A 271,918-nucleotide genomic window follows, 5' to 3' on the forward strand; every position below is an offset into this window, starting at 1 on the left:
TGAAGAACAAATCTATTAAAACAGTTATTCACACAATAGTACAAATGAGATGGATCCAGATAATCTGAGTACTCATGGAAACGTAGGCTTTACAGCTGCCTGAACTGGACCATACACTTGCAATAATACTAAAAAAATCTGCCTCTACTGCAGGTGATTAGGAAACCATAAGCAGAGTATCAAAACCCTCAGCCTAGGTATGTTCAGCCAGAGCAGAGACCACTGGGATGAACAGTGAAACAACACACACCGCAAGGTCAAAGGTGGGACTGTTTCTTGCCATTTGTATCACTGAGGCAGCCTAGCTCCAGCCCCTTGTAAGTGCTGTCCTGGTCACCTAGACTATCCCCACCTTCTTTGTAAAGACATGCATAACATTTCAATCCAAGTAGAGGCTTTGCTGCAAGAAGTGAGAACCTTCTGGTTTCCCCTTACTGATGAGCAATAACAACTGCTTCACTTACTTCCTCCTGCCACACATTATGTGGCTGCTTACACCACCTTTCTTTAAGCCATCTCTTTTCCCCTCCACTCTACCTGGCCACCTAATAAAGGTTGCTGCATCACGCTCAAACTAAGATGACAGAAACAAAAGCGTGTTGTGGCAAAGAAGCAGCTGAGGATTAAAAAAGGCAGCCAGACATTGCAAAAATACAAATGATTCAAGGCATGACCAGGGTTTCACATACCTCTTTCTGGACTGCTGGCTTACTTAATTTTGTTGGGCAGCTCATGCAAACTGCAATTCTTGGAAAAGGTGGAAGAGAAAAAGCAAGAGCAACCTTACAGAAATCTGATTTAGTGAAGAAAATCGCACAACAGCAGAGTTCTCTCAAAAGTGGCTTATATAGCTGGAGTCAGTAGCCTCCTTCCACTACTGTGCAACATCTCAGCTTGATGCTTTCTTGCAAAGGGATAACTCAGGGCAGCCTTACCAACATGCACACAAATCCCACCTTGCCTCTGCGCGGACCACTGTTTTGCCTTGCCACAACATGCTCCACAAGAACAGGCACACGCATTAGTTTGCTTTGTGCTAAGTTTTCTAACCTCCTCTCCCAAAGGTAGCCCAATACTCGCTCTCCTTCAGAGGCGGAAGATGCTGAAAATACCTCGCTGGCTCTATGGCTGGGAAGAACCAGCACGCTGAAACAAAGCGGGTAGGGGGGGCAACCCAGGGCCTTTGTTCCACTTGGCACCAAAGCTTCATTCTTACAACAGCACATTTTCTCCTTCCCCCCAACAGCTGACAACTCATGGCAACTAAGGACAGGGCTGCTATTGTCGTTAAGCAACTACTTGTCCAATCTACGTAGGAAAAAGAAGAGCTCCAGGGATGACGACATGTTTGAAGTGCTCACAAGGGCATCCCATGGGGAGCATAAAGAGACAGAGCACTGGAGGAAAGGGTTCCTGCAGCCTGGCCGCGGAGGCAGAAGTGGCCTCACAGACACAGCTGCGGCAGAGGTCGAAGAGTCAGCCCGCCTGCCCAGGCGACGGGCTGCCGTCTGCCACAAACCGCGGCCGGCCGGCGCTTCCTGCGCAAGGCCCTGCCCTGGGGCGGGCTGGGGCAGCGCAGCCCTGCCCGCACGGCCAGCCCTTCGGCAGACACAACAGCTAAGAAAGTGCTGGGCACTGCGAGAGCTCTCAGCGCGGCCTCCTGCCAGCAGGAGAGCTTATCTTGAGCACTGGGTGACTGACATGCACTGAGGACACATACTTGCCATCTTTCACAAATCGTTTCTTTAGAAAAAACAAAGCAACAAAGCAAACAAACAATTCACCACACACCCACACAAAATGTGTTTATTATTAGAAATCATCTCTTTTTGAACAAACCATGAACCCTCCCCCATATAAAGCATTTTTGCATGCTCACCACTCCAGTCACACACTCAAGGGGAGGACAGAGGCTATACATCAGAGCATTAACATGTGGGACGTATTCCAAACAAAGCACAACACACATTCTTCCATGAACAGTCCTAATCCTCAAAGCAGCAGCATGAGTGACTGTACTCCAGTCATGGCAGTATTTGCTCAATGCTCTGAACTGCTACAGACTGGCCTTTAGAGGCTACCAAGCTCCCCCCATCCCTTGCATAAGGTCACGCAGAGGAGCTCATGCAGGCGCTGTAAGGGTCAGTGGTGGGGCACCTGTCACAGCCAGCGGCAGCTACCAATCTTGCCTCTCCTCTGCCAAGCGATCCAGCCAGACCAACGCACTGATGCAGGTGACCTTCCTGCAGCAGCTGCAGGCTTCTGAGCCCTCACAGGGTCCTCTTCCTTATGGGGCTACTTCAGGGACTTCAAGCATAAGCGACAGAGTGATGCAAACAAGACAGCTTGGGAGCTCCCAAACACGCTTGCAAAAACCCCTTGTGCATTGCCCAGCCCCACACATGTGCCTGGCAGCAGCACACAGCTCCCAGGCAGGGCTCCACCAGTGCGTGGCTCCTCAGCTCCCAACTGGTAGCTGGCTGAAGTAGCATCCTTGGAGTTGGAGATGCACAAGGCCTTCATATAACTATTTCCCTGCTACCCTCTGAAGCAGAGTCTGTACAGACTTTGAGGAAGGCTTTTGAGGGGGGTTACCTTAACTGGCAACCTCTACCGAACTAACTTGCTACCAGTCATGACCGACTGCCCAAGAAAGATGACACTCCAGCAAGCAAGGCTGCCCCAGCAGCGCTGAGATGACCCTAGGCGTCCTGTCTGCTCGATGTTAGTCTCCTCTCTGGCTGCCCTTAGTGCCCTGGTCTTGCAAAGTTTGCATGACTTCAGACATGTTTGCAACAGCCTGTTTATATTCATCGCCATGAACATCTCGGTGCTTGCCAATGTTTTGAAACTGGTGCTGGCCGGGTTGCAAGAAACCAGATGGATGCGAGATAAGAAGAATCATGGGAATTTAAATTTCACTCCAAGCCTCAAAATTCCATCATTCTGCAGTAGGCTGCCACAACGCACAGCATACAGAGTCCCGGGATCGTACAGAGCAGGGCAGAACAACGCAGCTCAGCAAGCCCGATCACAGGGCTAAGCACTTGTCTGGAAGCGCTGCAACGCTGGGCAGCTGCAGCGACACGCAGCTGCAGGACGACATAGTACTCCCTGCACAACGGTTACGGACACACAAGTCAACTCTGTAAAACTGCTGCCCAGATCATGTTACCAGCCCCATGGAACAACCCTTCAGCAAAAGCCACTTGCCGCGGATGTTCGTGCTCTGCCAGTAATGAAGCGGAGCATGCAGTGCCACACGACACAGCCACAGAAAGCTGCTATTACTGTGCTTGCCCTCAGCGATGCTTTCATAAAAGGGGAAAGAAAAGTAGCCTTTTCAGGCTGATAGACTCCTTCCCAGAACACTCTGGTTCAGTTCTCTTACCAGCTTTAAAACTACTGAAGAGCTTTGAGCTTCTCTGATTGTGAAATACCTAAGGAGCCACGGCAGACAGGCACTAAGCAAATAAACAATCTCAGCACAACAGCAGCTGCAGAAGGGCAGTAAACATGCAGTTTGGCCTTCCCCAGCTAAACACTGCAAGACAAAAACAAGAAAGCATCCATGATCAGGGCGATTTACAGCCTAAAATAAACCTCGAGATTGATGAAGAGCACGAGACTAAGAGAAACTATTCCTCACCAGTTTTGTAATCACTCTGGAACGAGAGAGAAGAAGAATTTAAGAGATTAGGGGAGAGTCATTCTTCATTCCCCATAGGTCTGATCCAGAGCTTACTGAAGTCAATGCAATGATTCCCACTGCAGCTCCAATAGATTTTTAGATCAGGCCACATGAGACCATTACTAAAGCTGTTGGGCAAGGAGAACCAAGTGTGCTGAAGGAAAAGAAATTTAATCAGCATTTTCCTTCAAGGTAATCATGGACCCCAAGAGACAGTAAAAATCCAGTGCATCCAGCCTTTGCACTAAAGTGTGAATAGCATCCATGTAAGAAAATAACACGTTCAACCTCTTTCCACCCGCTTTCTGTTAACGTACCAAGGATGACTACAGTTGGTAATAGAAAATCGTGTTCTTCCACACCTTCCTTCCATCCCGCTGACCATTTGATAACACTTTGTGCAGTCAAGCTCACTATTTCCTCTGTTTTTTTTTTTTTTTTTTTTTACAACAGAGAGGAAAAAGAATGTTAAAATACGAAAAGCTATTAGCAGATGACAAAAAGTGGAGTATCCACAAGCAGATTTGACTTAAACTACTCTTAATTCATCATTTATAGTTGTTTGGCTTGCAAGGCAATGATGACTCTCTAAGTTGGAGTTTCCTCTGAAATTCTGCCTTTACGAGAAAGTTTATTCAGGACTCTGTCCAGAAGGGGGAAATTAATGATTCTTGGAAGCACTGTTACCTTTTGGGTCACGTTTCTTTTGTTACATGAGCTTTCAGAAACAAAGGGCCAGTCGAGAATGGTATTGGTTTCTCAGTTTCAGTAAAACATTGCAAATGGCATGTTCTAAGAAAAACAAATCTGCAAAAACATAAGAAAAAGAAAATCCCCCAAAGCCAGGCCATGCAAGGTGAAGCAATGTTCAGTGATTCCATCCAGGTGATTTCAATGACTCAGTAGTTGTCTACATGTGAAGCTCCACTACAAATGTTCCTATTCATAATCTTTCCAAGTCTTTTGGTTTGATGGTTGTTTCAACAGCGGATTGAAAAATACAGATTAAAAATCTGAAGACAAAGTCAGGCAGCAGAGACCATGTTAAAAGCAGCATTGCTTAGCTCATCATGATGTAGAGCAGCAACTGAGAAATCAGAAGAATTATATCATTAAGTTTCCATGTAGACCTGTAGTGCTGCTGACACACTTCCAGGGCAGTTCCCACGTGAGAACTACACCGCAACAGAACTGTGTTAACCTAGGGATTAGGATGAAGCTGTAACCAGTACCCCAGCCTCTGCAAAAAGGGGACAAGGTGCCTGCTCCCACCTATCTGTGAGCTGCATTTGAAGGTTTTCCTCCTTGGGTCATGGATATAGTTGTGTAAGTGAAACCTACTCTGTGGCCCCTGCCACATAGATATTTTGGTAAAGAGGTCAAGAAGGCTGGCTACCCCTTCACTAAAAAGTTGGAGTCTTTGGATTCTCCTACCTTAACTCTGAGTTTACAAACTCCCCCAGCAAAGCTACTATCAATTACAATCGTCTATAGGAGCAGTTTATCAAGTCCTTGTTTCAGTAGGTTGCTATAACCCTCCAGTCAGGCTACTGGCTTTTGCCACTATATGTCTGCTATAAAAACACAATAGTGGAATAAGGATCTCTTCGTGTCTTTTCCTCTGACATTTATCTGGTTGCCCTCCATTTAATTTTCAATCTAGTGCACTTAAGCCAAGCTTTAGTCTCATTTTGTCTCTGTCACACATAACATTTCTGAGTGCATCCTCAGATGACTACAGAACTTTGCCATGTTCTTGTCAAAATGCAAAGGATATGACATCCTCAAAGAATCAGGCAGAGGCAATTTATTAATCTAGACCATTTGGACAATGTTGTTATTTTGGGGAACAAAAACTTATCTGAGTTTGGGGGCTGGAACATTCAGCATCCTTTTCCAAGTACGTGCAGCCTTACTGCAAAGGTATGTTACAACACCACTGTTGCTTTAATAAACTATGTTTGTTATGAAGAATCCAGATTATAAAGAAAAATAATCCCATTTTTCCTTGAAACATCTCTTAGAAGTAATGAAATTTACAGAAGGAAATCTTTCAATTAGGCTTGCCTCTACAAAGCATCCTTCACCAATATAAAGCTCCAGAAAAATCCGCTTATTCTCTGCAGATTCTAAAATTAGTGCTGACTCCTGCTGGTCATCTTGGAGTGACCAGGTCTTGTTCCATCTGATGTAGAAAATCTCAAAAAGATGGTTTCTTGAGGTGTTTTATGTACATACACACTCCAGTTTCAGTGTGACTAATCCTTATCCACTCTCCCCTAAGCTTTGGGTGAATACATGCTACACACTAGCTGCAGCTCTCCCAACATAATGACACCATTCAGAACTACTTTATATTGCAAAGAGGAGAAATCCTCATTAATAACTAATTGTTATTATCTAAGCTTTCCTACTCTGAGGACTCAGTTGTGGCACAAAAGCAAATACTTAGATCCCCACTGAAGAAGAGCTTACTACATCTTTATACTTCTGGGACTCCAGGAAACTCAACTTTGTGGCAGGTTCAATCTTGAATAAGGAAGGCTTTTCTGCAGGTCATGTAGACAAGATTGCTGCTTCATCTAGCAACGATGGAGTTCATAGGCTGTTTCTTCAAAGAAGATTGTTCTCTGTTTTCAAGATCCCAAAGACTCTCATGGGAAACCGTTCAGTTTGTTGCAGCTCTTTTGAGAGAGCAAGAGAAGTGGTTCTGTTTCTGAAAATGGATGCAGTTGCAGAAGGACCACATTGTCAGAACAATGATAGCTTTTTTTCTCATTGTTGTTTTACTTCTGACTCTCAGCTTCCAGATAGGACATCTGTCTGTATCCTAAAAGAAAGAGGTCCTGAACGTTTAGTAATCTTCAGCTTCAACAACATTGCAATTCAGGACCTATTCTATTTGCCCATAGTAATAGATAGTAATTTCACAGAAAGATAATACAGATTTTTGCTCCAATTCTGTGCTTTTTGCTCAGTGCTATTAACTCTGGTAATCATATTGCCAAATCAGAGGGGAGAGTTACAACGTAGCTCTGCACACTGGTCTGTGCAGTCATTTTCAATGTGGGGTGTAGACCACTAAAGAATAGGGATGAAGCAACCATTGTCCAGGAATAGCTCTTCTGAGTTTGAAGGCCCACTTCAATCCTTTCTCAGACAACATTTCTAGATGACTTTTCACCAGTCAAATGCACACTTCCGTATTTCAGGTGTCTGTCTTTTGTCAGTATATTTGCACACATTTAGTTTTGCAGGACACACTGATTCTGGAGAGGCACCAAGCACTTGAGGAGGCGGAACTGTAGTGCAAACTGACCAAGTTATTAAAGCAGTAGAAGCTGCTGCTGAGTCAAATTTCTACAGAGGGGGAGAGCTGAGAGAACCACAAAGGTGAAGACACTGAAAATGCAGTGATATAGCCTACCAGGCTTACATACTTCGCTTACAAACTTTGTCTTTTTTTCATCTCCTTAATTATTTTTGTAAAACACTTAAGTTTCTTGCATGTGGGAAGGAAGAGTGGAGAAAGAAGCACTGTGGGCTTGAAATAGGTCTATCCAAGGCTTTCTCTCTAGACATCTCTACACAACAACACACAAAGCTGCTAACCTGCCCTCTTGGGAAGATGTAGCACTTGGCAAAGCAGGTGATAATGGGCACTTTGCTATAGTCTTTTAGTATAAGTTACAACACTTCTGCCACTTTAGCTCTATTATGGGTCTTCCACTTTGTCCTGGTCTGGCCTGCTCTTATGTTTTTGATTTAGAAAGCAATTTCTAAATCAGCACTATGAAGAAAGAGATACATGCCATCAGTCTCCATGGCCTATTTGAACTTTGTACTAGTCTGAAAAACATCCACTTGCCAATCGAATTCCAAGAAAGTATGGAAGATGCTTTAAGTTTGCTTGCGAATATGCTTCTCAGCTGCTACACAGGAAACAGTCAGCTCATCCACTGAAATTAGTTTCTTGAGACCAGATCTGAAATATTTTATTAAGTCTAACATTAATTATGTGAGATGAGGAAAATATCTGGATTTCCTTGAGACCCCACAGATGGACAAATGAAGGACAAACAAAATTCATGCTGTAAAAGACAAACAAACATGCTTCCGAACACATCACAATTGTTCGCTCTGCCTTGAATTACAAAACAGCATTTTTCACATGGCTGGAGTCTTAGGTCACAACAAATATCAGTGGAGAAGAATTTGGAGAGGAGAGGATGCAATATGCTAGCAGTATGTCTGGTAGGACCTGGCTTTGCAAGTAACTTTTCTCGGAGAAATAATAAGCAAGTGTATCACATTTCTGCAAACACACTGCTAAGGTCGGCAGAGCAGCTGGCAACAAGGCGAGTTCTGTGACCTGCTTCTGAACCCTTCAAACTCATTTCCTGTCAAACATCAGACCCAGGAGGACAAGCAAAAAGCTGTTAAGCTCTTTTCTAGAAGAGTCTTAGATTAGAATTCCAGTAATGGCTCAAATTCCTTTCCAGTTGTCCTGAACTGGCCACTTCCAGCTCTGAAGATTGTTATGCCGTATGGCAGCATGGTCCTCCTCTGGGGAAGGAAGGGAGAGCGGGGGTGGAAGGGAGGAGTGAGGCCATGGAAAATACGATGCAGCTTTGCAGACAGCAAACAGGAGAGTCAGATGTGCTATTCATTTAAGTAAATTGGAGAGACTTCCGGTAGATCAAAACAGCTTGAGAGAACTACCCTTGCCAACACAGGTAAGCCCAAATGTGACAGCCTGCACAGTCTCCTGCCGGCAACGGCGCGTCCCAAGGCCGGGCAGAGCCTGCACCACCCGAAAGGGCACAGGCAGAACCCGGCACACGCAGCCACAGCAGCCACCTCTCACAGCAGGGGAAAAAAGGAAGGAAGACTCATACTGCTTATTCCAGATCCGTTAGAAAGGAGCTGCTCCTCATGCCAGCAGGTGTGGAGATGCTTACAGTGGGCAGATAAGAAGAGCTGTAAATGTTGAGAGATGGGCATTTTTCTAAAGAGAAGCACCCAACAGTTTTCATGTTTATTCATTAGTAATGAACTTGCAACTGCATAAGTTTACACAAAAAAAAAATCCAAAGATTGAGTAATGCCTCTATAGATTTTCCTCAGTTTCTACCCCAAACTGGATCTAGCAGTTCAGAACACTTAAAAATAAATAAATAAATAAAAAGTAAGGAAGAGCCTAGCAGGTAGTAGCCATCAGTTCCTTGAACATGGAGACTTCCTAGCTTTCCTGCAGCAGCTCTGCAAGAGAGTCCTGATACACAAGGAGTCACAATGAGTTAGAGGATCGGACCAAACTTTTCATCCAATTCCCCGCTTGGCTTATTTGAAAAGTTCATGCTGGATCCAGATGCTTCAGTTCTGTATGTACCTAGCTATGGAGAGTAAGGTAGAGTGCATTTTTTTTCCAAGAATAGAAGGAAAAAAAACCCAGAAGTATTTCTCAGTATACTCCTCACTCTCTCCTTTCTTTTTGTTAAAAATTCACACTCTGCCATCATCGACCTTCCTGTTAATTACATACAAAATTACCACTTTTATGGCAACAAAAATATTATTATGATGAAATTCTGATTTTATTCTTTTCAAAGCTAAGAGGCACCAAGGAACTGAAAATAAATTTAATAATCATTAATTTATTGTATCTCAGTAGCTAGTTTTCTGTTTCATCTTTGCTTCCTATTATACTGTTACAAGCAAAATGATGTATATAAATATATATAGCATACCATCTCTATTAAGATGTAAATCTAATAATAAAGAAAAATGTTAAGAAAAACAAAGAGAACTAAACTTGCAGAAAATTAATCAAAACATTTGCTTTCAACATTGAGAATAAATGTGAATAAATCATTACGGACAGATGCTTGCAATTCTGTTTTTGTTTCTCTTTCTTATTCTGCCTATTATTGCCGAGAGACTTTATTCATCTCTGGACATGAGCCAGCTTCTCATCAAAAGCACTTCTCCTACAGGTGTATAAACTGAACAAATTCTACCATCAACAAAAAGTTAATATTTGGCGGTGTTCTTGGATTTGGTTCTCTAGTCAATTCATTAATATGGAGTCTAATTGCCTTTCTTTCCCAACCCAAAAACAGCTAACAAACTTCCCTTTCCCCCCATATCATACAGTTCCTAATCACTGGTTTGTGTCTCAGAGACTTCACTGGCTGCACACAAATCACGGTGGCCACCACATGATCCTTTATGTCAGAGAAGCCTGAGAAGGCTTCAAGGGGATTAGATACATTTTCCAGATTTACTGCTTGAAATCCATGGAAATCTAGAGACAAACACACAAAGTAGTTCATCTTACTGACTCTTTGAACTGGCTGAGCAATGACTGACCTACAGCCAGCACATAAAAACACTGGGCTAAACAAAAAACAAATGAATAAGAAAAATGCCACCCCCAGAGTGAAAGGCTTGGGCTCCTGTAGACAATAACAGTGCAAACCAAAAATCAGCTCCCTCACCACGGGCACAGCCAAACTGTACTTTTTGCTCACTGCAACTTTGGCCTTTTGCTGCAGAAAAGGCTGCAAGACATGTGAGAGGGCATCTCGAATCTTAAGAAATACATGGAAAAACAGGACTGTGCTCCCCCTCATCCCCCTGCCCCCCTCAGCTTCCTTTCCTGAGAGGAAAGGGTCCCTTTCATGGATCAAGATGGCTTTATCATAGAATCATAGAATGCCTCTAGAGATCATCTAGTCCAACTCCCCTGCACACGCAGGGTCACCTAGAGCATGTGGCACAGGACTGCGTCCAAGTGGGTTTGGAAGATCTCCAGAGAAGGAGACTCCACAACCTCTCTGGGCAGTCTGTTCCAGTGCTCTGTCACCATCACTGTTAATAAATTTTTCCTTAAGCTCATGTGGAACTTTGATACTTCAGGTTCCGGCCGTTTCCTCTGGTTCTATCAGTGGCCACCAGTGAAAAGAGGCCAGCACCATCCTCCTCATTGCCTCCCTTGAGGTACTTATAGACACTGATCAGATCCCCTCTCAGCCTTCTCTTCTCCACGCTGAACAGGCCCAGCTCCCTCAGCCTCTCCTCATAGGGCAGATGTTCCAGGCCCCTGATCATCCTTGTAGCCCTGCGCTGGACTCTCTCCAGCAGCTCCACATCCCTCTTGTACTGTGGGGCCCAGACATTAATGCACCGTGGTGAACAGCTATGGTCATTAACAGTGAACTTCTGGATACATATCCCTCACCACCATATTATAGGGCTTGCGACTCATGACCAGTCTTCTAAAACACTTGGATCTGAACTTGAATGCCGTGGTTGCTTCCATTTCAAGCCCCCGATGTGTTCAGCAGGATTCCTGGTCTTTGAGAAACTTTGGATTCAATGAAGCACATGTATAACATTCATTACAATGAGTTTGAACTGAATCAGCTAAAGGCAATTACATTTCCTGTTAAAAAAAGAAAACAATTAAAACCCAAAATTTTTACCTACCAACCTGGGTTTAAACAATTGTACAGAGAAATAAGGAAAGTGGTTTATAACTAAATACTTTGAATATACAAAGCACTGTGCTCCCAAGATACTAATCATAATGCATCAAGAGGCCTAGGACTCAGAACAAAAAACAATTTTTTTTTTCACTTATGTAAATCATTTTGTAGTAACCAAATCAAAAACTGCTTTGACAGTGCCAGGTCTTATTGACCTCAGTTCAGGACAGCTTTAAATATATGTCTGGCATAATTAAGTTCAATTTGAGCTAACGAGCACACATTTGCTGCTGCTTTGAGCAAGAACATTTGCATTTTTATCTATTTTCACAAGTAAGGATCTGCAGAAAGCTACGAATTCCAAATCCATTATCAAAGTATAAATAAAACAGGAGGAACAGAAGAGCACACACGACTCTGCACTGATATGATCAAGGCATTTTATGTCTGATAACCTCTAGGATGTCATCTGAAGTTTGCTCTTGAGGAAAAATACCTCTATAAAACTGAAAATAAACTTTATTACGGCTGCATTTCAGGTTGCAGTAATGAATGTTCTTGAAAGATTACAACCTGAGCCACTCGGGAATCTTTCTGGAAGCAAATTTGTGGATGCTTAATGTATGTTCCCACCCCATAGTTAATGGGTCATTTCAAAATATATTCAAAATGTATTTATTGTGCAAGAGAGTCCAGAATTCTCTTCATGTAGGAAACAAGGCAATAGTAACTCACTGCTATACTGTCAAGACCACGATGAGTCAAGCAGGATCTTTCCCTGTTGATACTGATGGTACTTGCACAGTGCTACATCCCCTCCCATCGCCCCCTCTGCTTTTTGAAACATCTTCTGAGAAAAACATAAAATGCTATATTTTATCGTCAGGCCTAGTGTTTTTTTTTTTTTTTTCTTCCAGCAGAACCATCACTTCCTTAAGGAAACCTTTGGCCATTCAACACCCTGCCCTGCAGAGTGACTATCGTCCCTTCTTCCCGACTATGTGGAAAAACAGAGATCTTAAGAAACAAATTTTCTGCCTCAGGTCTTCTAGATGCAGTGCAGGATTCTTATCTTCCAATTCACAAAAGCACTCATGGATTTTAAAGAGCAAAGGAGTTTCCCAATTGAATATGCTAAGAAGAAACACTCAGGATAAGTAAAATTGGTACAGCATTTGCATAACGAAGAAAAAACCTCGGAGTAACCCATCATTGCGAGACTGAAAGCCTGACCCTGCTGACATGAGATTTGCTGTACAACATGAGAGACTGCAAGTGGTCCGACATCAGTGACAATCCTAACAGGAGAGGCAGTCCGGCAGGAGAGGACATTCACCCATGCTACAAAGTGCCAGGTTTTGAAGGCTCTGGGCTGAGGTCTCCCCACATGGAGGGGCCTTTTACAGGAACCCAGGCCACGCTCTGCACTCCAGGAGTCTGTTGTGCTGCATCACATTCCCTGAATCCAACATTGGGGTGCAGATGTTGTTAGTTACAGTATAAACATCCCATGTGAAAACTGGCTGCTAGGATAAAAGGTGAAGGGTACTCAACTGTCTGTGATCTGTGGCTGTGCTTCTCAGTTCAGATTTTTTCCTCTGTTCCACTGCAGAACATTGATTTCAGTTGCTAGTTCCAGATTTATTTCCTTTTTTTCCATGGGTCAAATGCACAAATACTTTACATCCAGCCCAGGGTTTTGTGATCCTGAGCAAACTCCTTATAGAAGTCTAACCTCACAGTACTTTGCCTTTTTTTTTTTTTTTTTTAAATCATGAAGCCTACTCATGATATCTTTAAATTTGTGTTTTCAGGAAAATGAAGAAAATTCCCAAACAGCTTGTTTATTTCTTCAAATTTAATAGTTGCAACTTTTCATCAATTTATCTTGTTCAAAATTTTCAGCAGCCAAGAAAGCATATGATTTTTTTCTGGGAGTAGAAGGCAAGGTGAAGAGCAGATCTCACAGATGTTAATGACAGGATGCTGGTACGTTATTGTATTGTATCTCTGAACTGTGTTGGAGAGCTCAGTACTTGAGCACAAACTATAAAACCAATTTAGATACTAACTAGTGGGGCTCATACACACTAGGAAGATCCTTTTGGCTTTATATGTCAGCAGAGGGGCATAGCTAGGAGAAAAAGACAAAGAGAAAACTCCACAAACCCTTTATATCTGGTGGTTTCCTGCTGCTGCATCCTTCACAGCAATGATGGCAGCTGACCTACTTCTGGAGAGCTTCGGGTGGTCACTGTATAAGTTTTTATAAGAATGAGCTACTTTGCACACAAAAGATGCCAAAACCTTCCCACTGAACAAAGTCTCACATCCTGCAGAAAGTCATGTTTTTAACTTCAACAAAGCCAGAGCTAAAAGGAAGAGATGTTACTGTTTCTACAGTCTAAATAATGGATGCTCAAAAGAAAAAAAATGTAAATTAAATAAATGCTTCTGGCATGCAGAAAAGCAATGCCAAAGAGAGAAGCATTTTTGTGGTGTCCCAACATAGCAATTTTATCTCTATGACATGTTGCGAGGACAGTCTAGAAGATTTTAGTGAAACTCTAGGATTGATCAATACAGATCCAAGTCTGATACAGAGCATGCAGGAAGCCAGCGATAGGAAAATCTTCAATCCAAAGGGTTTGAGATAGACAGATTGTAGCAGTGTACATCACTAGGCAGAAAATGGCAGGGAGAAAATGGCTTTCCAAAAAGAAAAAAGTCGAAGGGAGAAGACAAGTTCATATTTAGACAACAAAAAAACATGCATCCTTTTCTCCCCCCCACTTGCAAGGAAGATTAATAATTTCATGTATTAAAATAAGATTATTAATATTAAAAAGCATTTGGATTTGCAAAGCGCCTCTGGAGATTGTCTAGCCCATCACCCCTACCACTCCCAGAGCCAACTAAAGAAGGTGGCTCAGGGCTGTATCTAGTTGTGTTTTGAATACTTCCAAAGACGGGGCTCCATGAGCTCTCTCTGCAACCTGTGCCAGGGTTGACCAATCCCACAGTAAAAAGGCTTCTTCTTACACTTAAATTGAATTTCCTGTATTTTAATTTGCATCCACTGTTTTTTCACTGAATGTCACCGAGAAAAGCCTGTCTGTCTCTCTTCTTTCTCCTGACCCCATCGAGTTTTTATATGCACTGGTAAAGTCTCCCTGAGCTTTCTCTTCTCCAAGGACGCAGGATGGCAGATTGGGCCTCTATCTCACATGGCAGAGAATCTCTCTACAACTATCACTAGCCACTTCCTCCTGGTGCAGCTGCCCCAGCTCAGCCTCAGCCAGCTCAGATGCTTCGCTGGAGAGAAATCCCAGCTTCTCATCTGCCACCAGTGCAGTGAACCTGCTCTGCAGCTGCCGACCTGCAGGAAGAGCAGCATCCCATACTGGTGCCAAAAGCCAGGCAGGCTTTGCCAACCTGGGAGTCTCTATTTCCTCACCCAGTAGGCATAAACTTTGGTGGCCCCTCCTTTGCCACATCTGGGGTTTTGAAACCATATCTTCTATTTATATGATACCATGTATCTATATGACACACGGCACCAACTAATATCTATATATAAGTAAAGGTTGAAGGGTTGAGCCACACTTGGCACAATAAACATATTTTCACCTGAATAAGATCTCACTCTTTTCACCATGCACCCAAACTGTGGAACGTCTTGACATAAAAGCTTTGTGTGCATTCTATAGATAACCAGAACACACTGCACATGAAGTAAAAACTGTTTTTTCCTTCTGAAGAAGTACAAACTGGTTGTTACATTAGTGAAAAAATTATATCAAATTGGCTGACTTTGCAAGAACATAATTCCTACATAATATATTCATCTCATTTACCATTTGTAACAAACATCATCTCATCATTTATTTTATGAAATCACAAATGCCCAGAATTAAAGTAATTTATGGTGTCACTTGCAAACCCAACTGAAGCTATCCTTCACCCCATGGCCATTAACATGTACTATTTTTGTCCATTTTCCAAAACACAGCATTTTGGAAATTATGATGGTCAATCTAGAAAGGATAGAAACCTGGTTCCAAAGTACACTGCTACAAGGAAAGCAACTTTACTAACAACAGCAAGTATTGGTTTCCATGTGACCAAAGTTCAATCTCAATTTAACAGCTATGATACTCTTCACAAAGGATGGATCTCTGCTTTGCTGAACTCAGAGCAAACTTTGCCAGAGAGCTGAGTTGGCCATTATTTCCTCCCCAAAAATAGGACCTCAGGAACAAGGGTAAAAATACCAAAGAAATCACTTGTATAATAAAAATAGTCCTTTTCCTGGTCCCATAGATAACAAGAAAGCTGTTCAGCTGCATGTTTTCATGGATTTTGCTACCTATGACAGCACAGAAACAGACTTGTTAAAGAATGTGCCAAGAAAAGAGAGAACTCTGAACATTTTTTTTGTTGTCCATATTCTTCAGGAAGTTAAGTCAAACTAAGCATTTTAATATCCAAAACATGCTGTTTATATTCTTGTAATCACTGAAAAATACTTGACTTGGCTATAATATTGCCTAAGAGGAGAAGGATTGATGCCTTTCAAGAGTCAATTGCATCCAGAAGTATTTCTGCAATGCAAAAAAAGCCCCTTTTTGTTTATAGCTGGTAGACATATCTAAAGCAATTGCTACAACTATTAAAATACTTAACAGTAGCTGAGGGATCTTTAAAAAGTGGTTTCAAGATGATGTATCCATTCTAGTACATGGAGAAAGAGGGCTAAACCCAGGCTATGTCCTACTCTAAAACAGCTCTACCATTTACCTGCAAACTATATAGAATTTCTCCAACAGAATTTGTCATATACTAAATCATATTATGGTTTCTAGAATAAGCTGTCTGGATGGACCACAAATGGAAATAAACAATCAGAAAACCAACAAAACCAATCCAATCCAAAATTCTACTTCAGCTCGCATGTCATTCTAGAACTTTCTCACGAGTCACTGAAATAGGCAGTGCATCAGCTGCAGAGCATGCAAGTGTGCTACTTCCAGGGCCACATTAGACAGGAATATCTGAGCCCTTCTGAGCAGAGGAGACTCCTAGTTGTTCATAGCAGAAACAGAATTTATTTAAAAAATAAACTCTTCCAAGAAGATTGAAGAATGAAAATCTTTGACATAAAACATAAGAAACATGGAAATTGCAGGGGAGAAAAAAAACCTACTGGTGCTTTGTAAGGCACTTTAATGTAAAGCAAGTCAGGGATCTTTAGCTGCAAGGTGGAAATGATTGCATCTGTGAACAGTCAGTCTGACTTTAGTGTCTCATGCAGCAGTTACTTACACCTGCTTTTAGGGCCAATTACAACATCAAAATAGTCTCCATCACATTAATACAACACCCAAACTTCTTTAATTCTACACATTTTTCAAATCTGCATATACACTATTTTATTTTTCCATGCAAGAACTCCAATAACCTAATTAGACTCAAAGGTATTTCTGGTCCACACCAAATCCTTTGAGAACTGAGACTGAATACAGAAAAGCAGCTCTGTTGTAATGTGGGAATTAGAAGCTGAAGGCGGTTATTTTTGCTTACTTTCTCCAATTTGTATAATTTTTATTTGCTTGTTCTGAAGCACTTCTTTTCCATAGAGTCACATTCAGTACCAAAATGTGTAATAATGTAGCAAACAACAGCTGCAGGCACTTTTTGGCTTCCTTTTACTTCTATAGCATGTACTTTTTTTTTTTTTTTTTGGCTAGGACTTTGCAAAGCTCTTGTTCTCGCTTCATAGATGAGGCAAAAAGTCCACAGGCTTCTTTACCCACTTTGCTCAAACTGCACCCTAAGCATTAATTCATGCACCTGGCCTTAAATCAGCCCCCTTGAATAGTAAGTAAACTCCCTTTGTAGGGCTGAATTCACCAAACGCACTGGGCACCGTACACACCGTCTCACAGCATACACCGCTTCTTCAGAGCTCCGCAGAAAGCAAGCTAACGTGACAAACTAAACGACATATTGAAAAACAAAAGAAAAACCAAAAAACAAGGAAACCCTTCATTTCAAAGTCCACTGAAACAAAAGATATTTCAGATTATTTTCCTAATACAACTTGCAGATGGACCAGCCAGACCACAACATGCCCCCGGTGAAGCAGCACTGCATTCCCAAAATATCACACGAGAAGGCTGCCATAGACTACGCTACTTCAAGATTTTCAGGCAACAATAATTCTGCACGTTACACCACTGTATCAAAACTTTCAGTCCTGCCCTCCCGATGTCCCTCGGCTTGCCGGGGTCCCTCAGCACTCACCGTGCTGAGGGTGCCCGCCGCTCCCCAGCAAGGCCGGGCAACATGGCGGCCGTTACCCCCTTGTTCCCCCACAGAGGGAGCTCCTGCACTCTGGACTGCCGGTGACACAGAGGCTCCTGCTCGCCCGCCTGCCCGCTCAGCAGCTCCTAACATAGGCTACTCACCCTGCGCCTGTCCAGTTGCCAGGCCAAGAATGCCTGTTCCTCAAGAATCACAGGCCCCAAGCTTCCCAAATCACCGTTTGTCCTCACACGCCGTGAGGAAAGCCTCACGCCTCCCCCCGCTCCCGAAAAGGGAGCTTTCCTGGCACCTGGCATTGCCCGCCAGCCTCACCCCTTCCATGCGTGTGTGCTGAAGACTGCTCTCACCAGAGGCCATCTCCTTTCGGCCAGCGAGGCAGGGACAAAGCCCGATGCCCAGACAGGGCAGGCAGCTCCAGCGCAGCTGCTGCGTCTTCGGGCCTGTGGCCCCTAACGAGGCCCAGCTGCGCCCAGGCCCCTTCTCTGCAGAGGGGGCCCTGGGGCAAGCAGCTCTTCTCATGAGCAGCACATCCTGGGATGCGTGAGATAGGTTTCTCTTTTACTGTACTTGCTCAGTGACATAATTCCCTAAACTAGTGGCATAATTGCACAAGGTAAAGGCTTTCCCTGCCTTCCATGGAGGTTTGCAGCTGCCCCTGCCCGGCTGCCAGGCACAGCTAGCAGCCAGGGCCTGCCCTCACCCCCCGGCGCCGCTTGCAGCCGCACACGCTTTCGGGCTGCCTTGTCCCAGCTCTTCCTCACTATCGCTGTGTGCTGCATGCGGACATCCCAGGGCAACTCCTGTTGTGCACAAAGTGCCATTTCATCCACCCAGAACATTTTTCTGGCAACTGCGTTAATGATCTGATGTCCCCACAGCAATACTCTTTTTCAGAGTAACAAAATATTAATTCAAACAACACCTAGTGAATTGGTAGAATTAAAGTCAATAGCACACGTTTTTCCACCTCTGAGCATGTCCTTCACAGGAAAGAGTTGCCAGGCTCCTGCAACATAATTCAAGAAAACAAACCAATCTGAGATAAAAATATAAATTTCTGTCTATCTTTGGGCTAAGGCATTTTAGTGTAAGATCGAGCCTTCTGCTAGCTTGTGGAGAATCAAGCAATAAAGCTGTCTTTTTCTAGTTCTGTATTAAAAAAAAAAAAATCTCCCAATTCCTGCCTGGCCGCTCCCCTGCTCTTTATACAGTTAAGCAAACTCTAGATCCTCTTCTCTGTCTCCTCCTCATCGAATGCTCCTGCATGCAACAAGCCAAGGCCTACCAGAGTTTCAGGCTCTACCTCATGCTATTGGGTTGAATTTGCACATGTTGCCACTCAGACATCAGCATTTTGTACTGTAGATAGAAGTTCTGGCTAGTGCTTTTAATTAAAAATAAAATCTACTATGTCCTACATTACTATTTATCCTCTGAATCTCACAGTGAGCATTTCAGGTGTTGGCCAGTAGGGAAGGTTTGTTTCCAAAATTTGTTCACATTGTCCTCTGAAAGTACCATCAAGGACTACCGGTACCTATCTCTCTCTTCTCCCCTTCTCTCCACAGCATTTATATTGCCATTTTTTTTTCAGTGCTATATGGCTAATACTTCTCAAGTTCTCTAGTGCATTAACACCGTGCTTAAGTCTTTGAAAGGAACATCTTTGTTTAATGCAAGAAAAACTCAGGTATGTTTTGACCAGTACTAGCCCACTACCAAAATGCATTAAGTAGTTATATTACATACCAAATTCCTTCAAGAGAAATAAAGGCAAAAGTTTTAGGCAGTATTATTTTCCTCCAGTATTTATTAGCATTCAAGAGGATATTTCAGCCCACTTCTACAGGCTTACCATTTCTAGGTTTTTCTTCTTCCCTATGTACACAGAACAGGTCTCTGGGTTGAAAAACACTGCATCAGAGGAAATTTCATTTTAGGTGCATGCTGTGCACATTCAAAACAATTATTAGAAATTCATTCATTGCTATAAGAATAAACAACAATAATTATAAAATATATCAAAATATTATTGATTGCCAAATAGTAATAATAAGCCCACTAAAATTACCCAAGGGTAGAGAACTGTGTTAGCAATTTTTGTCAGCCCAGGCTCACCTGAACTTCTAAATACAATGTCTCTGACAATAAGTTACCTATAGCTAAATATGGGAACTATGCGCATTACATACTTAACTGTAATTCTTCCCATCTGCAGCACAAACTCCTGCATCCCATTCTCTTTGATCATCTGTCCAACAAAAATAAAACAGCAATAGGCTGTCTACACGTGCTGTTTCAATTTCTGCTTTACACTGCTATCAACTTGTTGCTGTGCTAGGTGCTAATTACCAGCTAGGGCTTCTTTTGCTCCTGCATCTGCATTTTGGTCTCCATAACCTTCATAATCTCTGTTCATCCTTGCTTTCTGAGAAGAAAACACATGCAAAGATTACTCTAAAAATCCTAATTTCTAATATAGAATAATTAGAGCAGTAATACAGTTATTTGTAAATTCAGTATCACTGTAAGTTTGATGTTTATGAAACTCAGACTCAGACATAGTAAAAGTTAATACAATTCAGAGCGCTGGAACTCCAAGACAAACTGAAGGATCCTTGTCTTATTTGGTGGCACATACTCTTTAGATAAAGTTGTCAAATTGACTTGTGATGACATAATCAAATAAGGAACGCTCTCCTTATCTCAAGTATTACGAATTTGATTTAAAAATAATGAGAATATGCATAACTAATCCCTTAGAAATAGTATACAATTCATTTTTTTCTGATAGAAGTGGAAAAGTTGCATAAACCCATATTTTCAGGAAATACTTAAATATCATTAAGCAATGTGCATCCGATGATCGAGAACAGAGAAATATTTTTAAGCAGATACATTTTTTATAACAGCAAATAAAATTCTATTGTAGCCCAGGCAGTTGCTAGCGTATACTTAACCTTAGGCAGTATTGATAGCAAAAACAGAAAAACTGGTCACATGACAAAAAACTGAGGGCACTATCCCTTGAATCAAAAACATTATTATAGGAAATAGCTACATGGGCTTTCTGTTCTCATGCCAAGAAAAACTTATCACATATACCAGCTATAATCAGCTCAGTAGTTACTAACAACTGAAATAATAACCAATAAAAGTGAGTTTATCTTAAAAATATTTTTTCTACAGAGATTAATGTCCCTAAAGACACTAGGGACAAAGTTTCAAAAGAATACTCTGCATGAAGAGGAGGGTAGAATGCTCAGGTGTTTTAGGGTTAAAAACAGATGTTTGACTGTTGTAGCAACAGCATGTTACTTTTTTAGGTTGTTACATGACCTTTAGCCCATCCTGACACTGTTAATGTACATAACACACAAAGTGGTCAATGACATGATTTTACATACCATAACTAACTGCTCTATTTGTTCCTGGCTCTGGTTCATTATCACTTGATGGGATATTTTCCAGGTTTTCAGGCATTGCTACATACTCATACCAGAAAAGGAGACTGACTACAAGTTGTCCTTTGAGTCAGGAGCCTGAAGTGGAAGAAGTCAAGTTAATTCTGACTTTAGTATTAACTCTTTTTGGTCAAAAAAAAAAAAAATCTAAAAATGAAGAAATCCAGTTGCTTCCAGGAAAGGAAAGCAAGCAGCAACTTCTGAATTTCATTTAAAGTCAAATTACCAAAGGGCAGATACAGCTAATTCAGGAAGCATTATGAACAAACTGCATATTTTAAATATAACCACCTTCCTTGAAAATTTAAAAAGAATACTGTAAGGAATGAGAGAGTAAAGGCGTCTCAGAGGAGCAGGTTGTCCAATCTCATCAAAATTCAATAGTTAATGGGTACCCAACTGTCTCATGTTTTTCTTCATAATTCTAATCTCAAATCATTTATTTGTATGTTAACAATGGAAAGACCTCGATGCTTTATGTAAGTAATGTAGAAGTATTTGATTTTAAAATTCAGCATAGCATTTGTTTCCGATATATTTAGTAACAATTACCTAATCACAGCAGAAATAAAACCCAAATTTTTAACTTCTGCTTCACGAGGCAGCATAAAACTAAGGCAACACACTACAGAATCTGAAACTGCAAGTATTTAAACATCAGAGTGATTTTATGTATAGTATAAACTATTACACTGAGCTTATGCATGTACTTATCCCCACATTTATGTAGTTATTTTTTTGAACTTACTGGAGGTCTTGATGTGAGCATCATTTGAACTCACTGGCATTTCTTATGATGTTGGCCCACAGCCAGTGTAAAATAGCAAAGCCCTCAGTGCTGTCAGTGGGATATTCATTTTTTGAGCTACTGGAGATTTTCTCCTTATCAGGAAAGCATTTACACCAAACATGCATTCTTTCTGGGTGCTAAAATTCAGAACAGTTTGACTTATCCATCATGAAATGGCGATATGGTACCTTAATCTGGGGCAATTATTGAAATCTTTTAACACAAATGAACAACGAAATTTTGGAGTTTGAAATACAAGAATCTTTACCAAGGTTGTCAACAGTAGAAATTTGTTACACAACAAAAATTGACAAAATACTAATATAAAATCTGGAATATTCATCCATAAATGTGTCTTTAAAATAAAGGAAGAATATCCCTCAGATATTAGGTGGCTATGAAAAAGTATCATTCAATTCCAGAAACAACTGCTACTTCCATGTCTAGACAATACTGTGTTCCTCTTATCCTAACTATTTAGCAGTAGTGCAGTGCAGCTACTCAGACAAAACAAGAATATTACAGGATGAAATGGCAAAAGGATAGTGCTTGGACAAGATCACAGCTTATTTGTATGCCTGCAATTCACAAAGTACCAGATCGCACAATATGTGTGGGACGTGATAAAAATTTTTGAACATCTGGCCCTGTGTCTGTTAGCTGTTAACGTATTATTACATAAGCAGTGACCCACACATGTGGTATGCTACATATTTTACTATTTAGTACACTAATTCTGAAATTCCATAAAAATAAGGACTTCTCCAGAAAACATGCGTATGTTAACAAGGAGAAGGTGGTTAACATGCTGGTTAACTAAAAACCATGCTCCTCAAAACTTAAACTCAGCTCACCTCATCATCTATTATGTAGGCATTGTGTCCATCATTGACTAAAGTAAGTAATCTTCTTCCCTTATGTAAGTTTCTGATAATAGTGTCTCTTTTCTACAGTGGGAATGTAGTGATACACAGGACAAGAATGATGATGTGACAAGACAGAGTCTTCACCTACTCCTGGATAGATTTATCTGGAAAATTTTCATAGAACATATAGAGGGACCCTTTGCATATAGATTTTTTCCCAAACAAATTCTCTACTCCTATTTTTCTACTGCTGCCACAAATCAAATAAGCTCATAATCTCTGCAGTTTACACTATTCTCTGTATTTTACTTAGGTCTGCAATTTGTGTATTTTCTATAGAAAAGATCAGAAAGGACAATGCAAACTCACGTGTCTTCACAACAAAAGCATATACTTACCTCTGTATATCTCTGCAGAGCATCTCTGCACATACTCTGTATATCCCTTATATAAACAACACAAATCTTGTACATCTCATTTTCGCCTTTATTTGGATATTTTTGAGTTAAGTTGCTCAAGTGCATTTTCCATCGATACAGATACTAAAAATTGAGATCAACATTTAAGGCAACATTAGCTTCCATGCCAAGCCCAATTTGCAAACCTTATCTAAGCACCACAGCAGTCAAGAATTGTCACAGGTCCCCTACCTCCATCACACATTCCCTTTCCTTTTCAACTCTGCTATCCCACACTGGTTAACAGAAACCCCGTAATTCAAGCTAGATGCACATTCTCAACTGTGACCCTGTCATTTCTTATGAACCAAATCACTTAAGCCTAAGATAATATATGTGAGAGAGATGCATTTCGGGGTGAAAGTATGTGATTGAAATGCTATCTGAAAAATCTGGGTCATTACTCAATCACAGTATTGAGCATAAGATATTTAGTCTTTTAGTAAAGACTATGCACAGACTTGTTAGAATGATAATTTTGCTTTAAATTCTGATTTCTTTTAGTTTTTAGTGCTATTATTGACAGGTGTTTGAGTTAGGAATGCTCAACTGAAACTTCTGGGTAAGAATATATGCAAGTATACAAAAGACCACACTGTTTTTATTACAGCTTCTGTTTTTAATACAGAGTAAATAATGATTTGTCTTGGGCCTGTGGCAAATGCTTCAAGACGTGGGTCTTGCTGTATACCTCTGTTCTTTTTTACAGTAAAAGGAAGGGTTTTATTTTTCCTTAAGAAGTGTATTTATTACAAGATTATTAGCATACATAAATCATACAACATACAAGAGTTAAAATGAACTAGTTACAAAATAAGAAGGGGTGTATGTATTTTTATATAACCTAAGAATGGGATCAGTATTTTACAAAGTACATATAAAAGTACTTCATATACAAAGAAAAATACACATGTGCAAACACCATTGTCACAGGTGAAAAATTCATCAGTTGAAAATTCTAAAAAAATTTTTTTTGAAATTGCAAATGTATTAAAAAGAGCTGCATTTCCTATTGTGTGTAGTGAGAAATTTATGTTCCTTTCTGACAAAATACATTAGTTAAAACAAACAAACACAGAATTTAATAACTGAAAAATTCTGTAAGTATAGTCAGTTTGGTTAGGCTGACATTAAATTACAAGAAGAATGTCTGGAAAAATGAGAAAATACTGAATCATATGTACAAACCCTCTGTAATATTAGTGTGCTATTTCACATATAAACATTTCAAAATAAAAACAAAGTTTAGTTAGTTATCCATGTCATCACTATTTAAGAATGTAAAAGTCCTATTAATTTGAGGCTATTAAAAACTGTTTCTCCAAGATACTAAGTTTAACAAGCATTTTTATCAAATGTAAAAATCTATAAACAGTCTTCTGATTTCTGTGCAAACAAGGTTTAGAAAGTATCAAATCACAACACATGAAACTCAATTATGTACATATTTATTAACTGTAAATGTTGTTAACTAGCTAGTATTGTTCTGCTATAAATAACTTACCTCTGTCCTTCAAAATGTCTGCATTTTAAAGATTTCAGTGCAAGTGCTTGCTTTATTGTTTAGTGCATTACTGTGATCGTTATTTTTTATTTTACAGTGAGCAGAACGGCACATAAATTAACACATACAACTTCCATACTTCAAAAGATTATTCCTCCACTGAATTCCTAGTTTGTTGTCTATTTCTCCTGGACAGTGCCAGCCACTTTTCGTTCATTGTCCCATAATAACAGCAAACAGAATCCAAAAGAAGAGCACTCTGATTTTTAGGTAATCACTAGAATTTGAGATTCCGTGACAACACTGCAGGAATACTCTGAAGAACACAAGGTTAGAAAACAGCCTGCACACTGAAAATACACCTTTTCTGAAAATTTCATATCAGGAGACTACACTTTTTGATCTTATAAAATGCCAACTGCCTAAACACAAGCCACCTGATAAATATGGCCATTTGGCTCAAAAAGTTTTTATATTTATTTATTTATTTAAGGAGTTATAGATATGTTCCTTCTTACTAATCACTGGTTTGGAAATCTGAACTTTCTGTTTAAAAATGTAAATGATGTGAGAATAGATTTCCTACTGCAGGAAAATTTCTAGGATTTACTTTGGATAATTTTTCTAACAGGGTAACTCTGATATGAGAAATAGAAGGTTAGGTGATAGTGCAGTACAGCAGGCATTTTATAGCTGGGAATTGTATTGAAGAAAGTGGAATTTTGGGATAAATGGATTATTCTTTTTTGAAGTCCTCCCTGCAGAAAAAAATAGAAGTTATAGTGGTTATCATTTTTAAATGGAAAAGGAACTTCAGAATATTATGAAAGCTTATGGCTGAAATGTAAGAAAGGCTGGTTGTCCATCAGTAACATCTCAAAATGGGTCTTCTTACAATAAGAGGCTCTTTAAATATGTCTTGATTATGGAATGTTATTCCTTTCTAAGCATCTGAAATGCAACTCTGGATCCTATCCATCCACTGTTGGGCACTCTGTGCATCTTGGGCACAAAAATTATACACACGTTTACTTGTCTTCAACTGTAAAGGGAAAAGAAATAAAGTGAAGATGGAAAAGTCAATATGCAAAACACAAAGAAACTAGCAATCTCTATTTTAAACTTTAATACCCAATGTACAAATTGTGTCTGAATGAACCATTTTTTAAAAAAAAATTCTGCTGTGTGTTGAGAGTGAGGGCTAGATGTTAGTTGTGTAACAGCTCTGAGTTGGCCTGACAGCTCTTTCCAGCTGTCACTTTCCAGAAGGAATTAAAGTAACATGTTAAAAAGCTTCAGATAAAGAATATGCATACTTACATCAAAAAATGCCTTTTCACTCGCATGTTTTGGGGCTCCTATTGATGGAGAGGCAGGAATCACTGTTTCCACTTCTGCAAGATCTATGTGTCCCTTGCAGCTTGTATCTTCCCTCGAGTCATAGTATCTCAGCTAGACCCACAAGAAAAAAAACAAACCCAAGTAGATTTGCAAGGAAACCCAAGAAGATTTGGTTATACCATATTTGAAAGGTTCTTTTTTCTTCTAGAAAATCAAATTCTTCTCTTGTGTATCAAGAAGACTTATTGCAATATTAGCTGACACACTAGTCTAGAAATGCTCGGTGTGTACTCTGTATTTTTTAATACATACACATATGGTCTGTAACAATGTAATACACACGTTGCTCTAGAAATAAAAATTAGTATTATCTGTAAAATCAATCTAAACAAACTCCGGAAAAAGAATACAACTAACTAGTTGCACAAAAACCCATTCTCTTTAAAAGTTTTTACCTGGTGTTTAGTCACATCCAGCACAAACCAGCGAGGTTTCCAACCTTTTAGCAAAGCTCCTCTTTTGTACAACGTACCTTCAAACGATCTGGAAGGGAGAGGAAACATGAATGGCACTTGATTCTATACTCTGAATACTAGCGATATATGGAGTCCCAAATGACTATACTGTTTAAGCACTTCTTTTACTGCAGGATAACAAATCAGTTTTAAACAACAGATTAAATGAGTTATTCGTAGTTACAGTTTCCTGACAAACACTAGCTGTTTCAGTGCTTTGGATGAGCAGAACATTCTGCCCCTACACTTTACTCATGCTTCTAAGGGGGAAGATTTAAAGGTATTATTAGGAACAGAAGGGATTGCCCCAGCAAGATAGCTAAATGTAATTAAAACTGTGGAGAAGCAGAAAAGCAGGATCAGAGTATCTTGTAAAAACAAAATTTTTGTTTTATTTTTCTTTCTAAAGCAGAACCTTGTACTATTACAATACAAGGCAAAACAGTAATGTAATGCCTAATAAAATAAGGTTCGTAAATATTCTGTGATCATTCAGTTTACCTATTTTCATCATTCTTTGACATGAAATGATTGTATAGTGTAGTTGCTCTTCTGTCTACTCCATTGGAGGGAGTTATATTCGCACTCTGTTCCTCACCCAGCCCACAGTCAGGTATTTCCAATAAAGATCTCTTTTGATAGGAATGTAGATTAGCTGACATCATCCCTGAGGAGCCAGAAGGATGTCTCCTGAGCTGGAGAAAAGATAAAAAACAAACAAGGTTAAACCAGATCTAACAAAGTTTGTAACTGAGAAATGTGATTGCCCGCTGAATGAATATATCAGAGAAAGTATTACAGGAGAATCCCAAGCCAGACAGTTCTTTCTGATGCACATAATTCACAACTCTCTTTGATAATCCATGAGGTAACTTGCACACAAGAAGTGCACAGCAAAGAACTGTAGCTAGTCTTACTTCAATTTTAGTATTATAATTTTTTTTTACCCAACTTTCTAGTCCAAATTAACAAGAACCTAGTATATGTTCACTGTGCTCATTCATATTACACTGTGCAAGAGGAATCTGAAGATAACAGAGATTGATGTACAATATTAACTGAAGTGCACTCTTCAAGGAAACATTTTATTGATTTTGGCTACATTATTTTTGCAGTTAAACTGTAGCTTAACTGCATTATTTCAGACATCAGCTTTAATACATCTGTTGGTCATGCACTTTGACAAGATGTTTTCCAATTTTAATTTTACGAGTCCTCAGAAGATAAACACTAGCACCATGGCAAGGTACTTAAATACCTGGCAAAGATTTGCAAAACTTTTAATTATAAGATTCCTAGTGAGGATGAAAGTGACCACAAAAGGTCAAAGTGAGTATGTAGATATTTTTGTAACTGGAAAAGTTTGCCCTCCTTTTAAACATTAACAGAGAGTTCTGACACCGTGAGACTGGGGTCCATGATAGAAAAAAATAAAATAGCTTTTACTGCCTCAAAAAGTAAATATTTTAGATAGCTAGAAGGGGAAAGGATCAGATTTTTACTTTGTCTTTTAACTTTTGTAGACTAGTGAAAATACATTAACAAACTGAAATTATTGAAGGGACCAGTAGCAAAACTGAGAGAATATAAGCCTTCAGTGAAATATTTGATTTGTGCACCGATATAAACACTCTCCAAATATTCTCAATGAATAGAAAGAAATAGCAAGATTTATATTCTACCATTCTACCACTGCTGGAAGGGGTCAATACTCTGTATGAGTTTGACCTATTTCTCAATAATGTATTCAGACTTAAGGATGGGACTCTGACTGGATCATACATTTAGAGATGGTGCTATCTTACATTGGTGCACTAAAAACAACTGGCTTATAACAGGATGCACTGAATACTGCCAGAAAGAGTGACATTCTGAATTCTGTTAAGCTGCTGAACAGTATATCTCCAAAACACAGGCAGTGATTTTAACAATAACTACTTGTTGAGAGAGGAGTATTCACTAGGAGGTAAAACGCTTAGCCATGTAGATCTACAATAGGTTATAATGACTTAGGTTACTTTTTATTATTTGCTAAATGTAAGTGTAGCAGTGCAGAGAATACTAAAGGACAGCTCAACTCTCTTGATTAACAGGCAAATGAGATACATACCAACATGCTCATTAAGTGTCTTAATATGTCTCTTTTGATCTTGGTGTAAATTGGTTAATATCTCTTTCATTATCAGACGGACACAAAGAGCTTTTTTACATATTTGAAGTCATATAATTGTATATTACTAAAATGCTTGCTTTGTCTGATGCTTTATCTTCTCAGAATTTAACAGAGAAATGGCATAAATATATATATATATATTTACATGCAGAAATGCTGGGCCAGTATCTTAGGTTAGAACAATATATTCAATTTTTAGAAAGCAAAGTTTTATGCCAGCAAATACGGTGATTTTGTCAGTGTCCCAGGTAGCCTTTACAGCATGAATTAGCTTACTTCAGTAGATGAGCACTTTTGCTACTTACATTGTCTTGTCTGGTATCATCCTTTAGATTCATTTTGACCCTTTCCCACAAAAGCTGCCATCTTTCTGGGCTCTGATTTAATTTATTTTCCAACCTTTCAATTTCCTGAAACAAATAAGGGTGTTCCTGAGAATAACATTTTTCACCGGTCACTTCTTGAACATACAACACTCAGCACCGATTACCATAACAGACACATGATAACAATAAGGCTAGTATATATTATATAAAAATATTTACAAAGAGCAAATTCTGTGCTGTGACATCAACATTCAGCACTGCCAATATTAACATTTATTCTGTTTTACAAAATGTGATACGAAGCTTTCATAAAAGAAGGAAATGAAACAGAAAGATTTATTCAATTTGCATGCCAAACTATAACAGCATGTTCTTGCTGTGGAGCTTGGGAATACGACCTATGTTGATAACCTCCAGTGGGGGTTATTTCCCGTTGATAAGACAATGTTGCAGACTTAAGTAAAGCTATTTCACTGGTTTATGTTTACTTGTGAACCATCTTAAATATAACCCTCTTCAATCCACTGGATTAGCCAGCATGCCTCTCTACTTTGATGTTCCGTACTCCTCGCCACTCTTCCTTTCTGTATTTTTTATTGTCAACATCTACTGTCACAAAAATCTTTTGGATTTTTTCATGGAATCATATTAAAAACATGAATTTTACAAATCCAACTAAGAATTCATGACAGAATAAAAAAAATCACCGTAAGACAGAGAACTCCAGTTCTCAAGGTAGAGACAGTAAGTCTCTAACAAGAGTTTATTTCCACTATACCAAACAATTAGCTTAGATTTTATCATATTCTCCAACTGATAGTGGTGAATGACAACTTCCTTAGGAAATCATTAATGATTGAATGTATTACAGAAATGACTGCATATTTTTAAGATAAGAAAACATTTTTGACCAGGAAATCAACAAAACCAGAAACGATGTTGCTGTAAATAAAATCTCTTTGGTTAGGTAAAATTCAGGAAGTAGTTCCTGAACTGAATTTTGAACTCTGAATTCAAAGTAGAATAGCCAGTATTAGATAGTAACATGAACAAAATACTTCTCTAAACTCTTCCTTGCTGAAAGTAAATTAGAAAATTCAAAGGTAAAGCTAAAAATAAGACATCTAGCTCAACACCAGGAATCAAAATAGAGTTTAAATTACTGAAGTTATATACATGCATTGTACACATATTCATTAAGCATATTGTGGCCTCTTTTCCTGCTAAGAAATAAATTCAGACTAGTTTTGTTTGAATTTCTTGACTTGTAGATAACAAAATCAAGGGATGGCAAATCCAGGCCAGACTCAAGGCTTCTCTTGATTGCTTGCCTCTTTCCAAGTGCCAAATGTAAAACATTTCCTGATGGGATTCACAGGACTGAATGCACTTACCACAGAGAGCTTTTGCAAAAGGCTTTCCAGATTTCTGCAAAAGGGTGCAAACTCTTTAGCCCTAAAAAAATAGTTAGGTTTTAATCTGTTCATTTTCCTTCTGACCTAGTTTTGACTTCTGAATCTTTCTTTGCAGAATCTGGAAGTAACTGAAACTTGTTACTTAGCAACTAGGTCACATTCCTTTACTTTTTGGCTCCACAATGACTAGTGCTTCCAGAACTTAAAATAAAAAACTTGCAACCATGTATAAGTTGAAAATTTAGGAATGAATTCTTCCTTAATAAACTGTGCATAGAAAACTTATGTGGTTATAAATCACTGTGATTTACTGTCACTTCTTCAGTTTTAAACTTTACTGAAAACTTTAGAGGTTTTTTTTCCTCCATGTGTGGAACGAGCTATAAATATCAGCATTTCCTTGAAAGAAAAACATCTAGGTATTTATATTTATCTTTCTAGTTCATCTCCTGTTCTCTGGACTTATGGGAGCAAGAATGAACAAGTAGAAAAATAAAGTTATGACAAACAGCAATTGCATGCACACCCATTTCCTGAAAATAATAATTACATACAATTAGTACTACTGCATCTTTCAAAAGAAATACCTATTAGATAATCTACTTTGTCATATTTGACTAATACAGACAAGAATTAATCCTGTCACTATTTGGAATAAATCTCTGGATTGAGAATTCATTTTGAATTACTCTGGATGGCTGGCACCCAGGCTGGCAGCCTAGAATTTGCCAACCTGTCTTTGATAATCATCATCTCTACTCAATGGTGATGCAACTATTTACCTGAAAAAATCTGCCACCTAGGTTCATCTTGCACAATTCCTTAAAGCTATCTTAAAAAGAATTTGAGCCACTCCAAGTGAAATTCAGGGACTTCCTCTCTTTTTAGGAACATATTAGCCTACTGCTAGGAAACACTGAAAACACTGGTCTACCCTCAAAATTTAACTTGTATTTTCACTGAAATAAAGGTTGATTTTTGCATTTAAAACAACTTTGGTCAGGCATATATCATTCAGGCAAGTAAGCTCATTCCATTTTTATGTCAAAGTGAAATATTAAGAGCTAGTCTTTTTGGAAACATGTAACTCAAAACTTTTGGACAGAAACTCCTATATTTTAGAAACTCTGTATTTTAGACGCATCAAAAGCAAGGAAGGTATTTTCTTACACAAAACAAACAAACAAACAAACTAGCAAGAAACTCGAAGTTTCAATCAAATTAGTTGTATCTGAGTTACATGACGAAATATACTCTCTTCTATTGAGAAATTTTCTTTTAAAATTATTTTTAAACCAATCTGAAAGAAAAAAAACCACACATTTCTTTCTGTTTCATAATTATCTTCCATTTCTTTACGCAACAGATGGGTTGCTATTGTCACTGCTGCTAATCTTTCGCATGTGCCTTGGTTTTGATTTCCATGATGCAGAATGGTCTTAAGAGGCAATGGCACAGTTGAAACAACTGTGTGTCCTACGGATGCTTCTGAGAATCTAGGGTTTGAGCAACCTCGCTTGCACTTGTTGGCTCTCCCTAGTGAGGCAGAAGCGAGCCGAGAAGTTTTATGGGAAAATATGTATTGTAAAATGCACTTTTACATTTGCGATCTTTAGAAGGCTTCATTTAGTGTTCAGGATTAAATGAATGAAACGAGCAGGTCAGTTAACTTCCTAAAACTCATAAACGTGTGTCTCTGTGGAGACTATACAGTCATCACATACACCTGGTTAGCAGTGGATTGTTATGTATCCAGATACTTTATAATGATTACTTCTGTAAATGTATACCATTTCTCTCTCTCTCTCTCTCAAAAAAAAAAAAGAAGTATCACATTCTACCACGGGAAATTCTGAACTAAGCCACTCTATCACTTCGCTGTTCCAGTTTTACATCTTGAAGAGTATTACCTAGTTTTCAACTGCAAAATATTTTAAGAACAAACATATTTGGGCCTATCATTATAGACTAGGGGAAAAATCAATCTTCCCTAACTGGTCCACCAGAGCTCAATATGGTCTCAGTTCAAGCATTTTTGGATACCAACACATTTATGATTAAAGAGAGGTCTTCCTCCTACATGAGCAATAACCTTAAATTAACAACTTGGTCTAGAAGGAAGTTCATTTTTTTTTTTTACACTTAGAAGAATATTTTTGTAACCCTTATACAACCTCTTCAAAGTTCCTCTCTATTGCTATCTTTTATTACTATAATCTAATTCACAGATAACATTTAAACTTTAGAAAACCTGACCCACATATCTTTGGAATATAATATTGCTAATTTCCTTCTTATATGGCATTTTTTTCACAGCTGTGGATATGGATGGCTTGACATTTACTTCAAGCAGGAATGCAGAAGAGCACTCTTGCTATATTTCCAGTGTAGTTCTGTCCTCAAGTTACCAAATATGAAATTCCATTTACTAAAGAATTCTTGATATGACCCCTACTCATAGACTGTTAGGCTCTTTCTTTGCATGTGTGAAGTTTCTTAAGCTTTGATTTTGGCTAGAGTAAAGGAGAGTTTTACAGCTGAAACCTCTCTCAATCTCTGTCTTTGGTTAAACATGAAAGAAAGGAATATACTAAAAGAGATCCCAGGAATGTTCCTAAACGAAATAATCTCTGTCAAAAGTAGGTGCATCTTCAAGGAGTCAAACCTGTTCAGATCCTTCCTGTTTTAAGATGTTGGATAACAGCACCTTTGATAACTGGAGAATTCAAGGACACACAGCATCTCCAATTTCCATGAATTGCTACAACAGGCTCCATAATCTCAGTTTTAGAAAATAGTGTCTGCATATACAGCTTTCAAATTAAAAAACTGTACATAGCGGTGTACATAGCTGAACATAGCTTGAAACAACAGCTCAAGGAAGTGAAAAATATCCTTGTCATTTTTATAGGCTATTAATTCATATGATAAACTAAACATTAACAGCCATAATTACTCATAATTAAACAACACACATTTAAGACAATATAGATGCTAAATCATTCTAAATAACTACAACCATTTTCATGTTACAAAGGACCCTTTTTCATTTGATAATGAAAGAACAAAACCTAAGGAACTTAAAATAAATACAAACAAGTAAAAGTCAATGTCCGGCATCTACTGCAGTTGCCAAAATATTCTAAGGCATTTAATAATCTGTGTTAGGCTTGTAAATGGAACCTGAAGTTTTATTTCCACATCCTATTTTGACACTTGGTAGACTCTGCAGAAAGAAAAGTCCATGAGCCAGAGTTTCTGCACCTGCTGTGATCCAAAAGGAAGGAAAGAGGCCTAGTCAATTAACCCAGTGAATTAATCAAGAGTAAGCAAAAAAAACTTTCTGGAGAAATTCAGGCCAAGAAGCCCAGGGGTATTTTTGAGTGCCTGCCTCCCTACTGAAATCAACAAGAGTTTTCTTAGTCTCTGGAAATCTGGCTCTGACATTTTATCCTAAATCTACTTTCAATTGAGTAGAACAGGGCAAGAATGCAGACCAGTGTTTGCCTGAATTAAAATACCAGTTCTTGTGACAAGACTGTGTATCTTAGAACTAAAAATCTATTATGCTAGCTACTTCATTATTTCAAAAAGACAATGGAAAAAATGCATCCACAAATGGCTCTCCAGCAATCAATGTTATTTCCAATAAATTACTAAGATCACAGTGTACTCCCAGAAAACTGTTAATTCAGAACAATGCAAGTTTTGCCAGATGTCTCACTCATTCTCAGGTTCAACATGTCTTAAAGGCACCTATACGTTTTTTATAAAATTTCTTTTTGGATCCCTATCGAGATACTTTTAAAAATGGTGTATCTGTACAGCAATAGTTTAAATAAAAAGCAAACACGAATTTCATGACCATAAAAGACCTTTATGTTTTTATTTCTGTTTGTTGGTTTTGTTTTAACATATATACTTACGTTTAAGAGACTGCTGATGGCATCGGGTTGTATTTTTTTAACATCATCGTAACAGGGCCATACTATTTTCCTTTTACTTTGAGAGAGCGAACCATCCGTTTGGTCAGCTTCCTCTAAACCACTGCCTCTTGCTGTCACCATGGTCCAGTCATATGAAGGACCTGTAGCCAAGATCTCTTCTACATAGTAATCCCACTTTTTGAGGCTGGACATACTTACATTTGGTTTCAGTGCCTATTCGAAAGAAATCTTTATTATAATGACACAAACACGGTCTTTCAGATTCAGACTTAAAAATGCAATACTTATATTTTCTAGATTATATACTAAACTTAACATTGCCTTAGGTGAATGGCACTCTCATATAATGGCACTCTCTGATAATTTCCATAGCAAGACTCCATTATAATTAGCTCAGTCAGATCAGAGATACTAGCTTTGGGAATATGTTGTTCATATTTATCCTTCTACTCAATCAGGTGCTCACAAGAACTCTAATTCAGCACATAATGTTGATGTCCTCACAGTGTAATAGTGAGGGTAGTGTTGGAACAGATGTTCCAGATTTTGGTTCTTCATAGTGAACGTGACACTTTCAAAGCTAATGGACTGAAGTTATAAGCCCGTAAGATACTACACCAGTCAATGAAGGAGGGTCAATTTTGTCCCCCAAAGTTTAATTCCGGTGAGAAAATTACAGTATTAAATGTACTCAAGGAATCATTCAAAATAATAAATAACTTTGTTTTGAATACCATACCTCTGTTTCAGTAGGGGCATAGAGGTAATTGAAGAAAACTGGGCTCCTTTTGTGCATCTTTTCAATACATTCCCAAATACAAATTCCTTTTTTGGCATGTTTATCTCCTTTATCTTCAAACAATGTCCCTAAAGCAGCATTAACAGCAGCATTAAAAAGGTTTAAGGGTTATAATAAAACATAACAAACAAAATGAAACAGAGCCAAAAGGAATTTCATAAATTAAATCTATAGTAAAATCTACAATCAAATGCTAATACTATAAGAGATCATATTTGATGAAACAACTGCTGTGTCCAGACAGCAACTACCTGTGGTAACTACCACTCTTTCTGTAAGTTAGAATATCTACTTACTATGGAAAAACTCATAAAGTTATGTTATATTTATACCCCTGTTTTGAAGTATACTGGAATACTTGGGTGTACAGATAAATGTCTCCTGTCTGCAGCTTTGCAGGTTCAGCTGACCATGATACCAAGCCCTACCAGCTGATTCTGTCCCCACTACCAGAGGCTCCCAGCTCTTCCAGTCTGGCAGACCATTTGCACCTGGATTTTTTTGCTAACTCACGACAGGTAAAACATACCATATCAGTGTAAATAAACAAGCCATAGACCTGTGCAATCTTAAATGGCTTTGGAACAACATATGGATAAGACGAAGACTTTTGGAAACAGGACCTTATACTGCATGCAATGGTACTTGAAAGGACAACTACACTACACTAAACAAGCCTAGTTTAAAACAATAAATGGAAATTGTAGAATCATATCATAATCCAGGTTAGAAGGGACAACAGGAGGTCACCTACTCCAATTGTTGCTCAAAAGCAAGGTAAATACTGTAAAACAATGTTATTTGTAGAAATAAAATGGCTACTCAAGTTCAGTCTGCTCCATGGCTACTCTAGTTTTTAAGAAAAGCATTAACAATGACCGTATGCCATGAGAAACATTCCATCAAGCAGAAATTAAGAGCATTTGTTATAAAAGTTTTGCTAAGTGAATGAGCTCCAAGAACAGCATCAAATGCTGTTGTTATGAAGTGGCTTGTCTTCCTAAGAGGGCTGCGAGGGCAGATGAGGCCTTGACTGTAAGCACTGAATCTAGGAAAGACAGATGAACGGAGTAAAAACAAAAAACAAAAGAACAGAAATACAGAAAAGAATTCAGGACAAAGGAGTGAGAGAAAATAGATGGAAATGCGTTCCTTGCTGACACCTCGTGCACTCACTGAATTATCCCCAAGATTTTTGTTTCAGTTAAAATAGGGGAAGCTAAATCAGCGAGAGGAATTAAGAAGCAATTAAAGAAGCAGTGGTATGGCACTAATTCCTTACTTCTTTTTCACTTAGTTTCATCAGTGGCATGACTCAGGAATCACTTATCAAATTCTACCCGCTCCTCCCTTACATTTTATTTTATATTCCTGAACTGGAATTTATTAGTTCACCACCACATAATTACTGAACCACGTTAAGCTTAGCAAATCTTTGAAGATTAAACATCAGTGGGGAAATATGGACAATTACAAAAGCAATGTGCAATAAACATCACACATACCATGTTCTAGTCTTTCATAGTCTGAATCCAGGAGAAATGTTTTAAATCGATTTGAAATGTAATGAAAAGCCAGAAACTTCAAGTAATACTGATTGAACTCAAATTCTGTTGGGTATTGGTTATGAATCTAAGAAAAGAAAAGAAAAAAAGGGTTTTGAGATATAATACAAATGGATATGTAAGCAACAATAATGTGAAATATAACAACAAAATAATTCTCCTGTGAAGGCTGGTAACAAATATTTCCATAATATTGCCTTCATTGTACACAACAACGCTTCTAAATTTTGTGTTAAAATATTTAAAAGCTAACTAAATTCATGGAATGCCTATGTGGCAAAGATGTGTCAGAGACAGGGTGTACTTTTCTAAGTTGTGTTTTACTCTGTATAAAATCCAGGATTTTTCAAGTAACCAAATTTAGTATAAATCCTTTACGATAATCCGTAAGACATCAGGCACCTTTAGAGGCAAAGATGCCACTCCATGATGTATCATTTCCAAAGCTGGAAATCATACTTAATGGGACGGTTTTGCAGCAGAATTCTTGCTATTGCTCATGACACAACATAGCAGATATACACAGAAGTAATACTCATAAGGGATAGCCTGTAATTCATTACTGGTACAGCTCTATTCTAAAGTATTCACTAGTCTATACATACTTCATTTTCCTTCTCAAAACATCTGCTGAAATTTTGAATTTTACCATCTTTATTTTCAGAACTAAACCAGAATTAACTGAAAATCACCATTTACAATAGTTTACTGAACAAAAATAAACCTGTTGATGGAACTCTTGAAAAAGCACTTCATGCACGTCTTGCAGTGCTTTGTCTAGCTTCCCATCAAAACTTGTAAAACATATTTAGTTTTGCAGTCCCGCTACATCTTTGCTTTCTGTATTCCTACAACTCATTTTCCAACATTTTTCTCTAATCTCTACCTATTGGTTCCTTAAGATGGAAATGTGTTTTTTTTAATACTTAAGGAAGCTAGTTTATACAACTATTTGAAGATCCTTGATGCTTAGATTTTCACATACATTGAAAAAAAAAAAACCAAAACAAACAAAAAAAAACAACTCTAAGACATCCAAAAGTCAGGCATTTAAAAGCCAGGAGGGTAGGCATTTAAAATGCTGAGATTATTTCAGTTCAACGTATTCATGCTTACTTTACCTTACTTTTCTGATATGAACGATTACATTCTTGCTTTGTATGCTTATACACCTAACAAATTAACTTTTTATGTTTCTGTTATAAAAAGAGAAAATAATTTTACTGGTAATATCACATTAAAATACAATCAGAGAACATTATTTTTGTACAATGACAATTTACTTTTGAACTGTGAATTGAAAAGCTCTGCGTGTGTGTGTATGTACATATATATACACATATAAGCAACTAAGTATACATTTTTCATTTCATACTAGGAAAAGAGTTTCCTTTAAATACCATAAAAGAGCAGACTTTCTGATAAGTTAGTGTATACTCCACTCTTTGACATGACCTTTACAGGGTCCAGATTTCTACTTGTAGGTCAATAATTATTACAGCAAATTTTAGAAGTTACAAAAATAAGTTGCTATTAAAATCTTGGCATGGATCTAGGTGTTGAGAGTAAACCCATTCCTGAGGGTTCTGGAGCTACAACTATAAGCAACTAGAAATTAAAACAATGCAATTTACCTTTTAAGTGAAAACAACTGTCTTCTAAATCACTTCCTTGATGACAGCAAAGACGAATGATGCAGTTAGTGTTAGTATATCATATGTGTTTTAATGGTTGTGGCTGGTTTCAGCACACTGGATGGAAAGGATGCTACCGCTGGGAGAAGTGACTATTGTTATTACTGATCTGATTAGCTGTTGTGTAGTCTGCAAAATTCAAGTAATGACTGAGCTATCAGGCGAAAAAGTTCTAGATAAAGTGTAACTCTAACAAATTATAGCTGTAACAGATGTCATTAAATCATTAAATCAACACAGTAGAAAATAGCTGGATTCACTTAACAATAGAAATAAACATAAAAGAGCAACTAATTACTGTGAGCAACTTAACCACAAAGGTTAGGGATAAATATAGCTGGTTCCTCTCTGTTGACCTCTTTCATTGAACTTCATTAGTTCTTTGATTCCAAAGAGAGATGTTCAAAACTTGCATATAAGTTAGAAGCAATGTTTTATAGTCTGCAATTTCAAAGTGCACCATTTCAAAAGATATGACTACAGAGTATTTTGGAAAATAAGAACTGCATTTTCTTTTAGAATGCTTCATTTTCATAACATACAAACATTTAAAAATGAGTAAACCTATAGCTGTTTCTAATAGCACGATCAGATTACAGGAATTCAGTATTTAAAAATTCTTTTCAAATGTCCCCAATTAACTTAAATTTCTCCTAAATATTTTTAGTAATCTTACACTTGTTTCAGCCTTCCTTATGTTTTTTAAAACATTTTGGTATTGTATTCCCATTATGTATCAGTATTTATTTAGCTTAAATAATAAATACACTCCAAAATGCCCTGTGATCTTAATCACTAATATGCTACTCTTGCAAACGCTGGAATAACTCAATGTATCCTCCAAAGCCATAAGTACACTCATTATCCTCTGATAGAGAGTGCCATAACAGAGCTTCTTGTTGAACTCGAAATAAGACACTTTTAGAAATCATTTAGGTTTAACTATGCTTAATGAATAAATAAATAAATAAGAGAAATAAAAAAAGCTTCCTGCAGTGACATCACTTTAATAAAACCCATCTTAGAAACCGTGAGAGTAACTGCCAGATGAAGCTATTGTGAAAGAATGATTTTGCATTAATAATTCAGCTGACACCTGGAGATACTGGCATAAACAACGACTTTTTACAAGATGATGCAGTTCTAATTTAGGAATTACTCTCAATTTGTTTTCTCTGTTATCTTTAGTTTAATCAATAATATTTAAAGCATATTGGCTCTAAGGTGACTTTCTTATTCTATTATCTTGAAACTGTAATGGTTAAAAATAATTTGAAGAGACCAAATATTTCTTTCAAGTGAATGGGCTTTTTGTCGTTAAATGCAATATACAATCATAATATATTATACTCAGGGTCAACTTCTGCTCTAGCTGGATTCCATCATGTTCTAACAAGTTGTACCCAAGCCAACGATACTGAATAGAAATGTTCACATACAAATATTTAGAAAGTAGTAAATATACTTTTCACAGTTAATTCTTAAGAAAGCTCAATCAATTTGATTTCAAAACTAATTTCCTAAGAATTTACAACAAATTAGTTAGAATTTGGGAAGGCAGTTCTCTGCCGTTCCAAGTGAGAAAATGAATCTTTCTATGTCTATTTTGGGAGAATCTATTCAGGGCTACGTTCTATACAGAATCATAGGAAAGTCAGCTTAGAGCACTTTTTCTAAGAACAAATAGATCTATATAATTTATATTACCCTGCTTACACATTAAAGCTGTGATCCCACGTCCTTCGTTAGCTGCAGATATGCTGTCAGAAAAGACTACGACTCCCAGCCAGCCCTATCTGCTCCTCATGAGAGGTTACTGCCTCCCTCAGATTGACCTGCTGAACTGCTTCGGAATCCACGCTAGTCAAAACAAGGTAGGTCAGGTTTATACAGTGGGTCTCTTCTACCAAGTGGGCAGGTTCACGCTGCTTAGTTAACTACCTAGCTAAAAGACTGGAAAGGTGGTATCTCCACCAGAGAAGTGATGAAAAGCCCCAAACAGCCTGTGAGAGACAATCTTTCACGTGACACTGCTTTGCCAGGGCACGTGGACACAGCTTGAGACAAAAAATAAAAAGTACAGATTTTTCTGTATCCGTATTTAAGGCTGAAGAAGCTGAATGAACTTTATATAGTTTCTTAAAGACAGAGGAGAGCTAGACACTTAGCAACATGCCTGCAAAGCTGATACCCAAGATTAATTACAAAGGCAACTTTCCTCTAATATTCAGGGAAAAAAAATCAAGTGAAAACAACTCTAGACGATGGAAACTTTTCTCCTACAAGTAAATCTATGAATGTTAGTTTTGGTATTTCAAGACCAGTCCTAGCGGGGTGGGGGTGGGGGGTAAAAAAAGGCACATTTAATTTTAAAGTAAACTGTAAAGCCTGAAATTGCCCCTCCACTTCCACCTCCAAATAAATGTGCTTATGTGAGATACAGAAATCCACAAATTCAAATACAGGTTAATACACTTTTTTTTTTTTTTTCAGTGAAAAAACAAGGGAAGTGGAAAAGCTACAACATGCAGGCAGCAGGAAGCATGAAAGCTTTCCAAGACATCCTTTACCTCCTCCTATCTAGTGCTCGCACACACACAGAATCTACAGAGAATTTTATTTACTGCTTTGAGATGAGAAAAACGACAGTCTTCAGAATCAACCTGGAATGTGACAGTCTACAGAATTAACCTAAAATGATCATGATATTGTTAATCTAACTTCTGCTACACCATGTACTGTTAGTGTTCATCTTCTGAATATGCACTATACAAAGAAAGAAGAACATTCCATCTGACCCACTGTTTCCCAGCTTTCTAAACATTTATGTTCCTTCTTTTTCTGTTACTATTACTGAACCTCTCAAAAAACTCTTTCAGCTATGGAAGTGGAAAATTACAGTGAAATCACTACAAGCCAAGAATATAAAGTCTGCAGATTCTTCCACTTAACGGTGGGGCAGGGAATTAGACTGGCATGACAAAAACAGAATACCAAGAAATACGAAACTTTATTTTTATTTTCTGCTACCACCTGTTTCCCCATATAATCATCTTGAATATCTGTTTAACATGCTCCTGAGAGGAGCCCCTCTGCTCATTTGAAGATCATGCCTGAAAGTAACATCCTGGCATGACTTCCTTCCCTTGAATCCAAAATGCCTCAGGAACCTCATGGCTCTGTGCTTTATCCTTCTTTCTGTGCAAGTCCTAGCTGTGCGCTGGCTATTCACTGCATATACAATCCACCAATATGTCCTTTTAATTTAAAGTCCTCTAGGCTGCCAAAAGCCAGCCTTAATATTAAAGAACTCCCATTTGAAAAGGCTGCATAAACCATCTTAAAAGATCCATAACGCCAGTAATCCCCACTACACAGTTTTGTGTGGATGGTCAGTCTTTGCTAGGCAACCATCCACTATTTTCCAACTCTTCCTTGAGGCAAAACTCATTCACTTTTCCAAAGGCTAGAGTTAAAGGTTACTACTAGTCTTCTCTCAAAGCATTATCTATAATGGAATCCATAGTTATTTTTGAATACTTCTTGTAAACTAAAATTACGTATAGTTTGACTTACTTGATGCACACAATCTAGGAACTGTAGGAAAATAGGAGCAAATCCACTACCCTGACAATTGAGAGTCAGATTACTGCGCTGACTGAACTTGTGACCAAAAGACAGCCATTCTTTTTCCACCAGCATTCGGAAGCCTTCTAGTGTCCTGTAGAAGGGATCACTGAGCAGCTGCACCAGAGATATCACCTACATCACAAAACAGATTATTTTGCATTATGTGTGATCAGCATTCAAAGTAGAATATTTTATTCAGTGAACAGAAACATTCCATAATCTGTTTATATTTCAGGGAAAGAGATGCAGTCATTTGAACAAAATTACAAATATTTTTATCAATGACAGATATTTTTATCAAAACAACGCAAGCAATATTTTATATCTAAGAGCTACAACTAAATTGGGAAAAGATAAACCTGTGGAACTGTAGATTTGGGATTTTTTGAGATTTTGATTGTTATGATGACTACCAAATTTAAATTGAATTTGAAACAAAATCACTTTCATTAATAAAACAAGGATGATGAACATTTATAAAGAAGTAAGGGTTACTGCAGCAGAGAAAGCTTTAAAGAACAGGTCTTGAGGATTACTTTAAATCTTCTGAAATATTTCTGCATTATGGAGTTTACCAGCCTGACAACATCTCAGGAGACTGTAGAAATGCAGTCCAGACCTCTCTCTGCTCCACATATTAGGTACCTTCTCTTTCCTTGTTTGACAAAGGTTCCAAGAATAACGTTAACATTTCCTTGTGATTTGTTTAGCTGGGATCAGGCTGCTGGCTGTACAAGAGGTTTTTATTTACTGAAATTATCGATATCTGTGAATATTTTCTGGATTATGAAGCAACTACATGGATGCAATGTACCCACTGCAGGAAGCATCATCATTTATCTAATTTATAGTTTGTTTCGAAAGCTGTTATAGCCATCTGTCCTTGTAGCAGGTGTCACTGGAACAAATTTAGTTTTTGCTTTGTGTGTGGTCTCCTAACTTCATTTACAATAAGTGGATGGCAAGAGAAAGAACTCTGCTCCTTTCCCTCCTGTGGATGGACACTCTTCTCAAGGCAATCTGTCACTCAATTTAAGAAGATAAAATGAGCTGTTGTTGCAACTCCCAGCTTTCATTCTAAAATACATACTCAGTACAATATTCCAGATACTAGATGAGCCTTAAAGATGTAAGCCTATTAGAACCTTTGGATCAAGTGCATTGTATAGAACATTTTTCACAGTAGTGAAAAATCAATAATAGATGCAAATTGCAAGGGAACATAAGGATTCATGCATTCTATTCTCTTCATTGCTGCCACATCACAAAGTTAATGCTTTATCAAAATTTCAGGCACTTGTCTAAAAATATTGCCTTCTATTTGTTCGCACTATTTAGTTATTTCCAGGTTTTAACAGCAGCTTACTTGTGCAGTAATATCCCAGCCATCTTCCAAACAAACCAAAACTGAAGAACCATTTTCCAGGAGCTCTGAGATGATAACACCCAACTGCATTATCCTGTGAAGCTATAAAGTATTACAAATTAGTAACATACTCAAATGTTAAGATAAATTTCTAGATCTTATCAATAAATAGAAACCTTTTATACTTAATAGTAAATGTGACTTATGAGGCTGACATACAGAACAGAGAAATTGATTGATGCAACAGATTAGAAAACTGTAATAATATAACAATCTTGGAAGGTTGTTATTCAAACTATAACAAAATCAAGCAAAAATCTGAAGATAGAAGCTGAATCTATTAAAGCTAATGTGTACTGTAATAAAATGGATGTCATAAAAAAAAGAATGGGAACAACATGGTTGAGAGATTTATTGTAGAGAAATTCCATGCTGGGCTCAACATTAAAATCTTTTCCTGTAAAATGTTAAAGATTCTTAAAGTCACTATGTACTTCCAATGGTAGAACCCATGCAAGACATTTAAAGGAAAATATTTGTAATGTTCAATCTCATGAAAGTCTGAAAGAAGAAAGCAAGCAAATAGGAAAACAAATAAATGAATGATAGTCTCATGAACATCTGAAAATAATTAATTATGTATTAAAAATCAGAAAAACACATTCCATTTCTATAATCTGTAAATAAATTGAAGTCTCTTTTCTGTCTTGGGATAGTCTGTCTGAAACATGTAGAAAAAAAGCACATAATACTTAAATTTAAAATAAGTTTTACTACAAATGCTTCAGCAAATGGGGTAGTTAATTTGTCTGCGTAGAGGTCTTGAATGAGATTAATTCTAACACAAAAAGTTATAAACAGATAAAAATGCAGTGGATTGGACAGTTTTATTTTTTCTTAATAAGAGTTCACATCATAATTACAAAAATCTTTGTCCTGTTTCTATCATTCTTGAGGTATTACGACAGGAGTCCTGGCAAACATCATAATAGACCAATATGGCACCAAATCATTTTTTTTTTTACAGTTGAATGAAACTGCTTTTTGTAGAGCACTGAATAAAACCCAACCAAGATGAGCAACAGAAAATACGAAAGAAGAAGGAAAGAAAACAAAGGAAAACAAATAAATAAAAGACAAGATGCATTAAGATCATGCAAGAAAGAAAGCATCCAGTAATCCTATAAATATTTTCCTGGAAATCATGATGCTAGACACTTAACTCCTCTGAACATTCCCACAGTCACCACTCAGAAAATAAAAGCAACTCATTTTCCAGTAAGTTTAATGAATAAAGATTGAAAATAAGTTGCCTTTAAAAACAAAACATATCATTTACATCATTTAGGCAGCAGAGTAGAATAAAGAATTTTTCTTACTGAATTTTTCTTACTTCTTAATGATGTGCAATCTGGTTATACAGATTCAATATAAATAAACGTAAATTAGTATTCACATTCAGAGAACATGACATCATCTGGATTTTCTTTGTGTAGTCACAGAAATAAAGAACTATTTAACCTATACGGCACTAAAAACCAATATCATGTAAATTCTATTATCTAGGAGAGGAAAGCCTTGAATAATAAAAACAAATTTCCAAGATGACAGATAGCAGAAAGAAGCAGAAAATGGGACAAATCAGTCATAAATTAAGTTTATCACATAAGTCACATACCACAGCATTTTAAACATGATTTACACCACAGAAATGTCTGGGTAATGAATCAGGGCTAGTGCATGACATTATGATCTAGTCCTGAGCACGGAGCAATGCACTGTTGTCCTTGCTCTTAAGTTACAACATTGAGAAAGAGCTGATGTCTGAGCTGCTACAGGGACAAGTTTACTTCCTCACAATGTAACTCAGTCCATCTGTCTAGGCTTTCTGATTTGCTCAATTATTTCATGATTAAAAATGTCAGTATGGTGGAGAAGTATTTCTTATCTCCCACCTACTTCTGCCCTTCCTGGACGAAGCAGCAGTCAGACACAGCACAGAGCACAAGTGGGGGAAGAGCTGCAAGTAGTTGCTTGCATTGCAGGACAGTCCAGGCAGGAGTATGTTTAATGATAGTTACTAGAATTACTAAGGTACTGAAAAGTATTTCCTCCTTGAGGAATCAGCGTAAGGATCTACTTTTTTTCTATGAGTAATTATATTCAAGAGAATTTATTCAACAGAGGATTCCAAACATGACATATACCTGTTCAAAAGTATTCACCATAACTCAAATGGTCAAAGATTCACAGAAGGCTGACTTTCACATATGAGCATCGAATCTTGCAAATGCTACTTTCAATCATGCCTTCACATTGCTACTCCAAATTAAAAAGAACGCAGGATACAGAAATAAAGCAGCAGATTCAGAGAGAACAGGTACTGACAGGTTGTGAGCCTCCTCTTCCCTGCCAAGGTGCCATATCCCACAGTAACCAACATAGGCTGGCCTGTTTCTTAAATACCTGTGCACATGGGAAGCCAGGCTGGCCATGCATTTCAGAAGCATAATACTGGCTTTAAAACCAGGAGGCTCAGTTATCATTCCCTACTTTTTATGATTTTTAAAACATATAATGTCAGACAAAGCAGTTGAAATCAAGACCGTAAACTGATAAAGGCAGCAAAAATCATCATTGCCACTTGGGTACTTGTTCCATGTTAGCAATAGTAAATTTTGTCATTAAAAACGTCTCCTACACCTGTAAATGTTATGATCATACTAAAATAACAGTATCTACAATAATGACAAAATTGATAGTATGCGAAATATCTAGAAAGACCACCACCGGTTCGTTAAAAGATAATAGTTCTCTGTCACAAGAGCGTCAGATTTATTTTGTGCAAGTAGTAACGCACATAGATTATTGGAAGTATCTGTCACAAAAATTACCTGTGGGAACCATTCTGACTCCCCAAGTGCCTTAAGGAATGTTGCCTCGGAATCTGTAGGAATAGTGCTGGGAACACAAGCTCTCATCAGCTTTTTAAAGCTTGTTTTTGTTTGTCGGAGATCACTGAATTCAACAGGAACAAATTCACAATTTAAAGCGAAATCAAGTTTGAAGCCCTGTGTGTGAAAGACAACGGCAGATGTAATTTAACACAAAAGCTTACCACTAAAATGTCCCATGGTTAGAGGGTTTAACTCGGTTGAACCATCTCTCTCACTTTACTCTTCCTATATTCCTTTCCATCAAATGATCTACTTTGGCAGAGCCTTGTCTGGCTTAAAATCAATCAACCAATCAATCTATCTATCTATCTTCAAAACCCGCTTGGACGCAGTCCTGTGCCACGTGCTCTAGGTGACCCTGCGTGTGCAGGGGGGTTGGACTAGATGATCTCTAAAGGTCCCAGCCAACCTTGAGCATCCTGTGATTCTATGATCTATGTATCTATCTATTGAATATATATAATCAATATATGTAATACAATTCAAAAATAAAACATTTGAAAACTCAAAACAAAAACAGTTTGCAAAGAATTTTAGTATTTTGACTAAGGAGGTTCTTCCATCTCCCCAAAAATTATAATTTCAAAATAAATTGAAAAATGGTGTTTCCACACTAGCTTTTGCAAGCTACAAACTTTATTCATTACATTATATTTTTAAATCTGCTTTTTCTCTGCATGACCACATTTAGAAAAAAAATATAAACAAGTGACTTTTTAATCTTTTAGTGTGGAGATTCAAAAATAATCTCTGAACATTTTTTGGAAAACAAAAAAAGAAAGTTAAATTATCAAGAATTATTCTACATGAACATCTGTTTCTTAAACAACCACATTTAGAATATTAAGGTCTCACTAAAAAGATGTACGAAACTGTAAACATCATGGACCTTTTCATGGCATAAAATCAAGTTGGACAGACAGACTTCTATTTTTTAATCATCTTTGTTATCCATCTCATGACTGTACCTTTAGCTATGTAGATACTTCACACTAGCACTTCATCAAGACAGAACAATCCAATTACTGAACTTCAGCTTTTATGATTTTGAGTCTACTTTTTACTTGTTTTTTAAGGCAATCTAATGTGTTTGTATTTACACTGATTTCTTGTATTACATAACCACAGTGCTTGACTTTGCCATGCTATGCATGTCTGCCTACATGGTAAGTACATCCTAGATGTCTCATGTGAGTTTACACCTTCAGGAGAGTTATCCATCTATCTTAGCTAGAATATTTCTCTTTTGTAAAAATATTAGGTTATTACACCCAAGCCAAAAAGAAAGTATTTAAGCATTAAAATAATAATTAAAAAAGCCATTACCCGTAATTGAGATTTTTCTCCAAATATGTAAAGGGCTGCTTGACGTCTCAGAAGCTGACTTTGCAAAAATGTACTATTACTGTAGGAAGTGGTGTTATCTTTCCCTGCAAGTCTTGCACCAACATCAATGAATGGAGTTTGAGCGCTGATAAATCGATTGCTGGAACGAAGACTTGCCCAGACACCTTCATGAAGATTAAAAATATTTAGAAGACTATTTTTGTGAGGCACTAGAGATCACAATTATTAAGGCATGCATTAAATTATTATTTAGAAAGTACAGTGTTCAAACATGTCATGTGATGCATGGGATACCATTAACACACAAGGGAGATTAATTGTTTCATAACAAAAACTGTCAAAATCAACCTACTATACTGTTGATAAACTAAGCTTCTAGTCAACCCTGCATATTGATTTCTACTAGACAGAAAACGGTTGCTATGAAATCAGTAATACATGATAAAGTGAATCTTAATTTGCAAGTCATTAATATCCATTTAAGTACTCGGAAATAAAATGAATGCTTATCTTTTCAGAAGTAGGGGCAAAAATTTGCTAAATTTCCTTGTCAAAGGGTTTTTTTTTTTTAAATCTAACTGTTAAAAGTATTATAATTATTATTTCTTTCAATAACAGAAACGATCATTTTAAATTCTTTGTTACTAAGAGCTCCCTTCGCCCCCATAATGTAACATCATATCCCAGATTTTATATAATCACAATGTATATAAAGATGAGCAATTAAAATATCGCATTTCAGGCTGAAGTATTCCATATTTGCTTTTTAAATACTTTCATTAAAATGGAGAATACCACAGATCTGAGTTTTTTACTGTCCATATCTAAAGGACATGTTAGAAAGTGAAATAGATTTAAGCAAGTTTTTTTTTTTAAATTCTGTTTCACGACTACAGCCTAACACGTGACTATGGTCTAGCTGTGTGAGTAGAGGAGCAGGAGATGACTGCAGTTTTACAGTTTCCTTCTGGCACTGGTATCCCCAGCACAACGGCAGCCGGGAGCAGCACAGGAATCCCAGGGCTGGCAACAGCTTGAGCTGGGACATGCGCGGGAGCGGCGCAGCACAACGTGCAGCCACAGGCTCACGCCTTCTCTGAAGGCTCCGTACCAGTCACTAAGCTCTGCCTCGCAGCAAGCTTTTTAGTTTGCATATTGTGCCTTAGTGATGCAACTATATTACTGTCATTTCCATGTCCATGGAAGATGCAGTACTGGTAAACCACATTGTCAGAATCTATCTAGAACTATCAAAATATGGATATTCTTCTGTGTTTTGGTTAGTAACTATGGTTTTGTGGAACAGTATTTTTCTCTTCAGCATCAAGGATGTGAAAGGCACTTCATTTTCACTATTTGATAATCAAATTTCTAAAAGTATACTGGTGTTCAAATGGCTGTGTGAAATTCTTTAAAACATTATGCAGTAAATCAGATTATCAGAGAACTCTTCTTGTCCATAAATCTGTGAAGCAAGGCATCTAAAATAAAGGCACCAAAATATCTACTTGTTGCAGAAATTTAGAAACCACAGTAGTAGGAAAAGAATCTTCATGAAAAAAAAAAAAAGAATAACTAGTGTTTCCTGCATACAACAAAAAAAGCTTTACATAGCAGTAAAAAACCCATTGAGATAGCTCAACCAGCAAAATATTTTTAATCTGTTTTTTCAGAAGCAGCATTGTTTTCCCATTTAAAAAAAATCTTACAAAGAAATCTGGGACAGGACTTTCTGAGAAAAGTAGCCTGCCTGCCTGTCTAGTTCCCAGGTTTAGATGGCAGCAAATAAATGGGAGTAATTGAGAACATTTTACTAAAGACTTAGAGTCAGTAACAGCTTTTAACAGTTCCAATTTCAAAGAATGCCAGTTTTATGAAATACCACACTTACTAAAGTAGTATATTTAGTATAAACTTGCGTTCCATGTCTGAATTGTTACACAACAAAATATAAAGAAATATAAAGACTTTATTAAACTAACAGAAATTACAGCAAGCATTTAAAAAGGGAAGTAAATTCTTGTTCATTTGGTATGAAGCAATGCTAGTTCCATTAAAGATGACTGCCCAAAATATCATGTACGAAAAAAATACTCCTTCTAATCAGTCACTCTTTCTAGCACTTTGCAAAAGCACACGATCACGAGAACTCGTAGGACACCAAAAGCAACAGAACCAGTTACAAGAACATGCAGATGAACATGTTTACTTCATGATGGATAATGGTATTATAAAATACAAGTATAGATCTTCTCTAATTTTGCCCTGTATCTTATTTTTTGTCAGTAGTAATTAACTTTAATTATTTGTCACGTATTTTATTATTATGAGTTTCTTATTTGGCAGAAATCAATACCTCCCTGTTCAGTAACACTACCCCTGATTTTGCAAGAAAATTTCATTGAGCAGGCAGTAGTATTCCTTATCTATTTCTTAGAAATAGAGCTCACAAAATTAATCTTTGCTGTTAAAACTTTTGTCACAGAAATTAAAAAAAAAAAAAAACCCTACATGTCACTCTGCTTTAGATCATAATCTTATTCAAGTATGCTTCAGTATTGAACACGCTGAAGTGTGTTACTAGCTAATCACTGTCCCTGCATTCACTGGCACAAAAACAAAACAAAAGAAATAAGAACAGCTCAGACCCCACAACCTAAACTACCAAATCTTGTTAATTCAGAGTTAAGGCTTTCTGACAAGTATGACTTTAGCACATATTAGAATATTGTAGCAGTTATGGAGATGGTAGAAGAGAATGTGCTTTCAGGACACAGAATACAGTACCTTGATGGACTCTTCCCTTACTTGCTGATTTGGAATTTGAATGAGTGAAACATTTATCTCTGTACCCAAGCACTGGCAGATAACAGTAAAGACAGAAGGAGGAGGAATGGAATGCACATTGCAGCGAGACACATTGCAGGAGAAAAGAAAAGGGTTACTTATTAATTTCCAAGGATCTAGTATATATTGAACTTCTTTAAAGTATATGATTTATCAGACAGCACAAATCTTAGTCATCATAAGACAAAACATCAGTCAAGTCAGAAAACCAATATAAAATGGGAAGGAAGTACCCATTTATCAAAACGGAATAACTTACTGGTCCTTGCAATAATTTCAAACATACGGCATAGCCATTATGTTTTTTCTTTCTATTATTATAATATTAAAAGGAAACTTAACAGATCATTCGTCTGGACACTTTACTGAAACTCCAGTCAAAAGTTAATTTACTTAAAAATCCCAAATCTTAGTGCAGTTTTGCAAAACTCTCTTTTCCTGAAAAATATTTTAAGTACATAATTTGATGGACCTCAAACTGAAATCAGAACATGACATGCTAGTTCTGTATACAAACATTTATAAAGCACTCTTAAAAGTATGTAATTTAGAAAAATGTCATTTTCCAGTATCAATCAATGTTTTTTCCTTGCATAAAAACACACTTTCTGTTGGAATCTTGTATGCTTATCAGAGGATGTTTCTGGCTCAAATGCAACATCTACACAACCAACCTTTTTTCAAGATAAGGTATTAATGTCTCCTGCTTTTAAAATAATTGTCTCAGAGCTGAATCTGCATTTATTCTCTATCCTTGAATTTTTCTAGCAGCAGGAAATCATGCTGAGAAAACATTTTATTCTACTAAATTACAGAACAGCGTCAGGTGAGAAGTGTTATTCTTAAGAAACAATTAAATACCACACTGTTCCTATAAAGCAATGCAAGAAGAAAAAGGTATATATTTTTAAGTGAACTTGAGTATTGTGAATGATCCAAAGTCCTTGCCAAAAATAAGACCTAAGAATGAAAATATATTATAAAACAGAAATGTTTGGCCAAATGTTAGCTCAGAATTAATTTGACTTGTTTTTAGGCAAATATTTGATCAGATGAAATAAAAATGGTACCTGACATGAACGTGAATATTCAGGATAATTGATGAATATTCAGAACAAGGATGATTTTAAAAGTGATAAATATTATTCAAGCACTGGAACGTATCTTTTAACTTCAGTTTAAAAATATGCAGTATCTGGCATACAAAAATAGAAAATGTCATTTTCAATTGGTATATCATAGCTGAACTTGGCTTTTGGCATACTTCTATGTATTACATTGAAAATAAGAAAAGGAAGAGTCATCCAGAAACAAAACCACAAAAATCCTGCTATTGTATTTTGTACAGTGTAGTACATAATCCAGTTATTAAAAAGCTCTTAAAGACTTTGGGTTGATTACTATGATAAATTAATTAGCTAACCCCGCTGCATTTACTATGGTTTTTTTTTTTTTTTTTTTTTTTTTGCTTTATTGGTCACTCTCAAAAACATGTAGGAGAGAAATCACCATTTTAGACTGCTTGCATAAAGTAAGTCTCTTCTTTTGGTTGACCAAAAAATCTGCTATGTCTATTCTTGGTCCCGCACACTGTATTTTAAAACTACTCCACTTATGTAATATAACCAATAGCGAAAAGCCTTGCAATAATAAATAAAGTGTAATCCCAGAAACCAGCAATAATTATGTCAGAAATGCTTCATCTCCAGAAAAGAAGGTCCAAACACTCAATCATGTGTTCTTCTGATTTATCTGGAGCACTTTCATTGCTCCTCACTGTTGGCCCTTTTGCTCCTGCACAAAGGGAGGGAAAGCAACAAAAATCCTGCTGTCAGCTACCCAGCATTTTCACTACTTCAGCACTAAGGCAAGCTGGCCACAAGTACTAATTTATCTAGCATTTCCAGACACTGTGTGTTAATCCCTGCTCTCTTATCTGCACAGGCATTCTACCTATGCAATTGAAACTGCCATGTTTTTTCACCTCCATGTACAATAACTAGAGCAGAACTTTTAGATATGAACTCTGCATACACCAAGATTAAAGGTGATACACAGAACTGTGTGTTCTGTGGCAATCCCCATTAACTGCCCCTCTCTTTTGCTCCATTATATTTCTCTATACAGTTCTGCATACTTTCCCTCCCTCCTTCTTTCCACACTCCCGCCCTTCTGCCTCCTTCCTTCCTTTCTCTAATCCCTTCTTTTGAATGTCTGGCCATATATCTCCTTATTTTACATAAATTACAATTATTTAGCCTGATTATTTGTAACTTTATAAATCATCAACTAATCTTCAACCAAATGCTAGGCTGATTTGTAATTGGAAATTCTGAAGTGCGCTCAATCCTAACATGTGTGAATTTCCTCATACTACTACTAAATCTCATGACCATGTATTTCATTTCAGGAACAGAAAAATAGCATGTTTAGGTCATATATTTCAGCTAATTAAAAACAGGAGAGGACTCATACAGTATTTAGAAACAGAATTCTTAATCAAGTGGTTAATTCTGCACTGATTCCCAATATGAAACATACTTTATTTTAAACATAAGTAAAAAACTTAAACAGCAGTTAGATACTTAAACAATGTTATGCACTGGGAGTAATCTGTATTTCCATTTTGCTGGTTCACACAGGAATGAATCTAAAAGCAGGATAATTATTTTTATTTCATTACCATTTTGTTCTTGTTTTTTATTTCAAGTAAAGGATAAGATTAGTCTTTGAGCTAGTCTTACTAACCTCCTCGAGCAAAGCTATTGGATAGATTTACATCCAAATGTCCTGGCACTACCTGCTTAAACACAGTGGACATTCTCGAAGCCCTCCTTTCAGTGCCTAAAGTCAGCCAAAAAAGAATAGAAGATTAAGAAACTACAATGTTACTTCAGACTAACACTTAACATAAATGATTAAGAACGCTTTTTTCATACTTAGTACAGCCAATTGCTGACAAATTTGTATTTCAGATTTGTTTTTTTTTAAAGATAGATGTATACAACTGCAACAGTATAGAGATGTTAGATAAAGCTAAGCAATCAACATATTTAACAATAAATGAAGCAAAGCATGCACACTTTGGGAATAATGTTATTTTACAAGAAAAAACACCATTGGGTTATATTGGGCCAATTTCCACCAACTGAATAAAGCAGGACAGACAGAATTTTAAGTCACATAATCCTCTTTCTAAGACATCATTACCTTTACATGAACCCTACTGGGTTTGGCCACATGATAACTGAAACAGAATATGGATTAATTTCTTCATAGTTCCACCAATTCATAACAAAAATAATGTCTTCTGAAAGAGTTCTCATTTCAAGAGAATGCATCACATATGAATATTTCTATATGCCTTCCACCACTGCTACAGTTAAATATTCTGTAAGTTCATGCAGAACCTGACCTTTCAATCTTACATTTTCTCAGTCCCTTCAGGTTGGCAATCTCTTATTCAATACACAATTTTTAATTTACCTATGGAAAAGACATTCAGCAAAATTAAGCTATGTAGAAAGTTTAACAGTAAAAAGTAACAATTCATATTGGAGAAATTCATTTAACATCAAATCAGAAAAAAAAACCTCACTTTTCAAGTTCCTCATAGGAAATCACTGCACAAAAAAATCTTACCTGGAGACAGAGCAATTGTTGGTCTAACAGTGAGAGTATTACTGCCATTCATTTTACAGTGGACGGATATCACATTCAGTAAGGCCTGCAGGTACTTCTCCTGCTCTATACTGCTCGAGGACTCTAAAGAAGCAGGAGCTAAAGATATTCACAGAAAAAGTGGAATACATTAAAATACAGAAAGAACATTTATAAATACACAAAATAGCAAATGAAAAATGTCACTATGTTAAGCAGAGCATTGAAAACTTTATGATTTGCCAATTCCTTTAATGATGATGAATTTTCAGATTGCCATCCATTGTCTGCATAGGAAACACCCAGCACATTCTCCCATGACCTACTGCAAAAGCTAAGCTTCAAAAAGATGTGAAGTACTTTGTGAACACCAGCCGAGGTATTCATAACCTGAAATCCACTTGAATGATCTGTGGGTTACTAATATGGTGTCTCCTACAGTGCCACAAAAAGTCAATAATTTAGTTCTGCCTAACTAGAAAGATAACATCTGCATCACTTCTGTTTATGAAGTTTTATATTTTGAAGAGTGGTGTGTGTATTTTAGGAAAGAGAATCAGGGTATTTGTATGAAGATCTGTTACTGAGCTGGGCAGATATCTAGGGTGAAGATTCAATATAACGCTATATATGGAAAATTTGCCCTTTATCCTTACCATCTTTCATCCCCTCACATATTGCTTATCAGCAGTATAAAGGGATGAAACATACCCATTTCCTCCAGACATTCGCAAATTCTAACTATCCAACCCATATTAGTTCATTTCTTGACATATAGTTATTAAATTGAACAAATAAGATATTACAATATTTTAATATTAATTTATATAAAAAAAACAGACTTCCAATACAATCATATAACTGATTCTCTCTACAAAACTAATTATTCCTAAAAACAATATTGATATTTAGAAAGCCCAGCAGCACCTGCTCACCTGCAGTGTGTGTGGTTTGGGATTTGAACAGGCCAACAACACCTTTTCCATGAAAACCCCCAGATCTAAGTAGGAGGGTACTGTTTTTAGTGTTTTTCCAGCAGACAACTGGCAGGCGATTGTGACGATAACAGCGAGCAACTCTCTGCAGACTGCTATCTTGCACAGACTGAGGTACTACCAAAAGCCCAGGATAGCTATATTGATAAAAGGAGAAAACAATTAAAATTACAGGCTGCGTATGTGTCATTCTTTATTTAGCAACACTCATTTCCTAGTCCAACCTCAGACAGATATGTTTATTGGTAATAGGACTGCAACTTTTTAAACATCAGGACAGAGACTATCACTTTTTAAGACTATCACTACTAGCTTTCTTCCATCTAAAATTATTTTTTATTAGGTAATATTTTTCTGCTCTGTTCTTCTAACTGTCACTGTAAAGACAAAACCAGAATTTTAAGGCATGTAAGTGATGCAGTAGCTTTGTTTTAACACTTGTATACCAAATATGAGAACTGACAGGAAAGAATGTTTACATTGTCTGAAGCATCACAAATAAAACAATAGTTTTCTGTTGTAACTGGTTTATGTCAAAATGCATTGTAATTTGTAGCCAAATCACATTGTACAGTGTATTTGAAACAGATTGTTGGCGTACTTTTTGAAACACCATAACACACTGAGCAATTAGGAACTGCACTGATAAAACATCTTTAAAAATAGAACACGCAACAAGATAGCAGTTGTGGTTTTGTAAGTGAAGGAAGGATTTAAGCAATACGAAAGATTATCTTCTATTTCCTAAAAAGAATATTCAATTGAAGTAACAACTTCATGTTCAGAAGAAACTGACAGGATGAGCTGGAAGAAGTGGCACTTACTATACAATGTTGTTCCTTTACGATACACACTACTTAAAAAATAAAAACAACAACAACAAAAAATCCATATACATACCATTTATGCTTTATCTCCTACAGTACAGTAACCAAATCAACTCCTATGACACTAGACATGTATTTATATCTGAGACTTATGATCCACTTGGATATTAATTATCTTCTCCAAAAAAGCTATAAAATATTAAAAACAGCTGTTCCTTGGGAGGGGAAGTAGAAAGACAGCATGCGATTTTATATATGCAATTTTCAAAGCATAACTAAAAATATATATATTTAATTGTCCTCCTTTGCATTGGATTCTGTGGTGACTGAACAAAAACACTGTTGTTAGTTTGTTGCTCTAGCTAAGTGAGAAAGTGGATAAGATTTAATATTTTCTTGTGTGTCCCTTTCCAAGAGGCAGCAGCAATTTCATTATCCAAAATGAAAACAATGACTAGTCAAAACTGGCTTTAGAGAATGCAGATATTCTTCTGATATGACTCATGCAGATACACTTTTGTATTAAACGGCATTTTTGTGGGTAGTGGTAGCAAATTACACCATCTTTCACAACAAAAAAGGAACTACATGTTTTTCTCAGTAACATTCGTGTGTTCATGCACAGCATGTGACTTCTGTAAAATTCTGAAGCAAGCAGTGTAAATATCTGCTCATGAATCCTATTTTAAAATATATTTTTGAAGTAAATATTTTTATATATACATATGCATATATACAATATGCATATATACATATATACATATATATACACGTATATATACATAAATATGTTTCCTATTCAGGGACAGAATATATTCTATATGCACACAGTTTACATAATTCCCAGTTCCAAAAGAGCAAGTTATAGAAACCAGCCAGATCACAATGGAGTAAGTTCTGTCACCTAACTTCATGCCTAATTCAGAAAGATGACAAATTGCCTCCTAATGTGGCCAAGACAGAGAAACTCATGGACTGGAAAGGCCGTTCAGAGCACCAATGTCTGTCTCTCTGTAAGCCCCAGGGACACTGGCTGGTTGGCCCAGGAAGGACAGCTCTCTCTAAAAGAGCTGCACGGAGCTGCAAGAGCTGCTGCTGGCTACCTTCTTCGGAGGTATTTCTCAATCAGCTGAACATCCATTCTGCAGGCAAGCGATAGAAGAGTAGAAAAGCAGTATCTTGAAGGTTGTTGAACACAATCACTTTGAAGAATATTTTTCTGAGTAAGTTGCTTAAATGACACATCAGACGGAATGCATGTTGTTACTTATGTACAGCATTACGTCATCTTTATGGTCAAATACTAGATTTAATTAGTGAACTCACCTCCTGCAAAGTGAATACATCCTGTTCAGTGCAGTTATTCGCAAGTATTCTGTTTTTGAGCGAGAAGAGTTACTACTGATGGTCCCCAGCCCCAAACGTTGATAGTCTCTGAAACAGGCTCTTTCTACTAATTGCTCCATTGTGGATTTCTCTGATGCTTTTAGCGTACCACTTGTGTGAAGCTCGCTGTCATCTGAAACTGAAGTTACAAAACATTACATGTTTGCTACCTGGGTATGGTGAGTTACAAAGGAAGGTATGGTATTTTATTCTAAGCAAAATATTAGTTTGTCTTATTGTCAGTGACGAATAAAAGGCATTAATAAACACAGACTATTTTAAAGAGATCAGAAGCAACAAAATAATATTTTAGTCAAAAAAATTAAATATATCCTGGACTTACCTATTGCACTTGTGGTCGCATGGCTGACACCCCTCTCACACTAAAATTATCCTGTACAATCATTTGACCTGAGCTTATGGCAAGGATTTTTTCTTTCAGAAACCTACTTATGAAAACTTCTTAAATTCACAACCGTCATACAAAGATGCACTCAAGACAGAATAATTACAATGTGCACATAAATTCAGTGACCACTGAATCCTGTGAATTCAGTGAATGGGTTTCTTACTTATTTTACTCTCTCTTCAAAAGATACAACAATCTTTTTAAGGCTTAATTCAAATGAAAACTGCTTCTGTGGTCAAAATGCCACAATAGATGATCTCTCGTTTTTCTAACGCTTCAGTATGAACATCGCGCAAGAGCCCTTTTCAGTAGATCAGAAAAGTCAGATGGACTTTCCAGAAAAGAAACCTTCAACCAAGAGATAAAAAACATGGCACAAGTTCGAACTACACTGAAATCCAAGTCAAGCAAGGTTTTTGGACTAAGCTTGCCACCTGCCTGTTATCGATACTTTAATTTCAACTCTTTCCAAATACATCTGATAGCAGATCTGCAGTGCACACCAGATACCTGCTTTCATTTTACCTCAAATATTAAAATATGTATTAATACACACCATGGGAAATATCTCTTTCTAAATGAGAGACTAAAGGTGTTAAAAAGTATATTAAAATTTCAGCTTAAAATAGGACTTCCAAAATTAAACTGAAAATTATATTTAAAAATCAAAATTATGATGAAAGTTTCTGCTGTTACCTAACATTCAGAATTTTCAGAACTAAGAACCTATATATATTTTTCTTTGGTGAATCTTAGCATAAAAACTAATGAAAATTATCACCTCCGTTGCACATCAAACAGCCCTGTTCTTTATTTGTCCTAAACAATAGATTCCTCTTTTCTTTCTACGTTTTCAGGTTTGTCGTGGTGAGAAAGAAATTACAAAACATTTAAGATAACGTTCACTTATAAAAAGGAACACACGCTTTTATTTGAGGCTAAACAGAAACTTCTTATTTAGTAATTTTGAACGTAAAGCAATAACTAGCATATCTCAGATCAGTGTGTATTTTTGAAATGCATTTTCTAAATTCATTTCTCTTTCATGAAAGCTGGGACATCAGTGCTGGGAATTTGCAAACCATATTGCTTTGCTTGTAAAAAGCTAGACAACACAGGAGCTCATGCCAGTGCACTTAGCCAGACACAGAAGATGGAAGATGCTTTGCTGGCTTAAGTTTTCAAAATGTCTTTGTTCATTGAATTTTGAAGAGAAGTAATCTATTTTACAGTTCCTGAGATTCTACTGCATGTAAAAGTGGGTTTTACAGTAAGTCTCAACCTTTATAGAACATCTCATTGTGACCACCTACAGCAAACATTTGGTAGGGATGAGATCAGAAACTCTCCAAAAATAAAAAGATGGGGAGGTATGGGAGGGAAAAAGAAGCCAGGTGTTCATAACCAACACTTTACAATTGAGTTACTGTGCTCTGCTTTGGAAATCACCCTGCAAGGTAAATATGGACAAATTAAGGGGATTCAGAGAAGAACAGTGAAGATGATCACAAGTTCATCATGATTAAGAAGCAAATATTGAAAAGAGCTACAATTTAAAAAAAAAAATCAATGAAGGAACAGAGACAAGAAATGTTATAACCGTCTGCACATATATTAAACTGCTATCAAAATGGAGGAAATCATCTCTTCTACATACATACAGAGACAGAATTCAAAGGGAAGAATTTAAATTGCAGAAAGTCAACGTTTAGGCCTGGACAACAGAAAACTTTTTTTTTTTTTTTTTTTTTTTTTTTTTTTAGCATTAAGGATGGTTAAAGCACTAGAATAAATTGCTTTGAATTGTGGAATCTTTATCTTGAAAGCTTCTGAGAGAAAGTTAGGTAAACAGATTTAAGTATGTTGATCCTGCCTTTGGGCAGACAGATGGAGTAGATGATCTCCTGGAGTCCCTTCCAACCCTATCTTCTTTTATAGTTCTCCAATGTTTTTTAAAAGACTATGCATCATTTGGTTCAGATGGTTCCCCAGTTGCTTCATTCTTGGTATAGCTGCAGAGTTTCCTAGACTTCAGTTGCTGAGACTTGCAAACAAACACTAATGCACAGCAGTAAACAGCAAATAGATTAAATGGTCATTAAAAGGCTAATTTCCCAAGGCTATTTGTATTCACGTGTACCAGAATTCTGCCACCAGAAGTCACTATCGCTGTCAGCAGACTACACAAGAGGTGTCAGTGCAGCAAGCTGTCAGATTTTCATCACTTTACATATTTCCAATGACAACATCTGGAAAGCAGTAGACAGGAAGTCTTACTATTTTTTTTTTTATTTTTGCTAAGTGAGAAAAAAAAGTGACTATCACTAATATTTATATAACACCTGCCTTCCTGCAAGCATACAGTTTTTTGTACACTAGCAGAGCAGACACTTTCAGGATTTGGTCATAAAGATTGATTCTGCTTGCTCTGACTGGGCGAAGAATAAAAAAAAAAACCACTCAGAATAGGCACAACCCCCAGAAGTGCTTCTGAACTGAAGATTGGTAGTTAAGGAAGAGGCTGGGAGTTCAATTGAATAATGTAACTTTTCAGTAAAGGTATTCAGTATTTCACAATCTTTTCTTTTTGCCTTTTATCCACCACATTTATCTGTAATGAAGGAAGAGAATCAGTATTTTTCCACTTTCCTGGAAAGGCCTTCTTTCATTTCAGAGAGCACTGAGGCAGTGCAGTAGCACAGTCCTGCTTCAGAGAAACTTTTATTTATCTATACGGAAGTCATCTTGCTCACCGAGCTAAAATTCAAAAAGAAAAATTTGGCTTGATATTTTGAAGAAATTATTAGTGTTTGATAAACACCTCATTATCTGAAATGCTAAATTAAAGAAAAAAAAATGGTATGACAAAACAACACCTGCTAATGTACAGGAGAATCTGGTTCCCTCTAGTGGTCTATTTTAAGTTAGCACTGGTCCAGATAAGGCTATACTGACAGAAAAAGTATTTGGAAGAAAGTCCAACTCAGCACCACCATACCAAGTACAAAAATCACTTTCTACCTTCTATCTCAAAATACGCAACTGGATACTCAAGGCTGAGCTGAAGTTTGGAAAAACAGTATTTTCAGTAACTTTTGCTTCTTCGAGAAATCATTTGTCACTTAAGACACCTGCAAAATTCTCCCAGACTGATTGTTGAAGCTCACCAAGTACTGGTTTCTTGTTACAGACTAATTGCTGATGCTGGTCTGCTTAAAGACAAGTACAAGTTACAGGGTGCTTCAATACTCTTTTGTCTACAAAATTAGGATGAAAAATGACCCCAAAAAATCCTGTGTGAATGCAGTTTGATAACTAAAATCTAACATCACCCTTTGCAGCTCAATCAAGTCAACAACCTCTTTGTCCTATAACCCTGGTCACCACAAAAGGAAACTCAAAAGTATTTGAAACCTTCTCACTCCTGTCTAGGTGGAATTTGCTATTTCTTCTGGAAGACATTACTCATCCAAAATATTGGAATGGAAACATCATAGGATAAACGTATCAATCAAAATTAAAAGTATTTTATGATTACCAGAGATATCATCATCTTCATTCCAGCCTGGACGATTCCCTCTTTCTTCCACTATTGTGCTCGTCTTCTTTTTTAATAAATATTGGCGGCCAATTGTCATCTTCCCAGCACGTTTGGCACTTTTCACAATGGTTTTTGAGAAGGTACTATAAATCCACAGCAATAAAAATATTTAGAAAAGTATGTTTAATTCTCCCTGATAGTAAATACAGATTTCTTTATGATGAACATGCTTACCCACATAAAGCATTTCATAATTTTACATCTAATATTAAGACAGAAAAATCCTAACCCCTAGAAAAATGTATTTCTATACTATTTTAAAATGGTCATTTAAAATTTTTTTTCAGACAGTACTTTGAGGTAAATTTTTGCAAACAGCACTGAATAACCACTTGTAATCTCTCTTTAGGTTTTGCTAGCATATGACAAGTCTATGAAGTTGAGAGAGGGAAGACAGGAAAGATAAAATTACTTCAAATTTTTCAGAATTCTCTGACCAGCATGTGATTCTACTTCCCCGTGTCACCAAAGGAGGGTCATGGGAAGTACCATGCTGGCAGGGTCTAATTATCCACCTGGTCTATAAAACAAACTTCAAAAGAAGACACTAAGCTGAAACTCTTTTGAGAACACTAGGACAACTGTACAGATTGTTCTACCGGTGGAACGTACTCCTACCCAAACTAAGATATTAATTTATAGCATAACACACAAGAAAGTTGTTTTGATGTTGGCATAGTTTGCATAGATGAGGATGTTATTTATATTGTAGTATGTTTTTTAGTACCTAGTGAAATACTTGCTTGAATTTTCCATGGTTTAAATTTTTCATTTTCACATAAAAAATATTTACACCATAACTGTATATATTTCACACTAACCTACCTTTCATTTGTTTAAGATGAAAAAGCTGCACAATAGTGATAACTTATTTTGACTCTCCTGAAGACTGCTTAAATGATCTACAGTTCTGCAGGATGTCAGACTGTTCAATGAATTTGACTCATAGTTAACAACATCAGTAATAAAAGAAGAAAAATGACTATACCGGAATGAAGTGTTCTTTTCTTTTTGCTTCGGTAAAATTATCTGTGGTGCTGTTTGCCCAGCTGCAAATGCAAAAGCACTGAAGATAGATTGAGGATAGCGGAACTTCATTAATTGTTTCTTAAATATTTCCACCACTTCAAGACTTACTTCTTCATCAAATGCTACCTTAATTAACTGTATATAAAAGATAACACATATTACAGTACGCAAATACTGTTATTTCTAGAATTTGAGAAATTAAAAGCTCTTAAGATACATTGATAAAAGCATCCTACTTATGCAGTACTAGGCAAACTGGAAAATAGCAATATATGAATGTGTATCCTACTGATTATAAGGTATACTTAACTCCTTAATTTTTGATTTATATTTTATATTTACTTTCTTATACTAAGTTATTTTGACTATGAAGCATCTAGAATTCTTGTAATATCAAACAAAATATTTTGGGTAAATCTAAGTACTAGTTCTGGTGCTCCTGGGGATAAGCCAAAATAAAATAAAGTAAAACAAAGAAGGTAATGTAAGGTAAGGTAAAACAAAGTAAAATGGGGAATCCATAAGGAAGCAAAGAAGAACTATCAGAATGAGGAAAAAGCAAACAAGTAAACAAACAAAAAATATCCTTGAGGTTTATTTTTGCATGCCTAGATACCTTTGAAGTCTTTCATTTGCTTCCCATAGGTAGATTTCATCACTGGTTTCTCATTCCCTGGCCTTAGTAATTACTTTACAGACAACTAGCAATTCTGTTGTTCTAGGACCTCTTTGAAAGGAGGTTTTGAATATTTGACAGTTATAGTGATACAAAGTTTTGAAGACATTATAATAGCACAGCTGTAGCCAAAACCCTTTGAAAATCATAATTAATAAACAAAGAAGGGGGCTATCTGATACAGTATTGAGCTCTAGTTGCTACAAAAGGAACAGAAAGTAAACTGTTTGCTGATTGTTTTTGTTTTTATAACCTCATATGAAACTATGCTAAACAAAAGCAGAGATGATGTCTGACCAGAATCCAGCACTAGAAAACACTGATCTGTGTCTACATTTAGCACATCATTGAAGCATGCTAGCTATTCTGGTAAAAAGATCTTTAAAAAATAAAAGCCCTCATTCATTCCTCCCAGAAGTCCAAAAGAACAACTTTCTTCAGATTGTTTTAATTAAAACAGCCAATTTGTCCTACAAACGCTATGCTTTGACTATTGAAGGATAATATGGTTAAATAACGTCTATCATGTAAAAAACTAGTAAAATACCGATGACCTATTTCATTATTAGTTTTGAAACGTTAAACATTTATTGCTCTGCATGAAAATATACTTCCTCTGATGTCGAAAAATCCAGTAAGAGATTTTAAAGGTTAAGCACCGCTGCATACTTCTAGTCTACATTATAAAATTCTTTGTATTTAGCTTTCCACTTCTTGGGCTTTGACCACAGATTAGATCCACAGAAGAAACATTTAGTGAAGAGTTCAGATTCCTACAGCTTTGAAGTCTCTTTCTGCCAATTATCCTGCAATACACGATTCTGTTGAACACGCAGAGGGGGATCGTAATGACAGCAAAATACCAGCATCTGGCCAGTAGTCAGGGCAATTTATACTGTGGCCTCCTGCTCTGTGCTCTTGGTGGCTGCCCTGTGGATTCCTCGAGGTGTAACTTCCATTTGAAACATACTATTAGGGATGATTTTCTCCCATGATTTTTCCAGAAAGTTGGTATAGTGGGAAGTGTTGACATGCAAGATTTACAGTCTTTTTATTTTGTATTCATTCTATGTAGTTGGAGGAGAGAGAATGCATGTTTCCACTGGCCTGCCTGGGCCTCTGCTTCCTCACATGGAGAGACTTTGGACCCAAAGATAGCTCTTTATTGGATCCAAAATGGAAGGGTGAGGAAAGGAGTGAAAGAAATCAAATTTGAAAATGGTACACCTTCTGTAAGCATCAACTGGGCCAAAAAGCCCAAGGGTGTCTATGATTGCATTCTCTATTGACTCTTCTAGTAGGAACCTGAACTCACAAATACCAGGACAAAGCAGTGCTCACCAGTATTTCGAACTGACTGTAGTATCACGTACATTTTACAAAACTTCTTTATACCTGAAAGGTAGCTGAAGAGATCTGCAGTCCTTCCTGCATACTCTGTTGCAGTTGGTTCTGTACAGTGATCTTCTTCTCCTTTGTAACAGATGCAATAGGAAAGCTTCGGATCACTGTCTGTTCTCCAACTAAAGGCCATAGAATTTTTTTTAAAGACACTTGTTAGATCACTGAGTCAGATCTATTTAGGTCACTTTGCACTTTGAAAATATGAAAACTTATGAATAAGAACTATAATTTCCATTATATACACAGAAACAAGTAAAAAATATGCAATTAATTAAATATTATATTAAGGAGAATACTGGCACATGAATATTTTCAATTTAACAGACTTGCAGTGGCTGAAAAAAATATTTAATGAAAAGCTAGGGAGAATAGGAGTTGCACTGCACAGAATTACTATATTTCCCGTTAGTCCTGAAGCAGTTTATTATTGCCTGCAAAGCAAAATTATTACATTAACCTTATAGATGGAACTGATGTACAGGGATATTAAATATTTTGTGCAGAACAGAAAGGTTGCAGAACAGGAAGGTTACAGAAGTGAGTGTAATACTATTCAGGAAGGTCCTTATTTTCTTCCTCCAAGTTTAAGTGGTCCATAAGAGCCCATAATACCATTTGACAGCCTACTGAACTGGTTACCCTAATAAAAGTGCATACTGAGACCAAACATTTCACGCACAAGATTTCTAATGAAAAAATAAGCTCTAGTCAAGCTAAAATATAAAATCAAAATCAATCATTGTCACATGTAATGATAAAAATGCTATATGAAGAGATTATTCTTATGTGATCAACATGAAAATCTATACTGTGAGTTATATGCACAATTGTGCATATGTTGACACTTAAGTAAATGGATAGGTTGACTTCAGAGTCCTGCATAGCTGAAGGACCACAATTACCACTGTTCAATTTTTCTTACCCAATTGATCATGAGGAGTGCCTTTAAATATTATTCTGTAGGTGGTAAGGAACAAAGCTCCTTCAGCAGGGAGGATGTGAGGACCTCCAAGCAATCCTCCTGTTGCTTCCTCTCTGCCGTCAGGATCCAGTAGCACACGGAGACCTTCGCAAACAAACTCTTCTCCAGGCAATAAAGCTGGTCGTAGAATCTTGGGCTGATGTAAATAAAGTGTAATGTAATGGAGATACCAGTGTCATACCTCGGTCCAGTTACAGTACTTGGCAAAAAAATCCTCAAAACAAAACTGTTGAGAGACTGATTCCAGAGAAGGGAGATGGAGTTTGGACTTAACTAGGAAAAATGGATCTTGAAAAACAGGGGGCATGCAATATCTTGTTTGTGTTCAGAGGTTTGGCTCTACTGGTTTCATAGGTTCATATTTCATGAGACTAAAGCCAAACAGTTTATTTATCACTGGTGGAAACTTTCTTTCAGTGTTTTGATGTTTCCTCTTAGCATGAGGGGGGAATAAAAGGATGACTAAATTGCATGATTCTAATACTTGTAAACAGCACAAACATGTTTCATAATACTTGCCTTCTGTATCGGTGGAAGCCTTCTACTCTCACGATGGACAGCTTCCAGGGTCTCTATGTGCATTGCTACAATGCCTGGAAATCAATAAAATCATAAATGATGTCTCACATAACATTTAAAGATAAAGTTGCAATATAATTACAACTCTGATGTTCTGAAATTCTTCAATTTAACTGTCAAGGGAATACTTACTTGAAATTCAATAGCAATTACAGCCTAGAAAAGAAATCTAACCTTTCAAATCCACTGAAAGTAACTGAAAATAAAAAAATGCATCTCACCAGAAAACAAGAAAAAGACTATAAATCTACATTTTTGGCACAATCCTTACCTGGTATCATGCAATGCAGACTCTTGATGTGATCCTGGGTAACTCCACTCTCTGTGCAAACCTTGTCAATAAACCGAGTGATGAACCGTACAACTGCATTTGCAACATCGTTGTTCTCAGAGTCCTCAAATCCACTTTCAGTGTCATAACTCTCAGCAACACTGCCTGCAATACTAGGGACAAAAATAAAAGAAATTTCAATTGCAAAAAATTCTGCTGGTCAAGCTGAATGATATTTGGTAACATGGTATTTGGCTAGACATGGAAAAGCTATGCCTTTTTTGCATACATAGTACCCTAATTACACTGTATTCTCACTACTGCTAACACCATCAGAACTGCACAGATGATGACACAGAACTTTTCCTCCATGAGTCGAGGGCAGATACGCTCACAAGAAACAAGTCTTATCATAACAACTTCATAGGAGGTGAGCTACATGTCTTTTTTTTTTTCATAGGGTCAAGCAGATTATTTGCAAGTTGTGATAAATATTTTGTATGGAAAAATACATTAAATTAATGTTAGAATGAAAATAGAGCATTCAAAAGCTGGAAAGACGGGAGTTGTTTCTGCGAACGGATGTAAACACAAGCAAGTCAGGATGAGATGTAATTTGAGCATCTAAAAAATGCCTCCCATATACTAATGTTCAGGGCCATATCTGTAGACTATAACATACACCCCAATCCATCCACTGAGCACTTCCTTACACCTGAGATGAGAGGTGGTTAGTCAACCGCCACAGAGAGGCAAATACTGATGCCCTATTTTTAACACGAGTGCGCTGATACCAAGTATCCTCCTATCCTATCATTTTGCCAGTTGAGCGATTTGACTGATCATACATATGACAAGGACAATAAATAAAAGGGAGAAGCTTTGCTGGGTGTCTGGATTTGCATATTAGGGAATTTATCAGCTCGATACTCCAGTGCCAAACATCCAGGTTGATGAAGTATTTTTTTTCTGGTTTTAGAAAATCTAACAGAGGCATTCTTAGACTGCTCTTTTATTTCTCATATCCTACACGTCTTGAATGATCTGTAGCATTAGATTAAAAATTCTTACTGCAGCAATAAAATTTTCATATTCACTTAAAGGGTGGTAAATTATCTGGATTGGGATGGATGGAGGAATTACCCTAGAAGCTGCCTGAAGAAAGAAGTTTAAATACTTGGCATAACCATTCTAACAAATCAAAAGAAAAATTTAGGTAAGGGTAAACCAAAAAACTTGACTTGAACTTCCTAGGATGAAGCTCCTTAGTAGTATCACACACTCTTTAGAACTGCAACTGAGCTTTTATTTATTTTATTATCAATCTACCAGAACAACTTACCACAAGCTTTCATGCATTTTTATTTTTTTTCTTTAAAAACAACATCCAAAGGACATACACATCAAAAGTTATGACTAAAATATGAAACAATGATATACAGAAACTGTAACTACTCATTTTTCTCAGCCTTTGAATCACTCTAGGGTTCTAGTCTATGATAAAGCTTGCATTTTACTAGCTAGTTATTACGTGGTACTATAAGAAAAGACTCAGAAAAGACTTCTGAAAAGTTCTATTTACCCTTCAAAAGTCGTTTTCTTGCTTGCGGCTTGCTTGCTTGTAAAGAAGTGGAGATACTGATTAGTATTTACACAATAAGCCACTAATGTAAAGTAACTGCTAACTTCCTAAATCAAAACACAATCTCCACTTCCATGAGACAATCGTTCTACACCAACACATTATGATCACAGAAAATATTAAGATGTCTTATCCTGCTCCTAATAAAGATAGTAAGAGCTTTGTTAACTGAGCACTAAGTACATCTGCTAGTCAAGAGGTCTGTGTGAAATTTCTGATTAGTAGATTATTAAAAAAAAAAAGAAATCATAAGAGTAGAAATTTGAATTAAACACACTTTAGAATATTTTCAGTATTCCTTTTCACAAATGGCCACTCTTGAGCCAAAAAGCCTACTGTTACTTAAAATCTGAATACCACAACAACTCTAATTATGCTGATAGCAAAGACAAACTTAGGGTGCTAAAGGAAACAGGTATTTTCACGGTCCTTTACTCCATTTTAAACTCTATCACATAAGAAAAATCATGTTGGAGCTTGTCTGCTTGTCACTAAACTCAAAAAGAAGATACTCACACAATCTTATATTTAAAATAGGACTTGAAAACTAAAAAAATTAAGCTAATAAAATGATCAAATCTCAAAAGCTGTCCTTTTCTCTATACTAAGTGCACCACCAACAAAATGCAAAGGCTTTTAATTCTGTTTAAGTTTTTAAATGAAAATTTTCAATAATACAGTTCGCAGTGGAAAAACAGCGGCCCATCTTAACTGATTAGCACTGACCAGCTTACGCACCTGTTTGTGACAATACTGTTGCTTCCACTCTCCCAGTCACCAGTAGCTGAGGTTCTCAACAATTTGTTCTTACTTGTATCCAGTGGTACTAGTAGATAGACCATGAGGTTGGCAAAATGAATCGCCTGACTGAACACTGTACTTTCCTCATTCTGTACGAGCTCCTGCTGAGTTTGTTTACTAAGAGTTGGCCATAAACGCAGCTGTTCAGCAGCTAGGTCCATTACTGTCTTATCCTGGTCTGGACCTATAGATGTTTTCTCCTAGAAAACATATAAAAAAATAAAAAATTATACGACAATTATAAAATTCTAATTTAAGTAAAACAGCCAGAAGTGCTGACTTTTCAATTTATTAAAAAACAAAAAGGGAATTAAAGACCGTTTAGTTGTTATAACTACCCAGCGTGATATAACTACCTAGCATTGAAAGTAGCTCAGTAAAATATGCAAGTAGCATATATGCATGTGGGTAGCTCTAGCAATAAGAAAGTTTCTTTTGAGGTATTTTTATGCTATTCTATGTATTTTTTCTTCAGAAGAGTTTATGGATTTTAATACGGCTGCTCTCCTTAGCTTACCCACTTAGTTCACATAAGGAAAAGCATAAATCAGTTTGAGAAATAACATTCAGTCAGTTACTTGAGGCAGATAATAGCTCTAAATTCCTAGAATATTCAGGTTAGGTATGCATTTATATAAACAGTTTCCAGATCAGCTGAAACATTCATGGTTTTTGCACACTGGGTTCCAATTCTAGCATTCACTTGGTGTAAAACGAAGTACTTGGCATGTAGTCAAATTATATTACATCCTGGAAAAACACAATAAAGGAATCTGACAGTTGATATTATTAATCTAACAACATATTAAGTTCAACTAATTTTCCATATAATTACTCGTGAGAAAGTTAAAAATGAACCTTCCTTGTAATTCCTACCGTTCTTTACATTTCTCCCTAAACAGTATTGAGCTGGAAAGGGCTCTACATGCACAGTCCTTTTGCCTTCCACCCTATTATGCCTGACTTGCCATTTCAGTTTTTCATTTTGATGATGTTTGCAGGAACCCCCCTCAATTTCTCTCTCTCGTCACAACGCTGTATGTTTCTGGGTAGTGTATCGCTTTTCAGTCACATAGCTGACAATGGTATTTTTATGCAAGGAGAGAGATTACAGATGGCTCTTTACTGTGTATATGTGCTTCTTCTAAAATTGTTTTAGCATGTTCTGACGCTTCCCATAATACTTTCATTTTTGAATTGGACATATACATTCCTACCACAGACACTATTTGTTAGAATCTGTCCAATTCTAACAAAGGAAATTGAATGTCAATCAACAGAAAAGCCTAGGGCTTAGTAATGACATTGGTATATGAAAAATTACTATCTCAGGAAAAAAAAGTATGTCAAAGTGTGGAAAATAATACATAAAGTGTTATAAAAAATTCCTAAGGCAAACATCACACTCTTGCAGATAAGTTTGAAGTTTTGGTATTTTAGTGTTATTTTATACTGACAAAGATCAGTAACTGAATACCAAAGCATGGTTTCTTTTTATTGTTCTGCTAAGAGTATGTGCCTAAAAAAATCTTCAACTGAATCAACTACAAATTGGCTCTTTCTGTACTTCTCGCTCCAAGCTGACTTCTTTCTCAGAAATAAATGATACAGCAATATTTCCATTTTCACTGTTTAAAAAATTCAAGCGATTTTTTTGAGGTTATTGTTATAAAGTAATTATCTGCAAATAACTGACTATCATCAGCTCTACTTTGTTAAGGCAAGTTTATGTTCTCAGTAGATTGCTCACTATAAACAGAGAAGTGATTCTAATATCATCTAATTTGGGGGCTAGCTACTTCTTGTACACTTATCTACGATCTGTATGTCAAAGACCTGATGTGGTTACATCCAATCACAAACAGCATAATCACATTAAAATAGGCCAAGATAATCAGAATAAGTGCCAGATTTTATCTGTTTAACTTAAGGAGGATTCAACACACGCATGGTTTGAAATAAAATCTCCACAAAGTAAAGTGGTGGTGGATTTGCTACCTAAACTTACTGAAACCTGAGCAAAATTACCTCAGATACTTTAAAAATGTATGTTAGAATTTTGAAAACATTGCTTTCCTGCTTGGTAAAATCTCTTTTGAATGCCAAATATTATTTCCATACTGACTAGATAAAGGATATTTTTCTTCAGGAAATGAAATACAAATTTATAAAATCGAAGTTAAGGTGATACTATAAAAATACTTTTTTTTTTTTTTTTTTTTTTTTAAAAAAGAGTATATGTACATGTATATATATATTTCTTGAATCAGGGACAAAATTCTTACTGATTGAGATTTTCAGGTATTGCGTGTTTGGCACAGTAGATCCATATTAGTCATACGTTCCTTCCTTTAACTTGGACACAATTAAGCTTTACGTAAAACTACCAACATAAATGAACAAATTTAACAGTGACTCTTTGATATGAGAAAATAAAGTGAGAAAAATGAGATAAAATATGCACAACTGAAAGGCCATGTAGCGCACTCTGACTTACGTGGGAATATGTGAGTAAAAATTATTAATCGGTTATTTAATATATTCTCTTACCTTTTGCCTCAATTGTATGGCATGGTTGTCCTCCTTGGCTGTGAGATAGAGGGAACGAACTTGATTTTGCACATCACTATAAAAGGTTGTTTCCCAAAACTGTTGATTAGTCCAGATAGGATGGTCTTGTACACAGGTGTAAGCAAACTGACTGACTCCAGGTGCTAATTTCTGAAAGCAAAAGATGGACCAAATATTCTTATTATTTCATTTCTTTTAAAGGCTATGACTTGAGTATTGAGGTGTGTATCAAACCAGTTGCACACACTAAATTAAGCAGTATATACAACATATACCATTTGTCGTACTGCAGAAAAATTATCTCCAGTACCGTGTCTGTAAAGAATTTGTCCCACAGAAGGCATGTATACAATCTAATACAGCACCTACCGTGCTGCACCACCTAAATCTTGCTCCCAAGAGATCACTAAAAGAGGTGTCTTCTTGGAAGCCACAAGGTGTGGATCCCCACACTAAGGTCTCATAGAGAATCAGAATGGTTACAGCACTATTTACCATGATCTATTTATTTAGGTGTCAAAAGTCATTCAATGACTATTTAAAATTCTTGAAAAGCACAAATAACAGGATGAAATTGATTTCAATGACCTGATTATGAAGAATGAAATTCTACATGTCTGCTTATGTTTCCTTTCGTGGTAAAACTAAAGAATAAAGTTATAAACTAAACTGTAAGGTTATTATATTTAATTTAATGACTTTCACACTCAAAATACAAAAATGTATATAAAACATATTTGAAATCTGGAAGATAATTTTTGCATTAATGGTTATGTTGTAAACCACTTTCCTTCATAACATAAATACTGCTCAAGTTAGGATTTAGAATTATATAGTCATACATGACAGCCAGTATGCATTAATACCTCCTTACCACACTCCAAGAACCTTCGCATGGAAGGCTAGAAAATAATAACTGAAAATTTGAAGGTTCTGGTTTTGCAGTTCTTTGAAAAACTGTGTTTTCTACGCTATGCTTTTCCAAGTATATCATGAACTAAAAGTTCTGACCGTGCACCATGTATTCATTCCCTATCGAAGAAAAGGTCCTTTGAAATGGTATGGTTGAGGAGATGATCTGTGATATGCTGCTAAAATTTACCAGACTGAAGCATCCTAGAGATTTTGAGATTAACTATCAAAAAGTGAGAAACATCATTTTTATTTAACCACGAAGAATTTTACCAAAGTAGCTTGGTAACCTGCTACGAAATCTGAAGGTGTGGTACATGCGAATTACAATAGACGTGCACTTGCTTACTGAAACAGAAATTAACTTGACTTGGTGGCTGTCTTCTGTAACGGTTTCCCAAGTTTCAGCTGTGATACAGTGAATGGTAGTTCACAGGAAATGATAACTGATCACTCAGTAACAGCTCCCATCCTAAATCTAGCTGCAGATCAGGACAGCTCAAACAGTCTCCTACTAATCTTTTTATTGGCATAAACATACAGAACATATCTAATTCTTGCCTATGCCTGTTAATTAGCAGGCCTCCTGCTGTACATGAAATTGAGTCTTCTTGTCAAAATCAGAAAATGTTAAAACAATAAACAGCAGTATTTTCTAAAATAGTTACCTGCATTAATTTTGTTCAAAAACATCTGTGCATACTTGATATCTTCCCCTGCTGAAATGAATTATTTTGTTCAAGCTGCAGCAATTAGCACAGGTCCCAGAGAATAAAATTGGCCCAACTCAATTTGCCTAACTCAAAATCCAGATGTGCAGAGCTTGTGTTACAGAGGCATGGGAATGTCAGGTAAACCACAGAACATAAATATGGACAACACATCTTGAAAGTCACAGTCAACAGTTACTGTTAGGCAGTACCACAACTCGGTGTTTATTTTTTCTATATATATTTTACTGTCAGTAATTCCCAGTTAAAATACAGCTGCAGAAAGGGAGTACCAAGTCAAAAAAGAAAAAGAAAAAAAGAAAAAAAAGAGGCAGAGGTCTGTTGGTGCAGTGAAGTCATGCCTACTTGTCGAATGAATGGCACACAAGGAAGTGTCATCCTGACCAGCTGCCTTTGATGCCTCAGCCCAAATCAAGTAACTGTGTTAACTAGGTTAAGAGGAGTAATTTTGGCACAAATTCAAAAGAATATTTAAACTCTCATCCTCAAGTCCATAGCAATAGTCTTTCAGAAATAAAAACGAAACGAATGATTTTCATACAGACAGAAGCATGACAGAACATTTACATGGTCTTGTTGTATTCATAATTTAAAGCCATTAACTGCCACACATAAAACGATATTTAAAAGTTGAAGATGTTTGTTCAGATATACTGACGTAATTCAGCACTAAAAGTAATTCCTAGTCAAAGTAATAATTGTTTGCTTATAAATGCATAAAAGAAAATGCATCAAGAAGCTCAAGTATCAGAAAGATTATCTTTATGACCACTGGCTTTTGCTACATGTGTTGAAACAAATGGCTAAGTCCCATAGTGACCAGAGGAAGGAATCAAAGTCAGGACTCTCAGTTCCAAAATCATCCCTGCCGATTATAACCTTGGACAAAATCACTTTGGATTCTCATTTTGCTTCAGTTAATTTGTTTGTAAAAGAGCAACACGCAATACCAGCTCCGGAAGGGCACTGCAGCTTGTAAGCAGTCAAAGCCCTGGAACCAAAACACTTGGTACCAACACAGTCATTCCAGAAAACATGCAGCATTTATATTCCCTACCCTGGGAGCACTGAGGCTAACTGAAATGGCTACTAATTTAATGTATCCAAAGAGCCCAAAGCTTACTGGAGAATCTGCACGGTATTCCTGAGATTGAAGTGAAACGAGTTCAGTATCAAGCAGTACTACATAGATAAAATGAATATTCACCTAACTGTAAACTATAGCTAAACTATACAGATAGTTAGGATACTTTCCCCTCCCTGATAATTCATTTCTGCCAGACAGGATGAATGTAGGAGGCAGCAAAAGAATTTCCTACTTATAAGGGAGGATTTAAGGGCTGACAGCTTAAAAAAGATCCAGATGAAAATCATAAAAATAGTTCTGAACTGATAAAGTCCTTTAAAAAGGACTAAAGCTGTCTTTTCTGTCTTGATCCTAACCTAAAGCTGTCTTAATGCTAACCAAAATGAGCATTGAGGTGTAAATTGTAATAATCCTCATAACACGAGTGAAATTCTGAAAACTGCATGGAGTTCTCTCAATAGACTAACGGCACTAAAAAACAAACAAACAAACAAAACAAACAAACAAAAAATTCCAACCCCCCCGCACTAAATTATGTGTGAAACAGTCATTACTCATATTAAAATAATTAAGTCATGCAAAAGTGCTGAAAATACAAGATAGATTTACAGCTTTCTACACGCGACTCTACTGAATTCAGGAATTATCTTTCCAATTTCCAGTAGTGGAATTATCCATCACACCAAACAAACTTAAAGATGAAAGCAATTTTATGATAGTTAGCAAGAAGAAAAAAAAAAGAAAAAGAAACAACGAAACAAACAAACAAACAAACAACAACAACAAAACACCACCAATGAATTTCTGCACAGAAGCTCTTGCAACACCTGTGTGTATCGCTGCACCTCATAGGCAGTCAGAGCATTTGTTCTCTAATAGCTCTCAAAGTTTACATATCCTCTAGGACACACTGATATGGGTTACCTCCCACCTTGGCGCTGTTCTAGACATTCAATCAATTCACAGTCATTTCATATCCTGAAAAGGTACCGCTTACAGTAGTAGGCAACACACTGCCCTCCTCAGAGGGATGCAACAGAGCTTCTGCACAGGAAGCAACTCTGCAGCTCGGTTCTGCACCAGATCCCTGCAGAGCTCTCACCGACACCTGGCAGGTTCAGCAACATTTCCAACAGGGTGCAACCAGACTGACCCGTGTGCAGAAGAGAGGCTTATCTGTGTATTCATGTGAACACAACGCTGCATCACAGCCTTCACGTTCTGTTATTCACCAACATCCCCAAAGCACCAACATCCCCAAAGCACACACACGTGTATATGAACATGCTTTCAAACCTGAGTGCTGCATGGATAACTTTAGTTCATTCAATAAATGGTCTTCCCATTAGTCTAAAATTATACCCACATGTATTATACACACAAATGTGAGGAAAGGTCATTAAAGAATGAGTAATAACTATAACGTCTCCACTTGGCAGTGGCAACTGCTGCCAACTACAACTGATTTTTTAGTTTACTTAATGTATTTATAGTTTTTTTTTTAGTACAAAATAATAAATGAAGCTTCTCTCACCTCAAAAAATAGCAAGAACAAAGAAAATAATTTGCAACCTCTACCAACAAAAATCTTTTAAATACTGAACTCAGAATTATTTGTATTTTTAAATGCTTCAGAATATGAGTGACAAAGTGATTCCTTACAACGCTTATCTACCATTATCTCACCATGGAAAACAAAAGGGTGGCCACTGCTTACGATCAGCACAACCAAATAACCGAGGGGTCCATGGAGCCAGCAGAGGGCAATAGAATTCTAGAATCTTGCAAAAATGGGATGTAAATCTGTCTGGAGCTCTATTATTGTATACATTTTTCTGGCAGAAGTGATTAACATCTAAGTACAAATTATCTTTACTCTTGTATTCTTAATGTATAGTTTCCTAACCATTCCTAACCACACATTGCAGAATCTCCCAGAGATACCATATAGCGGTATTAAGACAGACATATATACACATAATACAAAGGTACACAAATTATAAATAGTGCACAATAACTCACTTGTTCTATCTCAAAAAAGATTGCAAAGAGATTCGCAAAGACCTGTTATACATTAAATACATTAAGTAAACTAAAATCATCTAGAATAAAAGATGTTCAGAGCGTGCAAAAAAGGGGTAAGACATTTTCCTACCAGACCTTGACTGTTTTAAGGTTTAAATTTGAAAAAGTGATAAATATTTGGACTTCCTTCCTCTACCTACAAAACAAAAGGTTTTTTTATTTGTAAATCAGATTTTATAACACAGATTATCATGACTCTATTTAACAAAGTTTAATTCCATTAGTTAAAATTACAAATTTCACAAATCCTCAGTTTGAGCTGCTGAATCCCTTTTAAGAGTTCCTGAAATTCTGACACAGCTATTCTGAAAATATATTTAAATTTTACATTATTCCTTTGACATGAGGTGTCACTATTTACTACATCAGCAGAGAGTGTGTGACTGCACTTATTGTTAGTTTTGGGAAATCCCAAATCCTTCCGCTAAAGAGGCTTTTCTTTTTGTAAGTAGTTTTTCAGAAATAAAGATTTCTGGATAAAGGTCTTTGTTACATCATTTTGAACTGATTTAATATTTAATTATGACATCAAGAATACATTGAAATAACAAAATATTTTATGACTCTCCTACTCCCTAAAATCATTTCTGTGGAGTGGAAAGAGATGGTTTGCTTTATATGATAAACAATGTCTTATCTGACTATTAAACCTAGATTCCAAGGTGCTAATTGAAAGCTCACGTTTCAACTGCACTCACAAAACTGACATCCCAGCAACAAAGCCATTGCCCAGACCTCCATTCAGAAATATGTACACTCTGTAAAATACACATATTTGTATCTTCATTTACATGCAGATATAGGCTTTTAGAATTATTGGTTACTTGACAAGAGAACTAAAAGCCTATCTCATCTAGCATCTAAGTAGTCCTGGAAAGGGAAATAAAGTATTTCTTTTTAATTTGTGCCATCACTTCATTCTAGTGTTTAGTTATTTGTTTTCCTCCTATGGCAGCATTCTCTGTCTTCAGGGGAGAATGCTCTTGAGAGTTCTCTCAATATATAATGCTACCTTTCTGGAAAAATTATTAAGAGTCCTCTAGAACAGCAGGAACAAAATAGACAAAAACATACAGAGGTACAATACAGGGCACGTGTGGCAAAGGAATAAAAAGATAAAAAGGAATAAAATGAAGAACTGCAGATCTTATCTTCATAACACAAGTTACACACTACACCATTCAGAAGGTGAGAGAGATGGGGTAAGCAAAGAAAGGAAAGGCAAAAATCACGAAGAACACCGAAGACAAGAAAGCTCTGCTTACAGCATTCTCAGATAAGTGACTCGACACATTAAAAGAACAGAACCACTTTGAGCAAAAGGCAAAGAAAAAGATCTTGGTGGTGCTAGATGCAGATGCATTACAGAGGACGCTGCAAATCACCGCTAAAAATTGGCGTTACAATATAACACATACACAGCACGAGCAGTGCAGGTGGAAGACGACAGCTACAACTTTTCCATAACAAATCCTATCCTATTCTGATCGGCAACAACATTTTGAATCAACTAGAAAGAGGCAAAGCCATATTCAGGTGTTCAGAAAGCCCATGATGAATCAGAGGAAGCAATGAAGCAGCTCACAAGTGCTGCATTTTTAGGGACACTTCTGGAGAAATAAGGAAGCAAAAAGTGGTGAAGATGTAGGGAGGTAGATAAAAGCAAGAGTAAGAGATATGAAATTCAGCTATGGGCTTTAGGTACAGTGAGAACAGTAAAAGCAAAGGAAAAAATGTAAAGTGGGAAAAAATCTGAAATACTCAAATGTTTTGGCCATATCCAGTTTAAATTGTTGAGATATCCAGAATGGCTGCAGAAAAAAATAACATAGAAGCATGCAACATACACAAATCTATTAGTAATTTCTCTCTCAATGGATCACCCTCTGTACGCATTTGCTTCTCGAAATAAAAGATCGTTACTGAAATCACAATAATGATGCCTCAATGAAAGTGAATTTTATTTGTAGGTAGAAACTTAAATTCCATTCAAGTGGAATAAGGAGGTAGTGCTCAGGAGAGGATGCTGAACTTTCAGATCTGGAAAAAGTACGTGACAGAGCTACTACAGATTTATGCTCCTTCACTTTAAGTTCAGAAGGTTTTCCAGAGGTTTTATTTAACCACCAGAAATTCTTTTATGGTGAAAAGACTAAGTGAAGCAATATTTATATACACTATAATCCTTCCTGGAAATAACAGCAACGTAAAGAGTTGGGCTATAACTAAATTAAAACTGTTATGGTTGAACGAGAGTTTTGTATCACTGGTAGAAAAGGAGTTTAAGTGGAATCAGGAACAAAGTTACAAATTATGTAATCCAATGCTTGTGGAAATAAAGTGGAAAGCTTTCTATTTATTCTAGGAGATAGTCGATCCATTTCTGAGTTGCAGAACTAAACATTTATTGCATTATTTATCCTTGCTTCTTATTTTAATAGGTTTAGGGAGTTTTTCTGACCTTTTTTTTTTTTTTTTTTTTTCCCTCTGACCAAACACTTCCTTACCACAAACCACTAAGGCCTGCAATAGCAACTGCAAAGTACCCTGCAATGTTTCTCATGATGTTATCATTATGGGAAAGTATGATTCTGCAGCAGAATTTCTTCCAGAAAGCAAATTCATTATACTACTTCATTCCCAAAATTTCTTGTAGACCATTAAAAAAAAAAAAAAAAAAAAAACCTCACCCCCCCAAGAATTATGAGAACATTGACATTATACTTTCTTGTTTGATTGCTTCCTTTTTTTAAAGCATAAAAATAAAAGGTGAGATATATTTTACCTGCTAAACAAGGCATTACATCTATTCTACAGACAGGTATTGTATATTCATTCAAAACAGAAGTGCATTATGAAAACTATCAAAGGTTTGATATTTTGGCCACAGAATTTTGGCACCTGACTTGCAGTTGAGGCTGTAATTGACTCAGTAATGCTTAGGAGATATGGATGAATCCAGATTCTTGTTTTAACTTAAGACCTATGTTTTCTTTTACAGAAATAATTTCTCAAGCTGCAATCTTTACATGAAGGGAATTTTAAATGGATTTAATAGAAAAATATAATCTGGCAGTATCTAGAAATATTGACAAAACTTTGAGCATCACCTTTATGATCTCTTCAAAGACCTTGCTCATATTCGTGAGTCCCTGCAAAGCACCTTTATCCTGTTGTCTGTGAAAAAAAATAGGTGCACGTAGGCAGAACCATGAACAACAACGATGTGAATGAACCGCTGCAGTTTCCCTGCAGGGCCCCAAACTGCCTGACTTCACGTATTGCTTCTTGTTTTGCAGCGCAAGCTCTTGAAGAGAGGGACCATCTTTGCGTTCTTTTGTACTAAAGCACACTAGCTGTTCTGGTCCTTACGTAAGGCTCCTGCATGGTATAGTATTGCAAATAATGTGAACACACAATTTTGATTATGTGGTAAACTACTGTTAGTATCGAGTTTTTCATTGTTTTTCATAATAGAATTGTGCACATATTTAATTATCTCAACCAATGCTAAATGAAATCACTGTAAATTTTGCCTAATAAAGACATGAAAACAGAACAAACATTTTGGCCAGCAACAAAAGTTTCCATGTGAGCCTTTCATCATGCAGCTCGCTGTGACTGTGTAGCTATAGTAGCTAAAGAAGAGAGCGCATTTCAAATTATGATGTTCCTGTTACACAGTTAACCTGGAACTACATTGCTCTTGAAAAAAAGGGTTTGGAGACACTATTTGTAATATAATGAACTACTAGAACTTTCTCTAGCATTAGCTCTTCAGTCCTCACAAAGGCTTTGCCCTTCCAGCCAGAAAACCTTCGCACACCTAACAGGCTGTGGAATAAAGGGATAATTTATTCAGCCATTTGATGGTGTAAGGAGTTTCCATAGCATATGCACCCCAATCCTTTGTGCAACTCAATAGTTCACTTCACCTAGGAAAGTATACTCACAAATTCATATCATTTTAGTATTATTCTTCGCAGAACAGCATATATATTTCATGAGGGAAAATATTAACAGTTATTTATACCAGTGCCTTATCATGGAAAACCCACTACTCGGGCACTCCCCCAGTGTAATGCCTAAGATGAGCTCAATAAGTTTTTGCTACTATATTCAAAAGTTTCATACAAAGATAACAATTGCTGGTGAAGTTTTTAAAGGACTCAATAAAAGGACTCTCTCCTTATTTTATGTAATTCCATTGCCAAAAGTTATTGTCTTCTCATCAACTTCGAAAAACATACAGGCAGGCCTGCATATATAGGCAGACGGGCATATGTACATTCAATCGATGGCTGAAACGAGGGTTTTCATTGTGTCCTAATCTGCAAACTATTTCTCCAATATTGCAACGTACAGAATAAAAATAATATAAAGGTGCAACTAAAATTGTATTCAAAATTAAATACCTTACACACATAAAGAAACCATCCATCCTTCCTGTCACCTCCCCCTAGAATTATGTAATGAAGATACATAAAAATTATACAACAGTCTCCAGTGCAGCTCATTGTGTTGCCCTAAATGGCAAGTATCAATTTTAACATAATATAACCAATCTATAAGACAGTTTACTGCAATATGGCTAGTTTTGCTCAAAATAAATCATCACTGATACAAGCGCTGCAATTCAAGCCACTCAAATCATTGATTCAAAACTCTAGGTGAAACACTTCTAATTACCAAAAACACTAATTCTGGCTTCTGCAACTGAAAAACATGTTCATGTCGTTCTATAAAATATTATAGAACAACAGGTTTAAGTCCACTAAAAATTTCTACACAGAACAAACTGGTCTTTCAGCACGTGTCTTTTTATTATGTCATTTCTTTTAATCACACACAGGTGATTGGAACACTCACTTCTGAATAATACTAATTTACAAGTGGGTTAATATCTACTATGTAATGTGACAGGATTTCCTAGAAGGTTAGGGGAGCACAGATGATTATACACAGTTTAAGTATAAAATCTTCTGAAAAAATTCCCTGAAAAACAGAAAATTCTTACTGTATAATAATCTTCATATTGAGTATCTGCAGTGGTTGAGGAATGCTAGAGATGAATGTTTCATGAGTTAATAAAACTTAAACTTAATGAAAGAATATCCTTTCAGTTTGCCCTTTTCTGATGCCTGGGAAGACTACTTGTGTACAGTGCCAAGGAATATTACAGTTCTGATTTATACAACCCTAAACTCCAAAAATGACTGCATACCAAGTAAGCATGGGCCATCTGTACCAAAAAATCATGGAAAAAATACTTTTATCTTCATGTATAAATACATTTTATTTATATTGTTCCAATTTTAAACAAAATTCCAAAAGTATTACTAATGGTAAACTAAAACCTTTTCTAACTCAGAAGCAAAAGATGTGTTTGTTTTTGTGACATTAGCAGTACACACCAAGAAGCCACTGTCACTGATGAGTCACTTTTTGCTAACAGCTCATGTCCAATATTCTGAATTTTTAAAAAGCATTCTGTCTACTTTCTGTAAAAATTTCAAGTTTTTATCCAGGCCACAAATATGTAACCATTACTGACTTCCTGCCTACGGATTTTACGCTGCTGGCTATGAGCAAGAGTCCTTCTTGAAGTCACATACTGCCCTATTGAGTTTCCTGACAGACTGCTCACTAGTCTTCAATCACTGCAATTCTGAAGCCTCACTAAGTGTCTAATACCTGTTAGATATCTACTGTGGGGATTTTTTATCTTTCAATTAGATATATGTAGAAACACCCTGGATTCATCTTATACAGTGAAAAGATTAGGAAACAGAGAAGGCCTGTTAGGTCACAGAAGATCAAAAAAGCTTGATCCTTCTGATATATTTTATACTTTTTTCTCAAGTGTATTTAAAAATACCTCAAGCTAGAGCTTTGGCCACTTCCATGGAAAGATCATTCTGGAAACTAGCAAACATCAGTATTAGAAAACAAGTCTCTTTCTCCTCAGTTTGAATATTCGTTTTCCTGGCTTAATGTGCTGGACTTATCTCAAAACGTATCTTTCTCACTTGCACACCTCAAACATTTGGTGCAAAACATGTATGGCCATGTTCAGTAAAACTACTTAGGATGAAGAGATAACTATTTCATTGGTGTTTAGTTACGCTTTTTGTATTAGGTAACTAAACTGAGTGCATTCCCCAAACTTAACTTTTCATTTGCACAACACTTCCTAAACAGAGGAACTGTGATGATGTATTATAACTTTTTTTTTCCTACTTCATCTACAGCCACAGGAATGGCATTAGCAATATATCATTATAAAAAGAAATCCCACAGCAATTTTGTGTATAGCAAATACACAGGGTAAAGTACACATTCATCTGATTAACTCTACCACATTCTTACACTTATGACAGGATTTCTCACTGCTAATCTGATGTGGAAACCGCTGGCTGCAGTAATGCTGATTGCACGTGCGAAGAAAACCTGTCACTTAGGTTCATAGTTCCTATTGTCTATGCCTGGCTACCAAGAACACTCTGCAATCTCTACAAGGCCAGGTCAAATTACATTTAAAATGCTTGCCATTTAACATGATATGCTGACAAGAGAAACATCAGTAAAAACAAGTACGCATTCCCAAATACTACTAGAGGATTTTTGGAAAACACAGAAAGAAAAATCACAGTCAAGGCTAGAGTTCTGTACGTATCTCCAGAAGCAACAGTGCTGCCTACAACTGCCTGTACTTTGCCTACCAGAAACACAATGCAACTTGAAGGGGGAGCGAGACAAATCTATATTGCACATGGTAACTAAATAAAATTGACATGCAATTCAGCAGAAAAGCTTGATAATGTAAACATGCCATTTTTCTCAGAATGTATTTTAATAAAAACAGATATCTCCCTTATGACCTTGATTTGTAGTTTTCACATTCCTCTGAACTCACCCGAGAGACAGTAATATGCTGTGATAAGCAATAAACTTTCATCATTCTAGCAAGGGAAACCCAGTGCAAGAGAGATTTTAAGGAGGTGGAAAAATACCACCCATTTTTTCCTACCCTTGAGAATGATGACACAGATCACTGTTCCTATAAAGACTCAATGGCAGGTAGAACACACTGATTACCATCCAGGATAAAATTTCTAAAACCTCTAAGAAGCTGAAAAAATGTTCTAAATGTTTCACTCAAATTTTAATTAATCCCTGCGAAGCCTGTCTACTGATTTTATGTGCCGAACAACATATTAGTGGGTTTAGTAAAAATAACTAGGTTTTATACCAAAATAAATACTTGGCCAAACAATTGTATCTTATGGGACATACCAAAGGGGACCATCACTTAACCTGAGGATTAGCTCTGGGAAAAACAAAATTCTTTTTCTATTATGCATTAACAGCTGGCTTTCGCAAGTGACAGTCAGGTTACTTTGTTTTTTAAGTAAGGTCTGAAACATTAAGAATATCTTACATCAAGGGACTCTCAACTTCCTGAGTATGGGACAGGTCAGACAGGACGCAAACAGTTAAGTACGGGACTATTTTATTAGATCAAAGATGTCAGTGAACTTTCTGTGGGAGAATGTGCGAGATGTCATTACTCCTACTGAAAAAAGTACTGTTTAGAAGAAATTACTTTAAAACAGTCTATGTTCAGTCTGACTTTTTACTCTTCTTCCTTATGAAATGAAAAACTTACTCCAGCTTATTTCAACATTCAGAATACTCCATGCAAAATAAATTATCTTTTATGTACTTTTTTTAATATACATTTGATCAAACTTGATTTGGAATATTGCTTGATGCAGTAATACTAAATGCACGTAAAGGAACCAAACTGTTGCAACATCTAAAAATGCTCCTGCACCTCTCAAGATAAGAGAGCTATGTGGACCATCCTGGCCATTTTCATTGTCTTTCACTGTACCAGGTACAGTGGCAACAAATGGTACAAAAAATACGATCCTGATACTCAAGTACTCAAAAGAGAGGTGACAGAAAAAGATGCATGCAATTAGAGATGATACAGGAAGTTTATTTGTCAGTATTCAAAAATCTAATATCTGACCATGCTGGCTTATAGAAAAGAACATATATATTCTGTAAACTCTCTCTAGAAAGCAATCTTGGGATTATGGTGCCCAGTTCTAATATAAATAAACTAAAACTTTTTCAAAGTCCAAATAGGAAGTGAGAAAATCTATTGCTTTCTGCTCTATATGCTTGGGGACCAACCTTGTGGAGAGCAGCTCTGCAGAGAAAGACCTGGGTGTCATGGTGGATGATAAGTTGACCATGAGGCAGCAGTGTGCCCTCGTGGCCTAGAAGGCTAATGGAATCCTGGGCTGCATTAAGAAGAGCATCTCTAGCAGGTCGAGGGAGGTGATCCTGCCCCTCTACTCAGCCCTGGTGAGGCCGCATCTGGAGTATTGTGTCCAGTTCTGGGCTCCACAGTACAAGAGGGATGTGGAGCTGCTGGAGAGAGTCCAGCGCAGGGCTACAAGGATGATCAGGGGCCTGGAACATCTGCCCTATGAGGAGAGGCTGAGGGAGCTGGGCCTGTTCAGCCTGGAGAAGAGAAGGCTGAGAGGGGATCTAATCAGTGTATATAAATACCTCAAGGGAGGGAGTGCAGAGGACGGTCATGGTCTCTTTTCAGTGGTGGCCACTGATAGGACTAGAGGAAATGGCCAGAAACTGAAACATCAAAAATTCCATAGGAACTTAAGGAAAAATTTCTTAACAGTGAGGGTGACAGAGCACTGGAACAGGCTGCCCAGAGAGGTTGTAGAGTCTCCTTTCTCTGGAGATCTTCAAAACCCGCTTGGATGCAGTCCTGTGCCACGTGCTCTAGGTGTCCCTGCGTATGCAGGGGGGTTGGACTAGATGATCTCTAGAGGTCCCTTCCAACCCTAAGCATTCTATGATTCTATGATTCTATATATGTAGTAAATACTGTCCTACATGCGAGATTTCAAGTAACTTCCTATACATATGACTTTGTCAAAGCTGTTACTGCTGTTGAGCAATTTTTCCGTGTTACGACTAGGAATGTTTTCTTTTCTTTTTTCCTTTTCTTTTTTTTTTTTTTTTTTTTTTTAAAGTACATCACAGAATCTAGTTCTACTATAGAAAAAAAGATTTTTTTCAACTTTAGCCTTTAGTTTGATTTTAAAAGCACAGTTTAATTTTTTAGCTCACTTTTCCTGAAAAATTTTGCTCACTATATCCTTGATTTGCATTCAGTCAGAAAAGGAATCTCTGCATTTTCTTTAGGTTTACGCATAAATGCCTCATGCATTGTGTGAATGAGCAGATACATTTTTTGCAGTTGTTATGATCAATATCTAGGCTGGACTGTCACTAACTCCTATGGTGCAGTATAATACCATGACTTATCCATCAAAAGCACTTACCAACCGGTTTCTCAAACTGGGTTGTATAATGATATTGACACTAAATAAAGATTAACTGGCACCACAATTGCTAGGTTGCTGTCCCTGATTATCTACGGGGACCTGTATACCCTAAATACTGACATTAGTGCTAACCAGAACTGCTGAAACACCCACTATACCGATCCAAAGGGATATGGAAGTAACTATATCAATACTACACAAATTCTGGTCTCAAAACAGTTAATGATTCTACTTACAGGATTACCATCATTTACACTTTTATATTTTCTGTCATATTGTATTTTCACTAGACTATCAAACTCTATACAAGAGAGAAGAAAAACTACCACCACCAACAAAAAACACACAAAAAATGAAAAGAAATATTCCATTAAAACAATTTATAGCTTAATATTGCAAATCTGCAATTACACAGACCTTGAAAATGTAACAGGTACTTGCTGGTCAATGCTTAAGATGCAATATTAAACAAAAGTACTTTGATTAATGGCTTTTACACAGCAATACCAAAAATTATTCTTTTCAATTATTTCGGCTGTTAACTATAATTCAGGTAACTCTCTAACCCATCACATAAAGTCTGTGCTTAGTTCTGGGTTAATTTATCATAATCATCATCACAAAATATCCTAGACAAGTGCAGCTCTGGTGCAGAGGCCGTAAAAAAAATTAAAAGACTTCTAGTGACATAAAAAAGCTTTAGCATGAGGTTTTCTACTCATTATGCATTTCTTGTTGTTACTTTCAGCAATGCACACAAAGAGATACAAAATAGGTGTGGATTTTAATGAAGACCAAACAAAACTTACCCTATAGAAAGCAGTCATCAGGGGTAGCAATGCTGCTGCAATGCTATATTCTTCTGAAGATGAACAATCCTTAAAGAAAAACATAAAATGAAATTAAGCAAAACCATTTTCAAAATTATGCATTATATACTTTCATTTTTGTTTTAGTAAAACCCTCTGACTGTCCCTTCACATATGGCTTACCTTTCAATCATTTCATTTAACACAAAAGTAATACATATGGGCGTGTGTGTATACATACATGTTTCCTTCCTCAACGTCTGCTGCATAGATATTGCTATGATGCTTAAAGGAATTTATTAGCAGATTTTTTCATTCCTATGTGTGGAAAATTAAAAGTTCGCTGACACAGTTTACGTACGCAAAGAAAAGCATGCCTCCCTTGGGCAACAACAGAAGGTTCCTTGCTTCCACTTAGAATTGCAGCAAACTGTAATGAAAGCGATGCAACACCCTCAGAATGCATCAGAAGTTCACACGTGGAGAGAGACATTACCTAATACAAAATAATCACCTCCACAGCCTCTCCAGAAGTTTGACACGGTTAACTGCAAAAGAAGGTAAAACCCCTCTGTCTCGAATGCCTCCTTCAACAGGCAGGCGCGTCCTTCACGTCCCCCTAGCCTGGAAAGGCGCACCAAGGCAAACCCACGCCTGACTACCGCAATGAAGACACGGGCCTTATTGTGGAAGGCTTTCAAATGAAATCAGAACCAAACTGCAACTTCATACGGAAAAAACAAACTACTTGAATTTTCAAGATTGTTTTAAATATCGAACAAACGATATTCAACAACAACAAAAAAAGTGATGGCAACGTCTTGATTATTTCCCCCAGCACAGTCTCTTTCTGTGAGGGTATTTTATTTTATTTTATTTATTGGTAACTTGATCTTTTCCTCAGCTCTTTTTGTCAGCACTGAAAAACACACATACTAGTAACGCACATACTTCTTTGAGAGAAATGCACTATCACTGTGCCTCTTGGTGACGAATGGAAAACATTTCCATTTGAACTCATCATTTCTCTCTTATTTTTTTTCTTTTCATCGTTTTCTTTTTTTCTTCAACATTCACTCCTACAGTGGGCTCCCTTCAACTCAACCTCAGCTCCCAATAACTATCTCCAGTATCTGACCATGATATCTGTTCCATGTTCATCTGTGTTAGGATTCATACATTTATATTCCATCTCATCAGAGATAAAAGTCCAAGTAAACAAACTGTCAATTTTATCATGTACTAAAAAACTTATGTGCTGCCTTGAAATAAAGCAAAAAACCATATATTCTTATTTGAAATTTCTGATGTATTTTTAAAAGTAGTTTAACTACAAATTCTCTGCAACTCGGTAGGGACATTCTCTCGAGTAATAATCAAAATTACATACTTCGCTGGAATAAATGCAAAAAATGACACTAATTATATTATCTATTACAAAATACTTGAAATTAAATTCAAAAGGAAAATTGTAATCTGATTTTTCAGATAATTTTTTGGATGAGATCCTTCTTCTATTGAAATCATTAGCTTTTTTTCAGTGAAAATTAAGAGTTACATTCTTTGTAACTTGCAACATTATTTAGCATTAGAGCATATGTTGTTCTGCTCTATAACAGGACCAAAAATTCTTTTTTTCTTGTCAGTAAAAGTGAAATCCAGCTTTACTGACAGCTGCAATTTTGATAATCTAGATACATCTCTTCTGTGACTTGAGAGACATGAGAGAAAAGACTTAGCCTGAAGATCCATATAGCAGACTACCTGTGGATTTAACTACCAGTGGAACTACAAGAACACACATGAAGCATGGAATATGCTTTACGCTTCTGGCTATTCACTATTTTATAAGGTTCTCATTTTGATACAAATACATACCACCTTTTAAAATTTTAACTCACCAAATCACCTCTTCCTTCATAATGACCCTGGAAAATTTTACATTACTCATTAGCCCAAGTTTTGACCTTTTGCTTTGCTTAAACATTTTTACTGAGATACCTGCAATAAATAAAAATGAAAACGCCATTTTTTAAGTTATCTTTTCTTTCCAGTTTAAACATTGACTAGAATCATGCTGTGGGCTTTTGAAAAGCACGCCTTCAAATTGCCACCTGCATACTGGTACTGGGTGTCATCAGTAGCTCAACACAAAGTACATACTAGACAGATTTCACTTGTGCTCTGAACTACTCCAGGCTTAAGAGATTCTTCATTTTCTATGGCCATTACATTACAGTGAGTGCCAAAGGGAGCCAAAATAGAAAACAGAGGAGCTGCATGCAATCCAAAGGAATCTTCACCAATTTGTTTTAATCTTGTGGTCCTTCTGCCTGAGCAGTAGCCTCCGTAAAGATCACTTCATTACGGGGCCTATCATACGAGCAATACGACGCGAGATGCTGCTGCCTGGTGTTCCAGACATCAGGAGTTCTCGTTCTGTTTGGGAAAGATTTTACTTCATAAGGAGCTTCATATTTGGCTTTACTTGGCCCTGAATTCTCATAGAAGTATCTGTCCTTGAAACATGGCGGTGCAAGGGACAGAATTCAATTTATGTAATTTAGATGGAATTACATAAGCACATAATTTATTGATTTTTCTAAGCCTCCTTTTGCTGCTTCTCTGCAGCGTCAGAAGTTAACAACAGAACAGGCTTTTACACAAGTCCGTGGTACTTGATACTTGATTTCTGTTGATACGACAAGCCAACAGAAGCAACAACACTTTACTCAAAAAGCTGTCAAGATTTTTTTCCCCTCTCTCTCCATCAATACACACATTTCAGTCTAAGGCTGAAATTAGTCATTTCCTCCTCCTCATAACAAGTTATGCCTAAGACAACAGGAACCTGAATTTTTATATGTAGAAACTACATATCCCTCACTGTATTTCTGCAGAACCCCGAAAGAGGAAGAGTTTAACTATTTTTGTTCAAGACACTGATAAACACAAGAATGTCATCCCTTGTGCCTGAACACATCTGAGTTTCTTTAACAGAAATGCCATGCATGTTTCTGAATGCTGTCATGAGGCCCATGGCAATAAAGTTCAACATACTCAGGCTGTAATCTTCTCCCAAGGAAATGGTTGGGATGCCAAGATGCCTTTTGACTTTTATTTCACAGCAGGGCTTCATTCACAGTGACTCTGTCCAAATCTTAAACTACACCAGCTGTGATACAAGGTTCTGCACAGTAATTTGTAAAAAGTATTTGACAAACAACATTTAAATGATACTATATATTGCAAGTCATGACAAAACTGAGATCAATATCCATTAAATAGACAGATGGAAAGAGGTGATTAATTCATAACACATATGCAAACTGCAATGCCTCTCTCAACCCCTGAGATAGGCCAAGCACTGATTGCAAAACATAAATACAAGATACTTTGTAAACCACTTTACAAAAAGTCTAGTTTAACAAGGGAATGATGGAAAAATCCTTAGAATACTAGAAAAGTTACTAAAAAAAGCACCAGCATGTCATATATTCCAGTTATCTATTAGAAAATCAGTTCACATGCATTTAGCACACATTCCTATACATTCTAACATACATTTGGTACACATCAGCATCTCTTATTCTAACACAGAAGCAAGTCACAAACTTTCAAGCACTTAATATAATAAATAAAATCATAACATTCACCTTGCTCAAATAATTCATGTTTTATTATTCCTCTCTAAATTTCATAAAATTTTCTAATTTTAGATATCCATACCTGGTAAAACTACACCACATCATTTGTATCCATTCTATACCACTTCTGCAAGTTAACACAAATTAACATTTTTATTTCAAAATTTCTCTAGGTTTATAAACTAGTCAACTGAAAAATCAGTTTTTCATTTTAGAAAATCTTGTTTGCATACAAGTGGAATTTTGTAAAAGCCAACACTGAGCTCTGGCAATTGAATTACCAAAGGCTCTGGGCCTGATGGGCCACAGATAGACTAAAAAAGGCAGCGGCCGAGGAAACGTGACTGATAAGTAGGGCTCATTCAAAACTTTCTAAAAAAAAGATGTGATGGTAAAAAAAAAAAAAAAAAAAAAACCTAATTATTACTTTAAAAGTTCTGGCATTTTCTTAGGACTGTCTTAGGAAATAAAACTTAGAAAAAACAGATTTTTCCCTCTTGAGACTTATCCTCTTATAGGTACTTTGTAAACACTGACAGATTTTTCTGAGGAAACAAAAGAGGAACAAAAACCATGGCCAACACTTCAGAAAAAGCAAGGACCAGGATCTGGGGGACTACAGGCTGGACTGGTTCATCATGGTTCCTGAAAAAATTGGGAAACAAGTCCTCACAGAAGACATTTCCAGGCACAGGAAGAACAAGAATCTGACTGAGAACAGAAGTGCAGATTTACGAAGAGCCGACTGTGCCTGACCAACCTCCATGACGAACAATGAAGTCTACAGCTGAAGAGAATGCAGTGTGGGTCATTTTCCTTAACTTTTAACACAGCTTTTGACATAGACTCTTTTAGTATCATTGCAGCCAAGCTGGGGAGATACAATCTGGTGAGGGGAAAAGTGACTGTAGAAGATGATCAGAAGGCTGATAGGAACATCAAATGTAAAAGACAGTTGTCAACACATCGGTCTAGCTGGAAGCTGGTTCTTACTCAGAATTTCTGTGGTCAGTACTGTGGCAGATGTTGCTTTACACCTCTACCATCTGGAAAATAGCACATATTGAATCTTTTTCAAGCTTGTGGATGTCACCAGACTTTATAGAGTGGTTGATATGCTGCAGGGCAGGATTGTTACTAAAGGGGACCACTGGCAGCTGATAATGTAAGATCATAATATAAGCTGATAATATAAGATAAACACCAAAGCCTAAACATGGGACAGTAACTCCATGCAAATGTATAGGCTGTGAAGAAATGAACCATGTGCTGTGGTAAACCTGTGAACCCAAGACAAGGCCCCAAAATTCGGAAAAAGTTCCAAAATGAACGAACTTATTCTGTTGCTGTTTGCAAATACCAGCACACTCTGCACAGAATAGACAACTCTACAGAATAGGAAAAATAAACAACTCAGTTGCCGAATTAACTGGCACTCAACACGGCAGCAAATAGGATGTTATGAAATATAAGCTACTGTCAAAAGAAGTTAACATATTTACAGTGATATTATCCCTCTTAAAGAAACATATGAACTGAAGAGTAAATAAGCAATCGGAATGATACTGGGAGACAGGAGGGTAAGACTATCTTGTACCAGCAAAAACCGATAAAAATGTTGGTCTTGCCGTGAAGGATACTCATGGCAGGGGCGAAGAACAAAACAATTTGAGAGTTTAAGGATCTCATTCAAAAGAAGTCAAGAGTGTGTAGAACTGAAAGAAGCCCAGAAGAACTAAATTAATATGGAAAGTGAAAACACTAAGCACAACCAATGAGAAAAATTCTTGGCCACATAGCTGATGCTGATTTATTTATTTTTAATACTGAATGCAGCATTAAATAAACTTAATACAGGGTTCTGGCAGGTGCTCCTCCTGGGAATCCAAATATATGTTTGTGTGCATTTAACATTGCCTCTGGGAAGAATATTTTCCAAACTGCCAAAAGTGGAGTGGCTTTTCAAAATGTGTTCAACATCTTGTTGCCGGACAGCTTCAGCTTTTGTACGCCAACCTCCTAGCACTACGAGAAGCTCTGCTACAGTTTTGGCAGATGCACCTACTAGTCTGTGTACAGCTGCACCAAAAGACAACAAGAACGACAATGACCAGCTGCTTCTGCAAGAAGTTTTCTTGGATCAGCTTTGTTGGTGCAGCTCCATTTCTTGATTCATGAAACAAGTGTCAGCTGCTGGAAGAGGATACTTCTGGGATGACCTGCTATGGCTGCAGAATGTCAAGGATGACAAAGCACTTTTTTTTTCTGGAGGTAATGCTGAATATTGTAAGGTTGTCCATCTTCAGCAAGTCGACAAGGGCTTTTCCATGCTTTGGCACAAGCAGTGCTTTCAATCAGTTGCACTGCTGAATCTGATGGAGCCCAAATCACTTGTTGTTGACCTTGATGCCAGACCTCTCACAGTTCATAAGTAGAACAGAATGTAGTTTTCTGCTGTGTTTCAAAAAGTAGTTGCAATTTTCACTTCAATACTTCAAACTTCAATACAGATGATCCAAAAATCAGCTTTATAAAAACATCAGAATAAGCCCATTCCAGATCATGAAAAAAATCACAGTGCTAAAGCATCTGAAGTACTGATGTACCAGGTATACCACATTTTTCTGGAAAATGTGTTTCAGGCCTCACAATCCTGGCTGGTAAAGTCTTCCAAAGGATAAATGGTTAACAGAAAAAAAAAAAATTCTAGAGCAAATTCATGATGAGAGTGCAAAGTGCATTTGGAAAATTAAAGGGCCTACCCTGGGCATGGTAAAGTAGAATGTTGTGCAAGAATATCCGCCTTAATTAACACAAATACTGTATAGTGCACAAAATCTGAGCAAGCAAAGAAGAGAATCTTTGCAAAACCTAGAAAGCAGAACAGATGCAGAGATATAAGAGTATCTTGATTTAGTACAGTGCTCTTTCCAACATAAGTCATCTATGAAATATATGCATTCTAATACCAATGTTTAAACTATAAAAAATAGAAAAATGTAGTATTTTAACTTACGGTGAAGTAAGTGTACAGACTGTACTTTCCATTGCATGGGCAGCAACTTAGTTCATAAGTGCATAGGATTTTTATTTTTTATTTTTTATTTTTTATTTTTTATTTATTTTTTTTAAGTTTAATACTTTTTGTTGTTCACTAAGATAAATGTGGTAAGCGCATTATGAGATGCAGAAAGTGTGTTTCTATGAAAATTTTGGTAAAAAAAAAAAAAAAAAAGTTCCTTTAATACAGTATTCCTTTTTCTGGGGATACAAGTGAAAATAAGTGTGCAGTGTTTTTTGTAAGAAACCAGTAAAGACAATGGAAGAAGTAAAACAATTTTAAACGAGCAACTATCCCCAAAATCTTTCTGTACTCTAATCTGCAGCCACATTTTACTCTGGAATTCTCAAATCTCTAGGAAAGCTAAAGGCTACAGCATTGCGGGACAACTCCTTCATTTGGGTTACAGAACTAAAAAGTTAAGCTCCCAAACATACTGGTTTGTACATCTGCTGAAAAAATATGTGCTTGGACATTCTTGAAACAAATTCCTGTCCTCCTGTTCTCTGGAGGGCAAACAGAACTAGGAGAAGAAAGAAATTCTTGAGGTTGCAGTGCTGCACGGAAGGAGTAGAAAGGTATCAGGGAGCTTTGACAGTCCTCCTGCAAACCTGAATATCTAACAAACCTTGGTAAAACAACTTTCTTTTTACACAGACTTCCAGATCACTGCTTCTAGAAACATCTAGCTAACTAGCCAGAGAACAGGCCTTCTCTGCCAGCTTTTGGGTTGCCAGTTAATCCATTTTTCAGTTCTGACAAATCTCCTAGGCTGATTGCTTTTTCCCGGAGTTTTACTTCGAACATCTTTCTATTTGGTTCTTATTGAAACTGTTTGCGAAAAAACATGTAGTAGGGGGAGTCCTGCTTTGACAGTAAAAAGAATTGGAAAAGAGAAATTTGGAAAAATTTGGAAATTGGAAAAGAGAAAATTATAGAAGGCAGATTGAAGTAAAGTGAAATATTAATGAAGTATTAAGCTGGACCCACATCTACGCTCTTTTAAATTCCTTCCACATAATTCATTTTTGGATATTTCAGGGAAAGTAGCCCAATTGCAATAGCTGGAAGATAAGAGCAGGTAGTTAAAACAAAATGTGAGCGAAGTTTAAGCATTAGCAATAGCTTTGCCATAAAAAAAAAGAACTCCAACACTTTCAATTCTTGGAAATGCAGTAGCCAATTTTTAAGAAATTGGAACAGTATAGAATTTCAAAAATTAATAGCTGACTTCTGCACAGCAGGGCATTATGAAGTGTATATACAGAAGGAAGCACACCATGTAAGTTGTGAATGGCTAACCACCTATGATAAAGGCAAATGTAATGACCTAAAAGATAAATATTTCTGACTCTGTGAAATATGAGCAGATGCATTTCAGCGTTTCTCAGTCCTTTTATCTTATCTGTGGCACTAAATAGCAAAGATACCCCCAGGCTTTCAGGAAGACCCTCACTGTCAGAGCTGACATGAATCCCAGCATACCCATTGCCTTCTATATCAGTACACACTAATTCACTTCCACACTAGCACCATGCACTTCTATGCAGGGCCACACTTTGCCAAGCTCCTTACAATACGGACAAATAGCACATACACTGCTGAAATTTTACTGCCCTGTAGTGAGATGTAAGAGTATGGCTTTTGCTTCAGCACTCTGAGACATCCTACTGGGCGACCTCCTTAGTCACCAATTTAGTAAGTAAAGACTTCAGAAATACTTTTATTTACTTCTCAAGTACCTTGGAACTTCTCCTCTCCACTGACAGTAAAACAACAAAACAACCCAGGTTTTCTACAGGCAGTGACAGGACACACAGGTACAGTGCAATGCTTTTCAGGCACATATCACCACAAATGGGATGATGCAGCATCCAAAAAGAGTAGCCACAGACAGTCTAACCAATCCTCAAGAGCACAGAGGACATAAATATTGATAAGGCTGGAAGGACAGCAGACAGCATGGAACAGGACTTGCTGCAGGACCACTGGATCCACAAGAATGAGGGTGCATTAACTTATACAATGAGCAAACTCACTGTATTTTCAGTGAGGTGCACGGAATAAGCTAACTTGCTAGCTAAAACCCACTGAAGATTTTATTACATGATCGGAAGTCACTTCAACTCACCACAGCTGAGTTGAGGGCTAATATCATCTTCCTAAGTAGACAAAATGCTTTTTTGGCCCTATATACAAACATTATACATTGTTAAAAGGTTATGGCATCAGTGCTCCCATGCTTCAATCTGCAAATGATCTGTTGCATTTTATTTACAATAATGAAGTCATAAATGTAATTCATGAATACTTGCCTTAGCCTGACTCACCTGTAAGTCATTTTTTTCCACTTTTATTTCCTTGTATACTGCTGAAATTTAGACCAAATCACAATATTTTCATTTAACTCTATACCTGTGAAGCACTGATAGTTAAGTTACTGAACTGCTTATATAGTACTCTCCTCACACCACGGACAAAATTATAAGTATTTTATTAAATATGATAACCAAAGACCAGTTTTAATGATATCATGGAGGTGCCTTCTCATCTGATTTAGACAAAATCTATCTTGTAACTCAACCTTACCTTACAGCTCTATCTTATTTTACAATTTTAAGGATTATTCTAAAGATTATCTCACTAAAGTGAGATAAAGGAAACCTATATGTTAATACCCTTAATCATTAGAAGATCACACTACACACTTTCTGGAACACACTTTCATAAAAGTAGTAAACAAAGATTCAACTATTTTTCTAAAAATGATTAGTAAAGTTGGTTGTCTGTCATGATAAAATCTAACTGGGAGAAATCATTACCATGTGATGACAGAACAAATGCAAGAGCTTGCATGTTAGCTGCCAAAGGGCGAGTGCCAGATACAGCGAAAAGAACAGTGAAAAGCTAAAGCATGTAAATACAAAGCTGCTTGTTGTCAAACAGGAACATGAGTCTTCAATGATCAAGCCTAAGAGATTTTGGTCTCAGATACCTAACATCCATACTCAATTTTACTTTCCATTCAAAATACAGGAGAGAAAAGAACAGGAAGGGCAAAAAAAAGAACTAAGACGTTCTCTGATGCTCAAGCAAAGTGAACAGTAAAAAGAAAGCATAGGAAGTCAGTCAGTATTTTCTTTTAACAATATGTTAAGATGTTGCTAAGCACAGCGATTCTCAAAATAATGCTTTTATGCCATTCTTTTTGGGGGTGGGGGGGCGCACAAGCACTTCAGTTTTTATTCTAAAAAGATTACATATTCATTCAAAACTGAGATAAAAGAGTTTTACAATGGCACATTTTATCTTCAAGTTTTTGGTTTTTTTTTTTCCCCTCAGTAGATACTAAAGCTCATTGTCAAATATTTAAGTTAGTCATTTTAGTTGTTTTTTGAAAATTTTGTTTCTTTGGAAAGTTTTGAAAGTATTTAGATTATATTAAATACAACTGCACTGGGAATTAATTTTTTCATGATTTCTTTCTTGTTAGACTGTTGCCTGAGTAGCCAAGCACGTTTCATCATTAACATCTTCCACCGCAATTTCAGCTACTCCTAAGGATCTCTAAGGACAATCTCTTTTCACTGTGCAGAAATAATCACAAACTTTTAATTTTCAAGTACATATTTATGTTGTAAATTTTTGAACTCATATAGGAATAAATGTAGATGATTTTGCCTTTTGTTAACTGGGAAGTACGGAACAGAGGCTCTTTAGTACGAATCATTCTACTTTCCTTGTACTATTCCCTCCTTCTCTTAGTGTGCATCTTTTTTCTCTTCTTGATCCCAAAAGCATATATTATCAGTAACTGAAACTGAAATTTTACAAACTGTCATTGAAATAGTATGTCTGTTAAACATGACAGGGTTCAGACTAATTTAGGAAATAAGTTAGCCCCTCATTCATCCCCTTTATCCCTTCCTCCAAAGGAATCATGTCATTAATAGCATTTATGGAGATCACTATAGGCTGAGGGGGCAGCAGGTGACCTGAAAATTGACCTGTGGGGTTTGTGTGACAAACCTAGAAACTTTTTGCCTGCAGAAAGAGCCCTCTTTCATATGGCCTTCTGGAAAAGCATATTCAAAAAACAGCTCTTCTCCCCAGTTTTGATTACTCCCAAGTGATCTCAGATGAGCTGAATTTAAAGTAAGCAATAAAAATGATTTTTTTACATAAAAGGTAATAGGTGTTTTTAAGTTTTAAAGTTAAAATATTCAATGACAGTTGGCTTGATTGTTAAATGAATATATTCTTACGTCTGTTGTTTGCCTACTGTCTCTTCACTTTTATATTCAAAATTAGACAAGATATTCATGGAATTCAGATTTTTGTTATATGGTACTTCTATACTATCTTTCCTGTAACAGTTCTTTGTAAGGAGCATGTGTAAAATGCACGTGGCAGTCTGACTTCCCATTGTTAAAATTTAGTTGAAATATGGATATGGATAAAGCAGTTCTCATGACAACTCTCAGTTTTCTTTTCCTGATTTTCACCCCAGTTTTAGTTTTCCAGTTTTGTTTCATAAAACACTGCCGGTCCATCTGCCTACACCTAAGAGTAACTAAAGGACACCAAGTCTACAAAATCATCAGTTAAGCTCAAATTTACATTATAGAAAATGGAGCTTCACACAGTAAGCGGCCTGCACGGCTTAAGGCTAAATTGGGTGGTGGACTGCGAAGGTAGCAGCCATCTACCATAATCAAGTCAGGATCAAGGTCAATAACCTTCCTACCCACAGGATTCAGAGGCTGAGTAAAAAAAAATGTGTTAACATAAATGTACTTGTGGCCTGTGGCTTTTAAACTGAACCACATATGGTTAGAATTTCAGCTATTCCCAAATGGTAAAGGCAAGACTCCAAAACTGTCCATTAAAATAAATATTTTCCTTTCAATTCTTTTTCACAAAAGTAATTATATCTTTTAACTTCATATACAGCTAAATTCCAATGAAATCAATAATGTTTACAGTATTTACTTCAGCCTGAACACAAACAAAAGGCTGTTTCAGTCCACTGCTTTTGCCTGCCATACGCAGTTTCTCTCCTTATGAATGAAAAAAACTCACAAAAATAAATGGTTCTAATGCAAAAAGAATTATTCAGCAAAAATATTACTTGGTATAAGGGTAAACACCCCAGCCTCTGCTGTCACACAGGCAAGAATACTGGTCAAGAAAGCTGTGGGTAGCATCATACTTTGCTGTAAACCTAAGTTGTACTACTGATAATGATCCTGTGCAAGTGAAAAATCGCGAACACAGGGATATCTGACATTTATTCTGTGTGATTTACAGAAGTAAAACTTTGTGAGGTCTGAAAGCACTGAATGAGACATATGATACTAGCAATTAGATTAAAGTTTTTAAAAGTTCCATATGAAAATGAAGAATGTGTTGAGAATTAAAATCATCAATATTGTGTTGAAAGTAGGTATAACATAAAATACAACTGCCTACTACAGTAGCAGACAGAAATTATAATACAAACAAGGAAAAGGAGCTTCTGAAGAGTGCTAAGAATCATGAAATCCTCATAATCGGCATTGATTTAATCATTATTACAGCAAGAGAAGTGAGTCATTTCATTCCATACTTGGAAGGGATAGATAGTATTCTATACCATTGATATGCAACTTACTTCGATAGAACAAATGGCTATTCCAAAGTGATGCCTGTTCCATTAACTTTGAGGGTAGAGACTCTACATGGTATTATTAACAAGAGGAATTTGCAATTTCATCAAGTTGCGCTTTTTCCTCAAAAAACACGTAACAGATTAAAATCTCAGAATGTTTTTAAGTATACAAATAGAATTAATTTTTACATTGTTATACACGAAATTAAAATTTAATTCCTCCTAAGTTCTAAAGTCCAGAAGTAAACAATTTGTGTATTACTTTTTTTCTTTAATGGCATTAAAAATATGGTATTCTTTTAAGAAGAGAAAAAAACGACCTTGGTACGTAGTGCTGAATCATTACATACCAAAGGCTGCCAACCTGATAAGAGTTGCATATGCATGGCAGGGGTAAGTTGAAAAGATGAAAAGATGCCAACATAGTAATCCACTATAGATTGTTTACACCTTATTTTCCCACATACCCAAAAAGCAGTTCAGAAAAGACATAAATTTGGACTATGATAATGAACTTTTATGTCAAAGGCTGCAATATATTTTTTACAACATACATAGTACATGGAACAGTCATTTGTTTGCACTTTTATTTTCTTGTTTTTGTTCTAGAAGATCACATACTTTATGTTTACCTAGCACTAGAGGTAGGTCCATTATTTTAAAGAAACTTATTCCTTTCAAGTTTTTTCTTCCCCCCTTAAAAATCACTCTAAAATGACACATACTGTACTTCGTCATATTAATGCATTTGTGAAAGTTTTTACCAAAAATTGACAAAACCCAGTACTCAGCTGTATTTTATGGTATTTATCTTCTCATCACACTTGAATTTTTGAATGCGAACTGCCAAGATTTCAACTGTTTAAACCAAAGTTTAGACAAACATTATAGCAACCAAATAATTAAAAGACTCAACTTATTTCAATGTTCTATTTCAGAAATGACAGTACATGAAAAATAAATCTAAAAACTTATGATTTTATATCCATCACTATATCATACTACATTTTTGGCCCCTGTCAGGCAAAAGCAAAATATTTCACTCCTTATTTAATGAGTGATGTACAGGTTGGGAAACCCATAGTAAGACTGTCTCAGATTGTCAAACCCTTCCTCTTCATTTTAGTAATAATAAACTAAAACTACGCACACACACACACACACGCACGCATATAGGTGGCCACAAAAGCACTTTCCCTAATGAAGTACAGCACAGTAAACCAATACTGTATCATATTTTATTACTTACTATATACAGTAAACCTACAGAGTGCTATGTGCACGTATGAACACTGAATTGCATACACATACTGAAATGTTACATACACATATGTACAAGTTAAACTAAAATGTTTTCTACCTTTTTATTAATATGACCACCGACCGAACTAGAGGAAACGTCCAGAAACGAAACCATCAAAAAGCTCCACAGGAACTTAAGGAAAAACTTCTTGACAGTGAGGGTGACAGAGCACTGGAACAGGCTGCCCAGAGAGGTTGTGGAGTCTCCTTCTCTGGAGATCTTCCAAACCCGCTTGGATGCAGTCCTGTGCCACGTGCTCTAGGTGACCCTGCGTGTGCAGGGGGATTGGACTAGATGATCTCTAGAGGTCTCTTCCAACCTTAAGCATTCTGTGATTCTATTTCTTGTGAAACAGAAGTTACTGGTTTCACATAACTTACCCTATTAACAAAATGCCTGTCTTTTCACATCACAAGTATCTTACTTTCATCTTTCCTACCTTTCATCAGTCTGTCTCTTTCATGGACAGACTACAGAGTAACTACACAGCAGTGTAACACAATTCCTAAACCAGAGTTATTTTATTTACAACAGTGAGTAGCATACATGCATATGTCTGCTTTTCATCAAGAGGACCAAAAATATTTAGAACATAGAGTTATTAGGAATGTTTGGCAACCACCATGATAGAATTAACAGTAATGACACTTAAGAGCAGTCACAGCCTACCACGTCCATGGTCCAAGAAGCTACATGGTTTCAATAAGATACATACGTGTGAATGAACACATGTTAGCATGCTCTGCATTTACTGTAAATACTAGAGGATTGAACGAAGGCCAACGAAATAACTCTGTTAGGAATAAAGATTGTTTTTGTAAACTAATGTTTCAGAGATGTGAGACTGAGGAGTGGGATGAGTTTGTACTTGTCTCATTTTTGCTAGCATGCTATGCAGCATGTCGTGCTCATTAGGCATTCTGATGCTCTAGAGCTTAAACTTACATCCATCTCTGTTGTATTTTCTATGCTTTAAAACACCTTAAAAGATTTTCTAATATTGCTGCTGTTGAAATGTCACTTCTGAGAGCCTCTACTTCCAGGAATGCAAGTCAAATTGACTAACAAAAAGCAAGCTATTAAAAAATGGCTGAGAGCTATCACAACCTTCCAAAATAAAGGCATTTGACAACACAGTTTGCAACAAAAGTATGAGAAATGCTGGTTGATTTAACCTTTATATTGCCAAGAATTTGAATCATGAGACACACACATGGTATTACTCTCAGGAGTAATAAAATTTTTCTTGTTAGTGGACAGTGTTCTCAAAAGTCTGAATTCTGAGAACTGATTGACTGCTTTGAAACTTCATCTGGTGGCAGAATAATTACCAAAGATATTTTATAAGAAGAAATTAATTTAATATTCCTGTAAAATGCTATGTTCTTCTTATCTTGCACATGAACGTCTCTTGTTCTTTTTTTTCAAAGCACACAACGTTAGGTGCTAAAAAGAAGCCCATATCATACCAAAGTGATACAGAGAAGTTGCAAGAGATCTTCTAGAGACAAAATTAACCTTCGCTATCTACAATATACTGGATATTGTCTAATGTGTTTGAATGATAACAACTCGTCTATTAAAAAAGATAAACCTCAGCCATGCTAGTGTAGCACATGTGTAATCACACAGACATGACACCAAAGCAAGATGGGCCTAAAGCAGATTGGTAGCGGCATATCTGGTGGGATTACTACCAGCAGTTTCTTAGTATACCACTTATCATCTACCAAATAATACCCAGAATATACAGCAGCTCTGAATAAAGCATCTGACTTTCATTTTTGTGGACTGAAGTAAAACATCATCATGAATTTTATAAAAATAAAAAAATGACACTAAAGAAACAGAAAATATTTGAACAGTAAGAGAGAAATCTAATATACTTGTAAAATGCTTTTTTTTTTTTTTGAAATACGTGGCACTGTTCACAGTAAGACAAAGATTGAATAACTGCAGCCACTTATTCAAAATAACGTGAAAGAATAGTCAACATTTATCTCTTGAAAACCACGTGGTTTGCAAGCAAGTCATGTGAGCAGCAGTAGAGGCTCGGTGGCTGATAGGGGCAGCACTGGATTTCCTACATGCATGAGATGGCAAGCCAGGAGAGCTGGGGGAGGCTGGTGTTTCCAAGGGAAATCCTTCATTCTGGGCCCTGCTGCACACACAACTCAGCTCAAACCACAATGTAGAGCAGACAGCCAGTGCTAACCTTAACCTGTGTCCTGTTCCCTTGTTCAACAAGGCCAAGTGCAAAGTTCTGCACCTGGGGAGGAATAACCCCAGACACCAGTACAGGCTGGGGACCGACCTTCTGGAGAGCAGCTCTGCGGAGAAAGACCTGGGTGTCATGGTGGGTGACAAGTTGACCATGAGGCAGCAGTGTGCCCTCGTGGCCAAGAAGGCCAATGGGATCCTGGGGTGCATTAAGAAGAGCATCTCCAGCAGGTCGAGGGAGGTGATCCTGCCCCTCTACTCAGCCCTGGTGAGGCCACATCTGGAGTATTGTGCCCAGTTCTGGGCTCCACAGTACAAGAGGGATGTGGAGCTGCTGGAGAGAGTCCAGCGCAGGGCCACAAGGATGATCAGGGGCCTGGAACATCTGCCCTATGAGGAGAGGCTGAGGGAGCTGGGCCTGTTCAGCCTGGAGAAGAGAAGGCTGAGAGGGGATCTAATCAGTGTATATAAGTACCTCAAGGGAGGGAGCGAGGAGGATGGTGCTGCCTCTTTTCAGTGGTGGCCACTGAACTAGAGGAAATGGCCGGAAACTAAAGAATCAAAGTTCCACAGGAACGTAAGGAAAATTTTTTTAACAGTGAGGGTGACAGAGCACTGGAACAGGCTGCCCAGAGAGGTTGTGGAGTCTCCTTCTCTGGAGATCTTCCAAACCCACTTGGACGCAGTCCTGTGCCATGTGCTCTAGGTGACCCTGTGTGTGCAGGGGGGATGGACTAGATGACCTCTAGAGGTCCCCTTCCAACCTTAAGCATTCTATGATTCTCGGGGCCCTTCTTTCCTCTGAGCTTTTTATACTGACCGTTACGGATGCCCTAACCACCAAAACATTTAGGCTGGTGTCTTAGAAAAATGAAGAAGAACATGTAGTGAGGTTTAGAGGAAAATTTGTGACAAGACGTAAGAGAGTATGAGATGGAGCAAAGCAGTTGCTGCAATTCCAACAGTTCAGTAAGGTTTATAAGCAATATTGTAGTCTAACTCTTCTAAAAAATCCATTATAACTAATGTGGTATTTCCCTAAATCTCAAATTCACCATTGGTAAAAATCACATTTATTAAACTTGAACCTTCTGTCTTTCTAAACGAATGCTGTTTATAAGTTGTCTGATCTAGTGACTGGCAGCTAACAGAATTAATATTTCTTTAGCTAAATGCTGACTTGCTGAGCTGTTTTGCAGCAAAGGCAAACTCATTTTAAAAGTTTCTGTAGCATCAGAACTGTGGTGATATATTTCTGCTTTAACTAATACAGGGAAGCTCCAAAATGTCACAATTTGTACACTGTTCCAAACAAACTCATTGAGAAAGTGCACAGACAAATTATAAATCATGCTTTTATCTTAATAAATAATTCCATATGTCATAAAATAATTGTACTGAATTCTTTCTTGTAACTAGCTGCCCAGTGTCAGGAGTTCAGATGTTTTCATATTGGCTGAGCTTACTATTGAGAAATGGAAAATTCCACTTTACATTTTCAAATATATGAAAGAAGTATTGGGGTATGGGGAGGAGGAAAGGGTAAAAGCTGCATCTCCATACTCCACACATTTGATTCCTGTGCATGTTTGAGTTCCCTTACTCAGAAAAACTAGCAATATAACAGTCATTTCATTTTACTTCTGTATGACCTCAGATATACTCATGTACATGAACAGTAAGGGCCTCCTCAAGTCTTCAGATCACTGCCAAGAAAACACTAATGCCTCTCCAAGAGAAAAACTTGATTTTATTGCTTTATTAAAAGGCGATGTCAATATTTTTTAACTCAGCTAAGCTATTTTCTTCTGCAATCTCTTTTGTACTTAGAAATAGCAAACAAAAGGGACTCATTTCCCTCCTGTTCTCTGTAAACTTCTCTAGGTATTTTTCCACCAGTGTAGGACTAAAATTCATGGCACATCAAGATGATTCTGATTTGAAAAAGGATTTCTGTGCCCAGAATGCCTAGCAAGTGCAAAATTATATATGCCATGATTTTAGGCAGAGAAATGCAGTGTCATAGGTATCTTTAGTTCTTCTCTGAAGGTCAAAAGAGTCATCCATATATTTTACTCTCCTGAGTAACTGCTACCAGATGTTGATGTCTGCCGGCACTTTTTTAAAAATTTATCACTAGAAAAACTTGTAAGCAAACTAAACACACCTTCACAAAGCCTCTGACAAAGTAAGAATTATAAAGGCAGAAACTATGCTATTTTTTGAAATATGTTTGTAGCATATTTCAACAGGACAAGCATATTTTGTTTAATCGAGCAGTGGTAATACATATTTCAGAAGCTTTTACATGGAAATGACCTAAAAAAGTTAACCAATTCAAATAAAATAAAAAAGCAATAAAAAGCTACTAAGATAAATCATTTCAATACTTACCAAAACTAAATTCAATCTGGTTTATTTGTAATAGCACCATAGTCTTCTTTCTGTTCTCAAAGATTAGGCAGATCTGTCTAAACATACAGGATGTCCTTAATCCACTATCAGGTAGTATCTGCTAGATTACTGCAGTGCATGGTCCTACTATTCAATTATCTTACTTTCACATCACATTGATACAAATTTTTGCTTATTATAACCCAGGAGTAGAACGCCTTAAAAGATAACCAAAGAACAAAATTCTTACAGATTGTACCTGCAAAGCACAGTTCATCATTCGTACTATGTAGTCGAACTGCTGATGGTCCAGTATCGCTCGGTTCTGTTTGACATGCAGGCCTAATTCCTGGGTTAGGCACTGCCGAGCTGCCTTTCCTTTTAGGGCTCTCAGAGCAGCAGGCAGCGTCTACAGACAAGAAAATCTAACTTCATTAAAATGAAAAAGTATCAAAATACTTAATATTATCTATTCCTTATCAAGAAAATGACATTCTAAGAAAGTATATACCTGAATCGCTTATAGCCTGAGTATCAAAATTTCACATAGTGGTCCCAGCTAAACCATCATTAAGTATTAATTTTTTAAACCTTTCCCAAATACAATACAGTACTTTTCATCATGAAAACAAAGACAGGCATTGAATAGATATGAACATAAACAGATATTTGCACATGACAATACAAACTCCATCGGTATCAGGCAGGCCAGGTCTCAAGCTAGCCTACCAAAACCAGCTAGCTTGCTTTTTCACATGCAGTGAAGGACAAATGGGTTGAGCAAAGGCATGCAACTCACAGCACTGAGTCTCTGGGACTGTTATGCAGCCGATCCTAAGTTAATGTCAATAAGGTCTTTATACCAATCATACAAAGATGCAGGAGGTGCTACATCAGTGATTTTCAATTGTTCTGTTTTGGACTGTACTCAATGGGTAATGAAAGACAAGCAAGAGAAGGCAGCCTGTTTTCAAAAGACAAATTTTCTAGCGGGACAAGAAGCACTGGAAACACTGAAAATTTCTAGGCACCCCCAAGCTGAGAAATACCGTTTTACACACATAGCTTTGTAAAAGCTATGTATTTTATTAGAATTTTTCCCATATGGTCGTAGTAGACTGGTAACAGCATTTCCATAACGTTATCTTTTAAATCAAAATATGCTACTTATTTTGAATGGCACAACCTCAGACATATAGGTAATATTCATAGAATCATAGAATGCTTAGGGTTGGAAGGGACCTCTAGAGATCATCTAGTCCAACCCCCCTGCACACGCAGGATCACCTAGAGCACGTGGCACAGGACTGCGTCCAAGCGGGTTTGGAAGATCTCCAGAGAAGGAGACTCCACAACCTCTCTGGGCAGCCTGTTCCAGTGCTCTGTCACCCTCACTGTTAAGAAATTTTTCCTTAAGTTCCTATGGAATTTTTGGTGTTTCAGTTTCCGGCCATTTCCTCTAGTCCTATCAGTGGCCACCACTGAAAAGAGACCATCACCGTCCTCTGCACTCCCTCCCTTGAGGTACTTATAGACACTGATTAGATCCCCTCTCAGCCTTCTCTTCTCCAGGCTGAACAGGCCCAGCTCCCTCAGCCTCTCCTCATAGGGCAGATGTTCCAGGCCCCTGATCATCCTTAAATATTCTTCCAAGAAATCCCAGAAATTCCTTTTTTTTTTTTTTTTTTTTTTTTTGTGGTAAATTAACTTTGCGCATATTTCATTTACATTTATGGTGGATCAACAAACTAGTAGACCTTATAGCCATTTCTAGCCCAATTTTAAAATCTATTCCTAAATATTGCCTGAACAGGTTCATTCCAATAGTTTAAGTTAAGATAACCCCCTGCAGATCTATACTTTAAATGTAAGTATTTGAGGCTGCCTAGAGGCTTGGAGAGCTAGAAATAACACAGAAAGATGAGGAGATGAAAAATGAAGATTTAATCAGCCATAGATATCTTTATCAACCTATTTATAAGGTATCCATCACTTTAGACTTCCCTGTGTGTATCTAGTTGGGATGCAGTCCACTGGGTGGGAAGGAGTAGAAGGGTAAGTAAAGCTCCAGTGTAATTTTTTTGCCCACTTTTTTCTCCTTAAGTTTATTATAGCATTATTTTGTATACCAATATGCGCTACAATCAATAACTGTCAGCTCCAAAAACTACAAGCTACAAAGTCTGACAACATTTTAATGTGAAAAAGTAAAACTGCCAGAGAGTAATTCACTAGTATATTTTACTAATAATCAGCATTCCAGGTATTTACATTAATCACAATTCTATTAAATTATTGCTTTTAAGAACATTAAAGTTAATGCCAGTGAAAGCTAGTTGACAAACAGTGACTGTGACTGTCTTTTGTTCATATTGCTCATGATTAATACTGTCAACAAAATTAAACAAAAAGAGCATCAATACACTCATTTAGCATTTGCAGTCAAATACATTGACTGAATATTAGACATGGTATTGCTTTAAATAATTAGTTCTTATATTGTTTACTTCATGTAAATGACTAAAAATAATGATAAGCTTTAGAGAAGGAAGACTCGAAAACTGAATTTTTTACACAGTGGTAGTCACCATTTGCTCACTAAAAGATGTGGATGCTTTTTTGGAAAAGTTAACAGCTTATTTTATTACCTTTTCAGTCTCCAAGAATTTGTTTTCAAAAATGAATGAAATGCAGTTTCTGACAACTTCCAGCCTTTGAGCACTGTTGAAAACTGTGCTTCCTTTTTCTATTATGGAAACTAACAAAGAAAAAGAAGAATATGCATCTGTGAAACATTTTTGCAAGAGTCAGAAAAAATACCAGTCAGTTCTTCACTAAAAAAAAATTAACACATCCATCATTTTGTTAAGTGTCTTTAAGTAGGCACATAAATTCAGGAACACAGAATGCTAAGTCTTTTTATTTTCTATACTATCTGAAGATAACGATGCTCTGAATTTTTGCTAGGGCAGCTAATTCTCTCTACCACTTGTTACATTTGCCTTATACAGGCACAACTCAATTCCAATTACTAAAACAATGATTAAACATAATCATGTTAACAAAAATAATTAAATAATATAAAACATGTTTAAGTTGACACACTCACCCACCGCTTGCTCAGTGAACTATGTACCCTTATATAATTTGTATATAGCAGTAGACCACTACTATGTTCTAAGGGATTCATGTGCGCCTATGTTTGAGAAGAAAATTTCTGAAGATAAACTGGCCCCGTTAAGAATTCTACGACATGAAACAAAACTCAACAAAATGGTTCTCTAATTACTTAGATTCTAAAGATTTTCTTAAGGTGGTGTTTTGTTCTGAATTTCCAAGAATATTCAGAATGAAAGGTCTATGATCAAATAAATAATACACATGAGCAGAATTTGCGTTTTCTGTTGCACCTAAACAGCACCTAATATATAAGGATTTTGGTATAGAAGGTAAGTTGTATTTTGAAAAAATATAAAATTCTGAAATAATAAAAAACTTTTTAAAAAATAGAATTATAATACATATATTATACATACTATACATATTTTATACATAAAATAATAATTACCTAGGTATATAATATATAATTGTATTTAATCTGGAAACATTTTTAAAGAAAGCAAACAGAATTATATCTCATTTACATTTTATAGAGGTAATGCATTCAGTGTTATAGTCAACAGCAAAGGAAGGTACACAAAGTTTTTCCCTCTTATATAAACCCAAGCAGAAATGGCTTGGAAGTTGTTTCAGGAGGCCATCCTGTTCATCCTACTGTTCCCAGGCAAGATAAACAATATTTCTGTTATTCCTGATGTTTGTCTAATATATTCTCAGAGTTTGGAGAACAGAGGCTCCATGGCTTTACATGAAATGCATTCAAATGCCTGATTATCCTAATTTTACAAAGATTTTCTTGACATACAACTTGAGTCGTTCTGTGCTACAATTCCAACAATTATTTCATATTCCCTTCTGCAGAAAGGCCCACGTTACTTTTTGAGTAAATTACAGGGTCGAATTCTGTCTTGGATGACCAATATATATAATATAATTTGAGTAGCAGTGGAACCTACCGACAGGCGGGCCCGCTGGTACCACACACTTCTTATCCACCCGAGTAGCAGGAGGGGCACCCTGATTCCTAGTGAGGCCTTCCTGAATCAGCTCGTGAACCCGGCCCTCATTTATCCAGGGGAACGGAAGGATGTGGACACGCAAGTGGGAGCCCTCTGTAGGCCGTGGCACTTTCTGGAATGCTATGTGAGGGTTTGGATTCTCCTACAGTCCAAAAGCACAAACATGTTACTTCATATTACCATTTCATTCAGCAAATAGATCCTAGAACATCACAAAAATACAAACAAACAAAACAAAACAAAACAAACAAACAAAAAACAAATAAGAAAACCCAAGCAACTAACTACATTACAGGGGAATTCATTGCACTTAACACCTCATGTTATATCACAAACACCGTAAGAACCCTCCATTTTGCAGACAGAGGTTTGTTTGTCAGGCAAGAAAAGGTTCCCATTTTATTGATGCTTTGTGTGTATGTTACACCTAAAAGCCGAAGAATCAAAATATCGCGCACAGCTCACTAATACCACGTTCTAAATTCATATCATCCTTGATCCCATGTATCTCCAACCTCATTAAAGATTTTATGAAATTATTATAAAAACAGTAAATGAAAATCAAGATGCTTTTATTAACTTGATGAATATTTAGGACTTAAGTAGAAGGCTCTCCTCACCAAGTAACCATAAATATTCTCATTTTTATGGAGTTCAGAAAGTGAACACTCATTTACTAAAAAATAAAAAAATAAAAAATAAAAAGTCTATCTTCAAATGACCCCTATAAATAGCTCTGTTTGCACCAAACAAAAACAAAAACATAAAAAAGGGAACACACAGAAAGTCATTTCAGTTACTGATCCATCAGTATCAATAAAGTGAACTTTCAATTATACTATCTCAACTTTCAAGAGTAGCAGATATAAATAAACTTACATTTTTGAAGAGCTGTTCTGCAAGTTCTCTAACATGCTTTATCATTTTTGGTGGATTTCCTTCCTCAGCTTTAATTCTTTCGACTTCAAAAGCTACCAACTTGGGGGGCGGGGCGGGGGGAGAAAAAACAAAAAAAGGAAAAATATTTATAGTTCAACCAAAATAATTTATTTTCAGTTTATACTATGAAATGTCACTCTTAAAATGAAATTGAGCAAAGAGAACTGCAGAACGTAAAATCTGCTGTGTCCTCATGCCCTGGAAAATATAAAGCTCCTATAAAGCTTCCACCATATGATTAATCTCACTCTCCACCTTTCACAGTCTAGGAAGTCCTACAAACCTGTAAACTTTGTAATACCGGAAGTTACATTTCTCAGCTATACTTCATTACAGTTAATACCGAACTCTATGCATATTGTACATTCAAGTAATAACACCTCAACAAAATATGGCACAACTTTTTTGAGGAGAAACTGTTCATTTTAGTCTATATTTTTGACTATACCTGGAATATGCCTCAATTACTGCTTCAATGTAGTAAATGTAAGAATATAATTTAGTTTTTCAAAATAATTCTGTATAGTACATTTATGCCATTATGAAGGTCCAAACATGATTACAGTAATAGAATTATAATGATGTAAGCAAATGATTAAGTTTTGATAGAGGAACAGGGCAAATGATTTTATGGAAGTGAGCTAGAAATGCATGCTTGGTAGAGAATAACAATTTAAAATATTAAAATTTTATGATATAGTAAAGATCCAGAAGAACCTGATTTTGCACAGACTGAAATGCCATAGTTACATTTTAATTTACTTGGGAATAGGGTTAAGAGTTTTCACCTCATCAAAAAGATCACAGGTTCTAAAAGGAGGACCCCTCTCGGAGACAAAGCCAGCAAAAGCCATTCCATTGAGCACTTTGGTGAGGAAATCATTCTCAATTAAGCCTCGCTGGCCCAAGAAGGCTGCCTGGAGTAGACATAGAAAAGAATGCATGTATTCCATCATTACCAAAACATCAACCAACAACCTATGTACTATCAGCTAACCATTTTTCACCAGATTATAGAACACAGGCTTCTTCTAATTAAATTCCCTCTACTTTCAAGTATTCTAATTGCATCTAGGTATTTTTTTTCCCAAAAGTTCTCAATTATTCCTCAGACTTTTAATTCTTGTCATGTTAACTTTGTTTCACATTTCATCATCATCCCCTACATGCAGTCACACTAAACTGTAATGAAATACTGCTGTATCAAAATGATGTGCTTTTCACAGGCTATTAAAATTTTGTACATCAACAGTAGAAGTAAAAATCTGAGATTTAACTTAAAATCTATGTTAACGTTAAAATGTCAAGGTGCGTGCTCATGGGAACAACGGGACACAAACAAACGTAACGAAACATAAACAGCTGTTTCTCTTTTACCTTGTGGAAATGAATGACCGGTTCTGCATGAATTCTGATCAGCTGCAGACAGGAACGGTACCCTTGGAAAAGTTGTGCAAATAGCCTAAGGAAGATTGCCCGTACTTCTTTATCCTGTAGATAGTAGTTTAATATGTGGTCAAAGATTTTTCTGTTTCTAAACTTTGCTTCTCCACACTTTATATATATAAAGCTACCATATAAATGTTTACAAATTCATCAAACAAAGCAGCAACGTAGTAGATGGACATCTGTGTACATATACAAGGTTAGCTGTGTGGGGCTATGGTTTTGATGGCCTCTCTCTGCATGGCAAGGTCATATTTAGTACACATACACCCATATATTCCTATTGTACAGTCATCTCAGGGCAATGTGAGTATAACTGCTTGGGCAGACGTGATGAACCACAAAAAGAAACTGATATGAGTGAAAACTCATATTAAGTAAAGCGGAAATTAAACTTGGATTTATTCTCTGCAGTAACTCAGGTTTTCAGATAGCAGTACCAGTCCTCAAGCAGTGTCACAGTAGTGAGTTTGAGCAGTAGGGAAGAGAGCTAGCATTGCTACTGAGCGCACTGTGTGTGGAACCAGGGTCAAAACACTACAGACATCACCTTATTCTTAATAAATTACAGCAGTTAGAGCAGCTAAGGAGACTGCTGTAAGTTTGCTCAGCTACTTGTCCACGACTTCTCCAGCTCAGCTGCTCATGTTATCATTTGCCAATCAACTTCAGCCAATATAAGCCAGAGTCAGCTTTAAAAGTTTAAAATAGTAGATCTTTAAAATCCTGCTTTACTTTTACTTAAATAAGGAAGTGCTTATAAAAACATTGACTGGTTAGTGGAAATGATAGTGAACAGCTGGGGGCAGGCTTGGGGCAGTAACATCTTCCGCTGCTCCAGATACAACTAGAAAAGTCTGTGATCAAAATCCTGCATTGCTGTTTTACCTTACCTCAAGTATTCAGTCAGCTGAACTTAGCAATGCATCTATTGCTAAAGCGTGGGGTCTTAACAGTTCTTTTAAGACTTATGATATCTCAAACAATCTTTTTAAACAATCTTTAACTTGAAAATATACCAACAGCAAAGAATGTTAGACTAGCTAATCAAATTAGTAAATTAAAGTAAGTTAAAGATTGCAATCATTTTTTTAAAAAAGAAATAAACACTTACATATCCAAAATATTGTATAAAAGCTGTCCTATTTTAATACTTTGTTAGATGCCTTGTCTGATTATTCTGCTTTGGAAGACGACCAGCGTTACTTTATCATTTAGAATACTACCTTTTCATATTATTTGATACATTTTAGACTACATCTACACAACAAAAAAAGAGAGATGTGTTCTTAAACTGAATCGACTTTCAGTTTGGACTGCCAACTTAAGTTCAGTTGCTTCACTTTTGTTTCAGTTAAAATCAGCCACTTTGTCAAATTATTAAATTGTCATGGCTTCTTAACTATGCTAATCTTAACAGCCTTTATGTTTGGTTATGAAACTTTGATGAGGTTCATCAAAGGCAGATACACTGTTAGAAAAGTCTAGAATAGGAATTCCAGATATGTTCATCCATGTGATACATATACACAGATTTGTTCCTTCTCCTTACAGAAAGATATAAAAAAATCACTATTTCCCACTTAGGAGTGCAGTGATTAAAAAAGAACACTCAATACTACTGAGAGGCGACTTTTTTTTTTTTTTCTACTCACCTACCTGTTTTGTTGTGCCTTTTTTTTTTTTTTTTTAAATAGCTATTACTTCCAGAACGGCTGATATGGCTGTTTCATATATATACACATGAAAAAGGACAGATTCTAAAGTCTCAACATATTTTTTCAGGCAACAATCGTAGATTTTTTGTTTGTTTGTTTTAGAGATCTCAGTGTCCTCCAGCCCTATATAGGTTCTGGAAATTTAGAACTGCTCACATTAGAAAGCCTTATCTAGTTGTTAAGTAATCATCATATTATAACATTTTTTGGTCTAGAAGAGAACTTAGTTTTGAACATTAAAAAAAAAAAAAGACTACTATCTCTGCTTATGTAAAATACTGAAACTAAATAGTCTATGAAACAGAAAAAATAATAGATTAAACTCAGTAGATCACTTAGCAGTATTACAGGAAATAAGATGCTTGCGTATTTCTACTGATATGCTTATTAAAACTTCTAACCCATTAGAATGCTGTCAAAAAGCTGAATGCAAAGTTCTATGGCACGTCTTTACTCAATCAATAATACTGTAAAGAATATGGAAAATACTAAGTCAACATTCTTCCAAAAAAATGTTCACTTAAAACCTCAGTTTACTGCTTGAAGACAGTCAGACACAACACAAAACTCTTACCAGCATTTTTGAGTGTGATAAAGCTGTTCGTGGGGGAGGGAATGCATAATCTGCTGTTTCCAAATCTGGATGTAAAACCTAGAGAATTTTTAAAAGATTTTTTTAAATCACTATTTTGCTGAGGCAAAGACAAATTGTTTTATCTTTCTCAAATTAATATTAGCTGTATGAATATAAACATGGGATTAATTCTTCATAAATTTTCTGAGTGTAAGTTAGTTATCGGAAACTCTGCTTGCAGTCAATGAAGTTAATAGACTTGGAGATTTTACAACTGATTCATAAGAAACAGACAAACAGAGAAAAAATAGGTCTTTTTAGGAAGAGATTTACTCAAAAGCCTCCAAATTAATTTATGTCATTAATTTACGACAAAGATAACAAAATACTTTTTTTCCTTCATAGAAAAGTGATGTACTTTTGGAGGGGCTTCCCTAATTCAGCAATCTTGATTTTTTATATTGGGACACTTTACAAATAAACACTAGGACTAACTGATCATTTGTTTGCTAAGCTTCAAAGTAAATGAAGAGTTTAAATGGATTTATGAAATTGTGCATTTAACAGAAAGGAAACCAGAATTAATAGTAATAATGATATCAAACACTAAAGTTGAATTACTATTGTAACTGCATTATTAGTTAAGGCAATATCACTATCTTCCTCTTGAATAGTGATAAAACATATTTCAGTCACGAACTAAGCTGTCAATGATGCTAATTCTATCTTCAGTAATACATTTTTCTAAAATCGGTATCATCAGCATGAACCCGACTTTTAAATTGCAGATTTCCAACATGTTTGAAATCAATTTAATATCGAAATTCTTGTTTTGGTTCTGTAGAAAGAGAGTGGGAATGTAAAAATTGTTTTTTTTATCATGACATACTAGAGAAAGTGCCATTTGTGTCTGATGGAGCAATGGCTCTGGGAGCTGAGAGAGATGAATACATTCAGGAATTTTAATTGTGCCTCCATCCAGGTCTGCTATGATTACATCTAACTGTAAGAGACAAAGAAAACCATTATATGCAGAATATTCCATAAACATAGTTTAATAACCCAACGGTGTAAGTTCCATGATCTGCAGCTGAGTAAACATTAACAAATTAAAACAGTATTAATTTTAAGCTATAAAATTCTTCTGGTAAAGGCAATACTCTAAATGCATAGTAATTCACATTAATTCATATTACTGAACTTAATGTGAAAAGCAGCGTAAAATAGAGGAAGAAAAATAAAAGCTGCTTTTGAAAATTAGCTATTTCTAATATTCCGGTCAAATATTAAGTGTTTTCAAATGCATCTTCAAACTCACGAAGAAATATAAACAAATGTATGTCAAAGCTGGTAATGGATTCAGTCTTTTCTACCCTGCACTAAAAATCAACAAACCATCTCTCTCACCTGCTTTAAAGTCTCAGTATATTTGGGGAATTTACAGAATCAATGATGCTTTTGCTTTTTTTTTTCCCTCCCATTTGCCTTCTACACTAATATTTTATATGTGTATGAATTATCCAGATGAACAACTCTTGAAGCACAGAAAATATCTACAACTAAATGTCACAAATGGCATCATGTCTATGAATATTCTGATAAGCATACTTACAAGCTCATGAATGTCATTACAAAAGATGGAATGTACACCAATTATGAAAGGTGTTGGTGAGCTGAGAACTTCCAATAGCTGTGCAGGAAGAATTGGAATATAGGGATAACTGTAAAAAGAATAAATAAAATAAAGTAAAAGCATCTGCCTAACCCTTTACCTAGAATAGTTTTACTTTGCCTTCCTGTCACCTACTAAATTTACTATAAATAGTCGTATTTTAAAATGACAAGACATTAAAGTATTAATTTTCAGCTTCAATATAAAGTTCCAAGTTGTTAAAGGAACATCTCTCATGTAAAATCCAGAAATTACTATAAAGTCTAAAATTGGTTGTAAACAAGTGCATTTTTCAGATTAAAAAGACAATTAAAAGAACATTCAAACCAATTTTCTATTTATACTATAAATCACTATTATATCATCACTAGGTACTAGCCAGATTGCTACAACACAGCCTTTTGTAAAAGGAAATACTTGTTTTAATCCTATTTGTTTGAATTTAGTGGGACAACTAAACATTAAGCATAATATCCAACATACTGTAGACAGATAGTGATGATAATTTTAAAAACGTTTGCATCCAAAAAACATGAGAAACTGCATCTAAATTCAAGCAGTGCATTCGAACACAAATTGATAATTATCATTACAAATTTACTTTCATGACTATTCTTGCCTTAAGGAATCTAACACTTTCATTTTTTTTCATTCTTATTGTATAGTAAAATGAAGCCTTCCTTTTGATTTTAAACCAATAGGAATACGCTATTAAATACAAGCATCTTTTAAAATAGATGTTAGAATTACTATTCTTATGGTTAACACAACAAATAGCGTGACATTAAGTTTTCCATTTCAAAAAGTTGGATTCAGATCTGGCATTTTTGAGCATATCAGTGGGTTGCTTTAAATACATCACCTGGTGGACATTCCTCACAATTTCAAAACTGTCATACAAGCTAATGCAGACTTCATCTTAGAATCAGAGAATCCTTCAGGTCGTAGAAGACCTCAGGAACAGATCTAGTGCAACTTTCTGCTCTAAGCAGGGTCAAGGCTGAATTGAGATCTGGTTGATCCAGATTCCAAAATTTTTCTGTTCTGGTGCCTAGTTATTATCATAGGGAAAAATGTTTTCCTTATACTGAGTTAGAAACTATCCTTTTACAGCGTATGACCACAATCTCTCATTCTCCTGTCACGTACATCACTATAGAGCATAGCTCTGTATTCTTGACAACCTCTTAGTTACTGGCAGGCTTCCCAAAGCTTCCCAAAAACCTTTTGCTTTTGTGGCTTCTACCCACAGATCATCACTATGAAGTCTTGCCATCCAAATCTATGTTACGAAACCTTAACAGTTTCTATTGCATTGGAACGTATGATTATTCTCCTTCCACAGACTCCACTGCCACGATGCAATTAATTTTTTATCAATTAAGTGCAGAGAATATTATTTGTGAATCTTATCAAAACCTTTATTCACAAAAACAAATTTGGCACAGCTCCTTATTTTATGAACAGTCAAAAAAAATTCTACAATGAGTCAAGGAAGTACAAAGATTCAAAACTCAACTCACCTGTATTTGAGGGGAAACATTAAAGACTCCAGGGCCCGACAAGCATCACTGAGCCTCTGAAAACTTGCGGAGTGAAAGAGAACTTTATTTTCTGTAAGCACTGCACAGAATAAGCTGAGTACATTTTGGATTCCTTAAAAAATGAAAAAGTAAAACAAAACAAAACAACTGAACAGTTTGCCAAAACAGCTGAAATTGAAAAAGCATATGATAAATAAACAACCTTCAATTTTTTTTTCCTAGTTTTTCTTTTACTAGTGCAGCTTCTTTTCTGTTTTTGAAGTTGTCAAAATAATATTTGAATGTTTTTCTACTTTTCAAATATATTGCATTATATCTCCCTTTCAATATCACTTTCAAGAATTTCAACACAAACCTCAGCAGTTGGGATTTACTTCAAACAGTATTATATGCATCTTATGCATGTCTACAGTTTTAGTCACAGGCTTAACTTCTAAAACCTTTATATAACAACTCCATGGACAAATCATGTGCACCCTACTAACATGACGAAGACTTCCTAATAAACACATTTATACTTGAGTCACATTCCAGGAGTCACAAGGATAAAAAAAAAGGGCAGTAAGAATGGACAGGTCAGTAGAAGGGTATGCTAAAGATGAGCTGATTGACTAAACAAGTTCCACTACATTTAAGAGAAGACGCATGAATCAGGTTTTTCTTTTTTTTGAGACAATATTAATTTGCCTGTGAGACAGAGCCATGTGCTTTCAGGGAAGACCAAAAATACATTTCCTTTAAAACAAAGTCCCATCCTGAGAGAGAGACATGTTTGAGATATGCTGAAATTTATGAAATTTCCTGAAATATGCTGGAACGCATGAAATCTCCCTGAGGACATAGCCTGCATTATCAGTATGACAGCATGTAATACTTTTGCAAAGCTACTTGTTATCTTAAAACAATCTTCCCAATAAGAAGTATGATTACTGAGAGCCACTATATTTATATCATAATTAACACTTTGCTTCTCATAATAATTATTTCATGTTTTGGCAATTATTTTTCATACATTGCTGCATGAAAATCTGGAGTGAAACCTTAATCATAAAGAGGACTTGAAGAATTCTTGAGAAAAAGAATTAATTCTTAAAATGAACCAGTCAAACAATCGCTTACAGCCTCAAAGGTTATGTCTCAAGGATTCAAGGCTTTGTTCTAAGGCTGAACAAGTTACTGTTGCGAGTATTTGCTGTAGTTTCTGGTGGTGTAATTAATGCTGTGCTAGTAACAAAACAAACTCCTTGATCATAAGGATACTAGTAAAGAAAAAAAATCAAACAAATTTCCTTATTTTGGAAAAAAAAAAAGAGTATTTGAAGTAATTTTTGAATCATTCACTGATGAGTTCTATTTCTTTAATAGGTATAGGCATGTATATGTTTGAACAAGTCCACCTATCTTTCTGAATATCTCTGTAAATTGTTTTTTTAACCAAAAGTTGAACAGCCTGTTGATGTAAAACTGTCCTTATTCCTTTCATCAAAGATTTTTTCTTACTTTCTAACACAGTATTTAACGTTATTAAAACTGTATCAAGCCTTTCACCACTCTGCACAGAATTTCTTATTAAAAAAGGTTAGAAATGTTAAAATGTCATGTTAGATATTAAAACATCTAACACCTTCTATAATCAGATGCAACTACTCTTGAAAAACCTATGTATTTTCATACGGATGAGCAGTGATGGTTATAAAAAAAGTCCTCACTTGAAAAGACCCGAAGAGAAATATTTTTCCTACAAAGGGAAGTTTCCTACTGTACCATAAGATTGCAATCTAGCCTGAAAGATAATATAACATGAGATAACATAAAAATATTTTCTAGATGTTATTGACTATAAAGTTTTATATATATTTTACAAAATATAAAAACATTTTTTAGTGAAAGCATACAACTGAAATCAAGTTGGGAAAGATATCCTCATTTATTCCAGCTATATGAGGCTGGCTGTAGATTATGATTATTTATGATGATTTAAACCAATTAAATCATTGATTAAATTATTTCAGTACGCTATCAAGGTGTTGTTTCAAGTCCTAAATGTTATTTATTGAAAACAAGTACTTAAGAATAACAGCATGAATGCAGTTTCCTCATCCTATGAGACACAATGTTTGTTTGTAACCTTGAACTGTATTCTAGTCTTCAGACTCCACAGTACATCCGATGCTGATTTGTCAAGGCATAAAGAGACAACATGAAAAACAACAAACAAGTTGATTTTTACTCGTTTACGGTGTACGGGATGACATACATCCTGTTAAATATTATACATATGCTGGAAAATTTTGAATGGAGGTTTCCTGACCTTCACTGTTTTCAAGTATTTAAAGAATCTGTAATTTGTACTAAATTATCTGACATCCTACACCAACAAATGTATCATTCTGCCTGCTTCCTGTTGTTCTAGATTTTAAGTATTTAAGTGTGATTAAAAAAAACAAAAACACGAAGTGTTCTTGTCAAATCATTAACTGTATTTTACACTGCATGCAAGCAAAATATTATCACTAACTTCTACAGGCTTTTAAAGAGTTTTAAACATGAGACTTGGAAACTCCATTAGTGCAACACATTACTACACTAATGTGCCACTCTGAATTATCAAGCACAAGAAAAAGCTTAATAGACAAAATAATCCATAATTTAGCCAGGCTAATCCAGGAAATGACTCAATAATGAATGAAAAGCCTTTCTGAAAGGACACTGGAGATTGCACAGTACAAGTTCTGTGCCAGGCAGTGTCAATCTCTAAAGGTAACTGGGAAACAAAACAGAGAAAAACAAAAAACTCTTTTCGTTTTATTTTTAGATGCATCTGCATGGCATTGCTAACAAACAAATTACATGCTTAAGCAGAAAACAAAAGGCAACAACTGTATTCAACATTCATTGGTAATCTTTGCCAAATTGCATTCGGTCACCTAATGACAATCTAGCTACACACACTTATACAATCAGCTACACACACAACAAACCAATAAAACCCTTATGGTCATTGAGTTCAGGATGAGTCAATATTTAGAAAAATTCTGCAGTTCTTGTAGCGTAGTAGACTGCAGCCTCCACAACTAAAGCATAACCAAACTTGCTCACGAACGGGGAGCAACTTAGCTGTGCCAGCACCTGTTTCTGTGAGTGTTAATCTACCCAGCTTTCTGGCTGGGTAACTCAAACATTACGAATGCCCCAAGTCCCCCAAGAGATTAACTTAACTTGTTCAGCCTTTGTCAGACTACAGAGGAAGAAAAGCAGTCTCTGAAGCACAGAGCCTTCAACTTAGACAACTACAAGCAGTTAAGTATTTCCTGAACCAAGCCTCCTTACTAACTTCTAAGCATTCAGAAGGAAACAATGGATGCAAAAGGCTGCACTCAAATCAAAAAATGGTTTAGATAAACATTTTGCTTTGGGAACTGAAATGAGGGTAATTCAATATCTGAACCATAATGTTTCATGTTATTTACTAAATGCAGGGCAAAACAAAGCCCTTTCTGCAAACAAATCTACTGGGGAGCGGAGTGAGTAAGGAGGGGCGGGACAGGAGGTGCACACAGAGCAATACCGGCATGGATGCGACAGGCAGTCTGTCAACTATCATCCAACAGGATATCCACGAGACTGCAAGAGCTAAGATAACCAAAGAAGATTCAGCTAAAGGCTACATCATCCTACCACTGCTGCTCCCCCAAACTCTGAGAATATTAACTGTGTTCTGGCAACACTGATTCAAGCCACAGTTGTCATCCAAAAGCAAGTATTATACAGGCATGAGGAAATAAGGATCAAACATAGTATGTGATCTACTTCAGAATGTACATGGGATAAATGTCTTCTGCATGTTCATACCACTTTGGGGTTTCTTTTTTTTTTAATCAATTTCATTAATCTCACAGCATAACTGCTAAAAGGAGGAATAAAAGCACTGAGTTCCTCTACCTTCAAGCACAGTTCTCCAATATACTTAATGAACAGAAACGACATAAATTTTTGTTTCAGAGGCTATGGTACAGCTAAACAGAGTAATAAAATATTTAGATAGCAAGGTCTTCATCCCTGAAAGGCAAAGACAAGACCATTTCATATGCAGAAGCTATGCATACACAAGTGAGGTACACCCAAAATATGATTGCTAAGCTCAAGCCTTACATGAGCACATTGACTGAGTTTTTTGGACACCATAGAATATACAATGGAAGGCAGAACAGACAAATAATGGTTTCATATACACAGAGTATTAAAATGGCAGGGAGGCAAATGTCAAATTTACATGAATCATTTTTAATTAAACAAACATGACTTAAATTACCAACTGAAGGATTTGTAAGGATTGCATGTCTGCTTCATAGTTTGGTAAGTGCTACTAAAAATAAATATAGTTAATATATTTGACAAGTTTTTTTTTTTTTAAACACAACAAAAATAACATGCGCTATAAAAATTATTTAGTTGCCAAAACTGTTATTTTTTTCTGATAGTAAATCCAAAATGGAAAGTTAACGAGAAGAATAAATTATTTGCACCTGCTCACTTGTTTTTAAGTAAATAAAAAAGTTACCTCAATTTGCCAACTCTGCAAATGGATGCATATATAAAAATAAACTGTTTGAAAGTAAATGAGAGCTCCTTCCAGTCACCAACAATGATTTTAAACTTCTGAAAGGGCATTAAAAAATCTTCACAGACAATCCAATATGAATATAAAATTCTAGTTTATAAATCAGAAGAATGAACACAACTTTTCAAGCCAAAGATTCGAAACCAAGGCAGGAAAGCAAAGTAATGACCACAACTTTTTAGAGATTATTGGAAATTATTCTGCAATATTAGCGAATTAGCAAAGTACATTACCTAATGGGAAATTGCCATACCAAAATAAGATTACTATATTTATCCTGTCAATCTCTGTCACTGTCAATCTCACGAATTAAAAAACTTAATGGGAATATAGTCTGAACAAACTTTTACACGTTAACGACAGCCTCTCTCAGAATTAAGAAATATAAGCCAGACAGAATCAGAAATCTGGTTCAGTGTTGCCCACTGACAGATGCCAGTGTATCTATGAAGCCTGATCTTGAAACTTGCCCTATCTATCTGCACCTACTAAATCTAGTACCTTTCACTTCGAACAACACAAAAAGAATATGAAAATACCTTGAAATTATCTTGATAATGGATATATTTTTTGAGATAAGTAGTTGCATTTTCAGCAGCATATAAAAAATTCTCCAATGATTTGTATGGAACTAGAATATCAAATTCCATATGAACACTTGACTTATTATTTAAGGCTTTTAAAAGCAAGTTATTTCACTCAGAGCTAAGAACAAAGCATACAGGCAAGATATAGAAGCTAGCCTGCAGAACTATGAGTAGCTACGATATGAAAAAGAATATTGCAACATGTCGCACAGACTGACATGTATAATGAACTGTAAAATATTCTTAGTAGAAATACTGCCAAGATTAAGTGCTGATGGGGCAAACGGTTGCACGTAATTTGTTTGATTCATTTAAGGAAAGAACAAGTCATTTAACATAATAAAGCAGAAAGAAGGCAATAACATGATCCTTTGAAAGAAAAATGTCTAAGAATGAAAAGAGTATTGTCATTCTCAATCTGTACACAGGAAAAATGATCAAGGATACACAAGAAACTCCAAACATATCTGCTTCCTGACTAAGAGTTACAAAGTCCTTCCCAAGGGACATAACTATGGAGGCTCTATAAAACTGGTATCAACAAAAAGGAAAGACAGCAAGAACAGAGGTGGGTGAGTAGAAGACCCTCTTTGGACACCACTAGCTGATATTCACGAAGCATAAAAATATTGGATATTCAATTAAGAAAAAAGTAAATGAAAACTACAAGATCCCACAATTATGAAAAAAAAAAAAATTCTGTGTATTTTCCCAAAGATTATATTCAACTTCTTTGTATCATATTTGGAGATCTTGTTAAGTTCTTCTCCTTTATGAAACCCCCTGAGATTTTTCTGACCTACCGAAATCCTGGCACCCCAGCACACACTGCAACTGAATAGTTAGCTGTTCTGCAGTTAGTCTTAAGCATATCTGTGTACTATAAATTGATGCAAATATATTATAGGATTCTGACTATGGAGAGGTCCATACTGCTAAACAATTGGCAAGATTTTGAGCTCCTAACACAGTAGAGTTAAGTAACAGGGTAAGTAAGAAGCAACAAAAAGAAAAACCACGGCTGCTCACCCTACTGTGTTCACCCTCAAGGGAAATAAAGAAATTACAGGGCTTATATGCCACTAATTGTGCAAAAAATCCATTATACATCAGTGTCTTTTTTTCTTTTTTTAAAGCGTATGTCCATACCAGTGTATAAAAAAGCTTAGTTGTTGTTTCCATTTTAATCAAGCAAAACTATAGTGGATGATGAAATGTTTCTATCTTCCTGAGGGCCAGGGTAAAAAGGTTCATTACTGGCTAAACACAGCACAAAGAATTCAAAAAACAACTGTTAAACTGAAAGTTGACTACTGTCTAATCATAAAAATAGATAATATTAAAAACACATTAATATAAAGTACATTTGTGGCAATAAAAATATCCACACATACAAAAACATAACTGTTGCTACTACTATCCATTTGGAATAACTATAGACTAATGACTGTTATTGTAAACAGATAATATAATTCTGGTTTGCTTCCAATTTTCAGTTAACAGCAAGGTAGATAGAGACCAAAAAATCTAAGCTGATGGTTATGACAAATAAATGAATACGAAAATAAATAAATGATATGCAAACGAACAAATTAAAAAAGAATTATCACTGGCTGGTATTTTGTAGTATGCCAAAAGATTATTTTTAGAAGACCAACATTCTGCAAAACAGCAAACGCAGAAAAAGCTGGTCACGACCAGCTGATCTAATGGTTGTCACCAAAAGGGTGAATCTTACCCCATTTGCCCAGCCATTCCCCGATCTTGCACACCGCTGCTTTCTTTTACCTGCAGTAAAGCTCTGGGTGAACTAGTTCAGGGAAGAGCAGCAGACAGGGCTGTTCTTGTGGCAGCAGTTAGACTGCCAACCATAACCTCAGGACAGAAAACGCACACCACCTTCCCTCTTCCCACCCCTCAAAACACTTTTTGTTAATTTTGTGAGTGAACAGAATAGCTCTGCCTGGGTCAGACAAGCACCATTTCATCACAGGGGATATGGCAGAACCATGTGACTGGAGATGGAGAAACAAATGGGATCTGCAGCCTGTTAGATAAATCAGTTGACTGAGAAATGAAGCCTCAGTAACTGCTCACAAGATGTAGTTATTTTGCAGTGCAGAAGAGCTGCTGTGCAAAACTCACTATCACAATATCCCTTTATTTCCCATAGCTTCAAAAAGAATACTTTCTTTTTGTTTTGCTGTTGCAGCAGTAAGTGTCCATTAGCAGTAAATGTTGTGTCAAATCCCTTTGTGATCTATCAGTTCTTTCACAGACTACATAAATCTACTTTGAAAGCATGAATGCCAATCTCTCCTGATGGATTTTAGTGCTAATCACACCTCACTGCTCACTAGGATTTGAAAACTAAAGCATAGAGCTGCAGCATCCATTTATACAACATGTGCTGCCAGGTTCCACAGGCAGAGTGCATACAATCTATCAAGTTCAAAGACCAATTAGGAGTTTCCAAATTATTTATGTATTACTAAAACTGTCATCTGCAATTTAATTGTAGATGCTGTTAAAGTCTAGCAAAAGATACACACATTCTCTTCTCATAATATACAATATCTCATGAAAAAAAAATGGATTGGGCAAGAACTTTGGAAACAAACTGACAAGAGGGCCGAAACCACCCTGGTTCACATCACTGAAGTCTCCTGACAGACCTGAGATGTGGAAAGGGCAGCACTTAAACAGGCTGAACTTGGTGCATGTTGCAATTGCAGGTATTACTGTACTGAAAACTCTGCTCTGTACAACATTGCACAGATTAAGTATCTTACTGTTTCACTGCCCATAAATTATTTCTGAACAAAGCAAAATATAAACAATTCTCATTCTATGTTGAAAACACTGGGCTTTTCTTAGCCAACAAGCTGAAGCGAGCTAACATACTGACTGTGCAGTGACCCTTTCATAATATTTCCCAGCAACACAAAAATGCATATATATTTAATAAGGAATTCTTTTCCCATTTATACTGTAACTTAATCCAGGCTTCTGTTGTCAAAAGGTATACATGAGATGCTGAGCACCTTATCTCTCCTAAACCAGAATTAAAATAATGAAAACTATTACATTACAGAAAACATCCCTCAAAGTATCAACAAATTCACTGAAAGCAAAAATTATGGTTATTTTAATATATCTTGGATTTAGAAATATGGACATGAAAGGTTCTGTAAACAGTCAGGGAGCCTAGTCCCCTGCCATTCTGACAATCTCAATTGATCTCAATCTCAAAGGTGATCTCAAATAAATCAAGTTTCATTTTAAAGGTAGTGAGACCATTTGTCATCACTATCTGTAACAGCCCTCTTCTCCTCTTACAGTTAAGAAATAATGTGACTTCCACCCTTAGTTGATTCATGGCCATTTTACATTCATTTCTTATTCACACTGAAGATTTGTTCTTCATTCTGTAGCTTAAAAAGTTCTTAGTATGTCTTCTCATTCCCTTTCTTTTTTTCCCTCAACCAAAAATTTCAGCCTTCTCCTTACATAACCATGCAATTTAACCAAACCAGCCTCACGAATCACTTATCTTGAATAGCACTGCTAATATTGCTCTTTTTCTGTATATAAATTGGACTGCTAATTTGCACCCAAAGTTCTTTGCAACAGAGTCTGTAGAGTCTTCTTTGAGAAAGAAGAAACCCTGTTTCTCTTCCTTCTATTGTAACTGTTACATGCCTCACTCCTATACTGGCTGCAGACCTCTGTATTCCCGTACAAGTGTTAACACGTCGCATGCACCTCTCCTGAGACACCACCTTGAACTTTGCAGCTGCCTACTGGTGCTCTAGTCAAGGCTGGTGCTGACTCCAGAGTGCCTTACTGTACTCAGCTCCAAAGCAAAAATATCACAGATAATCTGCACCCCATCACTTCTCTGTATGTCAACAGTTGCTAAACTCTGGGGTGTTTATCTCTGTGATACATGAACAGTTGTGCTCCCTTAGTTCTGAACATGATTTTCGAGGTCATGCACTGGGAGCCAAGAACATATTAGAAAGGTTGTTAACAGATGCCGCCAGCTTTACTTCAGAATGCTGAAGGCCTAACTAGAGCTTCTGTTTTAAGATCAGGTAGGATCTTTTCCTCCGGTCAGTCTATACCAGGAAGGTTGAGGGTCTCGGGGTGGAGGAGTCTATTCTCTTACAGGATTTGCAAAGCCTGATTTTAAGTATCTAAGGAATCAAAACTTATTTGTGAAAAGTAGTATCAAAAAATTTCACCTTCTCCCACCTTCTGGAGGTAACATTAGAAGAAGAATCAGCTGCCAAGGACCAACAGTGGCAGACTGCTCTGTAAGCGAAGGCGAGGCGAGCGCCAAGTGCGGCGAGGAGGCAGCTGTGCCACATCAGCGCTGACCTTCAGCAGCGGCGCCTAAACCTTGCACAGGGCTGGAAGGACTGTTGTTGCACTCGGGACCCTGACATCAGCTTTCAAAGAAAATGTTTACAAGAACCAAGGACAGAGCCTGCTGAACTACCAGACTAAGCAGAGATTTCAAGTTTACAAGAGTAAAATGTATGCTATAGCTTCAAAAACAGAATCCTAATTAAAATTATGATATTTAATAAGCTTTACCTCACCAATCAAAACAGTAAAGTCAAAGTCTGTTAAATTTAAAATCCCTTTGAATGTACAAATATCTATTTCTGAAAGGAGGTGGAGCTGTTGAACAAGCAACTTCAGTATGCACTGTTACTAATTTTTAAAAATATTGGAGAAAAATTTTAAAATATGACAAGTGAAAAAATACAGCCTTTTTGTAAACTTCCTTACACTTAAATAGTATAACAAAATAATTTTTTGTTAAGAACTGACTTATCATTGTCTAACAATAATAGCTTGTTTATTCAGGTTTGTAATGGTTTGACTTGGCTTGGGGAATGTCTCTATAAAGCAGTAAAAATTACCACCTTCACAGTCCCACTACAGAAAACAAATGTTAGAAAATGATTTGTTTCATAGTCATAGTTTTGAATTTTGAAATTGAATAGCTATTCATAATTATATGTTATCAAGGCAATTAATATTGCAGTGCAGCATTTTAAACCACTTTTACTGAAGCACTTTCCTACTTATCAATTCTGCCACTTCCATGAACCCCTGCTCCACGTTCAGTGGCCCAGCTAGACATGCACTGTCTGGTTTTCATATTTTGTGCAACTACAACAAATATTTAGAAATCAACCACTTCTGACATGTGAAATTACTGATATCTAATGACACTTAAGTCTTTAAAATATATATTTTTTTAAAATAATTGTTCTAGAGGTTCCACATAACGTGTAACAGTACACGCACACCATCTAGACTCAAACAGTTTTAAGGTAAGTAAAAAGCCTGAAGGATAGTGAAGAAAAGTATGATGAAGAAATTATACCATAGGCTGGACAATGGAAGGCCAAGCCTGCCAAACCACCCGATTCAACCTTGCACTGCCCTTCATCTTCATCCTGTCCCATCTATTTAGCCTCTACATTCTACAACCTGAATTCACTTTGCCTTAAGCGTTCATTCAGAAGATTCAAAATAGTATTCACTTCCAAGTTTTGTTTTGCCACTTTAGAATTACTTTCTTTGTAACACTGAAAAGCCAGTTTGACTTCTGCTGAAAAAACCTGAGCTGGGAATGGAAGATACGACAACAAAAAGCAGCACAGGCAAATTAAATGAAACAAAGAAAATGAGTAGATAGGAAAAGGATACAGGTAAGAAACTAAACAAGAAGCAAGGGAAACTTCTGTCATTGATTAAGTGTTTAGAAAGTAGGAAGAAATACTAATTCTTAAGAAAAATATATTTTCATAGTTGCTTGATCCTCTCTTCATTACCAAGGTCGCAACACAGTTTAGCTGTGTGATTCATGCCATTACTCTTTGAAATGGAAAGTGCTGATTAAAGCAGAGCTTCTTGCTTTGCTCTATATGCTTCACATCTCTAATATAAATTCATGTTTTAGCTTCTCTGGGGAAAGCTGCCTATCAGGGAAATAGACGTATATGCCTCAGACATGCAGGACTGAAAATGTCTGTGCTGCATAACCAATGGGAGTGATTAAATGAGTTTGAGGTAGAAACAAATGGCAAAGTGAGAAAGGTAAAAAGAGAAATACAACAAAACTGTTCTTCAAGGCTGAAAATGGCTAATATGTTCTAAAGATTTTATTAATATCTGCCATTTAAATGATGGACAGAGAGAAACAGAAGAGAAATAGAAGAAATAGAATGAGAAGAGTCCTGAAGTCCTTTAGCTAGCATGGATCATCACTTATAGTAAATTTATGCTGAATGATTACTGTTTTCCCAGCTAAAGCTTGCCACTGAGATCATTTTTACATATAGTGACCCAGCTACATGTCTAGCCTCTGTCACTTTATTCCCATATATTAATTCTTTTTAAACAAAAAGAATGTGTCTATGATTTAAAATAATAAAATGCTGATGTTCCCTATTACTAAGCTTAAAACCTTTGGGAATGTTTTTCCCAATTGCTGTTTTATGCCTAACTAAAAATAAGGTTTATTTCTAGATATGTTGTGAACTTGATAATAAAGGGAGGGTCCTCCTCTGTCAGAGTGTTATCCTGCCAAGCACAAAAAGCATGATGAGGCCATTATTGCACAATATTTCTCAAAATAAGTGTTGAAATTAGTTTTGTATCTATTCATAGTAGCAAAGAGCTATTTTTAAAAAGGTGATTTATTTATTTCCCAAATATTTTTCTAACTACTCTTTGCTTTTTTCTATTATTTATTTAAATATTAACTGACATGTACCAGAAGAGAAAAAAAATGAACACACTACTTGACAAACAGACTAGTCCATATATATGTGTTCTAAACACACACATTTGATGTGATTGTCATTGTAATCCAGCTACCTACTAAATATTTAATGAGACATGAAATTTGTATTGCAGTGTGTAAGTAAAAGGCAGTTACACAATTAATTACAATATTGCTCTTACTGTAATGAGCAAGTTAGCATTTGATGACGGTTGCGTTAGATATTCTTGGGAAAATGAAAAAGAGAAAAAAGAAAACAGGAAAAAAAACAGAAATAATGGGCAGTAACAAAATAGTATGGATTCTACATACTTACCAATGTCAGTAGAAAACTACAGTAGAAACTGCAGTAGAAACTACTTTCAGTTACCCTAGTTTTATTATTACTCTCCCCGGTTTTGTTCTGAATTTGTAGAGCATCCAAGAGAGGAAAAAAATCAGAATCTTTTCACAGGACATTGCTGTAACTAAGCAGAGGCCAGGCTCACTCCTGCTCACAGTACATTTGCAGATACTAGATAAGTCTGGAGATATGTTACCACAGCAGGATGTAGAAAAAGTTTATATGAATGTTTGATTAGGAGATAAAAGCACTATTAGTCATTCTTTCATTCAAGAGAAATTAATTTTAGCATGTAATTTTCTTGGCAAATGACTTGAGCTGAATGAGAATAGAAAATACTTCATTCTTTAATTTTTTTTTTTTTTAAGGAGACCTAGACATACCCAGTTGCTGAAAGAGAAGAGCCACACTGGTGCCTGTAACAGGAAGACTATCATGTAGAGGAGTCTGTATCAGTTGTCGGTCTCCAGCCCCCAAAGAAAACAATTTCTGTAGAAAAAAAAAAATAAAATAAGTGAGTATAAATTTAATCTGTACAGAATAAAGATACTGATGTCATACAGATAAGTGATTCATCTTCCATAAGCACTTCTTTTAAATAGAAAAGATTAAAAAATGCTTAGAATTACTGATTTTTGGCTATCTGAAATTTGAGGATAATGGCAATGTCCTCTGGAATGTCTAACTTGATACAGCTTCACTGCAATTCCACTAAATTTCTTTAAAAATTACTAATTATTTATTTGTAGGCATCGAATACTGAATTTTTCATTGTTCATTAACAAACTCTTACAGAAAAAACATGGTTTAAAAATAATGAGAAAAAATATTTTGTAACTGATGTTCTTCAATGTGTGCTGTCTGCAAGTTTTTTGTTTTTTTTTTTTTTTTTTAGGAGCAAAAATCCTTTTTTTCCCCCCTCGAGACACTTGCATATTAAAAAGTATACTTCTAGTACTCCTATGTTCCTGCTTGGTATATTAAACCAGAACTACACTTTCAGTTATCTTTGTAGCACAAGAACGTACCTCCCTTGAGGGAGGCAGGAAATGGGATTGAGAGGAATGTACTTGTGTATCGCACATCCCAAAAGCTGTAACTGGAAAATAACCTTTATATCAACTTAGAATAAATCCATGTGACATTTAAGCAGCGGGTGATTTCAAACAGTTGCCTCCAAGCACTAATTTTCAAGGGGTGAGCAGTGTCTTCGAACAAATATAAAGTGTAGTACAGCAGTAGTAGAGCAGCAAAGGCCGTTGAAAGCCTGAAGGTGGCAAGCTCCCATAGCTGCATGGATCACGTCTGAATCCAAAACATGCATGCAGTATAACCAAAAGTCCCTGAGCTATGGCAGAACCTACTCAGAGCTGCACAAAATTATCTATCCCAGCAGCGCAGCAGCAGATGTGGCTGTAAGCTAAAACTATTTTCACAGTTGGGTATTGCAGCAGTAGACACATAATCAATCTGACACGCACCACAAAGACATCGAGAGATAAGTATGTGTTTCCATCCTAAGATATACAATTCAGTTTCAGCCCAGAAAGTACGAAGCTGAAGACAAAACAAAAAAAAAACAAACTTTTTTCCAGTTAAAATGGAAGTCTGACACCAACAAATTCAACATCTTTCTGAAGGAATACTTCATCTGGAAAAGAAATGGGACTAGCCAAAGACATATGCGTTTTCCTTATTCCTCTTGCAGAGGAAATGGCAACTGAGAAAAGCCATATTCACAGAGAATAAAAAAGGGGATGGAATAACAGCCAAAAGTTCAAGTGGAGGATGACCAGAACGTGTAAACTGAGGTAAAAATACCATTCGGGAAGAGCGTTTCTGACAGGGAGATATAATCTAGCTATTCTCTTCAAAAATTAAAGGCTTGGGATGCAAAAGCACAGGGGTATGTTTGCCTAGAGGGCCACTAGGTAGATCTTGACTAAGCTAAGAGAATTTCTGGTCGCTTTTAACAGTAAAGACAAATTCCAAGGCAGCCAATACTATGGGCAAAAGAGCAAGTACTTAGGGATTTTAAGAATTTTAAGAAGGTTGAAAATACATATGTGGGGTGGGAAGTATAAAATAGATTTCATTATGTACTTTTTTTTTTTTTTTAAAACAAGTTAGGACTTGGCTTTCTGCAGACTTAGTTCCCATGTATGCTACATGATAAAAACTACAGTTTATCTACAGTGTCAAGTGAAAGTCAAGCAAGTAAGACTCACCTGGCTTGTGGGTCTATAAATGCTTTCTCTAGAACCTACCTGACTTCTCATTCATAGAAAACACAGCTTAAAAAAGCATAAAAAAAGCACATCTACAGGCAAGTCTTTTTCTACTTTTGAATGTACAAGTTACCTGATCAACTCTGAGAAATGTGAAAAAATAAGAATACATCCAAGTTATTATTTCAGCATTTCTTTCTAATTTCATAAAAGCAGAAATTTAAGTTACCAAAATGATCAAAAAAACGGAATCCTGAACTATATAAAGGAAGTACAATGTCAAAGAAACTAAAATTAACACAAAAGAAAGAAAGAAAAAGGAAAAAAATCTGCAGCAAGCAGAAATATTGCTGAACATATATTATTTTTAAAAAGCAAACTTGTACAAATGGTTTGATTTGTTACTGTGTCTTGTAAAAAGCCAATTCAGTGACAAAATTAACCCTTTGACCTTATCCTGGAATGGAATTTTTGCTGTCTTTAGAAGACGGGCCACAGGGAAAGCACTCAGTCGAACTATGATCTTTTTTTCAACAAAAATATTTAAAGAATTTTTTTTTTGTTTTCTTCACAAATTAAATTAACTGGAAAAATACTCTTTTTCCATTTACCTGAGACCCTCCAGAAGCAGGGACAAGGCATGAACAGAGATTTGCAATGAGTGCCTCCAGTGACACGTTCAGGCTGTCCACATACACAGTATAAATCAGGCCAAGGCAAGCCTAAAAAGGTAGATAAAATGTGTTAAATTGCTATACAAAGAAAGCATGTATCAAATTACTTCAAGTTACCTGTATATGAGTTTTATTAATATAGTAAAGCAGATTCCCACTGAAGACATTTACTACAGAAGTAATCATTCATTTATAAAAGATCAACTTGGGTACTTACACTTCCATGTATTGTTTATTATTTCATTATAAATATATTTCAAATAAACTATTAACATTTTATTATTTTATTTTTCTTTTTTCTTTTTTGGTAGAGTTTCAGTTTTGACTTGAGACACCATGGATCCAGCTTTATCATTTTGGCAAAATTTCATGTAAGATGATTTATGCTCCAAAAATAAGAATCACTTAGTTCTGCAACATCTTTTATTTCACAGTTTAACAATTAGTATTTATTTTAACTGCTGTAATTTTTATAATTCAGCAAATATTTTAGGAATTATTTTACAAATAATTCAACAGTAATTTTGCATATAACACATACTTAAGCTGTGAAACTCCTTGCCACAGGATGTTGTAAAATCTGAGTTCAGACACCTGACAAATTGTACAAAACAACTAACAAGTAACAAACAAAAAAACCCACACCTTTAATCACTAGGAAGTGTTTAAACCACATCCAGCCGGGATTAGGAAAGTGTCCTTTGGAATTATTTCTACAGCCTGCCCTGTTCTTAAACACTTTCCTCTGCATTCACTATAGGTTTGAGAAAAAATGCTGAACTCTCTGGATTTTCATGTACCACTCAATAGAAACATTATTTAAAGTCTAAAGATAACATTCTGTTGAATTATTTCTTCCCTTCATCTGTAAAGTGAATTGCATTTGTTTCAGCTAATATTATGTATTACTGTAATATAATTTTAACCTTTTATTTTATGTCAGATCAGCCATATTTAACCAGCAAAAATAATCAAGATCCTGAATTAGTCATGCATCTTAATGTGCACTGGAAGAGGTTCTGACATGTTCACCTTAGATATGGGAGAAGACTAGAATTTTTAATATGTATTTACCGTTATAAGGAAATACTTACAAGCAAATACTGTTATAAGCTCATTTTAGCATAACCAAAACGGACTTCTTCCTAATGATTCCCTTCATTATTAGCTAGTTGGGCCCATGGGGGGAAAAAAAAATCAATACTATTCAAGAAAACTGATTTGTCTACTGACATATATTATAAGTGACAATTCTAAGTTCTTTACCCTGAAAATTTCTGGATAATCTAGTCTGGACACCAACACCAGACTTTTAGGAGCAAATACTTCAGCAGGCGGTATTAAGCCAGATTCTTCTTCACCTTCAATTTCTTTTGTTCCCTTGAAAAGAGACACATGTCAATTAATAAACCTCATAAGAAACCTCAACGTAACACGTTAGCTTTTTTTTTTTTTTTTTTAAAAAAGGTTAGTATTTCCCAGGACTTTAAAAAGACTTTGAATCAGAAAAAAAAAGCAAGCATTACTTGAAACTAGTAATTAAGTCAACTAAAAAGAACACATTCTATCATTCTAAATACAATTAATCCTGTTAAAACTCATCTATAAAGTCAAGCAGAAATGTATCTAAAATCAGGTTATCTAAGAAAGAAGGTTATCATGACAGTAATTCACATTAAATGCTCCTACAGTAATGCTTCAGAGGGAAAGTGGATTATAGGAAGGGATCCTTTCACAGCATGGTGGTACAGTCAATCACAGGACAAATAAGAAATAATAATACATTTTGCAAAAGAACTTTTGGGTGTCCTACTCAATTTTAAATAATTCAATTTCTGTCAGAATTTCCACTAATGTTGCAAATCAAATTTACAGTTATAGCCAGCCTGACTCAGTTTATCTAAAAACTGAAGGAATTTCTTTGCAAGAACTCTAGTTATGATTTCTCAAAGAAAAGAAAGAAAAAAAGAATCCCTGAAACTTATGAAACACCATGTTTCAGGATTGTAAAAAACAGCATAGCACAGACAATCTTGGAAAACCAGTTGTTTCACAATATTGTGCAACTTGCTTTTACATCCTCACCAGCACTTACAAGTGCAATTTAATCACAAATATTTGAATATTATTCCTGGACAAAACTGAAGTTGTCACAAATTACGTTCATTTCTAAAATTCCACACATTCTTTGACAAATTCACTGAGTAAGTTTTTACATGACAGAAAGTATGCTCTTTCCAGTTTTTGCATGTAAATCTTATCACCCTTTCATTTAAGGAAAACTTACTATATTATCCTAATTATGAACAGAAGAAAACCAACTTCCCTTCTAACAGCATGAAATACTTACCTTCTATTTCTGTCATGTTCCTTGTCATCACTTAAGTTAAATAAATAAATAAATAAATAAAATCCAGAAACACTTTTCTACCAAAAAGAAAAAAAATGTAGAACTAGCCCTATAGAACTACACTGAATCAAAGCATAAAACCATTGCTGCTAGTTCTCTTCTGTGTTGATTATTTCTGAAGAAATACAGGCTCTGATGTGCAGCAATGAAATGAGCAGTTTATTTTATGTGCATAATTTCAGATAATTAAGATAGCAAACTAAGAACTAGTCATACTTCAAATAATCTTTATTTATATTTATTTGCACCTAATATTCCAAAATAGGATCTCTTAAACAAGACGTTAATCTGCTAAACGAGGCTATTCCACAAATCACTGACAAACTCACTGCACAAAGACACTGCAGTGAGGTAAAGAATGTTATCTCTCCCATTCTTAAGCAAAACTATATAAATCTTTTCATTACTTGACCTTTTTCTAATCAGGCAAAGATACTTTAGTGTCAGTATGACAAGCCAGGATGAAAAGTCAGACATGTCAGACAAAGTTCCCATAAACAGAAAACAAAAGCTAAGTACAAAAGGGAATATTCACACCTATTGATTACTGGGAATATAATACCCCACTGATTTCTTCGCTGTGCAGTACGGAGTGAATAACGTGCAGCTATAAAAGGACAGAATTAAGCCCACAATAACCCTCTCCTAGAAGCTGTAGCAATTGAGTCAATGAGAAACGTTTCAGCAGTCTCATATAGTTTTCCCTTTTCAACGTATTAATTCACAGCAGATTTGAAAATATGCCCACGTTGAACATACACTTGCTACACGAGCATTCATCAAGTCTAACACAGCTGGGTTCAGACATCCTTTTCTGTGAAGTTCTTAAAGGAACAAAGCGATGAGATGACAGCATCCAAGCCCACCCATTCTGTTCCCTACCACATAACTTTTTCCAATAAGAAACAAAACAGGTTCCTTCATATACACCTCTTAAGCCAACCTGTATGACTCTGCCGAAACAAAAAACACAGTAGCAGTCCTGTCAAGCCTGTCACAGCTGAAAGATCGTATCTAAAGACATCAGGCAGCTGTCAGGCAGCAATTACTATCCAGGAACTATTAAATAGTGTTTGAATCTAGAGCAAGAAGAGTTTTTACTATATAAAAGCCCTCCTCAGCTCTAACATCATCTAAATGAGACTCTGGGGGTTCCTGCAACATTGCCTTTGTGACTCTACTGGACGGAGAAGCTCAGTGGCATTCACTCAGTCTAGCCGATCCCTTACCTAATCTAGATTTCAACAAGTAAAATTATAACCATCACTTCTGTGAGTCACACAGTGACTCATTAAGCTGAGCTACAGGTCATGTCCCATTTCTGAGTGGACGATAGCAACTGCTTTCCATACAGGGCAAGCTTAGTCTGGTAGTTTCTCCAGTACACTTTCCCGGTCCCTAGCAATCTGTAGCTGTTAAAAATAAATAAATTGATGAAATAACAAAAAAAAATTAGCCAAATTAGCCAAAATTGCATTAGGAACTAAAATCATTTTTTAAAGAACAAAATCACCCATATAGACTAAATATTGTCCCTGCTACTGAATATAGGCAATGTTGAGGGACTTGCGCAGCTTAAATGTTACATCACCAGTTGCTCAGTTGACATGCACCTGGATTTCAGCACACAAGAGGCACAACTATCCCTTCTGGAAAGTCCTGGAAGCCTCCTTTGCTGGAATTATTAATGCTATTAAAGTCAGTGCATTTTGTTCTAATTAGCATTAGCCACTTATTTTGGCCAACATTAGCCATTATTTTTTTAGGGAAAAAAAATAAAAAATAAAAATAAAAATAAACCAGGCTCATCTTCACAAAAGAGTGAAAAAAATCAGTAGGGCACTGGACACCAATAGATAAATTAGAATATACAAAGTCTCTGTAAATTTTTCAGATTTGAAGGTGGAAGTTCAGAAGCAAAATTTGAAATAAAAATCTGGGAGTTACACATATACCAAAGGCAAATAAACATGATTGGAAAGTGAAATTTTAGTTGCATTTTTACTAATTCATCCAGTGCAAGCAAGAGAAGGAGAGAAAGTAAACACAGCTTAAGCACAAAACTTTCATTCTAGCACTTCAAGTCAATTATCAGAAACAGTTCGCCCCACACAAAATTTTACACTGAAATTGTGCCAAGTTTGGCAAGCCCTTTGTTTATCTACTAACTGCCCAGGCAAAGAAGATTTATAGTGCACAAGTGGTTTCTTATTTTAAGAAAAATTATTTAAAGTTTGCTTTAGAAATTTCATGCAAATAGCTCATTTGGGACAGATCCCTTTCTCTCCACATGATTTAGTCTCTGCTGGTCTTATCTGCAGCCAAATATATGCTTAGCTGGTTTATTAGGAACCAAAGGCCAAAAACATTCAGCATCAATTCATTTACTTACTTTTCAGAATAAAAAAATTACAAAAAATGTATTCAATAAATTCAGACACACGTACAAAAGTTAAACTGAGACAAATGCCTCCAGAACACAAATCTGCCTGTAATCTCACTGGATTAAAACCAAAGCCAAACAGATGTACTCAGAGGTGCTTGAACAACACTGATGTGTCAATTAACAATGACTTTGTTAATTCCAAATTATTAGACTACTTCTAATAATCTAGTCCAGTTCCAGATTTCAAACCACTCTTGAGTTATAACTAAAATTTTCAAAAGCTTGGTTATGTTTTGATATGAGGCAGAGATCCTTATACAGCTTTAATAATTGTTAATGAGACAATTAAGTGAAACTAGCATTTTAACATAGAATAACCCATGCGAGGTTACATGGAAAGATGCATCACAAATTCATGGCAAGAAGTGAGTTTTATTTCAGTATTTGATAGAATTCCATATTGTTCAACTTCATCAGCATAGACATGGAGTATAAATGAAACTAACTGTAGTATCAATCATTTTGATACACTGTTAAAACTTTAGAAGAGCTGATCAAACAAGTGACCACCATCTGCACAGAGGTAAAATTCTGAGGAGTCAGTTGCAAACAACGGTACTGCGGCAATGCAAAGCATGCTTAAAACAGTTAGGTCGTCAGCTGGTTACTAGAGCCTATGCTTTTATCGTGTCTGGGAAATTAGTTATGACAGGCAACTGACACAGATGAAAGGGAGTTACAGGGCTTTCAGAGAAGTATCGGGGGAACACTTTTTTATTTTCCTGCAGACTACTGCATATAGTTTTTACAATTGCCATAGTAACCTCATATCCTAGAGAGCCATGGGTACTCCCTAGACATACCATGCATGCACAGCCCCCTTACTTTTCAGGTGGTATTTGCTTACAAACTATCCTGCACTTAGCTAAAACAGAAGGAAAGGCAACTGAAATGGTAAAAGTAGAATTCTGAGGTTGAGCTTGTTGAATTGTGTTTAAAAGGCTTTTATATGCAGGACGCTTAAAAAAAAAAGACTCTGGCTTTCTAATAGCATTCACAAGATAAGAAACTGTTTTCACTCTGAAATTTAACTAACCACAGTAACTTCCAAGTGGTTGATTTCAGTTTCTGTGAAAATAATTGTGCAAGCTAAATACTAAACATAGCTAAATTGAGAAGGGTTTACCTGTTGAACACTACTGGGAAAGAAATAACCCATCTTTTCAGGAAACTAAATTTTGACGTTTGTCTTAGTGACTTATATTAATTAGGTATTTAAGTCTGCATTTAAGTTTGAAAACTAACATCCAGATTTCATTTTATGTCATGGACATTATGTTTCATGGAGTGTTTCTTTAATGAGGCCTGCATCTGAATGGCTAAATGAGTATTACTTACATAGCTCAGTGCTTCATAAGCTTAAGTTTCATTACAGATTGTACGTGTGTTGAATTCCTGTGTAATGACCATGTAACAGGGCACGTTCAATTATTCTCTTTGGGTTTTAGAAAGAAACAGGAAGTTTGGCTATAAACAATGCAGTCATAGAATAAATTTCACCACAGTAAGTTCATGTGAAAAATATGCATTCTTTACAACACAGCCAGGAATGGCATTATGAGAACCAACATCCTGCTTCTTTTCTTTTTGGTTATTTTTTAATGTTGTTTTTTTGTTTTGCTTTGTATTAATCCTCATGCAATAGAAATAAAAAAAAAAAAAAAAAAAAAAAACCTTTTACTTAATAGTGGTTACTTTGTGATGAACATTTCTTGAAAGATGTGGAATCAAAAGCAGCTGCTAGAAACCACAGCACAAATAACAAGTTTGCTAAAATTAGGATATGCTACAAAATACATAGAGGAAAGCCTGTGTACTTTTTTTTTTTTTTAGCAGCTGCAAAAGAATAATCAAAATGTTTCACTCTACCTTGAAAATAAAGATGACAGACATTAAACCATGAAGAAAATATTAAGTAAGAAGATTCCAGGTCATCTGCAGTACAATTAATAACCAAAATGTAACTAATTTTTGTTAGATTTCTGCTTTTAACTCCTTTCTGCAATCAAAAAATAGACAAAAATGTCTATTTAAACTCTAGAGTTAACAAAGCAGGATAGTAACTTATTCTATAGCCTCCAACTAAGCCTAAAAAGCATAGTATTATTTTTGCTACTCAGCATATTTAATTATTCTACAGGAAAGTAGTATTTCAACTCTAGTAATTACATCAACAGCATCAATAAAGGCATTCTTAAGACAATAAACATTGCCACTGTTCTTCACTAAAGGAGCAAAAGAATGTTATTTAACTTTATCTGTAACCTTAACTAATTTTTAATATATTTACTGCCAAGTTTTTATTTGTGATTTTTTCATGTGGCAAAGAAAATATTTCAAAACATAACAATGACATACCACAATTGCAGATTAAATTAACTTTTCCCCAGGCTTTAGCTACTAAAGATTCCAAGTATTATGTCATAACATAGATTATATGAAGTAATTTGCACCAAATGAGAAACAAAATGTCTATTTTTGAACGACAAAATAATGAAATACATGTTTAAAAACACTGCCAAGTAGCTGACACCCAGAATCTGACCTACATAAAGGAAAAAACCTGAAAGATTATTCCATCAGGATTAAAATTGTGTCATTAACAGCCACACAAGTCTTGCCAATAAATGCACTTACAGGAGGATGCACATACACTACAGCAAGCCTGTACACATTTGTTCTTTGCTATTCTGCTAGAGAGATGGCCAGCAGAGGGAGCAGAAGTTAATAAACCTTTTTCCTAGAACAAGGATGAGAATCATTCATGCTATGTCAAACACGGAAGTAAATTAAAGGAACACCATCTTGGCTGTCCTGTTTAAGAAAGCATGTAGTAGAGAAAAATAAACTGAAATAATTTCGATGAAATGCTGTGTTTTTTTCATTTTCATTTTAAAGATACTGTAAATAAAAGCAGATAAATAAGCACAAAAAATTACAACAAGCTGAAATTCAAACAAAAACACCTTAATTTGTATTTCACTATACAATACAGACTTAATAGAAACAGTAAAATATTTCCTAAGGTTTTACTCTACTACTCCAGATTTTTGCTTTAAAGATACCTGGTTTGAATTTTTGTTACTCATTATAAAGGATTTACCTGCAGATTGATCTCTGCTTCATAGAAAGTTAAGCATGAGCAGTAGTGCCTCTCTGAGTCTATATCAGTCAAAACGACCACAAAGAATGTTGGCTGTTTTCTCTCCTTTGAAAGCTGCCATCCTCCAGGCTGGCAAAACTGATGGAAGAAAACAAAAAGAGAGAAAGACGTTTAATTAAGCAGTATTATCAATTGTTTTATGAAGAGTGAGACAATATTGTTTTAAACAATATAAAAGAACATTACTTGGAAAATGGATCTCAAAAAATGCCATTTGAACAGAAGGTTTGAATGTTGCAAGCTTGCAACATTGGGAGAGAAAAAAAAAAAAAAAAAAGTAGGTCTTGACACTAATCACAGCAATACAAACCTAGCTCTACAGAAGCCACTGGAGAGATAAGTGATTCCAGCTAAGAATGTATTCCCTTGGCATTCAGATTTAAGATCATATTTGCAAGTATTTAACAGTTAGGCAACAACATGCATACATATGCATGGCTATGCAGGCTTTGTTTGGATTACAGTTTAGGATTTGAACCGAAATTACCTTGTCTTGGAATTTAAAATGACATTTTTTATTTCTTCCTGTATGTCTAAAGCCCTAAATCTAGAGAAAAATTCAAAGCTCTGCTACAAACCCGGAGGCACAACTGAAACCAGCTTTGCAAACAGAAAACCAGTGATATATATTATGACTTGTATACATTTTTGCACAATGATTTTTACACAATGATTGGTAAGATAATCATAATATGCAAAGAAAGCTGCTTTTAGATTTGACTTGATTTTAACTTTCACTGTCACAACTACTGTCCAACCTTTTCCTGCAAATGCCAGCAGTACAGAAGCCCTTTCTTCTCCTCCCTGAAAGGCATCTTCCTGTTTCTTAAACAGGACTTCGGAAGTTCAGCATATGGGATTCGTCTTCCTGCTCCGCACACTTTCTTTGAAAATCAAAGGTGTAAGGGAATTTACCTATCTGTAGTCATTATAAAGAGATCCACAAATCTAAGAATGTCTACACTGGATAAGAGGTTCAGCACTCTGTTTGCAAAGGTGACTGACAGCAGATGCTTAAGAACATGTACAAGACTGGGTAAGAACACAGTTACTTCTATCCCTTTGCTATGAAAGTTTCCACCAGTCTTCAGCAGTGACACATTTGTCTGTAGCAGTCACAGTTAGCTATTAAAGAGAGCCATTGCTTTTCTCCGTTACTTATCTAATTGAACCACCTGCAGCTACTGGCAATATTATTCAGTAATTCCTCCCACAGAACTGTATTTACGCAGCAATAGTTTTTATCCATTTATTGGTTGCTTCTATGACATGGAACTGTGAAGAGCTTATGGAAAGTGCGTTCCAATGTCATGACTTCAAAAGTGTTAGGGAAAAGGAAAATCACTTGCCCTTTTAAGACTTTAGGAAGCTACAGCTCCCCATGGAGGAGGGATCACACTCCCACTGCACCCTGAGCACACTTTGCTGCAAACCTCCTGCTGCGACAGGCAGACTAAACATGTGCAACACTGATAACCGTCAAATAAGCCCGACTTCTTCCTGCATTTGTTCCTTCACACTGGCAAGAGCTGGGGCAGTGCAAGTCGTGGACCTGAAGACCAGAATTTTGACTGCAGAACAGGGAAGCATTAAGCAGCATGATCGAAGAAGAGGTTCAGGCAGAGATGGGTTTTTCCTCCCTTAATGGCTGGTGCACAACACTGGCTTGCTCCTTGTAACAGGAGAGTGTGCTGAAATAGAGAAACCAGTTTGCGGAAGGTTTTCAGAGGACAATTATGGATTCTGTGCTTCGTATTTCCTTTACTTAAAGCCTGAAGTCACATACAAACAAAAATCACAAGGACATTCTTATTTAGCAAAATTAAAAACATAGAATTTACAAGGGGCAAAGACAATATGCCCCCCATGTATTATGAATAGAAAAATAAAAATTTCAGAGTTAATTCAGATTCTTCCAAAGAAAATACCTGGGAAAATGAGTATGATTTCTGTATTTCAAAATAAATAGTAAACTGTATAGCATGTTATATAAGAAAAAAATCAAATGTTAAATTATTTCATTGCATATTCTGAAAAAAGAAATCTAATTTTCACCACACTTATTTGATTACTTCTTTTTAACCTAAGCCTCAAAACTTTCGTCTTCAAAAGTCATAGACTTTGCTCTTCCTGAAAGGTTTTGTTTTGGATTTTTTTTTTGGGGGGGGGGGGGGGAGGGGGGCAGGTAAGGTGGAGAACAAATCAGAAACTGAAGTCAATCTTTTGTTTCTAGGAATTTCTTTCTTCTTCCAGACATAACTGAATGAAAATGAATAAACTGCAGACAATTATATTTACCACAGGTTCGTCTTCAGAACCCGATGATAAAATTTGATTAGACTTCGGTGAAAAGCAGTGTAAACTCTGCCTCTGTTATACAGCTCATTTTATGATCCTGGGAAAATCTTCTAAACAACATTTTTCTCATGATATGTTCTTCCTATTCCAGATACTACGCTTAGCACATCTGGAGTCTGGATTCTTAGAAGTGCTAAGATCTATCTTCTACAACTGCTTTGAACATTAAAAGGCACTCCAAAAAATAAAATAAGAGTAATTCCAAGTTAAGCATCCCGTGTTAGTCATTGATTTTGATAAAATTGGCATAATCTCTCTTTGGTTTTTTTAATCCCCAGTCAGTTAAAAATACCACTAATCAACTTTCATCACTGATACAAAGATAAAAATTTGGTAGATGCATGTAAACAGCATGAAAGCATCATTAAAAATGCTTGAGAACAATGTCCTTAGCATTCTGAATGTATTTCAGAATTTAAGAATGGTAAATGAAGCTGGGGACGTGGGGGAGGCGGGGAACGTGGCAGGGTTCCTGTACTAAATACTACCTTCTAGAACTACCTTAGTTCTAGTCTCCATACTAGAAGGTATTTGTTCAGTGCTCACAGGCCAAAACACGCAGAATGCCTGAAGATTCTCTTGAAAACAAAGGGGTGGGGGGGGAGAGAGAAAAAAACCCTTATGTGGAAAAGACTTGAAAACTGAATCATGTAAAGTAGGTCAGAATAAGGTTGTTCGTGCAGCCTTAGCTCTGGCATTCTTCAGCTCCGAATGCTCGCGTTTACAATCTTCACATTCTTTCAAATCTGCCAACCTACCAGTTCTGACAGGAGCGCCCTGCGCTGCTGCCCTGAGCTTTATGGGTAATTTCCTGCCTCACACCTTTGAGTGGGATCACTCAGACTGCTGGATGTCTGGAATTCCTGGACAAATGACCATCCTGCATGCGCTGCACACCACTCTGGCAGCACGTACGAGCTCGTGTACCCAAATAACCCCCATGCAGGGTACTGGGCACAGGCGTGCTGAATGCATGAGCGTGGGATGCGAGAGATGCGCTGCTGGTTTTCACACAGTGCACACTGAAATTACTGCTTCTGGAGCAGCAGCTATTTGTAGGTTTATTTCTCAAATGCTTTCAGCATGTATTTTAAAATAAGACACATTTAAATAATAATTCTTTTCATTTTAATAAAGTACTAGTATGTCTACTGTAAAAAAAGAATTACAGAATCATCTGCCCTTCTAAAAGCTAACCTGAGAAACAAAGGGAAAGCCATTAGCTGAAGTCAAACGCAATCAAAAGTGCCTGTTAATGTGGGCAAGGAGCTCTCTATAAGAAGCTCTCAATCTTTTTACACGTCTAAACTTAGTACTCATGCCAATCAGAATTCTTCTTGGTTTTAAAATTGTGTGTACAATGTAGGATTTCTAGATTCATCTATTTTACTTGCAAGCATTTATAAGTGACTGCTAAGGAAAACAGCTGAAGTACACTACTCCTGTTGACGAAGAGAGAAATTCTCTGTTTGCAAATACATTGGAAGGGATGGAAAATACAGACATTGAAGATAAAGACAACATGTTCCTCCAAGAAATTAAACACTAAATTATTTTGCATTCCCTTCAAATAAATTGATATTAATGCAATATTTGAAAAAGTAACACTGAGAAGTTTTCAAATTAGTATAAATATAAGTTACACTATCCATTATGATTACTATCAGTCTAGTTACTAACAACAAGAAAATGTTTCTTTACCAAACCAGATGGTACACCAAAACACACAAAATCACCACTAAGAATGTAACTCAAAGGCTATGTTCTTCTTCAGTAAACAAGAAAAAAAAAAGTTTAAAAATGAGCATATTGTTTCACTTATTTTTCAGAATTCTTGGAACCAGAACACAGCTTCTATCAAAGACACGAAAAAATGAGAAGCAATCAGATTGTCTAACTCACTATTTATAGAATTAAGTCTCTAAGGTGGCGAGTGCTTCAGACCACTCCACATTACAACAGTTACTTTCTAAAGGCTGCTGCCAATACCCAGCTCCTGAGCTAAAAGGCTACGCAACAGAAATCAACAGAGATTCAAGGCTTTGAAACAACATTTCAAGCACCGTTTGAGTTTACAGGTGTTCACCGAAGCAAATAGCCTTCTATCACCGAAGCAAATAACCTTCAATTAATTCTTAAAAATGCTCTCCAACAAAATATTCAGAGTAAGAAATTAGATTTAAATTAGATTTAGGTTTAAATGACACATATCACTTTTCTTAAAAGTATAGACGGATTTGCTATCCTTAAAAATGTTGTGTGTGGTCATTGCTAGACTTTCCCTTAAACTCCAAAATGTTTAAAGAAAGTTGTTTTTTCCTAATTTTTAAAAAAACAAAACTTAAAGGCTTTGTTTGATTCTTAAATTTACTCTTCTACCCGTGGCCATAACTGTGCTCCTAGCCCTTGTCTTGTCCATCTCTACAAAAACAAATCATCTCCATACATAATCCTGCTTTCCTGTCCAGAGACATGAAAAGATCAATATTTAAAGATCAATAAAAGCAATTTTGATCAAAGCATTGCAGGAATTAGGATGTAAGAAGACAGCTTGCTAGAGACTGTGGATATGAAAATTCAAAACTATTATTATAGTGAACTGTACTTACACAGTATTCAAGCTTCATGTTTAATTCGTTACAGAAAATGTTTATTAAGTTGTTTCCTTATCCTGGCAGAACTATGTTACTAATTCTCCATATCTGTTAATCAGAAATTACTGATTTACTGAACTTTATGTTGCAACTGTACAATATTCCACTGGGCTTACAACATGAGCATGATGGCTAACATGAGCATGAAGACCATTACAAGGGCTGGGCCCCATATTCCCATTGGGTCTGCGTCAGTATAGACCAGAAGCCTGCTCTGCCTGCACTTCATATTATTTCCTGTACCACTGACACAGGCAGCCCTCCATCCAAGGTCCACTGGGTTAGGTACTACCTAAATATAGAGGGGAGAAAAAAAGGGCTTCCTCAGAAAGTCTGCAATGTGATACATTCATTGCAGTCACCTAACCATTTTTTGAAGAGTTTATACAGAATAGAAAATTATCTCTGATACATCGGGACCCAAAAAAAGCCTCTTTAAAATATATTCCCACACTATGTATTTTCTCAAAATGTATGTTTGCACTGGTTCTTGTCAAAATCAAATGCTATCTAAATGCATGTAAAACACTGTAGAATTCTGAAAACAAAATTCATTAAAAGATCCTAAAATGATTTTAGAATCCAAAATCTCTGACATGGTTATCCATTTCTTTTTTATTTCAACTCTTTGACAAATCATTTGATTATCTCTGCCCACTCTAGGCATAATGCTTCATTTTATTAAGCCCACTTTTGTGGAAGGTTGGGCGTTTATTAATTTGATTGTTGGTTTGTTTGCTTTTACACTGTTCAATTAAAAAAAAATGAAGTGCTTTGTTTTGAACGTGTATCATCTTTTCTATAAACCTCCTTGAAAATAACAGATCATGTTCTGGACATCATGTGAAGGAATTTTGTTCCATCTGGACTTGCATGACCTAGCACCAGCTGCTGAATATTTCACCATTTCACCATTCACTTATGTATGGAATTTTGGCTCAGGGAATTTTCTCTTTCAGATGCATACCTCCACTTAAAACAAAACAAAACAATTACAATGTTCACTGGTATAATAAAATAACAATGTTATGAAACTGTAAATCTGAGGAAATGGTTGAAGCTCAGGGGACATCTCTGAATGTAAACAGAATAGGAAATATACAGTGAATTTTATAATATTTTCCTGCCTTTCAGCATCTTGTATCCAATAAACAGCCTATTTATCTTCAGCCCAGTCTAACATGATCCTAATGCACTAAAACTGCTCTGAATTATTTCCGGCAAAAAGTTAATTTCAAGATATTTGAAGTCTCAACTGTGACGGTTCTGATGAGCAACTGTAAACAATTGTCATTCAAAGTAAAACTAGCTTTTATTCAAAAAAGAAACGCAACGCCTTTTTTTTCTTTCTGCTCAGGAATGCAGAAATGCATAGTTCCCCAAGACGAGCCTTTCCATACTCACCTTGTGCCATCAGTTATTTGCTGGAAGCCGCCTGCAGCATCTCCCACAAGGATACATGCACACCAGCTCACTACCTCTTGCTCCCACTCACCTTCTGATGGGCATTCTGAAGTCAGGTAACGGTGTGAAACCCACAGTCATTTATCTCATTAATTCCAGACTTACAGGAGATCAGAAGACTGTGAATATGCATTAGAGGTCAAAGAACTTCTTTCTCCCCTCACTAAAGTGAGAAAGTTCACTCAGGTCCTGCACATGCCCATATCTGGGGATGTTGCTTGCTCCTGCTTCTCAGACCTGAAACTGGCTGAAATCCTTCAGGGCCCACAAAGCAGACATGGTAGCAGGTTTGTTTGGGAATACAGACCACATAGCCCCCAGAGAAGAGTTACAGCTGAATAATCTTTCCTGCCTATGAACTTTCCCCGTTCTTAGAACACTTAATATCTCTATCCCAGAGATTTACTCAAAAAATCTAACTAATTCTGAGCAAAAGCAACACAGACTATAGATTCTGAAGAAGTTTCTCCTCTCTAATCCCAGAGCTCTCTGTGCTAATCACATTTACAAAAAGAAAGTGAAGATAAAGATAAAGATAATTGATAAAGATAATTGAAAGCCAATTCAATTATTATAAATTGAATTATAATTTGTATAATTATTGAATTATAATTATATATTCAATTATAATTATAAATTATATATATTAAAAAGCTGAGAGCTGAAATTTAAAAATATAAATCAATATAATCTACATTACCTCAGGGAAATGTAACAGGCAATAGTCAGAAATTCACAGACTCATATGAATATACCAAATTAAATACACATATATTAGGTCTGTTGCAGAAATTTTCACACAAGAGAGCTTTTCCTAAATGTATATGTTTAACTTTGTTAAAAAGTCAGTATGTCTTCTTAGGGATTACTACTAAAATTTAATAACACACAGCCTGATTTCAAAATTTCTCTTACCAAAATAGAAGCCTGGGAGTCAGTATATAAATGCTGCCAATAGTATTGTCAGTCAGAAAAGTAATGGGCAAGTTGAATATTAAATACTCAACACGAAAATACAGAAGGTTATTTCAATGCAGCAATAAAATCAAGTGAGGCACAACTCGGGTATATTACCTAAATCAAAGAGAGAACATAGGTTTTAGCTGTACTTCATTTAGCAGCAAAAGAGAAATTATGGATGCAGAATATTTGATATGTAGAATATTTCCCAAGCAATAGTGAAAGTAGCATAATGAAAATGGTATCATTACCAAAGAAATTAATTCTTTGTATTAAATGAGTAGGCTTTTAATTTTCAGTGTGAAACTCATTAAGAAGCATCTTTTTTCCTCTTCCCCTATTCAGCAATCAAGCACAAGAATGGCTTCCGAAAGACATTCCCTACTGTCTAAAACAACACTTAATTTGTTTTGTTTTTCATTACTACTCATTACTGTCAATACACTTCAAAACTGATAGTCATCTGAGGAGGCTAAGCTTAAGAAAACAGCTTCAAGTTAGAAAATTTAAATGAGCATTTAGTACACATTTAAGATATCAATCAAGCAAGAATATTTAATCTCGTGCACTTTTTTTGCCTCCTCTCTCCCCCACTGCTCTCATTTTGTTTTGACAATACCAGCATTATGTTACAACATTCTACTACAACACTTCTTTAACTTATTATATATTTAAGTCTTTAATCAGTCTGTTGTTTCTTCTCAACTTACTTTATAGAAGTCAAAATACCTATACCACATATAACTGTCCCATTGGCTGAATTAAAAAATATGGTGCAACAATTAATATATATCTCTCAATAGTTACATTTAGCGCACAACTCTCTATAGTCAGAAAAGTTGATTTGACATTGTAATGCCTTATTATTCCTCTAGAGCAACTGCCCGATGTTACATGCAATACAGAGTCCCTCATTATCTTATTGTTACAGCTTACACCTTCACAACCAGATATTAAACTACACTGCCAATATCATATTCAACTTTATGATGATGAATGCATTGAATGCATTTGTTAAGACATCAACTAAGATGTTCCCTAAGAATTTTTAAGAATAGCCAGCAGACTCTGGGATACAAAGACTTCTGTACACAAGATCTTGCAATTCCTTAGAAAATTCCTACCAGAAGAGGGCTCAGTGAGTCAGAATTACAGAGAGAAAGACACAGGATACACATAGGCTTGTGTGTTTGTCTAAGCATGTGGTAATAATACACATGCTTATGTACATACACTTACCTACACAGGAGGAAAAGTGATACAAATTTGATAACAGTATGAATTAACAAAGGTCTTGCAACAAAAAGGGTTGTGACTGCTGAGGCAAAATAAATCTAGAGGTTTAAAAGAGATGTCAACAACTCCAAGATGCCAAAATGTAGAACAGGAACTCTTGAAATATGCACGTGAATTAAAAAGTCAGAATGTGATCTTAAAATGCAGAGGAACACTACAACGTAGCCTAGAACATATGCTCGTAAAACCAATCATGAAATGTGTTATACCACAAAAACCCCGAACAAAATACACACAGTGCAAACAAAACAATTCTCAATTTCTTTTTGAAATATGTAGCTTCTTAATGCAACTTTACAAAAAAACTTTCCTTTCAGGCCCCAAAAAATAATCCAGAGGAGCAGTAGAATGAATAACAAGAAAACAGACCAATATAGACAGCAGACTTCAAGTCACAGTATTCGGCAATAGGAAGGGACATATGCTTTCTGATGAGGTTTTCAGACTGCTCCAAAGCTCTCACCAAACACCTCCATGTTCAACCTACCCAGGACTCAGCTCACTTCTGAATCTTGTTCATCTTGTTCTGCATCTTCTTCATCCTTCCCTCCATGGAAAGCATTGGAGACAGTATCTAAGCGTTCAGGTCCAACTTTTCTTTAGAAATAATGCCCACAATGTTCAAGTGCCATCTATCTCAGAGGATTATTGTTACAACTTCTATTTAATTTAGACACCAGACACAAACTAAAAAACACTGTATTACCTTCCCGATTCTTCTATTTTCAAATTCTAATGCTGTTAACCTGTATGTGCCTCCAAGATTTGGAATTTGGAAAACACTGAGCACACAGACAGCACACCGCTCCCAGCATCAACACTGGAAAGAACTGGAACACTGAACTTGACTAATATGATGGAATGAAGGGAAGTGCAGAGGGACAACTAGCTTTTGTGAAGCCCATGGAAGTTTTGAAGGGTGGGCAGCCACCTAGCATGGCACACATACTTCTGGCGCTGCCTAAGTGCCCCTGGTCACTTCCATGGGAGAAGGTCTAAAAAGAGGGAAGACCAGGAACATATCCTACCATTCACCATCTTGGCAGACATGCAACTCACACCTACGCCTCGCTAGCCACGGCAATGCTCTTGCAAATGGACTGGAAAAGCAAAAGGCAGAGAGAACTAGAACAGTTCATTGCACCAGAAACTTTCATCTAAAGGATAAAGCTAAAGAACATACCCACTGATAGGGTCTGAACACTTAACATTAGCACCAGTTACACCTACAGTAAAGCAGAAAGTAGGAATGAAGGAAATTACAGAAAAAAAAAGGGGGGGGGGTATATTCTTCTCTTTTTTTTTTTTCAGTCTGTTTGGGGAATTTAACAATATATGCTGTATGCTTGATGTTACTGCTCCCCATTTAGGGTCACAATGAATATCCCTTTTTGCCACAAAGAACCAGAGAAGCAAATACATAAACTGAGGAAAATGAAGCTAAAAATCTCACAGAGATCTCATGGAAGTGAAAGCTTAGAATAGGACCCAAAATTAATTTAAAAAAATAAAAAAACAAAGAACATAGACCAGACTGCAACATGAATGCATTCATGCCTTTATTACAAAAGGATTCTCTATACGGGATATTCCTGAATTTTACTTTTTCCATGCAGTGTTAGTTAAGAAAAATATCAAATGTATTTCCTCTCAGCACCAAGAATAAAGTAAAATAAATCACCATACACAGCAACATGAAAACACAGCTGAAAAGTTTGGGTCTTTCCATTGAGTTCCAATTTCCTGTGCAGGAAAAAATAATAATAATAGAAAAGGAATCAACAGTATGAGACATACTTGTCCTCTGTTCCCTCAAAACGGAATTGTGGATTACAACCAATGAGCATGAACACTGTACTACATTACGGGCATGTCTTTTATGAGTGCGGTAAAAGAAATGCCCATATGAGAGTCGGTCCAGCAAAAGTTCTAGTATAAACAAAAAACCTTTGTGCCAGCATAGATTCTTTCCTCTGCATTACTGGCGCCTGCCAGCAAAACAGCTATTTCCATGAAAGAAACTGCATTTCCTGCATAAGAAGGTTTGCATGATGTAACAGCTCCTTAACCAAAAAGGTAGTAAGAGTTTAGAAAATCCCTGTCAAAATAATACTTCGGTGAGGTTTGGCACTGAGAAAGTTTGTGCTTATAATTTCCTATTTGATCCTGGAACTCTCTTTTTCTCCCTTTTGGCATTTCTCCAAAGCACTCCATCTCCAGTAGACATCTTAAACTTGAGCTCTGCACGAAGTCCAGAAGACTGCAGTCTGTATGTTCTCTATTCTACCACCTTTAATCGTACTATGATTAGAACAGAATAAAATAAAACATTAAAAGTCTATTTAAAATTCTTGAGTCTTAATGCCAAAACATGCTGCAGGAGAAAAGAGTTGATGAGCTCTTCTCCACTAAAGATAGCATTCTGTAAGTCTTTGAAAAGGGGTAATTCCAGGGGATTGGAGACTGCAGCCATTATTCTTTTTTATCCTTCTGCTGATAGGTCATTAAAGCTTTTATTTTTGATAGGTCTAAAGCCTGGGCTAATAAACACAACCACAACCATACATGGACTTCATTAGGCTAGTTGCTTTGATGCCAGGTGCCAATCAAAATGTAAGTAGTACACTGGCTAAAGGCAGGGGAGCTCACATTCCCTGCAGTAAAACACCAGATTCTGCCAGATTGCAAAGACAACAGTCCTGTGTTTCTTTACTGGGGGTTAACACGAATCTCTTCTAACAAAAGGCCATCTAGGCTGCCCTTATCTCCTTTCAAATTCACTGTTCATAACTCTAGATCATCTTTTAAAATATATAGATGAGAAATAGAAATGACATTTTTTTCATGCACACTTCACAAGAGATAGAAAATGCATTGTTTATAATATATTATTAGCAAAGAACTATTAAACAGTGGAAGCAGCTACTGAATAGTAGGGCTAGACAAACGGCAAATGATTTTTGAAGAATTACATTCTTATTTAAACATTAAATGACTACTATGTTTCTTATTCAAGTATTAATTCAAGTATTAATCAAGTATTAGTGGAACTGCTATGTATAAAAATAGAAACACTGGTCAACCATAGGGGGTTCCCTCCTATTGTCCCATAAGTATACAGAGGAAGCAGAAATATTTCAAGGCATCTGTAATGTCTTACATACTTTAAATAAAATAAAGAGCCAAAACACTTAACAGTACTGAATTTTATTCCAAATTATACCCAAGAGGAAGCCATCTGCAGGATAAAAAAAAAAAAAAAAGGGTTTAAAAAGGGAAGGAAAAAAAAAACATACAACAACAACAACAAAAAAAAAAACAGTTGACTTGGACATCACTTGTGCAATCCAGCTCTATAAAAGGACAGCATGTTCTTTTGAAGGAATGACTACTTATTCGTTCATGATAAAACCAATATAAAAATCACCTGAAAAGTTCTGGTCTTATTCAGTTATATAGTTCTTTAGTTAAAAAATGAAGTTCTTTTTAAAAAAATCAAATTATCTAGAGTAAAATATTAGATTGTCAAAAGCCATCTTTAGAAGAGTGTGAAATTGTTTGAAGTTGCTCATAGCCAAGGCAATCACTGTTGCCATGGTCAAGTTTGAAAGGAGACTGAATTACAGAGTCTGAACTGTATTAGGTACTGTCACCTACCTGTGAAAGTTTGAAACCCTTGCTCTACACAACAGAAAGTGTCAGGTAATGTTTCCATAGGAAGGCAACAACATATAGCTAAGCTATGCACTCACAATAAACCTAAGATAAAATATGTCAGGAAGAAGTTTATAAAATGCTACTAGAAGACACAGAATCTATGCAGGCAAGATGACGGCTCATAAATGCATAAGATGTCAAGCACTGCTTTGCAACAACTCAGACACAATCATCTTGTCTGAACAGCAAGGATTGCAAAACTGTCCAGCAATGTTTTAATATATTCATCATTTTGTCTCAGGAGAAATGATACAAGATGAGCAGAAATACTCTGCTGCATGCACTGTTTCCTGACGCATCAATCTTTCCTAGATTCTTAAGCCTTCAAAATATGAAACAGATCATACTAAGAAAAATAATATGAAAAATATTTGCTATAAACTCCAAACAAATTAAGTGAAAATTTGAAAATAACTATGCAGCATGGGACAAACATTAGAAGAATAATATATGAGATTTGACAATGTTTGTATGGGTTACATTAAAAAAGGGAAAAAACAAACAAAACTAAACAAAATCTTTCAGCAGTTGCATACCAGGAAGCATGTGTTGACCCATGACATTTGAAAAGCAATACTGTTCTAAACTCAACCTAGAACAGCACAAAAGACTAGCAGTTTTTCAGAGCATTTGCGGGTTGTAAGAGGCTTCAGAAAACCTACAGGAATTCTCTGCTATTTCCATATTTGCCCATCAACATTATGCAATCTAACAATCTCATTTTGTTAAGTTTTGTGTAACAAGAAATAGTCAAATCCTGCATGATTTTGGTCCACACAAATGATTTCACGTACGAGTGTCAAAGTGATTTTTCAGTTGTGCACACATTGTATTTGTGCTGAAATAGATATCAATGCACAAAGTTTTATTTGTTTTTCACAATAAACACCCCTCATATATCTTAATATGTATATGTACCCTCGCATACAGTAATGACATTCTCACATTGCTTCCCATTCTTTCCCTTGCCTTTCCATATCATATATTTTATTATTCTTACATTCTTATCCCTTTTCTCACTATTCTTCAAGCATCTTCAAAGTTCCCAACTTTCTTTAGGCGAGTCTCTCTGTATTACATTGCCAGTCGCTACTTGCATTTTTTTTTATAGTTGCCATCTCAATTTTAATTATTTTTGTCAATTTCTGGCTTTAAGTTTTTCATAATTATATTTTTTATTAAAAGGCAAATTCCTAAAAGCACCTACTTAAACCTCAGCACCATAAAACACTAGCTGTGTAGAGATAAAGCATGAATACAGGCCTACATGCTTCTGCTTTTACGAAGAGCCAGAAAATTATGGTACTGTATTTCATAAACTAGATTTCAGCTAGAATGAAAGAAAATACTACATCTAAAGGCAGAACGATGTTCTAATTTCTTTCTCATTTAGCTTAATACATGACCGTCAGCCTGAAAGTTAAACATCCCAATTAATTTCATCTTTTGCAAAATCTGGCCTAAGGCTAGGATATAAATATATTAAACAATAACTCACTCTTAATTATTACCATTAAGAAACTCATGCTGACATTGCTGGTTTAAAAGACTGAAACCTGTATTTTCAGAGATGGCCCAGACTAAAATAACGAAAAGCTACAATGTATCTGTACTGAAAAGGCAAACTAGTTGACATGAGCTGTGGTTTTATATTGACTTCATGTTTTTAATAATCAACTGGCCTTCCAACAACTTATTTTTTCCATTTACAGTGATGTAATATCCAAGAATTATCATAGATGCATGTGCAAAGAACTCTCTGCTGATCACTGCCATGTCCACAGGCTCACTCCAAAAAATGCGAAGTATTTTGTAGACTCATTAAGGTTGGAAGGGACCTTTAGAGATCATCTAGTCCAATCCCCCCTGCACAAGGGACACCTAGAGCACGTGGCATGGGATTATGTCCAAGTGGGTTTTGAAGATCTCCAGAAAAGGAGACTCTACCAGCTCTCCTGGCAACCTGTTCCTGTGTCACCCTTACTGTTAAGAAATATTTCCTTAAGTTCCTGTGGAATTTTTGATGCTTCAGTTTGTGGCCATTTCCTCTAGCCCTATCCTCCTCACTCCCTCCCTTAAGGTATTTATTATTGTTTATTATTTCTAACCCTCATTGAGAATTATCTCAAATCAACACCAACAAATACAAAAACTTCTCTTAAGAGCAACTTATAAATGTGAACTGATTCACCAGAGCTAAAGGCTCAGTGAAGTTAGGGAGAACCAAGCTACCTCACCACACACCGCATACAACCAGAGTTTTCACAGTGAATTTTTCTTCTCGAGGAGCAAAACATCTGTAATGACTTTTCTTGACATAAAAATAAATAAAAATCATAAAACTCCCTTCTCCTTTCAAAAGAAAGATTTTGTATGCACACGGTTAGATTTAAGTCTTATCAGTGATTGGCAGTTATCTCTGCCTACCTATTTTTCGGTATTTAATATCTTTAAAATACAACTACAGATTGGATTCATGACAAATAATTTCTTCTTTCTTCTTTTAGTCACACAAATTCTGACACATATCAGGAGAACTCCAAGTTCCAGGAGGGGCATGTCTTATATTCGCTCTCCCGGAACTGTAATAAGGGACATTACTTACTCTTATCCAAGATAGGACCTCATCTAAATGTTACTATTATTCAAATAAAGCACGTTTACTTCTGATATAATTTAAAAGTTGGATAGTAACTCACTTCATTAGAAAATTCTAAAAAGAAAACTGCATGAATAGATTGAGTTGTTATCAGGAGATGCTTTTTTAGACTGCAACTTTCTTTGCGAATTTCTCTGCAAATTCAGAAAGAGACCCATTAAAATATGTTGAGAAAGGGTGACAGAAAGTACCCTTACCCTAGCAACTACCTCAGTCTACTCACAGATCAAAAATTATAACCTGCTTTTCATAACTGAATCATAACATAGCTAAAATCTGAAAATTTCGATTTGTATTACCATGGAAAAACTGACACATAGTAAGACCACTTTGCACTACCTCCTCTAGATCCACTTTAAAAAGAAAATATGAATGAACAGAGAAGTGACTTAAACAGATGAGCAGCAGATTTGGCAAAGGAAAACATACCACAGTATCCAGGTCAAAATTGAGCAGAGGGAATGGAAAGAACAGTTCTACCAGTATGTCTACAATGTTATCTGAAAACACAAGTTAGGAGAGAGCTCAGTGTTCTTCACTCGGAAACCACAAATTAAACAGTATCTCCAAGGCACAGAAATCGCCTTCAAATGTCCATCTGTAACGGCTGTACTTTTTTCTAAGAATCTAAAAGAGAAATGGAAGCTGTCAAACAGCCACTACATACACCAGCTAGTAACAGAACTGACGTCCCCATGCCCTCAAGTTAATGATTCAGACGTTTTATGTTCTAAAACCACTGATATAATGACCACACTAGGGTGAGGAGAAAAAGATCAACAGAAAACCCTCATTCACTTCATAATTGTTAAGACAAAAGAAATTAACAATATACAATGATATACAAGCACTTCAGAGCAAGAAATGGATACATAAACATGTGCACAGACTGAGTGGCAGACCAGAATTTGAATCATTATCCACAAAGTCTATTTCAGTTGGTCTTCCTACCAGAATCCAGGAAAACACAGTTTGCTGCCATAACTGACCACCTACTCTTCCTGTCAGCCTTTGACTTGGACCTTTTTGATCCAGTCTATACTTAAGTGTAATTCTCAAGTCTTCCTTTATCTTATACTGTTTCCAATATAACCTCTAAGTAGCATCTTTCTTTTACATTCTATTGATAAATACATGGTTTGAGATACCACATCCCTTGATCACTACACCCATTTAAAAGAAAAAGTCTGCCATGCAATTCTTTCTTTCCTTTGTTGCAATAAACCCCTTTGTATAACTCCTTCTTGGCTTCTCTTTTTTTCCATAGAGACATCAAGATTTTTGAAACTCAAGAATGTATGTTCCCCTTTTCCATGTTCCTTATTTCCCTCCCCCATTACTTTCCTTTACTATTTCTCTTATTTCATCACACGTAATCTTTTTGATTCAGCTACTCAATTCCTTCAACAGTTCCCAAAAATCTCCATATACTGGGAAGCTTTAACTATGCTTTAAAATCACTTATTTCAGGGTTGTCCTCCTGTAAAGTGTTTCGGCTAAATTAGGACTTCTGGTCATGATTTTCCTAAACTTCTGTAACAGTATTTACTTCTAAATCCTTATTCATTCAGCATATTCTTCAACAAATACTCATAAATAGTAGTGCAAGAAATCTTAAAACCAAATCTCTTACTCTTCACAGCAAAGTACCAGATTCAGTGCAACTTCCACTGCAACTTCAGTGCAAGGAGAACAATATCGAACAATTTCATGTGGGCCTTACAAAGATCTCTGTCCTTAATGCAAACCTTACGATATGAAAGTCTTGCTGTTTCCTTTTGTATTCCACATTTACACAGCTGAATAACTTTCCTATTTCACTACTATTTGCTATAAAATTGAGCTTGGCTTTCAACAGTGCTCATTTTGTTCATAATGAATTTGGTAGCGTTCCCTTCTGAGCTGCAACACTCCCTTTTAAAAGTGGGCATTCTTCACCAAGAAAATACCTGAGCTATTTTAAAGCTAGATATAACACACTTTACTCCAGAAAAGCTGCTGGAGGATCATAGGCAAAATGTCATTCCTCAGAATTTTAAAGAGAAAGTGGGTCACACCCCTACATTCGCATGTAGGGAGCACCAATACTCACAGTGGGCAGTTTTATGTCTCATCAAAAGCTGCCCAATCCAAAAATACTCCCCCTCAAACCACAAAGCGATAGCAGTACTGCAGCCATGACTCATTCCTGAGAGAATCATCACTTCTTCCCTATATCATCTGAATTTTGCTTGGTGTTTCTTTACACGTGCTGAGTATCCTATTCCAAAGAGTTTGAGAAACAAACAATTCCTGGGGAAACTAACATTTATTAGAAAAACGAAAGCAGCAAGCTGAAAATAAAGTCTTAGCCCTTGACTCTAAAGCAAGTAGTCCATGACCTTTTTCCTAATCATAAAATCACAGCAACACGGAAGAATTACTACATATTTTAGATTAGAAGATTATGGTTTGCCTACAGACAACATTAATGAATAAAATTACGTAAACTTTTAAACTGATTCACCACCATTTCATAAAAGCAGTGGAGCAATAATCTACCTGCTGGCCTCTTGCCTGAAGCACTGACCATGCCCTCTAATGGTAATACAAATTATGTTTATTATGTTTCTGGATTATGTTTTCTGGAATGATATGACACAAAACATCCAAATATTCTCAACTACTAAGGGAATATTTATTTATTTAGTAAAGCTCATTTACTAAGGTATGTCTGTGCTTATTTAAAACTCTAAATACTCTTGTATTTTAAGAACACTCAGTTAACATTAAGGAACTCAGCATTTTCTTTAGCATGACATTAATGCTGTTGCTGAAGGGTTTTTCACATTTCACTGATTTAGAGAGTAGCAAAGATATGACAAAATAACAAATGAAACCCCCTGCCACTGAGAACATGACGTATATATCATCAGGTGTACTCACAGCCACCAGTGCAATGCCAGCAGACCATGTTTTATGGCACAGATGAAAAAACCACAATTGTTCTTTTGGCAAACCAAGATAAAAGTACTTCTGCAAATTCCTGAATACAATAATGTTTAACAGGGTTTTAGCCACAAAGTATGGTTATGATTAAAATTAAAGTTATTTTTCATCTTTCAGTAATCTTTATGTATACTTGCTTCCCGTGCTTGGAATTATTCTATGTCCTTTCTTTTGTTTTCAACTGCCCAACAGCCACAAAAACAGCTTCCTCAGCAAATTAAGTTGTGCTTGCAGGGTGAAGTGACATGGACAATATAAAACAAAATTAAAAATCAGTGTCTTGCTTCTTAATGTAGTAAAAACAAAATCATAAAAATAACTAGTGTTCAAAAGATTTATACATGATACAAAATGAGATAAAAAAGCTAGAAATCCATATACTGAGTTTCTAAATTTGCACTTTCCTTACACTACATGAAGAGAAGGAAAACTGTGTATAAAATTGCACAGTCCAATACTTTGAGTTACACTTTAAATAAATTAACGACCATCCAGAAACGATAGCTCAACATTTTGCACTAAAAGTTGAAAGAATAAAAACAAATTTTACAAAAACAAAATCTGGATGATATTCTTTTGCTTCTATAAAATCCATGTCTTGCTAGCATCTGTGTAATTACCAGATGCATTACATGAGCAAAAACTGTATTAAATGAGGCCCTTTCTGTCACTTAATGCCAGCATTGTAAGCACTAAGAAATTATAAATCTTAAAATAAAATTTTGAAAGAATAAAGACGAAGGGCACCATAATATTTTCACCTTATATTTTTACCCTATAAAATATTTTTATTAATCACCTTAAAAATCATGGAAACATCACTGACCTATTACAGTAGTTAAATGCAACAAACTTTTTTCAGTTACTTTAATGCATTGATAGCTTCATGCTTTTCAAAAGCCATGTTAGAATCATAAACTATTCAAAGCATGTATAAGGAGACAAGATGATGTCCAACTATATAGTGTGCCTCTTTCAGCACACTAGACAGTTGTCCAAAACTAGACAATTACTTCAAAACTAGCAATATTGTCATACTAACTTAGAAACTGTATTCCATCTCCAGAAAGCAGTGTATAAACTTTCTATTTCCCGTATCTCAGAGGAGGTTGGGAAAGGAAACCACTGATCTTCCTGAATAACTGACTGCAACCATCTGCTTAGGAGTTTCCTTAAAAAGTTATCACGGAAGCAAGCAACTTATAAAGGACTATAAAAATGACTTCAAAATTCTTCCCTAAGCAGCAAATCCATTTGATTACGACAAATCTGCTTCCTGTAATAGCGTCACCCATAAATGAGCAATAGAAGCTCCAGAGTGGTGAAAGAGAAAACCTGCACACTTCTGTTGTTCTGTTAGAAGTCAGGATATCAGTTGGACAGGAAACACTGCAACAGTGTAATACATGAAGAGCTTCCTACAAACAGGCCAACTTGCTACTTGACTGTTCATGTGGATTTCAGACAACAGTCCTCCAGTGGGAGGGCACAAGCTGCCTCTTGCATCCCTGCAGCACACGCTCCACACTCAGTCCACACCGGCTACAGCTAAGACTGCTGTGAAAGCAAACGCGTAGGAGGCCACACTATCAAAAAGTCACTTTTTACAGGTATTCCCTAATTGCTTTGACTGGACACAGTGTTCACAGAGCCTGATTTTCAGAAGTGCTGAGCATGCATGCTTTTGAAAACACGTTAGCGTGGCAGGAAATCCACCAACATTAGCAAACTGAAAAATTTGGACCGCAGATATTTAAAAAGTTTGGCAGTCAAAGCTGTTGCAGACTTAAAATAGTTAAAGCTTAATACAACATGATGGCCTGATAAGAACCCTGAATATGGCAGCCCCGTTCCTGTGTTAAGAATCCAGCCATTTACACTGAAGAAAGTAGCTTTAGGCCCTTCCCCAAAGGCCTCCAAGACACGTATGTGGCCTGCAGTATGAGAAGGCAACCTAGGATTTATATAGCAAAGATTTTACTCTGTTCCTCATTATCTCTAATATATTTGCTACTGCACACCAAGTTTTAAATCAAAACTTATTTTAGTTCGATTGCCTAAATACAGACCTTAAAAGCACTTGAAACAGAACCTCAAGTCAAAGTGATGACAACTATTCCTAGAGCAAGGTTACAGCACAGGTTATGCTTAGACTCCCCCTCGTTGCATGCTAATATAATACAAATAGGGTCTCAACTCTCTTTTGATTGAAGACTTCACACAGCCATAAGATTGAGAGAGAAAAAATAAATAAAATAGATAAAACCACAAATCACCTAAGAATGACCAAAATATATTGGTGTTGAGGCCTGAGTGCCCAAAGCACAATTAAAGTAAGAGATTTTAAAATGCATTTAGTAAATTGTGACAATTCAACGATGGCAATACTTCGAGACCAAGCCCACACAAGAGAGAGAATTTACATCATGTGGACTCTGTAATCAACCTCAAATAATATCATTCTATCAGTACCGGCTACGACTCAAGTAAGAGTCTGAAAAGCTCCTCTATTCCAATAGTGAGTGGAAATTAAAATGAAATTTGAAAAGCAGTCCTGGAATGACTGGCTTGGGCAGTTCTGCCTTTAGGTTGACACAGCATAACAAAAACCTCAGGAGGGTTTTTTTGTTTTGTAGCTACCCAAAAAGCACAGGATTTTAGAGAAATGTTCCCCTGCAGTGACTTTGTATAACTCAGAAGAAAGCCCAGAAATCTTATAGCAATTAAATCTCTTCAAGTCTTACTCCTGGAAATACTTGAAACTGCAAATGAATAGTTCTTCTTGATTTTGGTCTTTATGTGCACTTTTTTTCTGATGCACAGATGTTTTGCAACAAGCTGTTGACAATTTTCAAGTTTCTGCTCAAAACAAAGATGTTGAAGTTTGGAGGAAAAAGAAGAAAAAAGGAAGAAAAAATTGATTAGGACATTAACTTCCATCTTCAGTTTTAACTTCTTTAGCCAAAGCAAACAACATGTTTTCAAGTGATCAATTCAAATCTCAAATATGACCACATTCTCATTTTATTTAGCTACAATTTGCATTACAATTATCAAAATGAGGAAATTAAGTATTTTAATAACTACATCTCACTGTTAGATGCACTTGGCCTTCCTATGTACTTAGCATATAACTGTTTCTTTTATCCACATTATAGACACTTGTAGTAGTTTTATCGTCCCAAGAGTCTCAAAAGATTATTTTTAAACATAAAATAATGGAGACAGAGTTCTGCCTATGTGACACACTGCCAGTGTGTTTTCATATATTTTAATATTTTATATATTTAAATATTTATTATTTACAGTTTAGAAAGCACAGAGAAATCTAAACAAGCAATGACTAGCTCAACATCAAAAAATATTGCTTTCTCAAATAAAGAAAACAAAGAAAATATTAGTGAAATATTCTTATGGAATAGAATTCACTTACAAGAAGTGTGTATGAATAATGACAGAGATACAAGCTAGAAATGAGTCAATAACATCATGCCAAAATTGCGGAAAGCTTCCAAGTTCTGCAAGGCTGGACATTCAAAAACACAGAACAATTTATACAGAAAAGCCATACAATTTGCAATTTATGAGTTTGAAGACAAAAGAGGGAATTCATAAAGTTTGAGAGAAAAGATATTTTTAGCCGGCAAGCACTTTTTATAGGCAAGCCATTTTTGCTTTATCTTGCTCATGAGACCTCTTTCAGATAGAAATACATTTGTTAATCATTATCACGAAGAAAATAAAGCAACAGTAAGATAATGTTCATTCTTAAATCACACACATTAATTTACTTATCAATTTGTTATGATTTGCAAATTCCACTCTCATTAATAAGCAGCTTATTTTGATAAAACAGTTGATTCCATCTAACTTGGCAACTCTTTTTTAGATGATAACTTTTCGTCATGAGACACTTCAATGCATTCGTGTGCATCTCTGCAGTATGAGTGAGCACATTATGAAATCCCAAGATACGACATGAAGTATAAAACATTTTTCAAAATCAGAATGCAGACAAAGAAATGCCAAAATTAGAACATGAACAAATACCTATGAGAAAACTGATTTGTCCACTGCTTGAAAACACAATACTTCAAATTCCAGTCAAAATCCTGAAACCCATAAACGCTTACACTAATCTTCACAATGAATTTGGAATTTCTCCATGAATAAAATCGGCCAACCAGATGTGAATTCATTTGAGTAAAATTCTTTCTAAGTCCAGAAGGAAAGCAAAATCTCCTCCTCCAACTTCACTGTAAACACATTAAAACAGGTTGAAGTTTTCTATTTTCACTCTGTTAGATTACAAACTGGTAACAGAAATTATTTGCAGATCTAAAACCCAGCACAACACACACTGCCATTTGGAAAGAGCTTTTAAATTTCCTTCTGGACAGAACTTACTTATTTCAGCTCAAGATCAGCCATGACAATCCCAAATCTAAGAAGCTTTCCTGAGCTTGAGCACTAATAGTCTTATAGGGAATGCAGCTCAGAGTAGAGCTAACCAAGTGTGTGAGACTGTCTGCAGACGGCTCTGCAGAAACCACTGCGACAACTTCTGCACTGAATTTGCCACTCCAGATCTCAGAACGGAAGCACTGATGCCAGAACAGGTGCTAGGCAAACTCAGCTCCTGACAGGTAAGTGCAGCATGAAGGCCTAAAGTAACATTCTTACTTTCTGCCGAAATCCAAATAGTCACCACATAGACAACTGCATAGGGAGCTGACTCTTTCTTGCCACTGCACTCCAACAGCACAGGGAAGGATTTTTACCCTGCATTTCCACCTCCTTATAAGCTATCATGACCTAAAATATCCACAGAGCAGCAGATGTTAAACTTCTAAGAAATGAAATGCAGACAGAGGGAACACCTCATTTCATTCCCTCCACAACACAGTCAACTCAACTACTCTGAGGACACTTACTTTTACCACATTTATAGTAAACAGTACTAAAATCTTCTTTTTAAGAGTAGAGGGAAAGTGCAAGCAGGATAAAAAGTCTGAAGATAAGAATCTGGCCCTTTTACCACATTTGTTTAATGCAATATGAAGTTGGCATGTCTTCTTTTTTTTTTTTTTTTCCCCAACTCTCTACAGTGCCATTTCACTACAAAACACATTCCTATTGAAAGGGAATTCATATAGACTTCAGTCTTTAATTTTGAAGACTCTGAAATGTAAGATGGAAACAGGTAAGCAGAAGTCATTCTCAAACTTGCTAAAGCAAAATTAGACAACAACACAGGTTTACTCCTGCACAAGCTGCCAATTATTCATATAGGAATCAAATTCGACTATTCCCCTCCTCCCAAAGGCCCTTTATTCTCATGACAGTTTTAAAAATGAGATCAATCGTCCCACAAAAAGAGCTTTTTTTTTTTTTTCTCCTCCCCTCCGGGCCACTATCTCAAACAGTAGATATGAAATATTATTCTTCTAAATAAACTTCAAGATGGAAGATGTTTGCTAAGATTATAAGAATTGTTTGGATAAATCAGCATAATGAAAACTGATCTGGATGCCTCTCAGTGGGCTGCTAAAGATTCAGCAGATTTAAATCATAAAACTACCACAATACATATTTATACTAACTAAGCACTTCATGATCTTCTTGTAATTTTTACATTATGCAGTTTTAAAGTTAATTAAATATAAAAGAAAAATTAACTTCCATTTTTTATTACTAAGTGCAAGGCATTATATATACAAAAATTATACTATCATCAGAAAATCAGCATGTCAGAGATTGATTCTCACCAACCAAAACCAACAGAAACAAAGTCTTTCAGTATAATGGAAATGAATAGTGAAATCTGTACTCATATGCTCAGAGAGAAAAATTACTTTTGGGAGTGGGGGCAGATCTTAGAGATCTGAGACCTTCTGCTTTCTCTTCCTCTTTCCGAAAATAGCAGCCGGCAAGGATCAGGAATCTGATTCCTACTGACAAGATGGGATGAACACTGGAACACAAGGCAGGCTGATGAGCAGTTCTCAGGCTCATGAAGTGGAAGAACAAACTCAAAAGCAACACCAGGAAAGGAGAAACGTGTTACTGTCAATAAGTATTCAGCAAAGCAGCACAATTGTCAGATCGTGTTTTATCAAAGTCACGTAGAAAGTTTAGAGAAACCAAAGACTTTGTACCTTTAAGCTGCTGCTTCCTTCTCTGACAAAAAAGCTGTTTATCAACAAAACATGGCTGTTTCTGAAAAAAGGGACGGTAACTTGGCAGGACACTTCTATGTGCTTCCAGGGCATACCTCTTACATTCTACTTGTCCACCAGGAATTCCAGGTCTTTTCCAGCAGAGCAGCTACTAAACACCAGTGAGTTCCAACCTGTCCTGCCACAGGGAATTAACCTGTTCCAAATCACATGCTTGTTGAATTTCATGAAGCTCCTGTTGGCCCATTCCTCCAGCCTGCCTATGCTCCTCTGAATGGCAGATTTCTCCTCTAGGGCATCAAGTGCAACACCTCAGTTTGACCTAACGTGCAAATCTGATTAAGCTGCATGCTGTCGTCTTCTCCAGTAAAGGAGATAAGGATAGGTCCATGACAACTCCAGCTGCAACTAGCTTCTAGATAGAATCTCTTTAATACCAGTCATCTAGTCTCCTGTCTAACAGAATCCAGCTATTTAGTCCATAAAATCTTAGCTGGATATAAGGATACTTTGCATCCTTACTAAATACCACATCAAAAGCCTTACTAAAGCCAAGGTCCACTAATCCAGTCATTTCATCACAGAAAGCAACCAGGAACCAATCATGATTTACCCTTGGTAAATCCTAGTGACCTTCTTCAAATACCCATGAACAGTTTCCAAAAGGATCTACTCCATAATTTTCCCCATGGACTGAAGTAAGGTTGACTGGCCTGTTAACACCTCAGGTCACCCTTTTCACTCTTCCTGAGGATGGATGCAACATGTATCTTTCTCCTATCACTGGGGATTTCCCCTGATCACCATGACTTTCAGATTTCAACAAAAAATTTGAACACAAGGTCTAATTCACAAAACAGAATTTCTAACCAGTTCTTACTATGTACAGTAATGTGTCTTTTTAGCCAGCCAGACTGAATAGTTCCAGTTCCAATAGTTGAGCCACCACTAGTTTCTTCTCTTTCAGAAGAACAAGTAATTGTGTTGAACTAGTAAAACAAATGACCTGAAAACAAAAGGTAAAACTGACCCTTCTACTATACATTCCTCTTTTACTAAGGAAGTAAAACACAATCAGGACTGATGAATAGGTAATGCAATACAAGAGATGGCATTCCAAACTTTAATGGTTGGGTTTTTTTTGTTTTTTGTTTTTTTTCCTCCTCTCCCATAAGAGAAAAAGATTTAAAATAAGATTTTTCTTTTATACTAGTTGCAGTGAGTTCTTTTACATTACATAAGGAACCCTTAGCTATGCAAACCAGTAAGCAATATATGTGCTTAAAATTATCTGAACAGGCCAATAAAGACACTGAGATTTGCCTCAGTGCAAGTCTCAATCCTACGGTAGGTAAAGTACGGGGGTACTCTGCTACAGTATAAGAGAAAGGAAGACTCCAGAATTAGACATAAGTGAGGACTGGGTCAAAAAGGTACAAGTCACTGGCTGGCAAAAGAGCAGGTGAACTTTCCTGGATTCTGGTAAGAAGACCAGCTGAAATAGATTTTGCAGGGTAAAGCGGCAGAGAAAAGTGAATGTAATCACAAAGAGTTGTAATCTTATATCCTAAACTTCGTCTTAATTTTGAACTGAAGGTAGTATATGAGACTATCATTTGAACATCATTAAAAAAGCCATGCTCTGCATCTCTCTGCCTTTCAGCCTAAAATCTCTAACTCATTCACTACTGCATAAAGACATCAGCTATGCAAAGAAAAATATGTAGTCCTCAGTAAAGACTGCGAAGTTATACAGCCTGGCTAAATATACATATACAGGAACTGAAGACATTGCCTAACTGTAACCAGTAAGTATTCTTATGACAGAAGAAAATGCACTTCCAGCCTGTGTTTCTGCCAAAGAAAATGAGGCCTGAAAATATGCAACCTAAGACAACTTTAGATTCCTCTAACTAAAAACAGTTGGCAATTCACAATCATTTCTGCATGACTGGAACACATATAGGCATATATAGATAGAATTCAGCTTTACAAGCAAAAGTCTTTTTATCACCCAAATAAATGCTGTTCTTCATGCGTTCTTAGCCAAACGTGTAAAACTGATACTGAAATTGAGGAGTCATGAGCAATCCATCTGACTGACCTAACGTGCTTCATGCAGCTTATTAATACTTTTGTACTACTCAGCAAGAAATGTCAAACACTTCAAACCAGTTTCCAAATATAATCCTCTTTTGGGGTATATGCATCAAATATAGCCATGAGTTCAAGTTCCACTGGCTAGGAAAGTCTTTGTGACAGTCATAACAAGGCCTGGAAAGGTCTCGTGTTTTTTTATAATATGTAGATATGTAAGTAGATGTGCAAGTAAGGAGAAGTGTAAGTAGATATGGCAGGAAGAACACTATCTTTTCCCCATGGATAGTAGAGCAGTCTGGGATAGTGAACAAAGAAACACAGTGTCATATAAAATGTTAGGGAATGTAAAGATCATCCTAACTGAGGCTTGACAGCCCTTTCAGTTCTGAAGGTAAATGCAGCAAGTGTTTGTGTGTGCAAATGCGATAACCAGATTTTATACAGGCTAACAGTAGGGGAAGAGGGGACATACTTTAACAGAAAAAGTTCACTGTCTAATCTGAAACAACTCATATATTTCTCATTCTTATTTCAAATATGAGTAGTGGTTCAGTGCTATTTTACAAAGTAAAAGGCCTCTAAGTATGTTGCAACAGAATAACATCCTAAGTAAATGCTTCCTTCCACCTATTAGTGACTAGATATTGGACTTTTTCCAAAAACAGTTTATGTCCTTTTCAAATTTTCTTCTCTGGAGCCATTTCTATGGTCTATATTTAAACATTTACAAAGCAATTCTTTTTTAATCTAATTAAATTCTTGACCCTTAATTCTTGAAATTCTTTCATTTTGCCTTTAATTCCTAACCCCCTTCTCACAATAAACTTATGGGAAGAGTCATCAGAGCCGAACTGCGCAATATAAGAGCAGAAGCTCTAACACGGCTGCATGTCCCTGTTTTCTATTTTCCTGTGTCCTCCTACTCGATATGAGCATAAATTTGTTCTTTAGAGCCTTTTAAATGCAATTTTATATACTTTCCGCAAAATTCAAATAGCTATTCTTCCAAGCAAAATGGTTCTAACCTTCAGTTTTGGTTTTGATTCTTCACAGGTATGTTTTATCTACTTTACCAGTATAATAATCTTTCCCAAATTTTCTGTATTTCTGTTGTTCCAGGCAACAGTGGAAGTTTTGATTTATGCTTTACTTCCGTAACACTACATCTAGCACATCTGAGCATTTGCTTTTATTCACTGCTGTGCCTTACTGAGATAGAGCACACTGCGGTGTCCAAAATGTTGTTCAGGTATCTAAATTTGTAAGATTAATTCATAACACAGTAAAGTATATGAACAGTTCCATTATCTCCTTCAATGTGCAAGCTTTTGCATTCCTCAGTGTTGAACTTCATCTGCCGTTTTGCTCTGTATTCAAATAATGGTCTCTCCCAACATTCTCCATGGGCTTTCTCTATAACCCTGGCTAATTAATCCTAACATCAGCAATATGCTAATCCTATTTATTATTTGCATACGTACATAACATGGAACACTTTGGTTCTGATGAAAAGTTAATATTTATTGTAAAATTTTGTTTTCTTTCACTTCTCATAGTCATTACCTGACTTACAACTGCCCCTAGCCTTAAAATGTGCTTGCCCTATTTTGAAGTGATTTGGCAAAGGACTTGGAATCTCCAAATAAACTGTATTGGTGACTTCAGCTGTACCCACTGTTTCGTTTATGCACTCATAGAGTTCATAGCATACTAGAGAGGCACAGCTTTCTTTCAGAGCATCAAAAGCATTTTGTTCCTTCCATATTTTTCTATCATCTTTTATGATTGTTTATTTTAATTTGTAGTCTGAAAACAAAAAGGAAAAAACATACCTTTTTTCATTGCAAATCAAGTTCCTTTTCGCATACCCAAATAACTGCACCCTCCCCTTTATTTTATTTCATGCAGTTATTAAAACTTAACATATCTGGTAGTTGACAGTCAAGGTGAAGAGAACGTCAGTTCCGGGAAAAGGAAGAGCACGTCAGCAGGCTGCATCCTTCTTTCTGCATATGTTGCTTCCAGGGTTTCCCTAAATAACTTCAGAATTGACACACAAAGAAGTGTGTGTGGGACAAGGCCACGGGTTTGAAAGGATTTGCTGGAATGGTATGTAGGAGAAAGCAATGAATCCCTTAAGGGATGTGTCCCACACTCTGGGTCACAAGATAAAGGGACCATAAAGCCTCTCCACCTGCACTACAGAGGGATCCACTTCTGAATAAACCCCAAGAAAAAAATTCATTTATTCTCTTCCACGGAACCAGTATCATTTTCATTCCTTAGGTATCTGTTCATTTCCCCCCTTCTCCTTTTTCTTTTAAATCTGCTGTTATTTAATTAGTTGTTCTTTAGTTAGCCTTTCTGGTAAGTTCTATCATCCTTTCAGTGGACAAACTCAAAAGATTTGATGATACCTGTAGTTTTATTAAAAGCAATAAAAGGAATACATTCAGTGTTCTCTGCAGAGATATGTTCATTTAAATCTCCTTACAGAGTTCTAATTATCTGTGCAGTTAAGGTCTGACCTAGATGGTACTTACTAAATCCCCCAAAGTATTTGTATGCAGTAATGACAACTTCCCTGTAGGATTTCATGCTGTTAATTTTTAGAAATATGTATGCACTAAGTGTGTAGTAGACACAGTCACAGATTTCTGTGTCATGAAAACACAGCTATTCCCTTAAACGGGAGACATCGGAACTTAATTTATCAGCACAGTACAGCTATGAACTGCAGTGATTTCTAACTCTAATGCATCATCTGTAAAACGGCGGGGAAAAAAACTCTCAAGATTCAGAACAAAAATAGCGGATATTCCCTTCCACCAAATATCTTCGAGTAGTTGAGAAATCTGAAAAAAGGAATGATTAAAAAGACCAATCTCTGGCACAGTGCAATAAAATATTTTAACTCTACTATAAAAACTAATACATTAGAGAAACACATAAAATGTTCACAACACTACCTAAACCCTCCTCAACACAATCACACTAAGCTCTTATACTAAGATGTAAACTGTAATTTCAGAAATTCTGCATTCTCTTGCTCTAAGAACAGCTTACTAAGTAGTAACATGATGCTTCTGGTCAAAAGCTTTTTCTGGAATATGTTGTAAATGAAAGGAATCTTGGCAGGTCAGCATCTCACTAGAACGTGCAATTCTGCATGTCATTGCCTCTTGCTTATTCACTGAAACAACAGATTTCATTACAAAACAAGTAAAAGAAATAAACAGAGCCTCCTGTGGTTCCTGCTTATAAGCAGCATTCACCTTTCCTTTCCTTTATCCTGACACCCACTGCCAAGACCGTGCCTCACTGCAGGACAGGAAAACAAAGAATTAAAGAATTGCTACGCTGAGTTCAGTTATCCTTAGTCACCAACTGAAGACACTCCTATTTAGGCATTTTTCTAAAGCAGTGCTTACAACTTCCCGGAAGTTCGTGCCGCATTCCACATCGCAGCTGGGACTGCTTTGTAACAATGAGACGAGTTTAAAAAGCCAAGCAGTCTCTGTCAGACAAATACCTCCTCGCGCAGCAATTTGATGAAGCCCCAGGCAGGTTTGCCAAGCAAACCCCACATGAAATAAAACCTAGAAATATGATATATTTAAAATCTATGTATGTATTTACATTAACTTCATAGTAAACATCTAGTTACCTTGATGCATCCGTATCACTTTTTCTTATTTGAAAAAAGAAAATATTCTCATTTTACTCATGAAAAACATCCTTCAAAACAAAATGCAAATTGCACAAGAAAACAGTTTCAGCCTAAAGTTATCTAAATATGTTAAGGAGAAACATTAGATTTCTCTCTCCCCTCCATCTTTGTTTTTTAAAGGATGCTCCCAAAAAGGAAAAAAAAAAAAAAAAAAAAAAAAACCTTTTTCTGGAAGAAAACGAAAACATCAGTTTCATTACATTTCAGCTATATTTCAAAGTAATTCCCACAAATATATACTAGGTATTTTGTAAACACAACATACAATCATATTCAAGATGAAAAAAGTGAACAGTTGGTATGTTTTATATACAAAACCAATACCCACTTCACCAGGATGGATATTTTAAAGATCCTTGCAATAGATATACAAACAAATTTTGAATATTTCTTTGATAAAATGGAAAAATGGCAAATTCGCCAGATAACAGGTAAACCATTACAACTTGCTCTTTCACATGTTTTCCTGAAATTAAAAATAAAGTCTTATAACTGAAACATACTTCAGAGATCTACCTATGAGTAAAAAAAAATAAAAATCAAAACTACTATTTTAAAAAATTAGGGAGAAAAAAAAAAGTTACTCCACTATGCTTGCAGGAGTTAAAAAACAGAGTCTGCATACGAGCCATTAGATCACTCGATTAGCAATTAGACATTTGTGACAGAAAAAAGGAGCTTAGAGAATGAATAAACTCTGTTTCTTTACACACTGACAATGAAATGAATTTCTGAATTGCTTAGGGGTTTCTTTTCCAGAAAATTAAAGGATTACATGATGAAGCAGGTTAATTCCTTTTTATAGCCATCACAGCATAGACTGCAACCAGCAGCTAGTTCTCTCACTCCATTTTTCAGTACACAACCATGCCCTCATAAATAACTCTAACTAAGCATGCCACCTAACAATTAATCCAAGTTATTTATCATTAAAAAGCCACATCCAGTTAAATTCCTACTGAATCAAGTACACAGCCTGTCTCTAGACAGGGCCAAGAGTAAATGCGTTGGGAAGAACTTACAGGCCTCTAGTGACTTGGCATCAGGAGGTTTTGACTCTTAAAATTGCTATCTTGGTAATCAACAACCTCCAGCAGCTATTTTCTATGAACTTAAAGCATTACTGATGCTGTTCATTAATACTACAAACAAATACACTGTATATTTGGTAACTGAGTGGAGTAGCAAAAATAACTGTACAATTAAAAGCAAATATCTTCTCAGTGCTACAGGTATTGCTATAGGCAATGGTATAGGCAGCTGCAGGTTTTCTCCAATGAACAACTAAAATTCAAAGATACTATCATACTATCATTAAACACATCACTAAATATTTATACAGAAGGGACATTATGTCCAGGCAAAGAAAGTTTTGCAAAATTAAATGTTTAGAACTTTGCCAAGAAATATCTCACAACTTACATTATTTGGAATATTACCTGTCATTTCTTTAAAAATCCGTATTTGAAAGATATAAGAAAATACAATTTGAAATGTTTTCAAAACAGAACTACAAAAAGCTGAACACCATGTCTAAGTCCCTCAAATTCCCAGAAAAAAAAAAAAAACAATTGCCAAATTAACAACTGATTTTCCAATTTCTGTTCTCGTTTCTACATTAAGGACTAATATTGAAAATAGGCAACGAATTATGAGAAAACGTTTACCCAAAAAACATAGATGAACTACCAACAAATTAGGAACTAAGATATTTGGATGCAAATAAATTTACCACATAAACACAAACCACTTCAACTCGAATCATGCGTAACTTCTGCTACCCTTTTTTTCCTTTACTTATTGCAAAATCAATTATTAAATTAACTTTCTTCTGGCCCTAAAGATTTCTCCCAGGACACATGGAAATGTTAATCTAGACCGTACCTTTCAAGAATGGCTAGATTTTGGAATGGTACTTTTTTTTTTTTTTTAAACTCCAAATGGTCTCCTCAGTAAGGATTCTCTTCTCTCTTCACATCAATGCTTTATAATTTATTAAAGCCACCTGGCACAAGGTGAGAAGCAGTTTTAATCCGGCTGTGATTGCACTGCAGAGTTCCTCCCTCTCAGCACTATCCACAACTACATATGCCATGTAAGGTGGTGCTGATCATAGCGGATCTGGTGGAAAGTACTCAGGAGGTCTCCAGTCAATCTCCTGCTCAGAGATAGATCACCACTAAATTCAGACACGTTTGCTCAGTGCTTTATCAACTCCATCTTAAAAAGCTCTAATGATGGAGATTGCATAGCCTCTGCACAACCTGCTAAAGCCTGCTGGGTCCCTTGTTTTAAGCGTACAACACTGAAACTTGTCCTCCCACCATTCACCTCTGAGAAGGGCCAGACTCCTGCAAGGAGGATATTCTCCCCGCAGACGCTGTAAAGGCTGCTGCTAGGTTTCCCCCTTCCCAAAGACATCCCTTCTCCAGTCTGACCAATTCTGGCTCTCTCAGCCTATCCTCATAAGGCTAATGCCCAGCTTACTGCCTAGAACAACTCCAGGTCCCCATCTGCAGAGCTCCTCCACAGCAAGGCTGCGGAGCCAGTGCGAGGCACAGAGCAGGTATTGGCAAACCACCACTTACAAGAAGCAAGCATGGTTTATCAGCTGTTTGATTTCCTGGATCTCTGCCATCATCTTTTCACCCGATTCAAAGCAGAAAAGAAAGGTCAGGAGATGGAAAGAAAACTCACTTAGACCACACTAGGACTTCTAACCTAAAGCATAATACTAAAGGTGGTTAAATATTACCAATCCTCCTGCACAGCAATAGAAGAATTCTTAGTTCTTAAAAATCACACACTGCATAATGAACATCCGCAAGTTAAGCTACAAAATAAATATATCTTTTAAGTATTTGAATGCGATATTAAAAATTAACAGTCTATTCTTTAGCAGACTAGAGGCAAACAGTAAAAAAAAAAAAAAATGAACTAAGTACTGCTTTTCTTTGCAGTTGCAGGATCTATTATCTGCTAGCAGTATTCCAGTACCCACGGGAAGCCAGATTCTTGTGGTTTCTTCATGTAACTGATGCTGACAAACTCCTACTGGTCGCTAAAACAGAGGTGTTCTTAAATGTCAACGTACTTCAGTGAAGACATGACTTGGAGCAACAAGGGGCAGAGCTGTTAAGTGAGATGGTGAGAATACCCTTAAATATCTGATTAACTCTATACATTTCTTAAATGCCAGTCCTATTTATGCATAATTCTAATGGCTCATCTGAAATAACTGTTACAAAAAACACTAGGCTTCTTCTCTCTCTCTCTTTTTTTTTTTTTTTTTTTTTTTACACTATAAAAAGACAGGATTCTTGGTGAAGGAAAATCTTAACAGCAGCTTCAGACGGAAACACTGACAACTACAAACGAAAAAAAAAAAAGGCGGCAAAAAAAAAAGGGAGAGGAAGGCAGGAAACAAGCAACTATATGATCTGGACTAGGGAAAAAAATTAAGAAAAAATACTCTGTCTGGTCCTTTGCAGTGAATCTACTTGAAAGTATTCACAAAAACTTGCAGAAATGTACATTCATAAAGTAGCTTTTCCCTTAGGTTGTAAGTTCAAGTAATGGACAATTTCTTTTCCTGAAAACAAACAACACCCACATTCATCCACGATAATTTTTATTCTATTGTTTAAACAACCTTCTTTACTCCCACGCAAAATACTACATCCATCTTACTCTTTTGTTTTAGGTTTTTTTTTTTTTTCCCCCCCAAACCCGGTGAAAAACAGGGTAGAGGAAATACATTAATATATTTTTAGTCATACAGTAGTATTCATTATACTGAATTCAACAGATAAAGATAGCAAGTACATGTAAGGCAACTAAGAAACAAACAAAAAAAACAATAAGCCACTCCCTGTCTGTATGTTTTATTTCAGTTTAAGGTATGGCAAGTACTTACTGCAGGTATGCATTCTAAAACCACAGTTAAAAAAATAAAATCAAATTTAAAAAGCTTGAAAGCTCTCAAAGTCACCCTCTTTTTCACTAGTCAGAAACCCTGAAACATAAATGATATCCGAAGAAACAGATTAGGTTTTAATTTTACATATACCATACATACAATCATGCGGACAGAACTATGATCTACAATTATGATCTACATTCAGTGTTTGAAGAATTATATTAATGACCACAAACATTAGGTTATTTATATAGCTCAACTTGAATAGAAAACATCACATAAATTGCAGTCTTGTGCAAAAGTTAAGGGATATAGCACTGAAACCAGAACCTAAAACACAAAAGTATGTATATGTAAAACATCTTATCATAGTAAAGTCAGTTGAAAATTAGGACTAGTCTACTTCAAAGCTCTCACTAGTACACCCCAATCAGGATCTAAAAACACATGGCTTTAGCCATTCCCTGTTCTAGCACCCGCATCCAGATAACTGTCTAGAAACCTTCAGTCTCCTCAAAGATGAGGGCAGCCCTGAACTGCTCTTTTCTCTTCCAACTATGTGAGTTTGAAGGGCTTGATCACAAAAAGTAAAATTCAGCAATGTCAACTGCAGGAAGATATAAACACATACATATTCTTCTGCTTGAACTGTCTGCTTGGTTTCAGACACTCCTGTTATATGGGGTTTCCCTGCTGCCTTGCTTCCGATGTCACACAGAACCTCAGGGACCACTTTCAGTGACTCTCCTGCATAATTCACATGTTCAAAGTCAAAATATACTGGGTTTTTTTTCCTCTTTTTTAAGCAAAGACAGAAAGAAAATCCTTTTGGCTGAAATATGCATATTATAAGATCCTAATCAAGAGCAACAAGTTGACTGCATTCCATAAATCAATACTTAATTTTGGGCTTGGTAGTACATATTAAGTTATGAAATAACTTGAAATATATACATACTTTTACTTCTGGACTATTCTTCTTGGCAAAAGTTCCTTAGTAAGAAGATCTCCATGAGCAGAAACTCTACAGTTACTACAGAGTTTCTGCTTTCTATTCCACAAATTTTTGAGGAATAAATTTGTCACTGAAAACTGTATCCAATCAACATACAAGCTGCTGCATGCAAGCTAATATGGTAGTTTACTTAGAGGTATGACAGTATGTTTGGCCTGCATTTCAAAGATGTGATGAAAGAGGTACTAGAGGAAGAAGTTGTAACCTCTTTAAATGGCACAGCTGCATCCAAATGAAATGCATGAAGAAGTCCCAAGACAAGCATTTGAGTTCTACAGCACAATGTACTATACTAGCAATTTGCCATGAAAATGTCTTTGATATTTTTTCATCAAATATATCTTTACTAAAATATTTGAGGTATACATCAGAACAACAGAGGTATGTATTTAGCATCAGAGGTATGTGTTTAGCATCAGATTTTAATCACTTCAGGAACTTTCATGGGAGGTATACTATTTTTCATGTAAACCTTAGGAAAACGTAAGCACGACATGTACAGTATGCACAAAGTAGTTTCAAACAGTAATGGATTTTGAATTTCAAAGCAGTACATATTGAGCTGGAGGAAAATTCAAGCAGCAACAAACACCATCCTAATTCCCAATTCTAAAGCTGTGTTCTGCACGAACACAGGACAGCCACATTTTCATGCAGGCATCCTCTTAGTCAATCGCCTGGAAATTTCAGAGAGTCAAAGGCTCTGCTTTGGTGAAACTCAAAAACATTCTTCTCAACTTTTAAACATTTTAAATTAGCTGTTCCAGTACCAAATATCAATGGAAAAGTTAAAGGAAAAAAGTTGACAGTAAGTGTGCAAAACATTAAAGATCAGCATCCAGAACTAGCCTTTTGGCTTCCTTCCCTCCTCCTCCTGTCGCATTCCAAGCTAGGACAAAGTGGCCAATTCAGTTCCCACTGGCTAGCTGCATCCAAGCCCTACTCTCATGCACAGGGTGCAGCTGCTCCACCACAGCAAAGGCCACAAGCAAGTTAGACCACACTGCACGAGCAAGGCGGTTCTCCTTATATAGCTACTTGTAGGAAGTGCCAGAGGACTGAATTAGTAACTCTTTCAATAAAGCAATTATATTGGAGAAGAGCTTCTCTACACAAACACCGTAAATTAGTCCATTCTTCAAACAGGCAAATGATGTACCCAGTATATTCTGCTTTTCAAAAAAATCTTTTAATAGGACTATTCTCAAGAAAAAATTAAATTAGGTTGTTATGTTATAGCATGACAGCTCTCTTCTGGATCAGTAACTGATTTTTTTTTTTTAAAGGAGGAATAAACAGTTTTCCCCAAAAGCAGCTGAGAAACAATACGCACAGAGATCTCTGCCAATATCTGTATTTTGGATGGGTGATGGGGTTGGCTAGCTTGTTTTATTTTTTTATGATAACTTAAGAAAATATGAAAAAGTTGAACAGTATAGTGTCAGCTATGTGGAAGGTGGAATATTCAGGGCAATCATAGCTAAAACTCATTATGATGGGACTAAAAAGGATCTCACAATACCAAATACACCAGCAATAAAGCATAAGACAAAACTCGTAGTAGGAAGTTAAATTTGAGAAAAAATAACCCTAAAGATGCACATGTAATAGGAAAAAATCAAATTGCCTATTACTATGCAGGAAAAAAGATCCTGAGACATGAACAGACACCTTAAAGTGTCACTTTAATGTGCAGTAAGAGCAAAAAGATTTTGAACACTCATAATTATTAGAAAAGAAACTATCAAACACACATTTGAGCTAAATCACGCTGGGGAGGAAGAAGGGACAACACTTGTACACAGAGGCTTGGAAAGGCTTTTATAGAAGGAAAGATTACACTAGGTAGGATTCTCCATCTTGGAAAAGACATGATCAAGGACAGGAATAGGACAGGCAACTATATAACAATGAACAGGCTGAGTAATGTAAACAGCGAAAATCTATTATTTCTCATGAGAAATAATGAGTGCTGTATAAAATGATCATGTCATAGGTATCATACAAAAGGAAAAGGTTTTTCATAAAGCACAATGAAGCTGTAAGAACATATTGCGACAATGTTATGAGAGACAAAAGAATAATGGATAAAAAAAGGGAGGGAGAGAGGGGAGGAGAGGAGAGAGAGAGAGAAATAAACGAGAAGTAAAAACCCCTTAAGAGCTAGTATACCTGACGGCTGATACATATCCTGCCACTGTGAAAGCCAGGAACTGGAATCATAAACCAGACCATATCAACAGTGTGTCATTTTATAGCAACTTACACAGCTTCCCAAAACACCTAGCACTTTTCTGTGTTGGATTCTGGACTTTTATTCTCATCTTAGATATCAGTATCTCCATTCTTGTTTAATATAATTATCACAGGATACTCAGGAACGCAAAGCAGTGTCTTTAGCATCTTCCCCTAACCCTTGTGTGGCCTTTTGAAAGTAGCTCAGCTTCTCTACACTCTTTCTATTTATAGTAGAATTAATATATTTAAACTTTTTTAAAATGCAACCATCCAAAATTCATATAGTTCTTATAGAAGTAATGTATATAATTTAGGGAACATGGATCCTACATCCTAATAAGGATACAATTTTGCAGAAACTATACAGGAAGCGTTTTTTTGGCACTAAATTTAAACACCAAGTCGTAGTAAAGCCTTCTCAGCACCTTCAGGCCCTCTCTCTCATATAACTGTGTAAAAATGAAGCATTTCTTATAAACGTAATTCATGCATTTCTAGACTGAGGCTTCTTAGGCAGTCTTTTTTTTCCTCTCATACTGACCGGATCAGTGTGAGCATAAAACACATAAACGTCTCCCACCTCCACACACAAAAAGAAAACATAAAAAAGAAAGGGGGGTAGTTGGCACTAAGGCACTAAAACAAATGCTAGATAATTATGTGTTAGGAACATTCCATTCATACTTCATTCACTGTAAGAATAAGTTTCATGAAACTAATATTAAAAAACTATGTTTTTTTTTCTGACACACATTGATAGCTGAAAGGAATAAACTTAATGACTCTTAAATACACTCTCTTGAATACACTTCAGAAACCACCATTAAATTCAATGTCAAATCTAATTACAGGTTTTATTACAGTATTGCTTTTGCAACTCCCAAGCAAGATATCATCCATACTAGGTAAAATAAAGTACATAAATTTGCTTTGTTACCCAACTCAGAGTAAATTATTACTTTAAAAGGAAAACTTAGAAGCACTATCATATTTAGACAGTAAGACATAATAGGGTGTGCATATGGTGTAATAATGACACACCTTAATAGTTAATAATCCACCAGGTATGTCATTATTATCCCATACCACACACCCTGAAGTGCTTCAGTACAGATCACATCTATAGTGAGCTTTAACAAACTACATGAGTATACTTGAAATAAGTGTCTATTTGGTGGCTGTTAATCTCAAAATGTTTCATCAATGAACCATAAAACATGCCACAAAGTATTCATGCCTAAGTAATCATTTTTGACTAATTGCTGAGATGACAACTGAATTAAAAAACAGAAATTGTAAGGCATACCTGTGTAAAAGAACTCTGGAACGCCAAATCCTACAAAAATAGGTAAAAAAGGAAGAGGCAAAAGCAAAAATAATCAAATAATCTTTTTTTTTTTTCCCTCATCATTTTTAAGTGTTAGTCCTCTTGTAATCTTAACAGGGAGTTTTGAAAGATGAGGTGTATTAAAAACCTTTGATTAAAATGCATACAGGCTCTTTTAATTTTTTTAGTTAAGCTGCTATTGCCTTTCTATTTTACCACCACCGCTAGCACCTTTAAAAAGAAAAAAAAAAAAAAAAAAAAAGAAAAGAAAAAAAAGGAAAGAAAGCCTAGTAGTTTACAGACTAACGAAATTCTGGGATTGAGGAGTTAAGCGGCATTAGCTGAATTCTTCCATAACACCACCATATACCACTTGCAGTCTAAAGGCAAAGTCAGCACAAAAATTAAGACAATTATGTTTTCCTTAACGGTATTGTTGCTTACCTCAGAGGTAAACAGAAACATCTGGGAAAATACATTATTAAGCAATCAGCTATAAACTAAGCTGTTAACCTTTACCAGACAAAATACAAATGAAAAGTATTTTTGCGATAGCCCAAAATCTGCAAAAATAATACCAATATGCCTTCTTTTTAAATTCAACAATTATGATTTACATGTCAATACCAACTACATATGATTCCACGTAATTTATTACTATGTACCTTTTCAGGCATATTAAAAGCAACTCAACACTTTTTCTTCAATGGAAACACAGTATGACAGAAAACTAACATCAGTGATCTCTTCGGAATGACCAAACTCGACAAAATGATTATTTTATAAATTCCTATCCATTTAATATCTCTTTGTATTAATTAGCAACACTTTCCCATCTGACATTAAGTTTACACAATTCCATTAATAAAGAACAAAGAAAATTGTAGCTATTTATTACATAGGTCAGAACAGTTTTCCAACTGCACAGTTGGAACACTGATAATCTTTTAAATGTAATGGACAATTAGATTATTAGATGATTAAAAAGTCCTTTAAAGAAGTCACATTATCGTAAGGGAATAAAAAGCAAATCCAGGATTTCAAAATCGAAGAATTTTGAAGAGACATGCTCATAAAAATGATTCAGCCATAACCATGAATAGTAACAAGTGATTTTTTCCAAGCAATTTCTGTTACTCAATGCAAATGTGACAACTCATTGGGGACATTTAAAAGGCTCTCACAAAAATTGTTACTGCTAAAGCACATTGGTTATACACGGGAAGCACCTAAATATAGGAGAATGTGCACTCTCCACCCTCTTTTTGAGAGATCTTGCCAATTCTACTATTATCTGAAAGAGATTGAATTCAATATGCAGGACGTGAAACAGATACGAAAGTTGTCTAACAACAAATCTTTAAAATTGCAAATGCCAACAAGTCTCTGTAAGTACATTACCGAGCCAGAAGGAAGGAAAGTCATTGTGAAATAAGCTTTTCTGGTATGCAGTTATAGCGAATAATCATGAGGTGATGTCGAGAACTAGACAAACACGGTATTTGAAGAATGTTAAAAACACTGAGGTCAACAAATACACATTCAGTACCCACTTCTTATCCGACTATTTTAATATTAAACCTAATTCGTTGTTTATTCTGACCTTGTAAACCATTATATTTTAATGAATATCTTTCTCTTTTCCACATGCTACGATACTTGTTTTTAGAAGAGGCTTTTGCAATATTTTCATTCTCTAGAAACAGAGAATGTAGATGACATTTCAAAGCGCATTCCAGAAGTCAATCAAAAAAGACATTCAAGTTTCCATGTTCTTGTTTACCTAGATTCATTCCACAGCTCATATTAAATGAGTTGCAGCCTGAAACAGAACTTCAAACCTTAAAAGATCATCATACAAAATCTTAGTCTCAAGCATCTTATCTCCAAATCTGTGAAAGTTGGAGCTTTGAAAGCCAATATTAACCAGGATGCCAGTTTAAATGCTTAATATTTTATTATATTGATATAAAGTTGATATAAAGTCACTTTTATCTGCAGTGCTCATTACAATAAAAGTATCTGTTTAAATGACCTTTTGACAGCATGTCCCTGACACACAAACGATGCTGCATCTAAGGATATGAGACACATGTTTCTTAGGAACATTGAACAAGTCTGTCTGACTTCATGAATCAAACTGCCACATTCTTTCATCTTAGAAATTTGCCATGTTCAAGGTTTTTGTCCAGCATTGGTTAAACTGGAAACAGCAAAAGGTCTCCACAGATGCTTTTATCTGGCTTCTAACTGGCAAATGCAAGGGCTAAAACAATGAGTCACACCACACAGAATATGCAAGGTTGTGTGTGAAGTATCTTCTTCATATTCATTATCACTCATCTGTATCACGCTTTTTTTAATGAATACAACTGGAATACAGAATTTATATATTAAGAAAGGTGGTGATGGGTTTATGGTTGATCTTGATGATCTTCAAGGTCTTTTCCAACCATAACGATTCTAATAAGCACTTCTGTTGTGCAAAGCAAACCATAAAAAGTTGCAGGTTTAAATATTTAATTTTAAAGTTTAACTCAACTGCTAAATTAGCAGAAGAAACCTGCACCAGATGTCACAATTTATACCAAAAAAAAAAAAAATCATATTACAAGTTACTGAAATGGATGTTTGGGGTGGGAGGAAAATAACATGATTTATATGTACAACAAATTAAAAACTCTTAGCACCAAAAACAGCAGTTTTAAAAAACACAAACCTTTTACAAACTTGTTTGGAAAAACAAAAAACTTCATTTCCATTACTCTGTTTTCTTGAACTATTAGAAAACATTCAAAACTGATTTATATTCATAGGAATCAGCTCCACAGATAAATTATTTCTGGATTCTAAGAACACATACAATGACCCAGTTCAAATTTCACAATCTTGTATTCAGCCCAATAGACTGCACTTGATTAGATGCATATTAGCTGTCTTTCTTCTCCTTCACACAGCCCTAGAAAGGACAGCTTTGTGACAACTGGATATAGAGTTATAAATTCAAGAGACAACAGTCTTGTTTTCTGTCTCTCTCCAAAACCACATAAATTCTCCACTCCCTACACACACACACACACACAGAGAAAGCCAGAAACTTCAGGCAATTCCTAAAAACTTTTTAAAAATTGCCTACACTATAGCATTTCAAGAAAAATTAAATCCTTACAGAAGGCTGAGAAGTAATTATCTGCAATAATGAGCTGAAACAAAATATAGCTGAAACAAAATACAGGGATTTTAAACAATAAGTTGTTAAGGAACTTCAGTTACTCAAAAACCTGATGACCCAAATGCTTTCTTAGTTTATAATAAGTTGTCAGCTCACTTCAATGAAACCTGAGAAACTTTTATTTGTCAGTAAACTTATAATACTCAGATTCTGAGAGGTTAAAAGAATCATTATACCTTTTGAATAGCCCACTAAAGATTCTAGCAAACCAAAGAGCACCTTGCCACTTTTAAGTAACCAAGTCAGTATGTTCAATACATTATATTAACAACTCTCATAGTTTATTCTCAATTTTATCAAAATAATCATTATAACAATCAGAAAAACACAAAATCAGGAGCCTTGCCAGCCTACAGAACAATTAATAATAATTAAAAAAGAAATCAGATATGCCTTACAGGAAGTTTCAGGCTGCCCACTAAACTAGCTTTCTGCATTCAGTTATATATATATAAAGTTACAAACCAACGACAGAAATGGCAAAGGCACAGAATATGAGATAGAACTGATGGAAACTGCCCTGACCAAGACCTATTGACAGCATCTTTCCCCTCAGAAGAGGTTCATGACTTTGTTCACTTAACGGTGGCAAACAGAAGATACACCATTTATTTCTTTAACAAAATAATTTTAAAAACTTAGATTTCATAAAATATATTTCTGTTGAATTTTAGACAACGTATTCATGCCATAACTTATGTTTATGTTGAACAAAACCAGAATATACCTAACATAATACATAGATAAAAACTGAAATGGTTTAAGTGCAGAACATAAAAAGACAGAACATGACATTTATGTAATTACATTTTATGATAACCCAATTCTTTACATATCTGTGTCAGATTAACGAAATTACAAATGAAGTCAAGGCTACACATGACAAGCTGAAATAACACCAACTTTCCTAAATAAGCTGTTCTGAAATAATTCCTTTCACTCAGTTAAGTACAATAGGTACATTTTTTTCCTGAAGCAAACCCATTTCTCAAAACAACCCTCCAAAGGGAGAAAAGGTATTATTTGCTTATTTGAACTTAAAATTAGCTGCACAGTTTTGCACTCTGTATTATCTCCATTCTGATTTCAAAATGCAGCCACATGGAATCAAACATACCTGGTTAGATACCTAGTCAAACCCAGAGGGCATGGAAGGAAGAGGGCGCAAATATCAGAAGCTTTTCTCTGTAAGCTTTTGGTTGGAGTTTGGACAAACTGCATTTCTACAAGATGCAGATGCATTTTCCACGGCACAATAGAAAGATTTGAAAAGGGGCATCCAAATGTCCAAATTCACAGGCAAACAGTCTCCTTTATAAAAGGCTTCATTTCAGTATTAGCTCAGATCTTTACATTTCTTAAAAAAGCATAGTGATTAGAGTTTTAGAAGTTTTTCAAATAATACATCTTTTTTTCATTTCTTCTATCAGGAAAACTATAGAACTCCATAAATGATACTCATTCAACAGAATAAATACACAAAAAACATTTTTGAAGTCCAAATAATGTCAGAAATAAAGTGCTATTATTTTATAAAAATACCTATCTTAATTCTCATACACATTCCTGTTACCTGTTGTATCTTACCTTTCCCCCTTTTCCCCCCATACATTTGCCTCCTACAGAGTTAATGATATTAATGTAGCCCTTAAAATGACAACCAGATAGTGATAGATAATGTTTTCTCCTTTTTATTTCCACTAATTAATACTGATTTTATGTTACTCATCTAAAAACTACAAATAGCTTCCGGCCAAAATCTGATTTTACTTTATTATATAATCCTGTAGTATCTCTAACACTTCAACCTTAATTAATCAAAAATGCTATTTCCATGTTTGGAAAACAAATCAAAACTGGGGCAATTTTACAAAATGAAGAAACACTCTTCATCCACCTTTTAAAAAGCCAGACTTCACTTTGTTTTACTTGAAATTCTCAGAGGTTTTGCCTAATGAGTTATTTGAGAAATAATGCAAAAAACAATGACTTGTCCAACCAAAAAAATAATCTTCCTTTAGAAACCTGTTTTTTGTAACACTAACATCCTACAGTTAAAATATATGAGAAATAATCACAGAATCATAGAATCATTAAAGTTGGCAGGGACCTCTAGAGATCATCTAGTACAACTCCTCTGCACACGCAGGGTCACCTAGAGCATGTGGCAGAGGACTGCATCCAAGCGGGTTTTGAAGATCTCCAGCACACTGCTGCCTCATGGTCAACTTGTCATCCACCATGACACCCAGGTCTTTCTCCGCAGAGCTGCTCTCCAGAAGGTCGGTCCCCAGCCTGTACTGGTGTCTGGGGTTATTCCTCCCCAGGTGCAGGACCTTGCACTTGGCCTTGTTGAATTTCATGAGGTTTTTCACTGCCCAGTTGTCCAGTCTGTCTGGGTTCCTCTGAATGGCAGCGCAGCCCTCTGGGGTATCAGCTACTCCTCCCAGTTTGGTATCATCAGCAAACTTGCTGAGGGAGCACTCTGTGCCTTCATCCAGGTCACTGATGAATAAATTGAACAGGACTGGACCAAGGACTGACCCTTGGGGGACACCGCTAGTTACAGGCCTCCAACCAGACTCTGCACCTCTGATCACCACCCTCTGAGCTCTGCCATCCAGCCAGTTGTTAATGCACCTCAGCAACCACTCATGTAACCCACACTTCCGGAGCTTGCCCAGGAGGATGTTGTGAGGGACGGTGCCAAAAGCCTTGCTGAAATCCAGATGTGACATCCACTGCTCTCCGCTATCTACCCAGTTGGTCATTCCATCATAGAAGGCTATCTGGTTAGTCAAGCATGATTTTCGCTTGGTGAATCCATGCTGACTACTCCTGAGCACCTTTTTATCCTCCACATGTTTGGAGACAACAGCCAGGATGAGCTGCTCCATGACTTTTCCAGGGATAGAGGTGAGGCTGACTGGCCTGTAGTTGCCTGGATCCTCCTTAAATAATAATATTTAAGTACAGATACTTTAAGTAGCTTCACTCCTTTAAAAATGGCAGTGATGATTTATTTCAAGATGCCACTAGAAATCAGCCACATTACATTGTTTGAAACAGGTAAGGAAGATTTCTGTGACAAAACAAATCTTAGTACAACTCAAACATTAGAATTTTGTAGTTGTTTAAGGGAAAGGTTAAGCCATCCAAGTTCAATCCTAGAGTGTATAAACTCTTAAACTCTTCCCTCTCTTAAAAAGAGAGAAGCTATGAAATGACAGTAAACTACTTTGAAAAAACAAATAAAAACCAGCAAAAACAATAGTCATCAAGCACATGCTGGCTAAGCATGTATTAAATAGAGAAATACCAGTAACATCAAACAGCAATTGCTATATATAGCAGGATAATGTTGTAAGAGTAGTAGTAATATTTGTGAGAAAGCAGGAGCTTCCATTGTTTCTGCACAGCACTACATTGCCAAATGCACCATTATGAAACTATGCCACAAACATTATAACCATCCACCACGTGCACCGGAAATAATGCTTAACCAGTAATTAATGTATGACGTCCCCCGAAACATTAGCTCTATGCTTGACTGATATGAAGAAACGAAAACCACAGACTATTGAAGAAAACAAGAAGTCAGTCACATACACCAACACAGCAAACTGCATAGTGAACTCTGTAGATGAGAGAGCAAAGTGGTTAAGTGCTCTCATCACCAATATCACTTCTCTTTCACTGCGGGCAACATCTGACCCGTGGCACTTCTGACTGAGCAAGGGAGAGAGGTGAACACTCACTGGAAGGTGTCAAACCAAGAGAAGCTTCCTGTCTGCTGTAACTGTATAATAAATGAAGAGTCACAATGTCTTTGCCCTCTGCAGCTCATTTTTGCCCTGTTGTAAGAAGACTTTTATTGCAACACTTCCTAGAGGCCATCTTCTCCAACTCATCCTGTCCCAGAAGTCCTCATGTTCAAGGCAGGAAGAGTTTCACCAATTTCTCAGAAACCTAAATTGCTGAGTATGACCAAAATATTCTGTTTCCTTGCAGGATTTTTATGGGCCATCCATCTAACAAATCCCTGCTCTAGATGAATTAGAAATACCTATTGCTTATATCACACAATATGAGACCAAGGAAGGAAAAGAATTGGGTATCTAGTGAATTATCAGAAGGGGGATTTAAATGAAATCATTCTATAATGGCCTTGTTTAGTGTACTGTTTTCATAAGCACCTGTGTACCATCTGTCAAGGACAATACTGGGTAAAGATTGACCAGTTCATCATGCTGTTATTTTAAATTGTTACTTGTATACAACACATAAATGCACATTTGTATTATTTGAACATGACAATTAAAAGCCACACAAGATCTGCACGATGCTTCTAAAAATGCAGTCAACTTTAAAACTTAATTATGCCAATAACCATTTATTTCAAATATACTGTTTCCAACTTCGAAATAGACACCTTCTATATTCTAGCAAAATCTACGTAACAGATTAAGGAATGGGGGAAAAAAAAATCCTGGACAAAAAAAATGCTGGACAAAATTATTTGAAGATATAACCCTCCCATTCATGCAATTTCTATGCATGCCATAGAAATGTCAGGTTAGATAATACAGATTCCATGAAGATAACACAGATTCCAGATAATATGAAGACCAATTCACCTTCCAACTGCATGAAAAAAAATCCTAAAAATTACATAATGTAACACAAACTTACCAACTCTATTCCTTGGGGAAAAGGAGTGTCCTCCCAGTCCTTCTGAGGAAATCTTTGTATTATTTTACCCAAACCTTCTGCTGGGCCTGGTGAAAGATAAATTTAATTACTAAAAGGTTTAAAAAAAAAAAAAAAAAAGATTATTTACAGGACATAAACTGAGAATTTTAAGAAGTCACAAGTTTCACAAGGTATATACACACATACACACATATATGTACACACCTCATATCAGGAAATTCTTTACCACTAGAAGTAGAATAGGCTATTTAAATACAATCTTAATATCTCCATTAGTAACACAGAGTAAGCATGTTAAATGAAATTGTAAGCTGTTCTGAACCTATGGCTGCCAAGCATGTTTTCAATATGATACATGATGTTTGCTAATTCTAGTCTCTCTCTACAAATGGAAGCAAATTAGAAATGAATACAATAAATATCCCAAGAGTGTTTAAAAAAAAAATAAAAAGGTCAAACACTTTTTCAAAAGCAGTCTGCTAAAAAAAAAAGTTTAGAAATTAAAAGTCTCTGAGGTTTATTCGGGACATTCCAGTTTCTTGCTAAGATCCCCAGTTTCCCTGAACAAGCAAAAGTGATTTTATACACTGAAAAGCACAGAGAAGAATTATTAATTTCCTGTAACTTCTCAAATCCAAACATCCTTTAACTGCAGTGCTAAAGAAAGCCCTTCAGAAATGTAATTTCATTTCTGTGATTGCCACAAACATTAAACTGTAGTGCCTTATCTTCTTGAATAGTATAGGAATATATACCACAATCTGTTTTCTCTTCATCTAGGAACAGTTGCAGTCATGATGTAAGTCCAGGAAATAGCATTAACTTTTTACTGAATTTTAGATACGGGATACACAAGACATTTTTACTGTAGGAAAAGGTAAGATTTGTGCAAGAGAAGAAAGTAAACTATCTCACAAATATATCAAATGGCTTTAAATATTTTTTTCCCTGAAAAAAACTGCTTTAAAATGGCCAAATATTTCATGAAGACTTACCTAATATTCTATATACATTTTTTTTTAATCCAAGGAAAGATTTCTATGACAATATTCTAGACCTATCAGTTCTTCTGGATGTTTTAAATGCATTTCACAGGTTAAGTAAACATAAAAAGAGATTCACATGATTGCAATCATTTGAATGTGTTCCTGGGCAGCAAAGAGAGGTTCAATTTCCTGTGCTTTTCCTCTCCCTGCACTGAAATACAAGTAGCAGATCTCAGCTACATCTCAATGGCGACTTCCAGCTAGGTAATCAGCACTGCATTCAAACTGGCCAAGCAGCACATACAGTGCTCTAGACTCAGTAGTTATTTGCATTCCTTTGCTTAGTAAGTATATCAGAGAATAAACAGGGTGAAGAGGAAGCAATTGCTCCAAACAGATAAAAGTATATGGTTGAAAATATTACATATTAAATAATATTACGTATTATAAAACAAATTATATTCAATATTTATGAAACCAGTGTTTATTAAACGATATATAAGGTTTCCTGAATAGCAAAGAAGTATTAAAATGGTTACAATCATTTTAATAGTTTTAATAATCTATGCTGACCCTTCATAGTCAACCGCAGCATCCTTTCTCTAAAGTCATACCATGAAACTTTGAGATTAGAAATTAATATTAAAGTTATAAATATTTTGCTGTGAAATTTTCATAGCTATCCTTAGCTTTGAGAAATAGCACAAGTTCTCTATTAAGAGTAGGAGTCTATATATGTTTCATTTTCAGCAAACATCCAAGCTGCAGTAATGAATAGTTTATTTTAGCAGACATACTATATAAACAATACTCAGCCTAATACAGCCAACGTCACGTACATAAAGCAACTGATTAATCTATTTTAGGGTGGAAAAAAAGTATGGTCTCCTTAAGCTTCCTGCTAATTTACATTTGCTTCTGTCTTTTAAAAACTGTGACAAAGTTAATAAGGTGTAGAGGCAAGACAATAAGATGATTTAATGTATTTTTACAGTTAGCATTCTATATGCTTTTCTTCGAAATAATTGGTCAAAAAGTGTTACTGGCATAATGGTTATATAAACTATGAAGAGGAAGTGTGAATCAGCAATCTTACCCTCAAAAGAACACACACCAATTTTGATTGCAAATCTGTTACTGCAAACAAGCAGGACAGCATATTGAGGAAGTGCAATCAGACTGAGTTAGCTAGATGGTGCAAGTGGCTAAGAGTACCCGCTCTTAGCAAATAGCTAACAGAGCTATTTAAAAGCTGAAGGAAACATAATATTTGGTGAGAATCTGCAAAGTGTTGAGAAAGCGAAGAGTTAGGATGTGCCTAAACCAGGAAACAAAACACACCTGGCTATAGTTTTTTGTAAAGAAAGGGAGCTACACATCTACTAGTCTGTAAGGGCTAGATGGGCTCACCAGTCACTATCTTGCCAAAGTCCAAGCATTGCCTCATTTGCCCTCTCTTATAGCAATGACTTCTACTGAATTATCACTCCTCTCCTTACTGTTTCATCTCAACCTCTGTCCAAGTTAGGAGGTGTCAACTGGAAAGGTTTTCCCATCTGCTTCTTCCTAAACAGGTCTCAGAATATCATGCCGTTTCTCTCCTAAGAAAACAGAATTTTCTACTGCTGTATTCCTTCTTTCTTCTACAGGCATCCAGTCACTGCTTCCCACACAAAGATGTATTGAAAGTTGAAAGTTGAAAAGACAGATGAGCTGTATTTTCAACTATATAGCAGAGACTGATATGCATTTTGTGGGCACCGTGCAGTAAGTAGTCCCCTCTCCTCTTAACCTTTACATTAGGTACCTACTCACAGAGTAGTCCTCTTTTCTTCCATTCTTTTACACAGTCACTGACTTGACAACCTCCATTACTTCCTCCTTTAGTTTTACAGGGACGTTCCTTCACTGTGTATCAGAACTCCTTCTTTTATAGAGCAAGTCTTAACTTAATGTATAATCTTTGTAAGTTCTTCATAAGTCATATTTTTGTTAAATCCCTTCTTCCTCTCAGAGGGCGGTAAGTGGAGCAAGAAAGAGACAGCAAAAATGCAACTAAAAGAGCAATAAGCACAAACGCTCGCCAGAGGAAACAGAACTCATGGCTGTCACACTAACAGTAAGAAAGGCCAAAAGGACCAAGGCAAACAGACAGACTTTCTGAAAAAAGAGTTAACAAACAATAGCAAAAAAAAGCATCAAGCCTCTGCTATGCATATTCTTTCTGTGGGAAAAAAAAATGTAGCTTTTTCTGCTTTTTGACTCTAGCCACCCAATTCTGAAAAGTCTGAACAACATGCAGACCTTGCACAAAACAGACTATTTCTGTAAATAATTAAAACCAGGAAAGCAGCTCAAATACTCTTCTTCACATTTGAAGGTATCAATGCTTCTGCTCCTCTTTTTATTAGACTGCCAGAAAGATGTTCCTACATTACAGTACAGGGACTTCATATCTTAAAACACGTTATTTTTAATGACGTATCTGCAATAGTCTCCTTTACGTCAAAGATGTACTATTGTTTAGACCGCTTTCTTTGGAAGGCTGCTAGCACTGGACAACTGCATTGAAAGTGCTCACTGCGTATAATTTGATATTGCTTTCAGGAATGACCAGGTATCGCAACAGGAACTGGAATTTACTTCTGAATATTTTTTGAACTACGTTTATTGGACTTGCACTTATCTCTGGAATCAAAGGAAAAACAACTAATAATTGAAGTATCACATGCTGTGGAGATAGTCTGGCATCATTATGCAGAATGAAAAGTGTTCTAAATGGTATTGGGGGGGGGTGGGAAGGGGAGAACGACACACTTCTCTTTTGCACATCTAAAATTCTTCTCTTAAAATGTCAAGTAAAGCCAAGAGAGAAAAAAAGGCTATCAAAGTACTAACTTTGAATTTTTATCAAATTTTTAAGAGTTCAATCCCGAAATGAAAAGATTTTATTGACTGAATTGAACACAAAAATTCTTCCACTGTGAAATGGAATTTTAAATCAGGACAATCTCAGTGTTTGAAAAAATATTTTGCCACATGTTTAGCTTCAAAATCTTCAGATTTTAATTGTAATAAGCAAACAGTTTTGCAAGTGATCTCTGAAGGTCCCTGCCCACCCCCCCCGAAATGTTATCATGTAAGATTCCTGATTACGTATTCCTTACTCATCATTTCTTTTGTCCACTACCAAGCTCCTTTAAGAATATAATTTAAAGATTTATCTATCATTTTTGATATCCATTCCTACAAGAAATGGCCTAACTGCAGCAGAAATAGCAACCAAAGAATAAACTTAGAACAAAACCAAGAAATGTACACATAGTATTTCTTTAAATAGGCACTCCTATTCTTAAAATAGCAGCATTTCAACCAAATCCACAGAAATTATAGAGTAAGCATTAAACTACATTTTATTCTTCCATATAACAAGCAAATGCAAACTCTTCAAATTCCAAAGAAAAGTCAGTTTGGTCTGTAGTAAACCACGTCCCATTCTGGCTCTACAAACACACAGATCAAGCATTTTTTGCCCTACTAATTTCATATCTCAGTTATGTCTCAAAGCCTTGACAGGCCAATGCTCAGTATGCCCTGCGAAAAAAGCATTTTGACCTTGCTTTATCCACTCTTTTTCCACCTTCCCCCCCGCCCCACCAGGCCTTGAACCAAAAAAAAGGTATACCACAACTCATTAAGGCTATAGTGAGCAGACCAAGGCTTTTGCTCATTCTGGAGGAGAGAAGCTTTAAGAGAATATACCCAGGAAAGCATGAGGGCAGCTTCACAGCACAAGCTCCTCCGCTCACTGAAGCTTGGGCACGCGCTGGGCAGGCAACACCGGCTCGGAACCGGCTGGAAGCGGCCGCGACCGGTTCAGAGCAGCCACCACCTGCTCCTGCAGGTCACGCCTGCAGCACCTCCATTCCCCCCCCCCCCCCCCCCCCAAGCAAACTAACTAACACTATATATATATATATACACACACACACACATATATATACACACACACACACAAAGTTAAGGGAGACAGCAATTTAGATAAATCATCAAAGGCTCACTAACTTAAATATAAAAGAAGATTAAAGTTGCAAATAAAATTTTATGGCAGGACAGATGAAGGATACATCATAGAAATGTCCCAATGTAAGGAGGAGAGGTGGCAAGGGAAGCAGAGTGAATAGTTCTGTGTAAGACGCAAGCATTAGAAAGAGACATTTCCCAACAGATATGAATAAAAATAAGATCAGTACTGTTCATCCTGCCATAGAACACACTTGTGATAGAGATTTACAAATCTACACCTATATCATGTATAAAATTCAGCTATTTCACATGGCTACTTAAATTGTACAGAGATAAATGGGAAACCATTTTACCATGCCACCACAATCTCTTTCCCCTCTTTTTTTTTTAATTAAAGGAAGCTTCTATCTTCTCAAAAAATTAAAAACTCACAGATCTTTACATTTGCAATTAAAAAGTGAAATACCATACAATAAAACATGAATGTAGTTGGCACTGATACTCACGTAAATCTAATAACAATCCAACACAGCATCAAAGACAGAACTTGCCCACCTCATGAGCTTTCCTTCTTCACACCAATCCAAATACAAAGCCATTCACTTAATGTTGCTACCCAAAATTAAAGTCTATGCAAGAGAAGATGCAGTAGCTGCCCTTCTCTGCCAAAGTGAAAGCAATTTAACATCCTGTATTTGCCATTTTTTCAGTACTTCAGTGTAGGTTACTCTATTTTCCGATCTGTCTAGGTAGCTAGGCAGATAACCTAAGTATTGTACTAATCCCACAGGCTTTTTGGGTCAGTGACCTTATCTGCCTTCGTCTGACTTTTATTAACTCATTCATCTAATAGCAGAGCAGTTATATATGAAAATACCCAATTATTCAAGAGGTGGCTGCAGGTCAACACCCTAGTGATTTTACATTCTTGACTGTTACAGAACAAGGCAGAAACAGACAAACTTTACTAAGATCATGGGATTTCAACAATAGTTAAAATCCAACTCAAAATATGCTACTGGCAACCACAGGCAACTTTCCAAAAATATCAAGGTGACATACCAAATATTGAGTTGTTACTAAAACAGTTTCATTCCCCTTTTTTTATTGTTTAGATTACAATGGTATCATAGAATCATTAAGGTTGGAAAGGACCTCTAGAGATTATCTAGTCCGACTCCCCTGCACATGCAGAGTCACCTAGAGCACGTGGCACAGGACTGCGTCCAACCAGGTCTTGAAGATCTCCAGAGAGATCTCCAGAATGTTTTAATATAGTTAATAAATAATATATGAAATATATATATATATATATATATATATATATAAAATATATATATAAAAATAATAAGTATATTTGATATTTTGATGCTTCTTCAAATGGGTAATTCTTAAATGCTTATAATCAAGTTTAATCAACAAAGCATTTTTTAATGTACAGGAATCTCTCTCAAATGTCAAAGAAAATGTAAAGACCTCACAAAACATATTTGAAAGAGACAGAATGAGATCAGAGAGTGACACAGCACGTGTGTGTGCAGGCATACACTCTTAAATGAATAATACAGCCCTTCTAGTGATACCTATCCTTCTCTATGCGTTTGGATGCACATTGGACTCCCATATAATGCATACATTTATTCTAGTTCTGCATGAATCAAACCCACTACATCAGGTTGGCTTCAAAAGTACACACCCTGACACAAAATGGAATTTCCTATTCTATGGTTAAACTAGAACAGAAAGTATCTGGATAACCTGGTACAAGTGTAGTCTTTATTACTTTCACAACACACATAACAGACTGCAGTACAACCTCCTCATTTACCACCTGCCAGTTGCTTTACAGATCTCAGAACTAAAAAGATTCCAGGAGTTTAGCCGTTCCCCAGCCACTTTACTGAGAGCCAGTAGACATTAATATAGACATCTTGTGCTTGAGCTGCAAAAATAGGTTATTCCAGCATTAAATTTTCCAATAGTCGCACCAACAAGGAGTTTTGTATTATCTATACAGATTTCTGTCGTTTGATAACACCAAGTAATAAGCAAGCTACATGTATTATCCTGATGGAAACTCGCACAGTTGGCATTGCTCACTGAATTCTATTACACACTCCCCCCCAATGCTGAATCTCAGAAACACCATCCACATCGCTCAGACTACAAATTACTTAATACAGAATACATGATCATAAGCCTAGTATGCAAGATCACTGCTTACAGGGAACGGGTTTCACATAAAATACAATTGCTTCCATTACTCTTAAAACATGCCCGGCAATAACAAGAATTCCAAAAACATATTACTGACAAAACCATTGTTAGTAGGATTACTAAACACTCCTCCTGTTATCTTCACAAGTTATTCCTACCAAAGCAAAAGCATTTTTACATTTTAACTGAAGTATTTTGCAACTTTTTTTTTCTTACAGTATTGAATAAAATGCCATAAAGCTGGCACAACAATTGGGAAGATATCACAGCAGTTTTGAGAGTAGTGATTTCATACCTACCTCAGTGAATTTTAATTTCCATAAAAGAAGCCTGTTTAAAAACAAACCCCCCCCCCCACACACACACACACAAAAAAAAAAAAAAAAAAAAAAAAAAAAACCCAACCTCTACTAGCATTTTTAATCCATAAAGAATTACAGCCAACTGTATGGTAATTTGCACTTCAATTCTTATACATAATACATACACATAATGAATTTGTCTCAGACCAACTTTACCCTATAAGAATACTGCATCAGCAGTCTATACTTTAAACTATTAAGGAAGAAGCAACAGTTCTCCCCAAGTAACCCCTTCTAATCTGCCCTCTTTCTCCTTCCTCTCTTCCCATCTTTTTCTTTAAACATTATGAACATGCAACACATGAAAATTCTGGCATAATTTGCTGTTTTCTGAACCCTAGTCCCCTAAGCAGCCTTCTTATATAAATCTTTCCCCATGAAAGGTCACATGCCATCTCTAGCTCGCCCTTGAAATTCCAGAAGCAAGTTGTTAATGCAACTTACATTCCAAATTAATGAGAACTGTGATACACTCTGTCTTCTTTACTTACAAGTCCCTGATAAAAATACATTTGAGTTATAAGTATTGTTAATCGTACACGCGAAGCAGCTCTGGATATAAGCATTGTGGTGATTCGTAAAGAAAATCCACTATCATTTTGAGGTCTGCTTAGAAGAAACCCTACAGAGTAATCACTTCAGTAATTATGCCACACAATACTTCAATTTAGACTATCATTACAAATACTACATGTAAAGTTAGTAACTCATGCTGAGTATTCAGGGACACAATTTTATGTGTTCAAAGAAAGAAACAGTCACAGTTTGAAAGATGCACAGATAGAGGTGACCAAGTACAGTCCTGCTCTTTCTTCTTCTCAAAACAGTACCTGCTATGTAAAGAATTTGCTAAATTCACGTGTAAAGTAAAACCCATTCCCTATCAAAATTCTTACAAGAATTTGTAATCTAACAGAAAAAAACATGAACAATAATGCTAACTAGAAATTAGTGGAACCAGAATGAAACATAGATAATATTTCCACAGCAAATATTAAAACCAAACCCCAGCATACTTTCCAACTCAAAAGCCATATCTAAAATAATCCAGTTACACTAACCCCTCTACAAAATAGCTCATTTACCCACTGAAATAATTTGAACATACTTCTCACAGATCATTAAAAAAAAAAAAAATACCTATGTGAAAGAAGTATCCTTGGATATGCTTAAGCCATCTTCCAAACGAAGTCCACATATGTATTCCATATCAATCAAAATGGCATACCTCAGAAAGATAATCTTAGTTATCCTTCATAAAAATAGGGTAATTTAAATAGCCAAGATTAAAATTTTGCCATGTACAGGCAACACACAGGAAAAAAAATAAACATCTAAAGAAACTTCAGGCTTTTTGATATTTGGAAATGTCTTAATCTGAAAGTGGTCACAAGCTTCAACATAATAGAAAGTTCTCAGTTCCACCAGTTAAAAAGATAATTCTGATTGTTGTCTTAGCCTTAAAAATAATAATAATAATAATTTTTACTTACTGTTTATATAGTTTGCAGACTGGTTACCCTACTGAAGTTAGTATTTACTAACATACATTAATGTTATCAAGAAACAACACTTCAGTTCGGAAAGACCTGCTTTACAATCTAAACATTTAATATTGTAATTGCTAAAACATTACCACCAACACCTGAACATGATTAAAAATCAGCCTTCAAGAATTGAGAGGCTACTTCCTTTAAACCTCAGTAAAGCTTTCCAGCCTGCCTCCTTACAATAGGCTCCACTTTAACCGACTCAAAATCTCTTATCTTTCTTCACGAAGAATCCATCCAAGTTCTGAAATGCTCCTTTCCAATCTCAAGTCCTGTATTTTGGGGTTCATGGCAGAGTGAAGAGAGGGTTTATGATTAACCACATTCTAAATGATAGTATAATCCAATCTGTATGATCATATATTTTCAAAATTATTTGTTTTGTACAGTTAATTGTGGCATTTTCTTTAAGAAATTGTTCTTTTTGTAACATCACTTAGATTTCTGCACTGATCTATTTTGTAAGCACTGCTATAAAATATCTAACTTCTGCATTTTGAATAAATTATAACAGTATCAAGTTGAATCTGGTATGGATACCCACTGCTGTGGGCAAAATGTTGCAGGTTGTCCAAGTCAAGTCCTAGCTACAAGAGCATGAATGACACTATATTCTTATTAGTGTCTTGCAAAGTACTGTTGCTGACTTTTCAAAATATTATCTATCGATTTGATAATCATAGAATGCTTAAGGTTGGAAGGGACCTCTAGAGGTCATCTAGGCCAACCCCCCTGCACACGCAGGGTCACCTAGAGCACGTGGCACAGGACTGCGTCCAAGCGGGTTTGGAAGATCTCCAGAGAAGGAGACTCCACAACCTCTCTGGACAGCCTGTTCCAGTGCTCTGTCACCCTCACTGTTAAGAAGTTTTTCCTTAAGTTCCTGTGGAACTTTTGGTGTTTCAATTTGCAGCCGTTTCCTCTAGTTCTGTCAGTGGCCACCACTGAAAAGAGGCCAGCACCATCCTCCTCACTGCCTCCCTTGAGGTACTTATAGACACTGATCAGGTCCCCTCTCAGCCTTCTCTTCTCCAGGCTGAACAGGCCCAGCTCCCTCAGCCTCTCCTCATAGGGCAGATGCTCCAGGCCCCTGATCATCCTTGTGGCCCTGCGCTGGACTCTCTCCAGCAGCTCCACATCCCTCTTGTACTGTGGAGCCCAGAACTGGACACAATACTCCAGATGTGGCCTCACCAGGGCTGAGTAGAGGGGCAGGATCACCTCCCTCGACTTGCTGGAGATGCTCTTCTTAATGCAGCCCAGGATCCCATTGGCCTTCTTGGCCACGAGGGCACACTGCTGCCTCATGGTCAACTTGTCATCCACCATGACACCCAAGACCCTCTCTGCAGAGCTGCTCTCCAGAAGGTCGGTCCCCAGCCTGTACTGGTGTCTGGGGTTATTCCTCCCCAGGTGCAGGACCTTGCACTTGGCCTTGCTGAATTTCATGAGGTTTTTCACCGCCCAGTTGTCCACTCTATCCAGGTCCCTCCAGATGGCAGCGCAGCCCTCTGGGGTATCGGCTACTCCTCCCAGTTTGGTATCATAAGGAGACTCGCTGAGGGAGCACTCTGTGCCTTCATCCAGGTCATTGATGAATAAATTGAACAGGACTGGACCAAGGACTGACCCCTGGGGGACCCCGCTAGCTACAGGCCTCCAACCAGACTCTGCACCGCTGATCACCACCCTCTGAGCTCTGCCATCCAGCCAGTTCCTAATCCACCTCACTGTCCGCTCATCTATCCCACACTTCGGGAGCTTGCCCAGGAGGATGTTGTGAGGGACAGCGTCAAAAGCCTTGGTGAAGTCAAGATAGACAACATCCACTGCTTTCTCCTCATCTACCCAGCCGGTCATTTCATCATAGAAGGCTATCAGGTTAGTCAGGCAAGATTTCCCCTTGGTGAATCCATGCTGACTATGCCTGAGCACCTTCTTGTCCTCCATGTGCCTGGAGACAACGGCCAGCATGAGCCGTTCCATCACGTTTCTTGGGGATGGAGGCGAGGCTAACTGGCCTGTAGTTGCCTGGATCCCCCTTCTTGTCTTTTTTGAAGACTGGCGTCACATTTACCTTCTTCCAGTCCTCCGGCACCTCCCGCGTTCTCCAGGATCTTTCAAAGATGATGGAGAGCGGCTTAGCTATGACCTCTGCCAGCTCACACAGCACTCTGGGGTGCATCCCATCAGGGCCTATGGATTTGTGGGTATCAAGTTTCCTTAAATACTCTCTTACACAATCTTCCTCTACCCAGGGCAAGTCTTCCTCTCTCCAGGCTTCTTCTCTTGTCCCTAGGGCCTGGGACTCTAATGGGCTGCCCTTGGTAAACACCGAAGCAAAGAAGGCATTCAGCAACTCTGCTTTTTCTGTGTTATTCATAACCAGGGTGCCCATCCCGTTCACCAGCAGACCCACGTTTTCCCTGATCTTCCTTTTGCTGTTAATATATTTGAAGAAGCTTTTCTTGTTATTTTTAACGTCCCTCTGCCTGACTTCTTACGCACAGGGATGCACTGGTGCTGGGCGTGGAGGAAGCGTCGCTTGAAAACTAACCAGCTCTCTTGGGCCCCCCTTCCTTCTAGAGCTCTAGCCCATGGGATTCTTCCGAGGAGGTCTCTGAAGAGGCTAAAGTTGGCCCTCCTGAAGTCCATTGTTTCAAGGCTGCTTACAGCCCTGCCTCCTCTTCGTTGGATCCTGAACTCCACCAACTCATCATCACTGCAGCCGAGGCTACCTCCTATCTTCACGAATAAAAAAAGTCTTTTTTTTAAATAAGTATTTTAAGTTAACAAAGCTGTAGTGGCTTTTGTATTTTGAGTTTTTAGAAATCTATTTTTAATTATCATGTCTTTATCATTATTTCATTATCACTATTTTACACTATGGTCTTCTGGGTTCATGAAGACCTCTCATGAGCAATAGGACCAACTTCTAAAACCTGCTGGGACAGAGAAGTCTTCATATCTCTATCAAACAGCTCATCACTCTTGGAAAAAAAGAATCAGTCAGTGAAACAATGTCATTGTTCTTTAAATACATAACATTAATAATATTTTATTTTAAAGGCTATCCTTATCATGAAGCCTAAGAAAGACTGAAAATTACCCAGACTACCAGCTACAATCACCATCCTCATCTGTTTTGCTAAACTCTTTTCCTCTCTACATTCTTGTTCTGCATGGACTCATTCATGGACTGCATGGATTCAGAATATAATTTTTGTATAGCAATAATTTGGTTTTCTATATTTGTATAGGCCACTGAGATTGTGCTCTAACATAACGTGAGCTAATTTTAAAGGCAGAACTGCCCACTGATTGCCATTTTCTTTTGTAAGTCCTTTCAAATTTCAGATATTTCAAAGGTTATCATCCTTTCTTCATGACTTGTTTCTTTCTGTCATTGCAACATAACAAAACTTGTCCTGCATTTCATCCTTCACATTCCTCAAAGATTGATTTCATCTTCTCAATCTATTAGGAAAAGACAATCAGAAACATTCAGCTAAACTCTTCTGCATGATCTCTGGATTCTGGTGGGAAGCTGTTATGTAGCCTTTCTTTTAGGTTTTATGTTTATAAGAGTCTTTTCAGCCCGACCGCCTTGATAATAAAAGTAAATTTGCTATTTGGTCATATTAATAAAAAATAAATAAAACGAGGAAAAGAATCATGTATCTGTTGGATATTTGGACTCACAATCACTTAGGCATTGTACAAACAGAGACGTTGCTATAAAGCAACTGCAAGTTGCTGGCCAGTCCAATAATAATTACCAGCATCAAAGCACACTTCATACCATCCCCACCACAGATATCAGAAGCATCTGTGCTAGAACAAATGGAGAGATACCCAAGGTCTTCTCATGCCCTTAAAAACCCTGCTGCAGAAATCTTGATGCCAAAAGACAGGAATATCAAGGAGGATACAGAAATCAGAACTGGAACCAAAGTGAAGAAGAGGCAAAGGACAAACTAACAGTCCACAACTAAAACCAAAAATATTTCTGACAGGCCTAAAAAAAGTGTGGCAGAAAGTTATGAAAAATCTGTTCAATCCTATTATAGCACATAACAGGTTATGTGGGCCTTTAATTTTGAAGTAGACTGGACATTAAATACTTTTTTAGGTAAATTTTATTGTAATGTACTCTTGGGCATAACGGCTAGGAGCAACAAGCTAGGAATATAAAAAAAAAAAAAAAAGGAGGGGGGAGAAAAAAAAAAAAAACTTATACTTTTAGGAAAACAGAGTGAAAACAGGCTTCCCACAATGACCACACAGACTATTTGTACAACTGGCAGATTTCATGGTCAGTTTGTCTTAATGAAGTTAAAGAAATGCATGTAACAATCTTGGGAATTTAAATGATAGACTTTCTGGAGACTTGCCATATTATCAAGGATACAACAAATAATAGGATCATCTTATCCTTTACCCTTTTTCTTTGTAAACAGGAAAATTTTGTGTTGAACTTTCCAGGAAAAAAAAAAAAAGAAAAGAAACAACCAGAGTCTTTCTGAAATTCACTAGCACTGTTAGGACTACCTAAGATGGCCTCAATCACTGAACATCTCAATATTTATTTGATTTTGACACCTATTTTGTAGTCATTAACAAATCTTACACACAGAGGAAGGAAACACAGAAAAAGTGATCAATGTCCTCAAAGGTCACTTAAGACATGGACTCAATCCAAATCTCCAAAATCTCTGACTTATTCACAGAATCAGCCTTCCCGCTATGGCAATTCCCCTGTACAACCCTCAATATTACAGGGAATCAAAAAACATTTCTATGCATTACCATAACGCATGAAGGCGAGTGGAGGGGAGAGATGGCAGCGCATCTGGTATCTCATTCATCTAGACCAGCAGTGTTCCTGCGGGAAGAAGGCTAACACTTGCTACTTAGTTAGAAAATCTCTAAGGAAGGCTTGAAAAGTTTGGGGAAATTTAACATTTAGGGATGAATTTCATTCACTGTAACTATGCAAAGTGAAATGAAAACAGAATGAAGTACTGTTTTCTGAACAGTACTTCACTGTACTGAAAAGCTGAAGAGAGCAAGAAAGAAGTGGAGAAAAAGGAAACATTGGCTGAACAAAAAAGAGGAAGTGATAGAGGGGAATTTGGCCTGTACTTGGTGAGTTTCTAATTCCTCTGAAGAATTAGATACCAAATGTCATTAAGAGATATAATTTGAAATAATGCCCCATTTTTAATATTGTGTTTAAGACCATAGCAACCTATGGCAGTGACCTCACTCCTACGATTCCAAGTTTCATAAAAATGTATATCCTTCTATTAGTGTTACATCTACCCTGGACCTGCATCTAGCTAATATAAAAATATTCACAATACTCCAACATGTTCTTTGAAAGACTTATCTAACCTATAATATAGCTTATCTAACCTATAATATAGCTATACAAATATCAACTATTGTTGATAGTTCAGTTTCATCATTCCTCACTTTTCACTAAGATTCAAACTCCGCGAAAAAAGTTACTGAGACAATTAATACTTAGCTTAGCTTATAAGCTTAGCTATAACAATTGAATCTAAGGAACCACTCCAAACAGAAGCTTGGGACATAATACACCATTTTGAAAACTCTGTGTTTTTGTTGTGTGAACATTGCCTTGCAAAAATCTTAAAAGAAAATAACAGATAAGAAGCAACAATGAATGTTAAAATGCTTTCAAGTAGCTCAGTACCCATTTGTTGATATAATATTCAAGCAGCAGTAAAAAAAAAACCTTAGTGAGCTGGAAAGGAGAAAGATTCCTACCCGATGACAGTTCTCCTATATATTTGCAAATACATCACTTCTGCCAGCTTCTACATAGGAAAGACCACATTTCACAAATAAACATAAAATTAAACAAAACTCCTTTTGAACACACTGAACTGAACAAGATTTCCCCAGCTGTCTTGGGGATCTTCTCTATTCATTTCTATGAGTTGTATAAAAATAAAGATGACAAAACTGTACTCTGAATCAATGTTTTAGAGCTTCTTAAAGTGCTCAGTTAAAAAAAAAAAAAAATCCTAAGTCAGGATTCCCACTGGATACCTTTGCTTTAGAAATATGTGTCCTATCTAGTAAATCTAATTGTTGTTTTTAGACACCTTCCTTCCAAAACCACACATTGCTTTTTCTTTAACCTTTAATGACAAACCACATAATTATCCATGAAGCTCTACTGAAAAATTTCCTAAGCATAAGTTCTTCTAAAACAATTTCATATTTTCAACAATATTTCAACATATTAATCCACAACTATTTTAGCATTCAAAATTTGCATAAACATACATTAGAACTTTAAAAGTCAAACTTAGTGTAAACACTTTATAATATAGATATATTTACATATATATACACACACAGACCTATATATTATTAGATATACACATATAAATGGATTGCAAGGTTTCATTAAGTATTCAGATATTTGGAGTCCCAAGTTGTAAGCAGCTATAACTGTGATCTGATTTTGCTGAGTATAAAGAAAAGCTATTCATACTTTAAAATCCAATGAACTAATGATTTCAAAAACGGTTTTCTACATTTAATCTTAAGGTAAAAGTAGGCTGTTTTTTTCCTGACACCTAAATTACAAAATCTTTTTGTAGGGGTATAACAGTTAAGAATGCATGTTTCAACAACTGTCTCCTCTATATAAATATGCATTTACAGGTTTCCTGAAGAGGAATAGTTTCTCTGAAAATGTTAAATCACTCTCTTTGCTTTATATTTCAAATGCGAGTATGCTTTAACTTTCTTTCCACCCCCTCACCCCTGCCACTTTGTTTTTTCCTAGAAGTAGACTGGAAGCAAAGATAAGTCATGAGGGAAAAAAAAAAGCCCCCTTTATTATTTTAGTGAGCATATGCTCTTGTTCTGATATACAAAATAGTACCTTATACGTTCCTTAAGTGTTCAGTCGTGCTTAGTAATAGAGAAAACTACAATTACATCCATGGATAACACTATGCATATAACAAGTTCTAAACAAAATTTAGGCCTGACAAAAGTAAATACAAATCCCACAAAGCAAGAATCCACGTAAATGCTACAGCTGAATACAGAAATATGCCATTTATGTCCTATTTAAAATATTATGGATATAGTTTAGCTTATTTTTACATCAGTGTTGTTCATTTCTACAGGAACTTTGAGAAGAAGGGTTACAAAGCCAAGAGAGACCTGCTGTGACATTCTATGGGAATACCAAATAGAGTAACGCCATTAAAAAAATAGATATCCCTGCTTTAATATTTTCATTTTAAACGTCATTCTGAGGTATTATGCTAAATGATACATTTTGAAACCTCATATATCTGATCATGAAGTCAGATTTTTAGAAAGTGTGGGCAAAATAGTCTTCCTTTCTTACCTGTGGGTCTGTATACTCATGAGCCCTACACTAAACTAAAGCTATTAGGCAACTCTTAGACCCTACAACACTCAGGTGAACTGGAGACTAAAAGTGTATATAAACAGTCTAAATAAATTTCCCAACTTTGCAATCCTAATTTCATAAAAACTGCTAAATAACATATTGGAAAGAGGGAAAAAAAATCAAGTCAATTAAAAAGAAAAAGAAAATAAACATCATGACAAAAACAACTGAAAATTTGGAAGAGGAGAGGAAGAAGAAGTAGCACTGTGAGCAACAAGTTATTGAAGCCAAAATTCCTGAAGAGTTTGATCGTGGTCATTGCAATCTCAATCTAACAAGGTCTGATCACCAATAACTTGCCCACATCTGTAACACCTGCCCCACAAGGACTGTGCTGTGTAATAGTATTTAAATTATGTTGCAACCTTTCCTACTACAGAAAAGTGCTTCCTGTTATTAGATTACAAGCTTTCATCAAACTTGTTCGAAGTCAGTTCCTTCAACTGACTCCCAGCCTTTTGAGCTTCTAGATCTGTCTCTAATAGACTATTGTCCCTTCACCCTTCCCCCACACAATTTCCTAAGGAAATGAAGCTTAAACAGTTCATACTATGTTCACTCTCAGTTTCTCTCCACTCCCTTAGCTTTTAGCTCTATCCATGCTTACAGTTATAGCATTAAAACAAAATCAGAGTTATACTAATTATATATAGGCACTATGAAACTGTGCATGTTTAATAATACTTACTATTCATATTGGTTATTTTAAGATCCACATAGTAATATATTTTACAGGAACTGCCTCCTCAGTTCAGAAAATGCTTCCAAAGCTGATGCATTTGCTACCAGACTAACACTGGACCCAGTCTATCCGACAGATTAAGATTAGTAGTAACTGAATATACAGACTGGAATAAGCAAATGTTCATGATTGCTTTTCATTGTTAAAGATCTGCAAACTCTTGGGCAAAGACATTTGCTAAGACTAACAATGAGACTTCCCTTGAAGCACCCATTTGCATCTGGAGGTCTGCACTCGTTTCACTTGAGAAGGACAGAGCTTAAGTTCAGTCAAAACAGTAAAAAACAAAGCAACACAAACAAAATTTTGAAACAAGTTCTTAAAGATGGTGATTCAAAAGCATATTCCAAAAAGAAAAAAAAAATCGTGCCTATGGGATCCATAGGAAATAACGCAAAGCAATGGTTTTCTCAAAACATACAGTTTTATAGTTATATATTACAGTTTATATAGTTGTTTGTTTTTCTTATAACAAAGAGATTCAGAAACAACCACTATTTCCTCCAAAAATTAGAATGGTCTGTGTAACATGCTTTAAAATCCACTATCAGAAGAATTTCAAGTAAATATGAAAATTGCATCCCTACCACAGTCTATCTTTGAAGAGATAAAATTAGATTACCAGAGTGAATTATCACCTGAAAATTTTGCTGATGAGGGAAAACTGTCACAGTCCAAGACCAAATGTGTCTCCTCAAGCTTTGACGTGTTTCAAAGGCACCAGGGAGTCGGATGCCTCCAATTAGCAGGGAATGCGATGTTGCAAAAGAGTAAGCACTTCCCAGAGCTGCCTGATAACTTCAGTTCAGGGTAAGGCTCATGAACATACAGACCCATGATAAGTGAGCAGAGAGCATAATTTTTGAGAGAGCAGAAGATCTTGCACAAATTTTCCACCCAATAGAGAGGTAGCTCACAGTTCTAGCTATACCAAGCTGGCATTATCAAAGTACAAGGTTTGGAATTCACCTTTGGTGAAAGATTAATCTTTACTAGAAATCAAAGATTTTTTCTTTTTTTTTTTTTAAATGCTTATACTTTTAACAAGTTTTTTTTTTTTTTGTAAATAATTCTGAAGTATTTTGACAGGCAAATATTTCACAGTTATTTGTGGATTATAAAGCAGCTAACAAGAAAAGTTTTTCTTTTACAATTCACAGAACACAGAAATCATTTCTTAAAGCCAAACCACTTGCAATTATTTAGGTCTCCTTATATTTTACATAGAGCAGCTGAAAGATTACTCATACACCCCAGAACACCAACTCTTGTTTCTAAAGAGGTAGGTATTTGGCTGAGATTTATCTCCTTGAAAATCAGTTTACTGATGAGGCAGTCCTGCATAATCTGGTTTCGAGCATTTTTGTTAGATGTTAATGACAAATCTAGCTCAGCAAATAAAGTGAGCTTACTGCAATAACAAAAATAATTACAGATATTGCTCTAAATTTGATACTATGTAAGAAGGTACTATCACAGTTATCACCATCATTCTCTTCTGGAATAACAAGCTGCATACAAAACTTTTCACATTATTTCATTACCACATAAACAGTTGAAAATTATATTAGCCTCCTGTCCATAAGAATAATCTTATAAACAAATTCTTAAAGGGTAGGAAAAGGGAGGAGACAGAGGAGAGCACAATTTTAAACACGAAAGTGAAATAAAGTAAAAATGCCAAGTTCAGGTTTAATACACAATACACAGGATATTCAGAAATAAGGAAAAACTGCAAGTTGTTCTGCTGTCCTGTCCTTCTGCTTTTGTATTCTCCAGAAATGCCTGAACTTAAAACTTCAAGAGGCCAGATTCTGTTAATTATAAGGCAATAATTCACACAAACATGGATCAAATTATTGCCTTTTTATTACAAGAATAGAATCACATCACCTGCAAATTTAAAACTTTTAATTTTGGTAGCATTACTGTCTCAGGAGCCACTGCTGCAAGTAACATCTGTTTTTCTACTACCACAGTTTTTAAGAAAACTAAGTCTCACGAGATTTTTGTATTGACTGCTGCTCCATTAGCGCAGTATGAAACAGGTGACCAGTGCTGATACAGCCATGAACCTCACTGTATGGAATGGGGTGTCACCCAGCAGTACTTACATGATGTAATGTGGAAACACAGCATCACATCAAACCACGGGTAACTTGCAGAAAAAGAAGCTCATCCTTCCCTACTCTCTTTTTCCCTTCTTGCCTACTAAATACATAGTTCTCCTGCACCATTATATTTAATGAAAGACTGTTTAATTTTCAAAGATTTTTCCTACTAATTTTTTTCAGCCTAAGAGCTGTACTCAAACCATTTTCGTTGTGCCAGACAAGAACACAAACTTAATACTTCACTTTATAAAGACACTTCCCATCAGAATACCCCAAAACTTTTAATAATGGAGGAAACTACATTGGTTATCATGATGAGAGATGACTTATCAAAGAAAGAGGCACCGCTATTCTATATAGAGAGAAAGATTAATTGCTCAAAACCACAAGTGGCAAAGCTATAAATAAAACCTCACTACAGCTATTTTATGCCACACTGAAATGTCTCCACCAAGGCATTTAAGTTCTTGTATCCCCAGGCAGACTAGCTCTTATAAAAGGCATTTTATTTTTATTAAGCAGTACTACTGTCCCAAAACAATTCTTGCCATAAGCCATTTCCAACTGTAGCCTAATAATAGACATTTTTAAACTTCACTAAACTATTCCCTTTTGTTTGGTGATATTCTTATGTCAACCACACATACTATTATTCTCTGTTACAGCATACTGTAACAGAGACAGGCTTCCTAAACATCTGAACTGTACCCTCATAAAAGAGAGGCTGGCTTTGCAGAGGAGAATCTAAAATCTGCAGATAAAGTGATTGCCACTACCATTATTCCGATATCTTCCTTTAATTTCCCTGGATATGAGTAGCCATGTTCTCCAAGGCCTAGGTCACAGAAACATTTAAGCACTTTAAGCATGTATCTACTTCCTCTCAGATTTGATTATTCAAATGGCCTGGTGCTGAACAAGTTCCTCAGATTTATTATATAGACAGAATATACTTAAAATTGACTTGTTTGGACAGCAGGGGGACAAAAACTTGCCTTGGGCCAAAAATGCTGCTAAACGGTCTGGATTTTGGTGACCCCAGCTTGCAATAACCACATCACCTCCAGACCAGCAAGGCTTTCAGGGACTTTTCAAGAAGATAATTTTGCGATTTAAGATCCTGGCCATTTTTTGTTTGTTATAGAATGACTTTTATATATAAATTGTGTACATATTTCAAAACAGCTATACAACAGTGGGATCTGTTACTATTAAAACTATGCTCTCTACAACACAAAAAAAAGTTCAAATACAGCTATAAAATTATCATATTTCAAACCCAGCTACTCTCTAGGATTCTAGCATGATGCAATCTATCTGATCTAAATGCCAAATATGAACATCTAAGTGTCTAAACTAAAAATAATTAGAATTAATTTATCACCATTAAAGCATTCTTTATAAATTGTTAACATATTGTGAATCACTGGCCAGCACCAGAGATGTTAGGATTTATTGACCAGCTTTTATTAAGGCACCTCTTACAGAACAAGTGCTCTGCTAAAAGCCTTATTTTTTTCTTCCCCCCCACCTTTTTTTTTTTTTTTTTTTTTTTTTTAAATAAAGACTCAAGCATAGGATAATACATTCCAACATTACTTCCTAGACTTCAGGCTTGGAAGGTTATCACTGAAGACTTCCTGACAGCTACAGGCAACACCACTTTTAACATGTGACATGCAAACGACATGCAACCCTGCCACCACATATAAGAGCATGTTAAAGTGCAAAAATATATATTTTTTAATGCAGTGGTACTTGCTTTGCGCAATACAGTGAGTGCCAAATTTTTCACTTGCTTCCGCTTGTTCTTAAATGGATCTTTCCAGATCATCACAGCTACAAAGAGGAAAGAGTTTATCTGTAAGCTGCAACTGCCACACAACAGAGATTCCCAAGAAACTGTTCCAGGAGATCCTTACTTATGTTTGTTGCCACCGTAAAACAGTGTCTTGATAAAAAAAAAAAAAAAAAAAACATGCACACACAACCCTTCAGGTACCTGAAACCCACCAAAAGCTCTGTCAAACAGCACAGCCTAGTATGCCAAGATTAAAACAAAGAAAACTTCATCATTTAGATGAGCTTTTGACTCAAGCTGACCCAGCAGATGAGAATCAATCGCACTGGACACTCAACTAACCACTTACTATCTATTATATAAATAAGCAGTCTTGGCAAATCCTTTCAATTCAATTCCTGATCCCCTGTGGCACAGAGGTAAAGGAACAAGCCTAGCCCTGGAGAAGAAGCTGATCTCGCCATCCTGTTAAGGCCTGCTCAGCCAAATACCCGCCAGGAGCCCCAGGTAACATGAGCGCGCCTTCGGCCATGCCCAGAGGGCAGCCGCCTTGCCTGGCACTGCTGCTTTCGGGACTGTCACGTCACTTTGCGCCTGTGACTCACCCCTATTGACTCGCTAAAGTACTCGGTCTTTTGTACCAAGACTTGAGAGCCAAAAGTATGCTGGATAAATAAAACATATGTTGTAATAGAGCTAGGTAGAGCAAATGCCAAGGTAATTCAGAAAAGATCCTTGCCATTTCAGATTAATATATTTAGCAATTAGATTTTGTTTACTATGCATATTTATATCAACTATATGCTAGTAATGTTTTTGCACAGGCAGATTTTTGTAACAGAAGCTTATACTAGTTAAGCTTTTATTTATCAAACTCATGAACTATACTTTCTTAAGTTAGTATCACTTTTCCCACAGAGGTCTGCACTTCAAGTACTTTTTGTCCTGTACACTACAATCTGAGACCTACTTATTTTCACTGCATACAAGTCTCAGTGAAATGTGTTTTCAGAAACTCTAACTGCGTTTCTACTTGTTCTGCAAAACAGGGGCCCTTCAAGACACTGTTATATAACTTAACAGAATACTCGCAAAACCACATGATTGTTTTTCCAGGACATACTTCTCATCTCTTCCTTAATGCTCTCATTGACAACCCTCAGAGCAATCAATTTCACCCAGAGAGAATTATCAGTTTTCATATCTTAATATATATCTTTAGAGAGAATTTTCATTTTTCAAAGCTTCCCCCCCATTTATTGCATTGCAATAAATGCAAATGTTTTAATAAATGAGATTAAAGCTACACTTGTTCTTTGAGTAGAAAGCAAATCATATTTCTAACCTGTGACTAATCAAATATTTCCTAGATTGACTAAGCTACACATGAAATGTTAACATCTATTTCTCAATATCTATTTTCTCTTATATTGTTAATAATACAGCTGAAGGCATTTTTTCTACTACATATGATCCAGGAATATGGAAATGGTTACTACAGGTTCCTAGCAATGCAAAATTAGCCTTCTACCTCCAGTACAAGCAACTCTTATTATACCTTAGTATTATAGCTAACATAGTAAGGCTCAAATATACCACAAATATTAACCTGATATTAACAAACATTAACCTGTGGCAAATAAAAGTCACAGGAGACTTTCTCCCCTCTGCAACTCACACTATTTGATATCCTTTAGTTGGGCTGAGTGTCCAACAGTCAGCTATAAGTATCTTATATTTACATAGGGGCATCAGGATGAATGGAGTCCACATCTCAACAGTTCCTAATGCCTTAAGGGCCCATTTTATCCAGGCTCCTTTCGGAGAATCACTCACTTTGCCAAGACCAGAAGCCAGAACGCACAGCAGGAGAGGGCAGCAGAGGCTGCTAAAAGCCATGGCATCCCACTGCAGGAGAAAATCCATCTACAACACTTAACTAAGAAACCGCTCCACATCTCAATGTCTACCTTCCTTTCATCCTCACAGGTGGCTGGGGGAACAAAATGAAGGGCATGACCATGGAAAAAAGCAACGCATCCTGAATTCACATACTTAACATTCATGTTTTAGCTCATAGACATTTATTTAGAGGAGAAAAAAAAAAAAAAAAAAAAAAAAAAAACCACACACATACACAGAAAGAAACTCATTAATGGTATAAAAACATATTAAACTAAAACTATGTCTCCAAATATAATGCTTTTATATTTGGCCTTTTTTGTTCACCAATGTACTGTATATTATACCAAAGCCCTTCTGTTAGTCTATTGTGCATTCTCATATTTCTCCTCTTCTAAAAAAAGAAGAAACAGCAATCGCACAAAAAAAAAAAAAAAAAAAATCCAGAACAATTCCAAGCAAATACCAAAGCCAATAAACATTTTGCAGTTCTCTTGAGACTTCTTGTGTTATTTGTACTAAATCCCCACTGCTCCACAAAGAATATCCTCAAGCCAATAAGCCAAAGAATTATCAACCACACACAATAAAGTAAAATAACTGAAGTTATTTTCAATGAGCGAAGGCTCATTGAAAACTTTCAAATTGTCACAGGAAGTGACATTTGTCCTATTTTCTTCTACCAATAGTCAAATATATTCAGAAATGGCCAGCAATGTTACACTACATAGAAGTACCTGTAATAGGAACCACATTCTCTGGTTCTATTGAATGTACGAACATATTCAGAGCTCTGTTTTGCCAGAGAGGCCAACTGTACCCAGACTGCTGCTATGATAAGAACTCGAAGGCAAAACATTACCACTGTTCAAAGACCACAACAGTAACCAAAGAAAGCTCTTGAAGATAACCTAGAATATGCTGAAAAGCAAAAACACACCTGTAATTAGAAATCTGACTCACATGAAAACTGATTACTTGGAACAAAGAAAAGACTGGAAGGTACCTATGATTTAACTGCTAAAACAAAATGATATCACTCCCATGCTGAGAGTACTTTTAGGCACCAAACAGTTCATTTTTGCTTTAATATGACCTAGGAATTAACATCTACTTTCTCACTCAGTGAAAAGTTTACTTGTTATTGAACTTGAAACATCTACCCAGGTCATTTCAGTGTAATGAAAACACTCTGACATCCAATCTTACGCAGGCAAAAGAGCGTTTGCAGGGTGTAAGTTAGTAAATAGTGCACTTAACTACAGTGGATTCCTGTTCACAAACATGCAGCCTTGACAAATCACCATACTAAAGGAAGAGAAAAGGAAATGCAAGAGATATCAAAAGCAGTGAGCTTGAAATCTGCTTGCCTGTTCAATAAAATAGAAAACTGGGTGGGTAGGGAAAAAAAGGCAGCACACAGGGAAAACAAGACCAGAAAATGACATCAGAAGGCATGTAGGTAAGAGTACCATTTCTGAAGCAAATCTGAGCTAATATACTCATCAATGAGCATCTTTTAAACCTGCCTTGAGATTCAGTGTTAAGCAGACTCTCTAGCAGGTTTGTAACTTAAAAACCTACCTAAAAGAAATCTGCATCAAGTTTAAAGTAAACTCTGCCTCAAAAAGTGAAGCATCTTTTTCCATTTCAGCTCACGGAAGATGAATGCCCTTACCTCTAAAAAACATTTCATTTCAGATTTAAAATTTAAAAAAAAAAATCACTTGTATTACTCTACTGTTAGCTTCAGAGGTAACGATAATAAATTTATGTTAGGTTACATATAGCATATTTACTTTAGAAACTTAGCATCAGTAAGATGGGAGTGTTAGTAATAGAACTAAAGTTGTAACTGGCTATAACATGGCTGAGCAGCCAAGCTGAGTGAAGCCAAATCCACTTTGTGGCTTCTGATGCAGTGCCTCAAATATTCCCCTATCTGATCAATTCCAAATGGTGAAAGATACAAACACAATACTAAATGTTTAATTCAAACAGTAAAGGAAATAATTACATTTGTGAACATTCATAGCAGAATGACTTCAGCTTCATCTGCAGCACTAGTGAAGATATACTGTAAGATAAGAGTATAAAGTGCCATTTTTGAAAGATATATTTCAGATCTAGGGAGAATATAGATGTGCAAACTAGAAACTACTGGGAAATCACTCTAGAGATGTCTAGAACAGTTAGAATGATACAATCTGTGTTAACTATAATTGATAATAAAATGTTATTTTATTCTTCAAACAAGAATTTTAAATATTTAAAAAGCAGAAGTAAATATTTGATCTGAGTACAAAATAATTTACTTGAAGAAATATCTTTGTATTCTTTAGAACTTACAATGCATTTGGGATGAAGAGAGTACACTGCAACTACTGCTTCCTAGCATTGAAGACAAATAAAAATTCTATTCCTAACAAATCAAAAATCTGCCATATGAGACTAATGAGTTGGGAAATCTTTTTGTTTGTTTTTTAAGGCAACTCAAATGCAAACTGCATGTTAGGATAAAATACTGATACTGTCATGCAAATCCTTAACATAACTTTGCTTGCTTCTTTGCTACCTGCAAAATCCATCTTTCTTCATAGAACATACAAATTGTCACAAATTACATATATTCTGCACCTTCGAAGAGCATGGTATGATAGTAGGTCCTCTGCACTACGTATGCCTGGCGAGGTGCCCAAGACCCGCAACACAGGAGTAGAGGGCATGAGGAAGCTGCCCTCTTTCCACTTCCCTTACCCTTTGCCTGGTAAGATGTCGACCAGTCTTGGTGTTAAGAGCCAAGAGCCTATGGGCTGTCTCTTAAACATGCCCTTCAAGCGGTTGTTGGAGCAGTTGCAGATTGCCAAGACACCATGGCAGCTCTACACGGAAGGCTTTTTCAGTGAGGATTCATCAGCGGTAAAAATTACTGTGCATCAACAGGCCTAGCTCTCTGCATTCCTTAGCCTGCCAAATGAAGTACTGAAGTCTACTACTGCTGCACCATGACCAGAGATATCACTGTTAACAGCCAGTAAAAAAACTCTTCAATTTCTGTTCGTGAACGCACTGAAGAACAGAGTATTCTATGTCCCATTTCTTCTTTTTCATGCTAAAACTGTAAGCATTTATCTTGTATCAGAAAGAAAATGAAAAATGACCATGACCTTTACTTCATTCCAGGATGACAGAATTATTTTAGCATTATTGAGAAAAAAAAAACAGAAACATGTAACAAACATACAAACATATACATAGATATACACACATATTTAGAAATATATTCCATTTTAGAATTTTTTTCATATTCTATTTTAGAAATAAGCTAGAAACAATTCTTAACTAACACTCAAAATTCAGGATGGATGTCATATGGCATATTAAAAATAGTTTCCATTAGCCTTTCTATGAAAGGCATTTTAACGCCTGCGTTCTATTCCGCATGGACAAATGGCTGGCGGGTATACCAATTTGATATTGTAAACAAAAACACAATCTCTATTTTGCAAACAATATATTTGATATATCACCGTGTTACTACTACCAGAAGTAAAATAGAAGTATTTTCTATTTCTTCTAGCAATCTATACAATAGTAATAAAACACATACTGCAATGGAGAGCTGCTCTCCAAATTCATGAGCTGCAGTTTTCTTCATTAGTCTAACCAGCACTTGGTGTTAATCACAACACTGACACTGAAAGAGAACCACAGCAGAAAATCAATGCCCAACCCAAATAGCCATCCATTTTTAACATTTATTTTCCTATATAAAGTAGTACGATCTAGTCACCAAAACACTAAGCAAATGTTCATAATTAGTTCAGAGAACTGAGAATTAATTGGTGACAATATTGTGTGTATTTCATCTCTTCTACTCTAACTCTGAGAAGCCTCCATGGAGATATAAGAGAGAAAACAGAACCTCTGTCCGAACAAGGACAAAAAAAATCTGAAAAACATCAATACGTATAAAAGAGAAGAGAGAAAACAAAACAAACAAACAACAACAAAAAAGACAAGGTATAAGAATCTTGTTAGAGATCATGGCAACTTCCTGTTAGTGACAGACACTTCCTATTAAATGTCTTCAACATAAGAGCACAACTTCTACCCATCTTTCTCTCACTCTTCACCTACAAAAATGCTTCTAAGACTGAAACAAAAACATTTTTAAGTGCAGCCTAGGATTCTTCCTCTGTATACTGCATAACTGCACCCTAAAAGACACTGATTATTCCTCTCAATCCCCCTTCTAGTGCCCTTGCTCATTCCTCATGCTTGTCAAGATACCACTTTCCTATAATGCTTCCTGCCTATACACATTTATTAAGCTACACTTCCTATATGAAAGGAACTGAACGATGGCCTATACAGGCTTGACAGACATCATTCACAAGTATGGCATCTTATCAACATCTTTGATATTTAAATATTTACATATTTAGTGTAAAATTTTCAAACCTTACAGCACTTTGTAACTGCAAAGTCATCTCATTCGTCTAGTAGAACATTTTCCCCTCCACGTCAGAGCAGATGCTGCATTTCTTTAGGTAACAGTATACAATTTCTAAATTTATATATTCAATTTTTTTTTAAAGCGCCCTCCTCACTTGAACTCACAGGCATATATCCTTAGCAACACCTGTAACAAGACTGAAAATAAAAGCAAGCCCCAACACACAGCAATCCTACACTCCACAGATGATACATACTCATGGTAAACTGTTTGCCGAATCATAAATGTCAATTTTGTTGTACATAAATTTTGAGTGGAAAAAAAATAGTATAAAATTTCCTTTTGGCAATGGAAAAAAAAAAAAAAGTATCAACAATGCATTTAGGAAGAAAGAATAACTTTTATTCTTACCAGCGAAAAGAAAGAAGAAAAAACAGCTTGGCAAGATTCTGTTGTTGTTAAATCTACATGCCCCTGGTCACCCACAGGTGATGAGGAGTGAAGAGTCGCTTGGAAGTTTCCCACCCTGCATGTTTCCTGTGGTTCCAATAGGATAAAACAATAATATTTTGATCCTACCAAAGCATGATTTTACTTAACAGCTGTGAAAACGCATGTTAACAATAAACTTACTGTGAGTACTCAGTGTTTCCCTCACACAAAACATTTTCAGAACACAGACAGAGATGATAAATGAGAAGTTTTACAAAGTAGTATGATTCACATATCCTGGTAGGGCAAATATTTTGTCTGGACAGACTATAGACTAAAAACACAGCAAAAACAAAGAGTTTTCCAGTAAGTACAACCATATCTTATGGCCCATATGTATTTAACAAAAACTTGCTTCTTACCCACTCACCAAGATGGTATTAATGCCAAAATTCAGGCTGGTCATCCTTTTTGCTAGCTAAAGACCACATAAGCATGTGCAAACCAGCATTGCAAAGTAATACAAGATGATCTTAGGACAGTTTGGCGCCAAATATTTCGACACTTTTTGCTCTGTATTCTACAGTACTTCTACACTACTGGAGTAGAGTCTTCAGCCTTCAGTCTATTCACACTAGAATTAGAAAGAACTGGTTTGTTGTCACCAGTTCCCTCCCATTTCACCCACCAGCAGCCTGAGAAAACTTTACATTAGAATTTAAAGCACTTCGAGGAACATTTTTAGGAATGTTCTGCACCCTATAGATAACATGACTTACCTTGAGCACCTTTTAGGAGAACAAACTGGAACAGAATTTGAGCAGAAGTATTTTCAAGTCAAAAATAAAACTAGCCCAAAGCAATGGGATCAAGGAAATAGAATGAAATTCAATCAATACTTACTTGGTTTAAAATGAATAGAAATAAGTACATGCCAGTGATCATGCTTACAAGGGCAAAAGAAAGCAGATGGTCACATAATAGTGGAAATCATTTCATGCTGTCATCTTACTAAATTACTGCATGACCAACTTTGTTCCTCACACCTGCAAGAGTTTCAAACAATACCTGTAGCTTTCAAACCAAGAACAAAAAGAACAGGTCGACTTCAAAAAGGCAAATCAAAGTTAACACCATTGTTCGAAACATCCACAAGTTTCCACAAGTTTGACATTATTTGTTTGTGTTTCAGCTTTCAAAGGTTAACAGCTTACTTCATCCCCTTCTTCCCGAAGAACACAGCTGCCACGGTGATTTACAAGAGATAGGCACCAATACAAGAAGTGTAGTCATTTATAAAGGATATTACACACATTAAGAAAATAAAGAAGGCCTATGCACATAAATTTTGAAACATCGTGTTACTGTACCTTTCTGTTTCTTCTAATACCAGTACTTTGCCAGCTATTTACAAAATCCAACCTTTTATTACATGTATCATATTTTGTCCATGCAGTGCACCATTATTGTACCTGATCTCTAAGCATATTTATACCAAACCTAAAAAAATGGTACATTAGATAACTAAGACTAAAAAACATGAAAATACATGGGCTCAAATAAATATCTGTTTGTAATTGTTAGCAATGAGTGATTTCATTCAGTTCTGTGAGATTATTCTTTAAAAACTGCACTACAAGCAGGAAATATGACTCTATGGTTATTGTCCTAGCAACTCTGTATCACATATCCCCTTACTTCAGACTCCCTCCCCATAAACAAACTATGCTGCTAAGGTCTGACAATTCAAATGCATCACCAACAGTAAAAATTATAATTAAACTCCTCAATCCACATTTTGGAAATGTAGGAAACTGAAAAGCTTGGTTATTTTTAGTTAGAGCAGAATTGAAGAAAATGGAGCTGCATCCATCTCCTAGCAAGGAATTATGTGGACTATGAGCCAGTCATAAGGTAATATAACTTATTTCCAGTAAATATCAGTACATTATATTCTTATGAGTAAGAATGGTGCTTTCAGGAAGGTTTCCTACAGAAATAAGCCTCATGTGATCCCCTGCCTTTAACCCTAATAAATATTGGCCAGGGAATCCAATCTGAAAGCAGAAGTGTTCAAGACACCTTCTACACACAGTCACTTGCTCAGTAACAACACTGCTAGAAATACATAAGCCAAAATGTAAGAATGTGTAAAATGTGTCATTAGTTCTGTCACTTATGAAATACTTGGCCAAGTTATTTCTCTGAGCATAATGACTTCTAAAGTAGTGATAATGACGTCTAAAGACTTCTGTTTAAATATACCAAGGGTACCTCAAATTTAATATGCCCAGGAGCATCAACTCCTAGACAAACCATTTATTTTCCTTCACAGCAATATTCTTACTATAGATTTATCTACTACATGCATTCAGTCATACTTGCAGCTGCAGCAATTGCACATCCCAGCTTGATATGAACTAACCTTTTCATTGCTCTCATTGAAAGTATCATTTAAAAATTCCATTTTGTTTCTGTCTGCAAATTATTGAATAAATAGAGATTGGCTCCTCCTTTGTCATCTTGTTACTTATGAAGGGCTATTAATATTTTTCTTTATTTCAAATTTAGATCTTGTGAGGCATCTTGGGGTTTGACACTTATTTTTCACCTGGACTGGTTAAATCACAACATTTGGTGGGAGAAAAAAAAAAAAAAAAGTTTTTCTATCTATTTACATAAGTTTTTCTATCTATTTACATATATATCGCAATCATTAATCACCTTCAGAATATGCAGATAATAAGCATGTTAGAGAACACTGAGAACCGAAAGTGACCTCGCCAGTCTGAGCAAAAAGTTACAAGAAATGTTAGATATGACTACGGAAATACAGAATTAGAGAGTTAGGTCAGAATAGCTGTTTGCACACAAAAGTAAGTAAAAAATAATGGTTAAGATAGATCACTAAGTGACAGGAAATGTTGTGATATTGCAGAAAAACAATCACAGAATCAGAGCCATGTCTAAACACAAGAACTGCCTGCAAAACCAGCAAATAATAGTTTTGCTCTGAATGTTGGCAAGACTTAATGTGAATCACCACATCCATTCTGGTCACCACACTTCAAGGAGAACAGCAGTAGTAGGCCTACAACATATGAAAAAACACTCAAGTTTGACACTATGAAAACCCTTGTAGACGTCAGACAGAGAAGTACTGAAATAGACTGACAAAGCAGATTATGAAACTGCTGTCAGTGGAGGTTTTTAAAAATGAGTTAGACAAACATCCACCAAGAACTGCAAAGGCTACTGCTCTACATGCCATAGTGGGCAAGGACAGATTAGGTGATTCCTGGATGTTCCATTCAGCCTTCACTTCTACAGTTCTGAGTCTTAAGGAAGTCATTATTATAAATGGATGTCCCCCCTGCTTGTACAATAGCTTACACTCATCACCAAGGAATTTTATCCAACACTAACATCTAGTCACTCAGTATCATGAGATCCTTTTGCAGGCCTTCTCTGTTAGCTTTACATTAAGCTATCCCAAATGCTGTTTTTAACTGTTTCCTTCCCCCCCGCCCAGATCATTTATTGAGATCATAAAGATCTGAAAAAAATGAGCCCTGGTAGTCTATTTTACTAACCTGCCCTATGAAAATTTCTTGCTTCTGTCCTTTAACCTAATTTTAACTTCTACTTGAGACTCCTGCTGTTTAACCAGCAATAGCTTTACAAAGCCCTGAGCAGGACAGTTTGGTGGAAGTTAATACTGGCAATAAAATGCTGACACCTCTAACAAAGGCAAATACAAATTACACCTTCTTTATTTCCCAGCGTCCTACCTTTAGGGAACCCAAGCTTGGGAAAGGGAGCATCCCCAAGGTTGGTTCAGTAGGCCCTATGACAATACGGGTTCAATCTAAGTCAGGACTTTACATAGCTCTCATACAAATCCTACCTCCAGCTTTTCTACCTTAAGTATTACTCTTACTTAAGTAATGCAGGCATATTATCATGAAAAGAACAAATTATAAAAACTGTAAGATTTTAGAGGCCTAGCTCAAAAGTCTACCTCATGGTAATAAATAACAATTCTCAGTTTTGTCAGAATTAAGCACAGATGTAAGTCATTATCTCCCTTCTGTCTTCTATCAGGCAAATAACAAAAAGAGCTAAGATTATCAATGTTGATGTCTACAGACACCAGGCCAATAAAAACCTGGGTTCTTGAACAGTTATTAACAAAATCAGAAAAGTAGAAAATTTATAAATAGATACTTTTCAAGACCACTCTCAGGAAGAAAAGTGCCTCAGTGACTGTCTTGCCTCTCTTAGTAAGATGCTACACACTGTAAGTGTCAAAGTAGAACAAAATAATAAAATATCCTCGCAGAGGCTGTTTTTATTAAATACGCATGAGCTCATCTCACTTCACAATAAACACCATAAACTGAGTATTTGGAAAACACAGTACTGAAACAACAACCTTACAAAAGTATCACAACTTGGATCAACCCTGTTTATTCAGTGGCAAATCTAGTATCATTATTTATGCAGATTAATCAAACAGGAAACAGAATCTTTTGAAAGAAGAGTTCTGGACTCCACATTGCAAACATGTGGCTCTGTATGGTCTTGTTTTCCTTTCAGTTGACTGTAACTGAAAAAACAGGACACTTGCTTTGGCCCTCCTGCTGAATTATAATGCCAACACAGCTGCCATCACAGCTTTGACACTCCAGTCCCAGTAAAACCTACCGAGATGGTTTAAGGTGACATCTGTCAGCACCTCTAGTTCTTTTTGCTGCATCTCTGATGGAAACTATTAGCTCCTCGGAGCTGGAAAAAAAAGGGAACCCGTGTGCTGTTACTCAATTTCTTTAACACAAATCCAGGTATCTCAGCCTAAAGCCATGTTCACTGGCAGCTTGAGCTGAAGTATCAGCTCATTGGTGGAGCTACCAAGGAACAGGCATACACATCCAAAACTGCTGCGGGGGCAGCTGCCGCCAGCTAAAGGGTAAATCTGACCATTCCATGGTCGTTACCTTAAATCGTCCAAGAAAGTTGACCGGTATTTCTTGTGAAAACCTAAGTGCTTGTTTTAAGTAGACATAACACACCTACAAAGGAAACTCAGTTCTCAGCCGCACTTAGATCATTTAGAACAGGCAAGAGTTTCTCAATATATAAACCTTAAACTCTGACTTTTCATTAACACAGAAAAACTCCTCATTTTATTCTACACGTATGCCTAGCTAGCTTACTTGTTTGGGAAACACTTTGAAAACAAGCCATTCCACATCTCAGTTTGGTTTGTTTTTTGAAACCACACTGAAACTCACCAATCTTATGAGAAACACATGCTAACCATCTTCATACCTTGCAAAAGCAAGTAGCTCCTCAAAAGCCTAAAATAAGAATAAACCATTTACTGAAACATGAAATGAAACCCCAAGCCAAACCTCAGCCAGGGATCTTCCATTTGCTTCCTCATCTACAGCCCGGGCAGGACTGCACAGAAAGACAATCTATAGCTCAGACAGAGGCCCCAGGCTAAGCTACTTTGCAAAGTCAACTCCTGCCTAAAAACTCCCCAGCAGCGACCACGCAAAGTGTGGTATCAGGTCCCTCTGGAAGCACATGGTGTTCACCAAACACCAACAACCTCCTGAACTGCACTAAAGCCACCTCCAGGCCTTGGGAGTACTCCAGGTTTTTAAGGCAGGCAAGAATTACATCTCAAGGGCAAATCCAGATACATTTAACAGACATGATTAATTCAGTAACAGTCTTCGACGAATCAAATCAACATCTGCTACCGGGTTTACAGCATTAATAGAAGAGCTGTCCAGTGTCCATCATGCAGTAAACAGGGATCAGTGAAGAAGAAAATCCTCACAGATCCAAACGGTCCTACTTTCATAACAGCAATTCATAAGTTCAAAAAAAGAGACCAGTAATAAGAGACCAGAACCAATCTCTATTACAATATTGAAAAAGAAAAAGTAGTTTTTAAACGTGTATTTTAGGAAATAAAAGTATAAACAAATTTCCTTTATTTTTTTTTGTTTTAGAAGAATGCAAAATGTTTTGTGTAGTTTAAAAATAACACATACTAACAATATAGAATAGTAACAGTTTATTCATAGCACAAGCTTTGTAGAATACACATATATTTAGGGGAAAATAAATTAATTTTGAAGAAACAGCTGTCCAGAAACAAAACATGAGCCTTCTGTCATGTTTTATTTGTTTGCATTTTTATCCAATGCAGTCTGTTTAATAAAATAAAGTTTCGTAATTTGGTTTCTTTTTCAAAAGCACAGTGAACTCATTCAACATCATTTCCAGAATTCAAAAAGTTGTTTTTACACTCTGTTAATAAGAATATCCCAAAACATGCACTTACTCAAGACTTTGAGCACTTTGTTAGTAGTACAGTCAGCTTATGCTTATTACCATTTAGGAATTATATTTATCGCTTACAGTACAAAAGTTACAGAAAAGGACATGTGTCTAGATTTCTTGGTCCAAAGCACAAGCACATAAAGAACCTCATGTAAATAAAAAATGTGAAGATAAAGTTTAATGCGATGATCAAGCTGAACATTTTGTTTCAGGTCTGGTGCACTTATGAGAAGCTAAGAAGCAGCATCAGTGCAATGCTATTTACGTATGCAGTAACGGCTACTAGCTATAAATATTACAAAGGATGCTCTTACCCTGTAACTACTTTCAATTATTCACAATTTAAGCAATCTTCTCACAATATAAGCAATCTTCTCTTATATCTCAGTGCTTAATAATTGCCTCAGACTCAATAATTTTGGTGCAAAATTTTCCAAAATAGTTCGGCTGCTTAAAAAAAAAAAAAAAAAAAAAAAAAATTTGCCTGAACTAAAATTCTAGTAAACACTCTTTTAGACTTACAGCAATGATAAAACCTAGCCTTTTTCCTCTATAGGACAAATTGATACTCATTTTAACAACTAGATACCTGAAAAAATTATTTCAAATTACTCTGTGCTACAACGTACCCAAAGACCAGATAACACATACACTATCCAACAACATATACTCCATACTTGCCAAAGGTGGGAAGAATCTTTTTTTTTGTAGTGACAGCTACGGTGGGATAAGTAAAGTATAGCTAAGGACAGGAAGGAAAAGATGGGACTCTGCTCTCAATTATATCAACAACTGCTGGCATGCAGCCTAAATGAAGGAGGAAGTCATCTGATTCAAATGAAAAGGACAAAAGGCAGACTACAGAGAAAAAAAGACTGAGATGAAAAACAGGAGAAACCAGACTGATGGGACAAGAGGACTTCATACCAGAAAAAAAACACAGGATAGATAAAACTGGCTGAACAGAAATTTCGATTGAGAAGGACAGGAGGGAGGAAAGGAAAAAGAAAGAAAGAGAGACATTAAGGCAAGAGGTTCTTCCTGGATAAACACAAAAAAAAAACAAACTAGGAGAAGATGGAAAGAATTTTAAAATATAGGTCAAACAGAGCAAACATCAAGAGCAGCCCTTGGGTTGTGGTACACAGGCTCCCAAAGCGCCCGGCAGTGCCATACAACCCATTGCTGGCCTGAAGAGGATGCTGCCAGTTGATGACACTAAATGATCCTTGAACCAGAAATCACAGCATCTGGCAAAAGCAGCTCTTTGAAACCTGTTTTCTAAAGCACGCTTTTTCCAACAAAGAAATCCATGGCTCTAGAAAGAAGAGCTGCACTTCCTTGCATCAGCAAGGATCCATGCAATCTCACCCAGAATATTTCACCCTCCTTCTTTCAACACAAGTCTTCACCATTTAGGAGGAAGTTTCCAGTCCGTCTGAAGATCTACGCAAATGGCAGTTAGATGTCAGAAAATGGAATCCTGGGTTTTAAGTGTGTTTTAAAACTGTAGGAAATTACATCCAAACCACACTACAAAGACCAGATTACAAGGATCTGTCTTCCTCCCCTGCCCCCCAACAAAAACAAAGCAAATAAAAACCATAAAAAATGTAAATATTAAATCACAATGCATCTAGATAGATGGTCCAGTAACAGATAAACAATAACAAGTATGTTATTGGCTCAGTGAACAGGGATTTAGCTGCCAAATCCCAACCAACACTAACTGGATTTACCTTGACTTCAGAATATACTAGAGACACCAAAGGAACAATGTATTTCCAACAAATACATATAACTGGAATATGATTTCCAGAACACCAAACTGATGAGAGTCAATCACATCAGTAACACAAGTGTCCAGCAATAATAACTGTTATTATATAAACAATGAACCTGAAAAATCTTTTGCACCTCTTCTGCAGTAATATGAAAAAAAAACTGAATCAAAGGATGGTTTCCTAATTATCAATGTGTACTTACATGGTACAACTGATATTTATTAAGTTGGACACTGAATCTGTTTCATGCTTGAAAATGATGCCATAGTGACTGCATTTCCCATTTATGTTTTTACTTCATGAGCAGCAGTGGCCAGGGAGGTAGTTGTTATTTCAAATGGATGTCAGCAAACTACCACATCAATATAATTACTATAACCTCCCCAGTGTTATAAGATTATTATGTTTGTGATGCTGGAGGAGTTAAATGCGACTGTCATTGTTCCCCACGGAAAAACTCTTACACTTGCAGAAGGCTACTGCCTTCACATTATTCAGGTTTGTGTAACAAACGCCTGCCCATGAACACGCTGGATGAAGAGTGTCTTTTTGTTAGATAATCCACAAAGGTAATCTAGGAAATAAAAAAGAAACACTAGTTTCTTTACTGTAATTTAGTCTTAAAATATTCCCAAAGATATGAAATGTTGCTTTTCTCAATAGAATCTGTATACTCATATTTCAGGACAAATGAATATAGTTTAAACAACAATGAAATCATTGATGTCTCAGTTTAAATTGACAGGCTGAAAAACATATATATATTATCATGATTGCTATTCTTAAGTCGAGAAAAAGGGAGCAAAGAGTTCAAATCCGGGTTCCTCAGGGAGCTACACTAGCAGGCATTTGGGGGAAAGAAAAGTTATACTCTAACTATATTGATTTTAGATTCTTCTGAAATGATAGTGAATCAGATTCAGAACAACATTTCACCACTACTTATAAACATTTTACAACAGAATAAGTAGTTTAAGTACATTTAAGGAAGATATGCTAACAAGAAAATACTGATTCTTTTTTCTCTCCAAATAGCCATTCAAGATAGTTTCACTGCAGGAGGGAAACACATTCAATTAAAATGTTCTTTTCTCACTCTGTTTCAAAAAAGTGCCTTTGAAACTGCTTTATTCAAAAGGCTAAGGCAAGAAGGGGCAAGGTTTGTAGGAAGGAGGTAAATCTTACATTAGATAGTAACTGGTAGACTTGGAAAAGGTTTTGGGCATCTATGCTCTTACTCAATCACACCCAACCACAGCTATCTCTTACCAATACAAAATTATGTGTGTATCTCCATTCTGCCTCAGTTCTGAGAAGACACTTAATGCTTCATTAAATTACAGTTAGAAAAATCCTTTTGCCACAGAAGGAAGGATGCAGCTGTTTTTTTCCGTTAAGAATCGTACTTAGATGTGGCTTGCACTTGAATAAAGCCATCACACAGATAAAAAAGCCATGGAAGTAACAGCTTGATTCCCTTAATTTCTTATTTTTCCTGTTGCACAGATTATATACATTCAAGATAAGAGAGCATGCACTCCTTTTGCATGCATTAGCACAAATGAATGTCTATTAACATATGATAAATGTTAATACACAAAAAAACTTGTGATACTAAATGCCAATTACTCCTAAAAAAAAAAATCAGATAAGCAGACAACTGCATTTAGAAACTTCTGCCACTATAGCAGTAATCTCTCAACTAATTTCAAAATCTGGAGATACAGCGCTATATTACACAAGAGCTTCCCTAAAAATAAGGTATTAAAAATCAAAATGGAAACAACTACAACAGAGCCTACCCACACTATAGCAGCATTAATCAGTTATGACAGCAGTCAAATAAAACTGCTAAACTGTTGCAAGTCTTACACCTTCTGTCATTCACATCACAACGCCATGCAACAGGCAAGAACTAAGCAATCATTAGACTGTCTTGTTTCATAGAAGAAGCACAAAAGATCCTCCCCATCTTGCAGTTTTCACAGTGCTGAGTACCCAACAGCATCTTAAAGACATTACAGGAGAATAAGCAGATAACTAAATACTGGACTATTTTAATCTCCTCTGAAACCTTACCTTTCAGTTTCTGAGCTAAGAAAAATATGAAATATTGTAAATTCCAATATCAATTTTATGATCATTACTTATATGTTTATGTATATATGTATTTATATTTTTTTAAATATATTTTCCCATGCCCTTATGTGATCTTTGCAAACATCTGTGTTCTTCCTAAATCCCATCCACATTCCACTATACAAACATATTAGATGGGAATTTGTTGAGAAGCACATCAAATACATTTCAAAATCCATGCAAAAGGAAAACGGATATACAGTAAGGCCTTCTGGGACTTTTGTTTTGCTTTTTAACTCAAGAATGCCTACATTTTCTGGCAGCTTCACTTCCTTCAAAGAAACTTCTGTGTATGCCTTTTGTATCAAGTTATGTAACAGCTTTATACTGGCTAGTAGGTTGAAGAAAATAGTGGTTATCTACCTTTGTAAAGGTCAAACCGAACACAAAAAAAGCATGAGAAAGTAACTAAGTTCAGGATATAACTGAAATACTTTGTATTTGCACTCTTTTTTTTTTTTTTTAACAAAAAGGCTCAATGGGCAAAAATGATTTTTTAGATACATTTCTCCAACTTGCTCAAGACACTGAACACCAATGTCCAGTAGAAGTCACTGCCACTGCAGCTCTTAATAATGGCTCAAAATAAGCTTTTAAATACAAAATAGTAACTAGAATTATGGTATGCTGAAGTTTTATGGCAACACATACAAAATAAATTTTCAATAAATAGGAATACAGTCAACTATATGTGAAATGAATATAAAGCCGGGTGAATGAGATTTTCCTTTAAAACATAAAGGGCAGCTTTATCATGAGGACATAGCACGGCAATATATGGAGCTTTCTCAGTCTTGTGAATGTCACAAATCCTTCAGTCAAAACTCTTTATCTATAGCAGGACTACTCGTGTGCACAAATGCAAAAGTATGGATGTCCACTACTAGAGTCCAAAAGGCAAAGGCATTCATATGCAAAACTGTGTTATTCAACATTTCTCCTTAACTTGGTATATGTCTGAAAGCCTCTTGACACCGAAGTTGTCAACAGCAAAGTTTATGGGCTGCTCAGGTTGAATCTCTGTGTGTCCCCATCACAGCATCTTGCCAGGCACAAGTAAACTACCCATTAAACTAATGATTCTAAGGCACCTACGACTTCTCCCAGCTTACCTAAGAAACTAAGGCATCTACCTGACATCTTCCTGCTAAAGGGTTAGGGTCTAGAATCATTTAAGCTGATACAACCTCAGGTACAGTCATCTGTCCTCCTTTTGCAGCTTCTCCTCCACCCTTATCCCAGCACTCATCTGATACCTTGGTGTGCCAACTTAAAAGGTCAAAAATCAAAATATCCAACAAGCAGTCTTTCTGACAGCTCAGCATCCTGGACTGCACCATCAAAGGGCCCAACTGCAGTGCTAACACAACAAAAGGGAAGATTTAAGACAATGGGGCATCACTAAAACAGCAGTAATGACCACTTATATGGGCCTAGATTGACACAGAAATGAACTTGAGATAGAACGTCCTCAAAGGAGACTCTCTTCAATTCACCTCAGAACAATGTAATTGCTTCTCATCTCAAGACCAATCATTTTGCATCAGAAATTGTAATGTAACATTTTTTTTCCAAAATTAGGAAATCTAGAAATTACATAGGAGCATAAGCAGAAAAATTCAGATATTTATAGCAAATGTGTTTGAATTAAGTTAATCTATGAAAAAACATAATTTTGTGTTTGCCATACTGTTAATATTTCACATGAAACAAATCTATACAATCCATCCAATGTCAAAGCAGACAATGGCTGCTATACAAAAATACTAGAAGCAGCAGGTCTTTTTAGAAGAAGAGTAAATACTATAAACATCCTTTCTTATTAACCACAAGCACATATTATCCTGACTTACAGGTTGGGAAGGGGAGATTGTTGTTTGGTTGTTTACACAAAGATATACCACAGATTATACACAGAAAATAGTACAAAATGTGATCATAATGAAAAATAAATCAATCGTATTAAAACAAAATAAGACAAAGCCTTGCTGAGATTTGAAAAGTGAAGAACATACTAAAAAAAAAAAAAAAAAAAAAGCTTCATTGGTAATAAATTTGCAATTTTAGAAAGGTTTCTCCCAGCTTTTTCATGTAGAAAGAAGCATAATAATGCATCAAGAAAGCTGCGACTTTACAAGAAAAAGAAAGGTCAGCACAGAAAGGTCCCATGTACTATGGGACTGTATGTGGGGGTAAGGAATTTGGAAAACAATGCATGCCTAGTATTCTACAGAACACTGTTTTTTCCAAACATTTTTAAGTATGAAGCATTAATGTAGCAACAAGTAATTTAAATTATGAAGTCTAAATAGTTACTTTCTGGACATGATCTTTTCAAATTAAAGTTCTGATTCTGGAGTTATTTCTGGATCTACTCAGCTTCATATATATAAGTAATTTTTACCAAACTTTATGAGAAAACTTACATACAGAAAGTTAAACACAACTTCTATGTCTATATCTGTAGCACTTACAAACATAAATCTTTCCAATCTGATTTGTAATTTTATTTCACACAGTGGCTATGCCAGACTGATCATATCCTTTAAGAAAGCAGTCTACTTGTTTTATCTCCTCCTTAAAAGGACTTCTAGTTTGGGGGGGGGGGGGGAATTGGGGTTTTTTTGTTTTAGTTTTTGGGTTTTTTGCAGGGAAAGGATTCTTTGTTTTAATTTGGTCTCTCCATTATTTTGAGGGAAAGTGTTCTGAACAAAAGAAGAGCAGGGTGCATTCATCTTAAATATAAAGCACACATCATTTTTAACCATTTCACATATCTTATATGTGAATTATATCTTATATCTTCATATATATTATAGGTGATTATATCTTATAATTTCATCACGGCAATTAGGAAAAGACCATTTCAAAAAAAAAAAGGAAAAAAAAGAAAAAAAAATGTAATTAACCAAAAAAATCCACTGATTTAGTAACCTTAACAGATCTTTAGTAGAATCTTTATAAATCAGTGTATCTTTAAACACGTAGAGATCATATTTTTTCACCCAAAAAAGAACTGCTGATATTTTGTTACTTACACACTTTTACAGTGAATAAATACAAACTACAAGTAATTGCTACTCCAAAGCAAAGAGCTACTTAGAGTAACAAGTTTGAGGATTGTTTGTTTCAGTCATAGCCAAATAAATTAAGGTACATTTAGCTATTTAAAATATCGTTTATTGCCAAAATACATTTAAAGAATGGTTCACAGCACTCACTCAACACGTACATTTACCAGTCACTGCATTTCAAAATCAATTTGTGTGCTGATTTCAAGCTTCTTCAGCAACAAACCAAAAATTATGCGACAGAATCTATTTTCTCTTCATCCACAAAATAAGAGCAGATAACAGCATCTTCTTTTCATCTAAGCATCTGGATTCTCCAACAAGCACTGCAGCCTATCTTAAAGTCACAGGGGTGCCCAGGCGTTACACGAGCAGCTGGCACGTTTTCGAGAGGCAATACATTGACAGGCCCCTATCAAAAAGGCCCTGAAGCTCTGCTGCCTCCCCTTCAGACCCCTCAGCCCTCCCCGTGTTCGTGCTACTGTGTTTACGTGTCTCCGTTAACGGCAAAAGATGGGGTAGAAGCAGTTGGTGTCACGGCCTCTCGCGGAGAGCGCTCGGGCGGCCTCCCCTGCTGCCCCACTCGCCCACAGTGGGAGGCTCCGCTCGGACACTCGGGACCACGGGGGAGGAGAGGGAAGCGCTACGCAAGTTCCAGAGAGACATTTTAAGCTCCCCCCGCTTTCTAGAAAGAGCCCTGCCCGTTCTGCAGCGGTGGGGGCTGCCAGGTGGGCCGAGGCGCGGGCACGAGGCGAAGCCTCCCTCCCGGCCGCCCCTCGGCTTTCCCGCCGGCCCGCTCCGCCTCAGGAAAGGGCGCTTAACCCTTGCCTCACCCCGCGGGCTGCCGCTGCGCTCCGCGGGGCGCAGCCGCCCCAGGGACCCCCCAGCCGCCCCGCCGCCCGGGGCGCGCCAGTCTCCTCCTCCGGCGGCCCGCGCGCCGGCGGGGGGGCAGGGGCCGGGCAGGCCCGAGGGGAGGGGGAAGAGGCCAGGCGCGGCAGGGCAGCCCGCGCGCAGCCGCACCTACCTGTCTTCTCGTGGTCATAGCCCACCACAATGAAATAGTCGGCCAGCCTGGCCATGGCTGAGAGGAGGCCGCCTCGGGCCTCGCCACCCGTGCTGCGGCGGAGGCTGCGGCTCCCGGGCCGCTCAGCATCCTCCCCCCCGCTCCCGCTGCAGGAGAAGCAGCAGCACCTCAGCCATGTTGGAGGCGCGGGCGCTGTGCGCCTGCGCGCCGCTGCGCCGTGACCCGCCGGGCTGGGCGTGGGCAGCGGCTTCGCCGGCGGCGGCTGCGGCGGGAGCGCGGTGCCTGCCGCTCTCCCGGGGGCCGGTGGTGCAAACGCGACCGAGCTGCTCCACATGCTTCCCCGGTCTGAGCCCCCGCCCGGTCCTCCCTACCAGGGCCAGGCTGGCAGCGGCTTTGTCTGCATAAAGGCTGCGGGAAAGCCCTGCCGGTGGCTTCCTCTGGAATCCCCGCTCCACGGGCCGCGGATCTAGGCCTCTTGCTCCTGAAAACATGGCAGGCCAACCGGGGCACGCTCAGTTTGCTGTGGAAAACTCGCTACCTAAGCGACACTTTTTACTCGTTCCACGCCTGCCCTGCGGCACTGGGACTTTTCCTGTGCGAAGCAGGCAGGGAAGTGCATCGCCCCCGCTTCGCGTGTGCCAAAATAAAGCCTTGCAGCGAGTGCAAATCACCTCCGTGAGCTGAGTCTCGTGAACCGAGACTTGCATTTCCAGAATGTTTCCTGTTTACGTTTTGTCCGGGATGTGCGGGATATGCCACAGCAGGGGAAGTCGGCCTGCGCAGCTGGGAGAAAGGCAGCTCTAATGGCCCGGCGCTAACGTTCTAACGGCAGGGCGCTAACGGCCCTAATGGCAGGGCGCCAGCGTTCCAACGGCAGGGCGCTAACGGCTCTAACGGCAGGGCGCTAATGTTCCAAGGGCGCGGGGCTAACGGCTCTAACGGCAGGGCGCCAGCGTTCTAAGGACACGGAGTTAACGGTCTAACGGCGCGGCGCTCCCTCAGGCTGCCGCGTGGCCTGAGCCGCAGGCGAGTGTCAGGGAAGGGATTTCCCCGCCTCTGCTCCCAGCGCCCCGGCGCGAAGGGCGGCGGAGGAGGATCGGCTGCGGGCAGCGCTGCCCGAGGCTTCGTTCCGCGCCGCGCGGGGCTGCGCGGCTGCTCGCGGCTGCCGCTGTGGGCATCTCACACGGATCGCGGCGTTCGCGCCGGCGTTCCGGGGCCATCGGAGCCTGGGGGCGGCGGCGGCTGCCGGCGGGGCGACCCGCTGGGCCCGACGTGCTGGCTCGTGCGGTGCCCGCCCGGGCGCCCCGCCAGGCCGCGAGGAGATTTCGTGTTGCTATTTATAAGGGACAAATGAGCCTGACACCTTTTGGTCTCTTGCCCTCAAAGGCCGGCTGGCCTGACAGCAGCCGCAGCGATGGTGGTGATAAGCAGGGTGTCTGACAGCACCGTGCTTGGCTGACTGGCTTAGAGTCTGACGAAACGTTGTGATAAGCTTCCATGTACGTCCAGACGTCTCTGACAGCAAAGACATCGGCTATGCTAGTGAGGAACTGCAGCAGCACTGGTGCACGTCGTGCATGAACATCGAAGTTCAGTAAATGAACTTCGCTGAAACTTCGCAGGAAACGCTCTGAATTTGCCCCCAGCAGTCCACCATTAGGTGAGACCCAGAGGATACACTGTAACGTCCTGTTGATAAAAAGAGAGTCATTTTGGTCGGGAAACTTCAGGAATCCGTGGCAGAGTTCTCATTTGGACCCTCAGGCAGGCAGCAGTCAAAATGTCCCTGAGATCATCAGGCTTTTGGTTTCATTGTTTTGAAGTCAGACACCATGTGGGATTTTCTGAGCTTAATGAAATTGCTTGATAACTTTAGGAATAATGGAAACAACATAAAATGTACTGAAAAGTTTTACTGTAGTTGTTGAGAAAGACACTCACTCCATGGGGTCAGTCATTTCTTACACTGGGTAGGAAAAAAAAAAAAAAGGAATGCAAATCTTAATGAAGCCACAGATTGCCCCTGTGAAGGAACAAGGATCAGGCTCAGCACCATCACTTCTAGGGGTGGACGCTACAGCTGTTCAACAGTACAAAGCCTGGGTACACAACAGTTTACACAAACAAGGGATAATATTGTGTACAGCTGAACCTGGAGGGAGAGTTTAGAGACACTAAGAAATTGCCTAATTTGGTTCTCAGACAGAACTTTTGGATTATCATATCTGCACTCATAAAAAAGTTCAATATGTAAGAACAAATCTCAGTACTTAAGTCTCACTTTTAAGCCAGCGCTTGTAGCAGGAGAATATCACCTAACACTTTTGCTAGGGCATTAACAAATGCCGGATCAAGGGGGAAATGTTACTTGCTGAGTTCCCAACACTGCTAGCACCCACTTCATAGTATTGCTCCTTCTACCCCCTAGACCCATCAAAACAAAGCCTGGTTAGTTTATAAAGCATGTCATAAATAGCATGTCTTAAGTACTCATGTAGCAGCCTCTTCTGGGTTTGGACACAGAGGTTTGGCTGCATACCTGCAAGGACAGCAAAGGCTTCAGTCACCTCAAACTGCCTTGACTTCCCTTTTGTACTGAGTTATCTTTATATTCTCATAGGGCAAACGGGCATACAAAGCAGACATATTGTTTGCTCGCCTAAGTCTGATGCAAAGTAAACTGAACTTTCATTCAGACCACCGATACAACAAAATTCCCTCTGTTCCAGAGTAGCCTCAGCTCTTCTTGTGTGATGAAAGGGGCTCGTGGAGCAGTGGCGTTCGGTGTCCGCCAAGGCCTACGTCTCTAGGAGGATGCAATGGCCACAGGTTTATACCGGGAGAAAAACTGTGAGGATAAAACCCTGCAGAAGACGGAAAGAAAACAAGGGACATTGTACTATGTACAGACAGACACCAAATAGATGTGAGGTTTGCAGTAGCTTGTGTAATCAACTCCTCCTTCAGGAAATACAAAAGTCACACTCAGCCTGCAGTCCCTTAATCCAGTGTCACCTGTTAGTTTAGTAACACCCCTTGCCAGAAGGGGAAGGAGCCATGACCCTGAGCGGTTTTTCCCCATCCTTCAATGTGCATCTCATCCTGATTTGGGACACTTTTTTTTTTTTTTTTAGGCGTGTTCAAATCTGCCAGATATTAAGCATCTCCAGTCAGACTACTAAAAAGAGGATCATCCCTTGTCACTTACTCCTTTGAGCCTTTTGTCACAGATAAAGGTGGCTGAGTGCAGTACAAGCAATATTTTCCTGCGTGGAACTTGCCTGGGGTTTTACATACTTCACATTTTGTGATTCTTCTACTCACCGATTTCTTATAGTATGAAACATAATCTAGTATATTCTTACGACTTAGTAAAATTTGTACTGACCCAGAATGAAACGTGTAAAGAGCTTCCTATGGCTTCAAGCAACAGTTTTCTTACATAATCAAGATAGACTATTTCTTCTCCCTCTCCTGCCGCCCCCTGCTAATCACTCTTGGTGTATACGGGCTTTGGACTCTTGCTTTTGGAATAAAATTTAACCTGGATAAATGCTATATCAACCACAACTAATCATCACACTCTCCCTACAGGAGCAGATACGCATTGTAAAGTCTTTTGTGTATGGGACGAGGCTGAGAGGGTGAATGACATGCCCCAAATAATCTGTAAACAAGCACAAGAGCCGGATGTACCCCCAGGCCAACTTCTCCCCAGCGGATGAGGCAGCAGCGGGAGGACAGGCTGCGCTTCAGGGGAGAGCCCAGTCTCTCTCAACTGTGGCATTGCCTCATAACAACACTCGATGAATAATATTTCCAGGGAACGTTCTGTGTCAGTTTTTCAAAACGTAGCTAACTCCACTCTTTGCAAAATAAGTTTTAAAAAGGGGGCACTTTTACCTCATAGCACAAATCTGGTGATTATTCCTCATTTTCGAATTATGTAGGAATGCATTATGTAGGAAGAACAAAATGAGCAGCTGAACTGAGAACATTTTGTTTTGTGATAGATAGGAAACCAGCATTACTCTCCGAAGCTCTTTCACAGATCACATCAGCAACAAACTGCATTTTGCCTGATAACTCACGTGCCCAAGTTTCATCCCCATGAGACTGAATGAGCTAATTTTATATCACTAAAACGGCAGTTGTAATCAGCATGGAACTCGTATGTGAATTATTACTATTGAATTATTATAATTCCTAAATCTAAAACCACACACATAGGGCTCTTCCTGTATTGTTTGCCCAAGAGTATACAAACTGTACTTCCCTTTTGGCCGAAGATGTTAATGAGGGATTTTCCAGCGTTTGGGGAAGTGATTTTATTACTGGAAAGGGACAGCTTATTTAACTGAAAGCGGTGCCCATGCGACAAAATCCTGCCTTTCCCTCTAGAGAAGTTAGATTCGCTTTCAGCTCCTGCTCAACAGGGAAACGCTGAGGCTCGCCCAAGCCTGAGCCGCCTCCCGAGGTCCCCGAGCCTCCGCGCGCTACTCCGCAGCGCTCGCGCGCTCCCTTCCCAGACAGCTGCTTGTCCGCGGGAGCAGCGGGAGCGGCCGCCCGCGCTCTGCGGGGCTGCGGGGGCAGCGCCAGCGCGGCGGGGCCGGGCCGGGGGCTGCGGCACCTCCCGGTGCTCCCGCAGAGGGACGGGCCGGGGCGGCGCGGCAGGTGCGGCGGCGGCAGCGGCGCTGGCGGCTCGGGAGCAGCGCGAGGGCCCCGGCCCGGCCGGGCTCCTGCTCCGCACTGGAGGGCAGGGAGCGCGCGACGGAGCAGGGCAGCAGCCGGGAGGGGCACGGCTCCTGCAGCGCCTGCGGGGCACGCAGCGCCTCGGACCGTGTCAGCCGCGCGCAGGAAGGTTTCCGCCAGCCCCGTGCACATACCTCTGCAGGGTGCAGCGTGTGGCGCGGTTATCTAGATAGGCAGTCACGAGTGCACGCCTGCACGAGTGCACCTGATTTCTGAAACACTTGGCTTGGAGCAAGCTGAGCGCGAAACATCCCGCGCACTCCAGCCCACGTCTTGGTGCGCTCGAGCATCTCTCAGGCACTCGAGGGCACTTCCCTCGGCTCCGCAGAAACTGCGCTGCGACAAATAAGCAGAGAAAAGGGCCGACTGGTGCCAGCCCCTGCAAGCCCCGCGAAGCCAGAGCTCCGCGTTTCTGAAGCCTCACAGGGCAAAGATGCTAAAGACTGTAAAAAGGCAGACAGACTAAGGCTTTGCTGCCAACCAACTATGGGGAATATTGTTGGAGATCTTTCTCCTGCAAATATTTAGGTACTTTATTAGCCTGGTGAGTAAGGTTAGGCACGTATGTAAAGGTTTGCGATTAAGGATAAGACGAGCCCTTCCTGAAGTTCATAAGCCCAAGCATTTCACTATGAACCTGCGTTTGATGCAAAGCAACAATTCTTCCCTTGTTCGGAGGTTTAAAAGGGAGCTCTAACCTTTCTGTTTCAATACCATTTAAACTGTGATTTATCTGAAACGATAGAGTAAATCAAGTACATTTTATCAGATAAAATATGCATCCAAGTTGAGTCATAAATATTAATGATAGCTGATTTGTCACCTCCTCACTTATGTAATGTGAAGGCTGACTTTCATTACAGTTACTCATTGTAGTCTAAGTTGTCCAAATATGGCTTTATTTCGGAAACCTTGATATTTGTTGGAATTTGAAATGGATCAAGGTCTAGTTCCTACAGCCCTTCTTCAACCTACCTAGAGCTAACGTTCCTAGAAAGAGGAATTACGCTTCTAACCGGGTAAACATAGTTATAGATTTGCAGGTAAAAACAAACAAACAAACAAAAAAACACTGTCCCCAGTTAAACAGTCCGAGGGTCCTATCAGATTTTGCAAGTTACGGCCACATCGAAGAGCCACGGTTGCAATTAGCAAAGCGCCGGGGGGGGGAGAAGGGAGGGGGTTGCTTGAGCTAAGTGCCATTATCCCTCACGCTTCGCCCTCGCGTGGGGTGCCCCACGGCGCTGGCGCGACGAGGCCGCGCTCGGGCCGCGGGGCCGGGCGCGGGGCCGCGCCAGGGCCCGCCCCTTTCCTCGGCGCCGCCGTTCGCTCTATAAAAGGGCGCCGCGCAGCGCGCGCCGCAGTGGTTACTCCGGCACACAAAGGAGGAGCGCTCGCTCCTCAGCAGCCCTCAGCAAAGCGAGCACGTTTCGGGTTGCTACTGCCACCACATTTGTCCCCTTGGATTATCCTCACTGCTAGGTAAGAAACCGCTTTCTTTTCTCTCTCTCTCTCTCTCTTTTTTTTTTTTTTTTACTTTTTTCTTTTTTTTTTCCGCCTAAGGGTGCAGGGGCAGGGGGCTGGTGGGGAATCTAATAAATCTGAACTGTTTTGACGTGCTTGGACATACGCTGCTGAGTCTTGCACGGGCTCTTGGCATCAGCTGCAGTTTACAGCGTAAATCCCAAACTAGCTAGCACACCATGGGGAGCAGGAAGATGAGCTATTGGAGGATGAGCTTTCAGGCAGCAAGACACTTGCTGGAGTTTGGAAGCGGTGCGTCTAGAAGGCAGCGCTTCCCAGCACAGCTGGCTGGCTAACCCTGATGCGAGCCGCTGCACGGGATCTATTCTGGCAGTTCTGCCGGTCTGTAGCCGCCTTTGCAAGTACAACTCCCGGCAAACGTAAACTTTAGAGGCTCTGCTATTTACTCTGTGATAAATTGCCAAGCAAATATTGGCTTGTAGTTCATATCACACAAAGTTTCCAGTACTTTAGAAGCTACATATCCCGAGGGAAGGAGTGCTTTGGAGCAACCAGGGAAAAGGTGCAGACCCTACTGAACTTTTACTAGCCAACATGCTTACGATTCCTCTCTCCTCTCTCCAGCAGGAGCTCAGCCAGAATGAAAGTGGTTCACGTAGCCCTGCTCTACCTCGGCTCCATGACCTTCCTCGGAGTGGATGCTGCCAGGCTGGACGTAGCGGCAGAGTTCAAAAGAAAGTGAGTATCGGAGCGCACCCTCCTGCCCGCACCGGACCCGCTTCTAGCGCCCAGATCCCACGGAACGGAAGCCCCTTTGGGGGTAGCGTAGCTCCCCAGGGGCCTTGTGCCCTGTCAGGAAACGTCCAGAAGGAGAAAAAATCCTGGCGCTGGCAAAGATTTTATCCCCTCGACAGCTCCGCTCGGTGTGGCTGCTGCCCTTCAGGCTTGCGCTAACGGGCTCTCCTCTCCCTTTGCGCTCTTTTCAGATGGACGAGATGGGCGCTGAGCCGAGCCAAGCGCGACGTGAAGGGGCTGGGTGCCGCCGCTGTGCAGCCGCTCATACGGAGCCAGGACGTGAAGGAGGATCGCCCGGTCTCGCATTCCAGGTAATTTCCAGCCCTCTCTGCACTCAGGCACTCGCTCGGGGCAATGGCAAGTTTCAGGGTTCCCTTGTTTACGTATGTCTTGCTAGTTTTCGCTATGGATTTCCCAAGACCCAGAGCCTGGTCCTGTAGGGGCAGCGCTGGAAGCAGTCTCCCGCCTCCCCTTCCCCGCGCGCTTCAGCTGGTGGGAGATAGCAGCGCCTTTACTGTGAAAGTCAAATATAAATAGTAACTTGAGCTCTGGATCCCAAGATAAAGTAACAGCCATACAACGGCGAGGCCTCTTACAGCGGCCGCAAGCTCCGCGGCCCGCATCGCCCCCAGCCCGGCCCCTGCCCGCGCGCCGCCCCGGCCCCGCTGTGCCCCTTTCTCACGCCGCGCTCTCTTCCTGCCCGCAGCACCCGGAGCGACGCTGCTCACATCCGCGTCAAGCGCTACCGCCAGAGCATTAGCAGCTTCCCGCACTTCGAAAGCATCCGCTTGGGCTGCCGCATCGGGACGTGCACGGTGCAGAAGCTGGCGCACGACATCTTCCAGCTCACCAACAAGGAGAAGGACGGCGCCGCGCCCATCAACAAGATCAGCCCTCAGGGCTACGGGCGCAGGCGGCGCTCGCTGCCCGCCGCCGCGCAGGCCTCCCCGCGGGGCGCGCGGACGCGCCCGGCGCGGCCCTTCGCCGCCCTCCTCGCTGTCTGAGCGCCCGGCAGCGCCCGGCCCGGCCCCGGGCCCGCACGCACGGACAGACCGACGGACAGAGACTGAGAGACGCCCCGGCCTGGCGGGGGCAGCGGCCCGCGCGAGGGGCCCCGAGGCTGCGCCGGGACCTCGGGCACCGGCCCCGCTCGCCGCCTGCGCGGCCGCTGAACGACGGAGTGACCCGCGGCCTCGCTCCGCGCCCGCGGGGGCGCGCGGGGAGGGTGCCCCGCGCCTGCCCGAGCCTCCGCGCGCTCCGCACCCGGCAGGGAATCGGACACTCACCAGTCCCCGCGGGGACTGCGACATACTTGAACGTCACAGAGAGGAAAAGTGCAATTGTACGTGGTTCTTGTTAATTTTAAGTGCGGTGTGTGTGGCTCATGAGATACGTATTGGTATTTAAGGTTGTCTTGTGTCATGTTCTATTTGTATCTTTTTTGGAAAAATATATTTTATTTTTATACGTTTTTATATAAAATATATATATTGCATAAGGGCATTTTAAGACATTGTATCCCCTCTATTTTTCATATCGTGAATGTCAAATGCTGTTAAACTCTTTCCATACCTTTTTTTAATCTTGCATTCCAGACTGGTGAAAGATGTAGAGAATGTATCAGCTGTTCTCCATGGGTAATATGTGAAATAAAATAAACACTATTACATAAAACAGTTCTGTTATGTTTCTTTAGAGGGGGCAAGTGGTTAGAATGGATAATTTCTTACTTGGTCTCTCCTATCCTTAAGGACTTGGCACTCCTGTGACAGGTGAAAACTTGGTAATTACAGACTTTGTTAGTAACTGTCTTACCTAGGAAAAGCAAGTCAACCTAAAAGCAAGCATGCACTGTAAAATCCCAGAGTAGAGTTGTTCAGAAGCTTTAAGTCCTTTTCTACCTCGTGTTCCAGCTGGGGCTGAAACCTGCCACAGCTTGGATTGATCGTGCAAGTTTATTTTTTGCCCTAATTAATCAGGGAAACAACTGCACACTTCAACATTGCACAACAAAGTAACAGATTTATTGAGGGAGCCTGTTCCAAAAATGGTCATGGCAGCTTCCAAGGTTATTTATGTTGAAGGATTTCCTGGGCCACAGTTGAGGTTAAAGTTAAATGGTGACCGGTTCAGTGTGGGCAGAACATCTTGGATAAAAGCTTAGCATTAGGGATTTTGTTGTTTTGTTCTTTTTTTTGTTCTCTCTCTTTTTTTTTTTTAAGCAAATTCCAACCACAGACCAGAAAACAAATGTGAAACTGAACCTCAGTAATGCATCAATAGCTCCATCTATTGGTGACAGCTCCTTGCACTGCAAGAAAACAAATCTCCAAAAACGTGAACAAGTGTATTTGAATAATGCCTTGGATTAACCCTGCCCTTTCCCCTATTTTACAGTATCTCTGAAGATAGTCATGGTACCCAGGAGAAGGGCAAGGGAAGAGTAGTGCTAGAGGAGATGAAGTGGGTGTATTGTTTTCACTTCATACTGCATGCCTAAGGCACACGTTATTTACAAGAAAAATTAAAAATAAAACCCCAAATGTGAACAGGCAAGGGAGCCTTTTTCCAGGAATTCTGCTGCAAAATAATATGGGTAGGAATGAAGTTGCCACTGACTATAAAACTCTCAAAGTTGGGAAGTTCTGCTTGGAAATGTTTATTTTTAGCTACTTTCCTAAACATTTTCAACTAAGATTCTTGGAAATTACAGAGGTGGGTTTTCCACCTCCAGCGTTTTTCCTTTTTTTTTTCTGATTTTTTTCTATGTATATGTTTGTATACAGATATTTGTTGACATTTACCAGTTTTAATTACCACTTGTTTGCTTATTGCAGAAAGATAATTAACCTCCCTGCTGCTGATGGCATTTCTGATCCAAATTTTATAAGACGCAGAAATAGAATGGAGAAAACCTTAAAAACCAAATAGAAACATGAGGCAAAGTGCATGAGACCTCCAAATAACTCAGTTATGTTCAGAAGAGATGACCGCAAATGAATCATCTCTAATGTAGATTTTAACTGCCAGCTAAGAAACGGATCAGTGACTGTTCTCATAAAGATAAACATCATGAAATTAGAATAGCTGCTGTTTAGTATTTTGGGGTTTGCAGTGGAGAATCACAATTGGTAGGTGAAAGCATGATCCTGATAAAGTTCACAGCACAGCTAGAATGACTTTGGTAGAAGCGTGAACTTTAACAGGTACAAGCTTTCACTTACAACCATCTCTGCAGTAAAAAAAAAAAAAAGGCATCTTAGTCATGTGAACTTCAACAAAATAATGCTGTTTTGGACTACAGGAGGGGTAGGTATGCACATTCCAGCCAACTGCTTTTGTTTGTATTGACCTTCTCCCCACTTACTGCCAAAAAAACAGTCCCCACATAAAAATACTTCTTTTCCCTCTCTTTTCAACCCTTTACTGCTTTAAAAAAGCTTCAGTTGAGGTTGAAAAAGCCTTGGCCTGGCTGGACGGGGCTGGGATCAGCAGCGCAGTGCTGGATGGCAGCGCGGGTGCTGTGCGGGGCGCAGTGCACGCGCTGTGGTGAGGAGGACCATGAGCACCACCTGCCGCGGCTGCGCCGAGCTGCAAACCCCACAAGGACAACACACACCAACCCACGGAAAGACACATCTCAGGTTGTTTCCTTTTTGGCCTCCCCTGCCCTGCCTTGAAACATTTTAAAAACCTGCTATCTTACAAAGCGCAAAGCCCAACAGGTTGTTTTTCGAGTGTGAAGAGGAGCGGAGCTGAAAAGCCAGCTCCCTGCAGAGGCAGCAGCTGCGTTTCACCTAGCGCAGCTGGGCAGGGCTACACAGCCGTGGGGAGACGACAGCGCACGCAGGGGCTCCTTCCCATGGCACGGCCAAGCCCACATCCCCAACTGAGTGCCAGGGCTTGGGGAGCCAGTCTGCAGGCTGTGAAGTCCTTAGAAGTACCATCCTCCTTGTTAAATCCCTCCTGCACTTCTCCCTTCATTAGATCTGCACAGGTGAGGGCTCTTCCTCCTGCCTCTGCAGGGGATATTACTGAAGACCTTTGGCTAAAGCATCTTATCACTATGGACATGCTAGGAAGGAAAACACTAGACACAAACCTTTGAATGGTAGTTGAATGAGCATGAGCTAAATAAACATTTCTGAGGAGTATGAGGTTTGAATCCCTGACGCTGCAGGAGAAAAGGACACCTCTTCAAAAAGCACCAAAATAAGAATTGTGCAGCCCTTTGACCTCTAGAGATGAAAAAGAGCTATTGACTCCTGGTGCTCACAGAAAGTCAGCCCATGACAGCAAGCTCCTACATAAAGCCCCAGAAATTCAATAAGAGGTCTGTGCTTAGGTCAAGGCCAGCCTCTGCCTTAGTGTGATAGAGGAGAAGACAAAGATGTCATCACATATCTCCCAAATCAGTAGCATCTGTTTGCATAGCACCTTAGTTAAAGTATCTGTTTATAAGAACAGGCTGCTGCCTCCTTGCAAGTATTTCAAAGACTCCTCAAAACATAGTTATAAATTCAGTTCGGACAAGCTTCTAAATTAAAAATAGTTTTTGCAATGGTAAATATGTATTGGAGCAAGAATTTATCCTTGTTCATCAGCTCATCCAAGAATGAATGCCAAAGGATTGGTCACCATTCTCAGCAGAGCCTCCCTGGTGAAGAGTCAGGAGCATTCAGGGAATATCCTTGTAGCTATTATTTCGATTTGTGCCCACCCTAGAGACACCTTACAGCAAAGAAAAAGTATGTTGGGATAGACCCCTTCCATCACCAAAATAAACTCCAAAGGCTGCTCTTATCTGAAAGAGACTTTGGGGCTTCCATTGTTAGAGCTATGTGGAGTGGGGACCAGTAGCCTGAAATGGTGGTATGTGAGTACTGTCCCATAAAACCCCAGCACAGGGCACCTACGCTGGAAGAGGGAGCCCAGTAATTACGTTTGTCTCTCCAGCAGGTACCACAAAAGCTGCTTCAAGCAGGTATCTCATATGAAGGACTGTAAATGATGTTTGTTCTTCATATGCATCAGACAGCAGTGAGAGTGTTTTGCCATTAAAACATAGTAACTATTTCTGCTCTACTCAAAAAGTATAGGCACACATGTATCTTTGGGCTGATGATTATCAAAATCTGCAAAGCATCTTAGTCTGCACTAATAAGAATTGCAGTCAGGTGCCAGATAAAAACTTTTTTCTTCAAGTACAATGACAGAAAGGGGAATATTAATGAATACTTTGGCACATATGAAGCCTTTTCTGGCTCATTTAGTACCCAAAGGACAGCAAGTCATAATTAAAGCCAATAATGGCAACTCCAGACACCATCCAAATATTTTCCTGGTGCCGTCAATACACCATTTTATATTATCTCACATCATACTTCAGGAGTGTAAAATACACAGGCATCAAGAGAAGAAATTCCAGGATGACTGAGTACAACCAATAACTAAATCCAGCTATGCTTAAGTAAAATTCGTTTATTGTGTTCAAAGGATTCTCTTTTATTATCCAAATATTTTTTAAATAACTGCTTATTTCATCAAATAATTTGTATCATCTTTGAAACTGCTTTAATTTTTGAATACTTAATTCCTTGGAACAGTGTCATACATGCTCCATGAGGGGAAAAGAGCATAACTTGCTCATGAGGTAAAAAATTATGTAAAAGGTTATGCAAAATGCTAAGTTTTAGTACGTACTATGCTTGCTAGTCAAAATGCCTGGTAACTATAATGTCTCAAAATTATTTGACAACAAGTAGAATCAGTGTTAAAGATTTGGCGAAACCAGACCTTTTTGCTTTCTGATTTCCTAGTGACAGCAGTGAGGAGGCCAAAGGAGAAATTTTGACTTGGTCTGGTCCAATGCTAACCTGTACCTAATATTTAACTGGAAATCTCTGAGTTTCCCATTACAAAACCCTGCATTTTTCCAAACTCAGGAAAGATCAGTCCAGTTTGATCTGCCATTTGCTGATGGCAAATATTTTGTAATGAATTCTGACTCTCAATATATGTTTGCAAAATAAATACTCCTTCTGCATTTCCAGTCATATACCACTTTCCAAATCTGTCAGTTTGCAAATTACACACAACTTTTCTCACAATTATAAAAATGGTTATACTTTCTTCATACTTTCCTAGTGGTGTAAAAATAAACAAACAAATGTCTGGGTCTTAATCTCATGTTCAGTAGTATTGCCAGAAACAGCAAAACAAACATAAGGGATCTTATCTGTTAGTTCAGGAGCAAACAAAGCAGTTCATCAAAAAAACATGATTATTGTCGTTTCAATAGGTGGCTACTGTTACAGGAGTTACCACAAAACCTGAACACTCGAAGTCTAAAAGCGACTATGTAACTCATCCCACTGCTGCTATGCGAGAGGGCAAAAGTGCCAGGGTTCCTCATTTTCCTTTACATGAGGGGCTGCTGCTGTGCAAGCAGGATCCCCTCGGACACCACTACCCTTCCCTGTCTGTGCAAGAGGCCTGAGAGCAGGTCTGAGCCTGCATTCTGGAAGGACAAGACAGCTGCACCTTGTAAAGTAAATTTGTTCTTTTCAGAGCCAAGGAAAAAGTGATGGATTTTTAAGTCACTATTTTTTTCCTGGGGCTGTACTGCTCCGTATCCCATTCTGCATAAGGAACAAATTCTTAGTCTGGCCCTTTATTGATAAACAACACAAAAAATATGCAATGGGCAAATACCATCAGTCTCCCTCCTTACAGCCTGCGGACATCAGACTTGCTGTTGGTGATCACCTCACGAGGCAGATAGGAATCTCACCACCAAATCCCAGGTCAGAGACTGATCCCATCTAATTGAAACAAAACTTCTATTGACTTCAGCAGAAAAAAAAAAAAAAAAGTCTAAGCTTCAGCTTTCTTTAAAAACATGCCTATATTTATACCAAAATAGTGTATTGAAAGTTTTACTTTAGACATCATTTATTCATGAGTTCTGGTTTTGAAGACCAAGGAAGCTACTAAAAACTAGGAGGAAGGGAAAAGAACTCTACCAAAGAGAGGCTACTCAAATCTGGTATGAGTTCTGCAGTGCTCTTAAATGGATGTGGCATTGCTGGCAATGGCAGCTTCAACAAACATTCACATGCAGGGTTAAATGTGTTTGATGGGACCAAATCTAAGAAACTTCCAGTGCTCCTGTCCAAAATCTGTATGCTATTAATTATTCAACATCATATGACTTTGCAATATTTTAAACACCGCACCTTTATATAGTTACATTGGATTTACACATGCTTCACCTCCTCTTTCCTTGCCTTTTTAAATCTCACCACCTATTTTGAAGCCTTGGAAAAAGAGGTATCCAGACAAGTAACTGCGAAGAGGGGGAGCTATTGGGGCACTTTGCTTATAGCAGTGACTGACGGCCAGAGCTCCTGGATCAACCTGGCTGCACTCAGAGACAATCTAGCACTTTGTGATAATATTTACACAACATAATCAGTATGTGTTTAATGAAGGATATAAAAAGATCTTCACAGAAGAGTGAGTTCTGCCGAGACAAAAATGATTTGCTGAGTGATAATTTACATTATCTTGCCCCAATCTGATTCCATTACCTTCTAGTAATGTGTGTGGGGGGGAGGGAAACATGTTGCAAGTGCACAAGGACCATTAAACCTGATTTATTATGCTAACCATGCTGCAAGACAGTTAGAAACAAACACTATATATATATTTTTTTCATAGAATGGTGTAGTAGGATATTTTTCTTGTTCTACTAGTCTGGCGTATCTGTTAAACTTTGCTGCCATCTGCTGCCTTCTAAAGAAAAACAAATCACACTCAGATTTAAAGTTATTGCTGGATGTCAGAATGGCAGAGTGCTGCTGCCAGCAGGGAGGCCTGAATCTACATAGATTTTATATCTGGCCTGGGCTGGTTACTCAATACGCTCAATAAGACAGAGCTCACATATTTCATTCCTCCTACACTGTACTCGGGAGAAGCAGGACGAGCACAGTGCCAGTAACTATTCCGAGAGGATGGAGAAAGGAAACTGTCCTGCTCTTTCCACTGCACTGAGCGACCACACAGTTTGCACCTTGCACAGTGGGTGTCTGATACTCCTCCATCCCAATACCACTTTCTCCAAGAAAGCATTTAACATTACAACTTCTTTTGAAAAAAGGAAACGTTTTCAAGATATGTGTGACAAAGAACGCTGGCTCATAAGGTGTTATGGGAGTCACCTATTGATGTAACGAGTAAAGGAGGTTGAAGGTAAAAAGACCTGAAGTGCCTTTTCAGGAGCATTTTTGGCTGGGGAGATGTGCGTGTCTCACATTTCAAGGCAGATAGCTTATAAAATGTCCGGAATTAGAGCACTGTGATGCACTACAGTGACCTGCCATATATCTGAATATGGAATAACAATGCATAGTTAGGGGACTTAGAAGCTGTTGGCTTCTAAGGCCACAAAACGAAGGTGTTCCTCTAACTAACTGATACATAAAACAGATGGGAATATTTTTTTGCAACAACATCTTTATACTGGATTGAAATCACAGTCAGGTTTACTCTGATTTATGATTGCATAAATTATATGTACTTACACTAATATAAGTATTAGTATAATACAAGTATTCTTATTAAAAAAAACCACAAAATATTTTTGTTATAACCTTTTGATAGTCCTGTAAAAAACACTTGTACAAAAATTAGTGTAACAGTGGTCATACTGAACAGATCTTTGCTAGAGGATGTCAGGTCTTTAGTCAAATTGCTATTTGGTAACCTTTGTATCTTTGAAAAGGGCTTCAAAGTGATATTTCAAATTTTGTTCCAAATCCAAATCTGATTTGCAGTTTGGATTCTGTTCAGCTCTCTGGTTTAAAACACAGCAATTTGACACCCCACAATGGATTGAAAATTGACTGAATTAGCCTGGATTTTAACTCAGGCAGCTCATAGACAGTCAAAGTAAATGTGACTGTAGGGAAAAAAAAATTCTCTCGCCACCTATCTCCTGTGATGGAGAAAGAGCCCAGAAAAAACTACTACTGCAAAAGTAGGTGCTGTAGGCCAAAGGAGAGATTCTGAGGATGAAAAAAAAATAGTAATAGTCAAAAAGTTAGTACAACATTGGGCATCATTCTGAAAGTTTACTGAAGAGAGAAAGCATCAGTTTGCCACTACTTAATGCCTTGAGGCTCCCCCACCTCGAGAACTGTGTACAGTTCTGATGTCTACATCTCCAGAGGACATAGTAGACCTAGAAGAAAAAGAGAAAAGGGGGGAAAAAAATCAAACAATCTGAGGAGACCAAAAAGGCTGGAACTTCTCCATTTGTAGAGAGGTCAATTACAAAATCACAAAGGTGGTGGATAAGGTGAATGCAGAGGTGTCATTCATCATTCATCAAATCCTGCACTACTAGAACTACAGGGTACTTGCTGAAACTAGTAGGGAACTGGTTTAAAAATGATGAAAGAAAACATTTTTCTTACATAGCAGGCAGTAAATTCTTTGAATACCTTGTCCCAGGAGGTTGTGAAGGTAGACAGTATCTGCAAGTTCAAAAAAGAATGAGAAAATTTCTCAGACAACAGTATCTAAACAGAAATTTTAGAGAATAGGCACGGATGTCTGCCTTTAAAGTCCTTAATCCAGTGATGATGGAAGAATATGAGGAGAAAGGACCATAAAAAGTGGCCAAGCTCACATGCTCTTCCCTAAATGGTATCTTCTTCCTCCTTTGTGGGAGACGGTGGAGGCAGGACATCAGCTTAGATAGACCATTGCTCTGACCACTAGAACATGTTTTATGTTCTTATGAATAACACTTCTGTGTTGAGAAGGGAATGAACGTCAGAATAATGATATATTTGCCACCTACTGAAGCTTGAACATAGTGAGGAAAGTATGTTTCTACATGGCAGGTTATGACTGAGCCTACAACCTACCTCAATAACTTCCTCCATGCAAGAAGTCATCTTATTGCACTGCTTTGGCGATGTGAATAGTGCCAGTGCTGTAGAGAAGGACAGGGAAACTGGCTTATGAAAGCACATCAGGATTGCACACATGTCTGTGTGGTAGGAGATATCAACAAGAGTGTTCAGGCTAGGAATCCACTGAGCCTCCAGTGGCAGCTTGGATCTTTCTAGGATTGCTAGGTTAAAAGAGACCCAGCTCTCCTGGGTGAGACCTTTCAGGGAAGATTGTGGGAGAGCAAGACATCTCAGGCCATGATGCAGAACAACTCCCATTGAAGGACCAGTAGATGTAAGTGCTGGGACAAACAGCTGGGAGGATTAGAGAGGTATCTGACCACTTTAATGATGCCAAGAATGCTGCAGAGTGGAATAGAGCATATTAACTGAAATTATTTTAATCACATCCTGCTTTTTATTAATTGCCATTTGTTCAGAAATATATATATGCACACACATATATATATATATTTTGGTCAGCCACACAGCGAGAGAGAAACCCCTCTCTCTGAGTTCAGTAAGAACAGTAGAGGTCTGTGATGTGCTCTAGGAGTTGACTGAGTTGAACTGTATTCAACAGAAGAAAAAATACATGGATAAGTTAATTCTTTGCTTTCATGTGTCTTGCATATTTTCATAGTCACAAGTCTTTTGTCGATTTAAGGAGTTTTACCCTTCTTTCTCACCAGCCTCTCTGCTGATGAAGGATGAAGAGGGAAAGTGTTGACCTTTCTCTCTATGTTCCAGTTAATAAATACAAAATAACACTTTCTTGCATCTGTGCCCAGTTTGGACAAAACACAGTATGATAGATACTGTATCCCAGATGTTACATCTGATAATTAGGCAGCTTTAAAATGTAACATAGCTGAATGTTATTAAAACCACTAAAATAAAATCATACCTTCATCCCTACCATTTTTTTTTCTGCAGAAAAACATAGGCTTTTTGCCTTGAAAAGGTCAGTCTAAAAGAAACTTCATAATGATTTAGAGCTAGGTAACTTTAAATCCTAGATTGTCTGTGTTAAATATTTTGCAAAAACTGCTCACCAGTTGCTTATCACAGGCATAACAGTCAGCTGTTGAGCTCTGCTGTTTTTATGCATTCTAACACACTTCTAGTATGATCCAAAAAATTCAGGCAAGAGGTAATATACGTGATCACATGACTCGTTATCTTAAATGGTTACATATGTGGTATTTGCTCTAGCTATTTGACATGACTCAAGTTGACCTCATTGTTTGTATGCTTGAGCGGGAACAATTATGTAACTGCTAAATGGTATGGTAACAGCAATGCCATACAGGCAAAAGAAACAGAAATGCAAGGTCTACCAAACTGTCAAAACATCTTACATTGATATAATAAGTGTATTTTCTGTGCATGAGCCTGAGAACAATAAAAGGGCCATTATTCATGCTAGTACATTTGGGTTAATCAAGACATCTTGTAGTTCTTGTAGCTATTTGAAACATATGATTTTTGTGGTTCTCACTTGCAGCAGAATCGGAATACTTTTAGTAAGTTTCATGATTGCCAGAATAACAAAAAGATAATAAATGCAGACAATACTGGTGCTAAAAATAGTAATTTTATGATAATGCTGTCAAATGATAACATAATTAATGCATAAGTATTTTTAGCTATTAAATTTTGATACATAATAAAAGTCAGTTTGGCAACCTCTTTAGGAGGATTTTGAAGAAAGTAATTTTATCATTGTTTATAAACAACAATAAAATAATATGACATAAATTAAAGCTGAACAGGACACAAATACTAAAATTTTCTTCTTAGTACTGACCTCCTTCTTGCAGAAGTATTTATATTAGCAAGTGAAAGAAATAAAGCATGAAGGAGTTATGGAAAATTCATTGGCATGTATTTCATCTGATATTGAAGATTTTTCTTTTTGTTTTCCCAGCATGCACCTATCCAAATTTCAGGTTTATGTAAGCGTAACTGTGAAATAACTTATGAAACTAGAAAGTGCCCTCTTAAAATTATTTTGCAGGATTGCAGTTCATCTTGAAGTCTTATGGAGGCTTTGTTGATCAGACAAATATTACAAGGCAAAGACATTCCAATGTTCTAAGGTCTCCGACTCAAATCTTATTTTATCAAATGTCAGAAGCCAGTGATTGACTAAACGGAGAGCATCTGCCTGAAGCAACAAGACAGGGCATGTGCTAATGCTTCGGGAAGGTGAGCACTTTCTGCTAACTCTATAATGCTTAAAATGGATGGCTGGTGGAAGTACTTTCTGCTGAGGTGTTAAACCCTGTGATAACTTAGCCGCTTGTAGGGTGCTCTGCACAGATCCCAGTGTTCTGATCAAAGCCCATACCTTAGGAATTGCACTCTAGTGCAATTCCCTGGTTCCTCCTGCTATTTCAGTATTTTCTATTTCCTACCTCACCAGGTTTTGAGGTTGTTATGCAATGTTGAAAAAAAACGCTCCACTGAAGAACTGGAGAATGAAAATTATTCTAGAAAAACCGATAAATACCTTTGGCTACTAGATAATTATCTAACCAGTAATATACTGTATGTATATGTTTGCTATCCAGCATAAGCTTCCTGGCTTCTGCTTGTAGAGTTGTTGATGAGATGTTGATGTCGAAGAGAAGGCCTGGGCCTAGAGGATAAGAGCCTTTTGGAGACTGGAACCTGCTGTCCCAGCTCTGAAGAAGATACACATTGCACATGAGGCTGTCTTAAAGCTTTCCCTGGATGCTTGACAACATGGTCTTGCCTCTAGATACTTTGTTTCTTAAAATATGCAAGAAGGAGAATCAGTTTTAATTAGCATGACCTTAAAACTGACCAAAGAAAATATCAATTACTGTCAGCACTCTGGTTACAGCTCCCCCACACATGCTGCAACAGAAGAGTAGTTTTTTTCTTGTATGTGTTAAAAGTGGATGGCAAAAAAAGCAAACATCATGGCTTAGCTCATAGCCTAGGAATCAATAGGATGTGAAAAAAACTTTTGCTTACCATGACATCCAATGTTTTGCTCTGTATCTTTTGTGACTGCTCTCAGACATCTTGTGTCACAGATATGAGAGATAAAGGAAATGGATTAGATGGCTGATGGGACTGCTCTGGACCCCCAGCTAGCTAGGATGGAATTATACCAAACTCTACTTTTCAGGGCATGGCACAGCCTTAGAGCCTTCTGATCTCATTTGTTAGGTACTGTCTAGCGGTAACTGTTCTTATTTAGACACGTGAGAGTTGCTATTTCCCAGTCTGATGGGGATAATGCTCTTTGGAACCACAGCACTTCCCAGTGCGACCCAAAGGCCACATACTGGTACTCCGAGACAGCATTGCCTGGGCACTTTATCCTCAGGCAGAAGAGAATTAAGTTCTCGGTCACAAACTGTCAAGCTCATCCACTTAAACAGTGTCTTTTGCGGCAAAAGCAAAGTGGGGAATACCAACACATGTGCAGATTTGTCATATTCATTAGCTTGGGTGTTCCTGAGTAAGTTCACATCTCTGACATAATCCATTGCTTGTTGTATTTCTCAAAATTGTTATCTCCAGCAGAATGCTTTGAGAAGGTAATGGTTTCCCTGTATGTGTCTAGGTCATTCTGACCTAACCACTTCCCTGTAATATTTTCAGACAACTGGCCAACTGCCAGCATGCTCAGTGAATTTAAAATGCCGTTAAAGAAGTTACAGTCTATTTTCAGTCCAATTTTTCTCCAGCTCAAACCACTGTGAATATGTCTAGAATATTTAAATATTGCTTTTGCTGTGGAAAGGTACAGTAGGGTTTTTCTTTCTGTCCACCCTGTTCTGAAAAGCTCCTCCAGTCTCTAAATTATTTTCATCCAAGTCTAACATGGAAGATTCTTGAAAAAGCATTTAGCTAAAAATAGAAGGTAATATGTAAAGTTTCCAAATGCTAAATTGCGATTACTTTCTTGCTTCACTGCCATTTATGAAGAGATTTGGCTATCCGGATAATACAGAAATGGACTAGAATATGGCTGTTGTAACTAAATACCTGTAAGTGGTTACTGAATGAGAAAGCTTGACTTGTGTGACGGCACTTCCATGAGCCTGTGCAGTAGCCTCTGTAAAGTAGTAGGACTTGCTGGGCAAGAAGAATAGCTACTAGTAATACTAGTAATAAAGAGGTGAAAAGACAAGGATACTACAGGGAATCTGGGAAGCAAATGGACGCAGAGAGTCTACACCTTCATGGATAACATCATCTGCTCCAAGGAGCAATTCCTAGCCTCTGGACTAAGCAGTTCTATGCGTTTCATACATAGGCTGCTACTCTGCCATGTAGAGTGGCTGCCTATGGCTGTGCTGGCAGCCAGGGTGCAGTGGGAAATCTGCAGTTGTCTGGATGAAAAACATTCAGCTTAAGTCTCTAAAAGATAGAGGCTTCCAAAACAAAATAATTCTCACAAAGTGTGCCGTTATATTCGCTTCTTATTTCCACTGAAAGGGAGCATAGGCTCCTCGGGCAATGAAAGTCTGTGAGAAAAATAAGTACGAATAATAGCAGACAAGTTACATACAGTACTTCATCCAGAAGATCTAAGAAGTGCTTAGATACAGCTGGTTAAATACATCTTTTAGTGATGACAAGAATTAATCACATGTATATAAATAATCATAAAATATAAAGAGCCTCAGAACATCAAGCACCTTCATATTAAACTCACTTAGGCATGAACTTCTCCACAAATTTATGTAATAATCAGTGAAAGGAATAAATTTCTATCTTCATCTGCTTCCTGTTTAAGAAAGAGTGCTTGTGCTCCTAAATGGATTTCCAAAGCTCACAGCTGCTCATAACTGAACTCTGAAAGTTTTAAATGAAATCTGCATGTCTACACCAATGTTCAGGTGCTACTATTCAGCTTTGGAAAAAATTGATTGAAAAATTGAAGAAATGAGAAGTCCATCAAATTTGATTTTTTTTCCTGTTTCCTCTTGTAGGAATCTGTAGTATTTGAAAACTTGTGTTTTTCCCTAAAAATTTTCTCTAAATATTTTTCAAGAAAACAAAGAATACAGTGCAGTTTGATGGATCCTTTGCCTGTTTCCCTGCTTACTAGAAGACACTGGAAATAATGCAAATATAGAGAAATATTTCCTTGTCTGTTTGCAGCATCAAGCCATTTTCTAGCCCAGAGAGAGGGATCAGGTATGGCAGAGAAGAGACAAAGTCTTTGCTTCAACCTGAGAACTGTTATCTCTACCACCATTGTAAATGGTCATTAGGAAAAGCCCATGGCTGATGCTCTGTATTTCAGGCAGCATCACAGTTTGTCTCCCTGAGCTGTGCTAGGATGGGTGTTTCTGCTGAAGTAATAAAGAACAACGTCTACTGCCTGCAAGCACCTTTCAGTGACAGGATTTCAGAGCTGGGGAAAAAAAAAAAAAAAAAGTACTAGGGAAGATGTGCTCTGTGTTTTTCAGGGGCTGCCACATAAGACAAACGGCCTCCGTCCTGTGGCTCTGCTGACAGGCTTACATCCCACTTCTGACAGCTCAGCAGGAAATGGTGAGAAAGAAGCCCCTTTCTTGTGGCAGAGAGCAGCTAACCTTTGGAAACTAAGTTATGTTGCAGCAGAGGCTTTCCCTAGTAATGCTCTTTGAGGGAGCTGTTCTGAACAAGGATACTCTGCAGTCAGTTGACTGCTTCCAGCACCTACGTAGACAGACTCTTGTTGGCCTTTCTCAGCAGACTGTCAGCTGGACCAAGAATAATTAAGTTCCAAGGATGAAAAAGTTGTTGCTGACCATTCTTCACTTAAAAAGATACCATTACTCTCTACACTATTCACAAATTCAGTCTTCCTCCTCCTCCAGATTTTGCTTCCCTTCCTTGCACTTTTGCAGACTAAAACCAGAAAGCAAACAAGACCCTTTCCCCCTCTTCAAAAGAACACTTTTTCCCCCTGCTTTTCTTGACTGAATGCTCCTTTCTTACTCAGTGGGTATCCTTGGGATGTTTCCCGAGGCAGGCTCTGCACAATAGCCCAGAAGCTAGAGGCATGGCTGTCCACTGCCCAGCAGCACTGCTGCGGCCTGGAGTGGTTGAACTTCATAACTGCTGTTGCTCAGAAAATATGTGTCCTCATGCCAACCTCTCAGTCTCACCACCATGCCAAAATATCCCTGAAAAGAGCAGCCTCTATCCCTGATCCTGGTTCTCTTCCTGAAAGTTGTAAGATATGGAGCACTTTTTCTGTTTTTCATTCATGCAATTACAGGAACTTCCAGAGAGCAAAACAAGTATTTTCACTGCTTCCCAGAGGAGATAGATAGTTACTCCACACCTCGTTGGCCAATTAGGCTTAGGGCAAAAGGTGAGGCGGGGGAGAGAGAGAGAAGGATGACCCCTTGTTCAGCTCTATTTCAGCTATATAGCCTTATTATAAAGCAGTGATTGCAAACTTTCCCTTATTATGAAGCAGCAACTGCAAACTTTCATTGACCTCAACAGCACCAAGATCTCACCCTGAACACATTATCCATGCAGACAACTATACTCTGCTGCACTGGAGATCGGTGACCCATATCCTCCAACTCCTTCTAGGAGTCTGAAGTCAGACACAGGCATCGATTGAGCAACGTCAACAAGGAACCACAATGTTCTCAAACAGTTTAGCCCCTTCACAGTAGTTGATTAGACTCACAGTGCAGTGAATTTCTGGATCATATCAGCCATTCAGACACCTTAGAAGTATTTTGAACGCACGATACTTGAAATTTTGACCAACAACTGAATGGTTTGGCAAGAGTCTTTCAAGTCTTTAGAAACAGATGACAAACACTGAATTTAGGCAAAGGATACCATTCTAGTTTTTGGTCAAGTCACAATCTTTACAGGGATGAAACTGCATCCAACTTAAATGAAGCCTATTACAACATTTCTGTAACTCACATCTATCTGATGGCTTCACCAGTTCTCTGGCCTTTTAAAATCTTGGAGGTAATGCTCAACATGCAACCAAACTTTTGGTAACTTACTTATACTGACTCACTGCAGATGAATGCTTGCCAGTTGCCTTGAAAATTGTTAGTATTCTCCTGTAAAATCATGTATTTACCCCCATAACATGTGGGAGACATAGGCAGATTTAATTGACGATGGCCTTCAGCTACCTGTTCCATTACTCTGTTTTCTACAGTAGGGAAACCTGAATTGTCTATCCAGGCACTTCTAAACTTCCACTATATCACCTTGTTAGAATAAACCCAGGAATATAACTGTTTATATTATTGCATGTAGTGATCTGTGAACATTTTTGCACAGAGCTCGACTGTCTCTGCTGTGGAGGTGAGTCTTTGGCAGAGACATTTCATGGGTGTTGTTCTGCTTCCAAGCTGAATCCTACTGTATTGAATCCCACTGGGTCACTGTTGGATGTTATAATCTTCCTTCATTTCTACTCAAAAATTCAATGGCATATTGTTTATGAATCTCAAAAAGCATTTCTCAAAAAACTAGGGATGTGAATGATGTTGCTCTGCGACAGGACAATGGTGACAGTCATTAGACTATTTGCAACACACAACGGCAGAAGCCCTCCAGTCTGCCAAATTTCCCAGTGGACAAAAGCAGACCTTAATTTTTGTTATTAAATTGCTGATCCAAAGTGAGGCAGACCTCACCTAAAACATACAATATAATTGCATTGCTGCAATTCAGCCTACATCAGTATCTGAAGATAAATATAATCGAGGTCTAAAATGTTTTAAGTATGCTTTATAAAGGAGTTTTTCAATCTCATAACCTAGAAACATCCATCTATAATCAAGTTTTTCTTATTAGAGTAAATAAAGTTTTTGCCTGTTTTTTAGTGACAGACAGAATTGGATCATCAGCTTGTAACACTCAAACTAATCAAGTTTCTCCAGGGTGGCATCAGATAAAATTTAAGTCCAATTAATTGCAATTTATCATCGCAAATGATTGGTGAGAGTGGATCAGACTGTCCTTTGTGGTAGTGCTTGTGTAAAGTACTTACCTCTTTTATCTGTAGAAGTATTAAGTACAACAGAGAAATAAGGAGGACTCTAATGCTCGCTTATATCTCCAGATAGGCCTTAAAGGACAGCTAAGTGATGATGACAAAACACTGAGAGACCCTGAAGAAATGTTTGGTTCTTAACAATTGTTTCCTATGACTAAACGGGAATGGGAGAAGTCACTGGCCATCCTTAAGTGCTGAAGAAAAGAGCTATCTTATTGTTCATTTACATAGCAAATGGGGTTCTGAATTTCTCTTTAAAGTTTAAAATCACATATGTTCTCTGGAAATATAAGGAGAACTCAGAGTGTGATTAATCCCAGACATATATTGGGAAGTAAATAACACACACAAAGCTATAAAATACCTTCTGGTTTCTTCTTAGCTTTAAGATTAGGCAAGTTGTGCACTTGATTAGCATTCCAGACTACAAAAGGCCCAGAAGGCCTCCCACAGGTTATGTAAGGATTATTTTTAGGTATTTTGTGGAATAAATTATTTTCCATTAATGGAACTGGAACAATTCTAAATACCTTCATATGTTAGCCAGCTAAAAATATTTTATCAAAGGAACCACAAACTTATCTCTAATATTCAGGAATTTATCATTATTTCTTCAGTAGAACATGTCATTTGCAATAACTCCATGTTCATTGAATGTACTACTAACTTTCATGATAAAAATGAATGTGCTTGGAATAAGGTTGTAGTTTCATTTGCCTTCTTTAGCATTTGCATAAAGATTATTTGGTTAAAGAGTACTTCAGAGGGCTTCATTTTTCATGAGGTCAATATTAGCTTAATTCTCCAATCAGACAAAAACTTATCATATATATACACATATGAATACATATTTTTCTATTTAGATGTTTAAGTCATGAGAATCAGTCTTCTGTGATTGCATTCTAAGGAAGCTTACTCGCTTTTGCAGATGGAGACAAGAAAAGTGCCTGTAGCCAATCCCAGTGCCACTCTACATGGTCTAGCCCAACTCAGCAAGGGGGCTTATGGATCCAGTGCGAAAAATGGCTACATGAAATGCATATCCACTCCTTCAGCAGCCTCAGTTTGAGCCTGAGCTTGATCTCTTTGAAGCTAAAATCAGAAGCAGCTTCCACGAATACCCTCACCTGTGGAGTGAGAAGCAAAATACACTATTCACATTAAACCTTGGGGCTGTAACCCCCAGGAGAGCACATGAACAAGAACTGGCTTTCTCTCTCAACAGTGAATTTTTACAGGCAACTTGGAGAAAAACCTTATCGCAGCTGAGCTACATCCATAAAGTATTGTCACTTTTATTGACAGCAGATAAATACCAGTTACTCAATTCAAAGTCCTTTCTCCAGCCTCTGATTCTCTCTTGGTTCTCCCACATCTCCAAGTTCCTGTCAGAATCTGTGTAGAAATGTCTCCCTCTAAGCGAAGTTATGTTCTGAATGATTCTTTCTTGCTGCTCTCCTGGCAGTTTTTTCATTGTTTGGAGCCAGCAAATTTTCCCTCTGCCTTGGAATGATTTTCTGAATTAACACTTTTCTGGCTGTATGGAGCTTGTATGCTCATTCCATCTTTCATCATTCCAAGGTGCCAATTAAATGTATCTAGGACCACAAGTCAGATACATCCCACAGTCTACAGTTCCAACAATGTTGCATGAATCAGACACATCCCTCCTGGATCAAATAGCAAGAAACTGAACTGAATGTTTTTTTAATTTATAATTCTCTTTCTAGTCTAATTTTTAAAACATCACCTTAAAAAATTCAAATATGTAGCTTGTGTTATGTACTTTATGGTATAAGTTTTCTTTCTCCTCACAAATAGTCCTGCTAACTTAACTGGAATTAGTTGCCTAAAACAAGCTGATTTTGCTCCAGTTCTCTTTTCTGTGGATCTCTAGCTTCAAGCATCTTGTAAATTTTTTAGTATGCATGAACATGAAAGATGAGTATGAGTTATCAAAGAACCTTGAGCAAGATCAGTGAGCTAGGAGATAAATATCGAGCTGAACAGAAAGAACTTCTTACTGCAAGACGTTTTGGCTGGGGACCTGTTTCGCACATGGCTGAGGAGAGCTCAGTTACTGGGGATTTCTGAAAGCAGTTGCAGTGCTGGTGTCTGTGGCTGAATGGGTCTCAGCAGTTAGGGTAGCACATTCTCAAAGTATAGTTTCCAGCACCTGATTTCTATGAAATACTACCTGCTCTCCTTAGTTCCAACTAATTAATTTTACTAAAATAAAGGTTAAAAAATGTTTTCCATGCTCTTTTCTTTGTTTTACCCTAGTTATGAAATTTATCTATTTGCTAAAATGGTGTTGCACCATTGGTATCAAGATGTGGACTATATTGTTCCAGAAGAAAGAGCCACTGGGCTTCTTAGTTCCTATATCAGAATGTGGTTGCATTGTGGCCTAGGAGGCCTATTCCATTTTTTATTTTTGATTACTTATATTTCCCCTTCCCTTCTTTTCCCTTTCCCTTATTTTTATTTTTATTTTTTTATTTTTGTAACGGGCTCTCTCCTAGAAGTAACTACTCAGTTAGAGTTGAACCAACATTTAACATTTGTGGACCTTATTCCCTTCACTTTCTCTGGGGAAACCAGTCACTTGAGTTACATGGGTGTAAAATCAGCTTGAGAGAGAAGAATCATGCCATGGGAGATGAAGAAAGGAAAATGCCTAAATCTCATGAGATTTAATTCTAAGCCTTTGCCCCTGCTATTCTTTCTTGCCCCTCATTCTTTCAGAAAGGACTTCGTGGCCATTTGGTGGATACAGAACAGCAGGATTCAGATGTGACCTCTGGCTCATAAGCGGATGATTACCACAATTTGGGAAGATGTGCAGAGAAAGGGCCATTACATGGCCCTGCCATGTTCCTGTCCTCTTTATGTAAGTACTCAGTAGTTTTGCTCTAGTTGCAGTGATGTGCACTAACTATATAGCAATGTTGTTCAATGTTTATGCAACCAACTTGCTAGTTTTTATGATAAAAGACTTTGTCAGTAATCTAAAACCAGATTATAAATCAGTAAAAAAATGTAAAATTCACAACCAATATTTTCACTTGCAGAGGTATTCACTGGAGGATGGAAAACTGTGAAACCCTTGAGCAAGTTTTTCCCTAGATAAACAAAAGACAGGATGAGAGAAGAAAGAATGCAAAATACAACACTGTTCAAATCTCTTATTTTGCAGATATCACACATGGTTCCATATGGATCTTGGTGAAGTTTTCTGCGGGGAGTCTCTCTACCTAGGTGTGGGGACAGGACCCTATAACCTGATTTGAACAAACCTCTATCTGAGACATTCTATTTTCTGGGTAAACAATAAATGAGCCATAGAGTTGCTATTTTTTAAAGATAGATTTACCCTACATCGAGGATGCTGCAGCAGAGTCTTAGCTCTGGATCTGTTAGCCCTTCTGCAGGAGGCTGCATGTGTCCCTTCCAGCTCCATTGCTGGTCCTGTTTAAGGATGTTTCCGCACTGTCCTATGTGGACTGAGATACCATAGGAACAACTCTCTCCACAGCTCCTCTCCCACAGAACCAGAATAATTGGTGTAAATGATCCTCTACTTTGCTTCTGTTGGGCAAAAGAGTCACTGCAAGCTATCTAGTCAACAGTTCTGCCCCCTCTGAGACCATCTCTTTCCTTCACTATTCCCTCCAAATCATTATTTTTCCCTTCAGGGACTGAATCATGGCACCCTGCCTATGTCCTTGTTAAGATCTCAGCTAGAAAAATGCCTTTACTTAAGAAAATAACATCATGAGAAAGGCCATGGCAACACAAACACTTATTTTGCCAGAACACATTTATACTGGATGGGTGGGTAGTTCAGATGGCCATGAACACTTAATAAAGCTCATTTTTCTAGTAATTCCCCAGGGCACTTTCTTTTTCCCTTTAAACTATTATAAAGAGACAAGCATTTTAGTGGAAACTTCCAGACTTAAAATAAATATGATTACCTTCTTTTCATATTTTTTTCCTGTCACTTCAGCAATTTAGGGAAGACAATTTCTAGTCTAAATAAATGGGATGTTACTAACTTCCCAATTCTTCAGTCTTTTTTCTTTTAAAGTATTATTTTTATACCCAAAGCCCTAATAACAGTCTGCAACACATTTACATTCCTGCATTCTTGCCCCTGTTTTGTTGGGTACACAGTATTCCTTCTTTTTCCTTTTTTTTTATTTCCTCCCTTTGGTAACATAATAATTCCTCATTTTTCCAGATTTGGGCAAACAGAAATGTTTTCAGGCTGCAGTTAGTGCTTAAACAACATCAACAAAAGGCCTCTGGTCTTCTGGCATGCATTTAAAACATTAAATTGAATGCAGAAATAAGCAACATGAACTCTAAGATGCGGAAGTCAAAGCTCTCTAAGAAATTTCACAGATTTGGAGAATTTGAACTCAGAAGGAATGACCAGGTCTCCTAGCTTCACTCCTGTTTGTCAGGGCCAATACATTTTATCTATTTATCCCTATATTGGGACCCACGACTGCATTTACCTGAAGTATTACTTCCAGAAAAACACACTGGTTTGACGTGAGAACATCAATATAAAATCAACAAATCAGCCACTTCCCTTGGCGCCAATTAATCACGCACACCATTAGAGAGTGCACCTAACTTCTCATTTGAAGTTGCTGACTTCAACTTACAGCCCTTGGATTTCATTGCTTCCCTCTTTCTGTGGCATTAAAGAGCCCTTATGTCCCTGATAATGTCACACAGACAAGCGCCTTATGAATGCATCCAGCCACCCTTGCTCTGCTTTTAGACAAACTAAACACACCGAGCTCCTAGCAGCTACAGTTTAATGAGAAACCTGCGCTGACCTAATGCTTCCCTGCCTCTCCACTGGGGTGGCCTTGCTTCCTTCTTGTCTCTTCCTCCTGCGTGTTTGTTCTTACTCCTTCCTGTGCTGAGTTTGAACAGTACAAGGAGATCAGTGAATCCTCTCTAGCTGGAGAAACAAAACAATACAAAAACCTTCCACCCACCTCCCACTCACCTCCACCTCCAGTAATCCACCTCCCCTGAAAAAAGGAAGAATAACTTCCTCTATCATTAATGACATGAATTAGCTTATTGCGTGGTCACATAGGTGAAGGACAAGAAAATGTGCCTGCAAGGCCGTGAGTAGGAGAAAGCTGAGAGCAGAGATGGAAATGCAGAAGAGAGGAATGCAGCTATATTGTGCAGCTGTGCCATAAGACTCCCACTGCAAGTTTATTTTCTCTAGTCTTGAAATAGTGTGAAATTGCATTTGTTTGAAACAATGTATTTTACATAAAGCATATCTGCTTTCTCATAGATCTGCTCAAGCTGCATCTATTTGTGCCCTCCAACTACTGTGTTCGGTTTCATTACACTTGTCTCAGTAGCACCAGGCTTTTCTTGGTAGGCTACATCATTTCCTCTTCTACCAGCCTCTGTGAAACACTTCCCAGACACAGATTCTCTATTCCACTTCCCAACAGACCAATAGCTAACCATCTCTGGCTTTCAAAACTCCAAGGCATGCCCAAGGCTTAAAACACTCTCTGCAGGCTATGGATGGAGTGATTGCTCTTGGGTTTACACTTTACCCTTTATAAAGTGCCTAACAGGTATACAAACACCGCATGAATTTTACAAACACTACTGCTTTTCATTTAGATAGCCCAAGAATTATGCAGATTTAGGCAAAGGTGTAAATTAAAATGTGTATTTGTTGACCTAGTTTCCTCACTATCCTAAATCACTTTTTAAAATAGATGCCCTTTCATCTAGGGGTGCTTAGATGCCCTCTTACAGCATCAGCTGTAGGATCTCTCCTGTCCAGCTCACCTCCTCTCATCTTTGCTGACATTGCAGCTGACTCTCGCCTCTCGTCATGTGTTACGCAACTCCATCCACTGCAAAGTTCACTTCTTATTCTAGTATCTTTATCCTTGAGGATTTTGCATCATATACACCCATTTATAGCCCTTGGCTTCTTTAGTTTTGTTGAAGTTACATTCTCTTGCAAGAACACTTAAGAGTAGTAAGGTTCACTAAGCTCATTAATATACTAGTTGCTTGATCAAACTATCAGAATAGAACAAAGAAATGACCAGTATTTCTAGCGTCAGCTACAAAGATTTCTCTTTTAGCAAATGGGGATACATGTTCATACACAAGCATTACAGTACAGCAGTATAACCTAAACACCACCAAAAAAAAGGCAATAGTTCTATTCCATAGATAATATCCCTTTAACTATCACCAAAAAAAAGCTTTTTTGATCAATGCAATCTTTTATCAGCTTGTGAATTATGAAAATAAAAGGAGCGACACTTCTTTAAAATCACTTAGCTCCTGATCCTGCGAGTATGCACAAAACCTATTCATGGATTGGTTGGGGAGCACACAGCTTAGGGAGTACATTGCCTCAGACACTATCTTAGGAGAGGTCTGATAAAGGTAGCTATCCTTCCCCATTGGTTCTTGTTGGATAAAATCAATCTGGATTTTACCTGCTTCACAGTTCATGGCATATATAAGGCTGGACACAACATACTTTTCCTTCAGTCTATCAGCATTTGATTCAGCCAGAATGATATAAATGCCTGCCACTCTGAGGGAAACAAATAGCATGTTGCTTTGTACTATTCAAAACAGAGTTAAAAAAAAAAACAGTTCTTTTGAAAGATACTCAGACGGAAATGTCAGAAAATTCGGCTTTGACTTGCTATGAGTAGATGCAGCAAGTAAGGAAAAGCTTGGCAGAACAAACATGGGCATGCAATGGAGAAAATACAGTCTTGGCATTGGGAAGGTCTGTGTGAGTTATGGGAGGGATGTGTAAAGTCATTCTGCAGGGAAGACTGCAGAAGACTGCCAAGTTCCATGTTTAATGACTGCTATCTAAATTTAAGACTATATGATACACTTAATCTGTGACAAGAATCACACTGATATCAGTGAGATACTGGCTTTAAGTTCAAGGGGACAAACTCTCCTCTTGCACTGTGGTAACTAAATCAGGCTTGTACCACGATTGCTTCTCAGCTGGGGTAACATTCCCATCTTGGATGTCACTGTTAGTTCTGCACTTTTATATTCTTCTTTCCAATTTTCCTTTTGCTACTATTTTCTTTCTGACCCCTCTTATGTCTTTTCTACCCTTCCCTTCAAGCTTTTCTAACAATTCCTATTTCCACTCATGATGAATTCTAACTGCTTCCAAACAAAAAGGTTTGCTAATCCCTGCCAGTTATGCCATTAGATTTTAGAGTTAACTGTTCAAAGACAACTAACATAATGCAGAATACTATTTCAAGATGCCTATTTGTAGAGTCCCAGAGAAAACGCTGTAAAAATTTTAAATGAGTTCATGTTTAGAATATTATAATGGATTTTTTTTCTCCCCAGAGAAAGTGATGGGTGTAACCACTGCAGCATAAGCTATTCCACAATAACTGCTTTTTAATGTCTCCTTGCAAGCTTCAGAATAGCTCAGAAATAGCTTAGGGCATGAGAGATGTGTCAGTCAATTTCCTTGTGCAGACAAAAGCTTTTGTAAACAGGACAGCTCAGCACATGATCTATTTTAACGGAAGTGTAAAATCTGCAGGAACTAGATATACCATGGGTTTATGGAGTGCATCAGCTGGGGAAAGAGAGAAGACTGCACAAACTAACATAGGTCTTTTCTCATCTGTATCATCTACATTGTTGGCTCTTCTCTGTCCTTAATTGTTGTATTATGATCTTTCTGGCATCCAGCTCTTTGTTCTAATGATTAAACTAGACTAACATTTTTTTGAGGTCATAATGATAATATGATAGTCCCTTTGAAGGGATTCAGTAAACAGAATACAGCAGTAATGCATTGTGATATTATCACAACCTTAATGTTGCCTTTTGGCAACATAATCACTGAGAAAACATTAAGTGTTTTTGAAAACTTTAAATATCTAGAGGGCAGAAGAACCATCAGTAATAAGCAGAACAGTTTTATAAAGCACAAAACTCACACACTTTCCTTTCTGGAGTGCACTGGGTATTACTGAAAGGAGCACAGCTATTGAGTGGCTCCTTTAAAGAGTAGCATTCTTCCTAAGCAGCCTTTCCTGTCTAAAAGGACATCCAGAAATAGCTTCTCGAATAACTGATAGAACCCTGCCTCACTGAGATGCCTGGAAAGCACCTGATTTTTCCTGGTTGCTCATGGCCACACGGGATTCAACTGCTGAGGGTGATTCACTGCAGCATTCTCAGGTACCTATCTGGAGGAGAACCATATTTTGGCGGTATTTGCTCTTTTTCCTGGATTATAAGGAGATCCTAGAAAACCAGCTTAGATTTAGACAACCATCTTTCTAATCATCTGAAGTTAGGTCAGATAAGTTCCTGTGCCCAAAGTCTGTTCCTCGTTTGGATTACATACATGCTAGATGTAATAACGGACATTAAGATCCAAGTGAATCACTAGATGCTTTTGCAGAATGTCATACTATCAGACCAGATTTGGACAGAAATTAAAAAAACGTGGAGGTGGATTATGAACAGTAATGTTCAGACCACTGTTAAATTTTACATCTTAGTGCCAGGCCTCAGTTCTGCAAATGTTTAAACTCATCCTTGAATATTAGCATATGATTGCCCCATTGACATCATTTTGATGAGGGCTGTCTTTGTGGGAGTCAAGTCAGGCAATTTTAAAATTGTTTGGCCGGAGTCTTGATGAACATCCTTGACAAACATGTGGAAAATGCAGGAGAAATATGCTAATACAATTTGTCAGTACTGCTAAGCAGTTTTGTTATGAAAGTGTGAGGACAATGAAATAATAACAGTTCTTCGCACTTTCACAGAGCTTTTTAAGTGAATGTGCCCAATACTTTATAAACACGAGCTCAGCCTCACACTACTGTAAAGATAATTATATAAGGAACTCCTACTTACTGATAAGAAAGCTGGCCTACGAGTAAATGAGTGACTAGTGCAAGATTACTTGTGGAAGAGGTATGGCAGTGAGTATGAACAACAGCCTGGATGGAAACTGTGGCCTGACTCTGACTGACATGAGAGCTGCATTGGGGAAACTCCTGAGTTTGAACTGTGAGACTGACCTGTATACTGACCTGCAGCATGGTCTGTGACAAAGAATATCTGCTGCAGGGTGACTGAGGTTAAAATACAGGGCTAGCTCTAGGTACAGGCAAAATAGGCAAACAACTGGGAACACAGTTGATCCCAGTTGATCAGTGCTATAACTCCCATTTGATCATACTCATACCCTAAAAAGCCAGGCTGGCAACTCTGACTGAAAGACTGGGTGCAATATGTGGGCCAGTGACTTTTGCTGGGCCAGTGGGCAGGGAAGAGGTAGTTTGTCCCAGAAATACCTGTTGCAGCTCCCAGTGCGACCTCTTTGTCCTCTGACCTTACATGTCCCAGGGCAGCAAAAGCTGCCTGTTTGGCTCAGCCCTGGCCCCAGCTCTGCCTCGACCCCAGGCTTTTCTCCACGGGGGAGTAAGATTCTGTTCTGTCTGTTTGATAAGTGGCTATTAGTTAATCTGTGCAGTACAAGGAAGACAAAGACAGTCTAAATGTTCGGCCAACATTCACCTTTCTTTCTATCTCAAAACTATCCACAATAGGCAGAAAATAATAATGTGAATAGGCGATATAGGAAAAAAATCTGGCTGACAAATGTTGAGAAATTACATCTGAACCCACCATGTGAAATGATGGGGAAAAGTCCATATAAATTATGTGTGTGTGTCTGTGTGGGTATATATAGCAATAAAATAATATGAATAGTATGAACATGTGTGACTCTAAATAGCAGAGAAAACTTTTCTGCATAATTTTGGAACAATATCTCAGTAATAGATATATCTCCACATAAAAATTGAACACTGCAAATTATAGTTCTAATAGCTGTACGGTTTATAAGAAATCAGAACTGCAAAGAATTATGATGAAAGACAGATTTTTTTCTCTCTCCAACCTTTGCAATCACATCTAAATCTTCTTGTACATAGAAAGAGGGTCTAAAGCAGAACGAAGAAAAGCTGAGCATTTCAGTTTAAACACTAGGTGGCTCTATTGTTTCTTTTTTAGGCATAATTGCTTAAACTTGCAGTTTTGAATAGTAAGTAGATACAATTCAGAGAAATATGCCGCATTTATAGTCGTAAGGGACTATGCAATCTCTTTACAGAAGAGCATCTTTTTTGAACGATCACCAAGGACCTCTGCCATTATAAAAAGAAAATAAATTTACTTCAGCTTTTGACCAAACTGAAATTGGTAGCCATTGCCAGGGGTACAAAGGCAAAAGCTTTCAGTATGTCTCCTACGTTTTATAGAACATTCACAGTTAATTCTGCCCACGGGATGTCTGTGTGGTGACTGAGGACAGGGGAAGTGAAGCTGATGGGTTTTCACTCCAAGCATGGAGAAAGTTGGCAAAAGTGGTTTTAGGCTGTTGATGTGCTCTTCCTGAACCACTTTGCGCTGTTCTGTTTTGCTGGCACACAAGAGAGAAACTCTATGTCCTTTTTTTCTTGGGCTAGTTGCTAGTAACTTGAAGCACTAAGGCATCCATCAGTCATGCAACCACCCCTCCAACAATGCTGCAAGATGCAGAAAAACTGTCCTTGGGAATTACACTTGGATTTCACGTTTCCAAAGGGATTATCCCAGAGTTGACTGAACTGGCTGGTTGGCAGTATATATATATATATATATATTTAAATGAAAAATCCAAAATCAGTCCCAGTTTGGGGGGAAATGTGTTCCACATTATCAAGCATCAAATGTAATGACTAAATTCATTGTGGACTGTGAAGAAAATGTATCTCTTTCGGGTGATGTGAGAGATCTACAGTCCTTTCTTCTCTAATCTTTAGCCGTAACTAGGATACTTCCTTCCTCAGAAAACAACCGGGCACTTTTTTTTTTCTAAATTCTCAATATCGCTCCAGCTATCACTCTGGTCATGGTCTTAATCATTATATCCTTAAAACTTTCTCTCATTTTTCCATGGTGCACACTTGTAGAAATCATCAGTGGAGTAGCCCTTGTGGTTTATTTTGGCAGTCAGTGAGAGCTACATTTCTTAGGAGCAGATTCAGTACATTATGAGTCACTAAAGTATATCTGGGCACAGCAAAGTCAAAGCATATGTGCTATTTTACCAAAAATACATTTTCAGTTCAGGATTTTAAAACGAATTTTTACAGATAGGAAATATATCTTTTCCGCATTATTTTGAGGTAGCACATACATAACACTGAAATCTGAAAAGAGACAAAACTGAAATGAAGTATTAAGACTATCAATGAAGTCATATTTTTTTCACTGTTTGCTTGTAAACAGTCTAATCCTTTATGTATTCTTGTTTTGTGAAAAAAAAAAGAAAAAAGTTGTAAAAACTCAGAAACTCTATGGGAAGCAATAAGTTTGATGACCCCCTTTTTTTTTTCTTCTGTTTTTGCCTAGACCTGAGCAGACTGACAATCCTTCTGCTCTCTGCCTTCTCCAGCTGGAGAAGACAAGTCATTCAGTCATCCGACTAGTCAGTCAGACCCACTTTCACTGTGCACTTCATTTCATCTGTCCCACTCCCTATTGGCTGCCTGAGTCTCAGAGTGATTTCCCCACATCTGTTTCAGCTACTCATTGTGGAATTTATTTCTTTCCAGCTGCCTGATCCAGCAAAGAGCTCTATTATGGTAACACAGAGTGTGTTAATCCATGGCACATCCCTTTAGCTCAACAATGCATTGCTTCTCTTTAAGCACTGGTATATCAGCCAGCAAAAGCTTCGAGCGCAAAGGATGTGCTGGTATATGTGTAGTCCACGACGTTTGGATGAAACCTGGCTCACATCCCACTGGCTCGCAGTGCACAATGAAGCTCGGGAGCGAGTTCACTACCATAAGGTGTTGTGAGACAAGAACAGACATGATTAAAGTGGAACTGTGCTCATGTTTCGAAGGTAGATTGACCACTGGTGACAATCAGTTAGGACAGTCCATAGATCACCTCCAGGTCATGAAGATCCTAAGGCAGCACAAGTAGGGCGCAGCTGGGAAAGGATTGCTGTGTTTTGCACCATATACTCAGTTGTCTAGCAATATTTCTGTTTGATTTTCCTTTCAGGGATGTCTGGGCATTAGCAACGAATGAAAAAGGAAAGAAGCATGAAGGTGTATGACCACAAATGCAAAAATACCGGAGCAAAAATGCTAAGCAGAAAACTTCCGCTCACCAGTACTTGAAGGTATTCAGTAAATTTTAGAACATTCAAGGGGGAAAAGGGCTAAAAGAAATAAAAGAAAGGAGAATAAGACAACTGCTCAAGGGCAATAAATAGAAAAAGAGAAGGGATGTGAGAGGTGCAGGATATAAATAAGTAGAGAGGTAACTGAGTGGGCATCAGGCACAACAGCCCTTGCAGCATCTACTGTTCTGTGAAAGCATCCAAGGAGGTGGTGAAAACCATCTGAAGATGCTCTGCCTGGGCATATGAGAGGACACACAGACAGAAATAGGCCCACAGCCCCTGGGGCTGCTAGAGACAGAATATTTCCTTTCTCCATTCTCACCCTTATGGCACTTTGTATGTTTTTCAGTGACATGGCAATCTATCTTTACACATGGACTTGGAAAGTAGGTCCTCTGCTTTTGAGAGCTGCTGAAATACAAAGCTTGAAATACAAAGAATTTAAATTCCTCTTGTCCATACTGGATTAAATTCATCCAGTGAAATAATTTTGAATCAGGAAAGTCTTTCTTTGACCTTAAGGAAAGGGCAAAAATATAACTTAGATGTGGACCGCCTTTTTGAAGAGAAGTAAACTTCTTCCAGGTTATAGAAAATTCCCTAACTGAAAAAAAAAATCAGTTGCAAACAGGTCATAGAGGCAGTCTGGAACCTGAGATATATACATTTAATAAAACAAATACTGCTTTTTCCTTCTTTTAATTTATATGGACTAATGGTACAAATAAAGAAATCTAGAACAGGAACAAACTGTGTTATGTAAGGTGAAATCTGCATTCCTCGCATGACTGCTGTTTACATAATATCAGCAAGGTCACAAGCGTAAGGGGAAGAGCCAGCGACCAGCGCGGCCGCTGCGAACGGCAGGTGGTGCAGGAGACCGCGCAGCCCCGGCGCTGCGGGGCTGAGCGCTGCAAATGCAACAGCTGGCTGTGTAAAGCGGGCGCATGGCGCAGCACAGCCTCTCAAAATGGTAGCCTTACATTTCCCTCTTGGCAAATCAATTCACAATAAAGAAAATAAATAATTTGCTATTACCTATAGGATGGGATTTAAAATTTTACAAGCCGCAGATTGCCATACTCAATATTTTGGGTGAGTTCTGTAGTTATTTGGCATATAAGCATAGCAATTTTTAGCCCAGGCAGTGTGGAGTTGAAATAATGAAGCAAAGTTTAATTCTTCAGGTGAATTTTTAAGTTTCTCATATGCAAATAAAAATTTGGGGGTCTGGATTTCTTAACAACTGTGTCTGCTTATCACTGTGCAGACACTATATAGAGGCTTTATTTCAGCTGCAAATGGCTGTTAAAAATCCTCTTGTACAGGTGAATCCATGGCTTTAGTGGCTGCGAAACTTCACTCATCCCTGTAAAAGTAGGAAATCAAGTGAAGACTGGGGTCACTGGAAGCAGGCAAGGCTGCAGTTCAGCAGCACCTAACCGTGGGTTTGAAAAAAGCTATGGAAGGTTCATAGAGATTATGTCTGAACTATATCTTGCACTTTCCAGTTTCTGGGCACAGCTATGTGCACCACCTGCATCTCACAGATATCTGCTACTTAGAATGAAATTTCAGACTTCAATGACTAAATAATCCAGATGCAAAACACACTCATAGATCGTCATACATCAACTTCAACAGTCACATAGAAGTAAAACAAATGCCAAACTGCATATCACCTAATGAGGCTATCTGCACTTTTGCTGCAAACATATGTCAACCGATTTTAAATGTGCATTTCAATACTGTTTCTTGGAGAAATCAAGTAATTCAGAGTATTTTTTATTTTAGAGGTTTCTAAGTTAAAGCACAGAGTTCTTTCCCCCTTGCGAGTGGCAATTACACCGTTGCATTATTTATCATACATCGGCAATGCCTAACTTATAAGATGGTTGCTTGCTGAATATTTTATTTTATATGCATGCTGACTAAATAAAATTCCCCCTAAAACAAAGCTGAGTAAAATGGCACAGTACACCAGGGCAGTAGCTAGAAAAGGTTGCATCTGGATATCAGATGCTCCCACATAACAGATGTGAAATGTAACTTCCAGTGAATCCTGCCTTTTATAAACCAGATTAAAGATCATTCAGCAATATGTATAGGTTTGTCTGACATACTCAAATCCCTCCTTCTTAAAACACACAAAATCTGAATTATTTATAACTTTGAAGCAAGGCAATCTGCTATTAAGGATAAACACTTGCAAAGTCCAAGCTAAATAGGTTTAAAATAAACTCTTTTTAAACTAGTGTTTTCGCTGTGCTGCTGTGACAAAGTAAAGATTTGCCAACTGGTTGAGAAAGAAACCTTTCCAAATATCTGAACAACTTACAATTCAAAATGCATCAAAGCATCCCATCTTCCTTGTAAAACTTTCTTGTGCAAACTTTCTTCTTCTATTTACAAACTCATGTTGTTTGAGACTGAGATTTTTAGTGCAGTACAGTGCAACCCTATTTTCATTTTTAAAGTACTGATTCAACACTTACATGCTTCTGTGATTTCTATAGTTCTCATTCTTGTTTTATTTTCTCAACATCAGATTTATACTTGCATACTAAATGTATTTTATAATGACGTCCTACAGAACAATTATACTTGCAAGCATTGTTTCTGAGAGTTTTATTTGTTTGGAATGAAAGAGAAAAAGGATTCCAAACCCACTATGAGATCTAGGATCAGTACAAGCAATTCTCAAAAGCCTGAAGTTACCTACATGTTTTTCAAACACTTACCTTTATCATACCCACATTTTATATATGCTCAGATGTATCCTGTATGTACATACTCCTAACAGCACTACCATTCAGATTAGCCTGATCAGCTTTCTTCCTCTTTTGTGCCTCTTTAGACTGCTTTCTAGAATGACTTTCAGCAGTCTCCAAAACATGATATTGTTTTTGATCACTACTTCCTGATAGAAGAGAGTTTTGGATAATGCAGTTCAACTACATTTCATATTTAGCAAAAACTTTCTGCCTGCTTTGGGAAACTCCCATTTTTAATCATGCTTTTGGTGTTGGAATATCAGTTACTCTTCAGTACTGAAAAAGAAATTGTGCCTAGCACACCTTTAATTGCACTGATTAAAGATCACAAAAGCACATAATAAGTCTAGTGCTGTGTGGATGTCACTAAGAAGTCCATTACAGACTGAAATGTTTCATTTGGCCCATTAGTTGTTTTGTCATTAGAAATATCACAGTCAATAATAAGAATCTATTAAAATTTAAAATCCATTAGTTCTCAATGCAGTCCTGGAATGAAAGCTGCATATTTATAATGATTGAAATGATTTGAAATGAAAATGAGAAAACTTCCTAATTTTTATGAATGCGCATTCCAGCTTTAGTCATCTTCTAGATTTTTTTTTCTAAAAATAAATATTAATAATATAAAATGCATAATCAGGATGGTCTTTATTTTACTTTCATTGATGTTGACATGCAAATAAATCTTCAAAACTTTTCCTGACTTTCTTTTGTCATGATGCCAGACTGCCTGTGAAAGAGCAGTTCAAAAATCAACACTGCAATGAATTATGAGTTTATTACTATCACCAAAAGATAAATCTCTAAAGTAGGACTTAAAGCAGGTTGAAAGTACACTAGAAATACAGCATTTAAAGAATATAAAGAAATGTAAACAGTTGTAATTTTGTTGTAAAAGGTGGGAATACTTTCTTGTGTAATGAAATTTAAAACATACAAAGAAATACATTTTTATACATTACAAAATTTGCCTGTGGGAGCTTTTACTACACTAAAGCAGTGAACCAAAAAACCTAGATGTTTTCAGAAAGTGTTTACATTTTATATCAGGAATCAGAATATTTAAAATCAATCTGGAGATGCAGTAAGATGTATCAAAGCATTAACTATCCACTAACTGGGTCAGCAAAAAGACTTCTTTAGGGCAGATAGTGTCTAACAGGGTGCTGCCTGACATCAGTGGGATGTTCTTTGTTCAGTGGTAATTATTGTTGCAAAAATGCTGTTTCATAAGTGTCAGATGAAAAGTCGTTTCCACTTTCCAAAGATATATGTAAACTACTTATTACAGGGCCTGAGACCGGACATAAGCTAGCCATAGTTCAAAACTAGCCCCATGGATGTCCTGAACACTGTCTGCATAACTACCAATCACAGTAAATGCTTTTGTAAAATGTGAGAGCATCACGTTTTCTCGGAGTGTCACCTTGCCAGTTTATTATCATGACCCTATTCTGACAATTCCTTCACTATTTTGCAGTATTTTTTCCTTGATGCTCAAGTTACTAATACAGTTGTGTTCACTAGACTATGATCTCAGCTTCTTTAAAACTTCCCAGCACTTTGGCCTGATACAAAAGCAAAGCTCCTTAAAATATGATCATTTAGAACAAGTGACCTAGGTTTTTGTCGTTTTGCATTTCATTACTAATAGAAGCTTTTGCTTTGTTAAGGCATATTTTTTAAGGTTTCCCTTCCATGCAAATCCTCAGGTGTACAGACTGCAGGCTTTTATTTACTTGGGGCATACAGATTTGCCTGTTGTCATGAAAGAAAGCTGTAGAAGCTCAGTTGCCTTTGAGTAATGGTTGGCAGAAAGCCAGCAAAAGCATGACAGGGAGCTATCACAAGCTTTTGTGTCCAGGGGCTAGATCTGAGAGGAATGAAGTGTAAAACAAGTCCTATTTGCCAAACTGAGGCCAAGACTCCAAGAAGCCACAGGATTCCTGAGTCTGACAGGCAGCGCATAGTTTTGATTAGAGGGCTGACTAAGAACCCCTATTGCAAGGCAGCTCTAGGATGGGAAGCCAGCAAGTTTGGACAAGTTCAGGGAGGCAACTGGGGGAATGACGAGGGGAACAGGAAGAAATAAGCAGGACTAACATGCCAGCAGTCAAGGAGTGTACTGAGTGGCCAGGAACAACAGGTGCCCTTTCCTCATTTATCATGTGGGCAGGGTAAACATGAGTCAGACTTACAGACACTTACAGTATGTAGCTTCCCAGGTGGCAGATGGTTTGTCTGGGAGTAGCCTGACAGCAGCTGACAAAGGCGTTCAGAGTTACTGTGGGAGAAACAGGCACACGGCATGAGCCTCTTATTCCAGGCTAAGAGAAAAGCAAAGTCTTCTTTTTAGTGTCATTATTTTAAAGTCGATCTTATGGTTTTGTATGGCTGAATCATTAACAAACCCTTGGGGTTGGTAGTTCTATGTCTTATACCCTTATTATAACCCAGAATAGCTGTGGCCCTAATTCTCAGCTTTTTTACTTATTCTTTTATGACTCTCGTAATACATTAAGGTGACCATCTCACACTAGTTAAAACATCTGGTCCTCTTTCCAAATCAAACTTTGTACAGTCATCTTTATTTCCATTTTGTCACCATATGTGTGATGTAAAGGCTTTTCTGAAGCTGGAAAAAAATGCTTGAGATACTCGAGATATACAGAATATTTCCTCATTTTAAAAAGTTGCACTAGCCACAAAAATATCAAATCCCTCTCATGTTTTGCTTCCTTGTTCTGTAAACATATTTTCTTATTTAAATGCTTTAGGATTAGATTTAGTATTAGGTTTAGTATTGTGACTGCTAAAGACTGCTAAACCTTTCAGATTCAGGGCCTGAAACCTTTCAAACTAAGGTCAAATTATTATGTTAATGACCTTGTTCCAGCT

General features: G+C 37.2%; 2 protein-coding genes and 1 long non-coding RNA gene across 4 annotated transcripts; 1 reads left to right on the forward strand and 2 right to left on the reverse strand.

Moving 5' to 3' along the window:
• Positions 1 to 23,093: 23,093 nt before the first annotated feature.
• On the reverse strand, positions 23,094 to 25,012 carry LOC148594512 (uncharacterized). Its single transcript, XR_015913441.1, has 2 exons — positions 24,587 to 25,012; positions 23,094 to 23,170 (listed from the first exon to the last, which is right to left on the reverse strand). It is a non-coding gene; the product is annotated as an uncharacterized LOC148594512 (long non-coding RNA).
• Positions 25,013 to 25,271: 259 nt separating this feature from the next.
• SBF2 (SET binding factor 2) lies at positions 25,272 to 229,105 on the reverse strand. Its single transcript, XM_088525845.1, has 42 exons — positions 228,935 to 229,105; positions 186,474 to 186,559; positions 139,886 to 140,023; positions 133,193 to 133,306; positions 131,864 to 131,974; positions 129,408 to 129,513; positions 116,645 to 116,777; positions 115,062 to 115,170; positions 114,339 to 114,452; positions 113,450 to 113,527; positions 111,089 to 111,202; positions 110,500 to 110,628; positions 109,652 to 109,750; positions 108,710 to 108,914; positions 107,282 to 107,391; positions 104,893 to 105,042; positions 86,359 to 86,427; positions 71,325 to 71,495; positions 68,712 to 68,974; positions 66,332 to 66,504; positions 66,001 to 66,074; positions 65,422 to 65,617; positions 64,491 to 64,618; positions 62,379 to 62,554; positions 61,328 to 61,473; positions 57,321 to 57,519; positions 55,108 to 55,304; positions 54,155 to 54,292; positions 53,261 to 53,356; positions 50,453 to 50,524; positions 47,645 to 47,829; positions 46,256 to 46,432; positions 43,362 to 43,463; positions 41,942 to 42,127; positions 36,612 to 36,738; positions 35,047 to 35,174; positions 34,287 to 34,520; positions 28,925 to 29,029; positions 26,948 to 27,141; positions 26,387 to 26,474; positions 25,911 to 26,042; positions 25,272 to 25,632 (listed from the first exon to the last, which is right to left on the reverse strand). Exons 1-42 carry the CDS (start codon positions 228,987 to 228,989, stop codon positions 25,534 to 25,536), a joined length of 5,706 nt encoding a protein of 1,901 aa, XP_088381971.1. The 5' UTR covers positions 228,990 to 229,105; the 3' UTR covers positions 25,272 to 25,533.
• Positions 229,106 to 235,021: 5,916 nt separating this feature from the next.
• ADM (adrenomedullin) lies at positions 235,022 to 236,970 on the forward strand. Of its 2 annotated transcripts, none has more exons than XM_088525942.1 (4): positions 235,022 to 235,168; positions 235,796 to 235,909; positions 236,158 to 236,277; positions 236,673 to 236,970. In XM_088525942.1, the coding sequence occupies exons 2-4, from the start codon at positions 235,812 to 235,814 to the stop codon at positions 236,968 to 236,970; spliced, it is 516 nt and encodes a 171-aa protein (XP_088382068.1). In that variant the 5' UTR covers positions 235,022 to 235,168; positions 235,796 to 235,811. The 2 variants fall into 2 exon arrangements, with proteins under 2 accessions (XP_088382068.1, XP_088382069.1); XM_088525943.1 differs by having other exon boundaries at positions 235,799 to 235,909.
• The last annotated feature ends 34,948 nt before the right edge of the window (positions 236,971 to 271,918 follow it).

The sequence above is a fragment of the Tinamus guttatus genome, unplaced genomic scaffold (assembly GCF_059628265.1).
Source record: "Tinamus guttatus ecotype Peru unplaced genomic scaffold, ASM5962826v1 Tinamus_guttatus_pri_ptg000240l, whole genome shotgun sequence".
NCBI lineage: Eukaryota > Metazoa > Chordata > Aves > Tinamiformes > Tinamidae > Tinamus > Tinamus guttatus.

What these genes read in the sequence shown, in the direction of transcription:
- SBF2 (XM_088525845.1), bottom strand. Translation starts at nt 228,989, where the DNA reads ATGGCCAGGCTGGCCGACTATTTCATTGTGGTGGGCTATGACCACGAG. An exon ending in CAGAACAGCTCTTCAAAAAT is followed by an intron (nt 108,915 to 109,651) that starts GTAAGTTTATTT and finishes TTTGGACTGTAG; the next exon opens with GAGAATCCAAACCCTCACAT. An exon ending in GAGAAAAATCTCAATTACGG is followed by an intron (nt 46,433 to 47,644) that starts GTAATGGCTTTT and finishes TTTCACACACAG; the next exon opens with GGCTTCAAACTTGATTTCGC.
- ADM (XM_088525942.1), top strand. Translation starts at nt 235,812, where the DNA reads ATGAAAGTGGTTCACGTAGCCCTGCTCTACCTCGGCTCCATGACCTTC. An exon ending in GCGGCAGAGTTCAAAAGAAA is followed by an intron (nt 235,910 to 236,157) that starts GTGAGTATCGGA and finishes CGCTCTTTTCAG; the next exon opens with ATGGACGAGATGGGCGCTGA. An exon ending in CGCCCGGTCTCGCATTCCAG is followed by an intron (nt 236,278 to 236,672) that starts GTAATTTCCAGC and finishes TCCTGCCCGCAG; the next exon opens with CACCCGGAGCGACGCTGCTC.